The following is a 288,358-nucleotide window of genomic DNA, read 5'->3' as shown; positions in this document are numbered from 1 at the left end:
CAAAAGATCCCGAAGTACTATTATATTGGCTCGAGAACTGATCAAGTATATCACACACGACTAAGAACCCATTGTAGTTCACTAAAGGAGCATTTATTTTCAAAAAATATTATAGACAGTCCTCTCTGCGAATGTGGGGAAATCGAAGACACGTGTCATTACTTCTTTAGGTGTCCACGCTTTAATGCACAGCGTGCTGAACTTCTTGACAATTTACGAAATTTTACAACAGACAACCTATCTATACTCCTATTCGGTGATGCCAATCTCTCATATGAATCAAACACATATATATTCTTACATGTTCAAAAGTACATTCAGAAGACGAAAAGGTTTATTAAAATAATGTCTTTTATCCTTCTATTCTCCTTTCTATTATTATTATTATTATTATTATTATTATTATTATTATTATTATTATCATTATTATTATTATTATTTAACTTAGTACTAAAGATGGGGGTAACTGTTGCCTCTGACACCTGTGCATAGAGGTTATCGTGATGTCGGTGGTACTCCTGGATCCCGACCACCACATGAGGGTCGAGGTTCAGGAGTACACCTTGCACGAACTGGGACGCGTGTCGTCGCAGGAAGACCTTATTGGAGCTTCTAGGTCCCAGTTCGTGCTCTGGTTGAGTTCAGGTCCACGAGAAAGCAGTCAGGGGCAACTGTTTCCAACCGATCTGAATTATAGTTTTGCAAAATTAATTTTCTTTCATTATGGTAACAATGCACTGGAGTATGCATGCAGACGCTTTAAATAACAAGTCATATATATGAACTTGAAATGTTAATTGAATATGGCATCTGGATTATCTTGTTTTATCTATGTGTTTAAGATACTTTGTAATAAACTCACAAGGTATTACGCAAGTAAGGGCGCTCTTCGTTTCGTTTCGTAAGAGTTACCTTATCTTGCTTCTTATAGCCTCTGTCTTATGTGTTTCCTTATTATATGCTATACTAATTATAGCATATTGTCACTAGGAAAACTTATTACTACATTACTTATAAAGAAATCATTTAAAGTGTCAATACTTGGTATAATAATAAAAAAATAAAATAATTCTAGTAATATTCTTAAATAGGACCTACACTTTCCATTATATTACAGTGACCCCCCCCCCCCCCCGCTTTACCCCCACTTTTTGTCTCTATTCTAATCTCTTTTTTTTCCTTCTTTTGTCTATTTATCTCCCCCTTCCCCCATGTCGAGAAACTATTTAAATTTGATACAGGCATCGCATTACACACACTTGACATGTTCAGCTCCTCTTTATAATCCTTTACAAAGTAGTAGGTATCTATTATCTTCTTGTAATGTATGGAAGGAATTAAATGCAGGTACAATGACCTTTTGCTATGTCATGTTGTTACTAAAATGAATTGTAGATATGTTTTTTTTACAGGAGAGAGTTTCATATAAGCTCCAAGCTTTCTACTACATCCTGAATGAAATTTATATATTGTAATATTGTCTGTAAATAATGATGAAGAAATAAATATTGTTTAAACCAACATTTTTGAGTAAGAAATGACAATTTTACCTACCATACAGGTAAAACAAAACTAAAATATTTACAAAATACGGGGGGTGATAAAAAATTATAAATATTTTTTTAATTTACATGGAAAGATGGTCCTAAAATTTGAAGATAAGTCAGTTAAATGGTACAGATTATGAAAATAATATGCAAAAACAAGTTTGAAATGATGTCCATTAGAGATGTGCTACCTTAAGACAATTTAACTATGTATATATTTTGTGATATTTTGTAAAGTGTTTTGATTTGTTAAATTGTGTTATACGTTGTATTAAAGGGATTTACATTTCTTTTTCTTTTATCAAATTTCTACAGACTAGAAGTTGTAATAAATATTCTACCTGTGACAGAATTTTTTGCTTTCAGGTATCGGAAGATATGTGTTCCGTTAGGACGACAGATATCCAGACAAATGGCAAAAGTGTTGTGCCTAATAGTCATCTTTGTTGCTGTACTAATATCATGGCCGGCGCCCGTACTATACGGGATTGCCACTGTTAACACGTCAGATCCAAACATAACAGGTACAAGGTGTTACACAGAAGATAAAGAACTTTATGATACATATCAAGGCTTCTTCAACGGATTACTGATTCTAGTTGTAATGATCTGCTTTTTTGTTCTTGTTGTGTTGTACACATTAACATGGCGGGCTATTGTCAAACAAAGTAGACTGAATCAACCAAAAATTAATGAACGACCACAAAGGTCGTTGTATAAAGAGGAAGGCATTCCTAACGATACAATAAATGAATTTCCAGACCCAGACGCCTTATCGGAAAATACTACAAATGAAGACACAACTATGAAAATTGAGATCTTTATGATTGAAAACAGTAATGAAGTGTCAAATAGCGAAAAGGCAAAGAACAAGCGAAAGCAAGAAAGGTCAAGAAAAACTACCGTCATTTTTCTGGTAATCACAGCCGTGTTTTTTATCAGTTATTTTCCCCATCTTGCATTGAAATTAGTTACCTTTACTAACAAAGATTTTGTTTCTCAACTATCATATACAGGGAAGGTAGTTTACAATACATTCATTTGGTGTTTCTTTATCAATAACACGATCAACAGTTTTGTTTATGGATTCTTTGACTTACGATTTAGAAGTGAAATAATAAGTATTTACACTGAATTATTCAATCTGGCTAGACGCTGTGTAGGAGTATGAATGTCTTCATGGTTTAATAAACACATATAGTTCCATTTTGTCTCGGTAACATAATAAGTAGCAAGTTAAAAAAAGCAAAGTTGTTATCTATAATTTATCCGTTTTTACTAGCCTGTGTATGTGTGAAAAAGGAAATCGTTGCTTGGAACGATGTTTTTAATACTTTAATTTAAATTATATGTCTTATTGTGTTTAAAACATAGTGATAATTGAAACAGCATGCGTTAAAGTGGTCAAAAAGAAGGCCCATAATGGCAAAATTGAAAAGTTGCAAGCTCGGTTTGACTGTGCATGTTCATGGATGGTAATGGTAAATACAATGTATAAGCTACCGTCCACGTACCGCCCCCCCCCCCATCCCCCGCCATATTCCCGGCTTAAGAAAGAAAACATTTAAATGTAACGCATGAAAATGTGTAGCTTTATTTTTCCTAGCGGTGAAAGTTATTTACTTTTCTTAAGTCTAATATTTTTTTTGTATATTTGTATATTTCTGTGAAAACTTTGCTTTAATATCAAGTTAAAAGAAATAGACTCCGTCTTCAGTTTTAATGCAAACGATACTTTTGCTTTAAAATACTATATTTTGAATATTATTAAAAATAGCATGTGTAAAGTTGAATATGCTCATAAGAAGAAAGATGCTGACTATGCTTGTTAAAGTAAAAATATTGCCTTCAGCACTTATTATGTCATAACTTAACTTGATTAAAGTAATTAGTTACGGAAAATTTAGAATATGATAAAAGACAGCCATTGACTTATGCTTTTGTGAATATGATTGTATAGCATGTAACCAATGCGTTTGCAACGTTTTAAATAAAGCTTTCTCTTCTGTTAAAAATTTTGTCTTTGTCTTCATAAAATAACAAGACATGCAGTGTGCTGTCTTAGTAAAGCATATATTTTCCTCCAACATTTCTTTCGTTGTTAAAGTAATAACAGTAAAAAAGTATCATATTTTTGGACATTTACAACATTATTTGTTATTTCATCTGACTACTTCATCCAGGTGTCGTAAATTATACTATACGTTAATTAACCGACAAACATGATTTAAAAAACACAGTAAATAAATTGAATGTCTGCTATTCAGGTAATGTATTGATATACCTGAAATAAAAACAAATATACTTAAGTACTTTATTCCCTATGACATAATGGTAAAGGTCCCTTAAGTCATATTACAATTTACAATATATGTTCTACTAGGATATTTTATTTATTTCCCACATAAATCTATATGAAATGAATGATCACAGGGACGAGGTCAATAGCCATGATGTTAAAATATTTTATAAAAGTCCACTAAACGATAATACACACTAAATATCAAAATTCAATGCCTTGTGGTTTCAGAGATCATCTACTGTTTCCAATGTCAAAATTTCTTCTCAGACCTTAATTGCACGTTATTCGTTCCTATTAGTGTTATGCGACGTAACGTCTAAATGACGTAATTTAGCTCTTTATAACACATCACATACATGTATTGCTTCGGTTACTTACTTAAGTAATGGTACTGAATTACTTATTATTGAAATATATCGTTTTAAAATAAAAGAAAAATAACAATATGCATGTTTATATTTCACCAATAAGTATGCTTAATCAAATGCTGGCGAAATAGTACAATTGTGATTGCTCAAACTATAGCCCTAGGGTAAAAATTGGCCAAGCACCGGGGAACATGTGATTCCTAATCTATATTATAGTAAAATATTTAGAAATCTTTAAGTTTAAACATATTTATTCCCGAAAGTATATAAAATGTACTTATAAATATATAACAAACACAACATTTTTACACAATGGAAAAGGATGAGAATGAAAGACAAGTCTTATAGAATTCTTTTCCTTTGGCCAACTATATGGTTTGTCTTAAATAAGTTTATAGTTAATATATACTAGACAAGGGATTAAGTATTAATTATACACACATATAACATTTATATATAAACTGATATAGAATAGATTAACTACAAGTAGATGGCTAAAATTAAGAATATATATAAAAGAAGAAAACAAAAAACATGCAGTGGGAAAGAGAAGAAAGAAGGTGAGAGAGGATTATAGTATCAATAAGAATGGATCTAAGTAAATCTTTTCATTTTTTCTATATAATTTTGTACATTTGTAAATATAATAACGTTGTCCTGGTATGTAAGAGATGGGTCACCATAGAGAAGTTTATGAAGGTTTATGCTGAAGTCTTGCAAGTTAATGAGGAGTGTTCTGCGGACGGCATCGTATGCACAGCACTCGAAAAAGAAATGTTGGGTAGTTTCAATTTGCACACAATTACACAAAAGGGTAAGAGAAATGTTTTTCAAAAACGGATAACGATTCCCAATTAATTTCTTTCTGCAGAGTTTCTAGTGAGATAAGCTTGGTTGCACCAGTTGAAATGCGTGCACATTCATTCTGAATCTTATCAAGCTTTTCGAGTTCATATTGGGTACAACTACACCAAATTACATCACCGTATTCCAAAATAGGTCTAATGAATCCTATATAGATAATTTCCAAAGATTTACGACCCAGAGAGAATTTCAGTTTACACATTATATCAACCCTTTTCCAAGCTTTATCAGTTATGTATTCAATATGTTTGTGCCATGTGCAGTCAGAAGAAAGAAAGATGCCTAAATGTTTGTGTTCAGAAACTTCTGGAATTTGTTGGTTAAACATATGCAATGAAGGGTGATGCTGACGATTGCGCTTTCTGGTTACAAGTAGGGATTCCGATTTTGAAGGATTGAAGGTGACTAACCACCTTTCTGCCCATAAAGAGATTTTTTGGATGTCAGACTGAAGAAGTGTGACTGCTGTGTTAGGATGATCAACTATAACATTAAGACTGGTATCATCAGCAAAGAGGTTTATGAAAGATTCAATTTCATTAACAAAATCATTTATAAAGATCAAAAATAATAGGGGACCAAGTATAGAGCCTTGAGGGACTCCTGCTTTGACAAAAGCCCATGATAAGTAGGCGCCAGGTAGTATGACCCTTTGCTTTCTATTAGTAAGGTATTTATTAAACCAAGATAACAAAGATCCAGATATACCTGCGTGCTTTAGTTTCGAAAGGAGGCATTTGTGCCAAACCTTGTCAAACGCTTTACTGATATCAAAGAAAACCACACGAACTTCAAGGCCATTGTCAAGTGATCTACAAAGGGTATCATAACTGAAGGCCAGCTGATTAACTGTAGAATCACCAGGGATAAAACCAGACTGAGCAGTAGACAGAAAATTATTTACTTTGAGAAAGTTAAAGATGTGTTTAAATACAAGTCGCTCAAATACTTTTTCTGTAGCGTTCAAAAGTGATATGGGTCTGTAGTTATTTAGGAGAGATGTATCGCCCTTTTTATGAACTGCAGTGACATTTGCCTCTTTCCATGTGATTGGAACTTCACAACTTCGTAGAGAAGCATTGAATAAGTCACACAAGGGGAAAGATAGTTCATGAGAAGCCTCGCGTAAAATTCTATTACTTATACCATCTGGACCTACTGCTTTCTCAACTTGTAACGAAAGAAGAACATCTTTTACTTCATGAGGGCTTAGCACAATATCATTGAGACAGGAATGTTGCGAACTAAGGTAAGGTGGATCTCTGTTCTCATCGTAAATAGACATTTGTTCTACGAAGAAGTTATTCAGAAGATTTGCCTTATCGTTATTTGAGTAAACAATATTTCTGTTTAAGGGATCTGTCAGTGGTGGAATGCTACTATTATTCGTTGATGAAATAAAAGATTTCAGAGTCTTCCACCAGTCTTTGGACGAAAGTGATTCATTTTTCAATTTATTTGATAGTTTACAAAAATAGTTTGACTTGGCTTCCCGTATCAATAATATTGTTTCATTACGAATGGATTTGAATCTTTGCCAGTAATATTGTGAATTTGTCATTCTAGCCTTTTTTTATACAGACGTTTTCGTTTACGGATGTAAACTCTGATTGGATTTGTCATCCATAGAACATCTAATGATCTTACTTTAATCTATTTGTTAGGGATGTTATTTTTAGCAATTGTTTGTATCTGATCGATTACGTTAATCGCATATATGTTAACATCTGCATCAAAGCAGTTTTCCCATGTAAAGGTATTTATATCTTCACGTCAGCATGTTCATATTCCCATACAATGCGGTCAAAACACATTTGTCGCGGTTTACGGAATTTCAGAAAACCAAATATAGGAATGTGGTACCGTAGTTCTTGTTCTAGAAAGTGATCACCAACACCAGAGTGAATAACATTGTTTTTAGTTGTAACTAATATAAGGTCGATCAAGGAATTTGAATGTTCAGTGCAATGTGTTGGTTCATCAATTAGTTGTTCTAGATTGAATTGTTGAGTGATGGTTGTAATTTTGCGGTTTAATGAATAACAGCTTACATTTAGATTGAAATCACTCGTAATGATGATGTCAGGTATATTAGTGTCAATAGCGAGACCAATAGAATATTTAATTAGATTATTGTATATGACATCTGAGTTAGGCCGGCGATAGAAGATACTAAATAGAATATGACGATTGTAACAAAGAATCAACTTGATCCAAATACATTATAACCTGTTTAATTCTAGATCTGTTCTACGTTTGTAGTGTATATTGTCTTTAATGTACAAAACAACACCACCGTGAGCATCCCCAATGCGATCTTTGCGTTCGGGGGAATGATACGAGGAAAGTAATTAGTCGTCTGTTGAGACAGAACTTTTGAGCCAAGTTTCGGAGAAAGCAAGAATATCAAAATCGCAGAGTTCTTAAAAAAGAATATCGAGTTTATGTTCAATACTCTGAACATTTAAATGTATGAAAGAAAGATGGTTTTGAATATGATTAATTTCCGATGGAGTAGAGATCATGTATGAAATTGAAGAAGTATCTGAGATTGGACCAGGATTCGGATGAATGTCTCCAGATACATGCAAGAGTACTGCTAGCCAGGAATAATACACCAATACAAATAGCAAAGTAAAAGTATTATTGGTAAATTGTATGTTATTATAAACTCTAGTGGTGAATGTCATTACCTTTTTTGAAGAGAATCTGACGATAGACAGTTTATTTGAGGATAGCCAATAATGCATTAACAAGAGGGCCATGATGGCCCTGAGGTCGCTCACCTGTATAAGGGCACCCGGAGCGGGGCCAGTTTAAACCCCAGGGCTTTTATTTGAACAAACTTGGAAGACACCCATTAGAAGATGTTTCACGATGTCAAGTTTTTACTACACACATATAATGAAAAACAACGATCTACCCTCTCTTTCACACCCCCCCCCCCCCGGCAGGGCCAATTTTAACCCAAGGGCTTTTATTTGAACAAACTTGGTAGACACCCATAAGAAGATGTTTCATGCTAAACATCTAAGCTCTAGCTCATTGGGTTTTTTTAAAAGAAGATTTTTTAAGTTTTTACTATACACATATAGTTAAAACCAATGACACCCTTGGGGCGGGCCAGTTTTGACCACAGGGCTTTTATTTGAACAAACTTTGTAGACACTTACTAGAAGATGTTTCATGCTTAATGTCTAAACTCTAGCTATTTGGGTTTTTTCAAAGAAGATGGAATGGAATTCTTTGAACAACTTTGTTAAGGCTTCACACAAGGAACATCCCTGTGAAGTTTCATTATGATCTGCCTCATGGTTTCAGAGGAGATGTCGTTTTAAAAGTGTGAACGGACAACGGACGAGGTACGACGGACGACAGACGACGGACGAAGAGTGATCCTAATAGCTCACCCTGAGCATATGCTTCAGAATAAGGTCCGTTGAAGTATGTATGCAAGACAAAAATGATAATAGACTATTATATAATCAAGTTTTATCTTAGTCTAAAATGATAATCTAATTGAGGTTGAGTATATAAGTTTGTCATTATTTGGGTATGTCTGTGTTTATGTTGATCGTATATAATAAGTTATATCAAAATATATTGTAAAGTATTGAACTGGATAGATATTTTGAAACGTATGAAGGTATGTTTTATTTGATCTAAAACGAGGATTGGGTGAGGTAAGTTTGATGAGATGAAGTTTGTTAGTTCATTAGGATGTCTATACGAATTAAGTTAAAAAATTTGGTTGAAGCTGATTCAGAATAAGGTCCGTTGAAGAATGTATGCAAGACAAAAATGATAATAGACTATTATATAATCAAGTTTATCTTAGTCTAAAATGATAATCTAATGAGGTGAGTATATAAGTTTGTCATTATTTGGGTATGTCTGTAGTTATGTTGATCGTATATAATAAGTTATATCAAATATGTTGAGGTAGTTTTTATAAGAAAATTTGATTCATAAACACGATAATAAATAATATTGTTATTCAGGTGAGGTAAATAATATCGTCAAAGGAAAATGAAAAAAAAACGTAAATGATAAATTCCAATAAACATTAGTATAGATAAAAGAAATAGGAAAATAAGATAAATTGATAAACAATAGAGAAGAATTCTATATGCCTTTTTAGATGAACATGTATGAGGTAGATTTTTTTTATAATCTATGCAATAGAAATTTACAAAATGTACAAGACGCATACGCAAATACTTATCATAAAAAAGAACGGAGAGCAAACTTTCATACTGGCAAATATAATATCAAAATCATTATTATTTCGAAGAAAAATCAATACTCAAATCAAATATTGAAGTATGCATGCAAAACAATAGTGGTTATTGATATATTGAAGTATTATATAATCAAGGTTATCTTAATCTAAGATGATAATCAAATGAGGTAAGTATATAAGTTGTCTGATCTAAAAATGTGTCTTTGGGGTTTGTTGTTTGTGTAATATAATAAGTTATTTAAATATATTGAAGTAGTTATGCATGTATAAGTAAGTTTTAATTCATGTATGGTAAAAGTAGATGAAAGCATATTTAACTTGTATACGTTTTAGCTACATAGCACGGATGCAATAAGATTACTAATAAACTTTAGATGATGAGAGATTAAATAAACTAAACAATAGAAGTTAACAAAATTTTCAAGACGCATATCAAGTACTTTTCAAAAAAGGGGAGAACACTCATACTATCCTACTTGCAAATAAAATATCGAAATCAATATAAATTCAAAGAAAAATCAATACGCTTTAGCATCATCGGATGCAAACATGGCTCGTATACAATTAAATAACGAATAAAGAAAAAAAATGTTTTGAAACTAATCACATCAAAGGGAAAATATGGTTAACCAATTAATGTAGAAAATATTTGCGATGCTAGTTCATACAAATGATTACACAAGTATACATACATATGGTTAAAAGAACGAAAAGAAATATGTTACAAAATAGCAGAGTTTAAAATATTTAGTTTTTGTACATCAAGGAACACTTAGTCTAAGCGACTATCGGTTGATTTCATTTAGCACGAAAAAGACAAAATTTTGTGTTCCTCTGACCTGTGTCGTCTGCAATCGATGTAAATTAACATAAAGAAATGCAACCCGCTAGATTACCAGACATGCATGTATGTTTGTTTATTTACTTATCTAAGACGTTTATTTTTAACTAGTGATGTGAATTGGATTTATACATATCATACAACTATAACAAACAAAACTATTTACAAAATATTTATATTTAGCAGCACGATAATAATACAAATCAAGAAACTAGTTCGGCACAAGTTCAAAATGATTATCAATTAATTATGAAGAAAACGAGAAAAGAATACCTTAATATAGGTCAAGTGTGATTTGTTTGAAATTAATGTAGTTATGTACTTTATAAATTTAATGCATCAAAATGTTTTAAGTTAGGTTCGAAACAGCAATTTTGAATACATCAAGCAATTTTTGTAAATTTTACTTTTTATTCAAAACAAGTGAGCTAGTTGACTTAAATCTAAAACAAAAAACATGCATGCTTTTAGACTAGAAATATCTAAAAGCTAAAGTACATTTTATTTTTTGATTACAAGAGTTATGCATATATAGAGACTTAGGAGAAAATTTACAATTATGTAGTCAAAAAAAATACATGTAGATAGGATATATTTTAGGCAATATTACCAGTATATGTAATATAGCTTTAATCAGCATAATTGGTAGCCACTCCACTACATAAAATACCTGTGATTTCACGAGAAATAAGTGCAAGGTAAGGAACAAGAGCTGTCAGAAGGACAGCGCGCTCGACTTTTTTAGTGCTTGCCTATAAAACAAAACTTTGACAGTTAAGGGCACACAAGACTTTAACTAGGAATTTCTAAGTACAAATCAAGAAACATTTTCACAGAGTTATCTTCTCTTGCTTACAGATAGGTCTCATGATGGCACATAAGATCTCCAACTTCCAAAGTAATATCTCAAATGGTTAGGTCAACAAGTGGACAAGAATGAAAATTTTAACTGAGTTTCTAAGTCAAAAAGGGCCATAATTCAAATAAAATCCTTAACAGAATTATCTTCTCCTGCCCATGTTTGGGACCATGATGGTAAACAAGTATTCCAACTTTCAATTTAATATCTCAACCAGTTCAGTCAAAAAGTTGACTGGTACAAAAAACTTAACCAAGATTCTAAGTCGATAAAAGGCCTTAATTTTTAAAACAAATCCCTGACAGAGTTACCTTCTCTTGCGTACAGATGGGTGTAATGATGTGAAATAGCATTAAAAGTTTCAAAGCAATATCTCAAAGGGTTAAGGCAATAAGTGGATTTTACCCATATTCAATGTATTTTCTAAGTCAAAAAGGGGCATAATTCTGTCAAAAACCTTGACAGAGTTATGTCCTCTTGTCTGTTGATGAAGGTCGTGATGGTAAACAAGTATGGTCAGTTTCAAAGCAATACCTCCAATGGTTTTGAAATAAAGTGAGGTGGTACAAAAAACTTAACCAAGCTCAATACACTTTCTAAGTCAAAAAAGGGCCATAATTCTGTCAAAAACCTTGACAGAGTTATGTACTCTTGTCTGTAGATGGAGATTATGATGGTGAACAAGTATGGTAAGTTTCAAAGCCATACTTGTAATACTTCTGAAATAAAGTGGGGTGGTACGAAAAACTTAACCAAGGTGTGACGCCAACGCTAACGCCGACGCCGACGCCGGGGCGAGTAGGATAGCTCCCCTTTTCATAGAAAAGTCGAGCTAAAAATGTAAATGTAGCGTTATAAAGTTATTTGGGTTTATCAAAATTTATCCACGATGAGCTTTGACATACATACACAGAGAAGTATAATTATATACAAGCTAAATATAAGGGTAAGTATGATCATGTACATGTTTGAACAAGACAAATGCTTATAATTGTATAAGATTTATAAATATATAGTTTGCAAGGCAATAATTCAATATTTTGCAAGTAAGTTAATAAATCGGTTATGACAATTAGTGGTAGTTGAAAAACTGAAAATAGGTAATACATGGTTATAAACCATTAACACTGCAGAATGTCTATAACCGAGTCATTGAAGCGTTACATTACAGAGTAGGTCATGAACTGTTCCAAGTCTCGCTTGCAAAATACCCTGTGAATACTGGTTTTATTATCTTTCAGGCTTTGACAAGTACTGTTCCATCAGAAGACCAGGCTCCTGCGATTTTCTTTGAGTTAACCATTTGTCTAGCGTTAAACAGTAACTCAGCTCTATATTTGGTGAGATCCTCATAATATCACGGGGTTTACTATTTGACTTCTTCTTACCTACCCGGTGTGAAATAGAAATTTCATTGGTGGATAATGTAAGGCCAACAGATTTCGCTATTGAAATGACTTCATCATCGGTATGTTCACCTTCCTTTTCGACAAGACCAGAAATCCTCACATTGCCACGCCTGCTGTACTGCTCAGCAGCATCTGAACGGAACTCGAGGATATCAACTCGATACATAAGATCGTTGTTTTCTGAGCGAAGAGCTTCATTTTGAGCTTTGAGTGAGCTTATCTGAGTGTGCAGATCGTCAAGTACCCCTTTTACTACTGACTCAACGGTAGACTTCAACATTGACATAAGTTCATCATGAATAGAGTCTTTCAAAGCAAGAGCAATAGATTTAATGGCGGCATCATCAAGACTTATATGAGTTGGTGGTTCAGACGATGGCGAAGAATCCATTGTGAATTTAGTGCAAGTGTTCAAATCTGGAGAAAATTGAATTGTACGATTCTTTTTTGCATTCAGTTGATCGTCAGGTGAAGAGAGGTCTCGTTTTTTACTTGATAATAATACTGGCGTAGAAATTGAGGTTGAGTCACACATAATAATATTGCATAACGGTAGATAACAGTATTAACAAAAGAAACTATACAGAACAGAATATTTTATTGGCATTAAGTACAAACAATATTTATAGCCATACAAATATAAACATGTATAGTGGTGCATACAAACTTTACAAGAAGAACAAAAGTTTAACAATTTAGATTTAACAAACATTTTTAAGTTATTTATAGATAGTCTAGTTTCTTAATGGTATCATTGTCTTTCTCTGAAAGCCAAATATAAAAATCGACCTAATTTGTAAATTGATCTTATAGAATCTGTTGACATTAAAGTAGTGAACTTTTGAATAGATGGCCATCTGCAAAAATACGGGGTGAAAGTTTTGATTCGTAACTGTCTGTATTTAGGACAAACAAGTAAAAAATGATAAGGATCTTCAATCATATTCATATTACATTGAGTACAGTATCGTTGTTGTCGGTCAGTATTGTTATATCGTCCAGTTTCAATGGCTAAATTATTTGTATATAATCTAAACTTTGTAATTGTAGTTTTATATTTAGTGTCCATGTTTAACTGCAGGTACTTCTCTGTTTCAAATTCGTGTTTGAATAAACAATAGTGAGATAACCTATTAGAATTGTTAATTGTAGTATACCACGATTGCTTAAAGATATCTTATATTCGCTGCTTAATAATTACATAACTGATATCATTGGGATTCTGAGAAAGCCACAAATTTCCTAATCCTATTTTTTCAAGCAAAACTTTAATATGATGTGCCCAATTAAGACCGTTGTATGAGTTACCATTGTTTGCGTCGTTTTTCAACATTTCATATATATTTATAATTAATGGGTTGTTTGATTTCAAAACTTGTATCCAATATTTGATAATTATCAATTGCCGTGCTGTTTTCATGGGATATCGCCCAAGTTCACCATACAAGCCGTATAGATTTGTCGATCGTTTTACACATAACAATTTTCGAAGGAATTTACAATGTATTTGTTCAATGTGGTTGCCATCATGATACCCCCAGACTGATGCATTGTAATTTAATATAGAACCTACTAAACTGTCGAACAGACGAAATTTTTCTTTCACAGGTAATTCAATTTGATTAAAAACTATAAATAGGTTATGGAGCGCAAATGATGAATGTTTTGATATTCTAATTTGTGTTCTATACCACGATCCATTTTTGAAGAGATGCGTTCCTAAATACTTAAATGATGGGACTACTTCTAGCTGTGTATTATTAAGAAATATATTACACTGAGTATGTCGACCACGCTCAAATACCATAACTTTGGTTTTATTCGTATTGATTGTTAGTCCCCACGTATGACAGTACCGGTTAAGGTCATTTAGCATAGACTGCAGTGTTTCGGGTGAGTGCGCAAATAATGCCGCGTCATCAGCGAACATCAAGAGGAAAAACTTAAGTTCATTTATTGTAAATATTCCTTCTAAATTAGTATCAATATTTTGTAATATATCATTAACGAACAGTAGAAACATCAGGCTTGAGCTCGGGTCTCCCTGTTTCAATCCTATAAACGAGTTGAAAAATTCCGACATTTTACCATTATATCTAACACATTGTTTAACGATATTATACATTGACTCTAGAGCTGTAACAAATTTTGAACTAACTTGATAACTTAATAATTTTTTCCATAAGAAATTTCTATCAATATGATCAAAACATTTTTCGAAGTCTATAAAGACACTATAAAGTTTTTGCTTAGAATTTAAGGTTTTTGCCAATTTGATTTTTATGAATAATGTTTATTTTAGATCGCAAATGTTCCTTATAGTACAGAGATAAACCTCCACTATAGCGGCCTTTTGTAGTGTTCATTGACTTATTACCATATAAATGATCACTTAAATAACCTGTTATGTCTAAATTAATGTTAGAGTCTTTGTGTAACCAAGTTTCCTGTAGTAAAATTATATTATAACTATTTAGAATATTAATAAAATCTGGGTCATGTATCTTGCGACTAAGTCGTTCACATTCCAGGAAACAATTTTAAGGTGTTCTTCCTGACTCCCCTAATGTGAAGCTGGCATCATGTAAGGCGGTGGATCTATTACCTTTCCATCGTTAAACACTTTGAATAGATTGTTATTCACAAAAAGTTTCAATCCGTTGTCTCTTGTGGTACGACCAAGCCCTTCTTCGTGTTTGATGACGTCAAAGAATGCTTTCCTTGCGTCATGCATTGCCTGTGGTCGTTGGATACCTATTCCATAATTGTTGTCATTTAAGATCTTTTTCACATTTTTATCATAGGATTTAAGGCGCACTTGTTCCCTTTCAGAATAATAGTGAAACTTGACAACGATGCCTCTGGGTTTCTTTGCACGATTTGAGCCTAAGCCATAACTCTATCAATAATCATACTATCCCCATTTAAATTCAATTTGCTGGTGATTTGTTCTTTCACAAGAGCTTCGCAGTCCTCCGCCTGGTGTCCGTCTGCTCCGGATGTTTGTTCGGGTACCCCATAAAAAATTAGGTGTTCATGCATTGAACGAGACTTTAGGTCAATAATTTTTGTCATTAATTCAGATCTTTTGCATTTTATGACTGCGATTTGTTTTCTAGCTTATTATATGATTGGTCTAGATGATCTATTTGTTTTTTAGCGGCTACTAATTCTGATTTTGTATGTCGAATTCATTACTGATGAATGCGCATGAGGTTTCGACAGCATCAACTTTATGTTCAAGTGTTTTAACAGTGTTAAGGCGCGTTTCCATAGCAGATACTTTTAAGTTTATTAACTTTACTGTTTTTTCTACGTTTTCACATGATATATTCATGGTTTTGATGTCATGATTCATATTTTTAATGTCTTCAATAAGAGAATTAGCCCACGGTGGAGGGACCGACGTTGCTGTCTGTTGTGCGGTAAACATTTGTGGGTGAGGTGACGGGCTGAACCCAAAATAAGGCTGCGAGAAGTTACTTACTGGCGAAGTCATGTTTATCAGCTGTGTATTTGGTGTAAACAAATCTGATCCAAAGTTGAATACACGTTTATTGTCCAACTGTCCACCTGACGTGTTTACCTGTGCTTCACCTGACTGATTTGGACGCGGTACATTACACGTGTATTGAGTTTCTGTAGATAATGGAGATATGGCTTTTCTTTTCTTTTTCTTATTATTTTTGTTCAAATTTTGGCCTGACATGAATAAAAGGATGCTACACTACCTCACTGTCCAAATTTTAAGTCCAAAAAAATCGTTTAAAACATTCTAAATCCAGTTTATTCTTCCCCATTTGAATTCATGTTGTACCACTATATACCACGTGACTATACCAAAACAAAGTACTGGCACTTTGTATCTGTCGATTACTACGAAATTCAACGAATTTTCGTGCGTAGTGGATACATTAACGGACGGACACAAAGGCGGGAATGTACATGTATCTCTTTGTTCAAAAATGTTCAAGAATAGTTTACCATTTGCAATATAATGATCATCTTATGAAATCCAGCATTCTAATAATTCATTGTAATAACTTTAAATCCATGAATTTGAAGTATAATTGTCCCTTTTAATCCGATTAAAACTATAGAAACATATTATTTATCTCAGCACAGAAAACTAAACAAATGTCCGTCATTTTACCGGAAGTAATGGAAAAAAATCTTCTTTTTCGGTGCCAGAGCTTAGACATTAAGCATGAAACATTGTCTAGTAGACATATACAATAATTGTTCAAGCTATAGGCCTTTGGTTAAAATTGCCCCGCCCCAAGGGGAACCTGTTTTCTTTCTATATATATAGTTATTACTTTAAAATTCCTTTTTTAAAATCTGTAAGGGTTAGATCTTAGATATTTAGTGTTGAAAACTGAGTACCGCTCAAGCCGGTTCTAGGGGCCGTGAAGAATTTTGTACCTTTCCTTATTCCTCATGTACAGACTCAATCAAACCGAGTCCGCAATGTTCATGTAATTTTGTTGTGATTATTGCTTCCGAGGGATCACACTTTGTCCAGATTTTTTTCTTATATACATATAATAAAAACCATATTGGCTAGAGCTTAGATATTTAGCATGAAACATTGTTTAATTAACCCATACAAATATTTGTTCTAATTTTAGTCGAATGGATTGAAACTGGCTTCACCTCGGGGTCATTGGTTTTGGTTTTCCCTACACACATATTATTTTCTTTAAACTTTGATATGTAGAATGAATGGTAAGAGGTTAGATATTTGGCGTGAAACATGGTCTAGTGGACAGATACAAAGTTTGATTAAATTATAGCCTTGGGGTCAAAATGTGTCTTGCTCTGGGGAGTGGTCGGGATCCTGCCATGGGTTTTCCTTACATGCACTAAGTAAAAAGCTTGTTATTTGCCATACAGCTATCAAATTTGAACCATTAGCATGGTTTCGAATATAGAATTGAACTCTGATATTAGTTGATATATATCGTGACCTATTCCAACAGAAGATCAAAAACACCGTATTAAAAACTAATAATTCTAATATATGTTTTTTATTTGTTTTTTGTTTGTTTGTTTTTGCACTAGCTTTCATCTGGTAGAATCTAAAAGTATCTGGGCTGCGTTTCATAGACAGTCATAAGTGTATATTAAGTCTTATGACAAACTTTAGCACTAACTTAAGACCGTTTCAAGAAACATTATCATCTGAAGTTAAAGTCTCAAGACTTTAATATAACTCATTCTCCTGAGAAAAGTTACAAAATACAATGACACATGTTTCAATCCGCAATGTAGGAATGTTCATTTGTATTACTACAAAATCATAAAAAATCGTGGGACACTAATATTCGTATTTTTCGTGGATAGGTCTATCCACGAATTAAAGATCCAACGAAATTTCAGTTTGTCCACTGCAAGATTTTTTTGCATTACATTGTTTGATTAGACCTTATTGCAAAAATAGACAATTAACAAATTTAAGAACCCTCGGAAATGTTCTTTGTGACAAATCTACGAAATTTCATGACCAGTAAATTAAGTGAATTTACAGTACTATTTAGAATTTGAAGAGTCTTAACACAAGTCATAAGTTTTCATTTCTTTGAAGCAAAAATAGTTTGGTTTAAAGACATATTTCAGACTTTGGACTTCACTTGCAACGGAACCCTTGTGTCATTTCTCCCCTAACCATTCCATTATTGCCACACAGCTCGTTCTAGATTCTTGAAATATTCGTCTCCTTAATCGCAGATTACCCACGTGCAACCTTCTAAGCATCGTCTGAGTAAATTGACCTAAGAAGCATTATGAAGGTGACGTAGACGAGTTGCTGTTTCATCCTCGACGGAACTTAATTATCAAGTATTGGTCTTGAGATGCTGTCGCCACCCTTTGCCTGCCTCCAGGCGGATGTACCATACTCAAACTCTGGTGATAATGATGTGGTGTACACCAAGCGCCACATCAACTTCACGGTGTGTGCCACCCTGCCCAACCATTGCACAGCCCTCCACATATCTGCTTTACTTAAATGTCGTCTTATTATAGCGTCATGTAATATCGGTGTAAATGGACAATCATGTTGGTCTGCTGCACTAAAAACAGAAAAACGGTAGGTGCATGCTTTCCGTGACCACGTGACGAGACCCACTCGACAAAATATCTTGCATTTAGAAGGAATTAAGTGTCTATACGAAATATGAAACGTCTACATATAACGTTTGGTGTTACCCACTTATTCATAAAAAGGCCAATACAATATATGTGAACAAACAACAAAGAACATCCAAGTATGTCATACATTTAGTTTGGCGATGACCAACTAATAAATTTCATGCAACCAGCCCACTGTTAGATGATGTGACATGGATTATATCACTGTTGTATATTAACAGTTTAACCAGCCTAAACATCAGACAACAACAGTTATAACTTTATTTCTTTTTTTATTTACAAGCCAACAGTTTTCATGGAACGAGTACATGGGTGAAACATGATTTTAAAGTGAGCAATAAAGCGGATAATTGGCTAGACGAAATTGCATTGTTCATTTATATAAAACAGGAGATCATTTATAACAGAAACTTACAATGATGCTATTATATGTTCTTTTACAAAAATATATGGTAACAAGAAATAGTGTCAGTGTTGTTTGTAATATATCAATATGCAATTATAATTAACAAGAAAGCTGTATTACAAAATGTACATTATAAATATCTCAGATAAACTGTTCAATATCAAAAAGAAAAAACAACAACAAGAAAACTTTATTTCACCATAAATACCAAGTGCCTAAGTGTGTTAAATGACTTGTTATACAGACATGATAAATAAACGATCTAGAAAATGAACAATACAAAATACATTTCCAATTACAAACCACTTTTCCTTATATCTGAGAATATGCGACAAAGTTTTGGAAAACCAGATAAATAATTTTGTATTTAATTTTGATACACCAGCTCATTCATGTATAAATGGATTAGCCAGTTCAGTAAGAAACAATGTGTCCTTTATTAATAATGTTTTTACACTGTCATGTGTCACATTTAATACTATAATCATTGTTTATTTTAATCTAATTCTGTTCAGTAAAGATAAGCTGCTTATTATTTTTTTATTTTTTTGCTCAAAGATTTATAAAACAAAACTACTCGACCTGATCATAACCATCAAATAACTGTCAACATGTGATATTTACCGGTATAGCATAACAATACTTAACAGAAAATGAAATACTTTACACTTCTTTTAAAACAAGATATGTTTGTAAAACATGTATGCCCCCTATCGGCAGCCAATTAGTCATGTGATCAGGTTATTATGCATGACTTCTGACCCAGTGAACAAACAATTAATAAGGGTTATCTAGTATCTACTGGTCATGACTAGTCACAAGGTAATAATTATTGTGACCCCATAGGTTGTGTGCAGCAATTTAAGTTATTACAAATCTTACCAAATAATATATGCATAAATTTTATGAATAATGAAGGCCTTATTAATGACAGCCAAGTTGTTATATTACATAAGACCTTCAAATGTGTATACCAAAAGCATTTTTAGTTTAATATAAAAATATCAACCAAGGCAACTTGAGTTGTTGAGTTATTGGTCAGAAACCGTCATTAAGTACAGGTCAATATGACATAAACCCCTTGACCCCAAAATCAATAGGGGTCATCTACTGGTCATGACCAATCACCATACCAAGTTTGAAGTTCCTAGGCCTAAGGGTTCTTAAGTTATTGATTGGAAACCGTTTTACCTACAAGGTCAATGTGACCTTGACCTTTGACCCCTTAACCCCAAAATCAATAGGGGTCATTTGCTGGTCATGACCAATCACCATACCAAGTTTGAAGTTCCTAGGCCTAAGCGTTCTTTAGTTATTGATCAGAAACCGTTTTTACCCAAGAGGTCAATGTGACCTTGACCTTTGACCCCTTGACCCCAAAATCAATAGGGTTCATCTACTGATCATGACCAATCACCATATCAAGTTTGAACTCCCTAGGCCTAAGGGTTCTTTAATTATTGATTGGAAACCGTTTTTACCTACAAGGTCAATGTGACCTTGACCTTTGACCCCTTAACCCCAAAATCAATAGGGGTCATCTGCTGGTCATAAACAATCACCATACCAAGTTTGAAGTTCCTAGGCCTAAGGGTTCTTTAGTTATTGATCGGAACCATTTGGTCTACGGACCGACGGACCAATGGACCGACGGACCGACAAGTGCAAAGCAATATACCCCTTCTTCTTCGAAGTGGGGGCATAATTAAACCACAACAAAACATCATTCTTATATTTCATAAAACAGCATCTGCCAGTTAACCATGTAACAGTCTATAAAGTAATATATATCATACATCAATACTTATACTAGGATGTAAACCATACTAGTAGTAAAATATACTATACATATCTCATAAATGGTACAATCATGCTATTTTCATATTCAGATAAATCATATTTAAATCAAAGAATTCAAACAGAAAGTATTTGATCTATTTTACTTGGAAAAAGAGGGTCTATTTCACAAAGAAAAAGAGTTTAAAAAATCCTTACAAAATATTTAACAACTATAGATTAGTACTGACTCTGTCAGACTGCTTTAATGGAAACGTATAAACATTATTCATTCAATATACTGTAACCCAACGAATATTCGCGACCAATTAATATTCGCTTTATTCGCGGATGGCCATGAAGCGCGAATATTTGTTTGCGCGAATAAGTCCGCACGATTTCGCGAATAAATTGGAGAGAAATTCTTATTTTAGACGTGGCTATGCAAAGCTACTTGACCGAATATATTCGAATTTTACGGGCACCTGTTAGGAAGTAATGAATTGTTATGAATATTGCCATAAAGCAATAAAAACACAAACTAAGTAAACTACTACTATTTTATAAATATCAAAAGAACTCTATGTCAATATAACAATCAAAATAAACATCCTCATTTTAATACAGTTTATGAAATACTAGTAGGCCTATTGTCAATCACGTTCCGTATAGGGTACTATACGGAGCATGTGTCAGTTTTAAGTTTCTTCATATTTACACTTCTATACTAAGTATATGCATACAAAGTACTCGCACTTATTTGAAAATAATTGTTTGACAAAAGTGGGAAACTATCGAGCATCACAAAAGGCTATTGTTTTTTGGATCCTATAAAATAATTGTTTGAGTGAATTGTTAAGATAAAGGTGGTATAAACCTATCGAGTATCACAAAAGGGTATTGGATGTACATAATTACAAACAGTGAAATACAAGATGGTTTCATACTTGTATCGATTTTTACCCGTCAATCTTAACAGCCTGTATAGCTCAATTGGTTAGATTGCGGACTCATATAACATAATTTTCTCGGTTCGATCCCTGATTGGAGAAGGTATTTTTTTTATGAAACGCTTAAATTGAATTTCTTAAAGACTTTTCTAGATAAAATGAAGACGAACGATGCGTAGATGTACATATATAGAGAAAATGTTTTGATGAATTGTGATCACAATTCACTTACCAATAAAATATAAGGCTAGCGTATTGTTAATCCCATTTAAGACACCAATAATGACCTCAATTATTGAAGATTAATAGTCGGCTAATGGATTTACTGCCCCATCGGACTTTCCAATCTGCGAATTTTTTTTTTCGGAAATCAAGAAAACGCGGAAATTAATATTCGCGAATATGTCCGACCTCGGCAAAACGCGAAAATTTGTATTCGCGAATATAAATTGGGTTACAGTATGTCTACAGGTAAGATTTATAACAAATATTTCACTGATTAAAGACAGTTGAAAACAGTTTTATACTGTTTAACATGCTAGACTTTATATTGTTCATCTGCTTGTAAGATTAAAACATAACAAATGTGAAAAATTATATCAAATATTGCATTCCACATAAAAAATTTAACCTTTTTGAGACAGAAATTGAGCTAATGGCTGGTAAAGGATTGTGCATTGTTACATCATAAGCACTTGGCAACACGTAAAATATAATCTTAGCAAAACACTAGCTAATGTACCAAGCTACTACATGAACTCTGTTCCAAAATATACCCTGTGTTTGATACAAACCTTCACAAAACAAGGGTATCAACTAAAGTTGTACCTTTAGGAAAAGTTATACCAACATTGCCTGTGGTATTGAAATTTAAAATCTCATCTAGGACTAAATGCAGATATTATTATACATATAACAAATCACAAACACCAAAGTTTAATACCTTCTACCATCAATAGTAATATAGATGTACAATAACAGGTGTAATTCACAGTCCAAGAAATCTTTTACATTTCTTCCCAGGTAATTTATTGCTTTTAATATTAAACTTCCTGAGTATAATCTATTTCAAACCAAATGTAACACATCAATTCCTTATACGTTTGCATGTTAACAACCTATAAAAGCCATTAATTATTCTTTTCTCAACAGATTTGTCAGATAAATGGGAGAAAATTATATCTATTAATCGTTCATAATGTTCAATATATAACAGGAAAATCTTTAACTCTCGAATCAATCTCATGATATATCTCTCATTATCTATAGATGCCAATTTATGAAAACTATGATGTCAAACAAAACATATTAACACAGCACCTAACAAAAGTAAACACATATATGCAAGCCAATCAAAATTAAATAAATGCACATCAAATGGATAACATTTAAATCAATGGAAATATAAACACAGAAAAAAAGTAATTACAAATCTAAAATAGTGCAGCCATTAACTTTCATTTAGAAATCAATTTCATAACATCTGCTAAATCATAGAAGAAAAACGTAACACCATGCAATATCCTTGCAGCATAATTAACTTGTAACTATTACAACATGAAGGATCCATATGCTAGATCACACATTACCATCACTTGCATAAATACAAAGCTAAAAGATTATCTAAATGTACAAATCTGCTAGATTTAGCCAGTAAAAATACTTGTCAAAGTACTATTCACCCAATTAATCTAATGCAGTAATAATGAAGTAATTAAGAATTTGGCAAATCATAACAAACAAGTACAAAGCATGCAAGTCAAAATAAGAGAATTGAAAAGGTTACAGAGAGAAAAATAAGTATATACAATGTACATGTGTTATAAGGGCATAGAGCTACATGTATTCTAGGTTAACAATTGAAAATCTAAACAATCCTAACAGTCAGTCTCAGAATTAAACATTTCTAACTTTTACTTAACTATAAAAAAGCAAGCTTTCAGAAATTTGAAAATTTTGAATTCACGAATAATCTTGAAAAACATATCATTAGTTTCCAATTGTATTTGTACAACCAATTTAATGCATTTTTTAAGACCATCAAAATGCAGAACACTAAAACAATAATATTGAACACTTCATGTCATATCAATCTATACGATGTAATATACATGTAGATACCACAACAACTGTTGCATTTAGTATAGCATTTAATAAGGAATGATCCCATAAAATCTGCTGTTTAATTGTTTAATGACTTTGTTGTTTCTTTTTATTTATGGCTAAAGAATATTATAAAAGTAAATAATGTCTAGAGTTTGACAAATACAAATGAGGTTTTAGAGTGCTATAATTCAAATCATGTCACTGAAAATTCTGAATGTTATATTTGTTTTAATATCAACTTTTACACATCATTAAGCTTTTTTTTAACTTATAATCTAGTGTTCCAATGTGAAACCCAGATGACATTATCTTAAGATATTTTTATTGTGCCTATCTTCATGGCATATAGATTATAAATTGACTAGAATGTAAATGGTCATAACGAATACCTTCTATTCATTACAAATCATATGGTTGTTCCCCACAATAAATGAAGCTTTCAAATGATAAATTCAATATTATTCACACAAAAAGTTACAAAATTAACCATTCTCTTTAAGAATAAAACCAATCATTTCCACACATCTCCATTCAAGTCAATGAAATAAAACAAACATTCACCAAATATTTCAAATACAAAATCAAAATGAGAACAATATTCAAAACAGATCAAATAAGAATTTAATAATTTTCAGAGATATAGCAAATTATAATTTCTAATTATGATAATGAACAGAAAATACACTAACAAAAAATAGATACAAACATAAAAATATAGCTATATACTAGACCTCTAGATGACCATATATACCACTTACTAAAGTTCTAGCCTTTTAGATTAAGAATTGAAGATTTTTAAAATTTGTGTTTTTAAAACCTTTATTTTGACCTGACTTATGCAACAAACCCAAACAAAGTTTTCATTCCTGTGAAGGTCCAAATCCAGTCATCCATTTTAGAGATGTTGTTTAAAAAAATCAATGAGAACACACTAAGCACATCAATGGACGATCAACAGAGTGGATCTCAAAAGCTCACCATGAACACATTGTGGTCAGGTGACCTATAAATCCAAAACAAAGGAACACAATACAGTAACACCAATTCATACAAACTAAATAACAGGGTCTAGATAAACCTAAATGCAATACAAAAGTTTGTTCTTTTGCTTTAGCAATAGACTATTTGTACACATGATAAAAAATAAACTAACTGAAAACTACCTTATATTTCTACATTATCTCTACAATATTGCTATATACTAGTATTCAGATCCTTAAACATTAACAAACAAGGAATGATTGTATTAAATCTAATTATAGAATATCACAGCAAATATTAGTGTAACTGGAAATAAAGGAAAAATTTGATACATCTACAGTTTTAATAATAATGCCACAAAAAAAATAAAAAAAATAATTTTATATCTTGTGTTACAGTAAATCTGTGAATCAAAACACTGCTTTGTGGTGTTACTTGTGTTTTTTTTAGGTGTTACTTGTTAACATGATGTTTAATGTTGCTCATTATCACTTTAAATGAAGGGAATTTTGTAAAAGTCTGAAAAGCCAACAAGAAAATCAAGTGCAAGATAGAATACTATTGTCACTAGTAACCTTCAGTCAAGTTTTGACAAAAAATTAATATGAAGGACTCTGTTTTTTAACTAACACACAATCTATTCACATATGGACTTCACTATCAGGTATCACCAGCATGACCTATCCACAGTGACAAGTGTAAAACGTTTCCTTCATTAGGTAAAAAAAATAATTCTATTAAAATCGTATTCAAACATAAACAATGAGACAAAAACAATGAACATGGAACATTGTGTGTTACATATGTGATAAAATCAGGAAAGATGAATGCACACATAAAATATCTTATACCATCTAATTCATATTGTTACATATTGTTTATTGTGAGTCTATTATCTTAAGCAATAGTGTTAATATTTTACAATTGATACTATTAGCCTAACTACATGCTATATGAAGACTATCAAGATCTTTCATATCATACATGTAGTAAAAGATGTTTGACCTTCTGCCCAAGGAATCAATCTAAACTAGATCAGACATTCTTACCACATGTATTGAAGTTAAAAAAACTCATTTATATATAAAACTAGACATATAAGCTTATCAAATAAAATACAGGAAAGTTTTTCAAAAATGCTTTGATTACACCAATAAAGGGTTAAATCATATTTTAGATAACACTGTCACTTGCCTGTTAGAAAGATTTCAATTAATTTTATAATAAAACATCACAGATAATCATGTACTATAATACACATCAATACTGTTAAAACAATTATGGATCCTACAATAAAATCTATATAAAATTTCTATCAAAATTCCTGAGCAAATATTTCAATTATCACTTCTTGAATCATTTCTTGCCATCCAAGCACCTCTTCATAAATTTCCTGCAAAGAAATACATAATTATGTGAATAATAAATAAATGATGCTTAACTATAAAAAATTATAGGTAAACACAACTTAAAAATATCCCTTTTTTTGAAGAACTTGCTTGTTTTTCAAAACTCGAAGAATGTCATGCCACATAAAACATTTTTCGTCTCATTTTGGATGCAATTTTAAAATTAAGATAATAAGTTTATGTAACTTTTATATTGATATCTGTTACACTAACAGATGCATCTAGGTGTTAATATTATCTATTCAACACATTCAATAAATTTTGTAATAATGCTATACAAATATGACAATGTTTTTATCACATCCACAAAATACAAACAGTTTACAGTAATAAAGTGTAATTTTTTCATTGACACATCATTTTACTATACTTTTCAATGTTTCAAGTATAAAATACACATATCAAGATCAAGATTTTATTATTCACTCAATACACAATACATGTAAATATGAGGTAAATAACAAATTACAAATGTTAACGAGGTTAATAGTATGTAACTCACACATCTTACAATATTCTTTTAACATAGACAGGAGAAAGTTTTACATTCATACAAAATAAAATGAATTATTTCAAAAATATTTATCAAAGTTTAATATAATAATTCAGTTCAATATTTTTCTAAGATTATTTTTATAAACATGCAAAGTTTTTTATATATCACATAATTTGAGGGGTCAGTGTTCATTAATTTATCAAACTTTATTATATTTGGATTTCTATAATAGATTTCAGAGATATATTTTTTTCTATCCGTGTTAAGATTTGGGCATTCTAATAGAAAATGAAATTCGTCGCCTATGTTATGATTGCAGAGAGTGCATTTTCTCTGTTCTAAAGGGATTCTATGCCAGTTTCCAGTTTCGACCGGTAGTTTATGATTTTCTGGTTCTGAATTTGATCAATATATTTTAAATATTTGGAAGGTGTTTCACTAAGATATTTCTCAATTTCAAATTTTCTTTTAAAAATACAATAATTTTTGCAATTAGATGTGTTTTCTAGACCTGAGTACCACTGATTTATGAATATATCTGAATAATTTTTGTTTAACTGATTTAACCAGCCAATTTACGTTAGGAAATTCATGACTCATCCAAATATTAGCCATTCCACATTCTATAAAAATATCTTTTATGCAAGTTATCCATTTGAAATTGAAATTTGAGTGACTATTTTTAAAATTACTCAATGCAACTGCATATATTTCTGTTGTAAGCTTTTTGTAATTTGTTACAATTAGTTTTGCCCAAAATGAAATCATCCTTGCTTTAATTTCTAACTAAATTGATAACGGTTTGGTACCAGTTTCACCATAAACAATTATATCTGAGGTATTTTTTTTAAGACATAAAATATGTTTTAAAAACTTAAGTTGCACTCTTTCAACAATGTCTAAATTTCCAAATCCCCAGATTTCACAACCATATAAAAGTATAGGTTTAACCATTTTATTAAAAAGATCAATTTGAATATTTATAGGTAAGCAGAGATGTTTGCATTTTTTAATTAAAGAATACATAGCTTTTGTAGCTTGTTTGGCAATTTCTTGCTTTGTTTTGAAAAAAGAAACCAGATCTGTTAAATAAGACACCTAAATATTTGTATTCATTTACAATTTCTAAAGTTTCGTTTTTGAATGTAAAAGTGTATTCGCGTTGTCTACCTCTTGAAAATACAAGTACTTTTGTTTTAGAAGAATTTAATTTAAGTCTCCAAGCATCACAGTAATCAGCATAGATATTTAAAAGGTTTTGCAAGTCTTCTGCAGATTCTGCCATTAAAAACGGTGTCGTCTGCATAAAGAAGTTATGAAAAGTTTTACAAAATTTATAGCTTCTGTTTCGAAACTCATGTTTGTTGCATTTTACACCTGATGCTATATTACTACTGTTAATAAAATCACTTAGATCATTTAAGTATAGAGAAAAAAGCAGGGGAGATAAATTTTCACCCTGTCGGACGCCGACATTACAAGGGAAGTAATCAGTTTTTTACTCCATTTACAAAAAATGCATGACTTAGCTTTTTCATACATGTTTTTTATAACATTTAAGAAAGATCCATTTATATTGTTAAGAATAAGTTTTCCCCAAAGACCCTCTCTCCAAATAGTATCGAATGCTGCCTTTAAGTCGACAAAAGCACAAAATAAAGATTTTTTACTGGTTCTTAGAATTTCTATTAGCGAATTTAAACAAATAAGTTATCTGCTGTTGAATAACCTTTACGGAAACCGGCTTGGCATTTATCAATTAAGTCGTTGTCAGTACAATATTGTTCTAGTCTGTTATTTAAGATTAACGTAAACAATTTACCAAGGCAGCTTAAAAGGGTTATTGGTCGATAATTTGATGGATCAGAAGGGTTACCTTTATTTTTAAATATTGGGTTTACTAAAACCTGAAGTCCATGCGATAGGTATTTTGCCTGTTTTGAATACTATATTGAATAATTTAAGAAATACTTCTTTAGTTTTGGGAAACGAATATTTTTAAATGTTCATTCAATACATTGTCAATACCACTGGCTTTATTATTTTTCAAATGTTTGATAGCTTTTTCAATTTCTTGTATTGTTATGGGTTTGTTTAAGAATTCATTTGTTTCCATATTTATTAAATTATCATTTTCAACATAGTCAGTTTCCTCACAGTAGTTTATATCTTTAAAATAGTCGTAAAGTTGATTTATGTCTGCACCTATTTTATTTTTTTTCTTTCCATTTAATAATTTCCAAAATTTTCGAGGCGATTGTGATTTGAGTTTCTTAAGTTTCTCTACATTAGAGAATACAAATTTTTTATGACTTTCATGCAGCACATTTTTATATTGTTTACTTTGATTTTTTAGATTTATTCTATTTTCGTCGCTTTTCCGTAATTTATAGAGATGTTTGGCAGAATGAAATTTTTTTCTAGCTCTATATAGCAATTATTTATCAAACCATTGTTTTTGTTTATTTTTTTCATTATTATAATGATTATGATTATTATCATTATTTTTAGTGTTTATGTATTTCAACACCGAACGTTTCTTCAGAAGATTGTACAAGCAATTCGGAAATTTCCTCAGTTACTTTTCATTTAACTCATTGCCTATATTATCAAGCGTTTCTATATTCAAAAAGCTTTGAGTAGATATCACAAAGCCTATCTTCCTTGATATTAGAACAATAAACATGTGCTTTATCTTGATCAAATATCGTGAATTTATTTAACTTTGGTGTTGATTCATTTAAAGGCTTGTTGCAAAAATCTAATAAAAGTGAGATCGGGCAATGGACATCAGAATACATAGGGCAAAAATCGTGCACAGTCAAACTATCGACAAACTTAAACATATCAGATGTACAAATAAAATAGTCAACGCTACTAACATTTTTACAGGTACAATTGCCATATCTAAACATAAGACGAACACTCAGCGCATTTTGCACAATATTTCAATAACACATACAATATTACATCAACAATCATCATGTCAAAATATATCCACAGCCAGGCCATAACATTTTCATATAGTTAGAGAATCAGCACAGGTATATGATAAAATAAATTATTTCACATAAGAAGGTTGCTGTTTATATGAACAAACCATAAGACATATTTGGAGATTTGACTTGATTCAGATAAGAATTCTGTGTATACCTGATGATATCTGGTAATTCTGGAGCCATAAAGATCAGTTTATGACCATAACGATGACTGGCATTAAAGGAAACAAACTCTGCTGCTCCATACGTCTGTGGTCTGGTCTTCACAGCTGCCTCGTATAACTGTAATATAATAACATGTTTATGTTACATATCATGAACCTTTCAGGACATCCGTCTCATTCCTAGCCTGAAACAATGCACAAAGGAGCTCCTGAGGTCATTCTCAACAAACAAAGTTGGAGATTAGCCATTTGACCACTTAAATGCCAACAGTCACTAAAAATAAAAATACATATAATGCAACAAAATATATAACAAATAACAGTTTGTACATAAATATAAAACAGATATGAATTAAAAAGCAAATAACTTTGTAGCAATACATAATATAGACATATCATTTTACTACACTTTTAAATCTTTGAAGTATAAATAAAACATATAGAAACCTTCACTCCAAGATGATATGGCACAATCACGTCATCCTCTGCATGGAGAATCAACAATGGAGGTGAAACATCAGCAATACTGAAATATCAAACAGTTTTAATGTCAAATATCTGCCAGAAATATTTTTCTTGGAATTATGATTGATTACTTATTTTTTACACACTACATGTAATGACTGTTAATAGAATAACTAGTTATCAAGGGTAATTTGAATCAAGTATTTATATTTCTATTGAAACTAGAGTAGAAATAAATGTTAGCATGAAACTGTGTTACTTTCAGTGATATGTAAACATATACCATAGATATAGTCTCCAAGTTTTGTTTGATTCACACAGAAATAGTGTATAACTAACTTACCTAACATCACTCTGGAAATGTATGTCATTATGTGTTATAGTCTCCAGAAATAGCCAGTTAAACCAAGGTATAAATCTAAAAGGCTAAAAAATGACAAAAGAATAAAATTTAACATGCAATTTTAGACAAATACAAATCACTTAATCAACTTTTATTTGCTTATAACAAAATCAACAAAATCCATGATTAGTGAAGATGTAAACATCTTCGTTTGCTTTAGATTTTAAAATTTCATTTTGTCAAAATAATTTTTCCCTAAATAATGATGGCAGTGAGTGACCACTAAAAAACAGAGTCCAATTAAAATTGTCAAGCAAAATAACACAACCCCATCAGTAAAGTAACTTTTATAAATTCCCAGCAAATAAATCTTTACAAAAAAATGATATATTTTGCAACATATTTTTATTTTGGTAATTATTATTCCTTACAGCCACTAAAAAACAAGAGTCCAATTAAAATTGTCAAGCAAAATAACACAACCCCATCAGTAAAGTAACTTTTATAAATTCCCAGCAAATAAATCTTTACAAAAAAATGATATATTTTGCAACATATTTTTATTTTGGTAATTATTATTCCTTACAGCCACTAACAATATCTATTCTACAGACTCACCGTAATCAAAAAACATTATGTACATCTATAGTTATTCTTTGAATGATAAAACTGATAATCAAGGGAGGTAATGCAGTACATATTTGCTGTCTGACTAGATTCTATACTGGTATGTAATTCTTAGCAGTTTGATATTGAGTTCCCTTAAAGTAATGACAGACATTTCTCAAAATCAACAAGGTAAATGTTAGATATCTTATATCTTACGCTAGCCATGGGATGGTATGTGGCAGCATCTAGTATATTGTTGAACCCAGATTCCAGAAACACACCATCCGGTGCTTCATCTATAAAAATAATAATATATATCAACTTCATAAAAACTTACAGGCTATTTGGAGCAGTAATGTGTACAGATATTTATCCTGTCACTTGTATCAATTTCGGCCCGATAACAAGGTGCCGTATATTTTTACTGATCTACGGCACTTGATCACGTGGTATGCATGTTTGCCGGACTACTTTTCAAGAAAAAATATAATTATTATTATAATGTTGGACTTTATGTTTGGTGGTTAAATTTGTTTTCGCCTCAGAGTTTCCAATAGAAACGTTCTTTACAGGCTGTTTAAAAGTGAAATAAATGTAAAACTCAACTCGTTTGCGACATTAAACTAGCGTACTTGATTTGATTGTTTTGCACATGCTGTTTGGCGCTACATTGTGACGTCACGTAAACAATACTTTAAACGTCTGTACAGCGTTAACGACTGAATAAAAGATATTGGTGTTCGAATTCATTTTCTTAGTTAGACCATTTTCTTTCATTCTAGATAGTTTTCACAACAAAATTCGACAAAAAATTGTTTATATTTATCACATTTTTCAAACAAAATGGCGCCCTCAATGTGAAAATTCACAGGTGCATTGTTGTAGAATAATGCACGCATTGGGCCTTCTTTGTTTATATAGAAACATTTCCGATAGTGTGATTAAAAGGTAGTTTGCCTAATAAAATTCTTTTAAAAAAAACGGTGACAGGATAAATAGAATAATAGATTGGTGCCGTGGATGGAGAAAGTTTATCTGGCTCTGCTCCGGAATTTATTAGGTTCGCCTTCGGCTCACCCAATAAATTCCTCCGCCTCGCCAGATAAACTTTCTCCATCCACGGCACCAACCTATTATTCTCTATATACTAGCATAGTTGTGATGTTAGTGTATGACAGATAAAACTTGTCTTCAGTTCATAATTAGTCTTCAACTTACAATAATATAAACTAGACCTATCACTGAAGGTGATTAATACCCCCACCAACAACTTTGACTTTTTGAAAAAAAAGTAGTCTGAAGAAAAATTTGAACACAAACTATCAACTGTGTACAAAGAAATATTTCAATTAATTGTAATCGCAACTGGGGTCTCGAAATAAGCTTGCTATACACCAAGTTTGATTACAATATCTCATTCTTAACTCTAGTTATTGTCAGGAAACCATTTTTTCTATTTTTAGTAACACTGTAACAGTGACCTTGACCCTATGGGGTCCAAATGCAATACCAACCCAGGTCTTCATATAAGCTTCCTATACACCAAATAAGATTACAATATCTCATTCCTAACTCTAGTTATTGTCCGAAAACCATTTTTCGTAACTGTGACCTTGACCCCAGGGGGCCCAAATACAATACCAACCAAAGTCTTCATATAGGCTTGCTATACGCCAAGTTTGATAACAATATCTCATTTCTAACTCTTGTTATTGTCCGGAAACCATTTTTCTATTTTTAGTAACACTGTAACCGTGACCTTGACCCTAGGGGGTCCAAATGCAATACCAACCCAGGTCTTCATATAAGCTTCCTTTACACCAAATTAGATTACAATATCTCATTCCTAACTCTAGTTATTGTCCGGAAACCATTTTTCTATTTTTCCTAACGGTGACCTTGACCTTGACCCCAGGGGGTCCAAATGCAATACCAACACAGGTCTTCATATAAGCTTGCTATACACCAAGTTTGATTACAGTATGTCATTCCTAAGTCAAGTTATTGTCTGGAAACCATTTTTCTATTTTTAGTAACTGTGACCTTGACCTTGACCCCAGAGGGCCCAAATGCAATACCAACCCAGGTCTTCATATAAGCTTGCTATACGCCAAGTTTGATAACAATATCTCATTCCTAACTCTAGTTATTGTCCGGAAACCATTTTTCTATTTTTAGTAACGGTGACCTTGACCTTGACCCCAGGGGGTCCAAATGCAATACCAACCGGAGTTTCCATATAAGGTTGCTATATACCAAGTTTGATTACAATACCTCATTCCAAACTCTAGTTATCGTCCGGAAACCATGATGTGGACCGACCGACGGACCGACCGACCGACCTACCGACCGACAAGCTGACTCCTATATACCCCCCCTAAACTTCGTTTGTGGGGGTATAAATACATGTATACAATATAGTGTTTTACATTGAATATTAAGAAAATCACCTTTGATAAAATTAATCTTTGCCAAATCAAAATATTGAGAACTTTTGCTAGCTCAAATTTAATGAAAATAAAAAGATTTACATTGATTACAAAAAATGTTTTAAAGAAATACATTATTACAAAAAAGTCTTCAAAAGTATAATAAAACATATGAATTTAGAAACAAAAGAGATGTACTCACTATTTCTACAGAGTGTTCGAGCTAACTTTGTTGTTACCCTGAAATCATTTAACATAGCATTGAAATAAGAGTAAACATTCAATATGAACACAGAATTATTCTGATCTAGTTGTGTATAATTGGCAGTTGACTACACTTTTTTTAGCATATCTGTCTTGAAATCCCTTATTTAACAAGAGTTTCGCTGAGGCTGAACGTTCAACAATATAGGCTATAATATGTACAATCTTCCTGCATATAATAAACTGACAGTTCTAGTTTTGTAATTAGATATCCATTATATAAATTGTTCTTCATCTATGTGGATATTGTTTACACAACAGAAACTCAAGAGTTTTTGTCTGGGAAATAAATTCATGTCCTTTTCTTGCAATACATCATTGGTAAGGCATAGAACATCATACTTGTTGAGTTGTCGAACATTAACCTTTAAAATGCTCAATTATAATCAGTAAGCATTCTTTGGTCATTAACTTTTTTCTATATACTAGTACATATGAGCCGCGCCATGACAAAACCAACGTAATCAGGGCCTTTTCACTAGTTTTGGGGAAGGCGCCCTAGCCCTTTTTGTGGGGAAAAAATGCGTGATTTTCACACTTTTGGGGAAAATATCATATTTTCACACATTTCAGAGGAATATCATAATTTATTTGCATATCTTCCTCCAATCACATGTAAAGTTTACTATAGTACTAAGCTTTCTGTCCAACAGGAGTAAAAGACAGTTTTTACAGATCAATTTATTGCCCCTTTATATTAACTCATATTTCCTATTTATAGTATTTTACATTGGTCATGTGAGGGTTCTTGGTTTGATTCAGAGGGTACATTATTATCAGTTTACACTGTATTGCGTTATTGAATTATTAGCTTTCATTGGACAAAACAATTATCTATTTTTAAACAAGAAGTAAGTAAGTAAGTAAGTAAGTAAAGTCTTTATTTAATGAGGCTACACATTTGGTTTCCCAAAGAAAGTTTGTTTACAAGTTTTATTCTTCAGTTAAAGGGGAAATATTTGCCAGAAGGGGAATTTTAGACTGTTTTTTGGGGAAAAAAGGTAGTAATTTGGCTTCGGGAAGTAGCTTGATACAGGCTACAGCAAAGAAGGGTAAAAAGGCCCTGGTAATGGGTTTGCGACCTGCATGGATCCAGACCAGCCTGCGCATCCTCGCAGTCTGAACAGAATCCATGCTGTTCGCTATCAGTTTCTTTGGTTTTGTCGTGACGCGGCTCATATTTATTTCAACTGCAACCACCATGTATACATGTACATGCATATATATTACAGTCATAATGTTAAACATAAAATACACCACATGGGTACATGACTTTATCAATTTAAGTATATAACATGACATATACTTATAATGTTTACACCATACATTATCAACATTTTAAGTATTTTTTTCCTGTGTATTGACTTGAATAAGTGACCTTTTCCTGTCATATTTTCAAATACTTAAAGTTTAAACATTTATCTTTAACACATGTATGAATGAAACATCTTCTTCGTACTAAATACATTGAAATTCTTAGATTTGTAAAAACAAAATATACCCAGTTCCAAGAGAATGTCCCCATATAAAGATTGGAGTATCTCCTTTATGTTGATTGATCCACCTGTATACAAAAAGAGCATCGGACACAACACCATCTTCTGATGGACTCCCTGATGAATCTCCATACCCTGTCAAATTAAATGTTATACATTATTTTAAGTTGACAGTGAAACACATTCTACTATGACAACCCATTGCTTGAACTGAATGACTGTATAAAATAGTTCTATTTTTTAATACTTAGTTGTCATGGGAGTAACAAACTTTTTTACACATTTAGTATGACAGGATTTCATCACACAGATCCTGCACCTGAAGCAGTTGTTTTACTCTAATGCTTCCAAGAAAAGACTACAATTGTTTTATTTTATTCAATATTTTTTTTGGCAGAGCTTGCAATCATTTTTAGCAATAAAACGAGCTTGCAAATTGAAGAAATAGATGAATCATGTTTACCTCTGTAATCAACAGCTATCACATGGTAGTCCATATTAGCTAAAACTTTATACAGCTGTACTCTATGCCATCCTGCCCTGTAGTACATATACGAGGAAAGTTATTATATGAATCTATAGTTATTATGTTATTTTAATTATGCTGATTGGACAACAACTTGGTTATAGTCTGAATATAGAAATTTAAAAAGAACCAAAGGGCCATGGTAGCACTCATTACTAGAAAAATCACAATTCTTCTATACATGCATTGGATAAATTGGATGAGTCATTTTTTACCGTAGCATGATGTACAAAACTTTTTAGTTTCTCAGGAGAAGTATTTTAAAGATTTAATTTTCAAAGTCTACTTTTGGCTTGTGTGACCTACCCATTCATCAGACTGGAATCATTTATATAACTTATACCACATGAAAGTAATATTCTTGAACAGTTTAGTCAGAATCCACCATGTGGTTTAGGAGATGTTGTTTACAGAAATTGTGGAAAATAACCAGTGAGAGATGAAATGGCATGACATAAGCTTGATGTGGGCTAAAAATAAATATTTTACCTTGTGCCAGAATTTCCATGAAGATATAAAATAATTGGCTTTGAACTCTTGAGCAAATCTGTGTAATAATCTGTTGGCACTTTGGAATCTCTCAAACTCTCAGGTAAGGCATGCCTGAATATAATCATGGAAACAATATACATTGTAACTCATAAAAAAATAACTGATTACTATGTGTAGAACAAATGATTATTTTTTTTCTCTTCTGAAAAGCCCATTTCAGATCCCATAATTTGAAGAAAGTAAAAAATCTAATACTAATATTGAGCTATTTAAAGAATCGTGTTCATGGTTTTTTTCTCGTGCCAGCAGTCATATAATATCATGTGAAATAAAAGCAAATATCTTATATAAATATGATTCAAATATCAACATGTAATGATGTGAAAGCAACATAAAAAGTTGTTTATGTTGGATATTCATCTGAATCATGCCTTTAGCAAATTAATGTCACTGAAAAGGTTGACCAGTCACACAGTTACTTTATGAAATAATGTTGCAGTCAGTCAAAGTTTGACTCAAACCAGCAATTTTTATTGCAGGATCATGGTTAACTATATATATTTATTTATCATTTTCTTACCAGAGTCCTAGTCTAATGTTCTGGTCAGTTGTTAAGTAGAAATTTCTTGTGGATTCTAGACCAAAACCTTCTGGAGCTGTAAAGTCTATAAATGGAGGCCATCTTACTGTAAAAGTACAAATAACATGAAACAACCAGTTCACCAGTCAATGCCATAGAAAATTGAAATGAAAATGAAATTTCCAGTAATTTTCAAATAAAATAGCGGTTAAAAGATTTGAGAACTTACAGTTATTGAGAAAGATGACCTTGTTCTGTATCCATGGATTTGTCTTTACTACCACTGGTATGACTACATACAACACAACTGCTACCACAGATAAAGTCTTTGCCAATTTGAAAAATATGTATTTGCTGAAAATATCAAAATGATATTGGTATATTCTAAGGGTTTTTTTTTCATTATAATTATTAATTTTATATACTGCTACTATGTATGGTTATTTTAATTTATATGAAAGATGAGATAATCCACTCAGACACAATGGTTTATTGTAGATGTATATGCATAAAGAGGCATGATAATTTTATGATCAATAAAGAACCTTGTTTTTCTATTTGTACATATGTAATAGTTACCATACAAGAAACATATGTAATATAATGTAGGTACATGTATGCATATTTACAGACACCTTTTGATACAAACAGATCAAAAAGAAATATCTCTTCTGCAGGTTTTAATATTAAGGCAACGAACCTTGCAATAATGATAGAAACTTTATCATAATCAGCCTGTGTAAAGCATGAAGGTCTATGTATCTTGGTCAAGTGTCAAGTTTAGGAATTTTCTAGTAATCCACATGCTACAAGTATCAAATTATACTAAGAGTAAAACAAAATTGTTCTGATGATATATGACCTTTTTGATATAAAAGAAAATAGGGGACAATTTGACCTAAGGACGGGTTGACCACCGGATGAGCTGACTAAAATAGGTGACAAGAAGATCAAAGGAAAAAATTGACTATGGCTCGAAATAGTATTTTTTCTTGGACAATGAAGATGTACATGTGAATTGTGATAAGAAACGTAATTTCAACTTAAAAAACCCTAATAAAAATTTAAGTCAGAAGCTGGCATTGAAAACAAGAGCTGTCGGTAGGACAGCAACGCTCGACTATTCTTAGTGCTTGATAGTAAAAAAAATGCTTGATACAGTTACCTCCTCCTGTTTACAGGTTGGGGTCATGATGGTGAACAAGTGTGCAAAGTTTCAAAGCCATATGTCAATGGACTTTGAAAATATTTGAACTATTACAAAAACTTTAACGTAAATTCTAAGTCGTAAAAGGGGCATAATTCTGTCAAAATGCTTGATAGAGTTACCTCCTCCTGTCTACAGGTTGGGGTCATGATGGTGAACAAGTGTGCAAAGTTTCAAAGCCATATGTCAATGGACTTTGAAAATATTTGAACTATTACAAAAACTTTAACGTAAATTCTAAGTCGAAAAAGGGGCATAAATTCTGTCAAAATGCTTGATAGAGTTACCTCCTCCTGTCTACAGGTTGGGTCATGATGGTGAACAAGTGTGCAAAGTTTCAAAGCCATATGTCAATGGACTTTGAAAATATTTGAACTATTACAAAAACTTTAACGTAAATTCTAAGTCGAAAAAGGGGCATAATTCTGTCAAAATGCTTGATAGAGTTACCTCCTCCTGTCTACAGGTTGGGCTCATGATGGTGAACAAGTGTGCAAAGTTTCAAAGCCATATGTCAATGGACTTTGAAAATATTTGAACTATTACAAAAACTTTAACATAAGTGGTTACGCCGACGCCGACGCTCGGGTGACTGCAATAGCTCTACTTATTCTTATCGAATAGTCGAGCTAAAAATCTGTTTCATCATCATAAAACAGTTTTTATAAAAAAGCTAAAGCGATTTCATCTGATCATTATTTAGTCAATTTCCAGCTCTTGTTAAATTATATGAAAGTTATTTAAATAATTATATGAACTAGTTAAAAAACCATAATTTACATAGATCTGTAACCAAAACTCTTAAAATTATTCATTTAAAGATAATTTTATATTCTATAAATCAATATGTCATATCATGCTTTAGAAATGGCCAAATATCATCTGAAAATATAGCTAAAAAATATGTACATTTTTTGTGGAACTGTAATTATAAACTTCCTAGTTAATGATAGGGCTGCAATGATACACCAAAAGTTTGATTCGATTTTAGACACCCAGATTTAATTTTTTTCCATTCAATTCATGTGTGATTACTACTAAGTGACTTACGTCTTTAGTTGACAATTCTGCTTAATTGCTGTAAAAGTCAGGGGCCCATGACAATTTTTTTAAACTTTTTTTAGTTGTCTCAACTTATTTTATCCCTAACTTATTAGTAGTAGCAGTGTTCATGAAACTAAATAGTGGTTTATTTCAAATTAGAAAAACAATTCTAATCCAACAAACTATCACAATAATGTGACTATTAATCTTATAAATCTGACTTTTCTCCAACTAAAACTAGACTTTTAAAACACATCAACATCAGTAGATCTTTCTTTCCATGGCTGGTAACTGAAGTTGCATCAAGTTAGTTGTATACTTACGACTAAGGACATGACACGCCGGCAAAGCATATCTTACATGTTGCTTTATCCTTTACCCTCCCGAAACCCAAAGCATTCCCACACATTTTATGTAAGTTTTGTTGGAGAATTTTTAGATTTATTTTTTCTACATTGATGTTTGAATCCATTATGATTTACTTTAAGGAATGAAAACATTAAGCGCCTCTGAATGGATGACCTAGTTAAATGAACCAATCTTATTTTGCGTAATAAAGCGGTATACTACATGTAGGTAGAGAGGGACTAAAATTCGCATTGTTTCTGTGTTTGATTTTTGGTTGTGAATCGCATCGAAATTCTGGAATCAGAATCGAATCGGTGCCAAATAAACCAGTTTTCGATGCATATAGGAACGTATCATTGACTTCATTATTGCTTTTTTACATGACCAGTTTATATCTTCAATAACCTCGTCAAAACAGAAGCTACGCAGCTGAAACCTAGAACCAAGTCTGTCATAAAATTGCCTTATAGCACCCGTAGGGCAAATTCAAAAAAATTCTGAAAACAATCTAAGTTCTAACTCGATTACATGGAGGAAATACGTGCAGGCGTAATAAGTATTCATGATGCGGTAGCCATTTTGTTAAGTAAACAACCATTTTGCTTGCTTGAACCAAGTGTGCAACCACCCTTTGCCAATTATTCTTTATCATCAATATCAATTTTCTTTGAAATTCACCCATGCTATTATAAACTAATCTTGGGTTCCTTTAACAGATCTTTTAAACGAACACCAAATAACTTAAACCTGATTGATGAAATCGTTGATGTGCGTTGTAACCTTTGTTCATTTTTAACTGCGGTTTTGCCATGGGCATGGTCCAAATCATGTGATTTCTTCGACAAACCATCGTTATGTTTAGAAACACTTTCCCTTTTACTTGATTCTATGCCTTTACCACTTCTTAAATGCATTTTTAATCCTATAAATCTATGAAACATGAAAATAAAAAGTTTAATTTTATTGTTTGTTTTGACTCGTTTTTTGACAGCACTAAACTCGTTATCAAAAATAACCTTTACACTGATTGGTCTACTTTAACATCTATCTACCAATCAAATATGTCGTAACGTTTAGTAAATTTGCGTAGACCACCAAATGTTTTTGATCACGGATTACTAAATATTTTCCAAAAATTAAGTGTACCTTTCATAAATTATTTTTTCGGTAATAAAAAAAAACTCTAGTCCACAAAAATTCGTTCTAGGGCAACAACATTTTATAAAATATGGTTATAAACAAAAATAAGAGCACACTTATCTTTTAAAATAAACATCATTACTTCGTTTAGAACTATTATCTCTTAGAGCTGGAACATACGATACGTACATCCCAGCTTAGAGTTACAGCTTATAATTTAAAGACATATCCATATAAAGTTGAGATACAAGATACAATTAAGGAGCTTTATTCTAAGTCGATTAACAAATTACAATATAGTTAAGTTAATAAGCTATTTACCGACAATAATAGAGACATAAAACATATTTACAAACATGATTGTAACAAATCTGAAAAGTTAAATACATTTAATGCTTGTAGCTTAGACATGAAAAAATAGTAAGATTTGAAATGAAGATACAATAAAATGACAATTAAAAAAAATAAAGTGACATGAACATTACACATTGTAGGGGACTAACTTCTAAAAGTAATGAAATACTAGATTCTATAGTATATAATGAGCTGACAATTTAATTATAATATGATACATGTAGCAAGGTGAGAATAGACAAATTAAATTAGAAATACTTAACTTCTAGAGTACATTTTGTATATACATTTTTAGAAATTACTAAAAGATTCAAATTTATTTAATTAAAAATTAAAGTAGAACATAAAAAACTAGAACCCCGCGAGTTTTGTGAACAGTATAGCTGTAACTTAGGCATTTTCTTCTTAAATATAGGTTATTTATAAACACCGCTCTTACAATGTACATGTACCTTGAACTTTAGTGGCATTTGAACTGATTGTAACAATGTTACATCAGAATTAATAAAACTGTTATATCATCAAAAATAAAAAATACCGTGGAAAAGTTTTACACTGACAGATCAAAGGGAGGACTCTGTGATGGATTCTTAAGCACTGCATTTTGAACAGGTCAATGAAGAAAGCTTACATACCTAATTTGGAGTCAATCAAACTTTTTGTGACCAAGTTATTCTCTGGACAAGTATGAAAATTAACAAAGGGCAATAACTCAAAAATCATGAAGTGCATGTTACAAGTTCCTGTGCACTGCACTTCTTTTCACCTAGGAATTTTCAAATCATTAGCTTTTAAAGTTTAGGAGAATTGGCCCAGACAAAAATAAAGTATTATAATTAACAAAGGGCAATAACTGTAAAATCATGAAGTACAGAGTAACGGTTCTTGTGCACTGCACTTCTTCTCAATGAGATCTATCATCTTATGAAGTTTCAAGTCCATAGCTTTTATAGTTTAGTTGAAATGGCCGGGACAAAAATAAAGTAAGAAAATCAACAAAGGGCAATTACTCAAAAATCATCTAGTACAGAGTACCGGTTTTGAACATTGCTCTTTATCACAATGTGATCTATCATCCCATGAAGTTTCAAGTCCATAGCTTTTAAAGTTTATGAGAAATGGCCCGAACAAAAATAAAGTATGAAAAAAGGACAATAATTGAAAAAAAGAAGAAGTGCAGAGTACCGGTTCCTGTGCACTGCACTTCTTAATGTGATCTATCATCCCATGAAGTTTCAAGTCCATAGCTTTTATAGTTTATGAAAAATGTCCTGGACAAAAATAAAGTAAGAAAATTAACAAAGGGTAATAACTCATAAAAAAAAGAAGTGCAGAGCACCAGTTTTTTGTGCATTAAACGTTTTATAAATGAGATCTATCATTTTATGAAGTTTCAAGTCAATAGCTTAAATAGTTTACGAGAAATGGCTCGGACAAAAAAAAGTATTAAAATTAAGAAAGGGCAATAACTCAAAAATTAAGAAGTGCAGAGTAACGATTCTTGTGCACTGCATTTCGGGCCATTGAAAGAAGCATGCATACCAAGTTTGCAGTCAATCCGACTTATAGTGACTGAGTTATGCTCCGGACAAGCCTGACGGGACGCTATCGACATCGACGCAGACAACGACACCGACGCCGCCGACAAAAGTAACCCCTATATGTCGCCTTTTTCAAGGCAACACAAAAATTGCATGAAAAAATGTTAGATAAAGCACACAGAGAATAACATACTGGAGTGAACAGTTAATATAATTTTAAACACATAGAAATTTTAATATAGAATATGATATATTTTAATTACATAAATAAGTTGTTTTATCCCTATGTTTTGATAATCACTACTGAACAGTTCATCCATTGTCTAAACATGAGTGATAAATGATTTTGTAAAACAATTTTTTATATTACGTGATAGTGCTTTTATTACAAAATTTAGTATTTTACAGTATAATTTCTTATGGCAGTTTTTAAGACAAGGTCAGTAGAGGATATCAAACTTTTAGAATGTAAAAAGTCTATTATAATTTTGTAATTAAATGTCTCAAATAACTTTTTAATAATGACAATGTGCAATTATGTCATCCTGTTGCAATTGATTTATATGATGTAAATGTTGAGAAAATGTGAATATACGTTAATAAGGGAGGTAAATCTACTTGGTGTGGAGTTATCCCTCTTAGTATTAGCTATAACAAGTCCCTTGTAATTCTTTCGAGAATGCCTATATACAAATTAAATGTTTTATATGTATATATGTGTATTGATGAGACTATAATAAAGAATAAATAATTATACAAAGTTAACTAAAAGGAAATTGCATGCACAGTCTTATTGGGCGAAAGAAAAAGGAGTTTTAATTAAAACAAACAAACAAACATGGACATCAAGGATAAAACTAGCATAAAAATACAAAGCTTAAAGGAAAGCTAAAACAAAGCAAGCTAAAGGAGAGGGGAAAACACACAGAAACAAACAGCATCAGCATTTAAAAGCTACATTACAACACATAGCACATTTACAGCTTGAGCCACTCTAGACCTGTACTATTCTCCCAAACTCTTTGTAATTTTCAACCTTGCGGATGTCGTTAGGGAGACTGTTCGATACCTGCCGCTCTCAAACCCAAAAGAATTTTTACCGTATGTTAGTGTATGACCCATGGTATATCTACACTTTCTTAATACCTAAAAGAATAATTGAAATGTTTAAATTGAAATAAATAATTTATATCTGATGATGATTTTACGTAAAAGCATTTAAACACTTCTTTGGCTTTATGTTTTATCTTGAGAAATGCAGAGTAGGCATATTTTCTTTTTAAAATAGTGTGTCATATGTGGAATTTTTTAAAAAATCTTTGAAAACTATTCTTAGAGCTTTATGCTAAAGTTTTTCAAGGTTTTCTATGTTTGTTTTAGAGTTAAGGGACAGTAGTTAAAGTTGGACCTAATAACAGATTTATAAATAAGAAGTAAAATTTCTGAATAAAAAATGTTATTCTTAAAAGCACATTTAATTAATTTGCAGGTTTTTTTACACATTCTTGTGACCTGTTTATTCAAGTTAACTAAAACGTCTATGTCTACCAAGCAGTTTTACACAATCTTCACAGTTCATTCTTGTTACTATTACATTATCAATTTGAAATTGTTCTATTGTTCATTTGTTGTTTTCCCAACAGCTATGGCTGGAAATTTGTCAGGGTTAGCTTGCATTCTGTTTATGTTGAACCATTTAATACGTATTTTGATTTCATTTTCTAAGGTGTTATTCAGTATGTCTAAGTTTGAGTTGGAGGAGGCTTTAGTATTGCCATCTGCGTATTTGTAAAGGGATGACTTACCTATAAAGTAAAAAAATACACTCATGAAGATGTTAAAGATGAAAGGCCTAGGAATAGAGCACTGAGACACACCCTTATTTGTTTCAAGCCGAGTGCAATGATACACTCCAATCTTAACTTTTTGTTGTCTGTTAGATACATAATTTGAAACTAGAGCACATGCATTTCAGACATTCCATATACCCTAGCTATTGGACTGTGAAATGCGGTAGACAGTCAAAAGCCTTGGACAGGTCTATCAGGATTGCTGCCAAATGCTCTATTCTGTCTAACGCCATCTTCCAGTCCTTAGCTAGACGCAAAGAGTTGTCTGGCATCCGTAGCCTGGTCTGAAAGCGGCTAAATGATTATGATAATATTTTCAAAATGGTTATTTAACTGTTCATTTTTAGTTTTTTTAAGATTTTGACATTGACAAATAACAGGCTTGTAATTTTTCAAAATAAAAGGATGAACTTTATTAAAAACAGGAGTAACTTGAGCCAGTTTGAAACTATCTGGAAATAAATTTGTGGTGTTGATAATTTTATTTATTGCAATGGATATCGGTTTACAAATTATGCTTGCTGAGCATTTTTGGTGGTAAATTGTCAGATCCTGTTGCTTTTTTTGGTTTACTAATTTTAGATTCTTTAATTTTAAGTGACTCGGGTGTTACAGATGAAAAATTGAAAGTTTCTATATTGGTATTGTTTTGTTTTATTGATTTAGTGTAATACATGAGTTAAAATGTATGATCAGGAATGACATATTTGCCATTTTGTTACTTAACTTTGGTTCGTTTGTTAAATGATCACAAATTAACTGTTTTCTGTCGTCTGCTACTAGTTAGTTTGTTTACCTCTAAACGCCAAGTATCAAGATGGCGCATCCCATGACTTCTATGTGAAGTTTAATTTCGTCAGGCTTCATTGGGTTTCAACACTCACGAAAAGGAAGAATAAAATTATAAAAATGAAACTCCCGGTTGAATTTTTTCACAGCCCCTTATCTTATCCAGTTTTGTAAACAGAAGCTTATGCAATATGACCATCCAACTGTTATGAGATAGATTTATATACTGATTTATTATAAATTTTACCAAAATATTCTAAAGAAATCCATTTTTTTCTTAATTAATCATATGACGGCATAGACAACATTGATTATTGATTAAATGATATATTGTTAAGGAATGGTTTGACGAATCAGATAGCGGTACTCAACAACTAAATGATGTAATAATAGCAAGATTTACATGGTTTGGCACCTTCTCCAATCCGTTCCGATGCATGCATGTCGCGAATAAGCTAGGTACACAATACATTCAAAGTACAAGGACTATATGGGTTGACGTGACTAACTCGATTGGGTGTGGTCCTAAAGAGGGATACTGCTATGAAAGATGATGGTACCATTGTCGCCTCCGGAACCTTTTCTTCTTACACAAAGGAAAGGCCTCTTTCATGTTCTTTATGATGAACACAACATGGTCATCCTTAGACCATGGGTCCAGGCCAAATCATAAAACTTTATAAGTCCCAACTAGTAAACTTCACACAGGAAATACATGACAATCTCGACAGTGGTCACCAAACCGTTGTTATAGTCACGGATTTCAGTAAGGCATTTTTTAAGGTAAACCAAAAACCTACATGAGCTAGGCATAAACAATAAGATCAAAAACTGCGCCAATCCATTCCTGAAGTCCTGCCCTACGAGTACATAGTCCTTTCAGGTGTCCCACAATGTTCGGTGAATTAGGTTTATTAAAAGAAACATAAGAAAGGTATTTCAAATGCAAGGCAAATATTAGAAAATAACTAATCATAACTGATCATAAGAAGCACTGACAGAATATCAAATTCCTCAACGTTTTGTTATCCTAGTAGGATCTGTGGTAAGTTGTTTCAAACCATATTTCGTTATCAAATCAACCCCATTTTGTATTGTCATATTTTTTCTTTTTATTCATTGGATAAAAGTTTATATTGACATCTCCTAGAATATGATATTCTATATTTGATTTATCTATTATACTTAGTTGTTTCTCATAATCGTCAATCCAATATTGGTGTACATTTGGTAGGCGATGTTTAAAATTTTGCAATTTTGGTAAAAAATTTCCAACCAAACAGATTCTAATTTATAAGGAAACGATCGCTCTTATCATTATAAACCGGACACTTGTAAAAGAAGTGATGGTACCCTCTAGGAGGTCATATTTGCTATAAGATGAGGGGAACAGCTTATTAGTGAATAAGTAATGATGGTATACAGAGCTGCATTTTGTTAGTAGCCGTGTGTGAAGGACTTGTATTTTTTTTTCTGCTTTTATAAATTGTTTAGGATATTTTTGGGTGTTACTTGTAAGTACATATCATTGTTGCATGAAGACGCTCCTACAAAGCTTAGCTGTTGACTTTTTTCATCAAATATGTAAGAGTTCACGTAATTCCAAACCCTCCTTACTCACCAGACCTACATGTATCCTCGTGCGATTTTTTGTTATTGTTTTTGTTGTTGTTCTTAATGTGCTTGTTGTATTTACCCAGTTGCATTATTTTAAAAAAAAGAACAAGATTTATAAATTTAACCGATAGTTGCAACAACTGTAACTTGATTTACTTCCCTTTGCACACATCTCCCTGCAATAAGAATATAAACTGAAGAACAGCATAAAAATTACGATAATAATGTGACGTATATACCACCCAGAGAAAATTAGAGAATATGAATGATATTAGACTCATAATAATATAACATTTATCTTACTTTAATTCATTGCATGTAAAAACAAACAATGGTCAATTTCTATAATAGTCTATACTCGCCATTATATCTATTCTTGAAGCAGCATACGAATATTTGCACCATCATAATTGAGCCGCGTCACGACAAAACCAACATAGTGCGTTTGCGACCAGCGTGGATCCAGACCAGCCTGCGCATCCGCGTAGTCTGATCAGGATCTTTGCTGTTTGGTATCAGTTTTACTACTTGTTATAGGGTTTGTAAGCGAACAGCATGGATCCTGATCAGACTGCGCGGATGCGCAGGCTGGTCTGGATCCATGCTGGTCGCAAACCAATAACGTTGGTTTTGTCGTGACGCAGCTCAATTAACTATTCTTCGATTACCAAAATAGATATAACCCAATTGTCATAATATTGATTTGCATTCATTCAAACTTTAATAACTGTTGGTATTTCAAAAATTATTCTAAATCATTAAAATACATTTTAACATTAATATTCATAGATATATGACATGGATGATATTGACGAAAATATGTTTAAAACTCATTTTCAGCGGGTTTTAGATATATATCAAACAAAAACAAATATACTTGTAACTTTTATTTTAATGCCATTGCAAAAAAAAGTAATAATGTTTTTGTAGAACAATGTATAATTTCTCATTTAATGAGCTGTGTAAGACATGTATACATGTACATTTTACATAAAATCAACAATATTTTCCAATTTAATTGGCATATTTCATATTTTTTTACATTTGTGATATAACTTATATGTTAAGATTTAGATCAAAATCATGACATATGTCATATAATTCTACGTGACAATTAATTTAGAGTGTAAGAAAGCATATTTTCATTTACAACACAGAAAACACAGGTAAAGAGTTAAAACTAGAAATGTGACATTGCTTATACATGTATTAATAAATATGTCTTAATAGTTTATTGACTTCTATGTCGAAACTCCAAGAACTAAGATGCCGATATCGCTGTATGACTTATCTGAAATATTCGTGTTTTATGTGTACTTAACCTCCAGCTATTACTTTAAAAACCTGTTTTACTGGATTTGCAGAAATCGCTTGTCATAACTACCAAACTATGTGCATATGCTTAAAACGATTGAAAATCTCACTATGATTGGTTATATTTTAATCTTTATTTTTTTCCGTTTCCTTCAAGAGTTGCCATTTGTTCGCCACAATAAGAAACAGGACTATGAATTATAAGTTGAACCGTACCAAGCATTGGTCGGTGAACTACGAGGATCAAACAGAAGTCCACCTGATGTCATTTGTCCATGAGAGAAACTACCCAGTTCGGATGAATGATACTGATAATTTGGCACAGACAGAAACTGTGTTTTAGAGACATCATTGCCTGAATCGTTTACCATTGCAAATGACTTATTCGATGTATTGCCAACGTCATGCCTTTGACCAATACGCATGCCCATACAATCTCGTGCATTCGGATTATCCGAATATGCGGAAGCCATTTTATCCTGAGGTGAGACAGAATCGGGGGGTGTCATGTTAAACTCGTCTGTAAGGGGTACGTTCTTATGAGTTTGAAAATTTTGTTTCGTATTTACAGTTATATGTGGTATGTGCAACTGTAGCTGGTCCTTATGAATAGTGACTTCACCACTAGACGGACTGAGCATGTTTATCACATTACTGTCGCCATTCAACACGTGAGATCTCAAACTACTCCGTATTACTGATTCCCTACTCGTATATAAATTGCTCACATAAAACGGCGAAGATAACGATGTCTGTAAGTGTCCAGAATTGCTTGAACCAGACCAATGAATTGCAGATTTTTGTGATTGTGTAGAATGGAGATTATCTTCGTCACAAACGGGAAATGTCTTCTTGTTTGGTGGTAAGTGGCGATTCATTGCTTTCTCAAGCTCATGTACAGAACTTGATACTATAGTATTTGGTTTAGAGACAGATTTACTGTCATTCTTCACAGGACTGTTTGCATCCAATCTTTTTTCACCATCTGATCGTAATGATAGATCTTCTGGTATTTGTTGTGACGGTGGTTTTGTAGACATGTCTTGCTCGGGACTACTTGGGAAGCTGTGATGCACAGATGACAGGTTTAACACAGACCCATCAACGGTGTCAGAAATATTTGATGTTCTCTCTGAGACACAAGATGCTTTACCCTGGTTGTCTAATGTTTCTAAAATAGAACTTACACTAGGACTGTCATCAATACCTCGTTTTCTTTTCCGAGGTCTATCTGCTTTCCTTCTCGACATTTTATTGTCATGTTTCACAGGTTCACTTTCATTTTCTATGTTTTCATCTAACAAAAAATCATTATCTATGCCACTCGGAAACACACTTGATGGCTCTGGACTTGCTATTTTATCGCTGTTTGCAACAATGTCTGGACTATTATGACCTGACAGCTTGCTCACGAGCGATCTATCAGAAGTATGCGATGCTGGGGAAAGATCTTCACTGATCACATGGTCTATGTCTGAAACGAATATAAAAAATATGAATGTGTTGGTTGGAATTTCGATGTCAATTATGGAAAAAAAGGATTAAAAATGTCGTGATCATTGAACTTTGCCTTATATGACACCTATTATCTTATCTTTTGTAAGCTTCGAATAACGAAACAAATCCCTACATATTTTTGTATCACATTATTATAAATTGTTTAAATATAAGTATAAAATACAAACTACCTTCGTTTGTGTTACCATGAGCAGCCACGTGTTGATGGTCTGTATAAGGAAGTTGACTAGAGTCCATAGCAACACCTCTGTGCTCAATACTACTGAAAACATTCAAAAAGCAACAATAGAATTGCAAAAAAAATATTTAGAATGTTTACATATTTAGACAATAGAAAATTGGCTAAACTTTTTTATTTCCTAGTTACACAATGAGAGTTTATATATCTTTTAAAGATATAGTAAATAAATAAAACGCAAAATTAACAACATAGAATAAAAGTTGGTACATTAAAAAAATTATAATGTGATAGGGCTTGTCACTAACCTGATCGTCTGAAAAATTGCCAGCACAGTTTGATCGTCGGAGGTTTTTGAGCTGTAGAGGGAAGTGCAGCAGACACACAACCAGATGTACCCGCCACCCTTGTTCAGCAGTCTAATGGACGGAGACATCACCTGACCTTTCATCAATACTGTTCAATATAACAATCAGATATATTACATGTGTGCCTTTATAAATGATTATGCTATATAAATAAACATATTAAAAAATCTATAGAATCCACAACATACATTCAAATCATTCCAATTATTTGATAGTGGTTTTTTTAGTTTAACTAATGATGAAAATTTGAATGCGTCAAATTGCAAAATGTTTCGAGACTTTACCGTGATCAAGATATCAATGTACACAATGCATTTATAAGATAAGGATTTATACCATTATAAGGCGCATACCATTATAATGCGAACTACATTCGTTTTTCTGTGAATTTGTAATGTAATACAGTAATGACTCATTTATTGACGTAATGAAGAATGGTCAGACATCTACGATTTTATGCCACAAATATCACATTATTTATTTTTAACTACTAGTGTTTAAAGGAACTTTCAAGTATGGCCCAGAATAAAACTGTGCTTTTGGAATCTGCATTTTAATTGAATCAAATTATTGTATTTTAGATAGTGATTTATTTAATAAACGTACAGTCTTTGTGCAGCTTTTTTAAATGATGAGCATCTGCAGGGTGACAAAACTCGTATAGATCTTTACCAATCACGTCATCACACTTCCAGTCAGTTAATGTAGATATCCTGAATAAGGTAAGTCAATATTACATTATAAGGTTGCCCTGCAATAATCACTTTAATGTTGACTAGATCACCAAAAACCACAACGCATGAACAGTACATGTAATTGAGAAAATTGTAGATCTATATTTAAATGCATAAGTTTTATATTATCAGATTTGTACTTTTATGATCATGTCTCTTTTATACACAGGAATGGTAAAAATATGGAAAATAATTGTACAAATAACGTGAACAAGAAGAAAGTTAAAAGATATCTGAAAATGTTTCACGTCGGCCTGACATTGCTTACACATTTTCGCAGTAAATAACTTTAAATTGTGCAGTCAGCCGCATGATGAAGGTATCTGCCTCTATTCTTAGTTCAGTGATTGTCGGTGGAGGGAGAGCAATAGCGACACCTGATAGCCCCAATAACGGACCAGGACACTTTCTACCAATGCTGTAGTTTATTTGTGGTCTAAACTGACCAACAATTAACACGACCTGTAAAGTAAATTACACGCGTTCATTCCTCCGTTGCTTGGTAAAATGTTATGATAAAATAATAATATTTGATTACAATAAATTATAAATTGGATGTATATTCCTCACAATTATTAAAATGTCATCCTTAACTGATTTTATCAAACAATACATTCATAGATTTTTGAAATAATCACTGAAATATTTAATTGTAGTAATTCAACTACGTATAAGACATTGGTTCAAATTAGGATGACGTTGTAATACACAAAGGTTTACGTACCCTGTACCCGGACGAGCGCGAATGCACTCCTCTTTTGGTAAGAGTTGACTTCATTCGAATACAGAAGGACCGGTCTGCCGTCTTTTCAAGGTTTGGTGACATGATTGGCACTGAAATGTAGCAAAATTAGTGATGCCATTTATCTTGTTTTAATCATAAATCGAGGTTAATGATTCAAATTATTACTTGATATTGTCACTACAAGTTATAATTTTATCATTGTCTTATTATCAATCCTCATTTAATTATTTCTTGAAAAATCGATTATAATGCTTAAAGAAGGAGGCAAATACGTATACAACAAAATTTCGTATAAATTACTGTAGGTTAGGATATGGGGTTATTGTGTGACTGTTTTGAAAGTAACATTAAAATGAAATATATGACGTACCTCTATCGCTAACGGGAGGAGTTATTGCTCTTGGTGTTGTGGGACTATCTACTGACGGAGAGGCAGGGGAGGACAATGTACTCGAAACACCTGAAAATATGCAATATCGACAACATATATATATATATAATATCAGTTATAGGTAGTGATTACTCAATATTACTCAACTAATTAGAAATCCATATATAATAAGGATATAAGGTTAGTATAAGTATTTGTTGTTTTAAAACATGGACATACTTTTTTGTTTTTTCCGTTTCTAATTTTATGATGCCATATACATCACGATCCTTTCTAGTCTTAGAAAAGACTAAAATAAGGTAAAGTCGTTAATTAGCATAAATTGCAATGTGCCGGAGCGTTTTTCTTTGAAAATGCACATGATGTCATATCTTTTTTTTCATAATTTTGTTCAATTTGTAAGTATTTAGTTGTAACGGCATTTATGCACAAATTACCTGCAATAAATGACTGTTAAATGTCCAAAGTTATAATAACATTATAGTTTTGAATGTAATAAAAGTGAATGTATGCACTGGTCTGTCGTACATGTCACCCTGGTGTCAGATTTATAACTTGCTTGCTGAGTGTATAATTGCCCGTACAACATGTCTCCTAGGTGATTTAAACCAGCTGACTCATTTGTATAACATATGCAACATTGCTACAGTAGACATAAGTCACTGTAAACATGGTCATAACTCAATCGAAATCATCCCAACTTTGACATATAACAAGAATTAACAAATCATAAAAATCGAAATACATCAAAATCACCATTGATGTAAAATATTTCTGCACTCTGAATGTACAAAAATAAACGATCTAAAGGAAATAAATTAAGTACACATGTTTAGGAAAATTGTTTATTTCCTCAAACTGTTTTATGTAAAAACACCAGTTTATCATTTACTATAGCATAAACAATACGAAAGTAACAGGCCAATGAACTAAGATACACTGCTTGACATGGAATTTGAAGGGAAGGACTTTGTTAAGGATAATTAGCCTTGGCGTCTCTAATTAAGCTGCTTTGAATATTTCTTTGTCAATTACAACATTCCTCTGTTTAAATACTTTGTATCTGCATGTATCAACGTTGTTTGAAATAGTTGTTTTTTCAAAGTAAACTGTTGTCATTTTCTGTAACGTCTTTTTAACAATTTGATTTACAATGAAGAACACCATGATCCGATTTATAAATAAACTTTGAGAAGGATTAAAATTGCATGTCAATCTTTGATTTTTTACATTAATATATATAATTGCATGGCGGTAAACCTAAGGTCGTCCTCCAACGGCAAAGCCGGATTGTCACCGTATGTCATTTACAGTATTGGCGTGACGTAAACCCCAACAAAATAATATATATCAATATATATCATTCGTTTATTCTTGGTAAAAAGCTGATCTATCTCTTTATACAGAGAAGCTCATGAATTTGACAAATCTTTATGCTTTAAAAATGCCAAAATAATTGTCTAGTAAGCCTTTGTTGTCTATTTCACTTTTGTCAAATAATTTTCATAAACTGACAAACTTCTTTAATTTAATGCACTATTTAATTTCATTCCTTTATTATAACTATCATTCTTGTGAGATGATATACTAAAAAACTCGGATATTAATCAACTTTCGCACAAGACATTTCTTAAATACATATTTAATATAAAATCAATTGCTGGTATAAATTAAATATTTGGAATATTTGTTCGGCTTTACTTTTTATATCTTGAAATACATCAAGTTCCAGAGAGACAAAACATACATAAAACAGACTTAATATTTATCGCCAATCCGATTAACATTAAATCTAACAAAAAGTGAAGGAATTTTATATTTTTATAACATTGTTTCAAAAATATTACACTCGTTACTTTTCTTGCGAAAATTTACATTCTTTTCCGCAATAGATTTGAAAAAATAACGACGAATCATAGATAAGAATAAGCATGAAACGGAAAAACAAATGCTACTCAGCGTATTCACTACTCTTATTTGTTCTTGCCTTTTTGCGGCTAATAAATAAGTGTTTTTTTATAACAAGGATACTTACTAGCTAGTGAGATACCTAATTGGTCAGCTAATTCTTGATGATCTTGACTATGTATATAATCAAACAGACTGCTTCCTGCCATCTCAACCTGTAAACCATCAATCAACCTTATACATGTATATCTAATTGTATTTCTTTTAACAAATAGATATATTTCTTTTCTAACACTTTTTCTTTCTTATTTTTATACGCTCGTGAAACACCTCTTGGATATTATTTTAAATGGTTGTCAAATACGGGTTTTCTTTATAAAAAAAAATCACGCATTTTCCTTATTGCATATTGAAACTAAACATTTCATGACGTTATGTAAATGAACTGTCCTATAAAATACAAATTTCATTCCAGGTCATTGAATAAGATTTGAAGGAAATAATTAAAATCAACATCTTAGAACAGATTCATTCAATTAGGCAGTTAATGGTTTATCAATATGACCACTGTCGGCACTTGGTAGGCGTTCTTTAAACTCTCTATCATTAACAATCTTCACTGGATCTAATTATACACTTTGTATTGTAGCACAATTGACCTTAAGCACAAAAATGTGCAAATTTGACAGTCAATTTAACGCTGAGAATGACATGGCAAAATTGCTTTCAATGTAGGGGGCATCGTTTAACGGTATCGCAGAGATCAGCGCGTGTATTGGAAGTCTTTGGTTTCTTTAGTAACATATTGCACCCATTGTTGTAAAATGTAAATAAGTCAATTTATTTATTTATTTATTTATTTATTTATTTATTTTTTAACTTTCTTTTATTGTAATTTGGTTTTCTTTTCATTTATTTTCAGAAATTGTTTTTTATCTTGATACTTACTTGTGAAAGCCCTAGATAGATTGATACAGTTTCCGATATATATAAAAGCCTTCCATCATTACTCAATGCAAAAGCAAAACCATCAAGAGACTGAAACGAAAACAACACAGTGATTAACTAACCATAAATTAAAAAGATTATTGTCAATAACTAAATAAAAGTGTTTAATTGCCGATCAAATATCATCTGAAGGAAGTCGCATTAACATAAACCAAACTCTAGCCATATGCTAAAAGCTTTCTCCTTTGACGTTCCGAGAATCTGACAATTTTCTGTCAAATAATTGTCGCAGAGATTTCTTAAGTTATTTCACACGTCACGTACTGAAATCCTCGTGACATCATGTAGATCACGTGCGCCATGTTACGTGTCGATCAAACTTGGAGAAATTAGGTAATTTAGATTCAGAGAAGATTCAGGACCTACAAGTTTAGAAAAAAACATGGTTGCACCTAAATGTAATTTTATTTGGACGGATTCAATGAGGGAATATTTTCTTACGAAATTTGTTATTTTTATCTTAATATAGTTTGCTACAATATTCGTTTTCAAAAATGTACACATTAATTGCAAATTAGATTACTGCCTTTATTTTGTGATAAATGACACGTAATATTATATGACAAGTCATCGTAAACTAATTTTAGTTCTTAATCCTATTTAACACTAATGAATATAGAAAAGAAATTAGGAAAAGCTCGTCAAAAATCCAATGCATATGGAATAAGGGTAATCGACATGGATTCGGCGTCTGAAACTTGCGAACTCAATAAAAGTCAATTTTCAGCTGATGACAAAAAGACTTTAAAGAAATCTCTCACTATATCACGGCGCTCTGGCGAATCCTTCACAGCCAAAACAATTCATTATTTTGCCACATGTAATAAGTGAACGGTTCAAATTTGATTATGGTCCGCATTTAGAAGGGTCTCTAAAGGCACAATCGATCATCAGTTTAATACCTCTGCCATTCACATTTCTGAGAAATGTTATTAATGCACTAGTGATTCAATATCAACGTCCAGTTCAAATCCCCTGAGAATCTCGCGGGATTTTGTCATTTTAAGCACGTGAAGAATGGAGCGCTCACATACATACAAATAAACAATCATAGGGAGATTAGTACGTTGATAGACCTCTGGGGCGAAATAAACCAGCCTCTGACAAGAAGATAAAATTTAGGGTGAATTAATTCAATCATTATAGAACCGGACAGAAAAGAAAATACTTTAATTTCTTTTCGATATCTAGAAGAGAACGAATCACCCACCAGACACCTTATCCTTAACTTTTCATCACAAAATCTGTCTGTAGTCATATTAACAGCTAAGAATAAGACCATTTTTCATCAGTTCTTCGTAAATTTTTTTTTAGAATTGAACATTAAATACAAAGAATTTAAATACTTTTTAGGTACGAGACATATATTTAATTTTATTTCAAGAAATATATGATGTAACACTGGCGAAAACTTCTATAATAGTAAATGATTTAAAAGTTACTATATACAATATTTTACCTGTAGAATATGAGCTCCCTGATGGATGTCAAACAGATCCCCTGATAAACTTGAGTTACGTCTTTGACTGCCTATAAATAAATAAACAAAATGCTTTTTCACCCAGAAGATTTCAAATATATTTACCCTTTTACTTGTGATAATGTATATTCATATACCGTAACTAGTCATAAAACCACATTGTGGAAGCAAATAGATAGATAACGAAGAACGAACTATATAAACACATTTGTCCATGAAAAGCATCATTCCAAGATACATGTATATGAAATAGCTTTCCTCCGTTTTATCCAACATAATTATTTTATTGTAGAACTGTACCTCTATCATATAGGTTTTTATTCCTTATTTTACCCAACATGGAGATTTTATTTTGCCACAGTGTTTTTGTCATATTGAATATGGAGGTTTTATAACATTGAGGTTTCCCCTATCATAGGCCTACCTGACATACAGCAATATTTTTGTTATATCCAATATGGAATTTTTTAACATTTTTTTTTGTGGTTAACTTGTCTGTTTTGTGTAATCGGATTCACTATTAAGTTAGGCATTCAAATTATTTTTGTAACAACTTCATCTTTATTTTCCGGGTTTACAACAGGTAAACATTGCAATGAGTCAGTAAAAAATTCTGAAATTCAAATATTACTTCGCTGTCGTTATGATTTAATATTACAAATTTACATGTTTCACTTCCGTGATGTTATAGAACAAACAAAAACTCTGCGGACGACAAGGGCAAAAATTTATAAACAGAATCAGCTGTACTGCATAAATGAAATAAGTGATTTATTAGCCAATGCTTTGATAATTCATCCTTACTGTGTTACGTAACTTAATCTTATAATATCCTCAATAACGGAGTCTGGCAGAATTCTTGTTTGAAATTCACACCACAAAAAAGCAAGCCACACATAAAAATCCACCCATAGAAATCTTAAAATCTTATCATGGACGATTGGGAACAATTTGATAATTGTCATAGTATCAGTAACAGACAGTAGACCAAGTGAAGCTATGCCAACATTATGCCAAAATGATTCCGGTTCGCTGGTAATATATGTTATGTTCCAAGAGTATTGGGAACATTACAGGCAGTGCGAATAAACAAGATATGGCGCGATAGCTTCGTTCACGCTTCGTTTAAACAACTGCAGAACGGTATCTAAGATCAGCTTAAAGATAGGTGTAAAACAAGCTGACGCTGATAACGGTTGTTACTACGTCAGAAAATCCCAGACAAGTACAGTCAACAGAACAATATTATTTATATTTCAATCGTAAAAGTTGGAAGCCGAATACACATATGTTTTGGAACAAAAATTAGCTTGAGATCTGAAATTATGAAATAAGAAGACCTTCATAACACTTGGAGTCTGGCATATGGCTATGTGTGAATGTGAATTTGCCTCTTGTCCTTTGCAATGATAATTAATATACTTTTGAGTGCTTTGGCATATAGTTCAAGTCATAGATTTTTGTATCAATACCTTTTACATTTTTGTTAGTACTGTGTCCATCTACAGTCCAAGGTGGATCACCATGTCCACAAAAATCTCTAAGTTTGAGATAACTGATTGACAGTCGGATTATTGATGCTTTGTCCAGTTGACTTGTAATAGCTGCCGGTAGTGGGAGGAGCTTGGCCAGCTCGTAGAATTCGTAATTTTCTTTCCCGCGCCGAGATCTAGCTGCGTCACGAGATTTCTCCTTTCGGATCTCCAGCACACTGTCAAAAAACAATAAGTAAATTTATTTTATCAATCAAACGATTTTGTTCTCATATCATTTTAATACTACAAATAATTGCAACTAAATATCTAACTGACAGCAGTGTCCCCACTATATTAAATCAAATGAAAAAAGCTTTTGTTTATGTTATGTTATTTTACTACATGTACATGGAAAATAAATAAATGTTGTAAACATGCCACATATAATATTACTGTACGTGTTTGGTCTACCACAAATAAACATCCAAGTGAGATTACAATAATGCTATGTAAAAAGTTAAAACAAATTTTCCTTCTTTTTATATTTATTTTACTGAATGTATGATATGGCAATCTGTTCTTTTGAATATATTCCAATATTTTTATGACTAGTATTTTAATTCATATAGTTATCTGGCCGTCAATTTGGATAGTGTTCTGACTCAAATAATCAGAGTGATTGCTCAATTCAAATGTCTATGTTTGAATAAATACATGTATAGTTACAAAATACAAAGTAAAGCAAAATATTTAACTTGAATTTAAAATCACTCAACTATTGACACTTTATTGTCATGTTGATAATTAAAGGCAACTGCTGTACAAATTGATTGTTTTCAAAAAATAATTAAACCCTATGAAAACGAAAAACTTAATTTTACCATATAAATCTTGTCTTAAAACTGTAGGGTTTTAGATTGTTGATGCGATTTGCATAATCAAATAATGTCCTTCATTACATCCCCGCCTTAAACTGATGATGAATAATAGATTGAATTATAAGGCAGTTTTGACGTACAGAAAACACAAGGATTATTCACAATCAACACAGAATGATAGCAGATAGACTGCTGGGGTAGGCCAAGACGGAAAAGGAACAGCAACGCATTTGGAAATGAAATTAGTTATGTTTTACTCACACAAAGTAAATCATATAACCTATCGGGAATGGAACTGCCCAAAGTAAATACAAATAATTCTGACTGTGAATACAAAATTAACTCAATTTCGTTTGATTGCTATGACTTCTTTTTGTGGATTATTATAACGGAAAACCGTACTATTAAAAAACAAAATACAAATTTATTCAACAATACTCAAGGGGGGCAGTAAACAGGCTTTTGTCCGGATGTGTTATTTTTGTAACCTGATTAGGTTAGACGTATTTCAAAGAACATTAGACATTTTCTTTGCCCGAACAATCGGAGACTGAATGAGGAGTGTGTGGGGGTTAATTTCATTTAATTTTCTGTGTTATCGGCGCCTTTGGCGTTCCTTTAGCGCTCGTGCTCCCGTTGTTCGATTAAAGGAACAAACTCTACTATGTCAGTACTGTGTCAATAACACTCAAAATGTTTTCAGCGGCAGGTTGGAACATCATTTACGATGGACCATACTAGATAAAGTTCCACTGTTACCAGTATAATTGAGTTAATTGACATTATTTGGCGGAAAATTTAATACATTTCATCACCATGGAGCGTGTAAACTCGACAGAAAAAAGTATCATCTATTTCAGTTTGTACAAAACAAATCAAATGTTTTATCAACATTTGTACATAATGCATCATCTCCAATACATGTACATATAGTTGTGAACGTTAGATAGGGAAAAAAAGGGACAGTCAATATTTAGGTGATTTTTTTTTGTTGATAATTTTACCAAAGTAAAGACTTTGCAAATTGTAAGAGAAATAAAATGAATTTAAAATAAAATATTAAATGGAAAATGGAAACTGGACAAGTTAATTTAAGAAATTCAGCAAGTTATGGGTTCATAGGAACACAGGGGGAAACATATTAAGCTTTAATGTATCGCTTTTTGTAAAGCCCAAAAGTTTTATAACAAGAAGTCTCTGTTTCTCTTCTTTAAAATAAAAGAGTTTCTTTTGTAAAAAAACACAAGAATATTTTTATATACTCGTATATTTTGTTACTGTAAAATGATGAGCTAAATTATGAATATTTATATTGCTATCAGAATCGAAAAAAATGAATACTAAACAAAAAGAAATGTTTGATATAAATGCATGGTAGATATATAAGCTCCCTAACGTGTTGGATTTGGTGTTATTTGTAACAGAAACAGTACCATTGTTTTATATAATTAATCGATTTAATTACTCTATTATGAGCGGTATAATGCTTATAAAAGAATGTTCCGTCTTATATGTAAATTTATTTTTAGAAATTACATATTAAGAAGTTTATATGATGCAAAGTTTTGTCATGGCAATGATGTATTAATATTAATTGCGTATATATTCAGTTTTGTTACTAATTGTAACTAATTATTCACATTTATCGCCAGAATATCTGAATGTAGATAGAATTATATGCGTGTTCATATTTTCATGATTTTAGGTAATAATTATGTAATATACCTTTCAGATATAGCATTTTGCGAAGGAATCGTGTCACATTTTAGAATATTCGGACAGATTTTATAACCAGGAAGTAAGTGTCTAATTGTAGCACGTGCGATTGCAATTAAGATTTACCTAATCTTCTAGCACAACTGCATTCATCCTTGATTCATACATGATAGGAATATATTAGTTAAAATCATAGCATATCTCCTATCTTATAATTGTTTTGTTGAAACAGAGCAAGGAAAGGGAATAATAATCTAATGCGACAAATTGGTGCAAATACAATTTCAAATTAATTCATTTCTTTTATGCAAATGTTGGTCAAAATATTAACGTTTAAATTATGCTTAATTAGCGTTTCATTAGATAGCACAAACTAAATGTATATTGTGAATTTTTTCGTTTAGAATTTTCTATTTTGTAACCAAATAATTCAATTATTGCACCTATAATGGTCAATCACTAATGCAAAGATATCATCACAGCGTGAATTCAAAGACACCATTACATTTAAAAGATATTGCTAAGGAAAATATATCCTAGACAAATGTAATGGGAGATGTGTAAGTAATAACTAATCTGAGCGGGCACTTCGACACTTCATGTAAACTCTGTTTATTTTCATAGCTACCAAGAAGAGGAAACAAAAAACCCGGATGTTTGATCTAAGTATTTAGTAACGATAACTGACAGCTGGAAAATGTAAAATAAATAGTACATAACTAATTAAATAACAATATTTTAAAACAACTTTCAAAAATGAGATAAGGTTTTCATTAGCATTATACGTCATATGTAAATATAATTGTATAAAATGATAAGAAGTTTGTTTAAATTGAACTGTTTAAAAAGTTGATATACAGTTAATGGTAATTTGTCGTCATTTATTTGGTACTAGACTTCACTCATATTTATAGGGAGTACATTCAATCACCGTTAATTGTTCACCTATACTGGCGTTAATGTTGTACATTTTACATAGTTTTGTTAGACGGATGCATTGTCGGGCAAATTGACTTTGATGTATACAAATTAGTTTTCATTATTTAGAAACACATCTCAGCTTTAGATAATCATGAAATAAATGTTGCATTTTACTTGAACTCATTTATACATTTTCGAACTAGTTGTTTTAGGTGTGCTCCTTGCCATACATGCTCGATTTCTCCAAAATGAAATGTTTGTTACGTTAACTTTAACTTACATCATAGCTGTAGTCGGTCCCCTTTTCCCCATGTTACAAGTATATGTTATTATTTTAGAAATAACCTCATTGAATACAATAACTTAAACCGTAATGCCACGCTGCTTTGCATGTAAATATGATATGACACCACATTATAACCAACTTCTCCAGGAGACTGGGAATTATGATAAAACAGTATTGACAACACATAACGGGTGAGCTGATACGGTCATCACATAGTATTGAAGGACTTACGTGATCTTTCTATCCGAACGTGTCACATTAAATAAATTGAACATGGCAATGGAGAGGACATGGTGATAAGGACGTGTTAGTTTAATACAATAGATAATCAACATAATCAACTCTTAGCGTTCTTTTAAAGATAATGACATTTAGTGATGACTTACTTTCATTACCATAACACAATCATTTAGACTATTCACAAATTTTAGGGTGGTTGGAGATGATGGTGTTGGTATAAAAACCCTCAGAACATATATATATGAACAATATATAAATGATTGTTATGTTTAAAAGAATTTTATCATTTCTCATTAATGGTGATATGAAATAATATATGGTGTGCTGGATGATTATTCATTAATTTAAAAACAAAACAAAATTATTTTGAAAATAACGGATGCTTAGGTCAATAAATACCAATTAAAACAATATTTTTTAGAAAGAACCCCATAAAACTTATCTCACAAAGTAATTAATGAAACAACAATATGAAATAATGTACATTTATATATTAGAATGCATAGGACTGAAATAAATCAAATTGCAATTAGCATGGATACATATATGAGCCGCGTCATGACAAAACCAAGATAATGGGTTTGCGACCAGCATGGATCCAGACCAGCCTGCGCATCCGCGCAGTCTGATCAGGATCCATGCTGTTCGCTATCAGTTTCTCTACTTGTAATAGGGTTTGTAAGCGAACAGCATGGATCCTGATCTGGATCCATGCTGGTCGCAAACCCATTATCTTGGTTTTGTCATGTCGCGGCTCATATATTAGTTTCATAAGTTGTTATGAATTCTTTTGGAATAATGAGTAGGTTGTTATATTTGACTAACACAGATCAGTTCTGATGTATTACTTCCTTTAATGTCTAAATTATACATAATCAATTGACCTACACTTTTATGCTGTACATTAACGTGTTTGACAAACTTCATGATCCATGCAGATTTAGGAGGAAAACTTATATATCTCTTGTTTTTGTTTTTGTTTATTATTATTATTATTGTTGTTGTTGTTGGTGGTGGTGGTGTTGTTGTTGTTGCTGGTGTTGTTGTTGCTGCTGCTTTGTTGCTTTTGCTGCTGATGCTGCAGAGCCTGCAACATTTTCAATTTGCCGTTTTGGACTTTCTTTAAGGACTTCGCTTTTCTCTATTTCCACATAAATTTAGTGTTCGGGAGGAAACACTGTATTGTGGAGAGCAGACAAAGTTGCTATCGGACCTATCTATAGTCAAGTTTCATGCCAAAATATCTTGGCTCTAAACTTTTAGCTTTGGCTACACCAGATATGATTTAAAAAAATTCTTTAATATTTGAAAATAGGCAGATATAATTTAACTGATAGAGAAACTCAAGTTAATATGTCGTTTATATACACTAATTTATTGATTTTTTTATTTAGTGCTTAGATTTATTTATTTATTTATTTATTATCAAAATTAATTAATTGAGTTTCTTATTATGCGGTTTCTATATTTGATTTTTTTACGCCTTCCTCCTATATGTGGTAGTGTTTATTATAAGAACGTTTTTAGTTAATAAAGAAAAAAATCAATCAATGTTTGGGACACAAAAAAAATATCAAGTTATCCGGATTAACTTTGGTCTATTTAAGAAACCGTCTGAGCTTCACATCAGTTTATAATGTGTGAATTCATTTCACACCAATATGCTTCTTTATATCTTATGAATAGATGATAGACCGAGCGTCAAGCCATCTGAACACATATAATTACATATAGGAAGGTTAAAAAACTAAATTTCTTTAATCGTTAAACTGTTGATAGTAGTGAAATGAAGCTTACAAGTTGTATGCTGTTAGATTTAATCTCTTTCAAAGTATGTGCAACACCTTAAAACACCTTAATCAAAACGTTGCATAATAGTTCTAATTCCTAAAGAAATCATACTTGCAATAAAGATTAAATTACAATTTTAATACTATATGAAATGATGTGAAAATAATATATTTTGGTTAAATGAATCAAGAATAATAAAATTAGAACTGCGAGTCTTCAAGCATGATGTCAGGTCACAGGCCATGAAAAACAGATGAAAATGCAAACATATTAATAAGAATTTGAATTGCAAAGGCATGTACTCTATTTTGAGAAAGTTTATCCCGTATTTAAATTTTGATAGATTTTTCAGTACATGTATTTCCTTATGCAGAAATGAATAGATTTTTATTCTGTAGTGTTGGTAGATGTATAAGCGTTATAGATTTTATATCACCTTTTTCATGAATCATAATTATCTTGTTTCTTATCATTTAAAGAAGCAATATTCGTGAAGTTTAAATTTTGCTAATGTGTAATCAGGCCGAATCTTGATTTCTCCGTTTAGCAATCAGTAAAGAGAATCCAAAAATCTATACCCACCCATTCAGCAACTAGAAAAAAGCATGATATCATTCATGGATTCGAGTTATACGTTTAGTTAACAGAAAGCCAATTGTATTGTTGACATGTCAATATTTATTTTTAAGGTAACAAACCTAGAACGTTTGAGTTGCAAAAGAAAATGTGCGAAATTTTGTATATTTATTCCACGATGCAAAACATTGACATATTTGGTATCAAATTTGCAAAAACATATTTTTTACACACTGGTTTACTTTGATTAAAATATGATAATTGTCAGTATAACTTCTCTCACGCCCCCTAGCACCGGCTTAGGCGGTCGACTCGAATGGCGTTCAGTTCATGTATCTTAGTATCCAAAGGCAAACATTCAATTTTAAAACGCAAGTTTTATCATTTTTACTTAAAAAAGGTTATTATAATAATCATATGTCAATGCAAAAATAAATAAAAATCACAATTAGTCAATACGTTTTGTTCCAAATTTTGATACCAAATATGCCGACAGTTATAATGAATTTCCCTGCAACCAACTGACACTATCGTTTGCAACATATCGTAGAATCTCGCTGAAATTTATTGGATTTCCAATGGCCCGTATCAAAGTACAGTGTATTGATTTTTCAAAATTTTAATCCATAAAAGAATGGTAAGTGCGAATGATTCTGCCAAATTAAACATATTTTAAATGAAATAGAAATGTCGAACATATGGATTAATCAAGAACATATAACAATCAATTTTCAACAAATTAAGAACAGAATACTGGACATTTACAAGCAAGAATGGTATAGCAATATAAGAAATTCTAGTAGACTGTCGTCATACAGCATCTACAAACGCTCATTCGAAACTGAAGAATATCTTCATAAAGTTAACATAAACAAATTTCGATTATCACTTACAAAATTTAGATTGTCACCCCTAAACCTAGCAATAGAAACGGGTCGATACCAAAACGTAGCGCGAGAAAACAGACTATGTACGAATTGCAATGTAAATTTGATAGAAAATGAATTTCATTTTTTGCTAGTTAGTTTACGTCGCAAATACTTAAAACCATACTATTGTCGCTGGCGATCAATTTATAAATTTGAAAAACTAATGTCTACAACAAACACGCAAATGCAAAATGTTTGTATTTTTCATTTTAAGAAAGAACTGACAACATTTAGTATATTAAATTTATTCAGTTGTCAAAATGTTTGTATTTTTCATTTAAAGAAAGAACTGACAACAGTAAGTATTTTGTCAAAATTTTTGTATTTTTGACAACAGTAAGTATCTTAAATTTATTCACTTGTCAAAATTTTTGTATTTTTCATTTAAAGAAAGAACTGACAACAGTTAATATCTTTTAAAATTTTTGTATTTTCCATTTAAAGAAATAACTGACAACAGTTTTGTAGCACCAAGAACTTCTTTCTGTAAAACATTTCACTTTTTAAGGCCTTTATATTATGTATCATGTTCTTCCATTACAAGAATAGATAACAGGAACTTAAATTTATTCAAATTTTGTAGCACCAAGAACTTTCTCTGAAAAATATTCAAATTCGTTAAGGTCTTAATATTACATTGTATATATCATGTTCTTCCATTACATGATTGTATTGGCTATAAATGTGTATTGCCATTTTATGCCAAATAAAGAATATGTTATGTTATGTTATGTTATGTTATATAATGTATGCGTATAAAATAATACAATATCCTTTATCGAGTGATAAATGTAATTCTTAATATCAGATACCTTTAAAGTTATAAGCTTTTTGAAGTATAGTAAGGTTACTGTGAATTGTAATTAATATTGACTGATGTATTAAATACTCATCTGTAGTATATAAACATGTATATGTACGCTGAAGTTACATTAATGTATAATTCAAATGATGAAAAATAAGTTAAAATATTTGAAAGTTGATACAGTTTCCAAATTTTTACAGTGTTTGAATAGGTCATCAACATTCGTGATAATGTTGTATTATAACTGATATTTAAATGACAAGTTTTTAAATAAAAAATATATATTCACTTTACAAAAAAGTAAATGACAGATATTTCTGGAGATGTGGTCAACCAAAGATGGATTGATATATCGTTTAATTAATAACTGATATGAAATATTTTGTGTTTATTAATTGATATATATGTCATCATGCTTGGTCCAACATGATAATTCAATGAGGACAATTCATATGATTATTGTTGATATTTTAAAATATAATTTATGAACAAGAATTATAGTCATAGATATGAGACAAGCTTTTTTAAACATTACATAATTTATTTAATCATGTCGAATATTTGCACAATGAACATACAAGTTTGATACCATTCGTAATTTAAATAAAAAAAACTAAATAAAAAATACAAACATTCTTTCATAGAGCTGGTAAGGTGTCCAGATGTCAAATTTTAATTTGAAGACGTATACGTAACAATGATGACTGTGCAAAAGCAAACAAGGCTTTACATGTGTTCTTTAATTAGAATTGTTTATCAACTTGTTATTTAGATGGTATTTACTGTATAGATTGTGGCTAATATTTGTTTTGGTGTTTGTGTATCTAGACTGAAATCAAGAAAATTCCCCTCCTCAGTAAACTCAGCATGCGTCAAATAAATTAATGGAATTTCTAAATTCATGAAACTTTCGTGTCAATTCATGCTTTACATTTTATTTGTGATAACTTTGTTTTCAAATTAAAAATTAAATATTGTATGTAAAAACCTAACTTAAGCTTTGAATGTAGATCTCACTTTTTATTTAATTTCGACATATTTTGGATGACAATGCAGATGAAAACTTTTCTTGTTTTCACAAAAAAAGGTTTTTGGTAAACAGGTCAAGTCGGAATCTTACTATTAAGAAGATAGGATATTATGATATTCCATTACAATGTTTATACTTTAATTTATTAAAAGTATCTCCTTGTCAACGACAATTATTACACGTTACATACTTAATACCTTGCATTGTATATCAGATAGCACAAACTTAATGAAAATCGAGTAGAAAGTTGATAATTGACTACACTGTACACAGTTACAGTTACACTCATATAAAATGCGATAATTAATTAATTACAAAGGAAGTTTACAATTTTCATGTTTCTTCCGCTTTATATAACTTACTTTTTATATTAAACGACACAATTCTGTGTGTAATTTCAGTGCTATATACACACAATTCAGAACATGGTATTTTTTATATTTAAAAAATAGCTAGGGCCTCTGTCATCGTCTTAAGTAGACAACGCGTTAGCTACATGCATAGTGCAGACGATCAAATTACGTAACACAGAAGTACAATATACATAGCTGTGTGCACAATGTATGCAATATCTAAGGCAAACTAATGTGTATCGTATGCAAAGATTATAACAAATATAGGTCACTCACCGCCCACCGACGTTTGGTAGTCCTTCCGTTGGGTCCAGCCCTAAATCCTTTGACCTGTAACAAAATTAAATCAGGAAGTTAGAGTCTATCATAAACATACATCAAAGTACTATTTTCCTACTGCCAGGTTTAATCGTTGTTTTGTTGATTCATCCTTTAGCATAAAACTAGCGAGTTATCGGTGAACAAATCTTAATATTAAATGTTAAAGTACCTACCTTATTTTCTCGCCGTCTACTTGAGTCATTTGAAATATTAAGATATCACACATTCCCTTTTCATCATGTCTAACTCCATGCTTTATTCGTCAACTAACACATTTAATTTGAGTATGATGTATGACTTCTTATTACATTTAAAATGCATGTTTTAACGTTGAATTTGTCGTAGGCCCTAGAACCGTGAAGAGGTATTAACTGGGTGTCTTTTTATTGAGGTTCTTAACAGGGGTACTTTACATAAACTTTTAATTCATTTTAAATTTTTTAAGTGTACTAAAATAGACTTAAACGTGAATAATTTATAATGAACTTCCCCTCTGTAGACAGACGTTATAAAGGTGCGTTCGTCAGATATAAGTTAAAGTACTTAATAAACTTGTATAGTGGAATCGTTGGTATCACATTGAAAATATTTGTCTGTATTTGATAAGTCTGAGAAAGTTACATATTGTTAGGGTTAAAGGTCAATAGTTAAGTTCGTCACTTGTGATAATTGAACAATATTTAACTTGTCTCTGACGATTTGTCAGGTAATAAATGCAGGTTAAAATTGTGTATTTAGAATAATGATAGAAAAGAAAAATGAGAAAGCGAATTAGCACATAATATTACGTGCATATGATTAAGTGAATGAAAATTAATGCTAAGAAAACCATGATTTAGAAAAAAGTGCCTGCTGCTCCTAAACGTGACTGACATAAAAAATAATAAAAATATTTTTGTTTAAATTTTTACTGTTATAAGATATGTCGATTGTTTTTTGTCGTTTTCACAATTAGACAAATGAAATTTTAAGCAACAATTTAATGCACATGCGTGAACCAATATACCATCATTATCATTTACTACATCACTGAATAAACTAAATTCTAACATGATTCTTTTAACTTCTTATTTTCTTTAAGAGATACTTATGTAATAGAAAGAGCATCGAAACACGAGGCTATCTGATTGTACGAGGGGGCGTAGCCCTCGAGTATAAATCAGATTGCCGAGTGTTTTGATGTTCTTTCTCTTTTGTATCATAGTCAAAGATAAAACACGTTACCTGATGCCACAATATGAAACCCCAGAAAAAAGTAACCAATGAACGATCATCTGAATATGATATTTCCATCGACATCCCTTTCTCTGTCGTCACAATATGTAAACCCCAGGTCTGGAGTATGGGTAACTAATACCTGCACTCCAGTTAACGCGCTGTGCATGTATATGTATACGATTTAACTATGTCACATTTTCAACAGAAAGGTCCCCAAACTATGATACCAATACAATATACAGCACCCTGTTTTTATAAAAGACCTTTTACACTTCATACGACGCCAGGGATTTCACGAATCAACGCAGTAGGCGTCAAGAAAATTACTTTCCTAACATATTTCAAATGAGCATGTTAGAAAAGAAAAAAACAATATTTTTTTTGCATTATCATAAAGATTTTCACCTATAGCCGATGTTGGATTGTATTATTAATTATTGTCTTGCTGTTATTATTCAACCACGCCCTGAAGGTTAATATTTATTTCAAACTGATTAATATAGTTCATCGCTCGTAAGGATTTACTTTTTATACAATTTCTACAAAACCATTAGTTGGACATCATTGGCTTATTATAAAAAAGTGTATGCTATTCTACCAGAAGCTTATAAATTATGTGTATAATCTAGTTAAACAACTACTGTTTCTATGAAAATAAAAAACTTGAATCCTAGCACACGGTGGCTTGAATGACGTTCGCGAATAACCAAATCTTTCTAAACAGATGATGATAATGTGAAATACGAGACAAGAATGCCAAAGTTGCAGAATAAAAATCTTGGAACTGGTGGTAATTCAAGAATATAAAGATAATAGTTATATCAGAAGTCTATTTTATCAAGCAGAACTTCTTATATTGCTGTTTTGTTTTTCTTTGTACTTTCAAAAGTAATGTTTTTGATAAAAAAGAATGTCCGTCCATATTGAACAGAACAAAATTAGAATATAAAACATAAGAGTTTCTTGTCTTCGATTTAACATTATTATTTCACGACACGATCATTTGATTTTATGCACTTGATACTGTAGATGTTTCAGCTAAGTTAGGAATTTTATAATGTCATCATATCTCGCGACAGTTAGGCTGTTTAACAATAGGGGAAAACAAGAAATGAACTGACCATACAAAAATTGATTTTGAATAATTTTCATCTTGCTTTATTATACAAAGAAACCCATAAGTTAAACATAGACCGTGTATCGGGCATTTGAAAAATATCACTTGATGTAGCTCTAGTTTAAAGATAGAATTATATACCTTTTTAACATAAACATATTTTCTAAATTTTTGTCTGAAAAAAAAACAAAAAAAAAACAAAAAAACAAAAACAAGACAAACAAAAAACAAACAAACAATTACACGATTGATTCAGGCACACGTAATCTTAACGGACTTTTTGGACTTATATGCAGAAAAGAGTAAAATGGTATTCTACTTAAATTAAATTTTAAGTTGTAAGAAAAATATAAGACAACTTTGACTGGATATACATGTACGATATAACGGTGAGATTATAGATGGCCTGAAATGAATAACGTTCAATATGAATGAATTTGAATATAACCGTCAACATATTGCAGTTAATTATTGTAATAAAAGCTTCGTCAAGTATAATGTTCAAATCTTAATTATTTTATAACTATACAAATATAGTTTCATTGCAAATGAAGTAACAGAAATTTAAATACAATTACTTTGAAGGAAAACATTTTGTGTAATTTTAAAGCCCTACCACTAATTATAATTCACGTGTAAGCGTTGTTGGTATTTTCATTCAGATTTCCGAGCGTAATTTAGGCCAATATTGTTCATTTAGCACCAACATGCATGTTAAGTTATGAATGAAATTATTCTGCCTCCTCTTTATTGTTTCCCTTCTTTTTATGAGGGATTATTATACCTTGACAAGTTAAAATTTCTTCACTTTAATATGTTAATGCTAGCGATTCATTATATTTAAAGTATGTACTGCAGTAATTAATAAAGGAAGTGAAATGCAAATATTTAATGTAATTGCTACTTTTGCAATTAATTATGCAGTAAAACTATAATCGATGCCTTTTATTTTTCAGATACGATCGACGATTGTTTAAAATTAAAATACAATTAGACTAAGTAGATATGAAGAGCAATCCATTCATTAATATACATTAATGTACCTTCATTTATTATTATACAACATAAATTAGGTTCATCTATTCAACTTTTGCTACAAATAATGTCTGCATGGGATTCAAAATGATTTGCAATAATGACTGTTTATGTCCGTGAACACAAATGTTTGTTGGCTACATATGTGCAATATACCTTTTATATACTATTTGATATTTAAACTTTGTCAGTGTGAAAACTTGTGAAATGAATTTGCCATTTTTTAAATTTGAAACGGCCATTTGTGTTTACCACCCCGCCCACTCCCACTAGTTAGCCATGTTCTATACCTTAAAGATTATACTCCAGCCTTGTTCTTAACCTTAAGGATCCCACGCCCGCTCTCACATGTGTTCTTCACCTTTAAGATCACGCACAGTCTCTCACAGCTTAGCCTTGCACTTTAGGATAACTTGCTAGCACTCACAGGTTAGCCTTAAGGATCATACGTCAGCCTTGTTCTATACCTCTAGAATCACACGCTCTCTCTCTCTCTCTCACACAGATTAGCCTTGCACTATACCTTATAGGATCACACGCCCGCTCTCAAAGAACAGCCTTGTCCTATATTTTTAGAATCGCACGCCCTCTTTCACTGCTTAGCCTTGCACTGTACCTTTGTGATCAGTAAGTCATTATTGCCGCTGGCGGCAAGAAAAGGTTATCAAGTGTCTCACATTGAATGAATATTTCCCTTTAATGATCGACAATGTGCTGATCAACCTTGCATATAATTAAAACTGAAAACTAATAAAGGTCTTTCAAAGTTTACTAGAACGTCACTTTAAAATCACACTTTAACCTTATATGATTTTTGTAAACATTGTTACATTATAAAAAAATTATTATTAATTATAAAATAACAGGCAATCACATAAAAATCAAAATATTGACCAAAGATTAAGCACATTTTAATGGATTTTCTAGGATTATTACTTCGTATGAATTTATATAGTAAAATACTGACTAGATATAATTCTTGCACATTTAATTGTCTTTAAATGATAGCCTTTTTGGTTTTTCAAGACATGATATGCTAACAATTCATAGCAAATATTTCAATTACAAGAGTACACCAATTTTTACGACATAACTAAAATATCTATACTCTGAATTTATTTGTGATTGTAATGATAAGAATTTTACACGAACATGTGAATTACAATTGTAATTTCAACAAATCTTATGCTAATTAGTTTTACAAATTCAAATTAATTAATACAATTGCAACAGGCTTCAAATGATTTCACTCATATTTGGTGCATGTTACAGATAAATGCATTAACCATGAAATCAAGACTATATACCGGTACATTTATTTATATTTTGTATACGTTAAATGAAAGAAAACTATATATGAGCCGCGACATGACAAAACAAACATAATGGGTTTGCGACCAGCCTGGATCCAGACCAGTTTGCGCATCCGCGCAGTCTGATCAGGATCCATGCTGTTCGCTTACTAACCCTATTACAAGTAGAGAAACTGATAGCGAACAGCATGGGTTCTGATCAGACTGCGCGGATGCGCAGGCTGGTCTGGATCCATGCTGGTTGCAAACGCATTATGTTGGTTTTGTCATGGCACGGCTCATATATTTTTTAAGCAAAGAATTTAAAATGTAAAGGCGATGATCGGATAGATACACGCATTATCTCTAAATTCTATTACAATAAGAGTACAAATAAATGATTACCACGTTAAATTATCATAGATAGACATGTCCATCTTTTTATCTCGACAAAACCATCCATCATTTTCAGGATTTTTTTCCACATGAATACTGACTGAACTTATAAACAGGACAGACCATGATGAGTTGGCGCTGGTCTCATGGGTAGAGTCATTTGCCGCCGGCGGGGTAAAGGGTTAATGTATATCTATATAGGTACATTTAGTATCAATATTCATGAGAAAAACAGAATGAAAGTGATGATGTATTATATCAATAACAATTCTATATTGTTATCAGGAAATTATTCGAACATGAAATTAAGATCGGTTCTTTGATACAATAGCTAAATTGAGGCAGTTGTGCTTCTTACCATTATAATAGCTTACTGTTTAACTTAAAGACAACGTGATAATAATCTATAAAAGATATTGCTTCAAGGAACATTTATTGGCTATAAGCTTACAAAACATACTTTAATTTAGGATTAAACAAAGTACGATATAAATGACGTGCACTTGTAACAGTAAAATTACTTCACACAAAAAATACTACCATATAATGAGTTATGAACATTCTGCGTTTTTACCATATGCTATTCCAATATAAAACGTTATTTGATCCAGTCTCGCTTTCATTTTCCAAGTAAAATACCATATCTTAACCTTTATATCATTTTCTGACCAAAAGAACGTTATCAAATTTACTTTGTACTCGGATAAACAAAGCTCTGCTCAAGTAATGGAAAAAAAATAATGTGAAACACGGAGCTAAATATACATTGTTAAGAACATTACTGATTCTACTGGAATCGTACAATGTACAGCTGTATCTACAACCAGTATTCTACTCAAACAATGCATAATGAACTCATCACTGACAATAAAGAATTTTTTAGAAATATTTCTGCAAATAATTAACAAAAAGAAAGATAATGATATGTTTATGTATGTGTACTTACCACAAAGCACAGGATTGATCAAAAGAAAATGGCTTTGGTTTTCCGGGGAGTCCACGCATAGCCTCCTCTCTGTAAAAAATGTGCAGAGATAGTGTTTAAAATAATCTTAATGATATGAAATTACCTACGACCGGTCTTAAAAATAATAACATTGTGCAATATTTTCATTTTCGTTCTCATCATTTTTAAACAGTTGAAACGCGAAAAAGAGCTTTTATGAAATATTGTTTTGGAACTTATTATTTTCATTTAAATTTTGTAATGAGTAAGTATTAAAAGTAAACGTTTACTTATACGTACATTTATGAACTATTTTCTTTTTTTAAATCAGCGAATGACACGTGTTAAATCATTGTTTTTGATGATGACTATTGTTTGAAGATTGATGATTAAGATTCTGATTTGATCATTTATTTGGCTATTTTCTTGTCCTTAATTTAAATATTTAATCAACCGGTGTTGGGGTTGGGATAGAGCACCATTTGTGAATATCAATCCGAATCTTTGATAATGTTTCTTATTTTAATGGCATTGTTCTACGAAATATCCGGCCAATTATTACCGTCTGAAAAAAAACATCACACTGTAAACAACAGGGGTGGGGTAGGGCATTCTGTCGTTTGCGACAGACTATGTTATTTCTAAACAAGTTAGGAGATATGGTTAAATACCAGAAGGAAGACAACAAAGATAGTTTGTTATACACTGATATAATAATGAAATTAATGGGCCATTCTATTCAAGTTAAGTGGTATCTCTTTGACTCTCCTTCCAAACTTTCTGTTCTGATTGAATTACACAAGACGTTATCTTTTGAAATATGCATTGAGGTGGGATGTTGGTTATTTAACTGAACGCTGATGGTGATGCATGCCAAAAATTAACTTCATAATTTTATGTACTCTATCAAACTGAGATTGACAATGGTATTTTATTTCCGGAAATTTTTTAACAAAAAATATGTTTGATTCTCTGATAACGAAACTAAAAAATATCAGCATTTCTTAACTATGTAAGATCTCCAAAAATGTGTTAATATATTTAAATGCACCACTAAAAGTTATTAAAAAAATTCAAAACACAATAAAGTTTCAAAATTAATATAATCTACTGTAAGACACAAAAGCAAAGATAAAGTTTTCTGACGTATGACGGTGTTTCAAAAACGATTACACATATTCTTAAAAATATGCAAAGTTTACACCTATAGTTTGTTTAGTAGTGTTAAAGCATTGAGCGATGTTGACATAAACGTGTTTAGTGACATAAAATAAAATACAAATAGTACATTGTCATCATATAAAATACTTTGACCGAAGAGAAGCATTTCTTTATTTTGAAAATAATTTAGAATGTATTTATTCGCTACATTGATTTATCACCAAATTATACGAAACCAAGAAAGGAAACAAAATTGATTTGATGAAATGCAATATTTCAAACTGCAAGTATAACATATAATAATTTATATATCTTTATAAAGAAACAGTTTATCCATCTCATTAATCGTATTGAAATATTCACCACATTAACAAAGAGCATACTTGCATCAGTCAATACAGAAAAAAATAACATATACAAAATAATTCAGAGTCTGTGATTTATTCTCCCATTACAAACGGCCATATCTTTGAAATGAATTCAATTGTAATGGACAACAGTGCATCTATTTCTGCGTCTTGTAGTTGTCTATCAAAACACATTTGTCCTGACAGAAGTTATGTTAGCTAAAGAAGAAAAGTATAATGGTGCATGTCAAATAAATTATTTCTTTCAAGATATGATTATTAAACAACAAGCAATAACTTGTATCCTAAGTCCAAAGTTTATGTAATGGACATAAATTAACAGATAAAAGATATAAAACTAAAAAAGGGTACCAAATAAAATATACAACATTAGTGTCATATTAAATAACATTTACACTGTCATTACAGAAAACCGTGACGTTTAGAGATCTTTTAAAGGAGTTTTGTTGAATTCGCAAAAATATGACAAGATTGTAGACCATACATTTTGATAGATAGGCGGTAGTGGTATTTCAAAGCTAGTATATAACTGTGTTTGGTAATTTTTTTTAAGTGTCTGTCTAAGAATGTATGACCTGAAGGCTTCTGTTCGAAATTTGTGGTGTTAGTACAGGGATACACCTCATGTAATATCACAGATTTCCGCTTCAGTCAGTGTATTATTATTGTATTTGAACGGTGGTGTGACAATGGTACAGCAATGTCCATAACCAATCCTGTATGCAAGAGTCTATAGAACGATTGAAAATACATTAAAATTCTAGAAAGTCCCCAAAAGAGGACATCCGTACAGGGGTAAATAAGATAAAGTGTGTTCTAGGTTTGAGTCTGTTCGTAAAAAAATGGAAAGATAAGATTTTATTTGCACTTTTATCAATAAAACAAAAGTATATCTTTACCTTATCTTTAGAAAAACTCATTTTTCATTGAAACATTTAATAAATACATGTAGTTTTATTAGATGTGAACAGACCAATGGTGAAAAGTGATATAAAGACCAGGATAAACACACGGGTGACAATAAAATACAATATTTTGAAGAAACAGTATTCAACACCAATGTAAATTGTAGATAATTGCTTGACAATACAAACATGTTAATTAAAATGAAGTCCTATCGAAAACCTACTGCGCCGACGTATCCTATTTTTTTCGCCGTTTCAAATTTTAAAAATACAAATGTAAATATAGATCGTATAATGCTATCGATATACAAAATTTATATTAAAAATATAGTTATTATAAATTAGTAATTGATTAATTTTAAAAATATAAGTTTTAAAAAACTTAAAAGTGTACAATTTTTTATATTTATAATTATTTCATCGTGGTATTGTTTCTTCTTTCTGTTATCATTGTTTCCTTGCAGATTTTTGATAGTAATGTAAAATAAAATGATTTTTTTTCTATTCATTTGTAAAATAAAAGTTTGAAATGGGAAGAGAATAAGTTAGAAGAAAAAAGTTAAGTGTTTCTATTGACATGGAGTCCAGTGTATGTCAATTAATTTGTCATTTCTTTTTTATTTTTCGAACGTATATATGTGTATGTGTAACTGTCAGATTTTTTTTGCGGCACACTAAACAGAAAACAATATAATTATCATTTCTGATATCTATATCTTTCCTGGAACATTGGTTCTTCACATGAAACTTTATTTTTCGTTAAGTATATCTGTATCATCTTTATCACTGTAAGGTATAAACAACGTCTGCTTGTGTCTATAATTTGATTTACGCTGATTTGATGTGTTGGCAATGTAAGTTATTCACAAAACATTAGAAATTAGAAAAAAATCAAACTATAACTTTAAAGCTTTGTATTCAAATAATGAAATATTTATAAAAAAAAAACTTGAAAAGGGCGTCACGAAAACGTATATCGTCAAACAAAATTTACATACTCGACATGTATGTGAATATTACAAATTTTTATTACTAATTGAATTTCATGTATTTCATTCGTTTAAATTTCTGGTTCAAAATACATTGTATATATTTAAAAAAATCCACATTACTGCATTGTAGCATGCAAGAACAAAAAAATGTTTTGAAATGCTTAAAGAAAACAGACGGCTATGAGAAAGCTGTGATGTTTCTTTAAAGAATTAAATCAAAACCCCGGAACTTTGAATCTCTAAAATGTTTTTGAACATCTCAAGTGGCCATGAACAGTTATTGGCATCTATGTTGAGGCAAAGGTTCCAAGTTACATTATATGCACTTGTATATACATGTATGTAACAAAATCTGTTTGTGTTACATGAAAATACTGCAGCACCATTTTATAATTACATCATATAAACATAAATGTAAATATTATAATGATATACTCTCACTTTGTATCAGATAAGGACTGTTTTGTTGTTTTGTTGTCTTTCCTTTATGTTTTTGGGATAAAGGGTTGAACCACGCAAAACACGTTAATTCCTGGCGATGAATTTATGAAAACATTATGACAATAGAAGTAATGCTGTACGATGAACTTAATATTTATTAAAAGATAATCATATTTCATAGAAGTTATGATTTTGAAGTAATTAAAATATGGTATGATATTGAAATAGTACTAATTATACTTTTTTACAAAAATTCTAAATTAAATGTTACAACATTGTTGATAAACGACATTATAGACATATTTTAAGCTAGCAATAAATTCTGAATTAAATCACTTGTTACAATGATAAATAGAGAGTATGGTTTTATAGTAATTTCTAACTAGTATTTGTTTATTTTATTACCTATAATCATTAAACAGTGCCGGGTCTTTCATCATTATTTTAACATGTTGAGATTGTAGTCATACTTGGCTATTTTTTCTTAATTTTATTTAGATATATCGACATCGATTGGATAAAAAGATGAAAAGACATTTTGATGGAATAGAAATTGCAAGTTTTGTCAAGATACAATTGCTATGTCGTGCTTGTTATGATAGTATAATAGCTCATAGGATATTACATATATCGCGTGAATTAACTTATATTATACAGAATATCGAACGTTGTAAATATATATTGAACAAATAATTTTCTATTAACTACATAATATTAAAAGCATGTGTTGCACATGTTATCTTGGTATTAGAAAATTGCAAAGTAACATCTGTGACAAATATTTAAAAAATTTATGTTTTTAAGACTGAAACGTGTGATGATCTTAGCACAGAAGATGATATAGAATTTTTACAATATTTACTGCGCCTATATATATGTTATTTATCATAAGTTGTATTTGTAAAATTATCATATGTTTTAGAAATTATTAAAATAAACTGAGAATATCAGTCTATCTTATACTAACCTTATATCCAAGAAAGAAGCACCCATTGCAAAAGAAGGACTGTGAATTGGAGGTCGGAATAAATCCCAGTGAAAATAAGACTGTTCATTCATTTTTAATCGCGTTAAATGTTACAAAAAGACATCGAAATTGGAACTATTGTCTACCTCACATGATAGTATAACGGCATCTCAGCTAATAAATCCTTCATTTCATACTAATTTTATCAGCACTCTAAAATGAAAGGAGGAATAGCGGAGTGTCAAATAAGATGACCTGTTCTGCTTAAATCCTTAATTAGACATGTTTAAAGATTGATCAAATTACAAATGAGCCTTTGCAGCAGCCGACAAAAAACTATAAAACAAGATTTGCACGCTTTGTTCCTCAAAACGGATGGTGATTTAATCATTTTACGCACCGTTAACGCACTAGCCGCTATAGGAAGTATTTTTACACAAAATTCACACGAGTAATTTAAAGTAGAGCCGATGAGCCGTATTGGAAGTTACGTGATCAAGGAATCGGTCGATTTCAGTTCCCTCCCCCCGCGCGCAGCAGCCAATACCAGACAATATCGTAGGAAGCTCGTGAGCGTCTGGTTGCGTTATGACTGGTCTATAGATGAACCGAAACGCTCGAAAATACGTGACCTGTCGGTACACTACAGATATATTTTGATTTAAGGTAGTCATATGCTGTTTTTGCCGAATGGTATTTTCGCAACAACTTCGTAAATTTGACAAGCCGGTATAGAAAACATCTACAAATGTATCGGTTTGAAATAGCAAGAAGTTCTTTCTCGAAATAGATATATTTATCCACGTCGTTTGTTAAAATAATTTCTTTTAGCATATCACACCATCACTTTGTAGCGATACTTTAAAAACACCATTAAACAGTCTATTTTAATTGCCACTATTTATTTCGGTCGATTATCAGTATACGGCGGATGCTCCTATAAAACCATTCACAACACGGTGAAAGGACCCTTTCATATTCAGGTTAGGGTAACTTTCTCCTCCATTTTCAGTTGAGTCTCTTTTGAAATCATAATCTCTAAATTTATAATCCTTTAATTTAATATGATGAATTACTGAATAACTGATATTATAGAATAAATATATAACACACGTGTATAAACCGATGAATTCAATATTTCCATGTACTTGTATATATATATATATAATGATTTGCTAATGCAACAGATGTAAATATTGATAAAACTTTATAACTATCTGCAAACGAATGAACAATATCAAATAACGGTTCTGTTTAATCTTTCAAATATTAAAAAAAAAAATAACTGCGCTTTTTCATGGGTACATGTTGTATAACCGAAAATTTAAAACTGAGAAATATTATTCGAGTGAGTAATGATATTTTCGTTGTCTTTTATGTGTTATTTGATTCTAATAGAAAAAAACAACACATCTTATTTGAATGCTTGTTTCATCTTTTATGTTAATGTTTATTTACAATATTGTCTAATACTTCACTTAGTTCCAATGCTAACTCAACACTTCCTCATATATGGTTCAGTGTATTATAAAAGATAGATAAAATCATTCAAAAATGAGATTCGGTTAGGTACGCAGATTTCTATATTATTGACCGAGAAACTTTATATAAGTAACAAATAGTAATTACATTTGAAATTTACTATTCGTGATTGGTATTTTGACCGAAAAATACATTTAAATGTATAACTTGCAATAGCTAATGCCGAAAAAAACCCAACATTTTACACTTATAAATGGCTCATACTATTTGCGGGATTAGGATGTTGCAGACCGGATAATCATACAAATACGCAAGTATTCTACTTATAAACTAAAAAATGTTCTTTCAAAACAGTTACGAAATAAATTAGTGTAAATTGTAAAGCGTTGTAACTTGACATCAGTAAAATTGAATTTTATCATTATTTATTTTTAGGTTGCTAGCACCTTCGGTGGGCACATTTTCCATCACAGCCACCCTGAAGGCAGTCGAACGAGCTAAAACGTGCTCTTGTGGAAGAATGTCGGAGCATCGCCTACAAGAATTAATCCGTAATAATGTGTCGACCATGGGAAAAAAGAAGTAAAATTACGGATCGGACTGTGTTACTGACCGTGTATTAGACATTATTTTACAAAGTCTATTCACTTCATTGAACTTTTTGCTCATTTTACATAGATGTTATTCTCTGTTAAGATTTCAAATCTTTTTATTAAATGAAACTAGATTTATACGATATTTATATATTATGTACGGAATGCCGTTAGGGCCATCGCCTATGAATGTGTTGATCTAAAGCGCGATAGTCGATAGTACGATGGTGAAAACGCGAAATCACGAAACTACGATGGTGAAAACGCGTAAGCACGATGATGAAAACGCCATAGTACGATGATGAAATCGCGACAGTACGATACTACGATGATGAAAACGCGATAAACTATCGTGTTTTCACCATCGTACTGTCGCGTTTTCACCATCGTAGTTTCGTGATTTCGCGTTTTCATCATCGTACTGTCGAGTATCGCGTTTCAGATCAAACCATTCATAGGCGATGGCCCTAACGGCATTCCGGAATGCCGTTAGGGCCATCGCCTATGGATGTGTTAATCTGAAACGCGATAGTCGATAGTACGATGGTGAAAACACGAAATCACGAAACTACGATGGTGAAAACGCGATAGTGCGATGATAAAAACGCGATAGTACGATGATGAAATCACGTCAGTACGATGGTGAAAACGCGATAGTACGATGATGAAAACACGACAGTACGATGATGAAAACGCGATAGTACGATGGTGAAAACGCGATAGTACGATGGTGAAAACGCGATAGTACGATGATGAAATCACGACAGTACGATGATGAAAACGCGAAATCACGAAACTACGATGGTGAAAACGCGACAGTACGATGGTGAAAACACGATAGTTTATCGCGCTTTCATCATCGTAGTATCGTACTGTCGCGTTTTCATCATCGTACTTTCGCGTTTTCATCATCGTGCTTTCGTATTTTCACCATCGTAGTTTCGTGATTTCGCGTTTTCACCATCGTACTATCGACTATCGCGTTTCAGATCAACACATTCATAGGCAATGGCCCTAACGGCATTCCGTAATTATGTGCTTGACACTGTGTAGTGTCCATAAGTATCCCAGGTATAACAAATTATATCGCAGTGGAGACAAGTGTATTTAGTGTATGCATTTATTGAATTTGATTTATATGTAAATGCTGGATGTCCTGTTCAGTTAAAACAATAATAATATTTAAGGTTAAGTAACATAACAATACACTATGCGTTAATTGTGTCCTCACCTTGGTCAAATATAGCGCGGTATCTACTCTACAGCACTGTGGCTACTGTATATTTTATTATTAAAACAGTATAACATTATCAATTCAATTCGTTTATTTCTCTCATTTCATACAATACATAAAGCATAATACAATTAATCAGACTGGTTATTTTGGCAGAGTAACAATAAAAGCATGTAAGATAAAGATAGAAAGAATGAAAGAATGAATGAAAGAATGAAAGAAAGTCTATTAATGATTAAACTACCGTATAACAGCATCACTCTACCGTATAACAGAATTGAAATACCGTATAACATAATTGAAATACCGTATGACATAATTGAAATGCCGTATAACAGAATTGAAATGCCGTATAATAGAATTGAAATATCGTACACCAGAATCATATTTCCGCATATTACTATCAAAAATGCAAATTTCTCATACAGTCTTTTGACGTGAAGAAATTAAGTTTTTTTCTGTTTTCTCTGAGTTTTTTATTATTATTACAAATTAATAATTATCAGACGTGTAAATAAATTTCAATTTAAATAAGTCAGATTTTTGTCCTTTGTTTAATTTAATTTTAAAACAAATATACCAGTACTACATTTAGATATCAATGTAACATTATTTGTTTTAGTTAATGAAGTACTAGCTACAGAAAAGCAAGAAGAGAACGTGGGTAAATCTGTTAGTTTTGAATATGTGTTTAGGACAAGTTATTTTCATTTGATGTCATGGTAAAAAAAGGAATGAACTTTGACAACTGAACAAAGAAACGTTTATCAATATATGTTTAAATACGGTTTGAGAGTAATAGTAATACATTTATCCAAGCATCGTAATTTTATTAATGGCCTCCGTATGGTTTGATTTCAATAACCAGATGTTAAGAAATTGACCTCTACAAAAATACAAAGCCATATAATATAACTCTTGATCAAGATCATCGTCAACAATTTTCCCTATCTGTTTGATATCTAAGGTAAAATGCAACAAACAAAAAAAAATTTCGTCCAGCCCTAATAAATATATGAAGAGAATGTCAGTTGAAAGCTAACATGCTCTCTGAGAAATATTTACTGATAGCAAAAGTCATAAAAAATATGTTTCAATGACATAAAACAGGTAATTAATGCTTTATGGTGAACATAATTTAATGTAATAAATAGTTTAAATCTATGTGCATGCACTGATTGACATTATAAACAATTGCCATAGATATGAGTTTTGCAGGTTCGTTTCAAACAAAAACATGCACTACAAAATTTATTTCCGACATTGGCTAGTTAGTCATGCCGATTATGATGTAATTAATATTTTGTCAAATCATGTTGTGCGGAACTTCTATGTTATATTATATTTTGCTTCTAGAAACACTGCATTTAGAAATATGATTATTATATAATTAATATTTTTTAAATCAAACTTTAAAGTGTTTATTTGCGTGTAATATTTACATAAGTAAAACCAATACATTTAGTGTACGTAAACAATCCAACTTTCATATTAAGTTCATCTTGCATTAAACATATTTTATTACATCATATCATACAAATGCTGAGTATATAACAAGAAGTAAATGGGTTGGCAACATTAGATGTTATACCTTCCATCTCATCTTGTATTTAAAAAACACGAATATCTAAGTTGTTCTATTAGTTACTTTAAATCTGGGCCCCTTTGAATAAAATAATGTTTACCCTGTTGCTATGTATGTTTAAATAAACACAATATTTGTCTGTCTGTCTGATAAAATTATGGAGAAGAAATAGACTCCTAATATAAATCAAAGATATGCAATGGCTGACTTAAAGAAACATTTACCTAAGATGTTATAATAAGAGTCTTTATAATATTGAAAGTGTGTTACGTCCCTTTCAAAGATAATCGTAACGTTTATAATCTAAATAAACGATTAATAATATCTTTTTTCTTCAAATAAAGAAATTCCACTGTATTATTAATGCGTTATATTCATGTTTGATATTGCTTGAAATGTTATATGACCGTGTATTAACGTGTTGTTTGCAATATAACCTACAACCGTAAATACTAAGCAATATAACCATACAACCGTTTATACTGAGCAATATAACCATACAACCGTTTATACTGAGCAATATAACCTTACAACCGTTTATACTGAGCAATATAACCATACAACCGTTTATACTAAGCAATATAATCTTACAACCGTTTATACTGAGCAATATAACCTTACAACCGTTTATACTGAGCAATATAATCTTACAACCGTTTATACTGAGCAATATAACCTTACAACCGATTATACTGAGCAATATAACCTTACAATTAATTAAACTGAGCAATATAACCATACAACCGTTCATACTGGGCAATATAACTTGTCAGACATCAGTATAACCATACTCTTACCAGTGTTACAATGTGACTCAATACCATAGAAACACAATGTCTATTTCGAATATAAAGGCTGATCATACTGTATGTTATTAGTTATAAAGATTGTTGACAGATAATATGGCCCTATATAAACGGCTATTTGTAAATATAACCCGAGCCGCTAGGCGAGGGTTATATTGCAAACAGCCGTTTATGAACGGCCATATAACCTGTCAGCAATCTTTATAACGAATTTATAATACTGCAAGCATCATTTTTAGATAAAAAAGTAAGATCTTCATTATGAATCGACAACATCCGTGTATATAAAACTTTATAATACTGCACGTTTGTAACGTCGCTTTTCATTGGATAATCGTCAACAACCTGTCATATAACCTGTCAACAATCTTTATAACTAATAATATAAACGTCACAATTATCCAATGAAAAGCGACGTTACAAACGTGCAGTATTATAAATACATATATACATGCTGCTCCTGTCTGTTATATAAAGGATGATATTACCGTATATATACATACTGCTGTTGTCTGTTATAAAAAGCCAATTTTACCGTATATATACATGTGCTGTCTGTTATATAAAGGCTGAACTTACCATCTATATACATGCTGCTACTGTCTGTTATAAAAAGCCAATTTTACCTGATATATACATGTGTTGTCTGTTATATAAAGGCTGATCTAACCATATATATACATGCTGCTGCTGTCTGTTATAAAAAGCCAATTTTACCGTATATACACATGTGCTGTCTGTTATATAAAGGCTGATCTAACCATATATATATATATATATATATATATGCTGCTGTTTGTTATAAAAAGCCAATTTTACCGTATATATACATGCTGCTGCTGTATGTTATAAATGCCAATTTTACCGTATATACATGATGCTGATGTCTCATATATAACGGCTGGTGGTACTGTATAAACATTCTGCAACTGTCTGTTATATAAAGGCTGATATTACCGTATATATACATGCTGCTGCTTTCTGTTATAAAAAGCCAATTTTACCGTATATATACATGCTGCTACTGTCTGTTATAAAAAAAGCCAATTTTACCGTATATATACATGCTGCTGCTTTCTGTTATAAAAAGCCAATTTTACCGTATATATAAATTTGATGTCTGTTATATAAAGGCTGATATTACCGTACATATATATGCTGCTGCTGTCTGTTATAAAAGCCAATTTTACCGTATATATACATGCTGCTGCTGTCTGTTATAGAAAGCCAATTTTGCCGTGTATATACATTGCTGTCTGTTACTTAAAGGCTGATCTTACCGTATATTTACATGCTGCTGCTGTCTGTTATAGAAAGGTTGATATTACCGTATATATTACAAACTGCTGCTGTCTGTTATAGAAAGATAATTTTACCGTATATATACATGTGTTGTATGTTATATAAAGGCTGATATTACCGTATATATACATGCTGCTGCTGTGTGTTATAAAAAGCCAATTTCACCGTATATATACATGTGCTGTTTGTTATATAAAGGCTGGTCTTACCGTATAAATACATGTTGCTCCTGTTTGTTATATAACGGCTGATCTTACCCTATAAAAAAATACATGCTGTTAATGTTTGTTATATATAGTACACATATATGCACTGCTGTCTATTATATTTAAATCGGTGGTACTGTTTATAGTGTGAAGAGGTTATAATAGAATGATGGTTTGTATCCTATCTGATATAATGACAGGAAACGCAATCTATGTTAAACAGATCCTCAATACATCTCAATAGGATAAATTAGATTAAGAATATTAACAGATGAATGAATAAATTTGTAAATGCACAACTTTAGACGTTTCGTATTTTGAATCTATACATTAAATTGATTTATATAGATGCTCACGATGGGTCTAGTCTCGATCTGTCTTCACTATCGTACTGCATCAATCACTTAACGGAATACACTTTACAACAGAATAAATTAAAAACCACATTTTAAATACATTACGACTGACATTAACTTTATTTTAGTTCTATAATGTATCCATCATTAGAACGCTCTAAATGTTCATCAGTACTTTTATAGTTGCGGCGAACCACATATCAAGTAAGTATTTAAACAAATATAAAATAAAATACATTTTTATAAAAAATGCGCGCGAGGGTCGCAATGAATATAAACGAATATTGCCGCATAATTTAATAAGACTAGTTACAGCAAGGATTATATTCTATGACAAACTCTATAACATGTTTTTATGTTATCATTAAACAACAGTCAAATGCTCTATCAAACATGTAATTCTGCATAACTTGAATAAATGACTATTCAACAGACTAGCAAAGTGCATACTATACTGCTCAAAGATAATAATTATGTTAATTATATTATATTTGTACTTGTGTTACAATAAGATTCTACTAAACGAAGTTTATATCCCGTTCATTGATGATATATCTTACGCATGCGTACTAAAATATATTTTCTCTCACAGCCTATACCTTCACCCCCCCCCCCCCCCCGCCAATCCAAAGACACTTTCCGCAATCCCGTAAATCAACAACTTTACAATCTGCCTTCTCATGTTAATATATGGAATTATATGGGGAGCTGTTGAATGTTTTCGTTGAAAGCTATTTATGTTTTGTTTTTCTGTGTCTTGTTACATTTTATAATTACCAGTGTACCAGATGAAAGGAATTTAGTGCGTTTTACGTGTATATTGATAGATTTACAACACCTCGAAATTACTGCTGCATGCATGATTTCAAGGCAAAAATGTCATTAATTAATTAAGTTATCCTGGGCATGATTTCAACATTTAATACTTATTATATTTTTGATAATCACATATTCTATGTAAGTGTAATAAAACTACTAAAACAAAACAAACAAAAAAAACAGTGGTCTTATACGCAAGAATATAGGACTGTTTGCCTTTTCAAAATAATTAATACAGAATTACAGTCTATAATACTTAGAACACATACCAAAGTCTTCAAACAGAAAAGTAGTGATGTAAAGAGAAAATCCACTTATAAACTGGACTGTAGAGAAAATGGAAGGGCACAAAGAAGATGCCTGTGTCCCAATTTAACAAAGCCTGTGTCATTCAGGTCCTGCGTTTATTATTATTTGTTACGTCCCTACACTATATATCTTGGAAGCCTATTTATCTTTTATCTTTATAGCGAAAAAAGGAAGGCGTTTATACACTGTGAATTGCATAACAACATTTTATGTTTTAATGTACGTAGTTTAAATGTTTGGAAAAAGTAAAAAGTCAAGAAGTTGTACTATTCACTGTTTCACTATCTTAAACATAAGAAATAAACTTGAATCACAGAAAGAGATAGCATTGTACAATGATAGTTATATTCAAATAAAATTCCTTTGATTGTTGAACCTTTGCGATGCAAAAAATTGCAACTTCTGGCAAACATTTTCCTCGAGTAAACCGTCATTTCATTGCCAAGGATATTATTTAATCAAATTCTGCAATAAACAGGTTTTAGATATTTTTACATAAAATAATTACATTGACAACGTTTACATCAAAGTGCATGCTTTTCAACTATACCAATAGATTGTATTTGTTGTAAATTTTGCTGCATTTGTTCTTTAACAAAATTCAGCGTGTGTCTCTGAAATTTTCTGTACAGGGAATATGCTTCAAAGGGATGACAAATCAGAAAGACAATTAAATATAGCAAGACAACTATCAAAAATCAATTCACATTTAAATCAAAGTGCACTTTGGGTGGTATATTAAAGCTGTGACTGGTAAGTGCTCTAATCAAAAGTAATAATCCTGAGAATTTTGGAAATACCAATTACATATGCAAATTGTCATTAATTTTCACAATTACAGCTGTATTTTTTCATAGTCTTACTATTCAGATAACATAGTAACTAAGTTGGTGACTTTTTTGTTTATTTGTATACTTATGATTTGTTATTGAGCAGTTATATTATGCACGTGTGTTACAATATGTTTTAATACATCAGTACCATGCAGTAAAACTATAAAGTTCTATATAGACATGCTTTATACACGGCAAATAATAGTTACGATACTAGATAACTCATGCTATCTCACAACATCCCTGTGGAAGGGAAATATCATCCAAATTACAATGTTAAGAAAGGATTTGTTTCATTACATTTTTATGGTGGCATATTTATGCCAACAGATAACCTGATAACAAACTAGTTAATTAAGAGGTTAACTAGTTACGTAACTAGTTAACCTCTTAATTAACTAGTTAGTTATCAGGTTAACTAGTTACGTAACTAGTTAATTTTTTCAATAAATTAAAGATCATAACGGGAAATAAATGCATGTTAGTGCCTGCAACTGCCATCCTTTTATTATATTATCATCTTAAAATTAAGAGGTTAACTAGTTACGTAACTAGTTAACCTCTTAATTAACTAGTTAATTAATAGGTTAACTAGTTACATAAATACTTAACTAGTTAACCTCTTAATTAACTAGTTAATTATCAGGTTAACTAGTTACGCAAATACCTAACTAGTTAACCTGATAATTAACTAGTTAATTAAGAGGTTAACTAGTTACGTAACTAGTTAACCTGATAATTAACTAGTTAATTATTAGGTTAACTAGTTACGTAACTAGTTAACCTGATAATTAACTAGTTAATTATTAGGTTAACTAGTTAGGTATTTGCGTAACTAGTTAACCTGATAATTAACTAGTTAATTAAGAGGTTAACTAGTTAAGTATTTATGTAACTAGTTAACCTATTAATTAACTAGTTAATTATCAGGTTAACTAGTTACGTAACTAGTTAACCTCTTAATATTAAGCTGACAATAAGGGATGGCAGTTGCGGGCACAAACATGCATTTATTTCCCGTTATGATCTTTTCTTTATGGAAAAAATTAACTAGTTACGTAACTAGTTAACCTGATAATTAACTAGTTAATTAAGAGGTTAACTAGTTACGTAACTAGTTAACCTCTTAATTAACTAGTTAATTATCAGGTTATCTGGTGGCAGAAATATGCCACCATACATTTTCCATGAAAGTTTTCTTGAAAAAAAAACACAAGCAGCAAGACTCGGTAAACTATATTTTAATTAATATACAATATTTTAAATTCAAAAAGGACACTGACCCTAAGATCACTTGTTGATTCAAACCAAATACAGTCAATGAATTATTCAAAAGTTAGCTATAGAAAGTGTATTATACCTTTATATACCTGGTTGTGCAACCATATCAGAATTATTAACATAATTTGTTTTTATTAATTCCTTTGCACCTAGAATGGGTATCAGCAAATTTAAGAAAGTTCTCCAAGGTTAACTTTGTTGACGATTGGCTGAATAAGTGTTATAATTTGTTTACCCTATATCAGGGATATAGGTTAATTTTAGACCTGATCTATCAATATATTGCTGACATTATATCTGTTTGACAGAAGTGTCAATCATAAGATCACCATCAAAGCAGCATCTATATACATTATAACATCGTTTGTAAACGTGAATATATAAATGTTTCAAAGGTAAACAAAAAAGTGTTTGTTGTTTCAGTACAATTACAAACTTTGACATTCCAGCATGTGACGTTTTTTAATATGTAAGAAAACGTACTATCATAAATTGATTGTCATTAGATCTGGTGATCAATTCATTTCCTCCTCTCAGGTACACGGCACTATCAGTCTATATTACCGTCATCATTCCACTTTCACTTTAAATACTTGTACCTATCAATGGCTCGAGATTGTGAATGAACTTCGTGTGACGGCGACGTTTTGTTATAGAAGTTAATTCATTAAGGAATTTTCATGAGACATTAATGTGAGTGGGAGTTTCATTTCCGTCATCGTCAACTACAAAATGTATTTGTTTATATAGGTGACGGTTTTAACTTGTACTAGCGCTTCACCTAAAATCATTGAAGCCAGTAAACTACAAAAACACCACCAAAAGTCGACATACTGACTGGATATTCCAAACATATACTTACATCAGACTGACAAGCAAGAGAATAAGTACTAGTACCATTTACCACAATGGTCTTTGATATAAACCAGACAAATATTGATACCAAGGCCTCTCACACACTTAGCGAACAATATAATAAGTGCGCGTCGCATTGTTAGTAAACGGTGAAAGTAAGTTCAAACATTGTAAACATGCCAGGAAAGACGAGACTGGAAAAGTATTCTAGTCATGGTTGAAATGTTAATAGTGTAAGAAAAAGACAAATGATAAAATAGTTAACACTGGGAGCAAGACTAATACTTCAACCCTAGGACTACCATAAGAGGGTGGCGATGTAGCTAGGGAGTTTTTTCCATAGCAAAGAAATAGTAAGTATGGTAGTCGGAGAACGTAGGGATAAAGGGTACATATGTCTGGTCAACCTATGTGGGACTTGGACATATTGTGGGAAGATTAATTGCAACTTAACTATGGTATATTTTATATAACTTGATAAGCCTACAATGCAGTCTGCGATGTTCAAGGGACCGCCAGTCCAGTTGTGAGACTCGAGAGAGGGCAGTAATCCCTTTTTACCGAGTCTAGACAAATTCTACATTGTAAATCTTGGTTTTAAGTGTAGGGAGACCAGAAAGTTTATGCACATTCAACTTGTGGCGGGGCGAGGGACTTGTATGCTAGTCCTCTATTTTTCGTTGTTGTTTTGTGTAATTACATTCCTTTTGATAAAGTCAATGGATCTGTTGCATTGAAGTTATTCTAGATATATGTGTGTATTAAATTTAAGGTCAGCAGACAGATCTAGTCCAATTTATTTAGCATTAGAGACCAATCCGTTTCTAGGACTTGGCCTTGGAGCGTATATTGGTGTTTATTGAATCTACGAATGACTTAGTACTTTCAAGGGTTAAAGTTAAACTCGATGTCTCACTGCTTCTCCCACAAAACCATGTTGTCTAGACCGTGTTGGAAAATTGGCAGGTGATCTGATGAGGAATTGATGAGAAGTCGTGTCATCTGCAAATAATGTGGACAGAAGAAGATACCTTGTTGATATAGGGAAAGAAGCAGAGGTCCTAGTACTGATCCTTGGGGCACTCGAGATGAGCTATCACCATCCAAGACAGTTGTTTTTCTACGGCCAATAAGGAAGGACTGTGTCCAGTTTAGGTTTAGAGGACAAACACCATGTTCTTGCACGGTATTTAAGATTTTTATACTACTTTATTGAAATATTTAGAAGTCATGTACGTTAGCCACTTGAAAAGTTGTTAACAAGGTAATTAGTTCAATGAACTATGTCTCAATCACCTTTCTCTAAATCCATGCTGAAGATCATATAGTATATTGACTCTGGTGAGCTTGTAAGTACCACATGACCCTCTTATTATTCCTTTATTTCACATCAATATAAAGTATTGCTTATTTCATCATCATTTAACATTTTGACAGCAATTTGTTTACATCAGAGATAAGAGAGATAACTGGTATAAATATATTTCACTGTGTGTTTTATGTATGTAGAAATTAATGAAGAATAATTTACACTTGGTAAAAGAGAAGTGGCTAAATTGAATGGATCAAATTATGATTTATATTGAAAGATCACAAAGTGTCAACGCTGTTATCAATATCAAATAACAAAAACAAACATTACAGTAAATATAATTTATTGATATTATGACATAGTTTGAAAAATCAACAAAATAATAATGAAATGTACATGGTGTAAACAAAAGACGGATGATGAATTATATGAACGTGATACGTTACCAACAGAGTACCAGCACTAGTCATGATTAACATAAATACAAAACAAAATCAAAATTTCCCTCCATACTTAACCTAAATAACACTGACAACATATCATACTTACTCAAATAGCAATGAACAGTCAAAACAAATTTACTATCAACCCATATAAAGACTCCTAATAAAAATAAATACAGAATTGATAAAATTTCTTTTGCAAAATAATTTTCAAACAGATCCAGTTCCATGTTAACTCATGTTATAATATAACTTCTACAATTTAAATAAAACATATTATGTACATGTAGGTATGGGTATGTATCAGTGTTAATCATTTTGAAACAGATCTAGTCCTAAAAAGCCATGTTATTGACAATAATATAAGAACTTGAAAGTAAGTGGGTATTTTTCAAAAAAAAAACTTCATCTAAACTAGAAACAGAGCAAATTTTTTTTAATCAAATCTTAAAATATAAAGCCAGTTAGGTTGTGATTTTGTTATTAGGAGAGATTATCAAATTTGATAATTTCAGAATTTGCACTTTTACTCAATTAGATCTACTTACAAAATATAATAAAGAATAAAATGTTCAGGAATTTCTACAAAATGACTTATCTAATTTCTTTTACACTGATTGAAATAATGATTAAATAAAATAATAAAATGAGCCGCGTCACGACAAAACCAACGTTATGCGTTTGCGACCAGCATGGATCCAGACCAGCCTGCGCATCCGTTTGTAAGCGAAAAGCATGGATCCTGATCAGACTGTGCAGGCTGGTCTGGATCCATGCTGGTCGCAAACGCATAAAATTGGTTTTGTCGTGATGCGGCTCAAATGTTAGATGGTAACAGCAATATCAAACTGAATGTCACTCAAACTACATATAATCACTTACATCTCTTCTTAACTATTTCCAAGAGGAAAGAATAAAAAATACTTCAACAATTATTCCAATATCATAATTACCTTAAAATACAAATAAATCTTAGTTGAAAAAAAAATCTTAGTTTTGTTCATTCATTATTTACAATCCTATTTACTAAAATCATAACCCTCCAGATTGTATAGGTGTGCAGAAGCATTATACTAACTGAAAAAAAGTGTTTTTTCCCAGATATAGAACACCATGTTATAAATGTGCTACAAGCGTAAAGTTAAATACACCAATAACATAACCAGTCCAGTCCAGTCCACTGTGTACAACCAGAAAATTTATCTAATATCTACTCCATAAAAGCAAAAATGTATAATTTAAAATTTCTACATTTAAGCACCTAAGTAAATTTCTCCAAATTATTTAAATTACCAGACATACAAGAAAATTATAACATGTCTTTTTTGCTTCAAATTTCTGACAAAATTCACAGTGTATAACCCTGGTAGCATATTGTGTCCCTAGATGAAATATATATACAGAAATCACAGTCACTGTTCTACATTCACACACAGTACTATTGCATCTTTGACATTTCATATTTCACCGTCATAATTTCTTCATCTGATTCAATTAAAGTCTGTGCTCTAAAACAAAAATTGCAATCAAACATCATTTTGCCATATTTCATATAGAAGAAAATAACTGACATTTAGCATACAAAAAAATTACCACAGGAAAATAGCAAATGTTTGTGACTTTGATTTTAAGTTATACAAATGGCCCCTTTCCAGCTTTACTTGTGGAGGATGACCACAAATACCCCTTCTGTGCATCATTTCAGGCACTCCAGTAGAAACATCAACCTTTAGTAAACCAGCTGGATAGCTTACTAATACTTTCATGAAAATATCTCTATATGCATGTTCTGTTGTTGTTGTTGTTATTTTTCTATTTCAGAAGGCCTCATTGGAAATAAGATATGATTGCTGATGTATTTTCTTAATGTATTACCTTCTCTAAATAAAGATATAATTATTATTATTATTATTATTATTATTATTATGTCTGTGTAGATAAAAATAAAAAATTCCTAGTTTGATATTTACATATACTGTTAACACAACTTACTTGTCAGATAATGTTGATGGAATATTTTCTTCAACCCACTTCAAGTCATCCTCCTGTTACAAATAAAATTATTACAATATAAGTAACAATAAAAACATTACTATTGTCAACCATTAATATTTAAACCATTCCAAACACCTTTGCTCAACATATTGTAAATAATTTCTGAGTCTTAATATGTGATCAGTTAAAGTTATAAATCAAAACTTTCAGAATATTTGAAAGTACATGAATAAAAAAAAATAATAAATAGACCTCAGGAAAGAGAATGATTTTTAAGTGAATATGTACACCATACAATGTTTATAGATTTTATTATGATCCACGGTAAAGTTTAAGAACAAAATAGCAAAGTCTAAAGTGTTAAAGTCTTATACAAAATCAAATAACTCAAATATGCAAAATAACTTACAATGGAGTTTTGTTTTTGTTTTGGAGATCCATTTGTCTGCTTGGTTCTGTTTTTCATACCAGCTGTAAATAAATAAATTAAACATTTCACTCTGTCTTTAAAAGCTGTATGCCTCCAGATCAGTCAAAATTTTGCAAGAAAATCCAACTTTAGAAAAATGTACTAAGATTTTAAGAAAACTAAAAAAGTTTCAAGATTTAAATAATAGTTTACATGTTATAAGCAATTACTCATTAGTTTTTCAGTATTTATCACAATATTTCTACTGCGCTACTAATGAAGTAAGGGCTATTTTTGCACATTTTTACCTTTTTGGTAATTTTAAGCACTGCTCGTAAGGTGTAAATTCATAAATTTGTTCACTTTAAAATATTTTACTTTTAAAACCATTTCAAAATTTTCATGAATCTTTGCATGAATTTGAGCCATACTGCTTTAAACATTTATTATAAGTTGATTTTATAATGTATTCTGTATGATTTTACGGATTTAAGTAAATTTTCAAAATTCATTAAAAAAAAAACTTTCAGTAATTTCCTAATACAGTCTAGAACACCACAGGCAATCCACAAAAGTATGTAAACTGACCCTATACAAGCTAAGTAGATAGTATCAAGGTTACAATGTACATGTATGTACAAATGGGAAGCTGTCACATATAGCAACAATATCTAATTTCAATCTAGCATGTTTGTTTTTTGTTCGAACATTTTGAAGTATTTAATCATGTATATGAGATGCTTTATTGATAATGTACAGTATAATAAATATTATCGTACCAACATTGGTAATCTACAGTATAATAAATAGTATCGTACCAAAAGCATCGTTGAGGACTGACTCATCTTCCTCATCCTCATCATCAGCTGCATCAATCAACGGAGAAAATGCGTACCTATATAATATATATATAACAGACATTTACATCAATCAACGGAGAAAATGCATACCTATATAATATATACCGAAATATATAACTGACATTTACATCAATCATCGGAGAAAAGGCATACCTACATAATATATACACACAAATATATAACAGACATTTACATCAATCAGCGGAGAAAAGGCATACCTACATAATATATATATCCAAATATATAACAGACATTTACATCAATCAGCGGAGAAAATGCATACCTTTATAATATATATACAGAAATATATAACAGACATTTACATCAATCAGCAGAGAAAAGGCATACCTACATAATATATATACAGAAATATATAACAGACATTTACATCAATCAGCGGAGAAAATGCATACCTTTATAATATATATACAGAAATATATAACAGACATTTACATCAATCAGCAGAGAAAAGGCATACCTACATAATATATATACAGAAATATATAACTGACATTTACATCAATCAGCCGAGAAAATACATACCTACATAATATATATATACAAATATATAACAGACATTTACATCAATCAGCGGAGAAAAGGCATACCTACATAATATATATATCCAAATATATAACAGACATTTACATCAATCAGCTGAGAAAATGCATACCTACATAATATATATACAGAAATATATAACTGACATTTACATCAATCAGCCGAGAAAAGGCATACCTATATAATATATATATATACAAATATATAATAGACATTTACATCAATCAATGGAAAAAATGCATACCTATAAAATATATATATACAAATATATACAGACATTTACATCAATCAACGGAGACAATGCATACCTATATAATATATATACAAATATATAACAGACATTTACATCAATCAGCCAAGAAAATACATACCTACATAATATACACACAAATATATAACAGACATTTACATCAATCAGCGGAGAAAATGCATACCTATATAATATATATATATACAAATATATAATAGACATTTACATCAATCAGCCGAGAAAATACATACCTACATAATATACACACAAATATATAACAGACATTTACATCAATCAACGGAGAAAATGCATACTTATATAATATATATACCCAAATATATAACAGACATTTACATCAATCAACGGAGACAATGCATACCTATATAATATATATATACAAATATATAACAGACATTTACATCAATCAACGGAGAAAATGCATACCTATATAATATATATACACAAATATATAACAGACATTTACATCAATCAACGGAGAAAATGCATACCTACATAATATATATATACAAATATATAACAGACATTTACATCAATCAACGGAGAAAATGCATACCTATATAATATATATACACAAATATATAACAGACATTTACATTAATCAGCGGAAACAAGAGGGCCATGATGGCCCTGAGGTCGCTCACCTGTATATAGGCCCCCCAACCCCCACCCCACCCCCCAACATTGCAGGGCCAATTTAACCAAGGGCTTTTATTTGCACAAACTTGGTAGACACCCATAAGAAGATGTTTCATGCTAAACATCTAAGCTCTAGCTCATTGGGCTTTTTAAAAGAAGATTTTTTTACTATACACACATAGTTAAAAACAATGACACCCCTGGGGCCAGGCCAGTTTTGACCCAAGGACTTTTATTTGAACAAACTTTGTAGACACTTACTAGAAGATGTTTCATGCTTAATATCTAAACTCTAGCTATTTGGGTTTTTTCAAAGAAGATTTTAAGTTTTTGCTATACACATATAAAGAAAATCAATGACCCCCGGGGCGGGGCCAATTTTGACCCCAGGTCTTTTATTTGAACAAACTTTGTAGACACTCACTAAAAGATGTTTCATGCTTAATATCTTAACTCTAGCTATTTGGGTTTTCTCAAAGAAGATTTTTTAAGTTTTTGCTATACACATATAAGGAAAATCAATGACCCCAGGGCTTTTATTTGAACAAACTTGGTAGACACCTATTAGAACATGTTTGATGCTAAATATCTTAGCCATAGCTCTTTGAGTTCTTTAAAAGAAGATTTTTTAAGTTTTTACTATATGCATATAGGGAAAGTCAATGACCCCTCCGGGCGGGGCCAATTTTGACCCCAGGGCTTTTATTTGAACAAACTTGGTAGACACTTATTAGAACATGTTTCATGCTAAATATCTTAGCTCTAACTCTTTTGGTTCTTTAAAAGAAGATTTTTTAAGTTTTTACAATATGCATATAGGGAAAATCAATGACCCCCCCGGGGCGGGGCCAATTTTGACCCAAGGGCTTTTATTTGAACAAACTTGGTAGACACCCATTAGAACATGTTTGATGCTCAATATCTTAGCCATAGCTCTTTGAGTTCTTTAAAAGAAGATTTTTTAAGTTTTTACTATATGCATATAGGGAAAATCAATGACCCCCCTGGGCGGGGCCAATTTTGACCCCAGGGCTTTTATTTGAACAAACTTGGTAGACACCCATTAGAACATGTTTCATGCTAAATATCTTACCTCTAGCTCTTTGGGTTCTTTAAAAGAAGATTTTTTAAGTTTTTACTATATGCATATAGGGAAAATCAATGACCCCCTGGGGCGGGGCCAATTTTGACCCCAGGGCTTTTATTTGAACAAACTTGGTAGACACTCACTAGAAGATGTTTCATGCCAAATATCTAAGCTCTAGCTCTTATGGTTTTTTAAAAGAAGATATTTAAAGTTTTTTCTTTCGGTTGCCATGGCAACCAGAGTTCTGCATGGAATTAAATTCTTTGAACAATTTTTAAAGGTGACCACCAAAGGAACATTCCTGTGAAGTTTGGATGAAATTGGCTTAGTGGTTTATGAGGAGATGTCATTTAAAGTAAAAGTTTATGGACGGAGAACGGACGGACGCCGGACGAAAAGCGATCACAAAAGCTCACCCTGTCACTTTGTGACAGGTGAGCTAACAAGAGCTGTCCGTAAGACAGCGCGCTCGACTTTTTTATTGCTTGCCAATAAAAAAAGTTTTTGCAGTAAAAGGCAATACAAGAATCTCTGTATTTTTAAAGTGAACAATGGCCATGAGCATTAAGATATTTTTTTAGATTTTTTAAGTTTTTTAGTGCTTGCCTATAATACAAAACATTGACAGTTAAGGGCCATAATTCAAATAAAATCTTTGACAGAATTACCTTCTCCTGGACATGTTTGGGAATCATGATTGTAAACAAGTATTCCAACTTTCAAATTAATATCTCAAACAGTTCAGTCAAAAAGTGGACTGGTACTAAAAACTTAACCAAGATTCTAAGTCGATAAAAGGCCTTAATTTTTAAAACAAATCCTTGACAGAGTTACCTTCTCTTGCGTACAGATGGGGGTAATGATGTGAAATAGCATTAAAAGTTTCAAAGCAATATCTCAAAGGGTTAAGGCAATAAGTGGATTTTACCCATATTCAATGTATTTTCTAAGTCAAAAAGGGGCATAATTCTGTCAAAAACCTTGACAGAGTTATGTCCTCTTGTCTGTTGATGAAGGTCGTGATGGTAAACAAGTATGGTCAGTTTCAAAGCAATACCTCCAATGGTTTTGAAATAAAGTGAGGTGGTACAAAAAACTTAACCAAGCTCAATACACTTTCTAAGTCAAAAAAGGGCCATAATTCTGTCAAAAACCTTGACAGAGTTATGTACTCTTGTCTGTAGATGGAGGTTATGATGGTGAACAAGTATGGTAAGTTTCAAAGCCATACTTGTAATACTTCTGAAATAAAGTGGGGTGGTACGAAAAACTTAACCAAGGTGTGACGCCAACGCCGACGCCGACGCCGACGCCGGGGCGAGTAGGATAGCTCCCCTTTTCATAGAAAAGTCGAGCTAAAAATGCATACCTATAAAATATATATACACAAATATATATACAGACATTTACATCAATCAACGGAGACAATGCATACCTATATAATATATATACACAAATATATAACAGACATAAAGTAACCTCTGAAGAGCTAAATGTACCGGATAAAAAATATTTTCCAGGGATTCTTTGGGTTATTAATATTATGACTCTTTGGAATAAGATGGAAATATATATTAACAAGAAATTAGGGTAAACTTCTTATGTGTGGTGCTTTCCCACATGTGTGATCAGAAATCACTATTGCATGACTTGCACCACAGGATGGTATTCTCTGATTGTGTTAAAATAGCACAATGTACTTCAATCTACAAATGCTAATTTCACACAAATCTATCTCTAGACTGGATGCATGATTTACACTGTATCTACTTACACAATGATAAAAATAGTCATGGACATAGATTGAATATATTTAAATTAAAACAAGGTTTATATAATCTCACCTCTGGTTATTTGATGAAGGTCTCCATAAAATCATGATAATTGCTAGGATAACAGAGAACAACAAATGCCAGTATGCCTCATCTAACCAGATCTCTCTCCATGCCTGTAATTACAATATCATACTTACAAACAACTTCTCTCACTATAAAACAACAACAAATATCCCATTTGGAATATATAAACAGATGAAAAGATCATAAAGAAGGAAATAATCTAAGGTGTATAACCAAACATAAACTTTGTTAGGTATTTGTCATGACCATTTCAATTGAAAACTTTATAAAATAAGAAAACAATTTGAGAAATACAAATGAAAGTGTCGAATAATTATATAGTTTTGAAAACATGAAACCTCTTATAGAGTATATACAGTATTTATCAAATACACATGCAGATTTTACAACTCCGTAAAAACGGTATTGCACGGCCGTGCATATAATTTGACTTTACGACATTTGCATTATATAAACACAGTGTTAAGACGCAGTGTTAAGATGCGCTAATTGTTAGCATTATACTATAGGCACGTCATTGAAATATGATTCTTTTTCAATCTAAACACTATTTATTTTGGATATGTGATAAATAGAATATTTTACTCATGTAACATCAATACTAAATTTAGTGAAATAGTTGAATAAAATAATATTATGCTCGCCAGAGGCTCGCATAATATAACTTGTTAAATAAGTTCAGTATTGAACTTACACTCATTCAATATCCTCTATATAAAATCAATATAAAACCACATCAACAAATTCATCAATTTTTATTCTTTAATCAGTTAATCATTCAGCTGCACATTTTCATCAATTCCATCAGAATCAAATTGTACGAAATCAACATTTCAGAGATAATAAAAGCTTTAAAAATCTTGATAGATTCTGACAAGTAGCATATAACTGAAAGTTTAATCAAAACAGATATTATATAAAGAGAGAATAGATTACCCTTAGACAAGTCTTCATCTTGATCTGTATTATTGACCATATCATGAAAATGATTGATGCTGGAATGATAAAAATTATTTTGGTAACTCATTTATTTCAATATCAAAGTACACTTACACTACCAGCTCACATCATCTACAGTTATCTATCACAATTAAACGTAATGAGCCATAGACCATATGTGTACTATATCTGGCAATAAGTATAATATTTGATGAACAACAGAAGATACAAATATAAGTGCTGAAGAGAAAGGGCATATCAACAATAATTTTCTAAAGTCTAGTTACAACATTCTGCCTGCACTTTAAAATTTCTACTCATCATAAAACTTTAAGGAATAATATTTCTTGTTATAATAGAGTGGCATTTACAAATAATGTAAATTAAACAAGAACAAAAACAACATAACTTTTGGGAAATATCAATTATATCATAGTGAAAGATCTATGATCACATTACTATAACAAAACCAGGCATATTTTCTTCAAATTAGAATGAAAGTCATGTATGTTGATATTTATACACAAACCTAATACTGCGAAGATGAGAGTATTTGTAAAGTGTCTATAGAGAGCTAGTTTAACAACATTCCTCCTCAAACGTAACTGTCTAGTTGTCTGAACAAGACTTGAGAAGATCCACCAACAAATAGAAGCATCAACAACTGCTAGAGGTACAGCAGCCAACATCAGATCTGTAGACTGATCTCCCTTTGGCTGAAATAATCATAGATTAACAGTCTATAATCTCCTGTTGTTCTATACAAATATCTGTCAGCATGGGAAAGTAATTAGAAAGCTGTGAAAGTACAACAATATCATTTTTTCATAAAGTACCTGGGTAGTGTGTTACTATCCTCTAGTTAAAGTCAAAATATTTATTAGCATAAACATATATACATGTTTTTCACCACACTTAATTGGCAGTTAGATTAACAATAGTAATATATAAGATAGTATGAAAATATATAATTCAAGTTTCATTTTCATATTTTACCAAAAGATGGACATATATAAGTATTTATAATCACATACCATACAAATCATGTCATATTTAATACAATAAATCATAAACATGACAAATACTTTAAAGTAATGTATATTTTATCACAAAGCATTGTGTATTATATAGAGGATATTTGTTTGTTTTGCATGTAAGATTGAAATATAATTTCACTGAGTGAACACCAGATGCAATATTTTCACGAGTGGCGTAGCCACGAGTGAAAATATAATAGCTGGTGTTCACGAATGAAATATATTTCAATCTTATATGTAAAACAAATTAATTTTCTTTTTATTTCATGCGTTTTAAGTTATTTTAAGTAATTCTTACTGATTTTACCGCGTAACGTCGCGCATTCTCCTTTGTGACGTCATCACATCATGACGTCACATCATCAATTTTGAAATATAGTTCTGTTAAATTTCTCTAATTTTGTTACATTTTTAACATGATGTATGGTGACATCGGCTTTCGTTTCCTAAAACGGCAAAATTTACGCATGACGGCATTTATTTCTGCATGTTATTCCATTTATTTATGATTTTCTTTTCATCCGCATTCAGATATAGTCCGGCTACAGTGAAAATTATATTTTATAAATTTCACTAGTGGTTTATCAGAATATAATCATCTGATGTATTACAATAAAACACTGGAAAGCATGAAATAAAAACAAATAAAGTCTAAACTCCTTTTAAATTTCACATATTCCTTATTTTACGTATTCACTGCGTTTGTAATTAATTCAGTAAGTTTAGTTTTAATTACCTTGTTGTATCAACACCACATAGCCGACTAATGAATGAATAGTGTCTTTTTTATTAATCTCAGTCTATCAAGATCAAATTTAAAATCTTCACTCAGCAAAGCTATGAAACATAATAAATGAATTATATCAAACCTTTAATGTTCTCATACTGCCTTCAATGGTGGCTAGGATAAAATAAAGACCACCAACAAACAGCACTTTATGGAAGGTAGGGCCTAATCTGGGCCTGAAATACAAAACATCCTTACATAAACATTAAGTGCATTATAATAACAAGATTTATTCCAAAAATCATTTTTAATGCAAAGATTCCCTTCATTCAAAATAATTTTTAGTAAACAGCAACTGAAAATGCATAAAAATTTACCCTAAAAAAGTGCAATGCTGGGAGAATGTCATTTATTAATATTGACTTTTGATGTGACATACTGTAAATATATAACATTAAAATAATTTCATGTCAGCATCCTAAAACAACAGACACTGGTGTTTAAACAGAAAATACAGTATGTACACTGGATATGTTTTAAGTTTCATGTGAATACAATCAGTTGATGCTGCAAGTAATACTTTAAACAACAAGACAGATCAGTGATCACATTTGTTGCATGATGCAATTGCATGTTGCAGCTACTGTGAAACATGTGTTGTTGAGTTATTGATTGGAAACTGTTTTTACCTACAAGGTCAATATGACCTTCATCTTTGACCTCTTGACACCAAAATCTATAATGACTACTTGCCAAGACCAATTCACCTATTATATATGTATTTTAAAGGCCAACAGCTCATGGGTTGCCAAGTTATTGATTGAAAACAATTTTTACCTATAAGGTCAATATGACCTTGATCTTTGACCATGACCAAAAAATCAATAAGGGTCATCTACAGGCCAAGACCAATGCACCTGCGAAGTTTGAAGGTCAAAGTCCCATGAGTTGTTCAGTTATTAATTGGAAACCATTTTGTAATTCAAGGTCAATTTGACCTTTGACCTAAAGACCCCAAAAACAATTGGGAATGAAAAATCCATGAACAATCCCCATACCAAGTTTGAAATTCCTTGGCATTAGCATTCTTGAGTTATTGATCGGACACCATTTGGGACGGACAGACAAACAGACAAATGCAAAGAAATATACCCCCACTTATTTGAAGGGGAGCATAATAAAAGGCCAAAACACTTTTTTTATCCAAGGGCCCTAACTAAGCCAAAAATCATTCAACCAGAAGAGCCGTTATATATGCACAAGTAATCAGGGTACCAATCAATCCTGTAAAGTTTCACTCAAATAAAACTTAAAAAAAAATTTTTTTTTTAATGCAGTAACTCATTGAACTGGAAAATGCCGAAGATATGCCTAAGTAGTCTTGGTACTGTAAAATCTTGGATGATATAGTTTTTGAGGAGTAGTCCAGACAAGTTTTGTGACAGACAGACAGATGACAGAGAAGTGATCCCTATATGTCCCTATATGTAGCTGCTACTGTGTAGCAGGTCCCACAAAAATGTTCTATATTCACTAAGGGCTATAATTCAGCCAAACTTGGGCCTTGGTAAACTGATGCCCTGGTGAGTAGATAGCCCCACTATTTGTCCAACAGTCAAGCTAAAAATATTATTCTAAGCTCAGTTTTAGAATAACATTGTTAATCTGTTAATTTAACAAGTAAAAGAATTGTTCTTACTTGACAATACCAAAGCCCACACTAACAATAATGACCAACATTCTAGCAAGAGCACGCTTCAATGATGAGACAACTTCAGCAAATATCACAGTACCCTCTGTCACCGACTTTCCATTGTTTGCTATATTCTGGTAGTCAGCATAGAACACAGCTTTCTCTAACATTCCTGACAATTGAGTAACAAAGAGTTAATTTATTCTATATTGCAATCAAAATCAAATCATTCCCTCTCTTCTGTAGATATTAACATAATTATATGATGCTATCTAAAGTCATTTCATCACCTTCTTGTACAATATTACTATACAGAAATGATATGTTAATCAATTCTACAATTTTCTTATACTTTTATTTGTGTTTATTGCTCTTTACAGGTATCAACATTAAAGTTAATGATTTTATTTCTATACATGTCATGTGGGAGAAATTTTACTTGCATTATAATATTATCTAATGAATGCCAGTTTTGACAACATAATGAATGTACATCTGAAATATGTATAATGAAGTTACATACCTAGAACAATGACACCACCAATCCAGTACTGTAACCTCATTAAATCTCTCCAATTACAGGCCAACAAAACCAACCATACAAGTCCATATATTATATATACAAGTCCCATAACTCCATAAAACTTAAAATATATCAAAACATCTATGTCATTTATTTACTTATAACATACTAGATAATGCTAAATGAAACTTATAACTCCCCTGTTTTTTTTTAAATCAAATTACACATTCACAATAACTGTTCAGATTATTTCATAATTGCATCTAATAAGTAATATGTATGAAGGCCACTTGTTATAACTTAACAAGAGTGATTTTTTGTAAAGAATTAGGAAATAAAGATATTACAGTAGATTCATGCAAAGAAAAGAGTTACAGAAAACAACTCACAATAAGCAGCGGCCAATCTACAGCTGATATATATCCAACTTTTCCTTTCATAGCAACAGTCACTGAAAAATAAATAAATAAAATTTCTGCATTTGATAGAAACAAAAGTTGCGATTTTGCAGTGTAAAATGTCAGAGAGCCTCTAACAAGCTAAAAGCAATTAACTAATAATAAACCAGATGGCTGCAGTACACAGCTAATAAACTTGTATTAATTGATTTGATAAACACGAGAGTGCAATTAAAAATAGTAAAATTCTTGGTTAATTAGTCTTGTTAAACATTTATCAACACTGTAGTAAAATTATATCATCACAAGCACTCACATTTTATACCAACAAAAATTGTAATATTATAGGATGAATGTTCAAAGTTATATAGTTAATCATTAAATCAGAGCCAATAATTTACCATGAAGAGATATCAATCAGGTTCTACTATCAATACAAATATGTACAATGTTTGCTAATACACAATCCTATAATATTCTATAATAGTTTGTAATGAGGGATAATAAATTGTTAAACAGCTGTCTAAAGGACAGCACCTTGAGCTTATCAAACTGATTGATAGTGAAATAAAGACAGTCATTTTCAAAATTCTCTCAATAAAAAGGAACATGATTATGCCAAAGTTTTGTACATAGTCTAGTCTGTAGGTGAGGTCATAAATAAGTGTTCCAAATTCAAAAGCAATACATCAGTGATTTCAGTGAAAAGTACCGAGAGTTATGAGCCATGCTCTATGTATAATAAATGACAAGGAACAACATTTGAAAAACTTCAAAAACTTTAATTAAAAATCTGGACACAAGATGATGATTGTCTTAAGAACTGTTCTTCTTTTGCTTTATATAGTAAAACTCAAACTTACATTTAGCATCAAACTTGTCATTCTCATTAACTGGTGTTATTTTTACAACAAAGGCATAGTATCCCGATTTCCAGACCTTGGCCAAACTTGGATGATCTACCTGTAATATATGTATTTAGACAAAAAATTAATCATGGGCAAACTGTACAAAAATGTAATTAAATAGAAATGATCTTAATATTTGGCTCTCTGTATTTCTACAAAGTTTAATCCGGGCATAGCAAGACCGAAATTTTAGAGAAGTAACAACTCGCCCAGCTTATATCAGGGAGGATCATTCCTGTGAAGTTTGGTCAGAATCCACCAAGTGGTTGTTAAGGAGGAGATGCTGTTTCAAGAAATTGTGGATAACTAAAAAAATGGACACATGCCATCACAAAAGCTTAAGTTATTTTCCCACAGGCCAATGGGAATTATTCTTCCTGTTAATGCAAGTGGGAACCCATGACTAAGAAATTTGTACTGTTACATAGGTATTTGTACTTTTTAACAGTAACAATCTGGTCAAGTGGTTTATTTTCAAAAAGAATATAATGGTCGCTTTTTTTTCCTCGATTCAGCCTCACTCCACAGGGTAATCAGTTGAGTGACTATGACAGCCAGAGAAATTAGCAGTAAGAGTACTAAAAAAACAAGAGCTGTCACAGGAGACAGCGAAGCTTGACTAATAAAATACTGGACGCAGTAAGGACAAAACTATGAAAGAAAAATCAATTATGTATAATTATGTATTAAGTTATAGTAAAAAAAATAACATTTGTTAACATAAATTCCAAGATCAAGGGGAATGATTCTAGAAATAGTCATGCTAGAGTTATGGACCTTGCCACACAACATTTGTGTAATGATAAGAAATACATATTTGAAGTTTGAAGTAGATACCTTAAAAAGAAAGAAGTTATTATATTTCTTAAAGAAAATCCCAAGTTCAAAAAGAGATAAATCTGTAAATATTGCTTCAAGAGTTATGAACATTGTCACATAAAATGTAATTGGTGATAAGGAATAAGTATTTGCAGTTTGAGGTAGTTACCTTTAAAAATAAAAAAGTTAAAATAAAAAATAACATTTTTCTAGTAAATAAATCTAAGTTTATGGGGAGATAATTCTTGCAATATTGGTGCTAGAGTTATGAACCTTGTCACATAAGATGTGGATGATCATAACGTAAATATATTTGAAGTATGAAGTTGATCCCTTTAGAAATAAATAAGTTACAGTAAAAAATAATATTTTTTATGGAAAATTCTAAGTTCAAAGGGAGATAAATTTGAAAATATTGGTGCTAGAGTTATGAACCTTGTCACATAAGATGGGGATGATGATAACGTAAATATATTTGAAGTATGAGGTTGATCCCTTAAGAAATTAAGAAGAAACAGTAAGAAATAGTATTTTTTGAGGAAAATTCTAAGTTCAAGGGGAGATAAATCTGAAAATATTGGTGCTAGAGTTATGAACCTTGTCACATAAGATGGGGATGATTTTAAGGTACATATATTTGAAGTATGAGGTTGATCCCTTAAGAAATAAAGAAGTATCAGTAAAAAATAGTATTTTTTAAGGAAAATTATAAGTTCAAGGGGAGATAAATCTGAAAATATTGGTTCTAGAGTTATGATACCTTAAGAAATGACAAAGTTATAGTGAAAAATATTTTACTGCACCAAAACTTTCATCTAAAATCTGGATGCGGACGCCGAAGCCGGGGCGAGTAGGACAGCTCCCCATATACTTCGTATAGTCGAGCTAACAACTTCTCCAGTACACTTACAATGGCAAGGTAAAAATAGTTGAGAAACTTGAGATTTTGTTACACTTAGTTCAATTTTGTTACAGTTGTTGCCTGTCCCATCATTTTAAGTACCAGTTATAACCAAGTAACTTTTTATGTTGAATAAGCTATTCATTTGAGAATAAATGAAATTCAAAAAGCAGTGTAAAACGCTTAATGATTTTTACAGAAGCAAATAACAGGGGCACTTACGTCTAATGGAATTGCATATAATGTCACATTTGGGTGTTAGATGCAGTCAGCAGTAACTGTTTCACTTATCAATTTAAGTTATCCCTGGAGACCAGGATCAAATATATAAACAGGCAATGTGAGTTACATAAACATCTGTACATGAAGTAAGTAAAAAACTCTGTAGCATCATATTAATTGGAACCCTGAATTATAAACTTGATAAATTCACTACATCATAAATGACAACTTTTGTTCAGGAAAACAACGTCAATATCAAAGTTAAGTTCTTAGTTTTCCAGATAACCCACCTCCTGATCTTGTTTAACATTCTGTGAAATATTAGCCTTAGGTGTAACTCCTACTGTTGAATCACTAGTTTTGGTTGTAGTGACAGTTTTATCTGTTTGCACTGATTCTAAAGGTTTAGTTTTTGTAACTGGATCTTCTCGTTTTCTCCGAGATGGTTTATCATTCTTATCTTTATCAGCCGCCTCCTCTGTAGTGGATTTCTCTGTTTTTTTCTCTGTTTGTTCCGCAACCTTAATTAAAGTATAGATAATTCCTGATCCTTGTTTAACATAAAAGTTTATATACATGTACACCAAAGAGTAATTATTTTATATAAATAACTAGTACTCACTACTATTAAGCTAAACAATGTTTTAAACAATTCAATTAAATGCTTACCATTATCTGGGATGTTAAGCTTAACCACTTCTGCCACAAACACTGCCATCATTGAACATTTTATAAAAATTCTTATTCTTCATCAATAATCATTATCTAGTCTCTTTCCAAAATCACATTATATCTCTATATCATTAAAACGATAGTACAGGTTTTTAAAGCTAGAAATAACTAACCATAGCTATAACAGGAGTAACAAATACCTCGACCATCTCAATAACATAAGACTTTATGTAGGTCCATTTATTATTATTTTTGAAAGTAAATATTTGAGTTACGTTAGAAGAAAGTCCTTTAAGGAGTACAAAATTTATAGAACATCACAAAACTGTCGAAGATTTGACCTTAGAGAGTAACCTTCACCTAAAGCTGGTATAGCAGCTTCAAAGATTTTACATTTAACTTTGCTGCATTGGCATTAAAATCCTTCTAAGAATATTGGATTTTAGAGTAGACACAAAATTTTCTGACATTTAACCTTCATGGATTCTGCATACTAGTACCTCATTGTTTGGGTTAAAATTTGAGCAAAGTTTAAAGGAAATCTTAAAGTGTATGAAGCTATATCTTATGAAATATTTCATAAAAATTAAAAAAACAATAAAGTTGTTTTTCATAGCCATATGGCCATATCTTAAAAAGATTTGTAACATTGAATATATAATATGTTATTATTTATACATAATGCTGAACATAAACTTAAGGAAATGTTTTGGAACAAAATACAATGCTGCTATTTTTAGCCAATTTGGCGATGATTTCACACCTGCCCAACTCAGTTTCAATAAAAGAATATTTTCTTTCAAGGTATTCTGTAATCTTTTTTATCACAATATGCAAACCAATAATATAATGACAAATGATCCATACCTTATCTATTTTTTCTATTGTTGGTTTTTCCATAGTTTTTGCCTGTAAAACAAAACATGTTTATATACATGTATATGTCAGCTTTAGTATTTGAAATAGTATCTAAAAAGTTATAGAATCTCGCTAAATCATTATCAACATTAGACCATTGTCACTGACTGTTGTAATAGTTACCATTCTCCTCCAAATTAAACGAAGTTATACATGAAGCACACAATACTATTATTTCAAAAGTTTGAGATAGGGATCTAGACTTTCAGTGAAAATTCTTCATAAATGTAAGATCTGCACATGCAACAATAAATTCATTATTAAAAGCCAGATAATTAAAATTATTATTCAAGATGGAGTTATAGTTCTTTTGCAGTGCCGCCGTCTCTCTCACTGGATTATTCAATTTCACCTGAATCTCTCTAATACCTTCAAAGTTATTTTCTGGACAAGGAAAATATAGATCATTTTACGCTTTGATCTCTCAGCTTGACCTTGGCCTTGGTGGTAGGGGTCTGGGTCTTGCGCATGACACATAGTCTCCCCATTTTTTTCTTTGAAAGGACGGGGGTCCATAAAAATTTGTAAATAGATTAAAATGACAGTTGGTGATGCACTGTAAAATTAATGATGATAAATTTAAGTTTTTCAAGTAGCATTAAAAGCTTGAAAAATTGTGCAAATTTTAGCAAAGAAATGAAACAGAGGACATATAGCTTAAGACTATGGATGCTCGCTAATTTTACTCTTACTATAATTCAAAATATATTTCAAAATATGTAAAAAAATGTAAGTTTTTTTTGTTTTTTTAAGCATAATTGACATCGACCACTCTAACAGATGGACTAAGTAAAATATATTTCTACCAAATATGAAAAACATCTGCAACAGTGTAAAAATCTATTTTTTGCACAGGTGACCTTAATCCAAGTGACCCCTTACTCCATCCAAAGTCAGAAAACCATCCAAGGTATAATTCTACCAAATATGAAAGGCATCCGTCAATAAATAAAGGCTGTGTAACCAAAGCTTTAAAAAACTTTTTTTAGTACCAGAATCCTTGACCTTGACCAAAGTGACCCCTACCTCCAGACCGCTGACATTGAACTAAATATGAACTATGTCAGTCAATAAATAAAGACTGAATAGGCAAAAGTTTTAAGTATATTTCTTAGCATTAGTGACCTCGACCCAAGTGCTCCCAAACTCAATCCAAATGTAGAGGACCACATTAGATATATTTTTACCAAATGAGCCGCGTCACGACAAAACCAGCATAGTGGGTTTGCGACCAGCATGGATCCAGACCAGCCTGCGCCACCACGTAGTCTGATCAGGATCCATGCTGTTCGCTTATCAACTCTATAACAAGTAGACAAACTGATAGTGAACAGCATGGATCCTGATTAGACTGCACGGATGCGCAGGCTGGTCTGGATACATGCTGGTCGCAAACCATTTATGTTGGTTTTGTCGTGACACAGCTCAAATATGAAAGAGATCTGTCAATAAATGAAGTTGGTAGGTGAAACTATATGGAAAGTGCCGCAGAACTATGGAAGTATGAAGCTTTGACTATATGCTCTCCAAATTTTTTCTTTGGGAGCAATAAAAACAACTACCTTAATTTCAACAGTGTTCTATCTACATCAGTAATACTGCAAATCAGTGTAATGAAAAATCCATCAATGTATATATAAATGAAAATATTCAACTTTTAAAAGCATGGGCTTACTTCTAAAAAGATTGTAGAGCCATCACATATTTCTTCATAACTTTTAGTGATATACTCTATAGTATCATATTTGAAGTCTGGAAACAAAAGTTTATGTGGCCCTTCACCAAGCATCATCTCAATGGCTGCTCCTTCTGCCTGTTAAACATTTACAACACAATAATATGTCATTTATCAAATTACCACTTCAAGAGATATTAATGAAAAAATTACTATGATAAAAAATCACTTAAACTTTACGCTAAAAATGACAAACTAAATGCTTATTAAGATAATGTAAACATGGGCATTCCAGGCAATGTTTAATTAACAGTTATATGTGAAAATGGGGCACAACTCCAAAAATACTGCTTTAAAAAATAATGCCCTTGCCTTACAACTGCACCATGTCATGATTAACAAGTAGTCCAACTTTCTTATTGATACCTACCTGTTTGAATAAAGATGATAAACAAAATCAACGCTGATGCAGCCATTTCAACAGTTTGACTTTTTCTTCAAAACAGATGAGATTAAAATGATATGCTATATCATACCATTCTAACCATGTTACTCCCCAAAATACAAATACACATGTGTTTGTTACATTCCTAACCAACATTCCTAACCAATGATTTTATACAAATCTTCAGTTTGATAATACAATAAATTTACAAACCTTAGCACCTTCTAAAGATTGAAACTCTGTGGCACAAGGTGTATACCTAAGTAACCACTCAATCTTAATCTGTGCACTTGTCTTTGATGAACAGTCAACTGTAAAATAAAAATTAAATATATTTATATCAAAGAAATCTGTTCACAAATACATATATTTTATTTCTGAATGCATTTAACACATATATAATTATACAGTGCCCTCCAAAAGTCCTTGGACAAACTTTAAATTTGTTATTGACAGGCAAACTTTGTTTAAATTAATAATTTATAGAGAATTTGGTTTTGTTCCAGAACAAGAGCCAGCAGGGGCAACACTCTACCTTTTTTACTTTTTTAAAAGGAAATAATTAAAAGGTTTAAACAAATCTTCAAATTAAAATTAGTTTTTCTTTTTTTCCAAATTTTAATAGCTTGGTCTAGTCACACTTGTTGTTCTGTCCATGTATAAATCATTTCCATAAATAAAAGACAAAGTTAAGAAAATATATGCAAATTTCAATAATTTAACATTGACAGTTAAGGTTATTCAAAGGTCCAGGTCTGGTCACAAGTGTTGTTTCATCCCAAAATGAATTAAATCTGTACATAAATAACACAATTATGACAACTAAACCAAAATTCAATAATTTGACCTTGAACGTCATGGTCATTTAAAGTCAGTTCAACCTTTAAGAAGGACATGTCCAAAAGGTAATTTTGTCAAAGTATGAAAATAATTCATGACCAAAAAGTTATTTTGTCAAAGAATGAAAATAATTCATTAATCAATTACAAAGTTACAGTCAATTATATTCTTAAAGACATAACACAATAAACATGGCAATGCCTCGAAACCAGGTTTTCAGTTATCACCATTGTAGATAAATATATTGTAGTTGAAATACAAATACAAGCAACAAACAATGTAACTATGTGCAATGCAAATCATGATTAATGAATTTTCTATTTTTAGTAACTGTAACCTTGACCCTAGGAGGCCAAAAAGCCATCCCAAGTGAGGTCTTCATAAAAACTTGCTTTACCACAAATTTCATAAAAATATCTTATTCCAAACTAGTTATTGACCGGAAACCTATTTTCTATTTTTAGTAACAGTGACCTGACTGGAAAAAGATTTTCTATATTTAGCAACAGTGACCTTGACCTTGACTCTACAGGACCCAAAAGCAGGCAGATGAGCTGGCAGGCATGCAACAACCTAGATAGTTTCTGTTTTATAACTAAATAAAGTTTGTGATTAATAGGATATATTACACTAATAATTAAATTTTGTGGAAAGACAAAGGGCCATAATAAGGTAAAAGGTAAAAACTTATCCAATCATAAAACCTTGACAATACACATCAGGGCACTTGAAGATAAAGCTAATCTGTGAAAATTTGAACAAAATCCTTTGAGAAATGTAGAAGCAGTTGGGCAACAGAAGAAATTGTTCACTATATACTCTATTTAAGGGCCCACATACCTCAATCTAATAATCGGAAAACCTGGTTAAAAATCATGACAATCTCAGCATAATTCAATAATTTGACCTTCAGGTTTGACCATTAGGTTACCTTAAAGGTCATTTAAAGCTTAAGAGCAAAGCCAGTTCAATCTTTAGATGGTCTTGTCCCAAACACCGTTTTATATGAAGTACTTCGTACACACAAGAACCCATGACAGAAAGAATATCTCAACATTTATTTGAAAGGCTGCATTAAAATCTGATACAAAAATGGGTAACTGTTGAGAAAAGTCAGAAGGGTAGAATTACACTTGGATTTTCTTAAAAAACTTTAAATTTTATATAAATGTTTAAAAAGTCGAAAACTGTGACTGACCTATTTTTCACATATGGTTTTTGTACTGCAAATCTGGATCAGTGGAAATTCACATATTTTTTTTAATTGGTGGTCATTTTTGAGATCCATATTGGGTTCACCCCCAATGATGATGGCCCTTATAACTCACAATAGAATATGGTTTACATACCCAAGATTTAATAACTTGGATATTCTTTGGTCAATAGACCAAAACCATTTGAGCAATTTCAGTAACAGATCATTTCTGTACAGGTTCCATCAAAGTCATAACAAGCCACTGAGGAACAGATGTCATTTAAAGCTTATTTTTAATTTTGTGACCATCTTGTTCTACAGGCCAGAATCATTAAAGCAAAAAGCCTATCCAATGATCATTGCTGTACAGAATTACCAAAATCTCCTAAATGAAGTTTTTTTTAATTTTACGCTGTTAAAAATGTAAACAAAAACAAACTCTTTTACTCATTTATTTGTATTTATTTAAAAAAAAAAAACTTAAGTAAAAATTGAACTTACTTTTTAATGAGACTATTGTATCCTTATACATACTCTTGGTAAAAAGCATGTAGCCCTTGTCCTGTAAGGTAAAATATTTGACAATAATTAAATTATATTAGAAGTAATACTGAAACTGAAGCTCTTGCATTGACACTGTTGTGACAACTCTGCTTCAATAGCATTCATAAATCTATGAAATACGAGGGTTGTCCCAATATTATGTGACAAGATTGTTTAAAAGCTAAATGAAATAGGTACGAATTTGATATTTTAATATGTTATAACCCCATATAATTGAAACATTTTCACAAATTTACATAGAAAAATATCAATAAACAACAAAAATATGCCATCAACACCATGGCAACTAACTGAATCGCGGCGCACGTCAAACATCAAAGACGACGTTAAATCTATATCAGGCGCCTTTCTCAAATACTCTCAATGGCTTTCAAAGCAATAATGGTACCCATAAATCGTCAATTACAGATTTAAATCATGTGGTTATTAATGTCTGTTGCATGTTTGGATGGCATACATTAATTTTTGCTATACATGAACTTCCAGTCTCCTTGCACCTGATTTTAGCTGTGGGAAGTAGGCGACGAAGATCGGTCTTCCTATCCGTGTTTTCCTTATTTTCGCTTTTTGTAGCGTAAAACTCTGGTTCCGTTCATGCCTTTAGTAAACAAATGCTCAGGAAATGTTGCTAAACTGTTTTATTTGGTAAATTTGTTAAAAATCGTAACATGTGTCGTCTCGAAATAGTCATGAAACCTGAGTTACCTGTTCACTGCGCCGCAAATTCTTAGAACGTCGCCATTTTAACTTTCCTATTTTATATGAGATATTTTCATTTATTCAAATCTTTTTCGTTTCTTAATTTATTTAACTAAAATTTTCTGAGATGATGTAAACATAGCAGCAGAGGAAGTCAACATGACATTGTGCAGACACATCATCAGATATTTGAAATATACGTAATTAAATTTTAGCCTATTCATAACAAAATGCAAATTATTTGACGTGCGCCGGCAACTCAACCCGTGGTCGTTAATATTGAAAATTTCTAAGTAACTAGAGTAAATATTTTGTAAATGATTTGTTGTAATGTTAAATAATAAAATTAACGGTTATATGTGTGAATTATTTTCTATTGGCGTTAAAAATGAACCGTCTATAAAATTTGTCACGGACTTTTGGGACAACCCTCGTATGTTCTAAATTTTGATTAAACTAGAAATGTGTCAATAGGACACGGGTGCCCCAACACTCCACTGTTTTGTCAATCTTATGACTCTAGGTCAAAAATTTTTTGGGCTACATGTGCCACAATTTGAAAACTAAAAATCTTTTACTAAGTTCATGTAAAGGGCAAGAACTTTACAAATACTGAATAAATCCAAAAGCAACCCCAAGGTTCATAAGTACACATGCTGACCAACTATCTTGTAAACTTTCAGACCTACAGGTGAAATAATTTTTGAGCTATGCATGAACAAGTTGAAAATTGCAAATATATTTTTAATTTGCATCATTGCACCATTCCCTACTTCTTACCAACTTCAAAGACGCAACACTGACACCAAACTCGTCCCAAAATTTGACGTGTCACGCATTCAGTATCGGGCATTGTCATTGGTTAAACGCCTGCAATACTGACACTGACTGACAGGTTTATCAAAAGAGAATGTTGTCATGCATTGATTAATTTCTTGACAGCTATTGAAAGTAATTGAAGTATGTTTGAGTAACCAACAATGCAATTATCCGTTAGACCCCTGCTGTTTGAGGGGAGATATTACTTCAGGTATGTATAGTTGCAAAAGTTGTTTAAGTCTATCATTAAATTATGTTTATTTTAATTGTTTTGTTGTTTGAATATTTTAATATCGGGGAAATTATCCCAAGGCGGGAGAACGGGAGACAAGTTCGAAAATCAGGGTTTTTTAGCTCAATTGATAGAGCCACGGAATGGTATTCTGAGGGTCCTGGGTTCGAGTCCTGGTTATCCAACACATTTTTCTCACCCTGTGATACTTGAAAAGAAAAGACAAAGTATATGAAAACAGAGTGACAATGCAGGAATGAGACTATTCTCTCCCTTACCAGTTCCTCTCCCTGACGTTTCTCTCCCAATCCGTTTCCTCCCCTGACGGTTCTCTCCCAAATTTGAAATATGCAGACAGTTCTCTCCCAATTTTTATTTGTTAGTTATCATTTAAGTTTTGACTTAATCTTATAATATTTCTTGAAGATTATTAAAAGAATGAATTTGATAAGTAAAGTGCATTTTATGTTTATTTGATTCTAAAAAGTGTTTGTAAATTTAACACCTTTTCCTATTAACACCTTTATTGTGAGAGGATAAGATTATTGGACAGTGATTGATATACATACACCTGTAACTATGTGAAGGTCTAGTGATATTCATTTATTTGTTAAATAGCGAATAAGGTGGTAACAAGTATGTTATAAAAAATAAATAAGCAACAACTGGTATGCAATCACATTTCACATTTACTTTTATACAAAATTGATTTAAGAACATGTAGTCATTAACATGAAACAATATATATTACCAAATAAAAATATAAAAACACCTTTTCACAGTTATTTTAATCATTAGATTACACCTAAGTCCTTCATTCTTGAATAATGAATTATTACAGTGATTTTTTTTTTTTGGTTGATTTTGAACCAGAAAAAAAGACCTCTTCACAATGCCAAAAACACATAAAAAAATTCACAAAAATGTGTAAAAAATTCACAATTGGCAGGATTGCTTTTCAGTACCAAACAAGATAATGAACTGACAAATGACAATCTTGAGAATTTGATTGATATATTTGAGGGAATAAAAAGAAGAAAGCTGAAACTATGAATATAATTATTAAAATGTATGAATAAAGTGACTACAGGTGATGATTTATTCTTGTTTATTTTTTCACAATTTGACAGATTATCGCGCTAAAAATTCATAATTTTAGGGGTAAGGGTTGTTGCGAAAAAAAAGTTTTAAAAACATCACTTAATTAATAAACACCTTAATTATCTCTGACAGCAATTTAATGCACATGTGTATTGAACTCCTTTCTTCATTATACAAAAGTATGAAATTTAGGAATTAAAATTTATAAATCATTTTTTTCTTATAATTTTTTTTCTTGTCTATTAAAAAAACAAACAAACAAAACTCGCCCAATAATAAATATCGAATGATTATCTTAATAAGTAAATTAAACACATTAAAAAGTATACTTTAGATCTAATAAAAAAAATCATAATAATACACTAATAATATGCTAAAAATATTTTTTTTATCTAATCTTTATCAATTAATCATCAGGGTTCTCGGGGACGCTTATTTCGGCGTCCCGGTACGCATGTTTATTACAGCTGGACGCAAATATTTCAGAGCAAGGATTCCATGTACGCTTAATTTTGCCTGGGGACGCGTATTCATTACCGATTGTTTACAGCCACAAATACACAAATGCGTCAGCGCGTGTCAGTCTATACATGTAGGTAGGCGGTCCTATGCACATCGACCCGTGAAGCGATTAGCCAATCAGCGATAAGGCTTCCGATCATTATCACGCAATAGTGATACACGCGCTACACAGTACATGTAATTACCAGATATAACACGAGGTGATAATTTTATATCTTTGATCAACAGTTGATTGGAAATTAGCAAATTTTACCGACAAAAGGATAAAATTATCGACTATTTACGCCGCAAGTTTAAAGACTGTTTTCTCAAATAACAAAAGAGTGTAATTTTGAATGATCGTCGAATATTTTCGGCATTTTCTAGGCACAATTTTGCTTTAGTTTCATTCTTGCAAAAACTTTCTATAACTTATAATAAGAGTATTAAGAAATTAAGATATTGTGCCGAAATGCCAGGTACACATACGCTTTTCTTTGATATTTAGATTCTATCCGAAAATTGATCCCGAACATCGGCGATTTCACGTTCGCCAGAAACCCTAAAATTTCGCTAAAATTCTCGGTTTCAAAGCCAAACATGCGAATAAATTGTTCCTTTATTATTTAATCAACATTAAATCTTTAAATATCGATCTTCAATTTGCCCCCTTTTGAAGATATTTGCTAAAATAATTGTCGATCGGATGTGTCTCTTACACACTGTGTGAAGCTGTACACGATTTTCTTATTCATTCCGCTAAACGCTGCCTATATACATTTACGTTTTATTTTTACAAATACAAACTTTTTTCTTTAGAGTGGACTTTTTTAACCAGAATAAAATTTGTTTTGGTATAAAAGTGAAAAAAAACAAAAAACGATTTCCATGTGTTGATCCATGTGTTGAGTCAAAATATCAGCAATGCTATTGTGAGCATTGAATGACTAATCTATGAACATATTAATTGTGACGCGCTTTTGGACTCCAACTTTTTTAGGGTTGGGAGTCCATGGACTGTTTTAAAGTCCTAGTGAGAACCCTGATCATAAACATGCCCATGTATTAAACATCTAAATACTTCAATAAAATATTTTTTCTCCGATTTATATCAATTATTATTATAATTTAATAATAAACTTATCCATTTAATAAACATCTAAATACTTCAATAATAATGTATTAATAAAAAGAAATAAAGATGGGGATTAACTGTCTGCTTATTTGCAAATATGCAGACGGTTCTCCCCCAAAATAGGGAGAGAACCATCAGGGAGGAAACGTCAAGGGAGGAACTGGTAAGGGAGAGAATAGTCTGACTACCACAATGTAGTACTAAATAAATGATAATGGAAAATAGGGATTGGTTGACTAAAGATCTTGGACCTGGATTGACTAATTTTGTCAGCAGGGATGTCGGACGGCTTGACTAGAACCGTGTATAGCATATTATATAAATTTGGAAAACAACAAAACATCAACAGATTCAGCATATAGATCAGGGCAGCACGAAATACCCAAATATACCCAAATACACCCAAATATTGCCCAAATATACCCAAATATTGCCTAAATATACCCAAATATTGTCCAATTATACTAAAAATAAATGTTTTATACTAAAAAAGTGCTGTTTTAATCATGAAAACAATATACACTTTCACTAACAGGGGTTGACACTAACTTTTCAGCCAGGAATCCCAACGGGACATCTGTTTTTGAATTCAAAAGTCCCTTCCCTAAGTTGGAAGTCCCTGATTTTTTTTAAATATAATTTTAAGAATAAAGCAATAACCTTTGTCTATCAAAATTGATGTGCAACTTATTTTTTATTGTTCTTTCGTTCTACTTTTTGGGATGTTGATCATAGCCGCCCATGGATCTGTGATAACATTAAGTGATGAAGGAACGAAATCCTCTATGTTTCCTTCCAGCATTATTAAATTATACAAATCATACATGCAGTTGGAAGTGTTTATAGGTCTTGTAATATATGTCCTAAATATATCTGACTTCAATACATATAATTTATTTTGTCCCTTTGTCTGTAGTTATGCAGGAAGTAATTTTCATTTGATATTATAATATTGCTGTATTAGGTCTACTTGAATAAGTGTAAACTAGTCATTGAAGAGAAGAACATGAGTTACTGCAAAAAAACTTTTTTGCTCAAAACTCCTTTACATAATGATATCAATGACATGATTAGACAGGAACAAATTATCATTATTGCATTTAAAATACTAGAAATGTGTCATCATGCCACGGATGCCCCCGCATGCAGCCAAAATTTCAGATGGTGCATTAATTTTTTTTTTCATTTTAAGTTAAGTTTGTCTAAAATCATTGAACCACAACCAAATTCAAACTTATACTGCTTATTCCTAAGATGTATCTATATTATTTTCAAAGTGAAAGGGACATAACTCTGCCAAAAAATCATCAAACCATGACCAAATTCCAACTTGACCTGCCCATTCCTTTGACATATCTATATGTCAAATTTAAGTTGAATATGTAACACTGTTGGGTAGATAATGAACAGAAACTGTAAATTTCATATTATTTTCAAAGTGAAAGGGGCATTACTCTGCCAAAAATCATTGAACCATGACCAAATTCGAACTTGGCCTGGGCATTCCAAAAACATATCCATATGTCAAATTTGAGTTGAATGTGTTGTACCATTGGGGAGATAATAAACGGAAACTGAAAATTTCCTATTACTTTCAAAGTGAAAGGGGCATAACTCTGCCAAAAATCATTGAACCATGACCAAATTTGAACTTGACCTGCCCATTCCTTTGACGCATCCGTATGCGAGTTGAATGTGTTGTACCTTTGGGGAGATAATGAACAGAAACTGAAAATTTCATATTATTTTCAAAGTAAAAGGGGCATAACTCTGCCAAAAATCATCAAACCATGACCAAATTCGAACTTGACCTGTATTTTCTCATGACATATCCATATGTCAAGTTTGAGTTGAATGTGTTGTACCGTTAGGGAGATAATGAACGGAAACTGAAAATTTCATATTATTTTCAAAGTAAAAGGGGCATAACTCTGCCAAAAATCATCGAAGCATGACCAAATTCGAACTTGACCTGTATTTTCTCATGACATATCCATATGTCAAGTTTGAGTTGAATGTGTTGTACCGTTGGGGAGATAATGAACGGAAACTGATATTTCATATTATTTTCAAAGTAAAAGGGGCATAACTCTGCCAAAAATCATCGAACCATGACCAAATTCGAACTTGACCTGTATTTTCTCATGACATATCCATGTGTCAAGTTTGAGTTGAATGTGTTGTACCGTTGGGGAGATAATGAACGGAAACTGATATTTCATATTATTTTCAAAGTAAAAGGGGCATAACTCTGCCAAAAATCATCGAACCATGACCAAATTCGAACTTGACCTGTATTTTCTCATGATATATCCATATGTTAAATTTGAGTTGAATGTGTGCAACCGTTCTTAAGATAATGAACGGAAACTGATGATGACGGAATGACAGAATGACGGAAGGGACGGAAGGACGGAATGACGGAACAGGGTAACACTATATGCCCCGGCCATTACATGGCGGGGGCATAATAATAACAAAAACGGTATATTAAAAAAAAATCCCAAAAAAAATCACGCATCCGAATGTGTTTATCCGAAATCTAGTACACTATTGATTATGGAATTGCCGACTTTTTCTAACATCATAGTAAATATCAAATATTAAACAAAACTATATAAAACATATCATTTTTACTATGGTGGTTGAAAATTCAGCAAAATGTCGGCAAATACTGACATTGGAATGTTTGGTATGTGGAGAATTTTCGTGTTTTGTAAACAATGTTTCATTTCCGGTTTACTTTTTGCAAGTTAATCACGTTTAATAAATACTTTTTTTTGCAAGATTACCATCTTAAATGAATACTTTAAAGTTGATTAAAGATCAATTTTAATTGTTTAGTATATTTTTTACTTAAAAACTTAAAAGTCCCAACGGGACATCTGACTTGGAACTTAAGAAATCCCTTTCCAATTTTTGGAGTCCTCGGGACCGCGGGACTGCGTTAGTGTCGAACACTGACTAAGATATAATCAAACATACCCAAATATACATTTTCCTATCATTGTGTTTTGAACAAAGATACAGTATATGTACTCCATTAAAGCTTTTTTTAATGACATTGACTTCTTCCTCTTATTATGATATGAAATTTCAACAAAATTACACCTTAAAAATGTAAGTGTAGACAACAAATATCATATCTTGAATTAAAATTGCATTTATAAAGAAGCGATATTGTAGATAAGCAAATGTCACAACTTTATTTTCTTACAACATCTTAACTGCCCATTTCAACGGAATGAATGAAAGTTATAGCAGGCTAAGTCATGTTATTTTATAAATATTTATCGTATAAGTACCTAATCTCACACCCAACCTATTCTCAAACCTTTCATATATCTGCTGTTATTTTTTTACTAGAAATGACTATGATGTCCTGAACTTGTGTGCATAAAAGCTTTGTTTCTGACAGACATGTCTGCTGATGTCAAATGAAAACAGTGCATAGGAACAAATATTTACATAACATATTTTATTACTTAGCGTAATTTTATACAAATTGCTATTACCTTTGTAAGTCCAATAAATACACCATTAACTATTTATGAAAATGAATATTATAGACAAAATATCTTAAAGCAGGTAACTGCATCGTGTAGGGTACTTCATTGTCATGTGATAGTCATATAACAATCACTTCGTTGGCTAAACTAAACAGTAGAATTTTAGAGATACTTGAAGGGGTTTGAGATTAGGTTCTTTATTTTAAGAGGCCATGTTAGTTTTAAAACAGAGGGTTGTGCTTTTCCAAGATGGAAATAGAGCTTTTTTAATAGTTGAATTTCAGTCAAATTTTACAGAAATGTTACATAAAGATTAAAGTGTACATATGTAAAGAATTTTTATAAAGATATATTTTTATTCACATTATAAGACCTCTTGAATGCTTAGAGGTTTGAGAACTGGTTAGTCCACGATATTTATTTCTCATTATAATCTATATTTTATACAAACAAAAATAAATATTGCTATATTTGGGTATATTTGGACAATATTTGGGCATATTTGGGTATTTCGTGCCGCCGTATAGATCATACATGTGGTGAATTTGCAACAATTTTTAAAACGTGTTATTTGTTGTGGGTGGGGATGCTTCAACAGTTCAAAAATTATATTTTCTTAATGTAAAATATTTATACATATATGCATAGACTAAAATACCTGTGGGAATTGGACATTTTCCCATATGCCCTGCTTTGAAAAAGCAAATGTACTCTTAAAAACAAGCAAAGAAACGAAAAATACTGGTATTAAATTCATTTTTCTTCCTTTGACAGCTAACCGTATAAGCAACGCAGTGAATAATATGTTGTAAAACGTGGAAAAACTTTTAAAAAATCAGGAATAAGGGATATAAATGTATCAAATGTTACATTACTTATGGGAGAGGATATTATATAGTAAAATTTTAAAATGTATTGTAGTTTAATAATTGATACCTATTTAATCAATAAAATAATCCAATCAGAACAGTTGTTACAATATTCGTTTTCTGCTGCACATCAACATGTCTGCGTCCATGGTGTAAACAAATTTGTAGACGTCATCCGAGATTTTTTTCCTTAAACAAAACATAATCATGAATGTGTTATCATTTATATCGTTCATTTCACTCGTTTCTGCTGGTGGAATAAACCCATTTTCAGATGATGACCTTTTTGCAATAAATTGGGCTGGAACTGTTGATATAGATAGACTGAAAACTGTAATTGCTTTCCTCATTTTTAGCTGTTTAGTTACTTGGAGCAGGATCTTTCAAATAGAATGGTCTGGAAACGCGCTATGTAAACCCTTATCCCTACGTAAACCATTCTTGCTACGATTTAACATGTCTCAGTACTACTCTGTATAGTTTGTTATACGCAAATTATGTATCGTATAATATGAAATTAGGCAAAGCCTATGAACGGGGAGGAAGTCATTAAAAAAAATCCTTTAATTCTTTCCGTTTTAAAGGAGTCATTTGATATTACATACACCGCTTCCGTTTTCACCCGGAACACTCAAAGATTATTACTGATCCGAAAAGTTGAGATTTGTTCCGTTATCGGAATACCCCGCCTATTATCATTGACATACATTGTAAATGGCGGCGCCCGACTAGAACTGACACTGAAAATTTCATTGGTAGGTATAGAATTCTATATATTTTTTAATTGTTTTTTATTTGATTTTCTTTTAAATATTCACGTGTAGTCTATAGCCGGGCAAGCCAAAGCCCGGACCCGCTTTGCGGGCCCGGTCTTTGACTTCCCCGTATAAGGATTCCGGGTCAGCTCGGCCCTAAAACATACTCGGCCCCCGAGTCAGCTCGGCCCTGTTCCAACTCGGCAAGGGTCAACTCGGCCCACTTTTAAAAATGGGTGAAGGACATCAAAGGACTCCTATTGTCACGGGCTATTAATATCAATCAATGTGTATGTTAAAGATACCGATTAATTAGGTGATAATTATGATTGACCCATTCATTCAAATTTGATTAGTGACCACCTGCAATTAATTAGAAGCTTATGCTATTTAGTAAACACGTTTTTGTTTCATATTTTTTTGAAAATAACTTTACAAACAAAATGCATCTAAGGAAACACATTTTTTTATATCTATATTCACAGGCACAAGTATCGGACCTGGGAAGAAAAAATATGAATCTTCCCAGGTTCGATAATTGTGCCTGTGTCTATATTAATTTTATCGAATCTGCAAGACAAATAAATAACTTTTTTTTCTAAATATACTTTATTTCAGCAGAGGTACATTGTATAATTATATAATAATTATAAGATATTTCTTATTATTCATTTACCTTAACAACATGCAAAGCAAAGTAAATACGTTATAGGCCTAGATCTATATATTTTTGTAATGTGGGCCGAGTTAACCCGTGCCGAGTTGACCCGTGCCGAGTTGGTATAGGGCCGAGTTGACTCTTTTCCGTATATAAGTACCTAATCTCACACCCAACCTATTCTGAAACCTTTCATTCATGTGCTGTTATTTTATTACTAGAAGTGACCATGATGTCCTGAACTTGTGTGCAAAAAAAGCCTACTTTCTGACAGACATGTCTGCTGATGTCAAATGAAAACAGTGCATAGGAACAAATATTTACATTACATATTTTATTACTTAGTGTAATTTCATACAAATTGCTATTACCTTTGTAAGTCCCATAAATACACCATTAACTATTTGTGAAAATGAATATTAGAGACAAAAATATCTTAAAGCAGGTACCTGCATCATGTAGGGTACTTCATTGTCATGTGATAGTTATATGACAATCACTTCATTGGCTAAACTAAACAGTAGAATTTTAGAGATACTTGAAGGGGTTTGAGATTAGGTTCTTTATTTTAAGAGGCCATGTCAGTTTTAAAAAAGAGGGTTGTGCTTTTCCAAGATGGAAATAGAGCTTTTTTAATAGTTGAATTTCAGTCAAATTTTACAGAAATGTTACATAAAGATTAAAGTGTACATATGACTAAAGAATTTTGTAAAGATATATTTTTATTTTTGCTAAAAGACCTCTTGAATGCTTAGAGGTTTGAGAACTGGTAAGTCCACGATAAGTGTTCAAGAGAAGGGTGAACATTAAAAACAATACAGCAAAAATGTTAACAACATGATGCTCTTTAATCAGGCTGGTGAAAATGCCCGATCGGGCTTATGACATAAAAAATCATGTTCACGAATTCGAAAACCTAGCTAAACGCCGTTTTCCGGTACTTTCTGTACATAGCTCTTAGGAATTCACGTAATGGTGTGTAATAACGAACTCGAGGTGTTTTTGGACTTTTTTAATTTAAAAGTGAAATAAAACAGTTATTTCTTTGTAAGAAAACAATTAAATATCATTTTATGAATAATTGCATACAAAAAATAAAGTAAATACACAAGTTTTCACAGAAAATAACCTTATTTATTATGGATGATTCCACTACGGCTGTCTTAATTTGATTGGTTTTCATTATAAACAATTTTATTTTTTGAAAAACTTGCAATAGATATTAAAGGAATATTGATAAATTTCAAATACATTAATTTTTTTCACCTTAAACCATAAAATAATGATAAAAAATAGGAATATCATGTAACTGTGTTATGTACTTCATTTGGTGTAATTCCCCAGAGCTAAATCCGCAACATACCGGAAAACTGTGTTTAGCTAGGTTTTCGAAAAGGTTAATTTCTTGAAAAATAATAAAGATATTTCTTTTAAACTTTGTTTATTCCGGACCCTGTTATTCAGAATAATATGAAATTAGGCAAAGCCTATGAATGGGGAAGTGGTTAAAAAAAATCCTTTCATTCTTTCCGTTTTAAAGGTGTCTTTCAGTATTTAACATGCACCGCTTCCGTTTTCACTCGGAAAACTCGACGATTATTATTGATCCGAAAAGTTGAGATTTGTTCCGTTATCGGAATACCCCGCCTATCATCATTGAGTTACATTGTAAATGGCGGCGCCCGACTAGAACTGACACTGAAAATTTCATTGATAGGTATAGAATTCTTTATTTTTTTAATTGTTTTTATTTGATTTTCTTTTAAATATACACGTGTAGTCTATAGCCGGGCAAGCCAAAGCCCGGACCCGCTTCGCGGGCCCGTTCTTTGACTTTCCCGTAATATTTGAGGTAAACAGAAAGAAGTTTATTTGGCTACTGTAGCTCTTTTGTGAGAATTATTTTCCCTTTTTCATGTTTTTACAACACATAATTTTTGAAGTCCTAAAAAATGTGTTGTATATGAAAAGTGTAACACAAAATAGGTTAAATAACTTCTTTATGGTCTAATTCATTGTGCAAACACCTGTCAACATACATTTCCTTCAGTTTTCAGAGAAAACTTCAAAGTATAATGTTCAGTTTATAATAATTTTCAAAATATAAATGCCAGAAACAGAATATTTAATCCAAATATATTGAATTAAGGTACTTGCGCAATAATCTAGAGCAAAATGAAGTTGTTGGACACATATCTATTGAGAATTTTATGTTACAACATAATTTTTATGAACTTCAATTTTTTGTTGTCAGAAAAAGGGAAAAAGGGAAATAATTCTAAGAAAATAAAAGATAACCAAAATATTTCTATATTGATTTGTTTCATCAGAGACATAGATAACAGAGATAAGCAGCTCCTATATACTCCATTGAAATATCACTCATGCCTATCAAAAAGTGAAAAATTAGGCATTTTGTAGCAAATAAAACTTAATGGATGTCTTGAATATTATATACCATTAAATTTTGAAAGGTAAATCTTTTTATCTATTGCTGCATGTTAAAATATTGGTAACTTTCTATGCCTTTCACTTAGAAAAACATGGCAGAACATACCCACAGAGCCAGTTTTTTGTCATATGAATAGTTTTGTAACAAAATTTATTAAGTAGTTCTCTTTAAAAAATGATGTAACATTTATTTTAATTAGAACTGTAAATGTTTTTACCAGCCATAGACAAATGCATAGCTTTCAGGAAATGTATTATTTAACTGATTTTGATTTCTGGTTAATAAGTTTTATTTGCTACAAGTTTTAAGTTTGCAGGCACACGTGATGTTTTAACTGGCTAGGAAGTTTCTGTGGGCATTTCTTAAAATATTTATATGTTTAAATAAAGCAAATATTATGAGAGAGCGTAAATCTACAAGAAAAAAATTTGTTATGGTCATGCGATAAAACAGTTACAGAATATATACTTGGGCTTCAGCGACTGGTATCAGGGCATGGGGCGACAAAAGGGTCAATCATGGAAATTAATCTCGACGTTCCGTCTCCATTAATTTCCTATGATTTACCCTTGTTGTCACTCCATGCACTGATACCAGCCGGTAAAGTCCTTGTATATATTCTAAAACTATTACATGGAAGTAGTGTTAAAGGCACAATATTTGGTGTCTTGTTACAAGTTCAACAAAAATACTTATTTGCCATATAAATGAACTATCTTTGCATCTTTTGCTTTGAAGGCAATTGGTATAATTATAATGAATAAGTATGGAAGTCAAAATACTATTTGTTTACATTTTGCTACCTTTACAACACATTACTGCACATTCAGCGCTGTTAAATATCTTACATGTTCTAAATCCATTATCAAAACATTATTAAACATGTGTTTTACATTTCTAAAGAATTTAATAAAAAAGGATTTATGAGGCATAATGTGCCTTTAAGTAAAAATCACTACGTTGTTGTTAGTTTTAAAAAATATGCTTACAAGATATACCTCTGAAATATACACCAGGATACTTATCGACAATATGTCCTAGATTATATTTTGAAAATGAGCTAGAAAGATGATTATTATTTCGCATTTAGAAAAAATGCATCAACTTACCTCGTGAAATGGTTATTTATGTCCAGTTCCTTCAACGGCATCTAATGGGTGTATTTCTGTGGGTATTTCTTAAAATATTTATATGTTTAAATAAAACAAATATTATGAGAGAAGAAAAAAGTCGTGATGGTCATGCGATAAAACAGTTACAGAATAAATACTCGGACTTCACCAGCTGGTATCAGGGCATGGGGCGACAAGAGGGTCAATCATGGAAATTAATCTCGACGTTCCGTCTCGATTAATTTACTATGATTGACCCTTGTTGTCGCCCCATGCGCTGATACCAGCCAGTTAAGTCCTCGTATATATTCTATAACTATTACAAATTCTATTCTCTATTCTATTCTCTATTCTATTCTCTATTCTATTCTATATTTTATTCTATTCTATATTCTATTTTATTCTATTCAATTTTCTATTCTATTTCTTATTCTATTCCAATTCTATTCTAATTCCATTCTTATTATAATTCTATTCTAATTCTATTCTTATTATATGCTTTTTCTATTCTTATTCTAATCTATTCTTATTCTATTATTATTCTTATCCTATTATTATTCTAGTTTATTCTATTCTTATTCTATTTTAATTCATATTCTATTCATATTCTATTGTATTGTATTTTATTCTATTCATATTGTATTGTATTGTATTATATTCTATTGTATTGTATTCTGTTCTATTCTATTCTATTCTATTATATTCTACATACTTGGACAAAACAACATTCTATGTCAAACCAGCATGTTGAATGATTCAAGTTTGACATTAACCTTGATCAAAATAAACCTGCTCATTTATGCCTGGAATGTAGGAAATGGCACCTGACGTCTTCCTTCACCAGTAAAGAGAAATATGACCTTGACCTTTAAATGGCATTGACTGTCAAGATCAAATTGTTGAATTTGGTTAAATTGTGACAACTTTATTACCTACGATCTGGTAGCATAATTATAGTGATTCACTTGTGTGTGTGTGTGTTATATAGATTATATAGTAAACTTTAAAAATGTTGTTAAAAACCACTGGTCCAATATCAACCAAACTTGGCAGGATTGTTCCTTTGGTGAAGGGCTTTCAAAGTTGTTCAAAGAATTTGATTCTATGCTGAAAGCTGATTGTCATGGCAACCAAAAAAAATTACATGTATTAGATTTTTATTTTTAAAAAGCTACTTCTAAAGACCCTCAAGGCCTATAGCTTAGATATTTTGCACAAGGCATTCTGTCAAGATTTTTCAAATTATAGTCCTGAGGTGAATTTAGAAATTTGACCTGGCCCCATTGGGTAATTTGTTTTCATTGTATGATTAAAGTAAAAGAAAAAGTTTCTCTTCAAAACTACAAGGGCTAGAGCTTAGATATTTAGCAAGAAACATTGTCTAGTGAACCTCTTTTAAGGTTATTCAAATAGAAGCTTTGGGATCAAAATTGGCCTTCCCCTTAGGCCATTCATAGTTCTTAACTTCAAGGTCATATGCGAATTTAAAGTAAATGATTATAATGTACAAAAAATGATGTTTTTGTTAAAACCCCTATCACCACAGTGTTCTTCTATCTATACAATTACCTGCCCTTGGAAATTGGAATAAAAAATCTTATATATGTATACAACTAAAAGCAGACTTGAAAGTCATTAATATTAACTTGTTAAACCTTCAGGTTTTCTTTTGCAATGGAGCTGAAACAAAATATTACATAAATATACAGGATAATGTGTTATTATTTTAGCCGTGCCATGACAAAACAAACACAATGGGTTTGCGACCAGCATGGATCCAGACCAGCCTGCGCATCCGCGCAGTCTGATCAGGATCCATGCTGTTCGCTTACAAATTGTATAACAAGTAGAGAAACTGATAGCGAACAGCATGGATCCTGATCAGACTGTGAGAATGCGCAGGCTGATCTGGATCCATGCTGGTCGCAAACGCACTATGTTGGTTTTGTCATGACGCGGCTCATTAATATACAGGATAATGTGTTATTATTTTAGGAAAACAGTGATGTTGAGATAGTATCAGTACAGACAGAGGAGGACGAGAAATACCAGTGTGTTATACCAGAGTCTCAAGCTACAATTGATGCTGTAAGATTGTTTTTATATGAACATCTGTTAACAGAGCATGAAATACTGCAAAATAACAACTTTCTCTTCTGTTCTCTTCTGTCTGTTTATTTAATTTCATCTGGCACTAATATGAAGACAGACTGTACTGTAGATTTTTTATTTTTAAACTGAATTTACCTTTTCAATCATACAGCTACAGTTAATAAATGTAGAATTAATATGTACTCATTTGGAGGCTTCGTAGAAATACTTTCAAAACTTCATTTTTAGTCAACTGAATAAAGACAATGTTGTTTTCCAAAATGACCATTCATGATAAGTCCAGAAACCAATTCTTGATATTTATACTGATGTTGTGGGTAGGTTGTTTTAGCATTGTTTTATGATATATAACAGAATCGTAAGGCAACATACAATGGCGCTACACCTGAGGAATTGATGGAGGCTTTATTCCTGCAATCTTCTTGTTCATATAGAGTAAGTTATTTTCTGTATTTTTCAATAAGTTAATTTATAATGTTTAAATGGTTAGATTTTCATTAAAATGATGAAATTGATGCAACAGTGTGGTATTTCATGTAACATATGTTGCTGTATGTAACATATTGTGAAGAATGATGTTTAACTTCTACACTATTATAATATGTCCTCAAGAAAACTTCTTCAGTTTCAATGATAACAAAAATGCATGTATTGATTTTTTATGCCAATAACCTATCTAATAAATCTGTATACACATATTGATTTTAAACAGTTTCAGAATGATATTGTTATTTTTTCAATGTATTCAACTTATCTGTAATGACTGGACTTTATTTTTGTATATAATTTAATGAATTGAATGTGTTTTAATGATATTGATATATGATGTTATAGATAGAGAGCTACTGGACATATGAACTTTGTCACGGGAAACACATTAAACAGTACCATGATAACAAGGAACTAGGATTAGTAAGTCTAATTAACCAAAACATTTGTAGCAAGTAATAATAATTGAGCCGTGTCACGACAAAACCAACATAGCGGGTTTGACCAGCATGGATCCAGACCAGCCTGCACATCCGCGCAGTCTGATCAGGATCCATGCTGTTTCAGTTTCTCTACTTGTTATACAGTTTGTAAGCGAACAGCATGGATCCTCATCACACTTCGTGGATGTGCAGGCTGGTCTGGATCAATGCTGGTCGCAAACCCACTATGTTGGTTTTGTTGTGACGCGGCTCATATGTTTATAAAGTATATGCCAATCTCCGCATAATTACTGCAGACTTTTATTGAATCCAGTTATATAGTCTATATGCCTTAAAAACACCTGAGTCCTAAAACTGTACTTATTATTGTAACATACTTTAAATGAATGAACAAATAACATAACATTATGTAAATGCTGTCATGTAATAATCTTTATCTCAAAAGAATGGTCTATAAATTGATTAGGTTTTGAATCATAATTAGTAAAGATATCCATGCTAGTTTTTGCTCATATTCTGAGGTACACAATATTAAGAAGTTTCCATCATGTAAGTGTACAATATTACTATGGTATCAGTTCAACCAATTTCCTTATTCTTGTAATGAAAGATTTGGTAGATGTATAACAAGTTTTATGGGGTGTTTACTGCAGAGATAATGGTAGTGAGTGATATTGATGCTTATATATTTTCAGCAAAAGCCAAAATTACAGGAATATTATTTAGGTCAGATATCTAAAACTGTCACAGAAGGTAAATTACACTTGCTATTCATCACCTAACTACTTTATTTATGTGTTTCCTTTTAAAGTTTGCTACAAACTTTTCTATACAGTTTCACTAAACAAGATAAATGATAGTTTGTTACATTGTTACTGTGGTCAGACAGCCTCAAAACATAAAATTTGAATTTCTTACATAGATACACTGAAGAATTAAAACGGAGAAAAAAGGTAAATGATAGTAAATAAATACTGTTATGACTGATATGAAAAATTTTATGCTGTTGTTACAAATGTTTGTTCTTTATTAATCAAGGAAAAACATGTAAAACAAGTATTAATCTTCTGTGAAATATGAAATGAGATAATTCTTTGTAACTCTTTTAAACATTTTTTTTTTAAAACACAAATGATGCTTTCTTTAGATAATAAAAAGACTGGGGTAGATAAAAGTGGAACAGTAAATAAAGGAGATGGGTCACCTCGTATGGGAATGGAGAAAGATGAAGTGGGAGGTGAGACAGGGAAAGGAACAGAAGAAGTTGCTGGGAAAGATGACAACACCAGAACTACAGAGAAGAAACAGCAGGTATAATTTGTGGTTGTAGATCAACATAAGTTATTGTAATCACTTGTATTCAAAGAAATATTATGCATAGCAAGTTAGAGAGTTTGGCTTAATTTAGATTGACTATTAATGGATAAGTCCCTTTCTGTTTATTTCGGTAGATATATATTATCCTTTAGATTACTGATAACATAAAATTTAATTGTTATTGTTGTTTTGGCAGTGCTCAGTAATGAGCTTTTGCGATATTGGGGTGTTTATTAATATCTCCTCCTAAACCATATGGGAGACTCTAAAGTAGCACTGTACAAAAATTATACATTGTATAAAAGATTCTAGTCTGATGCACATGTCTGTCTCGTGGAAGCTGAAAATATACTTTAAATTGACAAATTGAAAATGAATTGACAATGCTAAAAGATCTGATATTTGGTATGAAGCATATAACCTTGTAATCCTTCACATAAGTTATATAAATCATGACCCTGTGGTCAAAATTAGGTTTACCCTGGGTCACTTATATAATGAACAGACAAACAGAAAATCTTATTTCTCAACTACATGGTCTAGTTATTTAACATGTACCATACCCTCATTGACCTTTCTAAAGTAATATAAATCTTTCCATTAGGGTCAAAATGGTTATGCTCCTGTGTTATATTGGCTAGAATAAGAAAAAGATTTCTATTTTGTCATAAGGAACTACTAGATCTAGAGTATAGACATTTGTTATAAAGCACTGCTTATTGGTTTTCTATAAAAAATATAAAAATATCTTCCTAGTCTCAAAATAACCATGTTCTAGAGTAATTATTGTTATGTAGAATTGTTTAATTAGCTAAAACTAAAAAACGCACCTTTATATGCCTGGTGTACTTTTGCATTTCTTAACTTATGGCCTTCAAATTTAGATCCCATAAAAAATTTTGTACTGGTTTGTAAATAATAATGTGCGTTGACCTTTATAATCACAATGATGACTAAAGATTCAATTTGGACCCATTGTACACCACTGAATGTGACCTAATGACTAAACATTGAAGTAATTATGACCTTTTCTAGCAATAGATCTTTGCCAAGTGATCTAGGGCTGTCATGTTTTGATGACTTCAGGAAATTCGTAGTGTGAAGATAGATGGTTTGGATCTTCCTTTTTTCTCTGTCAACATGACAGATGGTACAGTGTGTGATTTGACCGGGAAACCTCGACAGAGTCACATCAAGTATATATGTCAGCCAAATGGACGTGGGGAGATATATCAGCTTAAAGAAACATCAAGTTGTGAATATGACATAATTGTTCTAACAGCAGTTCTATGCCAGCACCCTGCATTCAAGTAGGTCTACCTGTTTTCTTGTAGAACAATATTTAAATGTAAATATCCCAACAACAATGTGTGAATTTTAACTTGAATTCTGTTAACATGTTTTATGTTTTAATTTTTTGGAACAAAAATGAAATCTAAAATATTATTCATAACTAATATTTCAACATTTAAATTACTTATTTACTCACTGAAGTTCATAATTGTGAGTTATTTATCTGTCATTTAGGAATATCTAAAGTTGATATTTTATGCTACATAGGAGTTCTTCATGTATTTTATCAACTTATGTTACGTTATTTCAGACCCAAGGATCCCCCAGTTAGTAAGATAAACTGTCACTCTGTTGGTACATCACCAAGACAACCACTTAGGTTGACCAAACTACAGAGAGAACAGGGGATAAGGCTTGAACCTGTAAGTTATATTTTACAATGACTAATTTTACTTTGTTTTTGGCATGAGTGACATTGGAGTATGAAGGTGACAGGATTTAGGTTACAATTACAAAAACATTGTAAAAATAGACAAGAACTACAAGAATTACCTTATGTTTGAGTGGCTGAGTAGTAAAGTTTGTCTTTAATTGCCCCTAACCACTGTAGGTTCAAATCTCCTCCACCAAGGGACTTAGGGTTCTTTCATGTAAGGAAGCTATCTAGCTTGCTTACAGAGTATATGTGGTTCCCGAAACAAATCTGGAAAGTTGCCTTATGACCTTTGTAGTGTTGGTGCAGTGTAAAACCCAACAAAAAGAAAAGTTGATTGTTCGTGTTTGTTTAATGAGATACTATTCATGGTTAGTAGAATGATCTTTAAGTCATTCTTCAATGTTCTATATATTTTCCAACAAATGAAGCAAATGGAAAAATTTGTATAAAACAGTACCTGTATATAGACTGTAAATCATACAATCTAACTCCAGGCTTTTTACCTTAAGCCATAAGTTATTGGTAATTATATAATAAAATATTGATTTAATAAGCTTGTTAAATAAATCATGATGTCTCTCTTGTTAAATGGAGCATATTGGAAATTGAGGGAGGAGAAAGATTTATACCCTAAATGACGTCAATATGGGCGCCGCTATTTTGAAATGGATGTCACATCAGGTTACAATGTAAGTCAACGAGAAAAAATATAATTTTAACATTTTGACCATATAACCGACTTTTTGAGAAAAAAGGAAAAACATGCCTAGAGATATTGACGTCAGGGTTAACATGACATAAATTTAAATGATTTTACTATTATATTTAACAAAAAATGGAATATTCAAATTTGGCAGGACAGACTATAGTATGTTGAATTCATTATGTATATGACAGGTAGATGAGGAAGATGAAGAGGAAGAGGAAGTTCAACAGCCACCTAAAAAACAGACTGGTTTCAAACAAGAACATATCTATGAATCACAGAAACCAGTCAAAGTTGAAACAAATATTGGAAAAGAAGCAGATAAACAATTACTGAGAGATTTTATAAATGGAGATTATTGTATTCATGGGGTAAGGTCTTAATTTATCATATTGCATTGTTAATTTTATTATATTGCATTGTTAATTCATCATATTGCATTGTTAATTTTATAATATTGCATTGTTAATTCATCATATTGCATTGTTAATTTTATTATATTGCATTGTTAATTCATCAAATTGCATGTTAATTTTATTATATTGCATTGTTAATTCATCATATTGCATTGTTAATTTTATTATATTGCATTGTTAATTTCATCATTCACAGAGTGTGATATACAGTGTACATTTCATTAATTCTCAACTGATATATGTACATATGTACTTTCATTGACTGTATAGCCAATCTAAACTTATCATTATCCACAATACTTAACTTTATTTAATAAATACATCAATCTGTTTGACTGCCAGTTTCCCTTTTCTGGTTGATTTTGTACTACAGAACCTATTATGAATTGCTGTATAATGTGAAATCTTTACTGCTATATAAATCAACAAATTGAGCTGTGTCACGACAAAACCAACATAAATGGTTTGCGACCAGCATGGATCCAGACCAGCCTGCGCATTAAGGCACCCACGGTTACACGTTTAAACGGATTCGTTTCGATTTTCATTCGTAAACGGTTACGATATTTTTTACCGTTTAATCGAAATAACCATATTGTCTTAAATTATCTTAATCATTACCTGTAATCATGGGTTCTATCTATTCTAATTGGTTGATTCCAAAGTAAAAAAAATGGAAAATTGGTGTTTACAACCCCCCACACAGCATCGCCGTGCAATAATCGCTCGTGACATAATACATTTTGGTAAAAATGATTTCCTTTTATCTTTCAAATAGTAAAAGGGGGATATATTGCAGAAAAAAGTTGCCGACTCAATCGTGATGAGCCCTGAATATAATTTACTTGTACATGTATTTAAACTCGAAAGTTAGTCATCATTTAGCTACTCTTATACATTGTGTAGTATACTAGTAATTCAAAGAAGTACCACCGTTTAAACGGTATCGTTTCGGTTCTTAGCAATCGTGTAAACGTTTACAAAAAAATGTAAACGTGGAAGCCTTACTGCGCATCCATGCAGTCTGATCAGGATAATAATAATAATAATAATAATAATATCTTTATTTAAAGAAGGTTACACATTAAGAACATACAATAACAATCATATATATCTTATTTCCAATGTGGCCTTCTGAAAAAGAAAACAACAACAAAAACAACAACAACAACAACAGGATATGCATAGGTAGAAAAATGAATGTATAATATGTAATTTTTACAATAATACAACTCATATACTTTCGACAGACACTCAACAATTTGTTTAAACATATACATATATTGCATCATTCGTTCATATATTTATTCATTCATTCATTCACTCATTCATTCACTCATATGAACATCAAGATATGCTTTGTATTTTTCTTTAAAACATTTAAGGTTATTAACATTACGAATATTTAAAGGTATATTGTTCAAAATGTTCATGCCATAATAAGAAAATGTGTCTTTAATATAATTTGTTTTAGGTCTAGTCCATAATACAATATCTTTTCGTGACCTAGATCTTAAGTTATATATTTTGTTGTCGGATAAAGTCATCAGTTCTGTCATATAAGCCGGTGCCATGTTATTTAAAGTTTTAAAAACAAGCACCGCCGTGTGGTATTTACATCTGTCAAGGAACGGTAACCAATTAAGAGTTTCGAATAGATTTATTGACGGAGATCTTTGAGGTTGCTGTAAAATGATTTTAGCAATTCGTTTTTGTAACTTACAAACATTATTTATGTAGTTTGTGTTTCCTTTACCCCATATAATACAACAATAGTCCATAATGGGCAATATATATGCATTGTAAAACAATAATTTCATATCAAAGTGCAAAAAATACGATATTTTTTTCAATAAGGCAATTTTTCCGTTAAGTTTTTTACAAACATTGTCAATTTGCAAGTGCCATTTTAAGTTGTTATCTATGCAAATACCCAAGACTTTTTGATCAGTTACATTTTCAAGAGCTATTTCATTTATCTTAAGAATTAATTTTCTCATAATATTTACTTTTTGTCTTGTTCCTATTACCATACATTTTGATTTATCTGGATTTAAGGCCATATTATTTATTTTGCACCATTTGTCAATGTTATTTAAATGATCTTGAAGTTTTATTTCTACTTTTGATATATTTTCTCCGGACTCATAAAGAGTAGAATCATCTGCGTATAAATCAATTTTTATATCATTACCTATGAAAGCTATGTCATTTATGTATATTAGAAATAATAAAGGTCCTAATATTGAGCCTTGTGGAACACCGGAAATTATTTTCATTGGCTGAGATTGAAGATTACCTATCTTAACCAGTTGTATTCTGTTAGAAAGATATGACTTAAAAAACTTAACGGCATTTTCAGAAAAATGATAAGTTTAAGTTTTTGCAAAAGTATTTCATGGTCAACCAAATCAAAGGCTTTCTTTAAGTCTAAGAATACAGTCCCGATAATTTTTCCACTGTCAACATCTTTTAACCAAGTATCTATTAAACTAATGAGTGCAGTATTACATGAATGATTTTTACGAAATCCTGATTGTTTATTATGAATTATGTTCGTTTTTTCAAAGAATGAGTGTATTTGTTTGGCAATATGGCGCTCAAATATTTTGGATATAGTTGACAAAATTGATATCGGTCGATAGTTATTTGCTTCATTCTTATCCCCCGATTTAAAAATAGGTATAACTCGAGCTCTTTTTAAATCATCTGGGAAAATATTAGATTTAATACTATTATTGATAATTGATGCAATAATTGGTGTAATATAATCTCCACAATATTTGATGATGTTTGGTCCAATTCCATCTAATCCTGTAGATTTTTTAATATTCAGTTTTCAATGATAAGTTTTACTTCAAACGGTGTAATTAACTCAATATTAAATCCATGATATATTAGCTTTTGGTCTAAAGTTTCTTTTAATTTGGAAAAATTTGTATTTGAAAACTTTGTTTTATGTATGACATTCGAGATATTGACAAAATACTTGTTTAATTCATTTATAATATTTACAGTTCCGTAAATTTCTTTATTACCTGTCACTAGTCTGTCTGGCATTGTAATACAACCTTTTTTATTTAGATTTGAAACATCCTTTAAATTTTTCCATAAAAATGCCGGGTCTTTGTTATTTTTAATAGCATTGTTAAAGAAATCTCTTTTACTTGTTTTAATCATTGATGTTATTTTATTTCTGAGCAATTTGTATTGTTCATGTTTCCCTACTTTATGATAGTAATCACGTTCATGTATAGGATATTTTATCTCATCAGTAAACCATTCCGGGCGGTGTTCACGTTTGATACGTTTTTCTTTTATTGGTGCATGTTTTTTCAAGATAGTATTTAAAATGGAGTAAAATAAGCTAAGGGATTCATTCGGATTAATTATGTGCTCGACTAATTCAAGATCGGATAAAGCAAGGTCTACCTGAAAATCAATTTCATTGAAAGTTTTAAAACATCTATATTTAATCGAATTATGTTCATTAATCAATCGGGTACATGCTTTCGTTGATCTTGAAATACCTATCGGATAATGATCACTTAATGAGGTATCAGAAACAAATGATTCAATAATATATCTGCTACTGTTTGTATAAACATGATCTATAATTTTTTGGGTACGTTTTGTTATCCTAGTAGGATCTGTGATAAGTTGTTTCAAACCATATTTCGTAATCAAATCACCCCATTTTGTATTGTCATATTTTTTCTTTTTATTCGCTTACAAACCTTATTACAAGTAGAGAAACTGATAGTGAACAGCATGGATCCTGATTAGACTGCACGGATGCGCAGGCTGGTCTGGATCCATGCTGGTCGCAAACGCACTATGTTGGTTTTGTCATGACGCGGCTCAATTGTTGATTATGTGTGTTGTACAGTATCTCAGTGTATAATTCAATGGTTATATTTACAGGGAGGTGGTTGGTGGAAACATGAATTTTGCTACAACAAACATGCTAAACAATATCATGAGGTTTGTAATGTGTTTTACTGAAGAATCAGTATTTACTAGATAAATGTATATTTCTATTTTATGTGTAAGGTCAGAATATTAAGGATATATTCCTACTTCGTATTTTTGATGATTTTCATAAAACAAAAATTGGATGGATGTTCATATTTTGTTTGAAAGAAAAAATTAATTTAAAACCTAGGTCATTCACACTTTTGTAGGTGTTGCAGTGTTTTGCTTTCTTAATACAGCAAGATTAAAACTTGCTTCTAGCAGACTAAGGGTTAAAATTACAGGAAAAAATATTGAAAAATAAAATTAGATGGCTTTAAATTGAAGTGTAATATTTATTTAGAAAAAATTCTTTTTTTGTTTCAAAGGAATAACTCATCCTTAGGAAAAAGCTGTTAAATACAGTATTATTAGTCCCCTACCGGTTAAACCGGAGGGGACTTTAGGTTTACCCTCCGTCCGTCTGTCTGTCTGTCCATCTGTCTGTCAGTCCGTCAGTCCGTCCGTCCACAAAACTGGATCCCGCGATAACGCAAAAAGTACTGAAAATATTTTTATGAAACTTTAGATATGGATAGATGGCAGTATGGAGATTATGCACGTCTTTTTTTTTTTCTTCCTATGTTGAAAATTCTGGTTGCTATGGCAACAAATAGTCTGAAAATATGGCAAATTTAACACATAAACTGGATCCAGTGATAACTTAAAAAGTACTGAAAATATTTTTATGAAACTTAAAATATGGGTAGATAGCAGTCTGGAGATTATGCACATCTTTTTCTTTTCTTCCTATGTTGAAAATTCTGGTTGCTATGGCAACAAATAGCCTGAATTTCAAGATTTCTGATTTAAATTGTTCAGCTTTTTCACTATAAGTTCCTTATTTCTTAAGGTGTTTACTTCAAACTTTAAATATAAGTTTCTGGTCATCAACCACATCATATGTAACAAGGTTTACAACTCTAGCACAAAACTTATCAGTATTACCTCCCTTGAACTTAGAATTTTTATGAAAAAAAAATGTTGTCTTTTTTAAATAACTTCTCTATTTCCTAATGTATCTACTTCATACTTCATATACATGTTTCTTATTATCACTCAACATTTTTGAGAAGGTTAAATACTCTAGCAAGACTATTTCCAGAATTATGTCCCCCTTGAACTTAGATTTTTTTGGAGAAATTGGTATTTTTCACTCCACCTTCTTCATTCCTTATAGGATTTACTTTAAAATCCCACATTGTAATAATATGACAAGGTTGTATAAACAATTTCTTTACTAGGCAGGGAAACTTAACACATTACTGTGATATAGACAAACTTAGAACTCCAAAGATATAAGTTCATTCATGTCATTCATTCACTGGTAAAATTGAATGGCCAATAGCCCATCAGAATGTTGCTGGGGTTCAAACCGGTAGGGGACTTATGGATTGCTTGCAATACTATGATAATTGCTTGTTTTCCTTCATCTATAAATATTGTTCATTTAATGGTAAATTAATTACTATTACATGGTTATCTCCATTGAACAGTCATATACATGTATATGCAGCTTGACTTTATGGTTAGACACAGAAAACATTCTATTTGGCTAAATTTATGTCTGTGATTAGTGATATGCTCTTAGTGAATGATTAGTGATATGCTCTTAGTGAAAAATTTATTATATTTTAGAATAAAAAATCTGTATAAATTGTTGTTATCTGATTCAGGAAAGTAGTAGCAGTGTTACAACTATATATCTAGGGCATTGGGATAAACAGAAACATCTAGATTGGCTACAAAGAAATCCTGCCAAAAAGCCAAAACAACCTGAAAATAGAAAGTATGTTAATATACGTAGAGGATATTGATGGAGTGTATTTTGAGAAGTGTAAATAGATTTCAGTAGAAGAGTTTATAATTATGATATTGTATTCCCATTCATCACACCCTATTTGTTTATCTTAGACTGTTTTAATATGCCTGTTTATAAAAACAAGAAAAACAAAACAGGACATTTAATGGGAGTGAATGTGTAAGGTGGCTTTTTCCAGAGCATACATTTCTGTGTATAAGTCAGTGTTAAACACAAAATTCAGGCCTTTGTGGCCAAACTCAAGGTCCCATATAGAGGTCAAAGGTCAGGTATAAATATGAAAATGTGTGTAACTTCAATGGAATGATTATGGAAAAAATGGAATCAAGCTTGGTATATTGGTATATAGCAAACTTATATGAAGGTCCTGGTTAACCCCCTGAGGTCTTAAAATAGAAACGTCTTAAAATAGAAACATGGTCACCGGCCAATAACAAGAGTTAGGAACGAGTTATTGTAATCAAACTTGGTATATAGCAACTTTATGTTGAAACTCCAGTTGGGATTTATTGTTGGACCCCTGGGGTCAAGATAACTGTTACTAAAAATAAAAAAATGGTTTTCAGGGAATAAAAAAAGTTAAGAATGAGAAATTGTAATCCAACTTGGTATATAGTATGCTTATATGAAGACCCTGGTGGTTAAGAAAGACATATTATAATGAAACTTTGTATATAGGAAGCTTATATGAAGACCTCGAGATGGGATTACATTTGGACCTCCTTAGGTCAAGGTCAATGTTAATGTTACAAAAAAATAGAAAAATGTCTTCTAGACAATAACTAGAGTTTGGAATAAGATATTGTAACAAAACTTGGCATTTAGCAAGCGTAATGAGAGACCTAGCTTTAAATTGTTGTTAGACCCCTTAGAATCAAGGTCAAGGTCACCATTACTTAAAATAGAAAAATGGTTTATGGTAGATAGGCAATTAATTGTAATAATTACTGGTACATACTGGTATATGAACATCATAAATTATAGGTAGAGTTCAAATTTTGCTTCAAACCACTTATTTTTCAAAATGTTAAGGTTGCTGATGGGGGTATGGGTGATAGCTCTAGTTTGAAACAGGTTCCCTACCAAGAAAAAGTTATTTATAGGTTAAATAAAATGTGAGATAGTTAAATCAAACAGTTCTTATATGTACAAATGCTATGATATATTTACAGATTAATTTCACTTTACTACAGTGGAGGTGATGTCTGTGATTTAACCAACAAACAAAGATTTGTTGAAGTCAAGTTAAAGTAAGTATATGAAATTTAAGTTACCGAGGGTCAACTCTATTTTGATAATAAACATTAAACTTTAATTAAGTAAATTCTGCTATCTTTTGTTTCAAGATTTCCATTGTTATTTTATTTCACAAGTAAAATGATATTAAGTCTGTTTGTGGTAAGCTTGACATAGCTTATAGTTCATTAAGGTAACGAAGACAGGACTTATTAAAGGTTTAAACAAGTTTTGTGTGTTCAATAATCAGCTTAATGAGACTGTAGATGTACATTGATGTAGATGTGTGTCTAAAGCACAAGCTCCAAGGCTAAAGATAAAATTAAAGGTCAAAGACCAAATACAGCACTATGCAACTATGGGAGTAGTGGCCAGTGGTAGGACCTGCATTTTAGGATAAAGCAGTCCAGGGTTTGAGCCCAGTGCCGCTGCTAATTTCCTCGAGCAAAAAAATCGCTTCATTGCTACTCTTCTCCCAAGTGTAAATAGGTACCTTACAGGGTGGTTATTGCATTGTGCCTTAATGCGGGCTGCCATAAGCATAATGAAAGACTGCCCAGGCCCAGGGGGAGGTTGATAAAATTATTGTAGTAGCCTAATGATGAGCCATGTGCATGAAACTAAAGACTTTAAATTGCGATACCCCATTCTGTATATATTAAAACCAAGTAATTTTAATCAGCATTGTTTTGTTTCAGATGTTTAAATAATGCACAGCAGCCTCATGCTGTAGCCATATATCTAGTAGAGCCAGCCTCGTGCGAATATGTTCTTGGTGTAAGTTTAAACAATTTTTCCTTTTTGTAGAAGTATGAAAAGTTATGAATGACAAACATTGTTATATGCAGGGCTATAAGGAATTGGGAGTCTGACGATATTTTGGTTATTTGTTAATTATATAAAATGTAAAATATGTTGCAATGAATATGTCATTTATCATCTCAAATGATTCTGTTTCTTTATCTGTATTCAATCAGAGAATGATATAATAAATCCATCAGATGAAGATATTTATATTCAATGTACCAGGTTATATAACATGAAGATATTTATTTTCAATGTACCAGGTCATATAACATGAAGATATTTATGTTCAATGTAACAGGTTATATAACATGAAGATATTTATGTTCAATGTACCAGGTCATATAACATGAAGATATTTATGTTCGATGTACCAGGTTATATAACATGAAGATATTTATGCTCAATGTACCAGGTCATATGACATGAAGATATTTATGTTCAATGTAACAGGTTATATAACATGAAGATATTTATGTTCAATGTACCAGGTTATATAACATAAAGATATTTATGTTCAATGTAACAGGTTATATAACATGAAGATATTTATGTTCAATGTAACAGGTTATATAACATGAAGATATTTATGTTCAATGTAACAGGTCATATAACATGAAGATATTTATGTTCAATGTAACAGGTTATATAACATGAAGATATTTATTTTCAATGTACCAGGTCATATAACATGAATATATTTATGTTCAATGTAACAGGTTATATAACATGAAGATATTTATGTTCAATGTACCAGGTTATATAACCATTACATATTTCTTAAATAAGAGATCATTATGTCATCATCTCTGTGTAGTCACTTGGTGGTGTTATTTTAATGTAGCTGTCAAAAAGTTATTTAGGTGGTTTTTTTATGAATTTAAATTTTAGCTTAATTATATCTTGTCAAAAAAATCTTTTACAATCATTGACATTTTAGAATTACACAAAACTTGTCAAAGGCTTGCTATATAATACTATCGTAGATTTAATATTAGTCTGTATAAATTGACAAACTTGTATAACATCTGAATGATATTATGGTATGTTATGCCTTTTTTATTAACTTCAATGCCATTTATAATGATTTTAATGTTGTTTATATTTCAGGTTGAATCTCCATTATTTTGTGGTCTGTTGGAAAAAGCTGATGAAAACGGATTGTTTGATCATATAAATGTTTAGTTTTTGTTTCAAACATAATCAGTGTCATAAATATTTAAATCATTGCCATTCCTGTATATTTTGTGTCTTATATCATCACAACAGGATTAGAGAAACAGATTAAAATAATATGAAATAAAAATACTATCACTGATTGGATACAGTTGTTAAGGTTTAAAAAATGTATATGGTAGTACGAGAATGAGTAGTAAGTAAGATATTCAGACATAACATTTGACTAAATGCTTACATCTGCATTAGAGCCACATTTTTAGTTATACAGACCATTTTGACAGGTAATATGACCCAATTTTTATGCATATATGACCCAAATCATCAGGTTAGGGTTATAAAGCAAACAGATATTTAAATGGCCGAAGTCATCATGTGATGGTTATAAAGCAAACATGTTTATATGACCCAAGTCATCAGGTGAGGGTTATATAACAAACAGATGTTTATGTGACCCAAGTCATCATGTGATGGTTATAAAGCAAACATGTTAATATGACCCAAGTCATCAGGTGAGGGTTATATAACAAGCATATGTTTATGTGACCAGTCATTGTGTGATGGTTATAAAGCAAACATGTTTATATGACCTTAGTCATCAGGTGAAGGTTATATAACAAACATATGTTTATGTGACCAGTCATTGTGTGATGGTTATAAAGCAAACATGTTTATATGACCCAAGTCATCAGGTGAGGGTTATATAACAAACAGATGTTTATACATGGTCATATAACATATCAAATGTCTTATAACCAATACTGCACAATATTGGACTTTGGTTAAATAGGAAAATGATTCTTAAATTTGTAAACAGCTGTTTATATACAATGTTATATTAACATAAATATCCAATGACAATCATAGTTTCAAACATTCAGTATCATACAGGAAAAAAAGTAAGTCAAATTAGCCTGAATTCATTTTATCATTCACTTATCATAGAAAGACTTACATCAACTATATGGCTCCTAGGATAAGCTTACATCTATTATCATGGCTTGTTGTCGTGCCAATATGGTAATTAAAGTCTCATAATTCTTGTGTTCATTTGTTTCCTTTACTGATATATGCGCCTTGTGACTGGTTTTGTGGGTAAAAAAACTCATTACAGTACAATTTGTATAAAGTTATTTATACATGCAGATGTTGTTTTTCTTTTTTTTTCAAATCACAAATGATTGATTCTAGTTAACAAATGTTACTCATATTTTATAATTTACCCAATTATAAAACTTGTGTAAACAGCTATGCAAATTTGATAAATTACCTGTAAGTGAATGTATGTTGTTGAAGTATATTTGGATATTTATTAAACAGACCATAAACAAGTTGCTGAATGGAATATTTACAATGTAAATTTAACACTAAAATAATAAAGAAGGTGTTTGTTTTTATTTTCTCATTTTTAAAAAGTTTATATCAAAATACTATTGTCAAATTAAAGACAATCTATTTAAATATAATTTTTATCATTCACAATTAGGAATGATATTTGGAAGCTTCTTGTAACTAATTTTTACTTTCTAAGGAAGATAATAATTATCTGAAATGTTAGAAAAAAGCTTTCTAATATTTGAGATATTTATTAATTGTACATTTTCACATGACATTTATTTAAGTGATGCATTATGGGTGAGTTATGTTTTATTAAGGTTAATGTATATAGCAGCTAGTGAACATAGTATAGAAAATATAACTGTGATATTATGAGTTTACTGTACATTGTTGATAACAATTAGACAAATTCACAGCTGTCAAACCTATATTGGACTGGTGCTAGCCGAGTCTGATATAGGTTTTGCAGCTGTGTACGAGTCCAATAATCAGTATTGTTCTCAATCATGTTTAATGATCTCCATATTTCACATCACCATTTTTTGACAGAACTTCGTTACTTCAGTTACTGTAAGGATTTTAAATGGATTTTGGACTCTCGAAAATGAGGCTAAATGGGGTGCAATATGAATGATTTATTAACCTTTTTGACTCTGAAAATGAAATTGAGGCTATATGGACTGTGAACCTTTTGGATTCTTTGAAATGAAAAGAGGTTTAATTGATAAGATTGGATTCAGTAATGATTTCTATTGGGACATCCAGTGGTGCAAATGCTGAAACTGCATTTGTTATATTTTATAAGGTATGAAATAAATACTTAATATGGCTTGGCCAAAATATAGGATATTTGATATGTGACATGTATTGAATCTGTTGAACTGGTTGAATTAAATAATTTCTAGCAAGTGTGTAAGGTTTAAACCTTAACTGGCTGGTACTTAAAGTGTTTACCCTTTGTCATCCATATAAAACCAGTTCAGCATGCATATGTGTGCAGTCTCACCAGGCTCTATACTGTTGGTAGCTTAATTTTTGTATTTTGATTTTGAAATCCCTTAAACTTTGAATAGACTGTTCCAGATTGCAAAGATGGACAGATCCATTATAGAATATCAGCAGGTTTTGGGTTTATTATCAGGTTCCAGACATAATACTCAATTGATCAAGTATTCTATATAAATACAGAGAAAATGAGACTTATTTCAGTTAAGTATGTTCAGACATTCTGTAAATAATATGTATATAAAACCTTAAACAAATTCCTTAGAACATATTATTATGTATCTTGTTTGTAATTTTAATGTTTACTATATTTGTTAATGATATAAATTGTATGCATAATAGGATAGAAGTTTTAATGAGGCATTGATTTCTGCTAAATTCTTGACTAGCATATTATTTTTTTCATTTTAAAAAACATTTTGTTTATACATTGTATAAGTTTTTGATTAGTGACTATGATTTTAATTATCAGTACATGTTATGGTGCTGTATGCAATATTCACACAAGTTTTTTGTGCAATTTTTTAATGCAAGTAAAATTTCGGCAATCACTGAAAATATAGGAAGCTTTTTTAAGTTTTTTAAACTTTTCATGAAGCAATGTTTCCAGTGTAGTAGCATTCAGCTTTAGGATTGTGTCATATTTTACACAATTAACAAACTGATGTATCTATAAACATACATTTTGAAAGGTTTCTGTTATTGTTTTATTTATCAATCTTTAGAAGAAATCTTATAGATGTTTAAACACAAATATTTATTTTATCCATTTTTATGGATTTTTCCTGCCGTGTGTATATTGTTTGAATTGGATTTGTAAATATTTATTGCAAGCGTGCCTTTTAGCCTTACTACTGGACCAGGTGTAACACTGTCATTTAACATCTCATTTATATTAATAATAATTTCTATTTTTAGCCAAAAGTATATTTCTTACATTTGGATCTAATACAACTCTTAATTCTGAAAAGGAATTGTTTTTTTAACTCAAAAGTTATTGCAATTACCTTTTTCTTAGCGAAACAGCAACTAACTTCACATATGTTACATTGGGTTACAGTATCATTTATCAAGTATTTTATGAGTACATGTATATTTATGAAATTCACGAAATAAAACAAATATTTTCCAATAGTGAATCTTTTGTCATTATTTCAACACCCACTTTAAATCTTTGCATAGTATAATATTATAATGCATAATGATACTTTTTGTTATGTTTGACATTCATATTATATGCAGCCAGCTAGAGAAAGTCACTTTCCAAGGCCCATAACTCTGCCATAGACTTTGAATGAAATACAGCATTCCATGAACTTTGTCATTATCCTAGACTCCTAACTATGACATGCATTTAGAATGAAAGCTTTGTCTTTTATAAATTCCTACATTTCCCAGGATCTTGTTTAATTATCAAATACTGAAAATAGTCGAGCATGCTATCCTAATGACAGCTCTTGTTGTTGTTTTTTATGAACAGACAAGGATAACTGCAACAGAGAGACTAAAAATGATAATAAATACATCAGAATTTATTACTAGCAAAATAAAACAAATACTGAATAGAGACAGGACAGTTATATACTGTATGAGGTAGTCCATAGTTTATTACATAAACATTGCCTACCTACAATTCTTTATCATCTATGTAAATGCTGTTTCATGATTTCCACTGTCACATGCTTTTACTATCAAGGCATGCACAGCATGTGTTTTCACTGTCAATATATGCACTAGATGTGTTTTCACTGTCAATATATGCACTAGATGTGTTTTCACTATCAAGGTTTGTACTGCATTTTGTATGTACTGCATGTGGTGTATTACTGTCAAAGTATGCACTGCATGTGTTTTCACTGTCAGCTATGCACGGCATGTTTTCATTATCAAGGTCTAAACAGTTTACGTTTTCATGAATCCACATTAACCATTTGTTTACCAACTTTTTCTTGTTTTACACTGGTCATCATGTTAACAAATGCTTCGCCTGCATGTCCTAGGCCTTCATGTATGTATTCTGGAACCTTAAAAACAAAACTATTATGATTAAACTGATAAAACAATAGTGATAATTGAAATTAAACGCAATGCATATATATATTTCTGTTACAAACACTTAACAATATTATCAATGTTGGATTTCCAATTTCATTACCTTTTTGACTTGATGGTGCATTTTTATTTTATTAACTAAAATCACATTTTTACTAAATAACCAATATAATTCAAGAAACATAGAATTCAACTGTTGTTGTTGTTTTTACCAGCTTTTACCTACCTTCAATTTTCCATTTATGTACCACTCTTGTAATATCTTTATTCCATCCCCAAATTGGTCTTGAAAATGCAAAACTAAAAACCTTTCCCTACAAATTAAGACAGCATTTATTAGCAACTTTTCATTTTTTTTTAATTTTTTATATCAAAATTACTTCTTTCATTTCATTTACAGGTAAAATGCTTGTGAAACTCTCCATTGTCTTACATATTAATAATACATGTATCCTGCAACAGATTTGGTAGTTATGACTTAAAACGGATATAATCTCTATTTATATCTGGAATAAATACATGTTTCTACAGTTCGTTGTAATCTTGATTATAAACTAGATTTGGTGTTATACATTTTGTAAGAAATTACATTTTTGTGCCAAATAATTACAAAATTCCATTGTGCATGTCAAAATATTAGGCAGAAACAAAAAATTTTGAGTGCATGCTTAATGGCATTGGGTTATTGCATGTAATGTTATAGAACTGTTCACACATTGGGCATTTATCTGTAAGCAGCCAAGTAGCTAAGTTATAAGCACTGCAGATCAGGATTCTGAGGGTTCCTTGTTTGAGTCCTGGTCAAGTTGCACATATGGCTCACCCTATGAAATTTGGCAGCTAATGTAGGCTTTTTATGATTAAACAGTTTGGAGTCAATATAAACATAATTATCTTTATGTACCCATTAGAAATTTAAGGACAAGTTTCAATATAGTGAGTCAGTATGAAATGGTGTACACTATTCACTTATTGGGGAGATAGTGAATAAGCAGCTATGTATGTTAGCTGGTAGAACTGCTTAATATTAAATAGAGCATCTCTGGTTTAAATCCCGAAACATTTTTTTTAATAACACATATGGCCATTTAGAAGTCTTACTGTATATATTTACCTTGTAATATTTCTATCAGAGATGATGTCCTGCATTTGTTGAGATATTGGTGGAGGATAAGGAACATCTTTGTTGTATACAGCTATCTGACCACACAGTATAACATGAGAACCTTCATTCATCTACATTCATACATGAAACATTTCATCAAAAATACAATCTACACTGCTTCAAACATACTAGGATGAAGGATGAAAATATCAACTTCTTATTAAAAAAATCCAAAATTAATAATCATTTACAATTTGTGGATTCCAAACATTTCATGGAGAAAGGGCAGTAGAGTCAGTCATGGATACATATACATGTATCTGAAAATTGGTTATACTAAACATTGCTAATTCTTATCTACACTTCAGTTAAGTATAATCAAATTTATTTAAGCTCGACTGTGAACCAAGTTCTTGCAGCTTCCATTAATTACTTGTGAGTATGCTACCCAGAACTATCTGGTATTGGTGTCATGTGAGAAATTATGGTTGTGATTAAAGTATGGCTCAAATCCATAATCCCTAGGTTGCTAGGCAGACACCTAAACCACTTTGCCCTTCTCCCATCAGATTAGGCTTCTCATTTTTTCTCATCATGAGATTAGAATACTTAAGTTTGACATACAATGTATATTTTAAATAAAATCATGAAAATTTAAAACTTGATCTTCTTAATCTACTATAATATTGAACATATATAAAACCAAGCTTCTGTTATAGCTCATCAAAGATGTAATGTTTAATATTGTCACTGTTCAATAAAGTGTGTATAAAATAAACCTGTTTTATGACTTCTTCACTAAGAGTTCCTCCAACATTATCAAAATAAGCATCTATCCCTTCAGGACAAGTTTCTTTCAAGCGTTGTGGACTATTTTCAGTTTTATAATTTAAAGCTGTATCAAAGCCAAGCTGTGTTGTGAGGAAGGAACATTTAGAATCAGATCCACATATACCAACGACTCTATGAGCACCCAGGAGCTTCCCTATCTACAAATACAATACTAACAATACTAAAATCATCGTTATTTTACAATATGAATCTGAGAGACAGAGAAAGTTAACAAATTATAGTGCATAATGAGTGATTTCCATGAAAATATCTACATGACAAATGAGTTTTTTCCAGAAATAATAATATATAATATATAAAGTAATAAAACAAAAGGAGAGGGTTTTTCTTAGACCAATAAAAGCTATGATTCTCTATATTCTTCAGTTCTTATTGCCAATAACTAATATGCAGATGAGGTAATATTATTGACTCCCATTTTCAAGCCTTGTCCTAGGATAACAACAGAGTATTATTCAGGAGCCTTTCAATCACTACTAAACCATCCACAATTATGTCTAAAAATTATAAAAATTATTCTCAAGCAAAAGAGTCAGAATATTCAAATGAATATACTGACAGATAAAGCAATCTCAATAACCAATTTTAATAAACAAATTAAGTTCAAAAGTGGCATAACTCCTAAAAACATTGTTTTCGGGATAATGTCCCTTGTCTTACACCTGTGCCTTGTCATGATAAACAAGTATCCCCAAGTTTTATGTTGATGTAACTTAAAACATAGTACATTATAAGCAATTTTGACAGTACTTCTAAGTTAAAAAGCAGCATAACTCCAAACATTTAGTTTTCAGAAAAATGCTCCTTGTCTAACAATTGTGCCTTGACAAGTATTCCCAGTTTCGTTATTTTGAAACCCTTCTATGTGTACTTAATAGGCAATTTCACAACATATCCAAGTTAAACAGGGGTAAAAATTTCGAAAAATATAGCTTATTAAAATTATGCCTCAGTGATCATAACAGCTCTACTTTTTTTCCCAAAGCAGACAAGCTAAAAACAAATTCCCTACATAGGGTGCATCCAGCTGAACCACTGTTGTATCATCAGAGAAAAAAACTCTCAAAATTAACTTAAAGTTTACCTGTCCAGCAAGATTTCCACATGCTCCTGCTGCACCACTGACAACAAATGTTTGATTCTTCCCAGGACTCAAGTTACCTCTCTCTTTGACCCCTAAATATGAGGTTAAACCTGTTACCCCAAACAATGACAATACAACTTGGGGATTTGATTTCAATGCAGCATCAACCTGAAAAATATTTGACAGCATATCAGTAAATTTGAAGCAATCTTGTTTGTAATAAATTCTTTGTTACTGATACACTTCCAAAAAAAAATAATATAGTATTTAAAAATTATTTATATACCACAAAAAAATACCTACTTTTGTTAGAGGTAATAGCTTGTCATCAGTTTTTGTATTGAAGAATTTTATCCAGGGCCAGTTCATTACTCCTTGAACTTGATCTCCCTTAGAAAATGCTGTATCTTTAGATTCTATGACCTCTCCAACCCCTCCTAGTCCCTGAATGGTTTCTCCCAGCTGCCAGGCATTTATATAATCTACACCAGTTTCATCATTCATACGACATCTCTATAATTATAACTTGTGATTTGATAAAAGATTGTTTTCTTCATATAAAATGATAAAATCTTTAGATATCATAGTATATAAATATTATTCAATTCTATTCATACAGTTACATTTATCCATAGAGTATGTTTATGCAATTGAAAAAGCTCTATTTGTTTAAAATATAGTCTTTCAATGAAAGTAAACATAATTATGATGGTTGACGAGGGATAATAAAATGCAAATGCATAAAAAAGTAGTTACTTGTATATTTTTTTCTATTTGAAACCTCTATGTGGAGAGGGATTTAATAAAGTTTTGAGTATTTACATTTTAATTTATGCCACTTATTAAGTTAATGCACCTTTTGCTACCAGTGATTTCTCAAAACTAAGCGCTTTATAATTAGCTAATTTCAGATAGATTTATTGTCATACCATTGCAGGATCTATAGAGATGTATAAAGTTTTAATGGTAACTTCTCCTGATGATAAAGCTGGTGGTAAAGGGCAAGTTTCATGACCGAAGTTTTCCATTGATGGTTCATGGTCTGCTCCTAGAAAAACAGTGAGTAAAATCATCCAAAATATTAAACTATATATTAGAAATACAATTTACTTCATTCTAAATTATTTACTTTTGGCTTCATAATCTAATAGTATTTAACAGTATTACTTCCTTCCTGCATATCACAATATCACAGTGTTGACATAAGCTGACTCTAGTTTTTAATGAAAATATGCTATATATTTCAATATTGGTTGTACACACAAAAAGTTAAAATTAAATTAACATAAAAAACTATTTATAACAAATGCAAAACAGTTCATATGAAAATATGTCAGAGCAAGCAACAAAGGTCAATTGCTCAGCTTAATTTGTCAAAAACACTCATAAACTGTTTTCATAAAAATACTGAAAGTAAACATTATTTGAAGATTCAAGTCTTACTGAACATTCTGCATCGTAAAAATCAGGAATAGCAAATTATGTTTTAATTGTTAAATTGTTGAATAAAATGTTAAAAAAACTGCCTCAGATGTTGAAAGATTCTGCATATTGTAACAAAAGTAAACAGGCAATGAGACAAATGTTGATCATGTGACACTATAAATCCTACAGAATATAAATAAGACATTGATTTGTGATATTTCTACTTTTTGACTTGCCCAACATTTATAAACTATAACAATAAAGGCTATAGTGATATTTGGACTAGTGACTCTATCAAAGTAATTGGTAATATAATTTGTAAGAACATTAGTCACAATTAAGCTATTTACTGAATTACAAAATCATAGAATGAATGCAACAAACTGATAGTAGCAGTAAATGAAAGAATCTTAATCACTTTAAATGATGTAGTTGTAAATAGTTCTATTTATTACTTATAGAGAAAAGGTAACATGATTAAAAATGTTTATAATAAACTATAGAGAAGTACAAAAAAAAGTCATGTATACAACAAATGTATATAGGGGTACTGCTGGTATATCATTCAACAATGTAACACATCAGAATAGTCATAAATGGAAAAGGGAAGAGAAAAAACAACATTATGTTTAAGCTATAAACCCAAATATTTAATTGTAATGCTATCATTTAGGTCGTCCTACATATTGACCTTTACACCAATGTTATCTTGCAGCAGTAAATATAAAATCAAGAACTTGACAACTGCTAGAATTAATGCAAATTAATTCTTAAAATATTATATCATCCATATGTCATACAGGTCAAAAACTTACCTGGTCTAGATTTAAGATAAACTCTACTGTTGCTGAAAGATTCCATTTTGTGTGCTGCAAATCTAATCTTCAATTGAAGTCCAGTTAAGTATACTTCCGGGTTTCAACCAAAAATACACGAAAAATGATTACAGACAATTCTTTACGTGTAACTATTCACTTACAAAACAAAACTGCAAAAGAATTTTCAGAGAGTGTATGTAATGGTTCTGGAGACAGCGTTGACATAAAATTATTGTCGGAGAAACTACTGTCAATGCAGTCCAAGGTGAACACGTTTCTCACAGAGTTGGTAGAACAGGAAAGGGAGACAACTCAGCAAACAAATATTGAAGTTAACTCAAAACTGGACGATGGTAGGTATCATATAGCAGCAACACCAAATATTGACATGTTTATTATTGTTTAGAAATGAAACATTTTTTATTGCACTTTATTTCAATTATTTTTATTTATCATTAGTTTTATAGGAATATTAATGCTGTTTGTTTTTTATTTGATTGAGCCAAACTGGCCTCTCATGTAGGTGATTTATTATGACCCACAAATTGTGACAATAAAGACAACTGTTTTTTTTTATAGATGATGAGGATGATGATGAGGAAGGAGATGATGATGAAGATATAAATGAGCCACCATTGAAGCAGCAGAAAACTTGATACAAAGAATGTGATGACAAAAAATAGACAAACAAATTCTCAGAGAGTGGACAAATTTAATTGTGCCTGAAGTTATGTTTACACTTGTTTTAAAGAGTGCCTTTACATAGAGTATCTTGTACTTTTAGATATTATCATGAAAGAAATTCCAGCTGAATTTATGTATTGAGACAATTTTACAACTGATTATTGTGTAGACAACTTTACAACTGATCGTTGTAACTGATGGTAGGATTTACAGTGGAGTATGTGAGATTGTACAGATGTACAGATTGGCCAGGCTCATTTTGTCATACTCATAGTCATTCTTTTTTTAAAAAGACATTCACTAGTCTCAAGAGGGTAAATGCAAATATGGCCAAAATTAAGACAAAACTAGTGCACCCATCTTATGAGCAAGTAATTACGGCAATGGTTTAATATAAAGATATTCAATAATGAATATGATTGTACATTGTATTCATAAAGTATGTCTTTATTATTTGAAACTTTAGAACTTACATATATTTACCTGAACATTCAGTTACAAACATTTCAGTTATGAAAAAAATATATGTATTAAAACATTTGTCAATGAATTTTATTAAACAAAACATATTGATTTAATTATTGGTAAATATTGAAATTCAGTTAATGAATTTTATTAACAGCTGTTGTGTTGTTGTCAATTACTGAAGGCAAATGTGTGTAATGTGTTATCTTTTTATTATAAATGCCAAATTTTGTTATAGAAACATGCTATGAATGGGTATATGTAAGTGTTCAGTTATGGAAAAAAAATGACCAATATATGACCTGAAACTGAATGAAAGCTATCATTAATAAGTTATACAAGTTGGAGGGTAGCTGGAATAAAATATATATTATCATAGAAATGTACCCATTCTGACATTTAAATCCACAGTTATGACCAATCAGTATGTGAAATATAAAGACTTTGTGATGAGTAGTTTTCAAGATAATCAGCACAAACCATTCTGACATTTAAGGCCCCTGTGACCTTGAACTTTGACCTAGTGACCTAATATCAATAGGGGCCATCTACTAGTTATGACTAATCAGTATGTGAAATATGAAGACTGTGATGAATAGTTTATAGGATAATCAGCAGAAACCATTCTGACATTTAAGGCCATTGTGACCTTGACCTTTGTCATAGTGACCCCAAAATCAATAGGTGTCATCTACTAATTATGACCAATCAATATGTGAAATATAAAGACTTTGTGATGAATAGATTTCAAGATAATTAGCGGAAACCATTCTGACATTTAAGGACACTGTGACCTTGACCTAGTGACCTCAAAATCAATAGGGGTCATCTACTAGTTATGACCAATCAGTGTGCGAAATATGAAGACTTTGTGATATATAGTTTTCAAGATAATCAGTGGAAACCATGTGGTCTACAGAGGGGAGACCCACTGACACGAAAAACAGACTGACCGACATTTGCAAAACAATATACGCTCTCTTCTTTGAAGGGGGGCATAAAAATAAATTTCAGCATCAGTTGTCCTCTTACTCCACCCACAGTTAGTAGATCATCCAGGAAAGTACGTACCAGAAATGAGATACATCAGTCAATTAGTGAAGGCTGTGCAAGCAAAAGTATAAAAATCTATTTTAAATAGTCTCCTAACCTTGACATTAATATAATCACTTCGTCCAACCAAAATTGTTGGACCACTCATGATATTTAACTATCAAATATGAAAGACATTGATCAACGAAAAAAGGCAGTAGAAGCAAAAGTAAAATAAATCTGTTTTTAGTACCTGTGATTTTGATCTTGGTGTCCACCAACCCACCCAAAGGTACGGGACCGTCCAAGGTATGTACCTACCCATCGATTCTTACTACACTAAGTACGACCACCTTAGGTTTATTCCTACATAGTGTTATGATTCTTTTTAATATTATAAGTATCAGAGATGACTAAAAATCAGTAAGAATGAACAAAGGGCAATAACTCCCAAATAAGCCAAGGCAGTTATGTTTCTTGTGCAATGCACATCTACCCAGTAAGATCTATCTACCTACATAGTTTCATGTTGATATCTCCTATAGTTTTAGTTATGTCCCGCACAAGTTTTTTCTAAAAGGGGACATAATTCCCAAATGGGGCAAAACAGTTATGAATCTTTTGCACTGCACTTCTCCCCAATGAGATCTATTAACCTACAAAGTTTCATGCTGATATCTCTTATAATCTTAGGAGTTAGGTTCCGGACAAAGTTCTAAGTGTAAAAACAAGAACCGGTTGAACCGGGTGATGCTCCCCGAGAAGGTTCTGGACACAGGAAAGTATAAAAAAAATGAACAAAGGGCAATAACTCCAAAATTAGACCAGGCTTTGTTTAGGTTCTTGAAGCGTTGCAGTTCTATCCAATTACATCTAGCTACCTACAAAGTTTCATGTTGATATCTCTAATAGTTTTAAAGTAATGTCCAGGACAAAAGTCAAAAAGTAAAAATAAACAAAGGGCAATTACTTCAAAATAAGGCAAGGCAGAGTAATGATTCTTAAGCACTGCACTTCCACCCAATGAGACCTATCTATCTACAAAGTTTCATGTTAATATCTCTTATAATTTTAGAGTAATGTCCCAGACAAAGTTCAAAGTGTCAAAATGAACAAAGGGCAATAACTCCAAAAGTAGGCAAGACATTTTTACAGTTCTTGTGCACTGCAAACTTACTCAATGAGATCTATCTACCTACAAAGTTTCATGTTGATATCTCTTATACATTAAGAAATATGTCCCGGACAAAGTTCAAAGTGTAAAAATAAACAAAGGGGGATAATTCAAAAATTAGGCAAGGCAGAGTTAAGGTTCTTGTTCACTGCACACCTACTCAATGAGATCTATCTACCTACAAAGTTTCATGTTGATACCTCTTATACTTTTAGAGTTATGTCCCGGACAAAGTTCAAAGTGTAAAATAAACAAAGGGGGATAATTCAAAAATTAGACAAGGCAGAGTTACGGTTCTTGTGCACTGCACACCTACTCAATGAGATCTATCTACCTACAAAGTTTCATGTTGATACCTCTTATACTTTTAGAGTTATGTCCCGGACAAATTTCAAAGTGTAAAATAAACAAAGGGGGATAATTCAAAAATTAGGCAAGGCAGAGTTACGGTTCTTGTGCACTGCACACCTACTCAATGAGATCTATCTACCTACAAAGTTTCATGTTGATATCTCTTATACTTTTAGAGTTATGTCCCGGACAAAGTTCAAAGTGTAAAATAAACAAAGGGGGATAATTAAAAAAATAGGCAAGGCAGAGTTACGGTTCTTGTGCACTGCACTTCTACTCAATGAGATCTATCTACCTACAAAGTTTCATGTTAATACCTCTTATACTTTTAGAGTTATGTCCCGGACAAATTTCAAAGTGTAAAATAAACAAAGGGGGTAATTCAAAAATTAGGCAAGGCAGAGTTACGGTTCTTGTGCACTGCACTTCTACTCAATGAGATCTATCTACCTACAAAGTTTCATGTTGATACCTCTTATACTTTTAGAGTTATGTCCCGGACAAAGTTCAAAGTGTAAAATAAACAAAGGGGAATAATTCAAAAATTAGGCAAGGCAGAGTTACGGTTCTTGTGCACTGCACTTCTACTCAATGAGATCTATCTACCTACAAAGTTTCATGTTGATACCTCTTATACTTTTAGAGTTATGTCCCGGACAAAGTTCAAAGTGTAAAAATAAACAAAGGGGAATAATTCAAAAATTAGGCAAGGCAGAGTTACGGTTCTTGTGCACTGCACACCTACTTAATGAGATCTATCTACCTACAAAGTTTCATGTTGATACCTCTTGTTGTTTCAAAGTTATGTCCCGGACAAGAAAAGGGGACGGACGGACGGACGGACGGACGGACGGCCGGACGGACGGACGGACAAGGCGGCGACTATATGCTCCCCCGAAATTTTTTCGGGGAGCATAATAAAAAAAGGGCAATAACTCCAAAATTAGGCAAAGCAGTTACGGTTCTTACACATCTACTCATTTAGGTCTATCTACCTACAAAGTTTCATGTTGATATCTCTTATAGTTATGCTCCAGAAAAGATTTTTCTGAAAGGGGAGATAATTCAAAAAGGGTGCAAAAAAAAAAATAGTTACGGTTCTTTGACACTGCGAACTATAAAACTACTTCTGTGGACTGGCCAGTATGCTGAACGTCAAGAAAGGGAACTGCAAGTGCCTTTTTAGCTCGATTGTATGAATTTATATGTAAATCGAGATCTGTCCCCAGCATTGATGTTCAGATTTTGTGCAGTAAAATATTTTAGGTCACTTTAATAGGCAAAATGTACTCGGAGGGGAGCTATTGTGATAGCAATTTGAAAATCTCTCCCTAAACCCCTTGGTAGATTTTGACCAAACTGCATATTAAGTTGGCTCTTCTGGAGACAAAGCTACTTGCAGACTGGGAACATGTCTGTAATAATATGTATGGCATGCTACTCATCATTTTACTATATTAACATACCCGGTAATGGATTAGAAATAAGTGACAGAAACAAATGGAAAAGATCTACATTTTATTTGACACATCTTATGTCACATGACTAATTACACATATCCCAGGTTTGAACACAGTCTAATACAGACATGGGTAAGTTTTCTGTACAAAAACACTCAGTTATAAGATAACATCAAAAACATTCACATACATATTAGATATTAAAGTATCTCTTTATTCAGGACAACATTTCGGATTTTTCTCAATAAAGAAAAGTAAAATTCTATAGAAAAATTATGTTATTTTAAAACATGTTCATTAGAAAATAGGGTATCAATATTGCTGCCATTGTTTCAATATTCTTCTAAAAACTGAAGTTAAAAACATATAAAATGCCATTAAACAAAATATGAAATTAAGACTTCATATAAAATGTAAAAATAAGCACATAAATTTTATATTAGCCAGAAAAGAAGTAAACATCTTACAATCTTTTAAACAAATTTGTTAGTTTAAACAGATTTATTTAAGCTTGATTGTGAAACAAGTTCTTAGAACTTATATTAATCACTTTCGAGTCTGTTTCCTGGAACCAACCAGTACTAGTGACAGGTGTCATATGAAGATACATGGTCGTGACCCAATTAGGGCTCGAACCCATGATCCAAGGGTTGAGAGGCAGACAGCCTAACCACTAGGCCACCGCTCCCCTAAAAAATGTGTTGATTTTTAATAAACAAATTGGCCAATAGAAAATGTATCAAATGTCATAAAACTGTGATACAGACACTGTCCACTGAAGACAACCACAATAAAACAAGCTACTGAAATAACTGTTTGACATAAGTTGTGTGTTTTCTGATTATCAATCATCAAAACTTCCTTTTTTTTAATGTCCCAGACAGACAAATGAACAAGTATAAAACACTTCTATAAAAATTAATTTTTCTACTTAAAACATGAGACACACCTCCAAAATATATATATACATAAATCACATAACATTCACACTGTGCATACATACAACAACAAGGTATTTACAAAATCTTACATGTGAGATGCCCCCTCACAGAATTATGTGATACAGAAACATTTCAACATGATGATAAATTGGTACTTTATGTGCTTGGTTTATTACAAAATACATGTCATCTGGGTGTAAAACTTGACAACCATATTATAACAAGACACAAGTCTTCAATAGTACAGAAATAATGTTTCAAGCGATGATGCCACATCACTGAGCTGTGCTGTCAGTGAATATAGCCAGGCTAGTGAACACTAGTGATTTTATATATTGAACCTGAATTGCCCGATATCAATCATGGACAGTTTCAATGTTAAAGCAAGTGGGGTTCATTATACAAACATAGTAGGAAGAGTTAATATCATCACAATTCATATTGTACTATTCATGATTTGTTATGTGTAAACAAGGTGAAGCTTTTACACCAAAATGACAATAAAAATCAAAAAATAATTTAAAATACATGAATACACAAAAAAACAACTTACATCACATGTAAAAAAAAAAGAATGCTGTGATGTTATAAAGACACTTCATAAAAAAATCAGTATTTATATGTCAACATATAAAACCTTTATTTACAATTCAGGTCAAAATTTAAGGAAATTATTTCATAAACTTATAAATAAGACATGATTGTTAATAAATAACACTTAAGAAGAATATTATTTGCAGAGCTGATGTAAAAGATAATAGTGAATAAAAAAAATCCTATACTTAATTATTTAAAGACAGCACCAATAAAATAGAAAAAAATAAAAAGCTGTAACATTCAACAGTGGACGCTAATAATTATATTGTTAATATGTATATAAGATCAACAACCTTAACAAAATATAAACAAGAACGTAAGTTTCTTATATATTGTACTTTCAAATAGAAAAAAATGCTATTTATTTGATATCAAATTGATATAAAATAAGGGAGTAGACATAATTGAAGCTTAAAATATCTTCATTTGGGACTAATATAGCCAAGAAAACTGGAAATTTGATCACTTGAAGATGACCAAAGAGCTGAAACTATCCTTTAAATGTTGACAAATATGACATATAGTTTAAAACTAGGTTTTGGTGATGTATGTGTGGTAGCTGGATGTATACAATGTTAGGTGATGATATCTCCCTGATTCTCCACATAATTACAACAATACATGAACTTATAACGACACTAGTGTCACAAACATGTGTTCAATAACTTGATTTGCTGGCAATAACAATGTTTAATAATACATGAACAGAAAAACAACAAACAGGACCAAAACTTAAGTGCATTAACATTGTTTAATCATACACTTTCAAGAACGCTGTATTTATGATTTGTTGTAGATGTAACAGTACAAAATTTGACGGAAAAAAATTCCAAAGTTTACCGAGATCACTATAAAATTACAATTAAACGATGTGAGACATCGCAAAATTTATGACTACAAAATTTAAAGTCACAATCTAGGTTTTGAAATGGTTTGTAAAATGACTATGTAAGTAATGTATAGAAATAAAGAACAAATGCTAAAATCTCTTTCACATATTAAATGGCTAACACCCTTAAGAATACAGATTATTTCCGCTAATATCATTGATCACACATATTGAAAAGATATGTGGTTACTTTACACACTCCTTGACTTTGCCATGTTAAATATGCCATTTTAATCTTGAAAGTTTTAGCTGCGGTTTCATGCTTCCTCTTCTTCATCATCCTCGCCTCCGTCGTCTTCCTCCTCGCCAAAATCTGCCGGTGCTGCCTCGTCATCCTCACCATCTAATCCCTCGTCGTCGTCGTCATCATCATCATCTTCACCATCAAACTCTCCATTTCCTTCCATACGTGCACGCTTAACTTGCTACAATCAAACAAAAACAGATCACTTTTCATTTATATGACGACTGTAAATTGTTCTTTCTACTTGCCCATCTGTGTATTTAATGATGAGTGCACAGGTATGTCAAAGTATCTAAATTGTGATCAATTTTATATTTTACTATGCAAAAGTAATCAATAATCTACAAGGCCCACTGAAATTTCTATAAATATTGTTCGGAATGTATCAGAAGTGTTCAATTTTTAAAAAGAGTAGTGCAATCTTTTTATATGGGTAGATTTTTTTATTTTACCCGAAACATTTTTCATTACCAGTTATGGGTCAATCACCAAAGTCAATCTTTTGAGATATATTACAAATTCAACTCAACAGCAGATAAATGAAATAATATTACTTCAATTAATCATGAACTAATAACCAACAACAGGCAAATTTAAACCGATTAAGCTGTGTCAAATTACAATTTAAACCGATTAAGCTGTGTCAAATTACAATTTAAACCGATTAAGCTGTGTCAAATTACAATTTAAACCGATTAAGCTGTGTCAAATTACAATTTAAACCGATTAAGCTGTGTCAAATTACAATTTAAACCGATTAAGCTGTGTCAAATTACAATTTAAACCGATTAAGCTGTGTCAAATTACAATTTAAACCGATTAAGCTGTGTCAAATTACAATTTAAACCGATTAAGCTGTGTCAAATTACAATTTAAACCGATTAAGCTGTGTCAAATTACATCATTTTAATTACAGATCACATCATGCTTATATACAAACTAAATTTTCGAAGAACACAAACTGCAGCAATTTTAAAATGTATGTGTCATGCTGCTATAACTTGCTCTACAAATTGAATGATTTACAATGTCCAGTGTGCCATCAAAGTGTAAGTTAACCTGCAAGTATATACCTGAGCATATGCTTCCTCATCATCATCGTCCTCACCAAACAAATCATTAAGATTATCTATCACCATAAAGTTCTGTTTATCTTCTGCTGTAAGTTCTATACCATCTTCTTGTTCCATAGATCTGTCCACCAACACTGCCTGCCAACCTGCTACACATGCTGCCTTAGCCTCTATAACAACACAATAATACCAATCTTACTATACACTGCAATGTACCTGTTCTATACATTAGATAAAAGGCAACATTATCTGGATGAATACCAAAAAATACCGGTACTGTTTTTGTTAATAATGTATGTATACATGTCTGTATCACTCACTGTCTATATCATATATAATATGGTGTAAATTTTTATGGGACGGAGGCCTAAAGACTTATCAATAAAATCAAAGATCACATATACAGCAACAAAATGTTCATTAATGTTGATAAGTTATATATAGTTAGCAAAAATAAATTTCATCATTATCTTAGATAAATATAGGACAGTACTGAATACACAATTATATGTTGAGCACTATAAAACTAACCTGCAGGACTATCTGTAAGAAATAAAATTTCTTCTGCTTGCACTTCCTGTTCCTCCGAGATAAGTTTCTGTATTTTCTTATAACTATCACTTTCTGTTTTAGATCCTTGTGTTGTATCAAAGAAACCCATAAACATCTGTAATTACAATAACAAGTTCCATAATAGGTTTCAATAAATTTATGTAATACAATGAATTACTTTTCTTAAGATGGCAGCCACAACAGTGTCAATTCAGAAACAGCTCTAGCTCCACAAGTTTCACAGAAGGCATCAGAGTATGGAGAAAACCAATTAATATTCCCTAATTAGAATCAATAGAATGTCACCATGTTGCAACTGGAATTTAATTACATATATAAGGTTCAATATTCAAAGACATAGTTCTTCTTAGCTATATCCCAAGTTTAATAATGTAGGGCAAGTAAAAAATTATCTCTATAAATATATATTTATAAACATTAACAGTGCCCTAGATAAGATTTTGGGTCAATTTGGTTTCATTTCAATTTCTTTTAACTTATTGTTTTTCCTTTTATCATCTTCTTCATCAACATTTTTTTTCAATAATACAAATAGTTTTTTTCACATAGATAGCTGTACAATTTATTATTTTTAACTGCTTTTATCTTGATAAACCAACTTTCTTTCTGGTTTCAACTTATTGTACAAATGTGTATTTAATGGGACTAAGACTAGTAAGAGGAAATCAGTTTGCATCATGAAAATATGTCAACCTTATATGGTATTTCATTTTGATTGCCTACATATCTGCAGAATCGAACAAATTTTACCTCATACAAAAGACGACAATATTTGTACAATTCCTTTTCAGTTTAAAAATTCATTGTAGTCTGCATTTTATTTTATTTTTTGCTTTTCATAAAACTGCTTATCCAGAGCACTGTTTAGTATGTATATCATTTTTTAATAACATGAAACTATGTAGTGAAGGCTCCAATCAATAAACAACATTTCGTTTAGATAAGTGCTTTTCATCATAACTGTCAACAAATTAATACTTTGTATGGAAATCATAACATAAATTTTTCTTGATAGATACCTGACTAAACTCAATCTACAGGCAAGTAAATCTACAGGCAAGTTACAATAATAAAATATTTTGTAACAAAGACAATGTAAAATCTTACATCTGTGATATCACCATCAGCTGTGTGAGCTAAGAGTAATTTTTGAGCTTCTATACTTCCTGATGAATAAATAAACAACATAAAATCTTCCTCTGCTATCTGCTGTAATACCGGGGCAACATCTTCAAATAATCTGAAACATAAATGTATTATATAACTACTTTATCCTGGAGAACAAAATAACTAATGCTTGTAATAGTTTATCTATATATGTACCGAAGTGCAAAAAAACTTGCTTTGTTAGATTTTCTTAAATGATTAAAATGTTCCTGGTATAGTCATTTCCAGACTATTCAGCATAACTATTTGCTTATCTTAATAACTAGTACAATATAGGACTCTTCGCAAATTTAAGATATTGGTAAGTATTTGAAACAAATGGAAATACAATTATTTTTAAGCAAAGAAATAAATAGAGGAGCGCAATATTTATATACACATGTTCCCTAAAAGACAAGAATAATATAACATATGAAGACACCCTCTGTTTTCTTTCTTTCTGAAAAGACATTCTTATTGTATCACAAAAAGAAAATCTGATAAGATTTAATCTATGGATTTGATTTTATATAACAAATTTTACAAAATTGAATTAAAAAGATGCATGGTGTGTTTTTACTTACTCTCCCTCAATCTTTTTTTGTTTATAGGCATCCCTCCAAACATGACCTTGTAAATCTTTTAATTCTGTTGATTTCCTGTCAGCATCCATTTGTGCCTTGACATTACTAACAACTGCTTTTATAACATCATCTTTATTGCCTTCTTCTTTTGCAGGTATCTCAACAACATCTTTACCTTCCCCTTTATCTTTTGTTGCCTAAAGAAATATCATAATATGTAATGAAATATAAGAGTTTAGGAAATTTAACAGTTTCTTCAGTGTTTATATTTACATTCCTTTAGATGTGTAAGCTAAAGGAACCCCATATTGAATCTTATTTCATGTTTACAAAAATTAAAATAAAACAGTACAAATCCCAAGTGAACCACAGTTATCACAGTTAACTAAAACACTAAAAAGTCTTTTTAATTACAAGGGTGAAAAATATAAGTTTGTAATTACCAGTGCTCTCAATGCTTCAATATCAGCTTGACATTCATCTTCATCATATCTTGTAGACAAGTAAGACTCTAAATTCTCACTCACATATGGAAACAGTTTATCCTTAAAATTAAAAGATGATACACATTAACAACATTAATTTACTTGCTGAAAAAACTGAAACTAGAAGGGCATTTATTAAGGCCCTGAATAGCTCCCCCAAAATTAAGGTATTTCTTGTTTAGGCTATGGACCAACTTTATTCATTTCAACATATTATATAGGAAACAATACATATTCTTCAAAATACAACAAGAAGCAGTCATAGACTTCAAATGCCTTACCTAACATGAAAAAGTTATAACGCTCGACCAATTTTACTTAGAAACAGAATCAGCATAATAATAAGAACAGATATGCAAACTCATATAGTTCTGGGTGACGCTAAATTCATGAAAAAATATTGTTATACAGAAAAGATATGAAACAAACAACTTTTTATAGATAGATCTTCCCCAAAATTCAAACATGCATACATTCATCAATAAAGAAACATGTAAATTAAACTCCTTATGTGTAAAATAATATGAATGAACATGATTGTGAAAATGGTTGATCAATATAATTTATAAATGTGTAAAGTGCCAAGCTGGTTTCGATAAAAATGTGCAGCCTGACTGTGACTCAAACCCGGGACCATTGGAATATCGTACCGCAGCTGTACTGATTGAGCTATCCGGCTGCTTATACATCATCTTCCCTAAATAGTGAACAGTTCAGAACCGTGACATATGTGATCTTTAAATTGTCTTTCATGTTATTATCAAATGTTGAAATAAATTGAAAAGTTTCATTTTGTATGCTCACTGTAAGTGTTTGTAAATTGTATTTCATGATTTTTTAAATGTTTTAATGTGTTTAAGTTGCCTCAGGTTAAATATTTAATCAAAAGTACTAAAAGTAAATTAAATAAACAAATATCATGTATATCTGTTATTGAATATTTACTCAAGAAAATAATAAGGGACAAGGGGCTAAATGTCTTGTGAAGTGAAGTGTCTTGTTCCAGAGCAACAGATAAGGTGCGTATTTAGGCAATTAATTTTATAAAATACACAATTGATTTTTTAAGAATGCTTATCAAAAACCCATTAAAAAAATAAACTACGCAATTGTCTTAAAAACCTGTGTGTATTGTCATTTTCATCACCGCAAAATTAATCTGCCATACGCTCGTAGTTTTGGACAAATTATATTGATATGCATGCTATCCGAATATTCCCGAATTTATTGCTTACTAATCAATAGACTGGTCTATTCTAAAAAGTACTTAACATCTTGGATGGGAACCATAATAGGACAGGGAACCAGATTAACTAATCAACGGTCTCCGGTCTTCGACTGTCCCCGGTCTCAAAAGACTGACTAAGCCATATCAATAAAGCATGAGACCCTCAATTTGTCTACTCAGGTTGACGGTCTTTACAGACCGGCAGAGACCGTTGATTTTGCGGAGACTGACAATAAGTAGGTCTCAGCTGTATCAATAGACGCTTTGAAAGCAATATGGCGTCGTATAAAAGGGAAAATGATTTGAAATAAAACAGTCGTAAATAATAAAAAATCAGTCAGAAAATGGACTTATTAAAAAAATTATGAAATATAACATGAGCCTTTTTTTTAAAATATAAAACAATTGTGAAAAGTTCTAGTAAATTGTTAATACTATTTTCTTTTTAAAACAGTTTAAATTTTATTGATAGAAACCATAAAATTCATATCTTCATAATTGCATACCCAATTGATCTTGAAATCATAGGATATCGAGTTTTGGAATACCCAATTAAATGGAACAAATACCCAATTCCAAAGGAAATGATGGAGTAATACCAATTCACCTTTAAAGCTTATCTGTTGCTCTGTTGCACTAACAAAGTTCTATGCTCCTGCGTTTATGAATAAATTATGCAAATGAGCCACGTTGAGCCGCCATGTTGGAGTTTCGGTAAGCGTGTTGGAAATTGCTACCTGTTCCTTTTGAAAGCTCGTCCTAACTTACAGTTTCATTGAATGTAGGAAAACTCGGTTTTGTTTGATTGCATACTGAATGATGGGTATTACAAAATAAATATAATGAAAATCGATCAATCAATAATTGTATACGAGCGTTATAAAGTCAATTTAATTCGTCAGAATAATAAGATTCTGTTGCAGGGTATCGGTAAAAGACTGCTTTTTTCCCCGCTTTTGAAATTTATTTGAACACGGAGACAATTTTTCTCAAACAGGTTTATGAATATACTTTACGTTGCAACAGAGTTTAGGCCATCCTCAATAATATATATGTTTGCTATTGCCGACCCAGAGTTATAAGGAGTGGGTCGGTAGGTAGGCTTTTTTTTTTTTTTTTGATATATAATTTTTACTGAACGTAAGTTAATACGCTTAGTACGTTGTAACAGATTGTGGAAATTTGGGCTACACTATCATCATCGGCAAAACTGACATGTAAAAGACAATAACAATAACAAACATGTTCACTACTAAGTAATCATAACATGAAATAAAAAAGAAAAGACTAGCTATGTGGACATAAATTCAAGCATGGTCAAATTACCGATGTGATAAACTAATCCTGCGTAAATATTCCCGTACGAACTGGAAAAATTATAGTGGATCACCAAGTCATTTCGTTCTCACGGATGCATGATCATTACTCAATTTATTACACGTCTGTATAAAATAACACACGCAAGATTTGTCTCCTATAATTTCTGAATGGCGGATATATGCACCCCTGTTTTAAAACTGTTAAAATATTTCATTGTTAGTTACCGAAAATTATCGCAGATTGTTGAAATTCCATAGCGCTAAAAGACACAAAAACACTCGCGCAAAAAGTAGCATCCATAAATAAAAGGAATATAATGTTTCCATTGTTAAATATAAATACAAAATTTACACACGAAATGACCTCTGACAAATGACTGGTCGGCTCTTCTGAAGAATCTGTGAATCTTTGATGTTTACACACCTGTAGTTGTTGCCGAATCATCAAAGAAATGCCGACACTCAATTGACTTCCACCTCTTTTTTATATATCAGAAAAAAACTGTCATTTCTTTTTGTCAAGGAATGATTACACATGTTTAATTATTGCTCAAGTAAAAAATGTTGGATATTTATCGTGTCAATTATTGACATATTATTCATCGTAAGTGCATTTTGACATGGAGTTTAATTAGACGTATGTAAATCTGTGATTTTGATTGTGATATTTTATTTACATTTTTATGATCTTGAAGATATTTTGCAATACTTTTGTCTGCTATCAAAACAATAATGCATATGAAATGACCACAGCTTCCAAAAATTTATTTTTTGGTCAATTTTATGACAGAATCCCCGCTGCAACCAGAAATGTTTTATTGCATGGGCTAAGTATTTAATCTGTGTCGGCAGTCATAAACAAACGAACATGTACTCCAAAGCACATTAAAATTACCACATGGTAAACTAGTGACCATATAAATGCTTTACAAATATTCATTAATTGAACAAACATTATTTTTAATCCCGTTTCCACACCTTAATTTGATACGTTCTATTATTAGTTAATTCAACTTAATTGCCGCGCGCATGCAGTACTGCTTGACGTAAGGAAAATATCCTTCCCTGGTTGGTCGCTATTTATGTAAATACTTTAAATAGTAACGCACAGAATGCCCTCATGAATGATCACTCGTTACTTTACATGTGTGATTTTCCTCCGATTTTATTTTTGTTTTCGACGGAATTTTTTAGGTGGAATGCCCTGGCTGATTTGGTGGAAATAAAAAAAAATCTGATTTTTTTAAGCTGAAAAAAACTTTTGAGTCGGGGCATTTTCGCTGGGTCGGCCGGCAATAGCAAACAGATAATTTTTTAAGAGTGGCCTTACCGTGTGTCCATTCCTTATTTAAATTGTCTAAGAAGTTAAATCTGTTTGTTTACATGTAAGTGTGTACCGTCATTTTGACCGACTGGAATAAAAACTATTATGACGGTGATAATACCGGATATTTAAAGAAAATTACGCCATGTAGTGCAAAGTTTTCGACATTGCAATTAAAATTAACGCTTACATTGATTCAAACTGTTCCTTGTCAGCAAAATTGAAACCGAAAGTAGTGGTTGTTCTAGAATTTAATCGAATAAAATGGGTGGGATTCAACCACCGCGCATTCCCTGTGCGAACGTATTGTTTACATCCGGTCGTGGCATAGGGTAAGAGTGCAAACTTTGTTAGTGTGTTGTTCCCGCTAAAACTGACAGGCCAAGGTTCAAATTTTTTTTTTTAAATATCAAAAGCAAAACATGTGCAATGCTTGAAAGTGTAAATAGTTCTGCTATACTTCGATCTTAAACAAATACATGACAATTGATACATGTATGTCATTATTAAAGTAAACAAAGATAGTTTTGAGATGACCCCCTAAAGTTGAGGAAGCTGTCATTCCATTTAAACTAAACAATGATTGGCATATCCAACAATTATTACTTTTAGACCGATATTTCAAATAAGATGGTATCAGTATAAAGTAAATCAGATTCAAAATTATCATTTTTTTTATTTTCACAAAGGGTCCCCCACGCGGAAACTGATCACATGTGTAAATGATGCCAAACGCTTCGCATAAAATTTGTTTACCTTTACAAACGATATTGGTGTGATTGTGCCCTCAATATCTAGAACAAGTGCTTTAACACCCTCTAAGAGTGATTCACCCTCTTCTAATGTCCGTTTAGTCTGTGGTGCCATTTTCTGCGTTGAGAGATACGGCAAAGAAAACTTCAAAGAAACCGGCTCCACTAACAAAAGAATGGCTTCTGACAGGTGCGTAAAATTTGAACAGCAGATGGCGCTATTTTTAGTTGTGTCTGCTGTTCCTTTGTTCAAGATGAACTAGTGGTAAAAAAAATTTACTGGATATTTTTTTTATACAAATCGCGATGTCATGTTTAAAAAGTTTACTTACTAGCAGGACAATATTATAGTATTGTTTTGTAATCGACCAGTTTTTATCTTAGTATTCATTTAATATAAGAATACTGAATTGGTGAAATATATTTGCAGGGAGTAATTTTATAACGTAGAATATGCCTGTCATAATTCGTCCAATGAAAATGCTTGTTACATTTAGTGTCTGTAAATTAAAGGATCCTCCATTGCTGAGTGGACAGCCGGTCAGAGGTGTAAAAGTGAATTTAACTTAAAGAAAAGGTTATTTGTTGAAGTAAGTATATATTTTTGTCGCTTTATGTTGATTTTTTATGTGTTTACTAAGCTGTCATGGTTGCAATTAAAATATGTGTTAAAATCTGTGTTTTTCATCGATGTTTTGCAACTGTCAGTTTCATCCCGTCAGAAACCTGTTGACGTGGACGTTTAATAAATGTAATTTTACCAAGAAAAGCACGATTTTCTCGGGGGCATCCTCACATTGAATTGAGTTATTTTGTTTAGATATTAAGATATAGAATGAATACTTTTTGTTGACTGACGTTAATTTTTTACAGTTTGCAACGGACGCTGGACTAATTTCCAGTTGAAAGAGGTAAGAGGGGCGTTAAACCAACTAGCACGTGCGGCCCGAAGAAAGTTTGGAATTGCATTGAAACAAATAAAAAAGAAACAGTCATGGAGCTGCAAGTTGTGCTGATTGGTGCTGTTGTCTTTGTTATCTCAGCTGTGCTGATTTATTTAATATCGGCTTTTACAATGAAAGAAAAGACATTTGAAGAAGTAATAGCAGAGCAAAAGAGAGAAAATGAAGAAAAATTGTTAAAGGTGAAACAAGAGAAGAAAGCAGAAAAAGATGCAAGGAAAAGGTTCAAGCCTAAAGGGAAAGTTAAAGGTGATCAATCACCGAAAGTAGTCAGAGATGCGTCACCAAAGGTGTCATTTTCTGAAACAGAGAAGGAACACAAGATGGTCAACCTTGAACTTGATCCAGTTATTATTGAGCCGGTGGAGATTGAAAAGCCATTGAAGATGAATAAGAAAAAAGAGAAACCAACCAAACCAATTCTACATAACAAAGATGAGAAAACACCTGTAGTCTCAGAGGAATTTGTGGAGGAAATTATTCACAGAGGACCTGCTCCAAAGGATGATGTTGAGTTAAAGCATATTCAAGACAATAAGAAAGATAAACCAAAGAAAGAGTCAAAAAAGAAACATGAAGAACAAAAGCCTGTAGTTGAAGAAATCATGAGAACCTCAGCATCCAGTGTTCAGGCAGCTGCCCCTACTATGGGGGATGGAAAATTAGGTTTTAAAGGTAATAGTTAATCAATGAAAGTTTAAACAATCTTAATCAATCAAACTTCAAAGTTTGATTTTGATAGGTTTTTTTATAAAATATAATTAGTCATACATTGTGAATTCAAAAACAAACTTAAAACCAGTTTCAAGTTATTTTTCCCAATGATTCTTGACAACTATGCTAAAACGATTATTATTTTTAATGTTTCTTTTCTTTGGAAAAATGAATACTAACTTTATTTTTTTAAAGAAGGTGACTAGCCATTGCAGACAAATGGCAAATATATATATTAAGCTAATAAGTATGCAACTTTTTATAAGTTCATATCTCAACCAACCACTGAAGATATTTGCTTGAAACTTCACACATTCATTGATAATTGGAGCTGACAATCCAAAGCCCATAACTCTAGGATGGATTTTGTGTGAATAATGGACTATGTGAACTTGATAAAATCCTGGTTAAAGTTATGCTGTCAAAACTACTAAATCTATTCACTTGAAGCTGCCTTTGTATCTTGATATTTTAATTTAAAACCACCTTCCCAAGACCTATAATTCTTGTAAATATTTTTACTGATCAAAACTTTGAAAAGTATTCACTTGAAAATTACAAATGAGTTTTGGATTTGTTGGTCATTTTTCAAGAGTTGTTAATATATCATGTGTTTTTAAAGACATAATTCTCTTTTAATTGTTATTAAATCCTACATTATTAACTATCAAGCACTGAGAATAGATCAAATGTTCTGACCTACAACAAGCAGTTTCATGTTTTAAATACAATAATTGATACGACCCAATTTTAGGTAGTTTCAAAATGTGATAATTGTGTTGTATGAAACTCTTTTTTTTTTTTGAAGTATTTAGTTGGCAGGTTTGTATATTGTACTTCCTTCTGTGATAAGAAAGGTAATGTTTTTAGAATAATAATATCTGTCATATGTTGCGGTTCGGACCGGAATATCCGTCCCGAGGGGACCCGCCCATGGGCGGGTTCCCGAGGGACGGATAATCCGATCCGAACCGCAAAAATATGTCGGATATTTTTCTTGCATATTCTGCCATATTATTTCATATTTAAAATGGTTTACCTCAATAAGATATTTGTTCATGGAAATTAATGTCATTTCATCCATAACTATTTTCTTACAATGGCATATATATTTACAACTTTAATAACAACGGCGAAATGACGTCATCCTAGGCAAATCATTCCCTTCTAAAATGACGTCATTTTAACGCAGTTCATTCATAAAATGCGCTAAAATGACGTTGTTGTATGGCACGCGACTCATCTGGCACCCCCATGCCAGATGAAATTTCCGGCATGGGTAAAACTCACGGAAACGCCAGTCTGCTATGCAAGAAATGACCTTTTGGCGCTTCCATTTTAACAATAGTTTATTGATTATATTTAGAAAAGATTTGATGACAGTTTATTTTATGAACTTTTTCAAGTGCAAAATATGTATAATCTTTTCAGAAACAGGAAATAGCAAATTGATTGCATCGGTAAAATCAGCAACATTAAGTGACCAAGATGCTCAATCACTCATTGACATTTTACTTATCAAACAAGGTGGATCCCCAGCTACACTGTCTGCTGATTGGAATAAGGTGAGATATGTGTGATTTTGAATTATGTGATTACATTTTAGTTTAATGTTTGTTTTAAATGTAATTGAAATAATTGATACACTTTATCAAAAAAATTTTTGCAGTACTTAAATTGTCTCTACATTTTTGTGCCCCCACTTTAGTGGCGGGCATTTAGATTTACCCTTGTCCGTCCATCCGTTCTCTTTTGTGTCGCATGTAACTCAAAAAGTATTTGACCTAGAGTCATCAAACTTTACAGGAATGTTGATCAGCATATGTAGTTGTGCACCTCGGTATTTTCGTATGGATATTTTTAATATTTTTAGAGTTATTGCCCTTGACTTAGTAAAATTTTGCAATTTTCAACTTGTGTCGCATGTAACTCAAAAAGTATTTGATCTAGAGTCATCAAACTTTACAGGAATGTTGATCAGCATATGTAGTTGTGCACCTGGGTATTTTCGTATGGATAGTTTTAATATTTTTAGAGTTATTGCCCTTGACTTAGTAATATTTTGCAATTTTCAATTTGTGTCACATGTAACTGAAAAGTATTTGACCTAGAGTCATGAAACTTTACAGGAATGTTGATCAGCATATGTAGATTTGCACCTGGGTATTTTTGTCTGGATTTATTTAGTATTTTTAGAGTTTTTGCCCTTGACTTACAGGGACTACCTTGGACTGAAAATTTAGGGAGAAGTGACTTCTCCCTTCAGAAAAAATAGGGAGAAGTTTTGAAATTTAGGGAGAAGTGATCATCAAATCGAGTTATATCATTGGATTTTTTTTCTAATTTTATTTCACAAAATATACATGTACACCTTTATATGTACATGCATATAAAATATACATGTATATGGCATGGAAAATAAACAAATGTGTATTTGAAAATCGCTATGATGATATTTAATGAAGTATTAGTTGCTCAATAAAGTTTATTTAAGCATTTCATTTACATCTGACAACACAACATTTTTTAATTTTTTTTTAGGTTCAACAGTTTCTGACTCTAACTTTTAAATGCAATTTATTAAGAAGAAAAGTTCTTAAATTCATAATAATTATCCAAATTCTATCAATTAACATCAGTTTTAATGATGAATATTACTATCATAAATGTAATGGTGATAACAAACGTATATGGGATATTGTAAATCAAACAGGACATATACTAGAACTAGTAAATCAAACAGGACATGTAGGGGAACTAGTAAATCAAACAGGACATATAGTGGAAATTGTAAATCAAACAAAACGTTTAGGGAATATCATAAATAAGACACAAATATACGTTTGAGGTAACTTAATTATCAATTAGCTTGCTTTTTCATGTTTTTATCATCTGCTGAATTCATATCAGCTTTAATTTACCGTATAATCAATGCGCTATTTTTAGCGATTTGGGTTTCCAAGACAGTGTGAATTCCAAATGTCGCTATGGCCACGCTTCAGCGCGTGTGCTAATTACGTCAGATTACACAATTAAATCTGCCTCCAGGCAGTGTTATTGAATGGAGAAATATACATGTACATGTCAGACATTTCATAGAGATTTTAGGGCGACTAAAATTTCGCTTTTCTGATCATATAGGGCGAAGTAAGAATATTTACGGCGAAGTTTTCGCCTGACTTCGCCCTGAACGCAGTCCCTGGACTTAGAAATTTTTGCAATTTTCAACTTGTGTCACATGTAACTCAAAAAGGATTTGAGATAGAGTCATTAAACCTTACAGGAAGGTTGCTCAACATATTTAGTTTTGCACCTGGGGTTTCGCTTGTGGATTTATCCAGTATTTGTAGAGTAATTGCCCTTGACTTACAGTAGTATAAATTTGCAATTTTCAACTTGTTCATGCATAGCTCAAAAAGTATTTCACTTGTAGGCCTGAAAGTTTACAAGAATGTTGGTCAGCATGTGTACATATGCACCTTGGGGTTTGCTTGTGGATTTATTCAGTGTTTGTAAAGTTCTTGCCCTTTACTTTGTAAAAGATTTTAGTTTAAAAAAAATATTTGACCTAGAGTCATAAGATTGACAGAACAGTGGCGCGGTGGGGGCACCCGTGTCCTATGGACACATTTCTTGTTTCTGCAGTTTTGACATGGTCTAGAAATTTTTTTTATCCACACAAACTGAATTTGAACAAAAATTAAGTTACACAAATTTTATTGACATTTTATATTTAATTGTAAAAAAGTGTATGATTTTTTTTTTATACCAGAAATCCCAAAAAGGAGATCCAGTCGCCCTGTTGAGGAAACAGTTGGAAGAAAAGGAAAGAGCATTACAAGAAGGTAAAACTGTAGCATATTTTATTCAGGTTAAAAGTTTAAAAAAAAAAAATTGGGGTCATTCTAAAATAATTACAAAACCGCTTTACAGTAGAATTAATTAGGGGGTATTGTTATAAGTAGGACTTACATTGGCTTTTGGAAATAGTAGCCAATACTTTATAAAGTAAGCAAATTTATGGCCAATTTTTATAAAATCAAATTAGCAGTTTTTATTTTCTTTTAGTCATATATGTATTTGTTGTTGTGTTAGATCTAATGACACCTAAAATATGGCTTTCATTCAAAAGTTTAAAAATTTGTTTGGATTAATGCAACTCAGTATTTTCCTGCTTTCAGAACAACAAATGGTGATGGCTGGTAATACAAAGATTAAAGAGATAAGACAAGAATTGAATCAAGAGAAGATGAAATATCAAGCATTGGAAAAAAGTTATAAAGACAAAATGGAATATCAGGTACTTGAAGAATGGGTAACACATTTTCAATGAATGGTCCTCATCCTGCAGTTTCTCAGCATAGAATAGCAGATAGTTCACTGAGATAGAAGTCCATCAGTCTTTGCAGCCAGTTGTTGTTGGACTTAATTCTGTACCATCTTAGTTGTTTACTGTTTTTTGTTTTTTTTGCTTGTATACTTCTTTAATACAAACATATGACACTCATTTTAAAGATAAAGGAAAAAATCATAATTTTTTATGTATCATTATAAATAGAATGAATTTAAATATTTCTTTTTATGACATTGTAGGGGCGTGAGGTACAAGCTTTGCATGCACGTATCCAGCACACACATGATCAACATACGGTGGAGACAAGTCAATTAAGGGCTGTTGTACAGAAACTTGAGGCTCAAGTTGGGGATCAGTCTAGGATGCAAAGGATTGTTGATGAAAACAATAAACTGAAAGACTTACTGAATAAAACACAGTGAGTAGTGCTTAGATCATCTGTTTTAGATTTGATTTTTTATGTAAATTTGTAAACATATTAGTGAAGCCTTGTTGATAATGTAATTGTTAAAATCAGTGTGAACGATATATTTCTAAGAAATACACTACTTTATCACATTGCTTGTTTTTCAAAGTAATATAACCACTGTGTATATCTTTATATTACACACATGTAATATAGACCATATGTGTATCATCAACCCTTTGTATAACCACAGTCTTGCTTTTAAACATTTTTTAGACTAACTATTTTAAGTCTTTGAAGTAATGGCTCATGTTAGATTCCAGATATATAAATATACTCTAACATTAGTATATTAAACATGTTCTATATTAAAATTTCAGGTCTGAGACTCTTTCTCCCGCAGAACTGAACAGTCTCAAACAGAAAGTTTCGATACTTGAGAAAGAAATATCAAGCAATGCTTTGAAACTGAATGCAAGTGAAAACACAAAGAAAACATTGGAACAGAAACTAGCTAAGTTGGAAGCAGAATTAAACAAATACGAGTCACAACAGGTAAGTTTTGTTATAAGGGTTTTGTTATAAGGATGTACTTTTAGATATAGATTATAATGTTGAGTATTTTGAAGAACTGTAATACTACATACAATTATAGAGACTTGTGGTTTTTGTGTGAATATAGGTAAAGTTTGCTATGTATTTTTGTTATTGTATAATAATGTAAAATAGTTTATATAAGATGTTTATTTATATTTGTCTGCATACAGTCAAGCAATGAGAATGTTATGGAGAAGAGAGTTGATGAAATTGGACAGGAATTGAGAAAATCAGAAGCTAAAATTGGAACATTAAACAAAGATCTTCAGGCTAAAGAGCAGGCAGTTGAGACAGCCCAGAAGGAATGTAAATATCTGAAAACCAAACTACAAGAGTTAGAGAGATCTTTGACAGAAAGTGACCAATCAACAAAAGATATGGTGGAAAGATTAAAGGTAACAAATTGTTATCACTTGTTCTTATGTGTCAATGTATAGCTTTAATGTAATTTCAACAATTAAAGTTAATTGTATTGAATGATATTTGAAAACATTTTATCATAGATGTGATATGACATATTTCTTCAAACAGCTGTTTCACTACTCTATTTTCTATCAACCCAACAATAAAATATGTTTTATCTCTCAGAAATTTTACAGTTTTCTTGAGTTCTAGTTAAAACAATTTGAACAAAAACAAAATGAAAATGCATATAAATCAATTAGATGAGTAAGAATTTAGACAATGATTTCTTTCAATTGCCCTTCAAGTACAAATTGAAGTGTCCCTGGTTACCTTCAGATAACTTTTGGCTCAACCTATCCTTGAGCTGTAAGAAATGTTTGTGTATGTTTGATGAATGTATGAAATTTGCAATAAGATATTATTAGACTGGTATGAAGCTAAATGATTTACAGTGCAGCTAGATAATGACATACTGTACCACTTATTTTATAAATTTAAGTGTTGTCAAAAACTAAGTCTTAATTCTACATTAGCTTAAATTATTTTTTTTTACTCATTTATAGTTATCAATTTTTATAAGGATGTGTTGTTTATAACATTTTTTATGCTTTGCAGGTTTCTGATAGACAAAAAATTGACATAGAAGGAAATTTAAAAAATCTTCAAAAGAGGATTGAAAGTTTTGATCAGGAAAAGTCATCATATTTAACTGAAATACAGGTAGTGTATAGCTTAATACAGTATTTCTGACAGGTAGTGTTATGGATTAAATAAGAAATTTAAACATTCTTTATAAAAAAAAAAGGAGAGGAAATTTTCACTGAACCAATATGCATGGTTTTTATTTTCCCTTATGCAAATAAGTTACAAATATTAACATATATGAAATACAGCTCATATGATATTTATATCCTTGTGTGCACATCATCACTTTAAACATTACTGCTTTTCACATGTATAAGTAAGAAAAAGCCTAAAGAATGGGTAAATATTGATTCCAGTTAAAGTGGCTTCAATATTATTGTTAGGTTAAAGACAAGCAATGTACAAAAGATCCATTGCCCATTAATGGAGGATATGCTTTATACATGAATAAAATTGAAATAGTTGGTATATGAGGGAGGGGGGAGTTCTATTGAAAACAATAAAAGAGGGGACAGTTACAAGGAAAATGCAGGATAATGACCGTCACACAAAAGTTTGTAGACTACAGTGTGCTTGAATGCAGGAAAGTACAATATTGTACTTGACCTTTAAATTGCATTGACCTTGAAAATGCATTATTGACTTCAGCAAGTCCAGAAAAGTGCTTGAATTTAGTTCATAGATTTCTGTTTGAACTTGGTATAGTAAAATACAGTTTGTTACTTTGTAGGAAAACCAGATAGTTATTTTTGTTCAGCATGACACTGCTATATTTACTTTGTCCTTTATCATTAAAGTAAACCCTAGTTCTAATTGGTGTCATAGTTTGGGATTTTATTTTATTTCCCATTTCATATGATTTAACTCATGTGATCTTTCTTTTGAATTTTGAAAAATGTTTCCATTTATGATAAAATTGGAGAGTTGTTACATTAATCATGTTTAAAAACGATATTTTAGTTTTCTGAAATGAAGGTAATTTCAAGTTTGTAAAATAAGAAGTTTTAATAAACATGTTTTTGTGTCGCCTTGAAAAGGTGACATATAGGGGTTACTTTTGTCGGCGGCGTCGGCGGCGTCTGTGTCGGCGGCGTCTGTGTCGGCGGCGTCGTTGTCGGCGTCCCCTAAAGCTTGTCAGGAGCATAACTCAGTCACTATAAGTCTGATTGACTTCAAACTTGGTATGCATGCTTCTTTTAATAACCCGAAGTGCAGTGCACAAGGACTGGTACTCTGCAGTTCTTATTTTTTGAGTTATTGCCCTTTGTTAATTTTCATACTTTAATTTTGTCCGAGCCATTTCTCTTCAACTAAAAAAGCTATGGACTTGAAACTTCATAGGATGATAGATCTCATTAAGAAGAAGTGCAGTGCACAAGAACCGGTACTCTGCACTTCCTAATTTTTGAGTTATTGCCCTTTGTTAATTTTCATACTTTATTTTTGTCCGGGCCATTTCTCCTAATGTATAAAAGCCATGGACTTGAAACTTCATAGGATGATAGGTCTCATTAAGAAGAAGTGCAGTGCACAAGAACAGGTACTCTGCATTTCTTATTTTTTGAGTTATTGCCCTTTGTTTATTTTCATACTTTAATTTTGTCCGGGCCATTTCTCCTTAAGTATAAAAGCTATGGACTTGAAACTTCATAGGATGATAGATCTCATTAAGAAGAAGTGCAATGCACAAGAATCGGTACTCTGCATTTCTAAATTTTTGAGTTATGGCCCTTTGTTAATTTTCATACTTAATTTTTGTCCAGGCCATTTCTCCGAAAGTATAAAAGTTGTGGACTTGAAACTTCATAGGATGATAGATCTCATTAAGAGAAAGTGCAGTGCATAAGAACTGATACTCTGCATTTCTTATTTTTTGAGTTATTGCCCTTTGTTGATTTTCTTACTTAATTTTTGTCCTGGTCATTTCTCCTCATGTATGAAAGCTATGGACTTGAAACATCATAGAATGATAGATCTTATTGATAAGAAGTGCAGTGCACAGAAACTGCTGCTCTGCACTTATTATTTTTTAGTTATTGCCCTTTGTTATTTTTCATATTTCATTTTTGTCCTTGCCATTTCTCCTAAACTACATTGTTCACAAGGCGACACATCCGACTCGCGGAGTTCTAGTTTTTATTAGTTCCACTTTTCAAAGAAAAAGCAAAGCTGTTGTCACAACTCACTAAGTGTCGGTGGTGATTAACCTTCTTAAATTTTCATTTTATATATGGTCATTGATATCAATACTAACAACACTACTAGACTACATAGAAAATAAATATGAGGATGCACATTGATCACACTCATTTTTAGATCAAAGGTCAATGGTACTTGTAATTGCAAAACTTATAATTGTTGGCCATTAAATCCAACTGCATTTTCCTATTGGTCTTTAAATCAAATGGCATTTGCCTAGGAACTTAAAACTTTGTATGTAGTATCATCTTGTTAACTCCAACCCACCAATCAAAAGATCTAGTTCCCTGCTGAGAAAAGTGGAGCATTTGCTCTTCATACAGCTCTTGTTTAATGACTGTCACCACATGTATGTGATGCACTTTTTGTTCTTACAGAAACAATGTTTCTTTAACTTTAAACTGTATCATTTGATAGAATTCTCACACTTTTATAACATGCACATTTCAATTGTCAACACTTGAGTTGTAATTAAAATAAAAACTCATTTATTTCATAATTTTCCTTTTAACTTCATACAGTACAAGATAATATATTCAGAATAATACTCTTCTTGCTCATAGATATTTTTTGTGTGAAATGTTATATGTGAAATGGAACAATGTATAAGTACACTGTCTGTTCTTAGTAAAGATTAGGTTATGAACTGGTCTATTGACTAATTGGAATTGTAAATTTGATTTCAAAATTATTTAATAAAAAAATATTGTCAGGTTTTTTCTATTTTTCATATAAAAAATAACAAACAGGATTCTTTTGGCAAATGTTGTTTTTTATGTGCTGGGAGTTTTGAAAGGTGTAACATTTATATGTATTAATTTGGTATAGCACTGTGATCAATTTACATTTTAGCATCTGAAACAAGAAAACAATAACCTATCAACTGAACTAAAAACAACAAAAGATAGTAAACAGACAGCAGCTCAAGAAACAGTAACAAAACAACAGAATGGAGATCTCCATGCTGATATTTCTCAAATGATACCAAAAGATGAACATGAAAAACAGTGAGTGTTACTTAAATTTCAAATACTGATGACTGGTGTAATGGTCCAAAGGAGTGACAGAAAAATAACCAGTAACAAATAAAATTTATTCTTAAATGCTCATTATACCCTAGAAAATATTTAATTTTTATTTCACAATTTGTTTTTACTTTTGGTGTACTTTTATAGTTTCCAAAAAGTTACTCATTGTCCAATTACCAGAACCATCTTTTTTTTCTGTTGCGTTTTGGCATTTGGTAGTTCGTATGGAAGTCAAAATACTTCTTTGTTTACATTTGCCTATTTTATGACAAACAATTTAACATTTAGCACTACATTTCTCTGGTAACTAGCATCTAATATTCTCTAAATCCATTACTTAAACAATAAAAAAAATCATGTTTGTCTTTTATAAAGAAGAAAAAATTTACTCATTTCTTGGGAATAAAATGCTTACTAAATAGTTAATTTTCACATGATGTTTGAATGTAATTCTTATACTGTTCCCTATTAATTACTTGGAAATGATGATGATTTCGCTCGGGCCAGGTATCTTATATTATAGTTTATTTTGCAGTTAAGATATACCATAGAGAATAACCATTTGTATTTGTAAAGGTATTTTAAGTTTTTAAGCAATTTAGATATTAGTTCATGTATACTCACTTGAGTATGTTGTCTGTTTAATACATTACTATCAATGACACAACTTTATTTCAGGCTAGCTGCTAGAGAAACAGAATTGAGAACATTATCAGTTGATATAGACAACAGAAATAAAGAATTGTCTTCATTAAAGGAAGAATTAGAAAAGCAAAAGAAGAAAAATAATGTAAGTAAAAATTTCAGTTGATGTATAAATGAATGAACAGGTGTACAGATCTGATTTTGTCTCTGCAGAAAGTATGAATATAACATTAGTTGTTAGTTGATTTCTTGGTTGGTATTTAATATTGTAGTCATTAAGATGACAAACAGCATTATTTATGCTTATAACACAGTGCAGTGTAGTTGAAGCAACAAAATCAATACAACATGAAGGGTGGTATTAAGAAATTACAGTGAATATATTTACTGTATACAGCTTTAATGTGAATGAAGTTATCAGCATGGTTTAAAGTTTTGCATGAAATCCCCAACTTATTAACCATTACAAAAAATAAGGAAAACAAAAAATACTGACTTGTTAAATCAGAAATGACCGAGACTGTATTTTTGGTTTTAGGAATTACGAGAAAAGAATTGGAAGGCTATGGATGCTTTAGAAAAATCTGAAAAATCTGTCTCAGAAAAAGTTCAAAGTGCAATTAAAGAGCGAGGGGTAATTATCAATCACCATCAATATTGTGTCTCATACTGCATTCTACTGCTTTAGTCTTCCATCTTTTTAAGTTTACATTATTTTTATGTTCAAAATTATGATAAACAGAAATTTATGTTAAAGGACTGAAAGTAAATTTATATTGTCATCGTATAATCATATTACCAACTCCTGTCTAGCTTGTTCACACATTGAAAAATAACATTTCAATCAATTGCTACATTTTCCTCTTAATGTTAAGTTATATGTTTTAACACCCACTAGGATTCATTGATTGGAAAATGTAATTCCTGTAATGTATGAATTATTGATTACTTACAGCATGTAGCAAATCTATAATAGCAGTATTTCTTATATTAAAATTCCTCTGAGTAGTGTTGAGACTTGCTGTTACACAGATTGCAACTGCCACTGTCAGTATAAATATTATTTATGAAAAATAATAAAATGATTGGTCCATTATAGATTATTTGATAATATGATCATTTTCTGGAATATAAGAACAGCGTAAAATCAAACATTCAATAGAGTTTATCTTGCCACATTGAAACTATGCTAATGACGTGTAAATTAATAAATATCTATTTTTTGTCTGTTCGCAGTGAATTTTAGTGCTAATTTTTAGTTCTATGTCCCTCAATATGCCACAGTTTTACCCTCTCCAATGGCTTTGCACTGGTATGTTCAAAAAGAAATAAACATAACTTCAAGTTAATACTTAATCATGTTTAAAATTATTGTGCCCCCACGTTAGTGGCGGGCATTTAGATTTACCCTTGTCCGTCCGTCCGTCTGTCCGTCCATCTGTCCTTCCGTCCGTCCTTCCGTCCGTCCGTTCACTTTTGTGTCGCACGTAACTCAAAAAGTATTTGACCTAGAGTCATGAAACTTTACAGGAATGTTGATCAGCATGTGTAGTTGTGCACCTGGGTATTTTCGTCTGGATATTTTTAGTATTTTCAGAGTTATTGCCCTTGACTTAGTTAAATTTTGCAATTTTCAACTTGTGTCGCATGTAACTCAAAAAGTATTTGACCTAGAGTCATGAAACTTTACAGGAATGTTGATCAGCATGTGTAGTTGTGCACCTGGGTATTTTCGTTTGGATATTTTAAGTATTTTCAGAGTTATTGCCCTTGACTTAGTAAAATTTTGCAATTTTCAACTTGTGTCGCATGTAACTCAAAAAGTATTTGACCTAGAGTCATTAAACTTTACAGGAATGTTGATCAGCATGTGTAGTTGTGCACCAGGGTATTTTTGTTTGGAAATTTTCATTATTTTCAGAGTTATTGCCCTTGACTTAGTAAAATTTTGCAATTTTCAACATGTGTCGCAGGTAACTCAAAAAGTATTTGACCTAGAGTCATAAAACTTTACAGGAATGTTGATCAGCATGTGTAGTTGTGCACCTGGGTATTTTCGTTTGGATATTTTAAGTATTTTCAGAGTTATTGCCCTTGACTTAGTAAAATTTTGCAATTTTCAACTTGTGTCGCATGTAACTCAAAAAGTATTTGACCTAGAGTCATTAAACTTTACAGGAATGTTGATCAGCATGTGAAGTTGTGCACCAGGGTATTTTTGTTTGAAAATTTTCATTATTTTCAGAGTTATTGCCCTTGACTTAGTAAAATTTTGCAATTTTCAACATGTGTCGCAGGTAACTCAAAAAGTATTTGACCTAGAGTCATGTTACTTTACAGGAATATTGATTAGCATGTGCAGTTGTGCACCAGGTATTTTCGTCTGGATTTATTTAGTATTTTTAGAGTTATTGCCCTTCACTTAGAAAATTTTTGCAATTTTCAACTTGTGTCGCAAGTTTCTCAAAAAGGATTTGACATAGTCATTTAACCTATAGGCAGGTTGCTCAGCATATTTTAGATTTGCACCTGGGGTTTTGCTTGTGGATTTATCCAGTATTTGTAGAGTAATTTCCCTTGACTTAGTAAAAAGATTGACAGAACAGTGGCGCGGTGGGGGCACCCGTGTCCTATGGACACATTTCTAGTTGTGCTTGTTTGCGTTGTTTGTTAGGCTTATATCTAGGTTTGGTTACATTTTTTTAAAAAGAGTTCAGGAAGGAAGTAAGCTTCTTGATTTTGGCTGATTAAAAACTTGATAATCATTTTATAAAAAAATTAATTTAATGAAAATGATTGATTTTGTGTTGTATAAAATGTTGTTTGAAAGTAATTCCTTCTTGAAACTTGGAATGTAGCCAATATCAAATTTTCTTTCATCCGAAACCATCCATTACAAACCAATTACCTTGACACAATTTTAACACCTGCATCATGCTGTTTATATGTCAATATTTTCACAGTGTTGACATTGTCAAATGTTACAAAAAAATGCATGTTTACTTGTAAATATACTAAAGCTTTAGTAAACTCTTATAAAATGGTGAACATTCTTCAAAAATGTTTTAATGATGCATAAATGTATGTAGTGGTGACCTTTATAATAGCTTTCTGAAGAAACAGGTATAAAATTATCTTCCTTTAGGTAAACCAGCAAAGATTTAATATTATTAAGTGGTTATTGATAGGTTTAATTATTTTGTTTCTACTCATCCTTTAATAACGTTATTACAAGTGATAACTGTAATTTAATTGTACTCATCACATGTTGCACATCATGTTGTTGGTACAGAAGCTGTATGGTATTGCCTTTGATCGAGACAAAATCGTATGTGTTGATTTACTGATAGAATTCTGATATAAGCAAATAATTTGATGCTAATATTATGTTTAACTTGGATTGTTTAACTTGAATTTTTAAAATGTTATAAAGATTAATTAGTAAATTAGCATATCTCATCTGGTGTTGAAAGTACCCGGTATAGAGGAGACACTTTATTTAAACCATACATTAACATGATTTCATGAGGTTATTATATGTTATAACATATGTGTATTTCAGAGTGATATAACTGCTAGTCTTAATGAAGTGGAAACTTTCGATAAATCTGTGATGCAAAGGTTGTTCCCTGATATCTCTGTCAAACAAAAGGTTTGTTCTAAAACTTGATCTGAAATATAAAATGTTAACAGGATTTTAACAAGATTTAGTTAGTACATTTGAACATAAAATACTCTCACCTCTTCTAACTGTAAAAATAGTGACACAAAATTACAAGGTTGAAATAGCATAGACAACATTGTGCAGAATTACCTATTGATTATAATAAATGAATCTAGGATGTTTTATATACATGTTTTATACCTTCTTTTTCCTATGACCTTTTATTTAATAAGTTCATAGTGTATTTCATTTTGATTTAGGTTTTTATTTGTTAAAATTGTTCTGGGTTTATTTTCTAGAATCACAAAGACTGGATGACAGACTTTGAAAAACAGATTGGAAGTCATCTTAAAACTTTAAAACAGCAATCAGCATCCAGTGATAATGTAAGTTTATTATCATCATAATTTTAATATTAACAAGTTTTCAACATAGGCTGCTTGAAGGCAAAGATATCAATTAATTTGATTTTAGTTAACATTATATGGATAATTAAATAACCCACTAAGTATAATCAGCTTATTGTAAATGATTAATTTATTTGGGCTTCATGTATTTTAACTTGTGATGTAAATTTGATAGCATTTTCCTAAAAACACTATTTTTCTTTTACTTTCAATGTGTTGGAAATGATCAATTTCTATATTGTAATTCAGAGTGCCAAAAATGAAAGCAAGATAAAGGAACTAGAGGATAGGGTAAGAGAGGCCGAGACAAAACGAGACAGTCTGGCATCCAACTTACACGAGTCGGAGAACTCATGTTCTAGATTACAGACACAAGTAGCACAATATAGAAATGTTTTAGGGGAAACAGTAAGATATATTTAATGTTTATTCATAACATTTTCTTGTGTATAATGAATAAGAAGGGATTGTAGAGTCCTCTTATGCATTTCACTTGGAGAGTTGATCTATTTTCCTCCATTACATTACCCTTTAGAGTTGACTGAATAGATATAGCATTCTCCATTGTATTGCCCTAAGGTTAGGTAAATGAAATTAAATGACTTACAAAGTTAAGATTTATATTTCTACAATTAGATTTAATGTATAACTATATACAGATCTGCATTTTAGTTAACACAAATGCATAAAATTTGAGGCCCACATGGAAGATCGGGAAACCAAATGTGCTAGCGTCATTAAATAAAGTTGTTACTTACTTACAAAAAAACACATGCATACACACAACACTTCATTTTGATTATCAAAAACAGTGCCTTTTACTTTATCTTGTCCACTTAGGGAAACCAATACACCACAATGATTGTTTATGCACTGAATTATCTGAACTGTGTTTAAAACTATGACTGATGAAAAAAAGAGTGTGGGTACATGCTCAGCTCTACATTTTTGCAAATTTATGAACAGCAAATATAGTTGACTGTTCAGATATCCAGCACATTGTTTCTTCAATTTTATATTTATTTCTTAATTCCTATTGTAGGAAAACAAATTGACACAGCTAGAAAACAGCGTAGAAGCAGAAGAAAAGAAATGGCAAGAAAGATTGCAAGCAAAAGAATTAGAATTACAGCAAGTAAGTTACCTTATAAATCACAGATGTATGCTACTTTAATTTTTGAAGAAATCTTTTAAAGAAACGTATATTAAATTAAGATTGAGATGAAATTTAGTTTTTCATTTTATTTTTAGAGGCGATGTAGAAATGACATTATTTACATATATATATATTTATAATTGTAGGCAAAGCAGGAAGTATCACACAGTAAAGAGGAAGTAATAAAAGCAGCTGGAAGTCAGGAGGTAATTTATGTATTACATTATATACATTATCTTGCCTGTTTAGATCATTGCCTTATAGGTGTTGGCTACTTTTTGTTCCTTTGATGCATTGTTAACAACTTTACAGCTTCAATTTCATTTTATTCTTTGAATTTACTTAAAAAATATTTCAAGTTAAAATTTTAATGTTGTTATGTGATTTCAGAGCTTTATAGATATTTTGTGTATGTCATTCTCTTGATTAAATGTTAAGATTTTTCCTTCATCATAAAACATAATATAGCTTCTTATGATATAAAATATGTTTAAACTCGGAGTAGTTTCTTTCACATGTAGATAATATTTTCAAAATTAGTTGTTTGCTAATGATTTTTACAAAATAAAAGTAGCCAGGTTTAGCCTGTTGATTTGTGACATTTTCCAGTCTTTAGTAAGACTTACAGAATAACAATATATTATTACAAAATTTAGATATGAGTGGCTATTTGCAGTCTGTTGCATGTTGTTCACTGTTGTTTTAGTTGTTTTTATAAAGTGCTTGAAATTTGAACAGTTTTGATGCGACTATCACGTATATAAAAACATTTCCCGCCTTTTAAAGTCATGTATATTATTCTAGATCCTTTCTGTTTGACAAGGAATGCTGCCCATATATGTTAAACATGAACAAATACCATTGTAAACAGTGTACACAAATTCTGTTCCTATATTTATATCTACACTGATATTTCACATGAAATTATATCAAGCATTTTTGTCTCATTCTGTTTTTTAAAGCTTAATATTCTTATCATTTCTGCACTGGATTTTTCTAGGATATAAGTGATATTGGTTTTGCATATCGCTGTGTAGAGAAAAGTTTGTCCACTATAGTTGACGAGGTATGCATCACTTCAACCTTGACTTTTATAGGGAGCAGTCACTCTTTTCTTTGTCTGTCTGTCCATCTGTCTGTATCTTCACATGTACCAGTCTTGATAAAATTCACATGTCACTATTTTGTAGTAAGTTTTAAATTTTCATCCTAGCCATTTAAGTCTATCACGGTAAGAATATTATTGCAATGAATAAGGCTTTTTTAAGTGAATAAATGATCAGAACATAAGTAGCTTACATCTATTATCTAATTTATAGAAAATTAGTGTCAAAATTAATTTTGTCTTGAAACTTTGACTCTGCTTCATGTTGCATTTCCAAGGATGAACATTTAACACTTACCAGTTTTGCTGTTTATGTGTTACAGACTATTGCTTACACTTCATAATTTGAGTGTAGATTTTAGCTGCAGAAAAATTTGCATCAGTGTTTATATTTCTTAGTTAATGTTTAGATTTAAATCCTTAAGGATGATAATTATGATAGTGTAAGCATGTTTCTGTAAAAGTATTGCAGGTACATGTATTTGTATCAAGTGTACATGTGAAAGCAAGATATTTTCTGTAATTAACAAAACTTGGATCGACAGATGGCTAACATTATAGGACATTTATGTTTGTATTTATTGTGGGCTTATTTTTTTTGAGGCTTTGTAAAATATTGCACAGATTCAGTTTGCCTTGAAATGCAAAATATCAAGTTACTTTCTTTTATTACTGTCCTGTTTTATATTTCATATTTAGGCATGATATTTAAGCATGAGTTTAATAGTTTCTAAGCATGACTGGCTGCTGTATTTTTGTGTCGCCTTGAAAAGGTGACATATAGGGGTTACTTTTGTCGGCGGTGTCGGCGGCGGCGGCGTCTGTGTCGGCGTCGGCGTCCGCTAAAGCTTGTCCGGAGCATAACTCAGTCACTATAAGTCTGATTGACTTCAAACTTGGTATGCATGCTTCTTTCAATAACCCGAAGTGCAGTGCACAAGGACCGGTACTCTGCAGTTCTTATTTTTTGAGTTATTGCCCTTTGTTAATTTTCATACTTTAATTTTGTCCGGGCCATTTCTCTTCAACTAAAAAAGCTATGGACTTGAAACTTCATAGGATGATAGATCTCATTAAGAAGAAATGCAGTGCACAAGAACCAGTACTCTGCACTTCCTAATTTTTGAGTTATTGCCCTTTGTTAATTTTCATACTTTATTTTTGTCCGGGCCATTTCTCCTAATGTATAAAAGCCATGGACTTGAAACTTCATAGGATGATAGGTCTCATTAAGAAGAAGTGCAGTGCACAAGAACTGGTACTCTGCATTTCTTTTTTTTTTTAGTTATTGCCTTTTGTTTATTTTCATACTTAATTTTTGTCCAGGCCATTTCTCTGAAAGTATAAAAATTATGGACTTGAAACTTCATAGGATGATAGATCTCATTAAAAAGAAGTGCAGTGCATAAGAACTGATACTCAGCATTTCTTATTTTTGAGTTATTGCCCTTTGTTGCTTTTCTTACTTTATTTTTGTCCTGGTCATTTTTCCTCAAGTATGAAAGCTATGGACTTGAAACATCATAGAATGATAGATCTTATTGATAAGAAGCGCAGTGTACAGAAACTGCTGCTCTGCACTTATTATTTTTTTAGTTATTGCCCTTTGTTATTTTTCATATTTCATTTTTCTCCTGGCCATTTCCCCTAAACTACATTGTTCACAAGGCGACACATCCAACTCGCGGAGTTCTAGTTTCACCTTGTAGATGCATGATTTCAAATAGAATTAGTTTTGGGAAAGTATAGGCAAGTGATAATTGGATTGAGTTAGCCTTTCCTCTCACAACATGGCATTGCCCTGGCTGATTTGAAACACCTGAGTTTCTGTAATATAAGGATGTAAACTCTGTGTTTCTGTAGTGACTGAATATTTAACAATGGCTAAATTTACGTAAGAAAATTTAATTATCGGCATAGAAAAAATTATGGTTTCCTAGCCTGAACTAAAGTTATACCATACAGCATGATGCCTGTTATGTGGTAGACCATTAATTCACAGTGTGTCTTGTGTATAGGTAAAGGAAGTTGTATTGTTACTGGAATAGTGATAGAGTGTGTAATGAATAATCGTTTGATGTGAAATTACTAACATGGATCTTCACATTAGTATCATGCTATATATGTTATACAGTATATACAATAATGCCATGTGTACATTGTCAGATATCATTATATCCTACTTTTGTCATCTTTCCCTAAACATTTTTATGGTGACATATTGTTTCTAAATATCATCATGGCCAAACATTTTATACTATTTTGCATGTTTAACAGCTTATATATTGTCCTACAACCTTTATGGAAAAACTTGTTTGTTGCAGAAAGCATTTCAATAGAAAAAAATGGTCTTTTAAATAGAATAATGTTAGAAAAATTGTTGATGTCTTAAATAAGTTGTTGTAAATATAGTACATGTGAATATATCTAGGTTAAATAATGTGTCGTCTGTTACTTATTATGAATGAAATCATTTGTTTTTACATGACTTTATATGAAGAAGTATACTTAAAATTTAAACTAGTGAAATTTTATGCATGTGCACTTCCATAAAAAAAAACAGCTTATTTTTTAGCTCCAAACCAAAAATATTTTGCAATCTGTAATAGTTCTTTTATATGAATTTTCATTCTGTAAATTGTTCCTGCATGTAAATAAAAGTAAATGATTTCACATTATGTAGGAGGTGTTTGCTGATGGGTATAATATAATGTGGATGATACAGCAAGATATTACACTGGATGATTCAATTATTAATGTTACTATATTGTAGTTACTGTTATGTATAAAGTTATATATTGTTTACACAGATGAAAGAGAGAGTGGCTGAATTAGAAGGAGAGTTGAGTTCATCACAAGATAGGTGTTCACAATTACAGTCTCAAGTCAAACAGGTACATTGTTATACTTATCTATTTCTATAAATACACAATTTATTGCTTTAATAAGAGAAACTATACTGTATCTAAGATTTGTATGTGTAGGTTAGGCTATACATGTACTCGTATTCAGTGTTACTATAGCATTATATTTGTTATGGATGGCAACTAGTACCAATTTCAGTAATTTCAGTACTTGAATACTCATTAATTCCTCTGACTAAGTATCTAGTTACTTTAATGATTTTTTAGCACTTTAAGTGTATGATCTGTCACCCATTTCTGTGGAACCTGAAGAATTACAATAATGACAACAGAATTTTATAATAATGGTGTAATCTGTTTCTTATTTCAATACACAGAATTAATAAGTATTGTAAATGTAGAGATGAATCTTGAAAATGAATAGAACAATGTTGATTTGGGTCTAATTGATTACTTAAATTTGATTTTATTGAAAGCACTTAGCCCTCAAGCAGTTCATCTATCAAGTACAAATTTTGGCAACATACGTTTGGTAATTAACTTTTATAATATAGTAATAGTCCAGATTCAGAAATGCATGATAGCATTGCTATAAAACACCATGAAAAAAAGACATCACTAATATTTGTGAACTTTAATCCCATGTTGCAGGCACATCAGTATCCTATAGACACATGCCAACTTGATTATGCCCCCATTTCGAAGAAAAGGGGGTATATTGCTTTGCACTTGTCGGTCCGTCGGTCCGTAGACCAAATGGTTTCCGAGTGATAACTAAAGAACCCTTAGGCCTAGGAACTTCAAACTTGGTATGGTGATTGGTCATGACCAGTAGATGAACCCTATTGATTTTGGGGTCAAGGGGTCAAAGGTCAAGGTCACATTGACCTTGTAAGCAAAAACAGTTTCCGATCAATAACTAAAGAACTTTAAGGCCTAGGAACTTCAAACTTGGTATGGCGATTGGTCATGATCAGTAGATGACCCCTATTGATTTTGGGGTCAAAGGTCAAGGTCACATTGACCTTGTAAGCAAAAACGGTTTCCGATCAATAACTAAAGAACTTTAAGGCCTAGGAACTTCAAACTTGGTATGGTGATTGGTCATGATCAGTAGATGACCCCTATTGATTTTGGGGTCAAGGGGTCAAAGGTCAAGGTCACATTGACCTCTTGGGTAAAAACGGTTTCCGATCAATAACGAAAGAACCCTTAGGCCTAGGGACTTCAAACTTGATATGGTGATTGGTCATGATCAGTAGATGACCCCTATTGATTTTGGGGTCAAGGGGTCAAAGGTCAAGGTCACATTGACCTCTTAGGTAAAAACGGTTTCCGATCAATAACGAAAGAACCCTTAGACCTAGGAACTTCAAACTTGGTATGGTGATTGGTCATGACCAGCAGATGACCCCTATTGATATTGGGGTTAAGGGGTCAAAGGGCAAGGTCACATTGACCTTGTAGGTAAAAATGCTTTCCAATCAATAACTTAAGAACCCTTAGGCCTAGGAACTTCAAACTTGGTATGGTGATTGGTCATGACCAGCAGATGACCTATTGATTTTGGGGTCAAGGGGTCAAAGGTTAAGGTCACATTGACCTTGTAGGTAAAAACGGTTTCTGATCAATTAACTAAAAACGCTTAGGCCTAGGAACTTCAAACTTTGTCTGATGATTGGTCATGACCAGCAGATGACCCCTATTGAGTTTTGGGTCAAGGGGTCAAAGGTTAAGGTCATGACCAGTAGATACTTGATAACCCTTATTAATTGTTTGATCACTGGGTCAGAAGTCATGCATAATAACCTTATCACATGACTAATTGGCTGCTGATAGGGGGCATACATGTTTTACAAACATATCTTGTTTGTATAGTGTTGCTATTGATTTATAAATACAAATAAACATAAATATCAGATTTGATGTTACTATCTTATTTATATTTCAGGCAGAGACTAAATTAGAAGAGTATAATATCCAGATAATAGAATTGAAAAAATCTAGTGCCAATATTACTGTTATAACAAATGTAAGTAACATTGTATATTGCTTTTATAAAAAAAACTTTTTAAATGCATGTTTCCTTCCTTTATCTTTTACACCAAGCACTCATGTGCTATAGTCAGTAATCTCACTTCGTTGTAATAACACAATATGGACTCGTGCTATTCCACCAATATGCTGTAAAAACTGTGGATAAGTTTACCATTCACAAAAATATTACAATACTGAAACATATTGATTTACATTATCTTATTCTGTAATTTATTGTGTAAATTACTGTAATTTATTGTGTAAATTACACAAGTAAAATCCTAATTGCTGAGATTAAGGTACAAATCAAGAAGCGTGCAAATTCATACATAAATGCATAGTATACAAGAAGATAATAAAACATGCTTCTGGCCTTCTTTGTTTACAGGAGATTTTTTGTTCATAGAGGAAGATCTCTGGTAGTGTTGGAATATATTATAAATATACTTACAAAAATGAGAATGCCATTAACTTGTTTATTATTTTATTTGATCATTAAAGACATCAGATTCTGTTTATTTAACCCTAAATTTTAACCGTTATTGGTTTGATATTTCAGATTCATTTATTCATGACTGCTAAAATTTAAAGTGCAAGATGAATAATTTGTTTCAAAATATATTTTTGCTATATCCATATGATTGACTTTTTCTCATTGAATGGTTATATTTTTGTTTTATTTAGGATTTAGAAGACTTACGGAAACAGTTAGAGGCAGAAAAGAAGAAGAATAAAGACCTAGCATCTCAGATTGTAAAGTTGAATGGCATTATAAAGACAGGACATGATGCATTAACCCAGGAACAGAACCTCACAAAGAAGCTCCAGGAGCAGCTCTCATCTGGTGATGTACAGCAGGTATAATAATGAGCCGTGTTATGACAAAACCAACATAATGGGATTGCGCCCAGCATGGATCCAGACCAGCCTGCGCATCCGCGCAGTCTGATCAGGATCCATGCTGTTCGCTTACTAACCCTATTACAAGTAGAGAAACTGATAGCGAATGGCATGGATCCTGATCAGACTGCGCGGATGCACAGGCTGGTCTGGATCCATGCTGGTCACAAACGCACTATGTTGGTTTTGTTGATGAAACAGCTCGGACATTAAATGAAACATTTACTTTACCAGAAGCATTTGTGTTTAAATAACATTTAAAAACAACTAAATAACACAATAATAGACATGTTATAGATTAATGTAACCTATTACAAGATATGTGTTGTTGATGCAGAATTTTATGTAAAGCTATTCCAGTAATTATTGTGAATAACTTGGACACATGAAGCACAGAACTGAGAGCAAGAATGGTCAATTTAAGTGATTGCTGACTTATTATATGTTTAGCAAACAAGTGTTAGACTTTAAACAATAGGTCTGTCATTAAAATTTAAGCTTCTGAGATTTAATGTTGTCGCTGTAAACTCAAAGGCATTATACAGATGAGATATTCACTGTCTTTTTTCTGCTTTTTTTAGAATTCAAAAAGTGTGCCAAATGACTCAACTGCAGAAATGAATCAGGTATGATAATTCTATGATTGTTCTTATATTAATGTGTGATTTTAGAACTTCGTATAAAAACAATATTCTTGTGTAGTAAAGAACATAAAAGTATCATTCTTATTATCATAGTATTGAGTGCTAATACATGATTGTTTACTTTTACTTTCCATATCTCCTAAAATATGAGTATGTGTTTAAAAGGGTTGATAATTACCAACAAACTACTATTGGCAGATCGATAAAATCTTGACATCAGAAATTCAATCATAACATAATTGCCAATGAAAAAAGTTGGCCATTTGATTTGTTGGTTTTGATGAAAAAAGAAAGTAAAAAAGAATTGTGATTGGAAGTTCAATATTTTAAATAGTAAAAGTTTGATATTAAGTTTACAAATTGCGTGTTTTAGAAGTAACTGTAAGTGGTGAGTGTGATATTATAGTTACTATTGGACAGTCATATTTTGTTCATGTACACTAGAAATATTAGCAGCCATACTAAGTGCATGCCCTGTGCCTTTCTAGGTATCATCAAAATTATGCATGTTTTATACATACTAAATCTTCAAACTTACAGTCTTTAGTGCCAAGTTTCAGGTGGAAAATCACCTTTATATATATTTTAAAAAGGTATATTTCTCTCTAACAACTGATGACCTGTGCTTTTCTTTGGATAGGATTGTAAAGTTGTTTTTTATAGAGCAAATACTTGTTATAATCTAGTTATAACTGGTATTAATTAACCTTAGTGTACATGAAATCTGTTTATCATGTTTAACAAATTGCTAAGCATCTGTGTATGTTAACTTGTTTCACAGAATGCGAATTAAAACTTGGTTGTTTTATTGCTACACTTTCCACACAGAAGTAAGTATGCACAGTTTGTTGTGAAAAAAAACAAAACATGAATGGATTGTAAACAAAATTCTTGGTTTGTTTGTGTGCTTGGATTTACTCCTCCTGAAATTTTATGCTGTTCATATTTGACATATGTATACATAATAGGTGTAAAATTAGGCATATTGAGTTCTTTAATAAATGACTGCCCGTACATGTACTATGATTTCAGATGAGATAAAATAGAACTGTTTTTTTCAATTTGCACAAAATGCTTAAAATATTTAGAACAAACTTAGTTCCTATGTGTGTCTGTTGCCATAATCATTTCAAAATTAGTTTACCACATATGATTTGTATATACTTAAGTAATTTTGGATGCTGAGTATATGCAATTCATAAATCTGTGTTGTAAATACTGATTAAAATATGATTATTCAAGCTCTTGCCTAATTTTATACCTATGGGATAAGTATTTTCCTCTTTTGCTTTCAACATTGTCCCACTTAAAGAAAACCTGCATACTCTAAGTTGCTAGTTAATGTGCTTTTGTGCTTCAAATAGATTTAGATGGATAATTTTGGACTGAAAAGGCTTAGGAGAAAAATACTGGTTATAGGATCATTAGAAAGAAAAGTTTACTAATTACATGTATATCATTAGATCCTTGCATTGAAAGTTTTAAGTTAACAATGTTTGCTGTGGAATAGTTTAACTGACCCTCTAATTCTCTATGACATTGATTGATTGGTGAAAATTTATTCTCCATTTACCTCTAAAGCAACATAAATATACATCATTGAAATAGAACTACTAGTGTGTAAACTTACTTTCTGTGGGAAGTGTAGTTGATTTGTATTTCTGTTGTAAAACCAATTTTCAGTTTGCTGTTTATTCCTCCCATCATTTCTTACATATTTTCATCATTTATATTGTATCAACTAACAAATGTACCATTTACTGCCGTTTACAGCTGAGAACAAAATTACATGATAAGGAAAAACAGCTAGAAAAAGAAATTAGTGCTAATAAACTTCTTAGTCAGCGATTGGTAGGTTACGTTTTTCAAAATGACCCTAACCTTTTCTCATTGCTTTCAATATTATCTGTTAACTCTTGCATCACATAAAAATAAAAAGTAATTATGGCGAATTTATGATTTACATTTATTATTTAAATATGACTAAAAAAATGTAACTTCATTTTTTTTTTTCATTTCAAAACTACATTTTTTCTTAATTTGGCATTTGAAAAAGTATTTAAAACGGTGTATTTATAAACGACATGTAGGAAACTGTATGGTATATTTATTGATATTGTTACTGTTTATCTTTGGTCAGGCCCAATTAGGTGTTATGGTGAGTATTGTATATAAATTGGTCAGTATATATATTGTGGGGGGAGCTTTTTTTATACCATTTAGCAAATTTAAAGAAGAACAAAAACACAATTATATAATTCATACACATCTTAGTATATTAGAAAAGCATATTTATAATGTTCATAATTATTAAACTTGATATAAGAGCTGTACAACTTTATGTAACTTTGCTATTCATTATTTTATAAATAGAAAAAGCAATAAAGTAGGAATATAGGTAATATGACCATACTTAGCTGATGGGATATAAGATAATTGTGGTCATCATTAGTTTCCATCCAAAGCACTCATTACATATACAGTATTGCACATTGAAACCACACCCATCCATCCTCACAACAGTCAGTATTAAGAGATAACTAATGGAGATTTTCACTTACTCCCATCTATATTTCACACAGTTGTATTGCACACTAGAAAACTGACCTTATAAGGTGATAACTTTGAATATTTCTATAAAATGGAATAATTTATCCCCGAAACAAATAAAAAATTATTGAAATTCACCATAACTAACGAGTTCACAGAAAATAAGATAAATTTATCTTTTTGTTCATCTTAATTCTTACAGGTATTTTTTCATTTAAAGTTAAGATTTTCCCTGATTTGAAAATATAATGTAAAGGAAAATGAAAGCATTGAAGTAGTATGTGATCAGTATAAATTTTGCTTGTATTATTGTAGACTGTAATGAGATAAGGTAATTCTGAGTTTGTCCCTGGTCACTTAATGCTTTCATGCACATGCAGTTTAAAACTTTGATCTTTAATGCTTCCAAACCATGGGCAGCAACTCACAAATATTTTATCAAGAAGCTTTGATTTAATGTTATATCTAGAAAACATGATTAATATAAACAGGAAAGAAGCTAATAACTTGAAATTATAGAGACGATATTTGACATGGTGAAAGTGCATGATATAGAGGGTGCAGCTTGTTGTTTCTGTTGATCATTTGTTTATTATTGGAATGTCCGTCCCATTTGCTGTAGAAATTTGGATAATCAATCTTAAAGAATTTGATTATTATATATTTTTAAAGAATCAAAATGATTCAGACTGTCTGTTCAAAGTGGTTATAAGTATTCTAGAATGATTAAGGTTCTGGGATATTAATTATTGATGTTGTTTTTATGATTTTATATGTGATAATGTTGTCCATTTGATGTTGTTATTGTGTTGTACATCATTTTACACTTTCAAGCTATATCTGACTGTTATACATTTGTATTTCGGTTGATTTGCATGTGGTCTGAAAGTAACAAAAAAGTTGAGTGAACATTTTTCATATAGGACTTTGCTTCAAATGATTAAATACAGCAGAAGAGAGAAAAAAATGTTCTTATTTTCATTTTGACTTAATTTTGTAATTTAAGATCTTGTAACTTTTTAATGCAGATATATAATGTAATTTTTATTTATGATTATGTAGTAAATATTCTGTGATTATATGGATGACATTATTTTTCAGATACATTTTTTGATTAATGTCTCCATTTGAAATATTTCCTATAGAAAGTGATTTTCTTTATTGAGTTTCCCTGTGCAGATACATTTAAATTTAGCTTTGTACATCTCCCTTACAGCTTGAACATCAGAGATATTTCTAAGAAACCTGTGACTAAAATTTATCAAGACTTCAGAAAAAAGCTATACTGCCAAAAGAAGCTGTGCATGTCAAGAGCATGCTCAATTTCATTGATGTATCGCAGATTATTGTTGTCCTTTAATGTTACTCTTGCCTACATTATCTTCCAGCAACTATCAACAAGAATTCATCAAAAAGGCCTAGAATGTACAATTTGAGATGAAGATTATGTTTGTTGTATCTGTCAATAATTTTTTTTTACTCTTGCATTTTTATTGAGAATACTGTTTAACCTTGACCAGGACATATTTATTCTGTAAGCTGATGCCTTTATACTGGTCAAAACATAACTCTGGTTAACATATTTAAAGATGGCCTTGACTCATGAATTATCTTTACCTTCAGGGTAAAATTTTATAGATTTTTTATAAAAGATCTTTGACAGGATAATTTGTGATTGATGGTCATGTAACCTCCCATTACCTGTTCTATCTATGTAGGGTTCAACATGCTACAGAGATTTTCATCAGAAAAAAATATTTCTGTTTACTTTTGTTTCAATATTGTGGAATCAATAAGGGAGCATTTATCATTTTCAACTACACATGTTTATCATTGTTTGATATGTTAACAATTTTGTTTTGTTTATCTGCAGACATTTTATCATTTATCATGGATTCAATGCAAATGGTAGATTTTTAGAATTGTTCCAAGTCAGTTTTAACATCTATTTATAGATTAATAAAGTTTTGATATTTGTTTGACTTGTTTTAAAAGTTTATTTCTTATTTTTCAGGCGTCATCACAGAGCAGTTTGAATGAAGCAGGAACATCTGTGTGACATCACCATGGTGACAGCATTGATATGGTTACACCAGAAGAAGCTAGTCTCAGCTATTAGATATTTTATTCTACAGTGTCAACTGACAAGAAGTTTGCACGCTTGAAGATTTTAATCTGAATATTGTTGACTCCAAATGCTATGCAATAATTTCATGAAAATGTGTTAATTTTATTTAAGTGACGTACAAACCTCGTTAAGAATTTTGGGACCAAGGGAAAGTCTTCATTTTATTATTTTTTTGTTTATTTTATTTTTATTTTATGCCTCAGTTTAGTTTTATTTTTCACAAGAAAGAAATTATGATAATATGTAGTGTGTTTTAAATTCTAACTTGTTTATAGCTCTGTTAAGAAAGGTTTTAGTAAGCTTGAATAAATAATATTTTGATGAAGTTTTTCGGAAAACATATTTTAAGCATGGACATATATTTTGTTGTTGGATTTTGTTTGGCAGTTTCGATATGATGTACTATATTTTTATTGAAGGTTGTAGTAAAGTAGTAATATAGGAATATATATATAGCCTAGATATTGGCACTGCTTTTACTGAAACGTATACAGTGTACATGTATCTGTTCCTGGGTGTCGTATTGATCTACCTTTATATAAACATAGAAAGAATATGTAGATTATATTTGACATTACATTGTTAAGATGAGAATATATATATATATGTGAGAGGTTGATAGCTCAAGCAAGCTTATTTTTCACTTAGATTGACAGCAATATTACTGGTTCGAATTTTCTTGCTCTGATAAATCATTATGAAAGGGGTTGGGTTTTTATTTGTTGGTTTTCTTTTGCAATAAAGCTCATCTGAGTTTATTAAGTTATAATTAAATGATAATATTTGACTGTGACATTATGTATTATATATTGTGGAGACTGAGCAGTGATATCCAGTACCGCTTTATCTGTAAGTATGATGTTGCTATCCTTGCTTCAATAAAACCTGGCATATATTCAGTACTACCACAGAGAATAGATATGGAGGAGTCATTACTTTGATTTTTTTTATAAAACAACCATCATGGTCTCAATTAACAAATGATTGATAGATGCAGACATAGTTATTGAGAGAACAAAGTGAATGTTGCATTATAATACAGACTGGCTAACAAAGAATATTTTGTGTACATTATAACATGTACATTGAATTAATTTATGTTGTCATTGTTTAGGTTGTGTTTTAATCACAAAATTTTATTGTCATTTTCATTGCTTTGATAGTCTTAATATGTATTTTACTATAATACAGTAAGTTTTATCATTATTACGGTTTGTATTTCTGGACAGGGTATGTTGGTGAATGTCGGAATTATTAGTCATAATATAGCCTTAAATCTTTCTTTGCAGAGATTTGGTTAATTGCACTTATCAATTTTAAATAAGTCTGGAACCCTCAATGTGACATGTATTTAAAATGATGATGATAGTTATTTTCTAGGCTTGTTTAATGAAAGCAACAAACTGTGATAAAACAATTCATGTATGTCATATACTAACAAGATCTTGCCTACCCACAGTGTTATATTATAATATGAAATATATCATAGATCATTGTTCATTGATTTTTTGCTCTACCCTCTTTATAATGTTGATATGAAAGCACATTTTATCTTTTATCCTAACTAATAACATGGCGCTGTAAATATGGGCATTGAACTTTATACTGTAACATAACTATAGAAGTCAGCTTAATTCAGATGAACATGTGTAAACTATTATAGGTATGGACTCTGATTCAAATATCACATCAGTTTGCTTACTCTAGAAACGCTCAATCCACTTGATAGCAAATCTTTTGTTTAACTTTCACATGGCTTTGAAATAATTAACAAGCAAAATTGTAAGAATCATGTGTTCTATATGGTCTGTGTGCCATTCTTATTGTTCTATTAGCTTGTTTGTGTATTGAGAGACTGATGTTTAATTGTTATATCCTGTACTTTATGGTGATGGTGCTCATATGTCACTATTTACCAAAGATTGAAATATATCAACATGTCTTAATGTTTTATGTATGTTTTCTTTGTTGCTTTGTATGTTATTCAAGATATGTACCTGTAGATAAGGTTTTTAAAATGACATGTTTGTTTATTGTGAATATTTGTTAAAGAATGTTTTTCTGTTTGTATTGAAGGGTAAACCATAGCTGTTCTTTTCTCTCACTTGGTTTATATGGAATTTTATGTCCCAGTCTTGGGCAATGACAACATACAGAATTGATGATCTAGACTTGATTTATTCCTTTTCGAGAAATTTAAATAAAGATATTAATGAACTATATGTAAATGTATTTGGATTTGATTGACATAGATTTGATGTGTTCTTTGTTAGATATTGGCTAGTTATTTTACTTATATGTGCAATAAGTCAAGTTATTATTGTTTTGTTTGTGTTTTTTTTTTCTTTAGCAAAAAGATAAAGTTCACACAATATGAACAGTAAGATTGTGTTAGTTGTAAGTGTACATGTATGATTGAAGCTTTTATAAGGACACTGATATTCAACCAAACTTTGTTTTAATAAACATATGATTAAAGCTACTATTGAAGACTATTGTCTATTGTTCTCTCACTTTAGTCAAGTGTTGACAGTGTTGCATGGAAGCTTTGTAATGCATGTTTTAAAATTACAAAATATTTATAAAAGATAAAACATTTTTTTCAGGTACATTTATGTCTGTCATTATGATATATTTTCTCTACTTCACAAGGTTAGCTTTTTACACTTTTACTTTAATGATCTTGTTGTACAAGTTTATACCATACAAATCAGATGTTAGTTGAAAATATCTTGCCTTTTGTTGCTATTTCTCATTTTTGTGGTCTAATTTTATCATAAAATGAGCCTCGCCATGACAAAACTAACATCATTGGTTTGCGACCAGCATGGATCCAGACCAGCCTGCGCATCCGCGCAGTCTGATTAGGATCCATGCAGTTAGCTATCAGTTTCTCTACTTGTAATAGAATTGGTAAGCGAACAGCATGGATCCTGATCAGACTGCGCGGATGCGCAGGCTGGTCTGGATCCATGCTGGTCGCAAATGCACTATGTTGGTTTTGTCATGACGCGGCTCAAGTGTTACTGTATTCATAAAAACCATGACAACAATTACATTGTGTACAAGTATTGTGATATACCAATATATTTCTGTTTATTGTATGCTAAATATATTAGTTTACCGCAATATTGTCAACATTTTGTAACTAGCAATTTCATTCTTAAGGCACCTTCCGTTAATATTTCTCTTGTAAGTTATTGCTGTATCTTATAATGTATTTTTTAAACTAAAAATTTCAGAAGTTTAGCATGAAATGTTAATATGTAATTCATTATAATTACACTGTTGAATAAATTAAATTTGAGCCCAAGGTTACAATGATCTAATATTTATTATATAATTCATATTTAATAAAGATTAATTGTAGTATTTATAATTAAACATTTTAACTGGAATGTCCCATATACATAAAACTGTGATTACTTTTGTAGTTGACTTTATTTAGATTTAGATAGAAATAGTTATTATAAAAATATAGGAGAAGTAATTTTATAATTGCTTAAACATGCCAAAGGTTTTGGGTAGTATTGTACAGTATGAATATATAAAATGACAAAGGGGTACGGTAAAAAGGACATATTTGAAGTACAAATGTAGTTGTTTTCATTGATTGAACACAAGTTAGATGTCGGAATAAACAAAATCACATAATAATTATTAATTAAATTAATTTTGAAGTTCACAAAAGGGGGATTTGTTGGAAATTCACAGTTGAATTGATTGCAAGCGTTTTTAAAAGCTTTATCATCTTGATTACTGAAGTGTAAAAGCAGAATGACATGATATACTGTTCGTCACAAAATTATTTTTTCTTAACTTACAGTTAAGAATCTATTAGAGCTTTGTTTTATTTTGTTTTTTTAGAGAAATGTCTGTTTTAACAGCTAGCAATGTGCATATATAGATATATGTATACATTGTATATAAGGGAGATAATTTGTGTCTGAAGAACAGACATATTATTATATACCATTGAGGTCAGCTTTTTCATGTGTATGTACCATTTCTTTGCTTCTTTATTGACAAAATAAATAATAATCTCTCATATCTTGTCACTTGTGTTGTTACTTCCAGTCATATTTGTTATTTTGAAAGACATACAAAAAAATGCCATGTATTTTAACTTCATGTACCAATACCTTTCTCATAGATCAGCTGCAAATAAACACAACAAGCCTGGAGTATTTCTGCTTAACCTTTTAATAAGTTATATTGATGAGTTACAGCCTGTGCATCTTTGCTGAGGAATGAACATGCTGAGGAATGAACATACTGAGGAATTAACATATACATGTAATTATATTCAGAAAATTAAATTGAGAATATAAGGAAATGCACACTCACAAAGTGAAACCTTGGGGCTATTGCAATAGGTGTGCCATACTTATTACTGTAATACATTCGTCTTAGTGGGTGCATAATACTAGAACAAAAGGTAGAAAAATCTGTTTTTTGCCTCTCTCATTTTGACCACTAGTCCATGCAAGATGCATACAGACAGTAACAAGGGCCATAAGTGATGACGTGTCACCTCGCGATATCCATACCTCGGCAAAAAATCATTCAACCTAACAAAACATGTGATATATGCACAATAATTTGAGCTATGGTCTGATCCTGTAAAGTTTCATTGAAATTGCATTAGTGGTATAACAGGAGTAGTCTGGACAAATTTCAAAATTAAAATCGTGAAATGGCCAAAACTATTAACAAAAATCAATGAACTGAAAAATGTTAATTTGTGCAACTTTTTGACCTACCAATCAATCCTGTAAAGTTTCATTGAAACTGCATTAGTGGTATAAGAGTTGTCTGGACAAACTTAAAAATAAAGGGAAATAAATCTGACAAAATTCATTGACCCATAAATAGCCGATAATATGCCCAACTAAAAATAAATATTATTAAAGGGCCATAACTCTGACAAAAATCATTGAACAGGAATGCTGACAAAATGTACAACTAGACTTGGTACTGATCATTCCTGTAAAGTTTGGATGAAATTTGAGGAGTAGTCTGGACACTGTATTGTGACCAACAGACAGGCAATGGAGAAGTGATCCCTATATATCGCTAGAGGCAATAAAAAAATGTCATTTTTAGCTCGACTATTCGAAGAATATGAGAGCTATTGTAGTCGCCCCGGCGTCAGTGTCAGCGTCCGCGTCGGCGTCTGCGTTGGTTAAAGTTTTTTGTAAAGTCAAATATCTCAATTATTGCTTGAGATATTCAATTGAAACTTACAATACTTATTTATAGTAACTAGGTACATCAGATTGACAAGTTGGATAACTCTACCTACAATGTTGACAGAATTATGCCCCTTTTTAACTTAGAAATTTTGGTTAAAGTTTTTTGTAAAGTCAATTATCTCAATTATTGCTTGAGATATTCAATTGAAACTTACAATACTTATTTATAGTAACAAGGTACATCAGATTGACAAGTTGGATAACTCTGCCTACAATATTGACAGAATTATGCCCCTTTTTGTCTTAGAATTTATGTTTAAGTTTTTGTAATATCTCAAATATTTTCAAAGTCCATTGACATATGGCTTTGAAACTTTGCACACATGTTCACCATCATGACCCCAACCTGTAGACAGGAGGAGGTAACTGTATCCAACATTTTGACAGAATAATGCCCCTTTTTCGACTTAGAATTTATGTTTTAAGTTTTTGTAATACCTCAAATATTTTCAAAGTCCATTGACGTATGGCTTTGAAACTTTGCACACTTGTTCACCATTATAACCCCAACCTGTAGACAGGAGGAGGTAACTGTATCAAGCATTTTGACAGAATTATACCCCTTTGTCAACTTAGAATTTACTTTTAGGTTTGCATTCCACCTCAGATATTTTCATATTCTATTGAAACAAGTTGATATTTTATACTTTGAGAACATAATAGGACTCTGTCCAAGGCCTATAACTTTAACATGGATTTAAAGAAAAATTTTGTCCTTTTGTTATTAACTCTGAAAATTTTACATTATCAAGGCTCTTTTACTATCAAGCACAAAGAATAGTCGAGCGTTGCTGTCCTACTGACAGCTCTTGTTATGAGCATACAGTTACTGTCCTTTTGTCTGTACGCATTACCAAATATAAATAAGGGGCCATCTAACTGTAAAATGAACAAAAACAAACAGTTCTTCCTGTAAAGGCCTCCGAAGACAAATGACAAAAGAAATGGGCCATTATTCCATTTTGGCCGCAATTCTGACACACTGAAGAAAATAACATGACAAGATTGAATGAATTTAAAACTTCACACAGTGATGGAGACGATTAAAAGGTAGTGCAGTGTCGAACATAAACAAACCTAACCCTACACTGCTCAGTTTTGCAATTATCTCCCTTTATAACACTAATGATAAGTGAGAGGAAGTGTAGTCATCAAGAATCACTGAATTTTTTAATTGTCTCCTTTTATAACACTTAAAAATATTAAATATGGTACATAACTTCTTGTCTATCAATGATATATTATTGAAGCTTCACACATTTTTGAAGACTAGTAAGAAGTGCAGTGTTCTATGCTTGTCCAGAGAATAACTTTAACAATATGAAAGGAATTTAACCTTTACTTTTGAAATAGATAAGAGAAAATGCACGGTACAAAAACCACAATTCTACATTGTTTAATTTTTAATTCTCTCCCTATGTGATACACATACTTTAAAGTATTTAATAATGCTTGCCTGAAGTGTCTAATCTGTCAATTATGTAGTACAGAGTTACAGTGACTAATGAGAAGAAGTGCAATGTAAAGTACAATAAAGTTATTAATTATCTACCTTTATTGATGCATAATAATGTTTGTCCTGGGAATTACTTGAAAAGTATTGGCAGAAATTCCTTAAAAAATCTCAGTGATGGATTCCTGAGAAAGTGCAGTACCAAACTAGAACTCCGCGAGTTGGATGTGTCACCTTGTGAACAGTATAGCTGTCACTTAGGCATATTCTTCTTAAATATAGGTTATTTATAAACATTACTGTACCTTGAACTTAAGTGGCATTTGAACTGATAATAACAATGTTACATCAGGATTGATGTAGCTTGAATTGCTTTTACTGTGTAGGAGAATTGGCCCGGACAAAAATAAAGTATAATAATTAACAAATGGCAATAACTATAAAATCATGAAGTAAAGAATACCGGTTCTTGTGTACTGCTTTTCTTCTCAATAAGATCTATCATCCTATGAAGTTTCAAGTCCATAGCTTTTATAGTTTAGGTGAAATGGCTGGGACAAAAATAAAGCATTGTAATCAACAAAGGGCAATAACTCTAAAATCATGGAGTACAGAGTGCTGGTTTTTTTTGCAAATAAGATCTATCATCCTTTGAAGTTTCAAGTCAAAATCTTTACAGTTAAGTAGAAATGGCCCAGACAAAAATAAAGTAAGAAAATTAACAAAGGGCAATAACTAAAAAATCATCAAGTACAGAGTACCGGTTTTTAAATCATTGCACTGTATCTCAATGAGATCTATCATCCCATGAAGTTTCAAGTCCATAGCTTTTATAGTTTAGCAGAAATGGCCCAGAAAATAAAGTATGAAAATTAACAAAGGGCAATAACTCAAAAAATAAGAAGTGCAGAGTACTGGTTTTTGGGCACTTCTTCTTCTTAACGAGATCTATTATCATATGAAGTTTCAAGTCCATAGCTTTCATAGTTAAGGAGAAATGGCCCGGACAAAAATAAAGTATGAAAATTAACAAAGGGCAATAACTCAAAAATAAGAAGTGCAGAGTGCTGTTCTTGTGCACTGCACTGCACTTCTTATTAATGATATCTATCATCCTATGAAGTTTCAAGTCAAAATCTTTATAGTTAAGTAGAAATGGCCCAGACAAAAATAAAGTATGAAAATTAACAAAGGGCAATAACTGAAAAATTAAGTTATGCTCTGGCCAAGCCTTAGGGGGACACCCCCGCTGAAGCCGACACAAGTAAACCCTATATGTTGCCTTTTCAAGGCGACACAAAAAACTAAATTGCTATCTTACTTGAATTTTTTTTTACAATACGTAACACTATATTCATAATTAACCTAAGTTGTCTTTCAACTTGAGATATAGAGATCAAAGTCACTGGTGCTTAAAACAGTATGTTACACTTTTGCTCATAAAGCTATTGTTAGTTGTCCCATATTTGGTTAGTCTTCTAACTGGTTTATAGAGGTCAAGGTCTTTGCTGTTTAAAATGGCTTTTTTTACATTTGATCGCTCTTACTGCCATTATTTATTGAAATGTAAAAATATTTTTAGCTTAAGAGAATTGTTGTTGCATTGACATTATAAATATTATATGGGAATTTTTTTCACTGATAAAGGAAAACCTCAAGTGCCCCTTTTGCACATTATTTCAGGCTCAAGTTGACACTACACTCAGAGGCACTTATAACCCGACACTTACATTTTCCGGTATAACTTGGTTATTTGTAAACAGATTTTGTTCAGTCTTTGAACATACAAAACTCAACATATCATACTTATTTGCTATAATTTTACTTTCAATTCATTAACAAGAAAATAGAGAAAATAACAAAATAAATATGTTACTGCAAAATGAAAAATCACAAAATGACTGTAAATATCGTAACACAATGAAAAGTCTCTAAATCCAACTGATTCTGTATAATAACCAGTTCTAATACTTTCTGTGTCATCCCATGGCTTTAACAAAGTGTAAACACCTTTCTCATGGTTATGACATAGTGAAGGCTTTGGGAATATTTCTCCATTCCGGAATAAGGGCTTCCTCGAGTTCGAGCAACTTCTGCATTCCAAGTCATAGATCTAAACATCACACTTGTCGGCTGAATTGAACAGGTGTGTGAGAAAGCTGCCAAAAGCTCCTCGTAATTTGCTGGAACAAGAGCAAGCCCTTATTTAGGAATAGAGAACTGTGATGCAGAGGTGTTTACTTCGTTATAGCCAATTGGAAGGACATACAAAGTGTTAGAACTGGTAAACATACAGATTTAATGGGATTCAGAGACTGTTCATTGTGTTACAATTTTTACAGTCATTTTGCGCTTTTTCCATTTTACAGTTGCCCATTTGTTTTGCTATTTTATCTATTTTCTCATTAATGAATTGTAAATATAATTCCAAGTAGTAAGTATGATATGTTGAATTTTGTAAAGTCCAAATTTGATCAAAATCTGTTCACAAATAATCTATTTATACAGAAAAATGTCAGTGTTGGGTTATAAGTGCCTCTGAGTGTAGTGTAGAGGTAAGCAAAGTGGATAGCTGTCTTACATGATAATATCTAAATCCTTGGGGCATAAAATAACTCTCCATCTCTTTCTGATAAATCATTTAAAAGTTCATTTCTGTTACTCTTATGAGTTACTGTCATTTCAGGTTGTTTTGTTGTTGATGGGTTTTTTGTTCTCAATATTTTACTTACACGCGGGATGATACCAAAGCAGTACAAACTTTGGTATCAAGCAATGGTCATTTCCTCACATGAAAACAAATATGTCAAAAATATAAAAGTTTAACAGAAGGATAACTAGAACTGTGTCCAAAGGACACGGATGCCCCCACTGACAACATATATATGGTATATAGTGAAAAAATCAACAAAGGGCCATAATTCTGTTAAATTTGGTCGCAGCAAAAATTCCTTCCTTTACTTCCATCTACACATTAAGGTTGTTCATCCCTGGAAGTTTAAGCAAAATCTGCCATCCGGTTTAAGAGGAGTTGCGTTCACAAAATTTCTATATGGTATATAGTGAAAAAATCAACAAAGGGCCATAATTCTGTTAAATTTGGTCGCAGCAAAAATTCCTTCCTTTACTACCATCTACACATTAAGGTTGTTCATCCCTGGAAGTTTAAGCAAAATCTGCCATCCGGTTTAAGAGGAGTTGCGTTCACAAAATTTCTACATAGTAAATAGTGAAAAAATCAACAAAGGGCCATAATTCTGTTAAATTTGGTCGCAGCAAAAATTCCTTCCTTTACTGCCATCTACACATTAAGGTTGTTCATCCCTGGAAGTTTAAGCAAAATCTGCCATCCGGTTTAAGAGGAGTTGCGTTCACAAAATTTCTACATAGTATATAGTGAAAAAATCAACAAAGGGCCATAATTCTGTTAAATTTGGTCGCAGCAAAAATTCCTTCCTTTACTACCATCTACACATTAAGGTTGTTCATCCCTGAAAGTTTAAGCAAAATCTGCCTTCCGGTTTAAGAGGAGTTGCGTTCACAAGATTTCGGGACGTACGGACGGACAGACGTACGGACAAGTGCAACGCTATATGCTCACACTTTGTGGGGGCATAAAAATGTAATTTAAACACACAGTTTTCAGTGGGCCTTGAGCTGACAACAAGATGTTTTATGATGAATGATTTATTTACAGACAAATTTACATACTTGAACATAATTATCCATTACACTTGTTTATAATATAGTATCATAAAAAAGATTTGTCATACTGCTACATGTTCAATTAACAGAAACATGTTGACCAATTTATGTTTGATAATTGCTCTCTTAGGAAAAACAACATATCTAAACACGATTCATATCCATTTGTCTAATAGCTGAAATAAAATTAAAAACAATTTTATAGTAAAAAGTTATGCTTTCAATACAATCTGGATTTTTTCTCTAAAATACAGCCCTTGTATTTGAAAATCTCTGATGATAAACACAACTAAAGTTATATTACACTTTAAGAAAAAGAGCATTGTTGCTGATACACATTTACTGTTGTAAAATGTCACAAAGAATCATTTATGAATGTTAATACATTCCAAAATGTTTTCATTAGCTCACACATTTACTCAGTCCATCTATGAACACACTGTGGATTGGTGCATACATAGTAAAGTCTCATTCCCTCCTGAAACAACAAAGAAAAGAAAATTCTGATGAAAACTTGTGTCTATTACTTTAAAAGGATCTTCTTACATTTTTCCTGTATATTCAAACATTTACAAATCTCTTAATTACCAACACAAAGTTGTTGTATCAAAATACCTTTACTATTTATTAATGATTCATTCAACAAACATTCAAGAATAAAGATAACTTAAACATTCAGCCAAAATAGTTTGTAGCTTGATTACGGCTATGTCTGCATTCTACATCATTAATTAATTACACATTTACATTTAACATTAACCTTACAGGTAGACAAAAGTATAAGTAACAGTTGGTAAGACATTCTAAACTTTTCATTTAGCAATTACTATGTTACTATTGTTAGTTCTCCAGTGATATAGTACATGTATATTATTAAAATTTGCCACAATTTACAAATATCATCACTAAAAGTAAAAAGATATATACATGTAACAAATGAAAGCAAAACTGACCAGTGCTCTTGTACTATGTGACTGGAAAAACACAGATTCTTTATGACTGCATCTTGGACAGGGATGTTGCTCTGTGCGTGGCAAAGTTGGATCAGCTATAACATCACCAATTATCTGGGTCAACTCACTAAAATTATAATGTTGAATTTACATCATAATGATTAAGCATGTGCTACATTAATTATCAACATGATTATCAATAACATCATACATGTATGAAATAATGCACTGAAAAATTATCACTTCAGCAGTAAAAATAGAAAGCTTTTCCAAGATAGTACATTAAAATGCAATACAAAGTGGTAACTTTAACCCTTGTCATATCAACTTTGTAAAAAGACTGCCCTGCTTTGAATTGAAATTAAGAAACTATCTATTGATAATTTGTTAGTCAATAATGTGATGTATTTGGAAATCAAAATGCTAGAATTAAATAGTAAACAGTCAAGGGACTGGTCTGATTGATCATAAACAGAGGAAAGTTATATTTATAATAGCGTAAGACTTTCAGGAATTCAAAGATAAAGTCTGCTGGCAGCAACTGAATCTTTGAAGGTGACTAGCGAAGACTGACTAAGATCAGCCAGCACTTACATTCCACCTCCATAGAGTAAGATCATCAGAAATTCAAAGATGAAGTCTGAATCAACGGATGTAACCAGTAAAGACTTAGATCAGCCAGCACTTCCGTGTCATCTGATTAAGGTCCTCACTGTACACTTCAGTCAGTACTACTTTTGAAACACTCCCTAATAATGATTCATGGTTTTGTCCAGATTTGAAAGATGGACAAATTCATTTAAGATAATTAGGCGGACAATGATTAACAGCTTTTAAAGTCAATGACAGGATAACATAAGCTTGGTTCAACTTACTCAACTTCATGAGTGATCTTGTTCACATAAATACAAGGATTGTCTGCAATCTGCTGGTAGTCACAATTTCTGCACTGTAAAAAGTTATTTTTCTTTTTATAAAATATGCAATATTAATCACATTCAATAAAATCCTTTAAGAAAATTTATCATTAATTACATTCAAAACAATCCTTTTAGAAAATATATCAAAATCAACAAATGAGAAATATAAGCTTTTTGAATATTGAACAACATGTTTATGTTTTTGCAACTGAAGATTCAAAATGAAAATTTACCGCATATAAAAGATTCCGGCTCTCTTTGTCTTCTTTTGGATACAACATGTTGTTGCTGAAACACAATGTGAAAATTACAGAACAACTAACATTTTTTTATTTAGCTTATTTTAGTACACTTGTTAAAATCCATTAAGTCTTGTAAGTGATAAATTATTTATTTTAATCAAGTTGACCTATGGTTTTATCAGTTTATCTTGTAGTCGTGATCATGTTTCAAGTCTTTTTTTGCCCATCCACCCTGGCCCATTTGGTTTTGCAATAAGTTCTATTGCATTAAGTAATATTAGTACTGTGTTTTTGTAAATATTTATAATGATTAATACTTTTTTGTGGATTGATTAGTCTACCATTCTATAGTTTATTAATAATGACCAATCTGCAGTTATCTAGTGATAATTCGTGATCATTTATTAACCTAATTAAATATTCTGGCTTGGTTTTCTTTATTACATCTTATATAAACAATACTTAATTTCATTCTGGTACTGTTATGCACTGGTTATTATTTACAACATAAAATGCACAAAAGATTATGCGTAAGACCCCCGTAAGTTCATACTTGAAATACTCAACATGTTTGTTTTTCTCTAAAGAAATGTTTTGTCCAAGTATAAATTACTAAATCAAATATGCCTTTTGATAACAAAATTATGACTTTTGAAAAAAAAAATTGTCCTTCAAACGTCACTTGAGGTCATTTTAAGGTCATGAATCATTCAACATGTCCTCTTTGCATAAGTGAGTAAATCAAATTTGTCATTTTCAAAGTTTAATATTTAGTATTTTCCCCAAAATTGACTTCACTTTGATGTTTTGAAAGAGCGAAAAAAAAGGAACTCAATAACACATTTTGACACATTTGTGATCAGCAATATTATGTTTTGGTTACATGGGAGGAATGTTGTTCATCGCGTAATCACTATGTGGGAGAAATGTTGTTCATCGCGTAATCACAATTTCTTGGGCCTTTTTTTTGATGCTTGAAATTTTAATTGTATGTGTGAACCTGTGATTTACACATATACGCATCTTATCTTGAGCCCTGTCATCAGAGATACCCAACCGATTATCTTTACTCAAAAAACTACTGATAAGAATAGCTCGTCTTTTGCTAGTTTAGAAACTGTTTATAGATCAGTGAATTGAGCAATTTGGAAATATAAGCAAATGGTATTGAAGAAAGTTTAAACGTGAAAATGAACATTATATAAGGATAAGAGTCTTTGGAGGACTTCAAATTATTGTCAACATTTAAAGTGCTCGCGAAAACTAATGACTATTAAACATTATCTCCATTACTATTTTATCTGATCGTTCTGAACTTGTATACGTACCATTCACAATTTCTTGGGCCTTTTTTTTGATGCTTGAAATTTTAATTGTATGTGTGAACCTGTGATTTACACATATACGCATCTTATCTTGAGCCCTGTCATCAGAGATACCCAACCGATTATCTTTACTCAAAAAACTACTGATAAGAATAGCTCGTCTTTTGCTAGTTTAGAAACTGTTTATAGATCAGTGAATTGAGCAATTTGGAAATATAAGCAAAGGGTATTGAAGAAAGTTTAAACGTGAAAATGAACATTATATAAGGATAAGAGTCTTTGGAGGACTTCAAATTATTGTCAACATTTAAAGTGCTCGCGAAAACTAATGATGATTAAACATTATCTCCATTATTATTTTATCTGATCATTCTGAACTTGTATACGTACCATTCTTTACAGAATTTTATTCCTACAAATCCAGGTCCATCATCATGTTGGTCATACAACTCCATATTGTTTATAAATTTTTAATAAACTCACGTCACTGTTTGTCAAAATTTCACAAGAGCTTTATGTCGCTTGTAACAATTATATATTTGGAACAAGTACATATGATTAAATTTATATACGAATTTTTGTATTGCTTAAAATAGATAAATTTTATAAATGATTACAAAACGCTACGTGGAAAGCGTACTGTACTGTATACTAATATTTCCAGACGCTATTTTGTATGATTTCCTTTTAATCCGCCACATAAGCGATATATCTGTCGGGTACCACTAAAATACGCAACGGAGATTTTTTGGCGCAACGGACGCAACGGGCGCAACGGAGATATTTTTTTTTAGAAAAACCAGCACAACGCATTTTTTTTTAAAGTCAATGTGCTATTTAAGCATCTAAAATGATTGTTTATAACTATTTAAAAAGTAAGTTTTAAAATATTTCATAAATTGTATATGTTTAATTGCACTGAAGGGTCATATGCCTGGCGAAATGGAAATTTCATGGCGCAACGGAGATATTTTTTTCAGAAAAACCGACACAACGCCTTTTTTTAAAGTCAATATGCTGTATTTGAGCATCTAAAATGATTGTTTAGCACTATAAAGTAAGTATGATTTCAAATGTTTCATAAATTGTATATGTTTACACTGAAGGATTATAATATGCCTGGCGAAATGGAAATTTCATGGCGCAACGGAGATAATTTGGGAAAATCGGCACAACGTTTGTACTATTGTACTATTATATGAAATTAATTAACACCAATGTTATTTGAATAAATAAATTTAAAAAAAAGATTTAAAAACCTTAATCATATCAAATAATCAAAGAGCTGCAATGTTGATGTTGTAAAGGATTGTATGCAGGCGAAATGAACATTTTGTCTGCGCAACGGAGATTTTTTTATTTTTTTTTTGCCGCAACGAAATTTAAAAAGAAAACAATGTTTGTCAGAGTTAAGTAGTAATATGAAGAAGTAAATCATTAAAGATATTAACTGAATTACTGAAGTGGTGTTATAAATGTCTGTTTTATTCATTTAAAAATAGAATGAAATACGTTTTTATCGTTATGGCTTACACTGGAAGACAAGTATAGATTTTACTATCTGTTTCATTTTTTCCCCGTTCAATTCGTTATTTTTACGAAAAGTACTGTAATAGCTTTTCTATACATAATTTTTAATTGAATTTGCATTAGTTAACTAAATAAAGGAATATGTTGATATTACAGAATCAATGTTCAGTATTTTTTTTATTATAAACATTCATTGTATTTTTGTGTACTGTTTTTTATGTCTAAAACATAAAATAATCATATAAGTTGGTATTGTTGATATTTTATACATATTTTTTACATATACTGTATAAGTTTGATTTTATTAGGTAGAATACTGAATATATCAGATTCTAAATAGACGGCGAAATGGACATAATTTCGGCGCAATGGAAAATGAAGATTTGCATAACGGGTAGTTGTTATGTTTGAACATAACTTAAGAATTTGAGAATAATAAGTAACAGTCTTTTAAAAATGATTTACTTTCCTTTATTTAAGAAAATGTTGAAAATAGGATATTGTAAAAGACATTTAAATTACGGCGAAATGGACACATTTCGGCACAACGGGGATTATCATAACAGTTTTATCATATTATATTATTTGATTAATTTATTATCTTTCATTAATCATTGTGTACCTTTTCAATAATTGTTTGTTTTATTACGTCTCACATTTCATATACACAATTTTTCTCATAGTTTGAGTGAAATATTGGCATAATAAGCTTCAAAAGCAATATTTTCGACAATAATAAGTTATAAAAAATATGTAATACCTTAAAGTCAATACATGTTCTTCTTAATCACATTATCTAAATCAACGTATCGTGCACGAGTATGGCACGGGTGTTTAATAATTTTAACACTTGTAAAAGAAAATTTGACCGTTATCAGTGGCGGATTCAGGCTCCAAACTGTTTTATTACGTCTCACATTTCATATACACAATTTTTCTCATAGTTTGAGTGAAATATTGGCATAATAAGCTTCAAAAGCAATATTTTCGACAATAATAAGTTATAAAAAATATGTAATACCTTAAAGTCAATACATGTTCCTCTTAATCACATTATCTAAATGGTGTGAAAACGCTTGTCCAATAAACATCAACCACGTGTCATTGGTAATTTAATTATCGGTACTTAACACCCGTGATAAACATTCTGCCAATCACCAAATTGCTGTTGTTTCGCTAAATAAACAGTAGCTGCATTTGATTAAACGGGGTTTTCTGATTGGGAAGGAATTGTTATAAGTAACGTTCAAGTTAATTATTTTATGTTTTTAAATGGAAAGTCTAAGCAAATTCTACAGGCATGTCGTTTTTACTATTTTAATAATTACATCAAACAATAAATATGTTGTACATACGTATAGTTACTATTTTAATTTTAAAAATGCATAAAATATTACAATCATTCGAATATCAGCCATGACGGAAAAAATATCGTATTTCTTTGTGCAGCAATAAAGCCATTAATTAACGTTTTGTTGAAATTTGGTAATTTATTGTTAAGATTACATTAGAAAGTCAACAGCGTATGCTTCACGGACTTTTCGTATTCTTCAAGTAAAATTCTCAAAATTATGTATAGAAAAAGCTATTACGGTACTTTTCGTAAAAATAACGAATTGAACGGGAAAAATGAAACAGATTGTAAAATCCATACATGTCTTTCAGTGTCAGCCATAACGATAAAAACCGTATTTAATTCCATTTCTAAATTAATAAAACAGACATTTATTACACCACTTCAGTAATTCAGTTAATATCTTTAATGATTTACTTCTTCATATAACTACTTATTTCGGACTACTAACATGATTCCGTTGAGCCCCCCCCCCCCCCCCCCCCCCCCCCCCCCCCCCAAAAAAAAAAAAATCTCCGTTGCGCAGACAAAATTTCCATTTCGGCGGCACACAATCCTTTACAACATCAACATTGCAGCTCTTTGATTATTTGATATACGATTAAGGTTTTTAAATCTTTTTTTTTTTTTTAATTTATTTATTCAAATAACCATTGGTGTTAATTAATTTCATATAATAGTACAATAGTACAAACGTTGTGCCGATTTTCCCAAATTATCTCCGTTGCGCCATGAAATTTATTATAATCCTTCAGTGTATACTTATACAATTTATGAAACATTTGAAATCATTCTTACTTTATAGTGCTAAACAATCATTTTAGATGCTCAAATACAGCATATTGACTTTAAAAAAAGGCGTTGTGTCGGTTTTTCTGAAAAAAAATATCTCCGTTGCGCCATGAAATTTCCATTTAGCCAGGCATATGACCCTTCAGTGCAATTAAACATATACAATTTATGAAATATTTTAAAACTTACTTACTAAATAGTTATAAACAATCATTTTAGATGCTTAAATATAGCACATTGACTTTTAAAAAATGCGTTGTGCCGGTTTTTCTAAAAATAATATCTCCGTTGCGCCCGTTGCGTCCGTTGCGCCAAAAAATCTCCGTTGCGTATTTTAGTGGTACCGTATCTGTCAAACGTCTCAGCAGTTTACACGTCTGTATTTCTGACTCATTATTTATAGGTAGCCCAGGTTAATTTATGCGCAATTCTCTTCAGCTGTCCTTGTTAAAATTGTAAAGATAAAATGTCTGAGGAACGGTATGACTTTGTTGTGTTCGGTGCCAGTGGATTTACTGGTCAGTTTGTGGTGGATGAAGTTGCCAGAGTTATTGAAGAGGAAGGTGGAAATTTGAAGATGGCAATTGCAGGCAGATCTATGGAAAAATTGCAGAAAGTTCTAAAGGAATCTTCCCAAAGAACAGGTATACACCGGTACTTATTTCACAGTGCAATTTAATGCAAATAACTTGAAAATCACAATTTTACATTCACAAATATTTCAGTCATGGGAGAGAGTAACTGTCAAATTTTAATGAATATTTGGGAATGGTTGTAATTGCATATTTGCTAAATGCCATTTTCATCTGCAAATTGGTAGGGAAAGTTGGTAGCCTTAACTCTGTCTAAACAGCAATTCAGCTGCTGAAATATCATCTCTAGCTCGGCTTAAAGTTAAGTTTTTAGCCACACCTTGACATCACATGAACTGTTGTAAGAAAAATATATCAGATATAAGTAAATGTAACAACTGCCGGAAAAGTTGTTTGAGTTTCTTTAATTCATCAGGAAGTTTATCACTTTATTTTCATATCATTTAATTTGTAATTAATTTCAATGCCATTTGAATTGAAAATATTAATAATCAGTTTTTGAAATAAATGTATATAATGTGGATTTACAAAATTTCAGTGCAACTGAACAGAAGATTATCACTCATTTAGTTTGTCTACTGTAATACTGTTTTTTTTTCTGATTAGTCTGTGCCAGTGTCAATGATAGTGAATAAACAGTTTTAAAATAAATTATATGAGGATTTTTTTCCAACAAAAAGTTTGTTCTAAATTACATAAAATTAGTTAATATACATATGTAAGGAATAAAATCATGTTTGATCTACAGTGTATCCCAAATACTGAAATGTCCCCACCAGTGGTACTTGTACATTTGCATGTAAAATTGAGAGGACATGATGTTTCACTGTTTTCTGTCTATAAAAATAATATTTAAAGACTAGATCACAGGGGTTTTTACAACAGATAGTCAGATATTTTGCCCTAGCTTGCTGACTGAGATCATGCAGTAAGGAGCCAAAAGCATTGGACAGGTCCGAGGATTGCTGTCAAGTGCTCATATCTGTCTAACACCATCTACTAGTCCTCAATTAGGGCAATAAGATTTTTTCAAAGTCTTGCATCCAGAGCATGGACTTACAGCATCCTAAAATTTATAAAATATATTTTAAAGTGTAGTTTTACATAGTGTGTTTAAACTTAAAGACTTTTTAGGTAAGATTTTGTGTATGATCATTAAAAAGTGTGTTGTTTTGATGTTAAATTTGAAATGGCTTATTTACTTGAAGGGCTGACATTGGAAGAAACACCTATAATTATTTGTGATGTATCCAGTCAGGAGTCACTTGGCGAAATGTGTAAACAAGCAAAAGTTGTTCTCAACTGTGTTGGTCCAGTTAGTAAATATACATGTTTTATTTGCCTTTACTTAACAACAGTAACATAAGAAATATACCCCAATATTCACAGCACAAGTTGTTTTTATATAGAAAACTCAACCCTGTCCTTTATTTGAACTGGTATATAACAAATACTCATGCAAAATTGACATGCCCTGGCAGGTATTGATAATTATATTGTATAGCATTTATATGCTCATTTATATATTTATAATCATATTAAACCTTAGACCAGTTGTATATATTTACATTTATTAAAATATACCTGTGAAATATATCAAACAACATTTTAAAATAGTTTTAAAACTTTATATAAGCACAGTTTACTTGTGCCACAGCTACAGGTATATAATTTCATATGCTGTTGATGATTTCTTTCCTTGCCTGCAGGAATTCATGTAAAAATATTCCATTGTGTACAACATTTGTATGAGCAAAATTTTAACTATTTATTTTAATTTATTTTATAGTATAGGTTTTATGGTGAGCAAGTTGTGAAAGCCTGTATTGAGAATAGTGCTCATCACATTGATATAAGTGGAGAACCACAGGTCAGTCAAGCCTGTACATAAATTATTATTCATATTTTGATTACTGTTGAAAGATTCTTCTTAAAGCTTTGTTATAGAAGTGTGCTCAAATAAACTAAGTACAATGAGTCTTTATGATATTGTTTTTATAATTATTAAAATCAGCACTTACATATTTACATATACATGTATGTTGTTCTTTTTAATTTTTGACTACTGACAAAAACAGAATCGATGATGCTACTCTTAAATTTAATCAATAATTGTTCAGTACATGAATATTATAAGATCTTGTTTCTGGTTTTAGTACTTGGAAAAGATGCAGCTTATGTACAGTGGTAAAGCGAGAGAGCAGGATGTATATGTAATTGGTGCATGTGGTTTTGACAGTGTTCCCAGTGACTTGGGTGTGGCCTTTCTCACACAAAAATTTGATGGTATGTTACAGGCTCCTTTTTATGATCAAATGTATAATTATAACAATTTTTGTGAGTCTATAGTGTCTAAGTTTTCTTGTATCTCAGAATTATGGAAACTGTTGCTAGGAGATATTTATGAGTAATATGGTAATTATAGCATATTTGTTAAATAATAAGAATGTCTAGACACTATTGTTATTTCAGTGTTTTATTACAAATGTAAATCCCACAGGTGGTGAAATGTTTGTGTTGATATGTTTACATTTATGAGTTATAACTGTTCCTGTAGATATTGAGGAAGGCAGTCATAAATTATCTATACTGACTTTTAAGTTTAAAAAAATCTTGAAAAAGAAAATGTATACAATATTGAAAGATTGAGATTGAATCTAAACATAAATTATCACACAAAATAGTTCCTTTCAGAACATTGGGTTGAGCAGAACTTTGTCCTCCAGTTAATGCTAAGATCAAGAACAGAACAGGATTTTTTTTTATTTTGCAGAGTTATTCTGAAGTACATTGCTAGTTAACCTGCAATATTGTATGCATGGCAGGTGTTTTATATAAATTCTGTTAATACATTAAAGTGCATACAATTTGCAAACATACAATCTATAAGAATAAATTACATGTACATTTCTTAGTGTTTTCAACATTGAATTTCTTAATAATAACATATGTACAACATATGCATGTATGTACATGTATATGTAAGCCTTGAGCAATTATTATCTATTTGAAAGTTTTTTTGTCAAGATATTGATAATTGGAACTGCCCATTGGCATTATGTTTAATTTCAGACTATTTGTATTTTTATTGATTTCAGGTGATTTGAATTCAGTGGAATTTTTTGTAACATTACATCCAGGAGCTGATGTAAGTCTTTATATTTTCACTTTGCTGCAAATCATTAAATCAGTATATCAACAGCAGACTTAAACAAAGATGAACTGGAACAATGGCTGTCTGTACTCCATTCATTTTTGTTCCACGATAGAAGCTTCGTTTTTGATTATTTTGAATTTTACTTGCACAGAACTTTTATAAACAGTAGATCTTTGATCCAAGACCACCATGCACAGAAATAAGGGGGAAACCTCCAGCCTTCTGCACATTTTGTATAACCAATAGATCTCAGTTTCTGTAAGTGGCAATGTCTCATCATGAATTACAGAGTTATGGCCCCTTAAAAGACTTAAAGAGCATGTTTTGTCACCTTTTTAGCTCGACTTTTCTATGAAAAGGGGAGCTATCCTACTCGCCCCGGCGTCGGCGTCGGCGTCACACCTTGGTTAAGTTTTTCGTACCACCCCACTTTATTTCAGAAGTATTACAAGTATGGCTTTGAAACTTACCATACTTGTTCACCATCATAACCTCCATCTACAGACAAGAGTACATAACTCTGTCAAGGTTTTTGACAGAATTATGGCCCTTTTTTGACTTAGAAAGTGTATTGAGCTTGGTTAAGTTTTTTGTACCACCTCACTTTATTTCAAAACCATTGGAGGTATTGCTTTGAAACTGACCATACTTGTTTACCATCACGACCTTCATCAACAGACAAGAGGACATAACTCTGTCAAGGTTTTTGACAGAATTATGCCCCTTTTTGACTTAGAAAATACATTGAATATGGGTAAAATCCACTTATTGCCTTAACCCTTTGAGATATTGCTTTGAAACTTTTAATGCTATTTCACATCATTACCCCCATCTGTACGCAAGAGAAGGTAACTCTGTCAAGGATTTGTTTTTAAAAATTAAGGCCTTTTATCGACTTAGAATCTTGGTTAAGTTTTTAGTACCAGTCCACTTTTTGACTGAACTGTTTGAGATATTAATTTGAAAGTTGGAATACTTGTTTACAATCATGATTCCCAAACATGTCCAGGAGAAGGTAATTCTGTCAAAGATTTTATTTGAATTATGGCCCTTAACTGTCAATGTTTTGTATTATAGGCAAGCACTAAAAAACTTAAAAAATCTAAAAAAATTCATTCCTATCCACTTGTTCACTTTACCATAAATTATGTCATATAAACATTGCTGTAATATTCAAGGGTATCAAACAACTAGTTTTTTTTTCTTTCTTACCAGCCCTCTTTTGACTTAAACATTTCAAACTTTGCTGCAGTGTTCAAGGGTGTCACACAATTCAGTAAAATAATTCTTCACTAAATATCTTAATGCTCATGGCCATTGTTCACTTTAAAAATACAGAGATTCTTGTATTGCCTTTTACTGCAAAAACTTTTTTTATTGGCAAGCAATAAAAAAGTCGAGCGCGCTGTCTTACGGACAGCTCTTGTTATAGTAGCTGGTTAACTCCAATTGAATTTTAAAGATGTTGATTTTGCATTGTTTGCATGGTAGCAATTTGTTGGTTTTTTTTCATCAGAATTAAACTTCGACACATTACTTCTATTACTAGTAGATCTTAAGTTCACATAGGAAAATTGCCTGATCCCTTCATTTCTTCATACATTGTAGAATTTTGTACTTAAAATGTCAAAAAAGGCATATTTTGCTTTTTTCTGCATGATACTAAGCAATGTTATTAAAGGGGGAGATAATCTAATTGAACAAAAAAGAAAAATAGACTTTTCTCCATAACAATAGAATAAGGGGTCATTGCCCTCTGTTAAAGCAAAAGAAGATAACAAGATAAATGACCCCTTATCCAATTTTGGTCATATGTCCATCAGCAAAAGGTAGATCCTGGAATAATTCTAAAAGTACTTTAAATATTTGCATGAAAAGTGAAACCTGGAAAGATTGCAATATGGAGAATCTTTGAATGACATGTTCCTTTATTGTAGGGGACTTTTATTGCTAAGTAATAGTCTTTTACGGTACATTTGAACTTAACTTAAAAAAGAATATTAACTCTTGGTGTCATACATTACAAAATTGCAGCCCCTTAAAATGGCCAAAATAGATCATAACATGCCAAAATAAATGAAAATTTTTAAGTCTTCCAGTTTTGGTAATTTTTGATTTTCTAACATGATTTAGTGGTTTTCTAATAAGTTTATGACATGGCACTGGGGTCAAGATAATGGCATGTCAACTGATACAAGTTTAATCTTTATATTGAGTATCAAATACGTGTTATATATCACTACATAATGACTATATGTTTTAGGGCCTGTCTGGGAATATAACAACATTAGAAAGTGCTCTACATGGATTTGCTAAAGCTGGAGAATTAAAGCCATTGAGGAAAACATTGTTCCCAACACCACTTCCTAGAAGTCAGTATAAGATTGTACCAAAGTAAGCAGTTGTACATGTTTTAAAAATTTTCACATGTCTGAACTGAAGATATTCACTTGAAACTTTTCACACATGACTGTTGGATGGAATATGTGGGTCACTATCAAGGAATCAGCTCTTCTTCGTTGATTTTCACAAAGTTTTATCATTGTAAACATTAAAAAACCTGGGTAAGGTTATATTTTAATAGTTGAGTGCACCTCTTACTTTATAAATATAAGTGCAACCCCTGTTAATTTTTTCAGGGAATCAATTGTTTTGTTTAATGGTGACCAGGTCAAGCACATTGTTACTTGGTTAGGTTGTGGTGCCTAGTTTGAATTCCAGCCGAGCAGGATTTTTTTCTGATACATTTGAATCTTTCTATTATGAATTAGAAATGTTTGTAAAGAAAAATATCTATATATCTTTTCCCACAACCAATGAAAACATTCACATGATAATTCACATAATGTCTTTGTGTTCTTAATTTAATACATAACAAACCAAGACCCATAACCTAGCATGGATTTATTCGAAATTATGCCCCTTCATAACTAAGCATGGATTTGTTATTATATCTCAATGTGAACTTGGAGAATTCCTTTTGTTATGGTTTTCCATGCAAGTTTTTTTGCAGCAAGTGTTGATTGTACTTATTTAATCTTTTATCTTTGGGATCATTATTGTAGCTCATTAACTTAACATAAGCTGTATTCTTATTTATTTACTTATTCATCTTTCTCGAATTAAGAAAATTACCGACTTGGATTTCTATTGAATAATTTTATTGAAATTTTAAAAATACTGCATGACACTTGTTTATACACAGTATCTACAGGCTTATCAGCAATTTAAGCATTTCTTTTGAATACGACCTTCCTAATTATAAATTACTGTGTTGTTCTCCATTCTTATTTGTCTTAACCCTTTCTAGTGTTTCTCTCTTGTGATTTAATATCCTCGATGAAGTTGTTATATATTATATTATGATGTATATTGTTTAAACCTTTTCATGTGCTTCTTTTTTATCCCTGTAATCATTTATTTGATTGCAACTTTGGTCACAACCTTCTTATAGAGCCAGAAACAGTTAGTCCAATAAAAAGGGAATTGAGAGAGATTTTAACCATTTCATATCATTATCAAAGTTGAATTGAGTTTATGAATAAGTAAAGAAGTTGTCTTTGTTTATATTATATCCCATGATTTGTTGAAATGTCTATACACTGATTTCTCTACTACTAGAATTAAAGGAGTTTTATACATAAACTTCTACATATCAAGTTGAAAATCTAATACTAAGTAAAAAGTTGAACCATCTAATACTAAGTAAATGACTGGTTATTTTACAGGTCAGCTGGTTTCAACAAGGATATTGATCATTGGTGCTTAAACTTTCCAGGCAGTGATAGAGCTATAGTAAATAGAAGTGTCAGATTTGATTATGAAGTCAACCAAAAAAGACCAGTAAGTACAAGGAAAGCCAGCAAATTGGATTATATACATATGTTAAATAAAAGTTTCTTATTTATTAACATGTATATAATATATTTAATGGCCTTAATTTTCTTGAACTACACTTATATTTTATATATACAAATTAATGTTTAATGTTTTAAAGAAACTAATTACCTATATATTTTAGTTGTATATTATTAATTGTAAATTTATTTTTCCAGTTTCAAGTTGGTGCGTATATTCAGCTACCAAGTTTTATCTACATGATGCTGACTGTCATTATAGGCTTCCTTGTTGGAATTCTTGCTAAATTCAGCATAGGGAGATCACTTATCTTGAAGGTATTTTTTGTGTTTTTACATAAGGGGAGTTATCATACTCTCCTTTCTGTAGTGTTTCCTGTTGACACAATTCTTGGATAAGTTTTTGTGCTTTTTAGCTCACCTGTCACAAAGTGACAGGGTGAGCTTTTGTGATCGCTTTTCGTCCGGCATCCGTCCATCGTCCGTAAACTTTTACTTTAAATGACATCTCCTCATAAACCACTAGGCCAATTTCATCCAAACTTCACAGGAATGTTCCTTTGGTGGTCACCTTAAATTGTTCAAAGAATTTAATTCCATGCAGAACTCTGGTTGCCATGGCAACCGAAAGAAAAAACTTTAAATATCTTCTTTTACAAAACCCTAAGAGCTAGAGCTTAGATATTTGGCATGAAACATCTTTGAGTGAGTGTCTACCAAGTTTGTTCAAATAAAAGCCCTGGGGTCAAAATTGGCCCCGCCCCAGGGGGTCATTGATTTTCCCTATATGCATATAGTAAAAACTTAAAAAATCTTCTTTTAAAGAACCCAAAGAGCTAGAGCTAAGATATTTAGCATGAAACATGTTCTAATGAGTGTCTACCAAGTTTGTTCAAATAAAAGCCCTTGGGTCAAAATTGGACCCGCCCAGGGGGTCATTGATTTTCCCTATATGCATATAGTAAAAACTTAAAAAAATCTTCTTTTAAAGAACTCAAAGAGCTAGAGCTAAGATATTTAGCATCAAACATGTTCTAATAGGTGTCTACCAAGTTTGTTCAAATAAAAGCCCTGGGGTCAAAATTGGCCCCGCCCCGGGGGTCATTGATTTTCCTTATATGTGTATAGCAAAAACTTAAAAAATCTTCTTTGAAAAAACCCAAATAGCTAGAGTTTAGATATTAAGCATGAAACATCTTCTAGTGAGTGTCTACAAAGTTTGTTCAAATAAAAGACCTGGGGTCAAAATTGGCCCCGCCCCGGGGGTCATTGATTTTCCTTATATGTGTATAGCAAAAACTTAAAATCTTCTTTGAAAAAACCCAAATAGCTAGAGTTTAGATATTAAGCATGAAACATCTTCTAGTAAGTGTCTACAAAATTTGTTCAAATAAAAGCCCTGGGGTCAAAACTGGCCCCGCCCCAGGGGTGTCATTGTTTTTAACTATATGTGTATAGTAAAAACTTAAAAAAATCTTCTTTTAAAAAGCCCAATGAGCTAGAGCTTAGATAATTAGCATGAAACATCTTCTTATGGGTGTCTACCAAGTTTGTTCAAATAACAGCCCTGGGGTCAAAATTGGCCCAGCCCCAGGGGGTCATTGATTTTCCCTATATGCATATAGTTAAAACTTAAAAAATCTTCTTTTAAAGAACTCAAAGAGCTAGGCGAAGAAATTTAGCATCAAACATGTTCTAATAGGTGTCTACCAAGTTTGTTCAAATAAAAGCCCTGGGGTCAAAATTTGCCCCGCCCCGGGGGTCATTGATTTTCCTTTTATGTGTATAGCAAAAACTTAAAAACTTCTTTGAAAAAACCCAAATAGCTAGAGTTTAGATATTAAGCATGAAACATCTTCTAGTGAGTGTCTACAAAGTTTGTTCAAATAAAAGCGCTGGGGTCAAAATTGGACCCGCCCAGGGGGTCATTGATTTTCCTTATATGTGTATAGCAAAAACTTAAATCTTCTTTGAAAAAACCCAAATAGCTAGAGTTTAGATATTAAGCATGAAACATCTTCTAGTAAGTGTCTACAAAATTTGTTCAAATAAAAGCCCTGGGGTCAAAACTGGCCCCGCCCCAGGGGTGTCATTGTTTTTAACTATATGTGTATAGTATGGGGGGGGGTGCTATATACAGGTGAGCGACCTCAGGGCTTCACACATCTATCTTGGTGGAATTTTGTGAGCTTTAAATTCCTGCATGAAACTTGGGTTACTATCATGAAGGCTATAATTTTAATCTTTGTCAAAATTATCATCTCATTTCTAATACCAATACATGTTGATAGATTGATCTTCTCACAACTTTTAATCTTTATGTAATTGCAGTTGTTATCTACATTTTGTCTTTTATTATTGTTTTCATAATTATTGCGAACATCATTTTTCAGTATCCACAGATATTTACCTTTGGGGTATTCAAACATGGAGGACCATCAAAAAAACAGGTAATATAGCGATTGATCCTTGTTCATCTCTCTGGAACTTTTGAGACATTTATTTGACTATATCTATTACATTATTATATGCCCGAAGGGGCATATTATGTTATACCCCCTGGCGTCTATCTTTCTGTCCGTCCAAGCAAACATTTTGGGTTTAGGGGCTATATAACAGTAAAGAGAACAAAAGAGAACAATAGGTTCATTCCGTGATCAAAGGGTTTATGGGCTAGTAGCCCTTAAGAAAACAAAGAAAATAACAAAGAAAATAGCCCCTAAATCCAAAATGTTGGAACGTCCGTCCGTTAGCAATTTGGTTTCCGGAGCATAACTTAAGTTCAATTTGGCCCACAATGTTCAAACTTCATAGGATGATTGTCCATATTGGGTAGAAGACCCCCATTGATTTTGGGGTCAAAAGGTCAAAGGTCACTATTTCCTTAAAACTGAAAACAGTTTCCAGAGCATAACTTAAATTCCATTTGACCCACAATGTTCAAACTTCATAGGATGATTGTCCATATTGGGTAGAAGACCCCTATTGATTTTGGGGTCAAAAGGTCAAGGTCACTTTAACCTTGATACTGAAAACAGTTTCTGGAGCATAACTTAAGTTCCATTTGGCCCACAATATTCAAACTTCATAGGATTATTGTCCATATTTGGTAGAAGACCTCTTTTGATTTGAGGTCACAAGGTCAAAGGTCACAATTACCTTAAAATTGGAAACAGTTTCCGAAGCATAACTAAAGTTTTATTTGACCCACACTATTCTAACTTCATAGGATGATTGTCCATATTGGGAAGGAGACCCATATTGATTTATGGGTCACAAGGTCAAAGGTCAAGGTCACTATTACCTTAATACTGAAAACAGTTTCCGAAGCATAACTTAAGTTCCATTTTGCCCACAATATTCAAACTTCGTCGGATGATTGTCCATATTGGGCAAAAGACCCCTGATGAATTTGGGGTCACTAGGTCAAAGGTCAAGGTCACCATTACCTTAAGACCAAAAACAATTTCTGGAGCATAACGTAAGTTCCATTTGGCCCACTATATTCAAACTTCATAGGATGATTGTCCGTATTGGGTTGAAGACCCCTATTGATTTTGGGGTCACAAGGTCAAAGGTCAAAGTCACTTTTACCTTAATACTGAAAACAGTTTCTAGAGCATAACTTAAGTTCCATTTGGCCCACAATGTTCAAACTTCATAGTATGATTGTGCATATTGAATAGAAGACCCCTATTGATTTTGGGGTCACAAGGTCAAAGGTCAAGGTCACTATAACCTTAATATTGAAAATAGTTTCCAGAGCATAACTTAAGTTCCATTTGGTCCACAATATTCAAACTTCATAGGATTCTTGTCCATATTGGGTAGAAGACCCCTATTGATTTTGGGGTCACAAGGTCAAAGGTCAAGGTCACTATGACCTTAAAATTGGAAACAGTTTCCGGAGCATAACTAATGTTTTATTTGACCCACAATATTCAAACTTCATAGGATGATTGTCAATATTGGGTGGGAGACCCATATTGATTTATGGGTCACAAGGTCAAAGGTCAAGGTCACTATTACCTTAATACTGAAAACAGTTTCCGAAGCATAACTTAAGTTCCATTTAGCCCACAATATTCAAACTTCATAGGATGATTGTCCATATTGGGCAAAAGACCCCTGTTGATTTTGGGGTCACTAGGTCAAAGGTCAAGGTCACCATTACCTTAAGACCAAAAACAATTTCCGGAGCATAACGTAAGTTCCATTTGGCCCACTATATTCAAACTTCATAGGATGATTGTCCATATTGGGTTGAAGACCCCTATTGATTTTGGGGTCACAAGGTCAAAGTCACTTTTACCTTAATACTGAAAACAGTTTCTAGAGCATAACTTAAGTTCCATTTGGCCCACAATGTTCAAACTTCATAGTATGATTGTGCATATTGGATAGAAGACCCCTATTGATTTTGGGGTCACAAGGTCAAAGGTCAAGGTCACTATTACCTTAAAATTGAAAATAGTTTCCAGAGCATAACGTAAGTTCCATTTGGCCCACTATATTCAAACTTCATAGGATGATTGTCCATATTGGGTAGAAGACCCCTATTGGTTTTGGGGTCACAAGGTCAAAGGTTAAGGTCATTATTAATAACTTTAGTATTAATCAACCTGTAAAATTTTATAGGATGAACAGCTAATTCCCATGTCTTACAAATGCTTCATCCTTAAAAAAAAACACTTTCGGGCATATAATGCTACGCCTAGCGGTGCTCTTGTTTTATGGTTTGTCAGATATAGGCAGTGATGTTTGCTCTCTTTGTGTACAGATTTTAGTAATTAGCTGGACGAATTGTAGAATAAGGAGAGCTGTTGTATTTACCCCTTCGTCAGCATCACACTTAGGTTAAGTTTTTAGTGCAAGTTGGTATCTCAAAAACAACCAAAGGAATAGGTGGAAACTTCATACATCTGTTTTTTTGGGTTATCTTACATCCTTAACTTGAGTTACCTTTTTACTGTGTTATGCCCCTTTTCTTACTGTCAAGTATTGAAAATTGACGAGAACACTGTGATATGAGACATTTTGTTCAAAATTAACGAAATGGTCATAAACTGTTTATATGAAATATGTTACATTGTATCTACAGATAGAGACATCAAGTTTCAGTATAACATTGATTGGTAAAGGCTGGAAGGACAAGCTTACAGATGTTGATGCCCAGCATGACACCCCACCAGACAGTAAGATAGTTGTTCGAGTTTCGGGACCAGAGGCTGGCTATGTTACTACACCAATCTGTATGGTTCAATGTGCCCTAACCTTGCTGAAAGAAGTCTCTAAAGATAAGATGTGGTAATATAGTTTTCCTATTCAAAACAATGTCTGTCATCAGAAATGATGGTTTTAAATCATTAAGCAAGATATTGTACAATTATTGTATGATGATGAGGTAAATATCCAAGTCAATGGACCTGGTTAATGTGATATTTACCAAGACCAAAGGCTGAGGTGAATATTGCATTAGCCAGGTCAATAGACTTAGATATTCACTGACATCTTCATACAAAAACTGTTTTATTATATGACCAAATTAGAATTCTGCATTTGGTAATTTTTGAAAGTTTGAAGTCCCTTTATATTCTATATACTGTAAAGCCATTAACGACTGGTTTTCTATTAAAAGACAGTTAATTTTAGTGTGCCAGTTTTAATGGCATTATGATGTAGTTTGTTTTGAACAATATCACTACATGAACATCTCTTTCTATTTACCGTCAATTGCAACATGGGGAAATCGGTAGTCATATTTTAACATAAGTTAAGCTATGAAGATATTTCTAGAAAAACACTAGCAGTATTAGGCTTTTTGATTGGTGTTAGTTTTCAATAGTTTCCAAGTCATAATTAATACATTGTATTTGCCTATAAACTGAAATTACCATATGAAAGCTTTTTAATACACATTAGGTTCACCTATATGGATATGCAAAAATATGCTGAAATGAAATCAAGCTATCAACAAATAAAGACTGATCAGGTTTGCAATCAAATTTAACTGATCTACCACCAAAATTTATAAGCTGAACATTGCAATATATTTCAGTGGTGGAGTATATACAACAGCCGCCATATTTCGGGATACAAGTTTGATTGACAGATTGAACAAACACAATGTGAAGTATGAGGTGATCACTGAACAAGGACCAATCTAAGAACTGACAAAATTATGTGAGAAATCAGCAGATATTACAAGTTTTATAACAAGATTGAACTCATATAGATTGTTGGAAAGCCACTATTGAGAGATTGGCGCATATTTTATATCAACTTTGTTAATTAATTTATTTTATTTAGTGCTTACAGTAGCTGTAATATCTTGCAAAAATGACACAAACTTAAGATCAACTATTTATTAGAAAAATCACTTAAAAACAAGATTTTGGACCAGCAGGGAAATCGGGTTATGTTGAAAAATTATTACATCACAAATTTCAAATGTATTTTAAAGCATAAACATCCAGTTCTGAGACAGTACAGTAAACAGTGTTCAATTACACTCTGATAGAATGGAGGATTTAAAAATAAAAAATGAAATTTAAAACATGAGCCTGGTTTTCCTGTGTTTTTGACTTTCAGCATTTTATTATTATTGTTTGTTACATCATTGTGCTTTTTTGTCTAACTGAGCATTCAATGTTTTTTATTATATATTTAAATTGTATTTTTGTATTCATATCATCCACAGTATTGACCAAAAAATTATTTTGTTGTTTTTTATAAATGTTGAAGATCAAACTATTATACACAGTGCATTATCTGTGAGTTTTATACTTTGTTTTAATTTTTAGTTTTGAAAATATAAGGTACAAAAAAGTTACATCATAGAAATTGTTAGAACTTTATTTAAATGAGACCATAATCCAGTTGTTTTTCTGAAATCTTTAAACTCTACTACAAAGTTATTATTTTAATGTATTTTTTATATCAAGTATTTATTTATTTGTTTGTTTTGCTTTAAGTATTATCTGTAACATATGTAAAACCTGATATCAAAACATATTTTAAATAAAACTTCAGGAGATTACATGGGGTGTCAGTGATCCTACCTTCCAAGATAAAATCTAAATAATGAGATATGGTATGTCTTCCTCCACTATTGGCCATACTTATTTTAAAAAATTTGTGCAAACCTTAAACCAAAGTAGTTGAATTGTCAATTAAATAAGTTCATTTTATTACTAGTATTTTCACTGCCATTTCTCTTCAATTGGGAAAATATGTTTATTTTTGGTTCCTTGAATGTTAGCTTTATGTTGCAATTATATCAGTAGAACTTTGGGGGTAATTTATACATTCACTAAATAAAAAGGTTGACATTCATAACCAAACTTCATTTACAATTGAAAATATTTTGAAACAAAACTGATTTTATCTTGAAGTTTACCTTCTTTTAATAATATGATGGTTTACTCTTTCTACCAGAAATACGCAGAAATTCATTTATAATTATGTCTTTCCAAAAGAAACATAAAATTTTATTTTAAAAAATCCTGACCAATTTTGTTGTACAGTATTGCCAACTTATACTCTGCCGACATTTATTTAATTCTTGCTTTTTAGTTTTTTATTGCGGTTTTTGAAAAGCTTTTGTTGTATACATTATTAAAAAAAATAAACTTATGAAATAGTAAATGTATTTTTGTAAGTTGTTGTTTCATGTACAAGTATCATTGTTACAATTAAGAAATAGAGGATATTTGTTTGTTTTGCATGTAAGATTGAAATATATTTTACTGAGCAAACACCAGATGCAATATTTTCACAAGTAGCAAAAGATTTTTGACTGAGGTAAATCTGCTTTTACTTGCAAAAATCATTACAGATTTTTGCATCAATGGAGCACTCAGAAGTGTAAGCAGTGCTTGTGTAATGATTTTATAATGACAGTTATTACTTGTGCAAACTCAAAGTTGTGATTGCAAACAGTTTTGCAGGACTTTCAGTAGAATGGGTCGAACAAAATACATGTTGATGTATTATACTATTTTATGTATGGGCAATTTTCCCTACAACGTAGAAGCACTGATTTATATTACATCCGTAATATAAATCCGTGGTAGAAGAGGTATTCGGACCCAAAACAAAATGCAGTTGAACTTACTTAAAAAACTATACTAGAAAATTGAGAGATCTTGAGAATCTGAGACACTAAAGATTCAAGTTCATTTCGGTACTCCTTTAGAAGCATAAACCAATTTAGATCTTTTATGTCATTCAATTTATTTCAGCCAATTTAATGAGACACAGATTCCAGTTTGTAATTGAAAGTTCAATATATTTTTAGTTCTTCCCTGTTAATTTTAAAGCAAGTTAAACCACGGATGTATGGATTTATATTACAATATAAGTCCGTGGTTAAACTTTAGACGGACTTCGGCCGAAAAAAAAAACAACAAAATGTTTTCTTGTTCCGGTTGTCGAGAAAGGAAGCAAATGTAAAAATAAAGAGTACAGAATATTTTCATGAGTTGATATGTATATTAAGATGATATACTAAGATATATTAAGATGAAATTATATGTTAATGGCAGCAGTGGCTTTCCATAGTTTTATTTAAGCGGAAACATCGTGCACGCGCGTTTTTATTCGGTTGCGTTTAGTTTTTTTACCGTATATTTGTAACTTCCGGTATTGAATCAGTGAAAGTCGGAAATTTCCGTCACTGGTGTACATTGTCGATCTCACCCGTGCAATATCGCGAACACTGGTCACTGTTCTGTGTTGTACTTGTCCAATTGTTTTGTTTGTTATCCCCCGCCGATGGAATCGGGAGGGGGATATAGTTTTGGCGTTGTCCGTCCGTCCGTCCGAATTTCGTTTCCGGACTAGTTCTCTGCAACTACTGGCTGGAATTCAACGAAACTTTATGGGAATCATCAATATCAAGAGGAGATATGCATATCGTCAGCTTGTTCCGGGCCGACAATTTAACTCAGAGTTATGGCCCTTCGTTAGTTATGCAGTAGGCATATAGAGCAAAAATCATTTCCGCGCTACTTCTCTGCAACTACTGGCTGGAATTCAACTAAACTGTATGGGAACCTTCAATACCAAGAGGAGATGCGCATATCGTCACCTTGTTCGGGTCAGACACTTTAACTCAGAGTTATGGCTCTTGATTAGTTATGCAGTATGCATATAGAGTAAAAATCGTTTCCGCGCTACTTCTCTGCAACTACTGGCTTGAATTCAATGAAACTTTATTGGAACCTTCAATACCAAGAGGAGATGCGCATATCGTCACCTTGTTCGGGTCAGACATTTTAACTTTAAGTTATGGCCCTTGATAACTTATGCAGTATACAACCAGAGCAATAATCGTTTCCGTGCTACTTCTCAGTAACTGTACTGGCTGGAATTCAATGAAACTTTATGGGATACGAAGAGCAGATGTGCATATAGTCGCCTTGTCAGACACTTATAACTCAGATTTATGGCCCTTGATTAGTTATGCAGTATGCATACATCTCTCTTTTACATAATTATTGTTTTCATGCCCCCGGGTATATAGTAATTGAACCGTCCGTCCGTCCGAGCAAACATTTTGGGTTTAGGGGCTATATAACAGTAAAGAGAACAAAAGAGAACAATAGGTTCATTCCGTGATCAAAGGGTTCAGGGGCTAGTAGCCCTTATGAAAACAAAGAAAATAACAAAGAAAATAGCCCCTAAACCCAAAATGTTGGGACGTCCGTACGAGGTTAACCTAGAACGGCAAGTTGGATTTTCTTAAGTTCTACCTGTACCAATGACTTCATAATTTACACACTTACTAATCCATACAAAGTATATGATCTGGGCAAGTTACATAACTATGGCTTCCATTTGCACCAAGTTATGGCCCTTTTCAGCACTTAGAAAATGAATAATGGTTATTTACTTAACCTAAACCGGCAAGTTGGAAATATCTTATGTTCTATCTGAACCAATGGCTTAATAATTTTCACACTTACTTAACAATACAATGTACATGATATTGCCAAGTTATATAAATGTGCCATCCATTTTCCCAGTAATTTCCCTTTTTATCACTTTGAAAATATGGCCTAGTATGGTTAACCTATTCCGCCAAAATGGATTTATTAAAAAATTTCACCTAATTACTTAATTTATTTAATGATATCTTTCATATTTGGTAGGTTGATACCTTTAACGGTCCTCTAATTTTTTGTGGCGTTAGGCGTCTCTAGGTCAAGGTCAAGGTCACTTGTGTAAAAAAATAAATCTAAACATTTCTGCTCATACAGCCTTTATTTTTAAGTTAATGTCTTTCATGTTTATAATAGTCATACCAAGGGAGGTCCTCTTCCTTTTCCTTTAGTAAGGGGTCATTTGGGTCAAGGTCACCAATGTCAAAAATATATGTTTTACACTTTTACAGGTGTATTAACCTTATTCTATCGACAGATGTCTTGTATATTTTGTAGGAACATAAAAATGAGGTATTCTTCCTTTGGATGGAGTGAGGGGTCAGTTGGGTCAATGTCAACAGTGCTAAAAATAGATTTTTACACTTTTGCCCATACAGCCTTTATATTTTCATATTTGGTAGGAAAATAAGTTGCATGATATTCTTCCTTTGGATTGAGTTAGGGGTCAGTTGGGTCAAGGTCACCAGTGCTAAAAATAGATTTTTTTACACTTTTGCCCATGCAGCCTTTATTTTAAATATTGTTACTGACAAGAATCTGAGCGGAGGGCATTTGTGTTTAACAAACACGTTCTTGTTTTATTATTATATACAATGTACTATTATATTAGTGTCTACTTGGAAAGGGCTGTTGATTGGTAATCAGTTATTATTCCATGAGTATGCACCACTCGACCCCACACCCTGAGATTAGCGGGGGGGGGGGCAAGGGGCATTGACTTTTAACCAAGCCGACCTCTGGTACAATATTCGCCCTGCGGGGGATACTCAGATAATAACATTCCTGCCTTATGCTCCGGAACAGCACAAACATCAAAACACGAATCTTTTTTAACCGCACTCCCCCGGGGGCAAGGGAGGTGGTTACAAATGACTGGTGTATAGCAATAATGCACAATAAAAGATCTAAATAGGTCCTTATAATCCCACTGGTTTAGAAAAAAATGCTTAAAGCTTTGAAGGCTTTTTATGAAACTTGGATCAATTGTTTAGCACATCCAGATAATGTGCAGAACTTATATGCCAGGTGTGCCGGCTCAAGGTCGGGGTCACACATACAGGTCAAAGAATTGTGACTTGGGTTTCATGTCCGCTCCTTATCTCCTAAACCCTATGAAGGATTTTAAGGCACCTTGTGTCAAATGTTAACCACATCGAGACCATATGCAGACACTTTCTTGGGGTTTTTCGGACTATATATATATTGTTGTTATTTTTTTGATGCCTCCAAAAATGAAAATGTTGGTATTTGAAAAATGGCATTTGCAAATGGGGAACTGTAATTTACAGATGGCGAAGTGTTTGAAAATGGTGTTTTACAAATGGCGTAATTATCCAAACCTGTACTTTGCAAATGGCGCCATGTAAAAATATGTACGAAAAAAAAAATATGTACAAAAAACTAAAATAAAATATGTATGCAAAACTATAATAAAATATGTATGCAAACTAAAATAGAATACGTATGCAAAACTAAAAAAAGTATGTATTCAAAACTAAAAAAAAATAATTGTACGACAAACAAAAAAATAATTAAAAAAATGCAAATGTCACTTTCAAGCCACCGTTCAAAATACTCTAGTACAGATATTGTGTATTCCTAAAATTAAAAGATGCTGCGGAAAGTATCCTGTTCTGTCAGTCATTTACTTGATAACTTTTGGTGCCATATTGAGCCCCATTTTAAATATGTTGGGAATGAAATAAAATGCTGTTAATATTTTTTTCCGAAGAACTATAAATATACTGTATTGCAATGTTCTGGTAAAACATCAAGTTTTTCGATCAGTCTATAAATTGTGATTTTTACAAATACATTATTAAGCTTATGAACAGACTTAAGGGTTTTTGTAAGCTCCGTAACAAACCGTTCGCCAGAGGCTTTTTATGGGAAATCTTACATACTTCTTTAGAAAGAGCAAACATGAATTTATAATGTTAAAATAATGGTATCAGAGAAATGTAAGATGCTTGTTACTTGAATAAAGTAGCGAAAAATGTGAAATTATTTGTCATAAAAGTAGTCAAAACAATGTAGTATTTGACTTCAATATAAAATTCTAATTCACTATAACTGTACTCATCATTGCCAAAAAGCAACAGTTGAAAAAGATGGTTCAGGTAATTGGCTAATGTGTATTTTTTGGATAATATAGAAGGACATCAAAATAAAAAAGCGTTTAAGAAAAACAAATAAAAGCATAATTGGCCTTTAAAACGTTATTTTTAACTCTCGGGGGGATTGATACCCCACAATTCCCCTCTATACCCGTAGTGAGAATTTTACATTATTGTGAAGCTCCACACTTAATGTGCGACTACTTTAATAGTTGATATTTTTAGTACTGCCTGTACGGACTACTACTTTTAGCCGCATCTGCACCTAGTCAAGTTTCTTATATGTCACCTTTAGCTATATAAATGGCTCTTTCAACATATTATCACTGAAATGTCTTACTAAGATTACCGAGAATTTATACCTTTGTCTATGCTAAGACTATCATATTTCCATAAAATGTGTAAATAAAAAACGGAAAAATAATGCATTTAGCTAAAAAAATGGAGTTAATGAAAGGTATACATTCTTTTAAAATAAATGGAAAATTTGAGAAAAAAAAGTATTTTAAGCTTAAGAATTTATACAAATTCTTTATTTAGTGATTTATTTGGTGAAAGTTCTTCACTTACTAATCAAGAACATTTTAATCCATATTGATTCTACTATAATTCAGAGCACATGTTTTGCGTCTATTTAATACCTTGATTTTTTGTTTACCATTGGCTTTGACTACAATATATTATTTAAAACATAATGAACATTAATTTTCTATGACCCCAAAGTGCGGTCGTTTGCCTGATGTTAAAAAATGCATATGTACCTGTTTAACGCACTTTGGGGTCGAAATTGGACCCCAAAGTGCGTAACGCACTCTGGGTTCGGACCCCAAAGTACGTAACGCACTTTGGGGTCGGACACCAAAGTGCGTTTGACCCCAAAGTGCGGTGTTACAAAGATATTTGTAATGAGCGCATATTTTGCGTTAAGCTTCTCAATTGCTACATTGCAGCAACATTTGAACTTGTTGTTAATAGTTTTGATTTCTAAATGTTTTTGGTCAGCTTTTATGTTAGGTCGGATTGTTTTCATCAAATACACTTGACACTTGTTTATTTGCCACTTATTGAATAGCTCTTGAATTACGTATCTTGTATGTCTCAGTTTATAAGGTCTATATAACTTTAAAATCTACGAAAACAACATTTATGGCCTACTTTAAGGAAAACAGTACAGTCTGTTATCTTATAATATTTATAAAAATGTTACTCTGTTCATACGTGTATTGAACACTATAATTTCAAAAGCCTGTTTTGTACGTATATATTCTTAATAGAAAAGCTCGTCTTAGATTTCAAAATTCTATTTTGTACAAGTTTATTCTAAATATAAAAGCTTGTTTCAGATTTTATGCATGTTTATTCTAAATAAAGAGGCTCATCTCAAATTTCAAAAACCTTTTATACTCAATGACTAGAAATCGTCTCATATTTCTTTTGAGTGTTGATATATTTGTCTAGTTTTTCAGGGTTAGTAAAAGGAAAATTTAATATTAACAAACCACCCTTATATCTGAATTATTTAAAACGTAGTGCAATTATTTTCATTATCAATAAAACCTCAAAGTGGGTTTAAATTATGGATCTATGCGAATGGAAACGGTATCTTGATGTGCTATTAGTGAAAAGATAATTGTTCGGAAAAGATATAGTTAATGGTAAACATTTTGACAGTGCAATGCAAAAGATTATATACATTTTGCGCTAAATCGATTGACTTTTTATGATATTCTTGGTTGTAGTGTTTCTTAACGGATTTTGAATTCAAATAAAATATAAGGGCAAAAGTCAACAGGCAAGGGAACGTTCACTGGAAACAACAGTTCACAAATCCAGAACACAAAAAACAACATTTTAAGGTACACTCTTTAGATATACTAGACATATAACAATTGAAAAAGATTTTACATAAATGAATTTATATAAAAATTGCTATATATATGCCTATTTTTCGTGTGGCTTTTCTATGTATAATTTTCCGCTCATGACTTTTATTATATATTCGTATTAAAGTCGTCCACTTTTTGTCCAGAGCATATCTCCCACTTGAATGGAGGAATTAAAATGAAACTTCATAGAAATGTTCACCACTGTGAGAAGCAGTGTCATGCGCATGAACTTGTTATGTTAAAGGTCAAGGTCACAGTTAGAGGTCATTGAAAAACACTTGTCCGGATGCATTGATGGATTTCAATATAACTTGGCACACATGTTTACCACTGTTAGGTGGGGTGTTGCGTGCCAAATTTTAAGCCCCTGCGACCAAGGTCAAGTTCACAAATAGGGGTCAAAACTCAGGTGAAAATATGAAAATGTGTATTCAGACCATTTAGTCATCATTTATTGAGGAATTGAAACACAAATGGTCATTATCATAACAACTGTTGTGAAACATGGACTTAAGGTTAATATATGCAAGGCCAAGGTCACTATAGATGATAAGATATAGAAATTTTGTCCAGAGCATATCTTCTCCACGCATGGTGGGATTCTAATGAAAATTCATAGAAAGTTTCACCACTATGACAAGCAGTGGCATGTGCATGAACCAGGTATGTAGGTTAAAGGTTATGGTCACACTTAGAGGTCATTGAAAAATGCTTTTCGGAGCCGAACTTCTACATTCATCGGAGGATTTTAATGTGACTTGGCACGAAATTTTAATGTTCACCAGTGTGAGGCATATTGCACATAATCCAGGTCCCTGCTACCAAATTCAAGGTCACATAGAGGTCAAAGTTTGTGTATAGGGACCATTTAGTTATCATTTATTGATGGATTGTAACACAAATGGTAACTACCATGACTACAAATGTGACACATATGTAATTTAAGTTAATATTTGCAAGGTCAATGTCAATAGAGATGATAAAATATTCTTTTTTTCCGGATATTGCTTACAGCATATCTCCTATATCTATAATTCCCACATCTCTGTCAAAAGTTTTTGTGATGGGCGTATTTTGTGACAATGTTGTCGTTGTTCAGTTTGACTTCCTGTAAAATGTACTGGGAAGAACTGAATATAAGAAGAGTTTCATTCGTCATTTTAAAATTACAAAATGAAATCTGGGAATATCTTTGGCCATTTTATAATAAAATGTAAAGGATAGTTCTTGTCATTCTAAGATAGTTCTAAACTAAAATGTAAAGGATAGTTCATGCCATTATAAAAAATGTAAAGGATAGTTCTAAAATAAAATTTACAGGATACTTCTTTAACTTTCTAGTTAAATTACTCAGATTTTAAGTGTATGTTTAAGAATACTTCTTGCATTCAGTATCATTACATTTTCTAGTGAACAGTTCATTTACGTAAAAACTTTGATACTGAGTTTATTTTACACAAGAACTGTGTTTTTAATTTTGTCCAAAATAACGAAAATAATATCAGAACAAATCAGTTACCCTTAGTTTATGATGTTAAATAAGTGGCTAATATACTATATGATTGTCGATGTGTTCAATTGACATAAATGTTATGTTTATATTTTATTTTATATATTTTTGCATGTTAATCAAGTTTTTATAAAAATAATTGCCTTACTGACTGCTAGCTGTTGGTGATAGAAATTGAGTTCACTTACCGAAACACGACAGGTTTGTTTACATCTTAAAGTGTTCCATTTTTCAATATCAAATTATTATGTCATTTTTATGCAAGCTATGCTAACATTTCTGTATGACTTTGCATGGAAAACTAAGAACTAATACCAGTTTTACTACCGCCGAGTATCTTTTTTAAAGATACTTCTTGTTCAAAATGGCTTCAGAAGACTAATTAGTAATTACCTCCGTTTTCTTATTTTTTACCACATGATAATTGTTAGTAGATAAATCTGTTAGCAAGGCAATTAATTTTTATCATTATTGGTATACGTATGAAGCATCTTTGAATATATTTGACTTCAGTCAAATAGTTAAGGTGGTGGACAGAGCTGCATCAGTACTAAGGGTGTAGTACTTAAGTACCAGTACCAGTACTTGGCAAATTATGCAGTACCATTACCAGTACCAGTACTAGATTTTAGCTTGATACTGCAGTACCAGTACTTTTTTTGGTGAAGTAATTAAGTATCAGTACCATTACTTTTATATATTCATCAAAGTTTGAATAAATACAGTGTCAAACAAATAATTGCAAATATTATTCAGCAAAGAAATAAAATCATAATTTACTTTAAAGTTAACATAACATATTTACAACTTTATAGTTTTAACATACTTTTTACAAACAATATTTACAACATATATTCATGTCATATCTAATTGTTTAGTAACCAGTCAACTGTATAAATACAATGCAAACATCTTTCATTTAAAACACAACAGTCTTTTGTTGCCTTTCACACCTTCACACCTCTGTTCAATTTATACCAAAGTAAATAACAACTTTTTATGGTGCTAACAATATCACTTTTTTCACTTGAAATGGGCTTATTTAGAATAGAAGAAATTAATTAGTGTTTATTTTGCTCTTTTACTAGTAAATACAAAGTAATAAAAGATTTTAATAAGGATATTTTAGGGTAAAGAGTTATTGAGTCTGTTTATCTTAGTTTAATTTTTACTTAAAGTCTTTGGTGCTTTTTATGTTGAATATGTTAACATTTGAAGGAATATTGCAGCAAATTATATTTAGATTTGATAACTTACTTTTTCACAAAAAATAAAATATAGTTAATGTAATTTACAGCTTTATTTTATGAGAAAAATTGATGCTATTTTTAATTTTTATCAAAACCAAAAGTACTGGGTAATGCAGTAGCAGTACCACTTTTTAAGACAGTAATGCAGTACCAGTACCAGTAGTAGCAAAATTTTGTAAGAGTAATTCAGTATCAGTACCAGTACTTGCAAAATTGCTGCAGTACGTACTGCAGTACCAGTACCAGTAATGCAGCTCTGGTCGTGGGTGGGGTATGAATTAACTTCAGTGATTGTTTTTGTTCAATATACATTTTACAATACATTTCCTTTTGATAAGATATTTTGTTTTTGCATTCGTGTAGCATATTTTTTTAAATCTGTAATCAGTTAAAAACATCATATAATCAACCTTATATGCATTCAATGTTTCAGAATGTCACTTGCTAATTTGTCTCTTCGTCTATCGGAAGTTCTGAGGGACATCAGTTATAACGAGGATATGCTGATAAGAAGAAGGCGGGCTACGCTCTTGGCAGAATCACTGATAACTATAAGTTTCAGATCTATCGGGGAACTAAAGACAGAATATATATTTGGTAGTTTTACAGAGGGGTCTAGAACGCTTTGTTCGAAATCGGATGTAGATTTTTTGCGGTTTTATGACATGTCCGAAGTTGTTGCTAATCGAAATGACTGCCAAGGAGATAAAGAGTACTTTCTAATTACCAAAGACGATTCGACATCCCCGGGTTATTATCTTCTCCGTAAATATGGCCATTCAAATTATGAATTGAATAGCAATTTCATACCTCATCATGTCTGGGAAGCAAATGACGGTGAGATATATGATTATCATGGACCTGCCATTAATGCTAAAGGAAAGAATTCATATAACGATCAGGACTATACAATTGCTTTGTTGTGTTTAAGTTGGCCAAAAGCTGCCAGAAAATGGCTTACGGATGATGGTGCTGGAAAATGGCCAACAAAGGAAATTAAATCGTTTGCTAAACAAAATGGATGTTTTCTTGTCCCGGTTGGTAGTAAAGGAAGTGAAATGGAAAAATACGAATTCAGAATATCTACATCATTGGCGGAAAGAGCTCTGATGTTTAGTTTAAATATCACACAACTTAGATGTTATATCTTTTTGAAAATGATCACGAAAAAATTGGGAGAAAATGTGATCTCAAGCTATATATGTAAGAATGTCCTTTTTCATTGTATAAAACACACGCCTTCATGTTTATGGAAAGAAATTAGATTGTTGGACTGTTTAACGCTTAGTTTGTCGTCCTTACAATATTGTGTTCTAACTGAAAACTGTCCACATTTTATTATACATGATAACAATTTATTGTTCAGGCGATTAACAACTCAAATAAAAACAAATGTTATTGAAAAAATAAGTAAAATAGTGCTTTCACGCGGGCAAGAAGTACTGAGACGTGTTCAAAACGTAAAGATGGAAGGAAGACCACCACCATCAAACAGTTATTATATTGGATGTCTCCTTCTTAATACTGGAAAGCATGTTCAAGATTATTCTCAAATTATCATATTTAAGGCAAGACATTTCAATGTACAAAAAGCATTACGTCATTTATATTCTTCCTTGTCTGAATTAATACGGTTTCACAAGTTAGGTAGCCGATTGGAACGTTTAGCATGTAAATTACTTGCAGGAGAACTAAGTTCTACTATAGGATCACTTTTGGCATCTTATAACATAATGACATGCATGCCTGTTTCGAAAGCTTCATTAGAGTGGTTTGATGCAAGTCTTGATTCCAACGTTTCATCTAGCAGATTAAAACTAGCGTCGGTCTATTACTGTTCTGGTGAAATTGAAGCTGCGTTTACAATTATAAAAGATGTTGACAGGCGTTATAATATTCATCAAGTGGAACCAGTTTGCCGTTGTACAACACAACCAAGCCATTTACCAAGAGAAGAGTTCATCAAAGCAGCCGAATGTAACAACGAAAATGGTCTAAAATATGTCGCTGCATATTGCGTACATTTTCTTCGCAGTGAAAATAAATGTATGCCAAAAGAGTTGCTGTTGGAAATGTACAGGACGACAAAAGCTGAAGACATCTTGCGACATTCAAATAACCGATGGTTAGATCTGGCATTTATTGATTCCCTAACATTCCTATTATTTTTAAAATATAAGATTTCTGGTCGTTTAGGAATACACAAGGAGCAGATTCAAGCTTTACAAGCTCTCATCAGGGCAATACGATTCGAGCCAAATTTAGGTCACAGAGAAACTGGATTGAATTTAGTTGGACAAATTATGGTCGAGAAAGGAAAACTATTTAAAGCCTTGCTCTTCTTTCTAGCGTCTCATAAAATAAAACTTGAATTAAACGCAGCAAAGATCCATATATGCACTGTCATACATAAACTGTTAAAACAATAAAAACATGACTGGACCAAGTAAATCCTAAATAATTGTTATGTTGTTTTTTTATTTGACCAAATAAATCCTATATAATTGTTATGTTTTTTTTTATTCTCGAAGTTGTTTTTTATACATTTTATAAGTAGTAAAATTAATGTATATATCTTACTGATATGCATGAACGAAGAGTTTTGTGAATGTTTCTAAATGCTTAAACCGATGCTGCGAGCGTGGAAGATAGCTTGTAGGTAACCATGAACAAACTCAATCAAACTAAACCTTTATCTATGGAAGCCTTGGAGGGTCACTTTTGAGTTTCGATTTATAGATTTATTTTACTATTTTCTTATGACTTTTGATTTGTGACTTTTGATTTGTGACTTTTGATTTATGACTTTTGATTTTTGACTTATTGATTTTGTTATTGTCCCACGTGCTTGCCTCATAATTTTCAAGGAAAAGATGGCAGAATATGACAACGATTCAGACGAGGTAAGTTCATTTACCTAAGTCTCCTGGAGACTTATTTAAAAAAACAAAATATGTGGGCTCATATGCAAGAACAAACTGTTATTCTTATATAAGCCTTTTTAATTGATTAGGAAAAGAAAATACTTTGCTTGCATTGCATTGCATTGGGTATCCATTTTTTTCTATTTTGATTTCCGGAACAGGCATATATAATCTCAAATTGACATACAGCGTATGAATCAAACGCTTTATTTTTTATATGGGTTCCAGTTTTAAATCCAAATAAGCCTCGCATTGTTGTTTGCTGCTGTTTCAATCGGTTTTCACCCGTAGTTCATTCTTCGTCCATCTTATATTGAATATAGACCAAATTATAGGCCATATTTTTACAAAGAAATTTATAGTTAAGACGTTTCATGAAAAATGGTATTTCAAAAACAATCAATCATACAGCTTTGAAACTTCAAACACTTGTTTAGAACACGCTCTTAGTTAGAAATCTTTGAATTTCATTGTTATCAAATTATGCCTCATTTTCGACTTTGAATTTATTGTTTAGAATTTTCATGAAAAATGGTTTCTCTAAAACTATTTTAGCGATTCCTTTGAAACTTAAAACACATATTAAGTATTGACATCTAAGGTCAATGACCAAGTTTCGTATGAGTGGCTCACAATTTGACATACTTATGCCCATTTTTAAAGTTAAAATGTTTTGTCAGAAGGTTTATGAGATATGGCCCCATAAACCAGTTATGATATAATATTGAAACTTTATACACTTGTTCAGTATCAATAACTTAGGACACCTACCAAGTACAAAGTACATGTTATTTGTATATAAACTTTTTTATACAGTTATGTATTAAGGGATTTTTTGTATTTCATTTTGTATATATATGTATTTCATTTTAATTGAGATAACACATACTTTCAATGTTTTCAATTTTAATTCTAGTAAAGCTACCTGTAGGAAATAAGGACGTGCTGTCGAATGGTTTCATCTACAAAGCAGTTGCAAGAGCATCACAAAAAAATATTTGTCAAGTTTTCGGAGCCAGTTTAGAAGACTAAGAGGTTTCATTGCAAAACAGCGTTCCTTCCGAGTGGAAAGTAGTGCAGTTTAGCAAATGCAAAATGTCCAAACACTGGTGATTTGGTTTTATTCGTTATTGTCTATGGAATTATTCAGTCATTTTCAGAATACGAGTGTTACTTTTTCACACTTGTTTCAGACGCTCGATAATTTTCAAGTTTTAACCCCACCACTTATTGTGGACGCTTTTTTGGAAACACGCAATGTCACGTCCCGCCACGTTTATTTTATCCTGTCCATATCTCCAATATGGTATAAAACTTGTATCGATAGACAGGTCATGGTGAGACAGAGAAAAGTGTGAAAAATCATGAATTCATAATTCTGGCTTTCATAATTTTCAGTATTTGGCCATTGTAAATTTTAAAACTTATATGAAAGGTACCGAAATCAAACTTTGTATGTTCATATAGCTTGGCGAGGCAGAAAGAAACATACTTCTTGCTATCATAGCTATCATACATTTTAGAAACTCCCCTTTGTTGTGTGTGTGTGTGTTTTTTTTTTTGTTTTTTGTTGTTGTTTTTTCATACTTAGATTTTGTTAAACTCAAAATTATCCCAAAAACTGTTGAAGGCATCAACTTGAATTTACTGGCAGATATGTCTCGGCGAGAGAGCATTGTGTTGTTAAAAAACTTTTGATTATAACATTTAATCGTTCTCCTAAGCTACACATTCCCTTTTTCGACATGCTGTGGGTTGGGGGTATGCTCATTACGAAAGACTATGAGATTTCCATTACATATAAAGTCGGTCATTCTTCGAAAAAAAAAACTTGTGGAAGTTATTTAATATATACATTATACAATGAAGGAAATGTTTAGCTAGAGACTGTGTTTGTGTTTTCTTTTTCTCTCTTTTGAACATTTAGAAATGAAGAAATAACGCTCTGACAATGATTTTAAAAATCATGACTTCAATAATTATACAGACACTCTAACGTTGCTAGTTTACCTAATTTATCTTATCTTTTCAAAAGCTTCGTTAGAACACTCATGATTTCTTAGTTTTTCATCAGTAACGTATCAACAATGTGTTGTTTTGTAGAAATATTGCATGTATATATGTCTTCTGTGACGTAAATACTTGAAGTTTTTGTTGATGGTAGTGTTTATTTTTAGCTTTTAAGTAAGGCATATGTGCTATTTTAGAAACAAAATGCATACCTCTGTATTTCTTATCTGTTTTTTTAAGCTTATCTTATAAGACAACAATTTTGTTAAAAAAATAAAGCACTTGTGTAGAATAAACAATGTTTGTTGTTATCTGTTTAAACGCTATTTATTTGATAGCTCTGCCAACCTGTCACGGTCTAGACTGTGGGGTAAAAACCTTTGGTAGTGTGGTCTCTCGGTAGAGGTATATTTAGGTAGTATGTTGAGGGAGTTGGCTGGTTCCACACAGTTTACTTCTATAGTGATTGCTATTCTATTTCTACTTTGCTCATTTCAACCTCTTACTTATAATTTTAATGGAACACTATCTCTACATAGATAAAAAAAATTCTCTGTAACATTTATATACTGTTTATTCAGGTGGTAAATTACAGATTTATTTTGGTTATAATAAAGTTACAATAACACAATAAGAGATTGTCAACAAATGAGGATTCTAATGCAAAAATTAGACTGGTGGCTAAATGTACTTGAAACATTATATGATTTCAACACCACTCTCGGCTGATGTGCTCCCTTGCGTTTGGTGATTGTATCACACATTTGCTTATTTTGCATTAATCTAAAATCAAGTAAAACTAATGTTTATACCAAGGCAAAGAGTAACAGAAAATAGCAAAAGTTATAAGTCAAAAGTCATAAGTGATAAATTATAAGTGAAAAGTCACAAGGCAAAACCTAAAAAAACGAGAAAATATGTCAGCATTTATAACAAAGATCAATTATTATTTTGAAATAATAATCATATATATTCCTTTTAAATACCATAATACACTTATAAAGTATGGTTGCTATTTGTTGCCAATGAATCTAATTACACATACTTGAAATTACACGTATAACTTATATGTCACGGTACGAATATATTCAGTAGATGATGTGCGATCTCGGTCGGGACAGAACTAGCCCTGTAAGGCGTCCGGGTTCGAATCCCGATGTGGCTGCATATCTTTCTCCCCCTGTGACATTTGGCATAGTGGAAAGTGTCCCTGCCAGTCACGCGGGAGGTCGAGGTTCTATTCCTAGTCGGGCAGCCTTTTTGTAACCAGGGCTTGATAGAAGAGATACAACCAGAAGTCGATTCATACAGTGCAGTTAATCTCGTAATACGTATGCCAAAAACAAAAAGAAATACAGCATGTATTTTACGTAAAAAGTCACAAATTTGCACATACCTATATTGTGATGTAAAAACTTTACAAATTAAGATTTACAGGCTGCTGAGTTGGAAAGGACCATTAACTTGTACAATAAATGTGTTTAGATTTGATTTTTTAAATAACTTTAGAAAGATTCCCACTACACGTATGCTTTTCGTGAAAAATTACATACAAAGACAGTTTAAGAAATGATCCGTTAAGGTATGACCATTGTAATGCACTACCTCCATTTCAAGAGTATTTACATTAGTTGCATGAAATCAGATGGTTGTGGGTTCGAATCCCATAGGAGCCAACTTTTTTTTCTTCATTTTTTTTCTTCAGTATTTTTGTATTTTTCTAGCTATATTTAGATGGAAAAATATGCTCGTTTTCTATTATTATCATTTTTTACAGATATTCATTGCCTAATTAATGCTAAGTCTAAGAGCAAATTCGACATATAACATTTTCAATGCTTTATATATTACAAAATAGCCGGTAAAAGCCTTACATATTTCACAGAATGAATCAGTATACTTCTAGAAAGATTTTAGCAAACTTTGATACAAGCCCTTTGACTAAATGTAATTTTAGTGATTTTTTTAATTTAGAATGATATGATAGAAAATGTTCAAATGTGTGGGGTAAAGAAACATTTCCATGCATATTTCTATCGTGTTGAGAATAGTCATGCATTTCATTACTAGAATGTTATTATTTGCATCTAAACAAGCATCACTTGCAAAACATGATATTACTTTATATATTAGATATATAGATATAATATATAATATAGATATATTATCAAAACATGATAATGATTAGATGACAACGGATATTTTTTTTCAATACATGTATTTCTTTTAAAAAGCCTTTTTAATGTATATGTTCTGACTCATAATAATGCCTACAACTCCAAATCTGTACGGTAAATTTTGCTAAAATTTTGCATACAGGTGTCCTTTAGGTGTACCACTCAACAATGTTGTCAATTTTACAATGCCTTATAATGCAAATTAGAGTGGTTGTAACTTAAACGATAACTCACAAATAAATTGTAACATTTTGCTAAATATTTACAAACTAATATCTTAAAACAACCATATAATGAAGTGAAATCGTTAACTATCGTCTTTATGATTTTAAAAAAACATTTTTTTGAAACTTAACCTATAGTAACCTAGTATATATCAATAACACGAAAAAATCAGTATTAGTCGTTTTAAAGCGTATTTATATTAAATCTATTCTCAAAATTAAATCGTTCAACTCGGTACACAGTTGTAGTGCTAAATCACGGTTCAATGGCATCAATAGCTCTGGCTTCAGAAGGGGTGCTAATTCTACGAATTCCCCACATTGTCTTTTTGGGCGTGAATACATGTTCTTTGCAAATATATACGTCTCAAGTTAACTGCATTGCCGAAGTCGTGAGTTTCATACAGACCTGGTATAAAACATTGTTTCAGGTTTACCACATGTATTGCCCACTTTTTTGTATTTCTCTGTTTATAACATCAGACACAGTCTCAAAAGGAGTCTATTCACTGTACTAAATGACGTCGTAATGCCATGCCAGAAAGTACTCTATTATCAGAGTTTTGTTTGTTATAGATGTTGAGGGTAGGTATCTTGGCATGGTAGCTTTGGTAATGCCGAACAGTATAATGATGAAGACACAGATCAACATCAAGGTTTTCATCCTCGTTACCTTTTGTCCAGTAGTTGTGTCTGAAATAAGAGTTTATCTTTTATCTAATTATTTATACATTCATAGTATATAAAATGGGTAAATCTCTTAGCTCCGTCTTTTAAAGATTGATAGGTGCGAGAAAATATAACATTTGAAATGCTAGTAGGATATTTTGTTCTAACTGGTCCTATATCTATGTTTGCTCTTTAGTGTTCTTTTCTCAATTGTTAAAATATACAACAAAATTAGACATTGATGCTAAATGCAAATGGTGCTCAGTTAACTTTGTACTTGTGTGTATGAACATAGCACTTGCCTTTCTTCATGAAATTGGTCAACACTATCTAAGTACTTTAGAGAAATACTGAGTCTGTGTTAGCTCAATAAAATGCTGAACTGCGATACATGTTTAATACTGTGCACCATGCCATTTTAAGACGTAAAACTTGTATTCCCTGCCTACTTGTAAAGATTTGTTTGTTAGGCCGTGTCTACACCTATTCAAGTTTCTTACATGTCACATTTAGATAAGCTAAATAAACGGCCCTTTCAACATTTTTTCAGGCACAAGTTTTACTGAAATGTCTCATTAAGATAGCCCAGGATATACCTTTGTCTTTGCAAGACTATCATGTTTCTGTAAAATATGTGAAAAAAAGCGGGAAAATGATGCAATTAGCTAAAACAGAATGGAGTAAATGCGTTCATTCTTTTTTAAAATTGAAAAAATGTGACAAAAATTTATTTTGTTTGATGAAACTTATTCACTAAATGAACAAGATCATTTCAAATCCATTTTGACTCTACTTGAAAAAGAGCTCTTGTTTATTTTTTTACAATGTATTTATTTTTATTTATTTATTTTTTTTTTGCTCTTCTGTGTATCAGCGTATTGATTTGTTCCTTTGACCAAGACATTGTAATCATTGACTGAAATTCAAAGGACATGTACACTGAATCACAACAAAAAGTCAGAAAATAATAAAAATAACAGCACTATCAAACCTTCGGGCACATGTTTTGTGTCAAACCGGTGTTATCAGTGTCTTGACAGCCAAAAACTTGTAGAAAAATAGAACATGTTCTAACTTTCTTGCAAGGAATTATCTTCTTGGATGTCACATAATTTCTCTTTAAAACTCATTCAAGTAGGGTGTCTACACTATCCAATACAAGAGAATATGATACTTGCATTCAAGACTTGGATAGGTGTAGACGGGCACTTACTCATGGACAGATTTTGTGATGAGGACAAAAAATGTATAAGCACTACTATAATGAACATATTTAGAACACAGCAGATTGCACAGAACACAGTCACACTTGTGGAATTAAAGTCTGTGATATATTGCCACTATGGGATTATATCAAATAACCTTAACACATCCTCTCTTCCATGACAAATCTCAATGAAATTATTTAAAACGTTTAAAAAACATACCTGAAACCAAAGTTGCTGCTTTCAGCTTCTAAAGCACGTGTAAAATGGGTTAGCCAAAAGTCATAAGACGTAAGTCACAAATCAAAAGTCAAAAGTAAAACATCCGTAAGTCGAAACTCAAAAGTGACCCTCCAAGGCTTCCATATTTATCATTTGCAATGTTGTCGTTTTGTGGTGTTTTGTGCTTTTAATTATAATCGATGTTTTGATATTTTACTTTCAATTTGATATTACGTGAAAGCATAACGTGCAAAGAAGGGAAATGTATGCGTGTAAATCTATAACTCAAAAACAAAATATCGAGAATAAAAATGAACACTTCATGAACTAGAGCAATACGGGACAGAGTGCTTGTTTCTTTGAAGAAAATTTCCCAGTTGGATGGGCATGTGTATATTGAATCTTTAAAAAAAATCTGTACCTCCTGGCCTAATGATCTTTTTTCTTCAAGCATAAAGGGACATAAATAGTAAAACATTATTAAACATTAGCTTGAGATAAATAAAGATTAAAAAAACCTAGATTCAGGAACATTGAATTTTGTTAGCCAAAACATTGCACTGCATGTCTTGAGGAAATTTACTGTACGAATTATGTCATGATATATATTATGGGTCATGTAGACTCTTTTATTTAATTCATTGTTTTTGGTCAGTGTAGAAACATTTAAACGTCTGTATTGTAGTAATACCAGCTGATTAGCTAGTTTATAATATATGCACATTGCGCATGCTCAATAACATGTCTAGCCAGTACCTCGATGTTAGAGATTTTAGGAGAATAAATTTATATCCGTGTTAGTGTTATAAGCGAGGCTCAGGACAGGATGAGTTTTTCACTCCCCAATAATACATGTATTGATTTTCTAATTTTAATGGTTGCAGAAAAAAGTTTCACTAGTATGTAAGTTTCATTGCCTCACACAATGTAAAGTATGTACATGAATCTGAAGTTCATTCAGTTTAAGTCAAAACTTGCTAGTTCATAACTTTATGTCGGGTTTTAAAGTGTCATCTTTTCCCATTCACCCTTACAACTGTTGCTCCCTGGTTACTGACAACAACTGCTCCACCACCGATAGTTCGTATCCCATTCCTGGTCTGCTGGTTGCCCGATGTTCTATTGCTAGCCGGATTATTTGTACGTCGTTGATTATTTCCTGTGTGTGCCGGTGATTGGTTTCTATTGTTGCCTCTCCGACCAAACAGTCTTTGAATGAAACTCAACCTTGACCTTGGTCTTTGGTTACCTCTCTCTGGTCCTCTATTTCTCCTTCTAGTGTTTTGTTGCCGATTCCTCCTCCGCGTTTCAGATGTTGGTCTCTGTTGTCGTCTACGTGTTGCTATCCTAGGTGTAACTGTAGTCTGTGACGTTACATGGGTCGGCACTGTTATTTCTCTTTGACGAGGTGTAACGGTAGGGTAAACGCCTCCTGTTAAAGAGATACCAGATACCGGTCTCGCTGATTTACACTCGTCTGGATTACCTCTCCTAAAAGTAACAATGTCATTGCTATATATCTCTTAATAATCCTCGATAACAAAACAAAAAAAAAGAAATCTTAGAACCAGACAGAAATTATCAAGTGCAGAAATCAAAATCTATTAAAAATTTGAATAAAACTGGTCAAATTCAATGTCGTACAGTCCTTACAGAAATTTGACCCATCATCTTACCATTATATACTTTTTTGTATTACGATTATGTTAGGTCATTAGAAATATAAGCTAAAGCAACGACAACTTCAATAAAACAATGCTTATCTTGGCTGTGTAAAATATATCTAGTCATATAGTTGGACAAATCAACGCTAAATTACCTGAGAGGATCCACAATTTTATAGGCGTGGCCGTAGGATGAGGTTAAACTAAGTGACGATGTTGTTAACACATAAATCTCGCCTAAAAAAAATAATTGTACATGTCAAAGCACAGTTTTTATTCTCAAGAAACTGGGTAATGCTAGCAAAGTTTTCTTACAGTTTCGAATATTATATAAAATATGTCTAACGATCTATACTGTACAGGTGAGCAATATGAATTGGGGTTTTCACTCCCCACTGGAATTATGAGGCGAGTCTGCGACTGAGTGGTTACGACAACATACTTAAATGAAGTAGCCTTTTGTTTTTAATTTAATGTAAGATATCCAGCGCCTTTCTCTACCTTTAAAGTTGGGCCGTCAAATGACCTGCGAATTAAATCCCCAAAAAGTAATTGGAATATAATGTTTTGATTTAATCAATGTTCTTTCAAACTTACCTTCCTCACTCTCTCCGAATGACAGGATGTATGGTTCGATTTTATTCGTTAATGTTCCCACGCATTGAGACGCTGTACACATCTGTAGACGCTCACCTTTCCAAGTCTGTTTCAAATTGTCCTCTTTAAGACGTAACAATCTGCAATGTTGACAATAAAATTACCATAAATATATAATACATTATGTTTCTATGCGAGTTGCGGTAAAACTAGGAAATTTAAACATTAAACGTTATCATTATTTTACATCTTATCATGGCACCTTCAGTAAAATCGGAACTCATCTATATATAGAGATCTCTGTTTCACTAAGGTTGAGTGTCTTTGGTGAAATCTTCCATGGTATTGAACATAATTATGTAAACATTTTGTGAGAAATAGTACGAATGGCGATGTAGCCCGAACAGGACGAAAAATGAAAGCACAGATTTTGACTGCTCTTGACATTTCAAGGACACATCATTCTTACCCATTCTTTAAATCTCCGAATATATATTGACCATATAGGTTTGGACTAGCGCACCCCCGGTATATATGTCCTCCTACTACAGATACCCCTATAGTGTGACGATACTCAAATATTGGGTATGTTATTTTGACTTCTGGTAATCCTGTAAGTACGATCATTAACATTATTTAAACGTTAGTATTGTGAAATCTGAATGTTAACTTTGTATGCTTTTAGGCAAAAATAAAAACGATAACATTGCAAATGTAAAGTAGTTTCAAATCGTGCTTTCCACTAAAGCTGTTTTGTTTTGGCGGAGAGACAATACTGCCAAATAACTGCAATGTAACAATTGCATGGTGTTTAAAGAACTATTATAAACTATTTGATATAGAAACTTAGATTAATTAAGAAGAGAATTGGATACCTCGCAAACATTCCGGACAGAAATCCATTGTCCCTTCTTTGATGTTCCATCCATAATTGGCTTTCTTTCTGATTATATTAACTTCCTCAAACGTGTCTGCACCTACGTCCCCACAAAATATACGATTGTCGGACAAAGCTAAAATGGTAAGTGATAAAACCGCTCTGTAAGATCATTAAGCTGAACTCAAGAATGGAAAATGGTTTAATTTATTCAATATGTTTCATGATAAACATTTTGCACAGACTCTGACGTCTAGAATGTGCATTTTAAAGGAAGCTGCTTTTCAGTAACGTTAGATTTTGTTTCTGGGAATTAAACTGAATCAAGCGATTTTCCTATTCCACATGGCCACTCTAAGCTCATTTTATATAGAACCTGTGCAAAAAACATGCTAACCTCTGTCTATACTACACTTTGACGGGTAACGAAGTCCCCATGCATATATCTCAGGTAGTCCCAAACTTTCATCAGCAGCGAATGGGTTATCACTAGGTATACTGTATTCTTTGCCAGCTATAAAATCTGTCACGTCAACATTTATACGTAGAACTTTTCCTGACAGCATAAACCTGTATGTACAGATGATAATAATGTTTCTAGTGAATGGAAACAAATATAAATATTAAATATACGGGGTCATTTTAATATAACAATTCTGAATCAATCGATGATCTTTATCATACAATGCAATGCACAAGTGAGTATATAAGAAGTCATCAAACTTTCATAAATGTTTGTTCGTTGGTTTCTTTACAAGAGTTGGCTTAATATTTAATTCTAAATACATATTAAGCTGATTGAAGGTTTGCTTGGTTTTTTCTTTTCTTTTCTTTTTTCCAGAAACAAATTTGGTTAATTGACACGTTGTAAGTGATCTGGTGTCAAGAACTACCAAACCATTACATGTACATGTAATGAAATTATGAAATGTATATTTCAATTTTATCGAGCATTAATGATTGCATATAATTACACGTTTATATATTATAAAGTATTGTACAAATCTTGTGCGATCTCCATGTCGTCACCATCTCCCCCGTCGTCGCCGGTAAAAATATACAAATATCCATCTTTACCAAATAAGAGCTGCAAGGCAAAGATACGCTGTGGTTATTAATATACAGAAAAATGTACTAACATTAATTCAATTTTATAACCGCAACAAGTAATTGTTCAGACGTGTAACTGACTATTCATGTCATAACATTCCAAATACAACCAGTACCAGTACCTTGGTCCGGTTTTCAAAACATCGGATGGACAGAAGTTACAAAGTCGTTAACATGTTTACAAGGTTGTAAATTTTGTAACTTGATTTTGCAAAACAAACGAGACAAGTAACTAAACTGAGTTGTCAGATTAGAAAATATCAGATTATTACATGTATTTAATAATGAAAATAAAATCAGAAAAGTATCGAAGAAAGTGATTGTTACCTGTCCACCTGCATGATTGCTGCTATATTTTGATATTTCGAGTATCACTCTACTCGTGCTGGTGTCTACACTGTTTATATCTGTATCATTCACGCGAAATTCTTCTACACGTGATACTAAATCGCTATCATTGTCTTTCTTTAACGTATAGAATATATACAATTTATGATTTTCTTTAAAGTTTGGATGGAAGGTGAGACCAAGGAGGCCTGATTGGGACAATTTGTTTCCTACGTAAACAGTTGACTTAATATTTAGAAAATCGTTATTAGGACTACTTCCGTCTGGTAGAATGACTTTAACGGTGCCGATTTGTTCAACGATGAAAAGTCGGCCGCTATCGTCATTTGCATTTGTAATAACTATAGGACTCCTAAGAGATTTTCTTAAAGGCTGAAGACAGACACAATCGGTAATGTTCGTCCTGTCTTCCGTAAATTTAGAACTTTCACCGTGAGTAGAATCTACCGTGGGATAACAATATTGGCGTTTGTGAGATGGTATTTTTACAATGTTACAAAAGTTGTCAGTGGCAGTCGAGTTTGTCAATGGTTGAGAGAATAATGCTTCTTCCATCCTATTTCCATTTGTGCCAACAATGGCGAAATAATCTAACAAAATATTAGAGCACATCCTGACGAACTGCTTACATAATCCGCCACATAGACTCGGAAACAAACCGAGCATGTGTCCAGACCCAGGCTGGATTATTGTTCTTTGAAAAATTTCAGCAGAAAATGGGGAGCACCGTGCACATAAGAATGATTTCACGTTCTGTAAACATGTTGAACTGGTTCGTCTCGCGTTATTCTGTCGATTCTGTAACCTGATGTCGTTAAACAACCGCCTTAATTGTTGGTCGTCAGTTGATGAACAACATCCATATTTGGAGTACTCTTCACAAAACAACAATGGTGTTGAAGGCACGAATGGGGGCATTAAATCCATACACTGCTGTCCATTTATCCTAGCAGTGTTTATAATCAACAAAGTCAAACACAAAATTAGCAAAATATTCATATTTGTTTTACAAATTGGTTAAAGAAAAAACAACCTCTGACACATACGTTTGAATTATTAAGAATGAGGAAGCACCCCAACAATCCGACAAACCACAAACATTACATATCACTGTGGTCCTTCATTAAAGTCACTTACATTTCCCACACTACTTGATAATTCATGTCAAGGACGTAAGCTGAAATAGTATGCCGTATGGTCGGCCTAAATTGCTACTCGGGATTGGCCTTTTGTTAAAATGGAGACATGTTTAGGCGTTTCATTGAGCAGAACATGAACTTATGAAAAGGATTTTCTTAAACACTTTATATACAGGGAATATTTTAATATAATATATATTTTACCTTATTTACAACAAAAAAGAGAGAAGAATCATGTCAGTATAAAAAAATTGTATGCATTTATAAATGAGAAAATTGCCTGAGATCGTACTATTACTGTCTTTTTACACTTATGAAGAAGGAACAAGTCTTCTTAAAGAACACCAAAAGTTTGGACTGTTGGTGCATCTGTGAACATTAATCCCGTGAAAAACCAGTCCAGGCTGCTGTTGTTGTTGCTGTTGTTGTTGTTGTGGCGGTGTGCCTCGGTGTGTTGACAAATTACGTCTTTTATCCTCTCGCTCTTTCTTGAATTGTCTCTGCATTTTTCGGCGCCGGTTCCGAAGCGATTGTCTTTTGAAGTATTCTAAGTAATTCAGTACCCTTCTTGAATCTGTAGTGAAAATTGATGAGGTATTTGTGAAAAATAATTTTCATCGCCTACATTGATTAACGTCATTTAGAGTTTAAAGAAGTTTGAAGAAGTTTAGTTTATTGAAGGATCTACACAAAAAGTTAATCTTTTTTATCCTCTTACATTTGTCTGTCTTCTTAGAGAATTTACCACGCAATGCTGTTACATAAAGTGACATATCAACTTGAAAAAGTAACTAGCTGGTGAAACATTGTTCAACACAAATATATATATTATAAATATATCGTCGGTGGGGGGTCAAAATATCGTAACTCGGTTTTTTAGCAAAATGGGTTTTTGATGCCGCGAAAATTTAAACATACCAGCGCACCGTCTCCCAAAATAGTGTAGCTCTACACCAATGGAAAAGGCGAAAATTGTCACGTGACAAAATCTCGTGTGTCGATTGGATGATTTTGTTGTTTTTGTCAAAACCTCGTATCTTTTAAATTTCACAATATGTTGACGGAGAACGTTGGATAAATTGTTTTTTACATTCAAATCGGTAAGTTAAGTAGATTCTATTTTTTGTACTTTCTAAATTACCTACTTTTTAAGGTTTTAATAAATATGCTTAGTCATATCTGTTCAAAGAAGTGTCCTATTGCGGCTGATAGAGAAAATACATTAATTTTCATTGCTTATCTGTATATAATTCTTTCAATCGTTACTAATGTTTGAAATAATTAAACGTAAATAAAGATATTAATTTTCGCTAAAGATAATTTTTGTTCGATTTCTGACGTTTGATGTAATTTTTCGAGATACGAGAATTTGTCATTTCATTTTTCAGATACTAGCAATCAAGATACGAGATTTTACGAGATACGATTATTTGGTATTTCATTTTCTTCCCGTTTTATATCGAAATACGATGTTTTGAAATAGCTTAAAAATAGGTGTTTTAATTCATCTAGAATCATAATGGCGATTTAATTTTATTTTTCAGATACGGTTAAGCGGAATGTCACAGTATTCTGGAGAAAGTGATACCGAGTCAACGGGAGAAACTGAATATTTACAATATAAGTGTCACATTTGTCAGTTTGTACCAGATATTAATGAGTTAATTCATATTCTTGAAAAAGTAGTTGACATTGGGCCTTATCTAATTTCTCTTAGAAATGGGCAGTTTTATGTTCGATGTCAGTTCGCTGACTGTGAACGGTATTTTCATCTATTATGTATTCATCCAACATTTTCCAGATGAAGCATTAAATTATTCACATTTAGATACATTGAAAGAAAGTGGGATACACTGTCCAGTCTGTGAGCCAGGGATAAAAATTGTAAATTATTAACTATTTTTCAAATATGTTACCACTGGGCAAAAACAATGGTAACTTTTGCTCAAAGCAATCAAAAGGAAAGCCGTGTGTTAGCTAAGAAAATGGTGGTTCAGAATTCTCTTTTAAAACTCATAAAGGTTATGGAACAAGAACAAGTGACTGATACGAGTATTAACCATGACATAAATAATAACAACAAAAACTACAATGAGTTGACACCTTCAAATATTTGTAATAAACCAAATTTTTCAGAAACAGAATATAATAATGAATCAATGGAAGTCGGGTCTACGTGTGTGGAAGACAGTGAATCTGTGTGTTATAAGGCACAAGATATTAATACAGAAAGGACTGAACAAGTTATAAATGGTGGAAATAGTGAGCAAATATCTACTTTAGAAAACAGTGAATCTGTAATCTATAACAAAATTGATTCGATTATCTGTGCTGAAAACAGTGAATCAACAATGAAAACAGAAAACAATGAGTCATGCGCCAATTTAGATAACAGTGAACCGGTGTCAAACACTGAAATATATAAAGATTTTATAGAACTTGAAATATTTGTTCAAAGTGGAGATGCTGAGACTGACATTGAGATTTGAAAAGATCGTTGGAATTGTAAACGCTGATAACAGTGTAAATGTGTTTGATGATCGTTCCAATGCAGCAACTGATCAAAATAGTGAATTAGATATTTCTCTGAATTGCAAAGAGTCAAATGTTACTATATTGGATGAATTTAATGGCAGTGTTTGTAGCAGGTGTTAATGATGAAATCGATTGGTGGTAAAGAAACTGAGATTGACGAATACTTTCAACAAGCATATTCTGTCATAGGTGAAAGTTCTTTCATTGGAAACAATAGAGACAAAAATAGTGTAAAAGATATTACAACAAATGTTGAAAATGAAACATGTTTGGATCTAGGAGAAAATGAAGAATATGAAGATATAAATAATGACAAAGATGCAAATGACCCAGATTATAATCCTAGTGAAGAGGGTGAATACGCGTCACCATCGGAAGACGATATTGATCATGAAGAAAACCGTAGAAAATGAATCTGTAAAGGCAAATGATAAACAAAAAATGGAAAAGGAGAAAGGCAGAGACATCGTAATAAACAGTTGCGTATGTCAGGGAATGCATACAAAGGAATGAAAAAAGTGGATGGGAAGTGGGGATTCCATGTTGAAAAGTCCGCAAGGACGTTGTCTGAAAAAAGGTGTTCATCACGCTGCCAAACCTCTAATATAAAAAATTGCAAAACCGTAACAGAAAGCAGATAGGAGAGAGATATTTACTAATTTTTGGACAAACATGACAACATGGGATGAAAGGCGTGTATATGTAAACTCGCTTATAAATGCTAAAGCAGTGGAGGAACCTACACTTGAAAATGGAAAACCAAGTAGAAGAAACTCGAACCCTCACATACCATCTAAGAATTAATGAAAGAGCGTATTGTCGTATGTAAACAACTATTTTTGTCAACTCTTGGACTAGGGGAGCAGACAGTATATCAATGGATAGAACAGTCAATATCGGGTGTACCAGATAGATCAGCTGAGAAAAAGCAGAAGCAGTCAGGTAGTAACATGCCATTTAAATGTTTAATACAATTTCTAAATCCCAATTTCTTCTCTATATAAAAAAGTGAGTTTTAAATTAGTGAATGAATAAATTTGTGGGAGTGTGAATGAATAAATTAGTGCGTGCGTGCGTAAGAGTGCGTGAGTTGGTGTGTGTGTTAGTGAGTGAATTACAATATGAATGAGTATCAGTTTAAGTGAATGAGTGATTGACTGAAATATTAAATGTGTTGTTAGCACTTTATAAAAGATATTTGATGCCTTTCTTTTTCAGATACAAGAAAGAAAGCTCAAGAAGAAAGACACGGCCAGCTACGTATGAGTGTCAAAGCAATTTCTTGAAAGCATCCCTAGAATGGAATCTCATTATTGCCGTTCATCGACTTCGAAGACCTACCTTGAACCTGTATTTAACTTCTCTGACCTGCTTGTATAAAGAATACGTGAAACATTGTAATGAAAGGGTATGTGCGAGTCGTAGAGTATTTACCGAAGTTTTCGAGAGCCTAAATATTGGTCTATTTGTGCCAAAAAAGGACCAGTGTGATATCTGTGTAGGTTTTGATGCAGGTAATATATCCGCTGATATTTACAACGAACATCAGAATAGAAAAATAAATTCACGAGAGGAGAAAAACCGTGACAAGTTATTTTGTCAAAACAAACCACTCAGTGAAAGTTCTTACAATGGACGTACAAGCAGTTCTACTTTCGCCAAAAATGAATGCAAGCGCATTGTATTATAAAACCAAATTAGCATGCCATAAATTTCACTTTGTATGACCTTATAACGAAGCAGGCGACCTGCTACTTTTGGCATGAAGGAATGGGGATCTTTCGGCTAATTCCTTTGCTTCTTGCTTGGCTGACTACATTGAAAAAATGATTTCCAAAGATGAAGAAAATCAAACACATCATTATATATAGTGATGGATGTACCTATCAAAATAGGAACTTGGTAATGTCAAACACTTTATGTCACTTGGCTATGACTCTTGACCTTGAAATCACACAAAAGATCCTTCGAAAAAGGCCATACTCAAATGGAGGTGGATTCAGTACACAGCGTAGTGGAGAGGAAAATAAAGAACAAGAATGTTTATGTGCCACAACAGTATGTTGACTTCATCAAGGAAGCCTGTCCCTCTAACCCATATATCGTTGAATACGTTGGCTACGATTTTTTCAAAAGCATACTCGGAGTTGGGCTACTATGTTTCAATTAGACCTGGGACTAGGGTTGGAGACCCAGTGGTTAGTGACATTAGAGTTCTTCACTACGAAGCAGATGGTTCTGTACGCTATAAATTGAATTATAGAGACTCATTTAAGGAACTTCCAAGAAAATCTAGAAAATCTTATGTTAAACATACAGAGATAATACCAAAGTTGCACGGTGGTCCTTTGAAGATAAAGAAAACGAAGTTCGACCATTTACAGGCACTTAAAAGTGTTCTTCCAATGGATTATCATGGGTTTTATGACCACCTGAAACATGATTCTTAAAAACATGAAAACGAAATGTATACAGGTGTTTCGTTATGGGACCTTAGTTAAACTATAATTTTCTCTTGACAGTAATATGAAAGTGCCATTTTATTCATTTGAAGTAAAAAGTACTAAATTCATAAATAGTGAATTTAAAGACTGAGAAAGATTGATGTTTCAGTCAATAATGAAGTTAATTAATTTTGTTTGTTTTATTTGTTCAAGTTGAATTTCAAAGTTTTAAAGATTTGAGTGAGTGAGTGCGTGTGCGTCTGTGCGTGTGCGCGTCGCGAGTGTGCGTGCGTACGTGTGCGTGCGTGCGTGCGTATGTGCGTGTGTGTGTGTGTGTGTGTGTGTGTGTGAATGCATAAAAAGACTGAGGAAAGTTGATGTTTAATTCAATTGTTATGTCAAAAGTTAACAGTTTATTAACCAACTCTGTTTTAATTTGTTCAAGTTAAATATCAATACTTCAAGGTTTCAAGTTGTTAAAAATAAAACAATGTTCATGAAAAATGATATTATATTGTTATTCTACTTCTAAATAAATGCACTTCTTTGATTATCCCTTATGGTCAAAAATGTCGTATATGCTATTTTTTAAGGTCAAAATTGTCGTACACTCTATATGTCAAAATGATCAAAACCAACTCATAAAAATCAATTATATATTAAAACGTACTATTCATGTTACCACTATACAGGAATTGTTTCCACAGAAGGTTCTTTTAGAAAGAAAGAAATCAAAAAAATGTTCCTCCTGAAAAGTAGCAAAAACTGTTATACGAGATTTTGACCCCCCAACGACGATATATCATGTATTTCACAGCTGAATATTCTTTTACATATGTATCTTTACAAAAAAAAAAAATGTCACAGCGTTTGTATCGTTAAATATTGGATGGCTTCATCATATGCAATTGTGGACATGGGAGTTTAAAGTTGCGTGTCGCATTTCAGGAGTAATGACTATCCATGCACTATCCGTCTTGACATGAGTAAATAATGAGTAAAATAATAGTTCTTTGAAGCAGGATTATGCTTAAATATTGTTCATTATTCGTATTGTATTTCGGTAACAAATACATGTGTATATGTGGAAATAATTTTCCCTGTATGTTAAATTTTTATTAGAATGGAAAATGTTACTTTCAGTCATTTTTAGATAACGGCATTTTACTGCCAACAAAATTTGCTTAGAATGTTAGTTACGTAATCACTTAAATCTGTTTTCATACACGTAATTTACTAAAGAATTTTTTGTGGGCATGGTGTTGGCCCCCGGAAGTTTCCATAGCAGAAAAATGTCCTAATTTGCTGTAAAACTTTATTTAGAATGGGATCAAAACAATTTTTAGAATGGAAAAAGTTTTCAAACTTCAAGTGTTTAGTTTATATTTTGCACATAACAATGATAAAAAGACAGATTAGCGGACGCCTTCAATATTTCAGGGAATTCATTAGGATCAAGTAATACAAAAGCAATAAAATCTCTTTTGGGAATCATATCATATTACAAATAAACAAAAAAGGGTAATAAAAAAGGATAATCATTATCAAATTGGTGTCTTTGTCTATCTCCTTAAATTCACTTTTAATTTCAAACAAGCAGAGAGATTCAGTTTGAAAATTGGCTAAATGAAAGAATATAAATTAAGGTATCGAGAATGATTATGCATGTCGTTGTAGTTCTAATACAAAAATATTTGTACTATAAAGGACAACCAGTATATTAAAATGTGAAGCTGTATAGATATTTTATCACAAGCACACCATCAAACGTGATTTTCCATGACACAAGACAACTTATCAGCGAATTAACAAAGTGGTGCATGACAAAGAATCAGATGTGGCTTTCTACGAAACAAATCAACGAACCAGCGCACAGTTAGACTTGGCTTTATGTAGTAAACGATAAAGAGCTTGCGCACTGTCAAATGTGGCTTTTCGTGACAGGAGGTTAGGAAAAAGCGCACTGTTACTTAACTAATGATCTGCGAAGACTGCCCAATGTTGAACGAAGATGTCCGAGGCACAACCAAATTAACCAGCGCCATCGCACTGAAAAACTTAACTTTCACATAAAAACAGCCAGAAAAAATGACAAACGTACAATACAAAGAACCAGCGCAGTGCTAAACGCGGCTGTAATACAAGACAATGAACCAGCGCAATGGTAACGCGGCTGTCATACAAGACAAAGAACCAGCGCATTCTTGAACGAGACTGTCGTACAGGACAAAGAACCAGGGCATTGGTGAACGCGACTGTCGTACAAGACAAAGAACCAGCGCATTGGTAAACTCGACTGTCATACAAGACAAAGAACCAGGGCATTGGTGAACGCAACTGTCGTACAAAGAACCAGCGCATTCACAAATGTGGATGTCGTACAAGACAAAGAACCAGCGCATTATTCAACGCGAAACTGTTATACAAGACGAAGAACCAGGGCATTGGTGAACGCAACTGTCGTAAAAGACGAAGAACCAGCGCATTCACAAATGTGGATGTCGTACAAGACAAAGAACCAGCGCATTAGTCAACGCGAAACTGTTATACAAGATGAAGAACCAAGGTATTGGTGAACGCGACTGTTGTACAAGGCAAAGAACCCGCGCATTGATAAACATTGCTGCCGTACACGACAAAGAGAGACCAGCGCATTGATAACCGTGGCGATAACCGTAGCTGTCATACATGACTTAATGTGAGGATGTTTTATGGTTTTCACACAAGACGGCCCATTGTTAAACGAGGATGTCCGGAGCATAACAGTTATTCAGAGCATTCTGAAAAGTGATTTTTGCACAAAACAGGACTCTGCATACATCAATTAAATAGTAGTTAAAAACTTTATTGAGTTAAAAAGTTTCATGGAAATAATTTAAGAAAAAGATTTATCCCAATTGTATTCTATAATTTAAAAAGTTTCATACATAACCTGTAAAATATACACATCATAGTCTGCACTGCTGATTTTTAGGCAGTAAATATTTTGTAATTTTCACATAAAAATGGATGGTTTTGTCCAGATTGATGGCTAAGTCCATTTAAGATTTTTTGCAAGATAAGGATAACTGGTTTATTCCATAAATAACATGTCTGCCGTGCATTAAGTAGTTACAGGCATAAAACAGACTAGAAAGTGTTGTAAAATAATATTGCTTTATTTTGATCTTTAACAAACCTTGTCCATTTTATAATAAAAAACAATCTTTGTAATGAAAAACACCTGTATAAAAACAACACATGTGAAAACATTTAATTTGATCCAGATCATGCCACCATGCTTGTTTTGTACAGAACAAAATCTTTAACATATATACATTGTATTAGAAAAACATCACACATGCCTACATGCATGTATTATCAAGAATTCAAGATATCAACAAAATAATCAAGTCTTGTAATAACACAACCATTTTTTTTATTTGAATGTAAATGATTATACATATTAAGTAGCTAGAATAACTGAGCTAAAGTAACAGAATGTCAGACAACTTAATTCTTGGAAAATTACAAAATATGTAAATAAATTAATAGTCTATGATACTAACAACTTGTGATTTTTAGGGTAGCCATTAACAATCAATCTAAAAGTAAAACAAAACATTTAAAATATTAGCTTATCTATCATATATATTTGCATTGAAATCACATTCAGGATGTTGTAATTCAGCCTAAAGAAGTACATAAAAACTAGCTGAAGTTAGGTGGTAAAATAGCCACTAGCTGTTGAATGATTCATTATACCTTCTCTTTATAGCCTGGATAAATGTATATTGATGTATTAATTACAAAAAAAAACTTTCAAAATTTGGCTACGTTACTCCAAAGATTTTGTCTACAAGTTTATGTTTTTAATTATATTAGCCTCCAAAATATTCAAAGTGACTGACTTAGATAAAAAAAATGAAGAAAACTTGATTACATGCAAAAATATGACCACACAACATCAACACATGCCCTTGCCAAACAAACAATGTCAAATTACTTAATTTCTTTTTTAGGAAAATTAAGTTGAATGTATCACAAAGACAATTTAAAGCCTATGAAATATGCACAAATAGATGGTATCATAACATGTTCTTGTTGTAATTGGTATAAAAACTTCAAATTTCATATTAGTTTTATTAGCTATACTAACCTAAGATTGATGAACGTTGTGATATTGTTAACACTATACCTAGATGCTGTAAAACTTCAACAATTTTATTTAATACATGTATCAGACAAGCTCTATGATATACACACAATGGTTCATTAGACAGTGTATCGAATTTACATAAATAAAGCAGGTACGTATATTAACATTAATATACGTACCTGAAATAGAGTAAGTAAAGGTCTATGAAAATCAATTAAGGAATTTACTGCTAATTTCATAATCTAATCCCAAATGTTGTATGTGTAGTGAGATATGGAAACACTACACAATGAATATCTGCCGTGTATTTTACATAGCTGTAGCTCGTAGCCACTGTTGGATAAGCTTTAAAATATTGTTATCAAAAGAAGACGATGTCCCTTTAGCACCTTGCTGGTCAGTGACTGTAAGGAAGTAAAAGAAATAGAGTAAATAGAAATAGAATAAATTAGTCACTAAGCAACTAAGTCTAATGCTGATGAAAATATAGAGAGACGATAGCAGCATATATTACTTTTACAATAGGAAGAAAAAATAAGTTGCTTATTTCAGAAATAACGAATTCAGAATCTTACCTTAAAGGGACTCCACTGAGGGTTTTTATATGACAGGACTGTGAATAATTTTACGAGATTTGTGTACCATTTGATGCAAGTCTGAAAGAATAACTAGTGTGCATATTTTCAGATCATTCCCTCACCCTGTTTTTCCAAATAATGATTTTGATTGTGCAAAATGCCCCCAAAATGAAAAGTGTTGCTCTCAAAATTAATTAGTATTGCACTAGCTATATATTTTCAATTTAATTCTGAGTAAACATATTTATTATCCTTTGCAGATTTTTCCATATTAAAAGCTTCACTTGATCTATGTAAAAATTTCAAATTTTATGTTTTTAGGCTTTTTGACCTCAGTGTAGCTCCTTTAAAACATCAGTTGTAATACAAATAAACTATACATGTTCTTATCTTATACTGAAGAAGCTTAAGTAAAGCAGTAATAAACATTAATGCTTTTAGAAAACAATTGAATTGAACTACATGTATGTAAAATGAAACATTTAAAACATAGAGGGATTACATTTAAAACTTAAAAGGGATAATAAATGGATTTCTAGTAATACATATGTTACTGTTGTCTAAACCTGCAGGCAAACCTATGCCCCGACAACCACAAACTATATATACAAAAATAAATTGTCACTACTCCATATTCTTGTTAATTGCCAGAAGCATTTTGAATAGTATTTTCAATAGTTTGTTTATGCATCGTAAGTGTACAAGTAAAACTAAAGCTATCACTAAAGGTGATTAATACCCCCACCAGCAACTTTGACTTTTTGAAAAATATGTCACAAATAAAATAAGTTTCTTGACTTCTGGTTTAGATACAAATAAAGTAAATAACGTCAATTCATAGTCAACATGTGGACATTTATTAGGTTAAACTGCAAAAAGTTAATCCAACTACTTAAATTATCAATGTAAAATATGACCATATAAATAAAATAATTCTACCAGGAAAGCTCTCTTCTTTTTAATAAAATATATCCATGCCCAGTGCTGTATAATATATTTAGTGTTAATGGCAAATAATGATCACTGCCTACATTATAATACAGCAAGATAATTTGGTATGAAAATTTAGTAACCCAGAACCAAGCCAGTGTAAATGACCACTCTAAGTAAGAAAATGTCTATCTGTCATATTTCTTAACTTTAACATAAATTAAGGAACAGAACAAGAGGGCCATAATGGCCCTAGATCACTCACCTGAAAATTATTGCAAGATAAAGTCATAATTTCTATGAAGAAATAAGTGACCCTGAAGCAAAGAAAATGGTTAAAGATTTTCACTGTGCAAGTTTATATTGAAGCAGTCACCACCTGGGCTTGTTGATTAATTCACCCAAAGGCCTTGATCTTTAAACATTAAACAATCTAAACTTCCATTTAATGTATATGTTATATATTAAATAGGTCATGCAATTTTGAATACATGACATTTTCTAAAGATTTTATTACATACATTTTAGGAAAAAAGCTGACTTATGTGGGTGGTGTTAAACTTAAAATCACTTTGCAGTGGATATCAGCAAATTATGCTTTACATCAATTGTGTTGGCCTTATGTTGCCAGACAAAAAGGTTCTTATACTAGTGTACATTCATTTATAGTCATTAAAAAATTGTGCATAAATATTCTAATTACAGTGGTAACTATTTGTACTACCCTTCATTTACTTAAAACATGTCATATAACAATATATACACACATCATACTGATAAAAGTGAGGTAAAACATCAATTGAAAAACAACAACAATAACAACAACAACAAATTCTTTAAATACAAAAGAAATTACAAAACATTTGGACCGTTGTGATAAAAAAAATCTGCAAAACTTGTATAGAAATATCAACTTTATGTATAAAGTAAAATAAAGACATACATGTAATGGCACTTAAATACTGCAGATTCTTTTTTAAAATTTAACAAATTGCACAAAATCCAAGCAAATTTTCACATATATCATGCAAATAGCACTGACAGTTGGTAGACAAACATATTGTTATTAATTGCACATTATGCATGATAAGACAACAACAAGCAACAACAAGCCAATTCTTTGAACATGATAGATGCTACTCAGTATAATGTATCTCAGATATGATGCCTCCCTTATAAAGTATGGTATGTTATATATCAAACAAAACTTGAAAGTCTCCAGATTATTACTATGTGAAAATTGTATGCCTAAGTTTGATGATTTTAACACTATTAAATTTAAATATCAGCGCATTATTTTGAGATGTGATGACATTAAAATATCATTTTGACATTATATAATGTCATATGATCATTCATATATAAGAAATTACAATCTCAGGATTCACTGGATTTGTTACATAAAGTTTTGTAGGAAAAACCTTGAAACATTTCTTTTTTGTCACTTTATCACATTAGGAGTTATTAACCTGTGTTTTCGCAGATTTATATATGGATGACATACCGATATGTCCTGTGAGTTTATTTCATTGTACTTGTGTAATTGAAATATACAGTTATGAATTTTCACTTTAAATTGCTATTAAAAAGGATTTCAAACTTGAGACACTTAACTTAAACAACCATCATTATATAGTATAATAAAGCTGCATGGATGATCAGACTGGTCTGACAAACACTGATAGGATTAACTTTCACTATTCCAACAACTGGCAACCTGAGATTAACCTCCCAGATAATAAGCCCCTCCCCCCTTTATATGATCAATGATTATAAGGATCATCAGATGATACTATTTACAAGTTATTTAATGAAAGTCAAGATTCAGTACTTATATTAACTGCCGACTTGTTTAACCACTAAGCTTTCATCTAAAATTGCTATTATTTATAATCACTTAAAGAAAAAATTTTAAGAAAATTACCCATCAATTATAAGATAGTTGCTTTCTTTCTTACATGGTTCATTTGTGTTTGTACTATCCTACTAAACACATTGCTTACTAAACACATTGCTATACATGTATAATATTTCCTTATACAAACATTTTTTGTTTCAAAAACAAACAATATTTCTAATATAGATGTGTTCCATGCTGCTTGTATCAAGATTCACCTGTCAGTATATGATTAGTTCAAGCATGTATTTTACACTGTCACCATAGCAACAAGACAATTACTGGATTTCAGTACTTTTCATTCATTCTTGTTCTTCAAGCTAGTTCTGCATGCTCCCATACTTTGCCACCAGTAACAGTAAAGTTAGTAACATACCGCTGGAACCAGTCAACACAGCCTCACTAACAGTGGAACCAGCATAGACTGGTGTAGTAGTTGGTGCTATTTTATATGGACTGGTTTTCTTTGTTTTTTGACTGGTACCTGTTGTTGGCCTGTTGGTACCAGGACTTGTTGGTTTTCTTAAAGATTCACAAAACTCTGGATGTCCTCTCCTGTAAAAATAATATGATTTGATAATTCATTGCAACGGTATTTCTTACAAGTTTTCATAAACAAAAATATTACAATAAGTGATGGGTGCTTTGCAAACCTGCACATCAGCTGTCAATGTATTTCAATGCACATCAGTCTATAATATAAATAAAAGGCTGTATGACAAAGAGTAGAATATTTTTCTGGCAACAGCGACCTTGACTATACCCAAAGTTTAAGAGTACCATCCAAGGTATCTACATACCAAATATGAGACACAAGTCAATAAATAAAAGCTGTATAACCTAGTGTAAAAATCTATTCTTAGCACCAGTTACTTTTACCCAAGTGATTATTTTCAAACCTAAAATTAGATGACAACCAAAGATATGTTCTAACATAAACTTCCACAAAAAATTAACGAAAAACAACAAAAAATGTTGGAATGTCCGCATGTACTATCATTTCAGGCTCATAGGGTTTTTCTTTGATCATTATGTGGCATTTTCTCATAAAAATCTATGATAGTTTCCTCTTTAACAGAAGGTTGATGAGGTTCTCTCTTTTTTAACAAAGATTATGAAAGGAATTACGCTTAAAAACCATTTGATGCTGGCCCAAACAGAGGAAAACTTCTAAAAGTTTGGTTCATGTTTCCCTAAGCCACCTTAGAGAAATAATAGCCACATAAAAATGAATGCAATGAATAGCATAAAAGTAAATTACTGTTAAAACACCCTTGGACCCCATAGCCACAGTATCTGTATAAACAGACAAAATGACTGACTATTAAAATATATTGTTTTAATAATTATGCTCTGCATAACAAATTTAAGCAAAACCAAGGCAAAAATTGACAATCTCAACAGTTTGGAACAATGCAGGAGCATAAAATGGCAGGAGGATACCTATAAGTACAAACAAGTTTGTATTCTAGAATTATTTAATTTACTTACCTCATAGGATCAACAATCTTGTAGACAGTTCCCTGATATGATGATGTGCTAGCTAATTTAGTTGATAACATATATACTTCTCCTAAAATATATAATGTACACAGATAACATATATGCTGTAAATAAACAGTATGCTCATTTAAGTAACATCATTTTTTATTGGTCCGCTAGTACCCTTTATCTGATATTTCTTATTGGTACCCCCTGACCCACTCCCCACAAATATCTTCATGTTTTAAGCAATAGTGAATGATAATAATATATTAACTGATTATTTTACTTAAAAATACTTTAAAGTATCTATACTGTGTGTAAAGCTTAACAAGCCTTATCTGAAGAAACATTAACAAGAGCAATCAGTGATCACATGTGTCGCCTCATGATCGCCAATTTCATGTTGGGACAAATTTTGTGACAGACGGACAGACAGACGGACAGTGCACAACTAGACTTGGTACTGATCATTCCAGTAAAATTTGGATAAAAATCATTCAACCGGAAAACCAGTGCAATATGCGCAAGGACTTGAGCTACAGATCAATCCTGTAAAGTTTCATTGAAATTGCATTAGTGGTATAAGAGAAATAGTCCGGACAAACTTTAAAAATAAAAATTATTAAAGGGCCATTACTCTGACAAAAATCATTGAACCGGAAAATGCTGACAATATGCACAACTAGACTTGGTACTGATCATTCCTGTAAAGTTTAGATGAAATTGCACCAGTAGTTTATGAGGAGTAGTCCGGACAAGCTTTTGTGTATCTGGCAACTAACAGAACAAGAGGGCCATGATGGCCCTGAGGTCGCTCACCTGTATATAGGCCCCCCAACCCCCCCCCCCCCCAACGTTGCAGGGCCAATTTAACCCAGGGGCTTTTATTAGAACAAACTTGGTAGACACCCATAAGAAAATGTTTCATGCTAAACATCTAAGCTCTAGCTCATTGGGCTTTTCAAAAGAAGATTTTTTTTTAAAGTTTTTACTATACACATATAGTTAAAAACAATGACACCCCTGGGGCTGGGCCAGTTTTGACCCCAGGGCTTTTATTTGAACAAACTTTGTAGACACTTAATAGAAGATGTTTCATGCTTAATATCTAAACTCTAGCTATTTGATTTTTTTCAAAGAAGATTTGAAGTTTTTGCTATACAAATATAAAGAAAATCAATGACCCCCGGGGCAGGGCCAATTTTGACCCCAGGTCTTTTATTTGAACAAACTTTGTAGACACTCACTAAAAGATGTTTCATGCTTAATATCTTAACTCTAGCTATTTGGGTTTTTTCAAAGAAGATTTTTTAAGTATTTGCTATACACATATAAGGAAAATCAATGACCCCCGGGGCAGTGCCAATTTTGACCCCAGGGCTTTTATTTGAACAAACTTGGTAGACACCTATTAGAACATGTTTGATGCTAAATATCTTAGCCATAGCTCTATGAGTTCTTTAAAAGAAGATTTTTAAGTTTTTACTATATGCATATAGGGAAAATCAATGACCCCCCGGGGCGGGGCCAATTTTGACCCCAGGGCTTTTATTTGAACAAACTTGGTAGACACTTATTAGAACATGTTTCATGCTAAATATCTTAGCTCTAACTCTTTTGGTTCTTTAACAGAAGATTTTTTAAGTTTTTACTATATGCATATAGGGAAAATCAATGACCCCCTGGGGCGGGGCCAATTTTGACCCCAGGGCTTTTATTTGAACAAACTTGGTAGACACCTATTAGAACATGTTTGATGCTCAATATCTTAGCCATAGCTCTTTGAGTTCTTTAAAAGAAGATTTTTTAAGTTTTTACTATATGCATATAGGGAAAATCAATGACCTCCTGGGGCGGGGCCAATTTTGACCCCAGGGCTTTTATTTGAACAAACTTGGTAAAAACCTATTAGAACATGTTTGATGCTCAATATCTTAGCCATAGCTCTTTGAGTTCTTTAAAAGAAATTTTTTTAGGTTTTTACTATATGCATATAGGGAAAATCAATGACCCCCCCGGGCATTGCCAATTTTGACCCCAGGGCTTTTATTTGAACAAACTTGGTAGACACCCATTAGAACATGTTTCATGCTAAATATCTTAGCTCTAGCTCTTTGGGTTCTTTAAAAGAAGATTTTTTAAGTTTTTACTATATGCATATAGGGAAAATCAATGATCCCCCGGGGCGGGGCCAATTTTGACCCCAGTGCTTTTATTTGAATAAACTTGGTAGACACCCATTAGAACATGTTTCATGCTAAATATCTTAGCTCTAGCTCTTTGGGTTCTTTAAAAGATTTTTTTTTAAGTTTTTACTATATGCATATAGGGAAAATCAATGACCCCCTGGGGCGGGGCCAATTTTGACCCTAGGGCTTTTATTTGAACAAACTTGGTAGAAACTCACTAGAAGATGTTTCATGCCAAATATCTAAGCTCTAGCTCTTATGGTTTTTTAAAAGAAGATATTTAAAGTTTTTTCTTTCGGTTCTTAGTTCTGCATGGAATTAAATTCTTTGAACAATTTTTAAAGGTGACCACCAAAGGAACATTCCTGTGAAGTTTGGATGAAATTGGCTCAGTGGTTTATGAGGAGATGTCATTTAAAGTAAAAGTTTACGGACGGACGACGGACGGACGGACGACGGACGGACGCTGGACGAAAAGCGATCACAAAAGCTCACCCTGTCACTTTGTGACAGGTGAGCTAAAAAAACACCTTTTTATCAAAGGGCCATAACTCGGCCAAAAAATCATTCAACCGGAAAACCCCTGTAATATGCGCAAGGACTTGAGCTACAGATCAATCCTGTAAAGTTTCATTGAATTTGCATTAGTGGTATAAGAGAAGTAGTTCGGACAAACTTTAAAATTAAAAATTATTAAAGGGCCATAACTCTGACAAAAATCATTGAACCGGAAAATGCTGACAATATGCACAACTAGACTTGGTACTGATCATTCCTGTAAAGTTTGGATAAAATTGCACCAGTAGTCTGGACAAGTTTTGTGACGGACGGACGGACAGACAGACAATGGAGAAAAGATCCCTATATGTCGCCACTACTCCGATTTATTTTATCTGCTTATTTAAATTTTTTAAAGGTTGTATTTTTTCAAAGACAATAAATATTCACCATATTCATCTTCACCAAATGAGATGATACTGGTCTCATATTCATTGGTTAGTGGCGGCACACACCAGTCTGATCCACACATGTTCAACTCCTTGTGATCCCATTTCTTCTCATTAGGATTCTTAGGTTCTGTAAGGCGGAAGATTTTCCTGCAATAACAAATACATGTACCAAGTTACTTATAGTTATTAGATAAATTGTTACATATACAAGGAGAAAAGTTTTTTTCAGTGAATATTGATAATATCTCATTAAGATCTAGGAAGTTTTATATATTCTCACCAGCGTGAATAATATGATTTTTTTTATTCTTTGAATGAAATAAAATAAATTCCAAGTTATTGTATTCAATTCTACTTCAAGAAAACCATAAGTCATCAATATAAGTGACAAACAATAAGTGAACAATGATATATACAATGGGAGATATACATGAATGATATACAAGTATAACAGTGATGTTATTTGTAGCATATACAGTGATTGATATAATAGGAGTGATGCACAGTCAATAATATACAGGGAGTTTGTTTGGCTTCTATGCAGATTATAACACATTCCCCCCCCCCCCCCCCCCGTCTTATCTCTCTGACTGATCCACTAAACCAGCTTTCATAGATAAATCACCAGTAAAACCAATTTCTCCACAAGTGACTGGCTATTAATCCCAAATGATTTGTGAATCAGCAGTGAGACACAAATGACCATTAGATTTAATGTCTAAGATCAATTGTCACATTGAAAATATAGGAGGTAATATATAGTGAAAGATTTGGAGTGATTGAGTGATGTAAAGTGATTGAGTGATATATAGTGAGTAAGTGATATAGTGAGTAAGTGAGTGATATATAGTGAGTGAGTGATATATAGTGATATAGTGAGTGAGTGATATATATTGAGTGAGTGATATAAAGTGATATATTGAGTGAGTGATATAGTGAGTGAGTGATATATAGTGAGTAAGTGATATATAGTGAGTGAGTGATATATAGTAAGTGATATGGAGTGAGTGGTATAAAATACTGATATTCAGTGAGAGTTAAAAAGAGATTATCAATTACATAAATACAGAATATCATGTAATATATTGTAGAAGGCCCTCTTTGTTACCTACTTAATTTACAATGAACAATTCAAATATGTACAATGTATATCACAAATCTAGCTAAATTACAATGCATGTTTACCCTGACATAAAGTCTCCATAAATATAGTAGCCATTAAGGTTTGGACTTTCACATCCTCTGTAAAAATGTCCCCCTGTAACAGACTTGCCAACATGATGTCCGTACTCAGCTACAGGATCCGTTAAATTTACTTCAGGTTTTGCTGTAAGTTTAGTACAATAACAGAATATTACAAATATAGGAGGGGTTAATTTATTCAATAAAACATAAGATTTCCATTTAGAAGAATAAATGAAGACAAGAGCATAATAGCTACACGTATCATGTACACAAAATACTAATTAATTAAACAAGAATGACTGATGTCATATTATCATTTCGACATGAAGCATACATAATTGACTTGCATTATAAATGACTACATGGTCTAACGATTATATGACTTATATCTGTCATTAAATGTCAAACTTGAACACTGACTAAATAATGAGATAGGTTAATGCGTAAACTTTCATGTTTCTCACGTCAAACATTTACGTGACTAAATCTACGTCTGACCATTTCGAAATGTTTATCATAATTTACTTAAAAACAATAATAAGTACAAAAAAAACAGTTTGTCTGTATTAACCAGAAATTAGGTAATCAATTATAAAACATTTCTTTTGTTCATGTTTTTTTTTCTGTCATAAACCTAGTGAATTATGTATTCATGATGAATATATTATAAAGATGTGTTTCATTGGTTGTAAAGTTTGATGCCGACACATTAGTACACATGTCTACAGAAGTGAAATGAATAACAAATCCTAAACAAGGAATAAAACACTTTCATTCCTGGCTTAAATAAAATACTCACTGTTCTTGTTTAAAGACATTCTGTCGTCATTAAGTCTGGAAGTCATATGTGACTATTTTACAAATATATGTTTGTTTTAAGATTTAAGCTAGTTCAATGCACTGCTACAAATAAAATACTTATTAATGTGACCATAAAGATATACTATGCTCAAATTTGGTATTAGAAAATATTGATAATTGCTACACAAGTTTCTTTGTAAATATAAAATAAACATGGTTTGACTTCACATAAAGTATATGTTATGTTTAAAACTCTACACACTATAGGTGGTCACAAAATAAATAGTGCATAATTATAATGTCATTAAAAAAACTGGCAGTTTTTTTTTAAAGAAAGCCCCAACTTTGCTTGACCTGACTAATAGGGAACACAGCTTCCGATACATAGTTTATTCATTCTTTATTTCAAATTAGACATATTCAGTAAGAATTTTATAGATTTTAATAAATTTCTGTGAAAATTTTTTTTTACTAAAGGATGAGCATTGTACAATGTACATGTATATCTTTAATTATATTTTTGTTCAATAAATAAACAAGGCTACATAAACTTTGGACTGGGCCAATTTTTACCCCAGAGGCATGATTTATACAGCTTCTGTATATGTATGATTTATATACTCAGTCTTACATTAACATTGATTAAACTGCATATATTACTAACATACTGACTGTGACATAAAAATTATACAAAAAGACCGTCTATGTTTAATAAATCTGAGATTCAAAATTCATGCTGTTAGGTTAGCCCTCTACTATAATGGTTGAATGTAAAATAGCAATGTATCATAAAATTTCTTTTCAACAAATCACCCTTTACTATAATGGTTGAATGAAGAATAGAAATGTATCATACAATTTCTTTTCAACAAACTTATATGTGCTTTAATCCTGACAAAATATTCAAATTTTACATTAATGAATAATAAAGAGTTAATCTAGATAATATGCATACAGATGTTCTGCCTTTAAGCTAACTATATTCAATATGTAAATTATATTCAAACACTTAAGACAAAAGGAATTGAGTAGCATGTTAATTGAACAAAAGGTTTTATTTAAAGGACTTAATGATTCAATATACATTTTATCTCTTTATTGAATCTGGATTTAAAGGGAGACACAGGCAAAATTTTCATTTCTTCGTTTTGAATTTTTCCTTCATTATTCTGTAAATGTCCTCAAAATGAATACACTTAACAGTGAAAGGAACAAATCTTTTTTCATTATAAAGTATGTTTTAATGATGGTTTTCCAACCTGACACTCTTGGGTCAGGTTAGAGGGTTAAGATTTCACAATAGTTGTCACAGTAAACTTTGGAAACGTTAAAGAACATGTCAAATGAATAACTTAGACTTGTTTCAATCATACAATATCCACAATATCTGTTATTGTAACTTCCAGGGTTGTAGTATTAAATCCAACATGATAGTATTGCAATCAACATGATAGTATTGCAATTAAGTCACAAAACTTGTTTAAGAACTACTCGGTGATTCTGTCGGCTTCTAAATTTCATTCAACATATATAGATATATTAATGCTTCAAATCTAAAATATATATCATTTTATACAGAAATTCATACAAGGATTTTAAAAAATGTCATTTTAGCGTGATTTCAGTTCATAAGATCATTTTAATATTTTTGTCATTAATTTGCCCGAGTATCCCTTCAAGTCCCTCAAAGACTGATATAATGTTATGTTGATGTGACTTATTAACTTTATAAAGGCAGTAACATTTACAGTATATCCCTCTGGAATAATTTAGCAGACGAGAAGTGGGTTGAGGCAAGAAACTTAATAAAGAGCATCATTTATATTTGATAGTTACTTATTCAAATCTCATTCACATATACACATTATACACATACAAATGTATAATAATCAGTCACATCCCAAAGTTTCAGAAAACCCCAGTATTTATTAACCTTAAAGTTGGATATATATTGATCTGAAAGTTATAAAATATGGAAACGAAGTTATTGTATTACAATCAACATGACAGTAATACTGTCAACATGATAGTTATATGGTCAATAGTGTTAAATCAACATAATAGTATTAAATCAACATGATAAATTAAAATCAACATGATAGTATTACAATCAACATGATAGTGTTACAATCAACATGATAATATTAGAATTAACGTGATAATATCAAAATCAACATTACAGTATTAAATCAACATGATAGTATTGCAATAACATTGCAATCAACATGATAGAATTAAATCGACATGATATTATTACAATCAACATGATATTATTGCAATCAACATGATATTATTGCAATCGACATGATAGTATTGTAATCAACATGATAGTATTGCAATCAACATGATAGTATTGCAATCAACATATTAGTATTAAATCCAACATGATAGTTTTGCAATCAACATGATAGTATTGCAATTAACATGATAGTATTGTAATTAACATTATAGTATTAAATCAACATGCTAGTACAGTATAGATCATACCTCTGTTACAGCCAGGACAATAATCAGCGGTACCTTCCTTCAGATTCCAACCATAGTTAGCACCTTTCTCTATCAAATCTATTTCCTCTACAGCACTCTGTCCTACATCACCACACAGTATACGACCTTTACCTTTCTCTGAAATTACATTTTTTATATTCATTAATTGTTGATAATTATTCTATAAAAATGAATAGATAAACATGTTCACTAATGTCGTACAAAACAATTATATCAATTTACAAAATTTAATATAGTTAGGCTGTTGGACTATATACATGTATAAAGAAGATATTACTTTTTATATATAGATACTTGCAATTTTTAATACAATCAGACAAGAAAAGAAATTCTGATTTTTGGTTTAAGAAAAGTAAAGTGCAGAATTTCCAAATTTATGACTCAGTAAATTGTAACAGTAATATGGGGATATAAAATTCTAATAATACAGTATTACTTATATAACACTATATTCACAAAAGGCCAATTATCTATAGCAACTTCTAACATCAGAGGAATTTTCTCATGGATATGAAAATTATAACCTTGTACCATAATTTTGTTTGCGCTTATTACATTTTGACACTAGCTAATGTTCCTTGCCAAGTTTTTCTCCAGTAAATATCTTTTTACTAAATATAACAAGTTATGAAACAAATCAAATCAAAGACCACATGTTTTATGTATGATAATGAATATGTCCTGTCATGATCTTTGAACTTTTAATGGTTTATTTAAGAAATAAGGAGATATTTAGTGATAATTTGAGAAATAAGGAGATATTCAACAGGTCAGTGGGCAGAGTCTAGTCTGGTCAAATTACATTGAAGGATGGTGGACTGGGTTGGCTGACTGCAGCTTTAAAATGGTGACATGTCCCGGTCTGATTCATTCTCTGACACAATATTCTTGTTCATTGAAACATTTTATATTTCAATATCAAGATGTATATCATTGAGTACTTCATTTCCTACTGACCTATTTTTTCATATCACTTAAATATCAAAGAAATGTATAAAGTGTATCAATTAAACAGCATGTTAGCCAATTAAAGTTAAATTGGTCAGATTTTATCTGGTAAGAACACAAATAAACACTTCAACAATCATCTGATATAATATAACCTTGTTTCTAGTAAAACAGTCAGCTGGTGGAAACAGCAGTAGTATGGTCTACAGTAAGCTATCTACTCAATCAAATATGTGAACTTACTTAACCTTTAAATGATTTAACCCTTAACCTTCTGAACTTGTGTAACAGTAGAATAGGGCTATTCATGTTTGGTTCCAACATAGAATTACTAGCCTCATTGAAATACACCATAAAGTAACATTATTATAACCTTTCAAGTCCTTTGTAGATAATCAGACATCATTTTACACATTATAAATCAGACAAGAGAATAATGTAGCCAGAATTTCACATAGTACAGCCGTTACTGATTGAGGCAGGGTAAGTTGTTTATCATGGACAGGTCCTGTTTGAATATCATTGATTAAATGAGATATTTTAAAACAGGAAATGATGAATCTATAGCAAATATTACCTTTAAAGTGAACATGAAAGTTAAATAATCTGCCAATATGCAGCCAGGTCTTAAATGAATTCAATTTTATATTTTAAAAAATTACAGAAGCAGATTTTTTACAAATTTGAAAAAAAAATTTTTATTGACATTGCTGTTAAAATGAAATAAAAACAAATTATTTAACAGTGTTCAAAATGTGTATTAAACCAAGAAATGTTTCTATATAAATATATTTTACCCAATATATCAAGCACATATTTTATGAATTGGATCTACCAGAATAAATTATCACCAATTTATGCCCACCAAATTTATAGACTAGGAAGGTAGCCTATATTTTTAGTCTGTCTGTTTTGTCTTCAAACTTCACAGGCATAATCAGCTTGACGTTGGGCTATAGAAAGTTCTCCTTTCTTCATAATTTTACAAAAGAATTTCTAATCTAAATCTGCAAAGCGCCTGTGTTAAATTAAGTGATTTCATTATTATTCAATAAACTCTGATTTAACACTGAGTCAATTGTATAAAGTCTGGTCAGACAGTATGGTGGTGTAAAATAGCATTGTAATATTCTTACAGCATGGACCTCTTGCTATAATCATAATACACTTAAAAGTTTGATAACTCATTCACTCTGTGTATAAGACAATATATTATCCAACATTACTCTAATACCTAATTCTGTAGTATGAAGTGTGCTAACGTACTAATAATTCTGCCAAACATCAAATAAAGCTTGACCTGTGAAACATATTAGTTAATTCAAGCATGACTAGAATAAAGATATACTTCCTAGAAAATGTGGAATTAACCTAAATATGAAAAACTCATTATCATTTACAGACATCAGAGGTCAAGTGGTGTAACAGAAAATCATGACTATCTGACAAATTATATACATGTATATTATCCTGTATATACAGCATAAGATTTTATTGTAATGAGCAGTGCTTTTTCCACTAATTGGGTAATGGTGGCAGCTAGGTTTCAAGAAGTGGAAAATTATGTCATAAAGGGAAAAAGGAGGAAACTTAGCTTTTGATAAAATATATTTAATTAAATTGTGTTACAATACCATTCATATCTTTACGTCGTAATCTTTCAATTTTTTTAAAAGAGTGGTGCACTGTCTTTTTATAATTTAGATAGTTTTTTACAGTTTTTTTATCCTAAACATTTTTATTATCAATTATTGTTAAATCACCATTATAATAGTCAATCTCTTGAAAATATATTACTAATTTAACTGGACAGCGAAAGATTTAGCATAATAACACTTTAAAGCTAATAAAATATTTTTAAAGGACAAAATTCATAAATATATCATCAAAGTGTTTAAGTAATGATATAAACATGCACATTATAACTTAATATTAATTCTTTCTGTAGAAAATATCAAGAATTAATGCTAAGCTGCTGTTGCTTGAACCAAGATAAATGACTTAATGTTTTTTTAAGAGTTTTTATACAATATAGTTTAAACTTAACAACATGGACATTAAAATTGCAAGTCCTTTAATACGTAATATTTCACTTAAAAAATTAAAACACAAGCAGAAATAAGAGCTTTCTATACATATTTGTAAGTAGGTTTTCAAATTACACCGAACAGTGTTAATGTCATATGGTGGTATAATGTCATAAGGTGACTTTCTGACTTGGATATAGAGATAGATCAAATGCCCAAATATGCACATCATTTTTGGCACAAGTATGCGCATAAAGAAATACTATAATGATGACATACTTGTGATAGGGTCACCACGGTCTTTGCCACACCTCCAGATGTTTCTAACACCATATGCGTATATTTCTGGTAACGCCTCTTTACCGTCAGCAAATGGATTATCTGGAGGTATACTGTACTCGGTCTGTCTCTTCAGGTCTACATTATCTACATCTATACGATGTACCTTACCCAACATTGATCTCCTGAAATATTATGCATAAAGTATGAGACATTGCATAAAAGCTGTTTTATTGACATTAATTTTTTAGTTATATGTTGATATATTTTAACTAAGCCTGTTCTTCTAAAAATCACATGACCATGGTGCTTTTGTGAACAAGGCATTTTAATTGTAGAGGTATTCAGCTTAATATGTGTGACAAAGTAAAATGTTATAGGTCTTAGACAAGTCATTTCCAATGTTAAGCATAAGACAAAAAGTCCAACCCAAGTGGTTGCATCACAATTTTTCTCAACCCAAGAGACTGTCCAATTTTTTTCCTCATTCCAAGAGGTTGTGGGTTTTTTTTTTGCTTTTTTTTTACATTCCATTAGGCTGTCTGAATTCCCCCTCAAAATAACAGGCTGTGCCATTTTTTCCGTCAACACAAGAGGCTGTACCCCTTTATTTCCCATATTTATTCATCAATAAAAGTAAATTTGTATATCCTTAATTTTTCTATACTGTTAACTATTTTTTAGAAGATTACAAAAATGAGACTTACAGATTTTGTCCAGATCGTAGAGGGTCTCCAGCTCTCCCACCATCACCAACAAATACATACAAATACCCATCATCTCCAAACAATAACTGAAAATTTATACATTAATATTATAATTATATAATAGTAACTTTAAAGTAAAATGAGAAGTTTTTTTTATATATTTTCTGTAGAATCAGACATTTTGTTTTGTTAGGTTTTATTTAGTGACACTACTTGGCATTATTGGTAGAGTCCTGAACACCTCAGATGTCCCATCCAACAGAAGTGGGCGCCTGAATAGGAACAACCACCATCCATAATCTAGTTGGATAGCTTCCTTGCATTCAAATTCACTGCAGTGAAAGGCAAATAATTTGAAGTGGGCAATCTTATCCACATGGCCGGTGAGACTCTTACAAGTTCTCTTTAACTTGTAATATAACACAACTAAATCAATTATTGATCAGAAAGGTAATTTCATATTATTAAGATGTCTAAAAATAATACAATTCAACAAACGTGACTTTGGGGCAAGTTGCATTAAAAACCAGCTCAAGCAAATAAAAAATGATGACATCAATTAAAGAAATTTTTCATTTTTTAAACCTGGTATGCTTTAATGAATAACAGCTAAAAGTTTAACACTTGGGAGTAATTTATAACAAAAATCTTATGTTTAAAAACAAATCCAACTGTAAATTTTTTTATTATATTTACGGTATGCAAAATTAAGTGTCACAAATAAGAAATATGGAGAAATAATACTTAATGCTTAATTTAATATACTAATATGATGTACACAAAAAGAAATCCCTGTGATGAAAAAATGCAAGAAACAGCTTATTCACTAATCCACATTAGTTTATATACTTCAAGTAATAAAATACTAGTAATTCTACAATCAATAAGGACAGGTGTTTATAATTAACATCATCTATAAATAATAAAAAGAAGACAGAAATTATTATTGTAAATGTGATTATCTCTAATCTTGACAATGATAACAAAATCAAGATAAGGTATGAACTGGTCTGGTCTATTTAACTGCTACATTAGCTTACAACAGTTTAACCTCACAAATTCTTTAACACTGTAGCTGATATTAAGTATTTAATATTTACCTATGAATCAACTCAAGTTTATCAGTCTAACTAAACTTCATTATAAAAAATAATTATTTAATAAAAATCATAAATGTGAACTTTTTTTGATGATCAAATGGGAGATTTTCTTCAAAAAGAGGGAGATTTTAGAATTTGCAATAAACAAAGAATAGAATCCAGGAGATTTCTTTAATTTGTGAAAATACCCCTTATTTTAAGATTTTTTTTTGAAAATATGGCTGCAGAAAGTGGGAGTCTATCGCTAAAAGTGGGAGAGTTCACATGTATGAATAATTACAATAATAATAATAATTGTTGACTTAAGAATTTAATAAGATATATATGTGTCATTTGTGATTAACAAATTCAATTTATTTAAATTAACATAATTTCTTTACCAACAGTTTAAAATATTTTGTACAAAAGAAATCTCTACTGAACTTTGGTCATTACATTCAATGTTTTGTAACAATTGTTACCGGTAGTTTTGTGTAGATTCAATATATTAATTTTAGTTTGATTATGATTTACGCTTAAAGCTTATAGGTCCACATCCTGAGACTAACCTTGATCACTTGGTTTAGAGGCAGACAATTTAATAACTTTAATGATTAGAGATGTTTGAGATTATAAACCATTTTAAATCTGTCCCTACATAAGTTGGACATATATCATGAGATAATACAAAAATGTTTTCAAATTTTCAGCTTAATGAATTTAAAACAGAATCTTAAAGGAGTTATATGTAGCTACATGTACTGGTAAAACAATAAAACACTTTATTATACACCTATAAGTTTTCTGGTGAAAATACATTCATTTTTGGCTGAAGAAATAACAAAATTCCTATCATTTAATATTCACTTAACTGTCTGAAGGTATTTTTAATATACCACCTTTTTCCAGAAATAAAATCTACTTTATTCTAAAAGCAATGAAAATTAACCTAACAATAAATAACAAACATAGACCTCCAATTATAAAACCTGATCTTAAAACAACTGCAACTGTGCCAAGATAAATGGACACATGGTTTGCTATTATAATCTGTGTAAATCTTCAGCCAAATATTTAGTTTGATGAATGCACGGATATATAGATCAAATGTTTTGAAGTAAAGTCTCTGGTTTATAAAACATGCAGAACTATCATAAAACAGTATCTACTATAATCTGGTCTTTTATCTTTGTCTTCAATGAACCAAGATCTGTTTGTCTAAAACTATTATTTCAAAGAAAACTTAAGACAGGAGTAATTTATTCATGTTTTCCTTTTAACAAAAAAAACAAAACATCAAAAAAAGGAAGGGGCCTTTCTAGTAAGCTGATGAGTAATTTTAGAGGAAAAAAGATTTGTGAAATATAGCTATATAGCATGAATTTGCTCTTTTTTAAATTTCACTTTAAGAATACTTCCAAAATTCTGAAAACAAAGTGATCCCTCGGAAGCATTAATCACAACAAAATTACATAAGAATTGCAGACTCGGTTTGATTGAGTCTGTACATGAGGAATAATGAATAAGTGCAACATCCCTCACGCCCCCTAGCACCGGCTTGAGCGGTACTCAATTCTAAACACTTAATAGTACCGGCATCAATGATCCCGAAGGACCAGAAAATATAACAACACTGAAGTGAAGTACGGGGCAACTTTTTACGGCTTCCACACGGCACTCGACACCTGCTGTTGTGAAGTGCAAAATTCTGGAAACAAAGTGATCCCTCGGAAGCATTAATCACAACAAAATTACATAAGAGTTGCAGGCTTGGTTTGATTGAGACTGTACATGAGGAATAATGAATTTTTGTGGCAAAAAAGAGCATTCATAGATCTCTACTGAAGGAAGTCAGGTAGTAAAGCACCATACCAGATCAATAGAAAATTTCAACATATACAAAACCAGTGATAATCTTTTTATTTATGGTGCAACAAAACAACAGTATACTGTCAGGATTATTGCAATGCACCATCATCCAAATGTTTATTGATACAAAACTCATACTGTCATATATTCTTTCTTCTTTGAAAAATCACATAATCACAAATGTCCAATTTTTTATGCACTGCAACCTTGTTAATTTTTTATTACCGGTAAGATGAGTCAGAGTGTGATAAAAGTTTCATTTATAATAATTTATAATTTAATGTAAAGCTATTAAAATTCCAAAATATTAAAACAGAGGGCTTAGTTTTATTTTCTTTTTTGTTTTAGAACAATTAATACTGGTTGACTATTTAGCAATATATTTCAATCCTGATTGAAATGAAAGACTGATGGTGACAGTATGGTCACCTTCTTTCAACCTACCTTTACTACATATCTATAGCATTATAAAATGTTCATTTTCTTTAGTTGGAGAAAAGGACCTACCTCCCCACCATTATGATTCCACCAAGGTTCGTAAACTTCAAGAATAACTCTACTATAGGAATAATCGATCTGATTTGGGTCAAATGGATCTCTCTTCAACTCTTCTATTCTTATCTTATGATTCCCATAGTTCTTTTCATAATCATGAAGTGGTGTGGAATAATATATGTATAATTTTCCATTATACAAATAATTTGGATGAAAAGCCATCCCTAGCAGCCCCCTCTCATCTCCGGGGTTGTTAGTGGTCTTCACATCTGCTTGGATATTCATAAATGGTATGGGTAGAATGGTACCATTTGAATACATAATATGTACAAGGCCGATTTGTTCACCTACAAATAACCTATTACTGCCATCTTTCACATGTTTCAAAAATATTGGATTTCGGAATTGATTCTTTGCAAAAGGCTGCATACAAATACACCCTTCCTTAGAGACTTTTGCAATTGAGATATTTCCATTCAGTATAGGATTAGATAGAAGTTCTGGGTAACAATAATCCTTATCCATTACTGCAACTTTTGAGCAAAATTCAGTCTCATTTTGATTAACAGCTGCATCTAGTCTCATAGCCTCCTCAAAGTATGCACCTCCAACTTCTTCCATATAATATTTCACTAAATCTTTGCATGAATAATAAAAGTCTTTACAGTAAGGACCACACAGTGCAGGGAATGCCCGTGGCATTAAAGTAAAGTCTGTATCTAAATGACTTTTCTCTGCATCAAATATGTGAGCAGCATAGGGTGAACATGTTTGACATAAAAATGTTTTGGCAAAAGCTGAACATTGTGCCCACATATTTTTCTGTGAAGCAGGAATTAAACTGGAAATACGGTGGTATCTTTCGAGTAACTGTAGGTCGTCTCTTGGGGTACAGCATCCAAAATCTTCATAATTTGTACAAAATGTTAGTTTGGAGTGAGAATAAAATGGGGGTCTGGAATCTAAGCATTGTGGGTGACCCTCACAAACACACACAAAATAAATTGACAGTAAAATCCAAATAATCACAGAATTTGCGTATACTCCTTTCACACTGTCCGCCATCCTACCACTTCGCCCGTTATACAACGAGTGAGTTGAGAATAAATCAGTACATACAGCGTGCTACAAACATTTATTTTCCGCTTCATGGTTCAGAAAAACCACTCGAGGGAAAAATGTAGACAGTTCAATCATATGTCAGTTTCCACTTCAGTTGACATATGGCGGGAGAGTGTCCGGTTACATTATGAGAACAATCATTATCATTTAAATTACCAATGTCACATACCACTATTTAAGTAAACTTCTTAAAAGTCAAATCAGAACTTTTAACAATTAAGATGGATTTGTTATGCAATAAGTCACTTATTCAGCGTTCGAAATATTTTTTTAAACTAGTGTAGGCGTACATTGCTTTAATCATATTTGTTGTCCTTTTCTGTACAGTAAATAGGTTATGATTGTTTGTTTCCAGTGACTACAATCACGGATTTATATTACAATAATATAAATCCGTGCTACAATCTAGTTCTTACGCTACTGAAATGTTACGTAGAAGGAAAATGTGGATATTTTCGGTGTAAGATAGATTCATATAATATATGTATTTTAACGTCTCTGCTAATAGCGGCAATTTCTGTTTTACCTGGGAAAATGCTAATTAAATACATTTTTCCCACACAATACCAAAATATTTCTGGGTTCAGTTGAAGTACCCGTGAACTTCACATTCATTTATACAGACAATTAATATTCCGAAATTAATGGTTAAAAAACATTTCTATTTATTTATTTTTCATTTATTATGAAATCAATTCAGCCATACTCTTAAATAAATGCAGTGTTTTCCTACATCACACCTCTTATTTGTGTGGTAAAATACACTTATAGATAAGTGTTCCAGTAGGTTTGAAGGTTTTATTTGTTATTTGTTATAACTGACAAATGTATAGCATTATAAATTCGTGAGCACTCTCTGGCATACCAGTAATCACATACCACATGTATGATAATCTTGAACATTTCAAGGATGGCATAACCAGTGCGAGCGTTATGCACATTGTTATAGGGGTTATCTCCCATTTACCGACACGCGTTTATTACATTATCATAATTACCATGTTGACTTGTCCCTCATTCAATACGTACAAAAACATTAATAATTTTAGGGAAATGTTAACTGAATAGCGAAAAGTGCGGACCATAATCAGACGACACTTGTCCT

At 31.6% G+C, this 288,358-nt stretch overlaps 14 protein-coding genes across 32 annotated transcripts in view; 6 read left to right on the top strand and 8 right to left on the bottom strand.

Moving 5' to 3' along the window:
* LOC132714232 (uncharacterized) overlaps nt 1-2,904 on the top strand; it is a 6,131-nt gene extending 3,227 nt beyond the window's left edge. The window contains exon 3 of the mRNA XM_060697036.1: nt 1,825-2,904. Coding sequence (XP_060553019.1) covers nt 1,825-2,718 — 894 coding nt within the window. The 3' untranslated portion in view covers nt 2,719-2,904. The remainder of the gene's footprint in view (nt 1-1,824) is intronic.
* A 15,934-nt stretch (nt 2,905-18,838) lies between these two features.
* On the bottom strand, nt 18,839-40,701 carry LOC132714252 (lysophosphatidylserine lipase ABHD12-like). The gene is made up of 12 exons (XM_060697082.1): nt 40,424-40,701; nt 37,307-37,431; nt 37,078-37,183; nt 36,495-36,608; nt 35,943-36,019; nt 35,485-35,614; nt 33,922-33,959; nt 31,507-31,586; nt 30,682-30,764; nt 30,321-30,399; nt 29,864-29,991; nt 18,839-26,198 (listed from the first exon to the last, which is right to left on the bottom strand). Exons 1-12 carry the CDS (start codon nt 40,615-40,617, stop codon nt 26,162-26,164), a joined length of 1,191 nt encoding a protein of 396 aa, XP_060553065.1. The 5' UTR covers nt 40,618-40,701; the 3' UTR covers nt 18,839-26,161.
* Nucleotides 40,702-47,841: 7,140 nt separating this feature from the next.
* On the bottom strand, nt 47,842-79,295 carry LOC132714251 (protein trachealess-like). 4 transcript variants are annotated; one of them, XM_060697078.1, is made up of 14 exons: nt 78,771-79,295; nt 73,937-74,005; nt 67,888-67,941; nt 58,084-58,322; nt 56,591-56,661; nt 55,072-55,161; nt 54,251-54,338; nt 52,195-52,284; nt 51,804-51,913; nt 51,348-51,541; nt 50,952-51,058; nt 50,286-50,433; nt 49,970-50,058; nt 47,842-49,755 (listed from the first exon to the last, which is right to left on the bottom strand). In XM_060697078.1, the coding sequence occupies exons 1-14, from the start codon at nt 78,860-78,862 to the stop codon at nt 48,473-48,475; spliced, it is 2,724 nt and encodes a 907-aa protein (XP_060553061.1). In that variant the 5' UTR covers nt 78,863-79,295; the 3' UTR covers nt 47,842-48,472. The 4 variants fall into 4 exon arrangements, with proteins under 4 accessions (XP_060553061.1, XP_060553060.1, XP_060553062.1 ...); XM_060697077.1 differs by having other exon boundaries at nt 49,970-50,061; nt 78,771-79,293; XM_060697079.1 differs by lacking the exons at nt 73,937-74,005; nt 78,771-79,295 and adding an exon at nt 68,106-68,322 and having other exon boundaries at nt 49,970-50,061.
* Nucleotides 79,296-92,069: 12,774 nt separating this feature from the next.
* LOC132714249 (transmembrane protein 87A-like) lies at nt 92,070-123,150 on the bottom strand. Of its 2 annotated transcripts, XM_060697073.1 has the most exons (18): nt 122,995-123,150; nt 114,278-114,338; nt 111,955-112,052; nt 111,297-111,434; nt 109,571-109,612; nt 108,322-108,552; nt 106,045-106,144; nt 105,173-105,234; nt 104,784-104,904; nt 104,267-104,432; nt 102,710-102,803; nt 101,333-101,519; nt 100,801-100,859; nt 99,850-99,953; nt 95,409-95,485; nt 94,591-94,652; nt 94,179-94,231; nt 92,070-93,694 (listed from the first exon to the last, which is right to left on the bottom strand). In XM_060697073.1, exons 1-18 carry the CDS (start codon nt 123,091-123,093, stop codon nt 93,625-93,627), a joined length of 1,824 nt encoding a protein of 607 aa, XP_060553056.1. In that variant the 5' UTR covers nt 123,094-123,150; the 3' UTR covers nt 92,070-93,624. The 2 variants fall into 2 exon arrangements, with proteins under 2 accessions (XP_060553056.1, XP_060553057.1); XM_060697074.1 differs by lacking the exons at nt 92,070-93,694; nt 94,179-94,231; nt 94,591-94,652; nt 95,409-95,485 and adding an exon at nt 96,736-96,835.
* Nucleotides 123,151-123,309: 159 nt separating this feature from the next.
* On the top strand, nt 123,310-147,923 carry LOC132714250 (endoplasmic reticulum lectin 1-like). Of its 2 annotated transcripts, none has more exons than XM_060697076.1 (14): nt 123,310-123,538; nt 130,178-130,270; nt 130,649-130,729; nt 131,129-131,206; nt 131,922-131,979; nt 132,374-132,537; nt 133,630-133,853; nt 134,147-134,262; nt 135,174-135,349; nt 139,319-139,378; nt 141,085-141,197; nt 142,403-142,480; nt 143,165-143,243; nt 144,381-147,923. In XM_060697076.1, exons 1-14 carry the CDS (start codon nt 123,413-123,415, stop codon nt 144,453-144,455), a joined length of 1,521 nt encoding a protein of 506 aa, XP_060553059.1. In that variant the 5' UTR covers nt 123,310-123,412; the 3' UTR covers nt 144,456-147,923. The 2 variants fall into 2 exon arrangements, with proteins under 2 accessions (XP_060553059.1, XP_060553058.1); XM_060697075.1 differs by having other exon boundaries at nt 123,311-123,538; nt 134,147-134,258; nt 135,170-135,349.
* A 382-nt stretch (nt 147,924-148,305) lies between these two features.
* Nucleotides 148,306-154,264, bottom strand: LOC132714247 (prostaglandin reductase 2-like). The gene is made up of 8 exons (XM_060697070.1): nt 154,123-154,264; nt 152,812-152,930; nt 152,186-152,395; nt 151,883-152,050; nt 150,726-150,935; nt 149,956-150,077; nt 149,068-149,155; nt 148,306-148,813 (listed from the first exon to the last, which is right to left on the bottom strand). Exons 1-8 carry the CDS (start codon nt 154,166-154,168, stop codon nt 148,700-148,702), a joined length of 1,077 nt encoding a protein of 358 aa, XP_060553053.1. The 5' UTR covers nt 154,169-154,264; the 3' UTR covers nt 148,306-148,699.
* Nucleotides 154,247-155,430, top strand: LOC132714248 (uncharacterized). The gene is made up of 2 exons (XM_060697072.1): nt 154,247-154,478; nt 154,705-155,430. The coding sequence occupies exons 1-2, from the start codon at nt 154,247-154,249 to the stop codon at nt 154,779-154,781; spliced, it is 309 nt and encodes a 102-aa protein (XP_060553055.1). The 3' UTR covers nt 154,782-155,430.
* A 3,904-nt stretch (nt 155,431-159,334) lies between these two features.
* Nucleotides 159,335-170,652, bottom strand: LOC132714246 (enolase-phosphatase E1-like). The gene is made up of 7 exons (XM_060697069.1): nt 170,451-170,652; nt 165,782-165,883; nt 165,339-165,535; nt 164,716-164,848; nt 163,567-163,702; nt 163,036-163,205; nt 159,335-162,143 (listed from the first exon to the last, which is right to left on the bottom strand). Exons 1-7 carry the CDS (start codon nt 170,559-170,561, stop codon nt 161,976-161,978), a joined length of 1,017 nt encoding a protein of 338 aa, XP_060553052.1. The 5' UTR covers nt 170,562-170,652; the 3' UTR covers nt 159,335-161,975.
* A 234-nt stretch (nt 170,653-170,886) lies between these two features.
* Nucleotides 170,887-203,904, top strand: LOC132714245 (ribosome-binding protein 1-like). Of its 11 annotated transcripts, none has more exons than XM_060697059.1 (26): nt 170,887-171,036; nt 171,320-172,083; nt 173,554-173,687; nt 175,895-175,967; nt 176,304-176,422; nt 176,716-176,894; nt 177,263-177,437; nt 177,650-177,874; nt 178,500-178,604; nt 181,581-181,735; nt 182,435-182,546; nt 182,940-183,035; nt 185,964-186,053; nt 186,365-186,451; nt 186,722-186,880; nt 187,515-187,607; nt 187,775-187,834; nt 188,629-188,694; nt 191,544-191,627; nt 193,549-193,629; nt 194,319-194,492; nt 195,116-195,160; nt 196,952-197,029; nt 197,319-197,336; nt 198,044-198,059; nt 199,743-203,904. In XM_060697059.1, exons 2-25 carry the CDS (start codon nt 171,441-171,443, stop codon nt 198,056-198,058), a joined length of 3,066 nt encoding a protein of 1,021 aa, XP_060553042.1. In that variant the 5' UTR covers nt 170,887-171,036; nt 171,320-171,440; the 3' UTR covers nt 198,059; nt 199,743-203,904. The 11 variants fall into 11 exon arrangements, with proteins under 11 accessions (XP_060553042.1, XP_060553043.1, XP_060553045.1 ...); XM_060697060.1 differs by lacking the exon at nt 198,044-198,059 and adding an exon at nt 197,552-197,576; XM_060697062.1 differs by lacking the exon at nt 197,319-197,336.
* A 6,331-nt stretch (nt 203,905-210,235) lies between these two features.
* LOC132714243 (DNA-directed RNA polymerase II subunit RPB9-like) lies at nt 210,236-214,261 on the bottom strand. Its single transcript, XM_060697055.1, has 5 exons — nt 214,100-214,261; nt 212,376-212,430; nt 212,098-212,171; nt 211,223-211,349; nt 210,236-210,747 (listed from the first exon to the last, which is right to left on the bottom strand). The coding sequence occupies exons 1-5, from the start codon at nt 214,162-214,164 to the stop codon at nt 210,685-210,687; spliced, it is 384 nt and encodes a 127-aa protein (XP_060553038.1). The 5' UTR covers nt 214,165-214,261; the 3' UTR covers nt 210,236-210,684.
* Nucleotides 214,262-217,737: 3,476 nt separating this feature from the next.
* On the top strand, nt 217,738-232,447 carry LOC132714244 (saccharopine dehydrogenase-like oxidoreductase). Its single transcript, XM_060697056.1, has 11 exons — nt 217,738-218,029; nt 219,187-219,293; nt 219,768-219,848; nt 220,135-220,264; nt 221,077-221,126; nt 223,399-223,529; nt 224,864-224,978; nt 225,191-225,310; nt 227,386-227,442; nt 230,094-230,299; nt 231,051-232,447. Exons 1-11 carry the CDS (start codon nt 217,852-217,854, stop codon nt 231,157-231,159), a joined length of 1,284 nt encoding a protein of 427 aa, XP_060553039.1. The 5' UTR covers nt 217,738-217,851; the 3' UTR covers nt 231,160-232,447.
* Nucleotides 232,448-238,758: 6,311 nt separating this feature from the next.
* LOC132714261 (uncharacterized) lies at nt 238,759-244,547 on the top strand. The gene is made up of 2 exons (XM_060697089.1): nt 238,759-239,131; nt 242,355-244,547. Exon 2 carries the CDS (start codon nt 242,356-242,358, stop codon nt 244,348-244,350), a length of 1,995 nt encoding a protein of 664 aa, XP_060553072.1. The 5' UTR covers nt 238,759-239,131; nt 242,355; the 3' UTR covers nt 244,351-244,547.
* A 7,652-nt stretch (nt 244,548-252,199) lies between these two features.
* On the bottom strand, nt 252,200-257,149 carry LOC132714257 (HHIP-like protein 2). The gene is made up of 8 exons (XM_060697086.1): nt 255,928-257,149; nt 255,492-255,577; nt 254,888-255,060; nt 254,489-254,650; nt 254,082-254,224; nt 253,614-253,734; nt 253,172-253,253; nt 252,200-252,843 (listed from the first exon to the last, which is right to left on the bottom strand). The coding sequence occupies exons 1-8, from the start codon at nt 256,945-256,947 to the stop codon at nt 252,363-252,365; spliced, it is 2,268 nt and encodes a 755-aa protein (XP_060553069.1). The 5' UTR covers nt 256,948-257,149; the 3' UTR covers nt 252,200-252,362.
* Nucleotides 257,150-257,250: 101 nt separating this feature from the next.
* On the bottom strand, nt 257,251-287,378 carry LOC132714242 (HHIP-like protein 1). Of its 4 annotated transcripts, XM_060697054.1 has the most exons (10): nt 286,144-287,378; nt 282,689-282,774; nt 281,982-282,166; nt 278,707-278,844; nt 275,419-275,560; nt 274,232-274,380; nt 271,101-271,182; nt 269,986-270,164; nt 267,978-268,029; nt 265,295-266,608 (listed from the first exon to the last, which is right to left on the bottom strand). In XM_060697054.1, the coding sequence occupies exons 1-9, from the start codon at nt 287,194-287,196 to the stop codon at nt 268,010-268,012; spliced, it is 2,034 nt and encodes a 677-aa protein (XP_060553037.1). In that variant the 5' UTR covers nt 287,197-287,378; the 3' UTR covers nt 265,295-266,608; nt 267,978-268,009. The 4 variants fall into 4 exon arrangements, 3 of the variants coding, with proteins under 3 accessions (XP_060553034.1, XP_060553037.1, XP_060553036.1); XM_060697051.1 differs by lacking the exons at nt 265,295-266,608; nt 267,978-268,029 and adding an exon at nt 257,251-257,661; XR_009623537.1 differs by having other exon boundaries at nt 266,780-270,164.
* Between the last annotated feature and the right edge of the window lie 980 nt (nt 287,379-288,358).

The sequence above is a fragment of the Ruditapes philippinarum genome, unplaced genomic scaffold (genome assembly GCF_026571515.1).
Source record: "Ruditapes philippinarum isolate M1 unplaced genomic scaffold, ASM2657151v2 ctg35_1_1_1_1, whole genome shotgun sequence".
NCBI classification, from domain to species: domain Eukaryota; kingdom Metazoa; phylum Mollusca; class Bivalvia; order Venerida; family Veneridae; genus Ruditapes; species Ruditapes philippinarum.
The sequence above is the reverse complement of the archived record's forward strand: the minus strand, read 5'-3'. Positions and strand labels throughout refer to the sequence as shown.

Excerpts from the sequence above, each read along its gene's own strand:
- LOC132714251 (XM_060697077.1), bottom strand. The coding sequence starts at position 78,862 with ATGAATGAACAGTCTTATTTTCACTGGGATTTATTCCGACCTCCAATT. Across the intron at positions 67,942-73,936 it reads GATCAATCCTGTGCTTTGTG|GTCAAAGGATTTAGGGCTGG; the intron begins GTAAGTACACAT and ends ATTTTGTTACAG. Across the intron at positions 50,062-50,285 it reads GCAATTTTTCAGACGATCAG|TAGTATTGAGCACAGAGGTG; the intron begins GTTAGTGACAAG and ends GAATGTTTTCAG.
- LOC132714261 (XM_060697089.1), top strand. The coding sequence starts at position 242,356 with ATGTCACTTGCTAATTTGTCTCTTCGTCTATCGGAAGTTCTGAGGGAC.
- LOC132714246 (XM_060697069.1), bottom strand. The coding sequence starts at position 170,561 with ATGGCACCACAGACTAAACGGACATTAGAAGAGGGTGAATCACTCTTA. Across the intron at positions 165,884-170,450 it reads CACCAATATCGTTTGTAAAG|GATAAACTGTTTCCATATGT; the intron begins GTAAACAAATTT and ends TTTAATTTTAAG. Across the intron at positions 165,536-165,781 it reads TTGAAGCATTGAGAGCACTG|GCAACAAAAGATAAAGGGGA; the intron begins GTAATTACAAAC and ends ATATTTCTTTAG.
- LOC132714249 (XM_060697073.1), bottom strand. The coding sequence starts at position 123,093 with ATGAATTTAATACCAGTATTTTTCGTTTCTTTGCTTGTTTTTAAGAGT. Across the intron at positions 114,339-122,994 it reads AAAATGTCCAATTCCCACAG|GACAAGGGCTACATGCTTTT; the intron begins GTATTTTAGTCT and ends TTTACCTTACAG. Across the intron at positions 102,804-104,266 it reads GTGGGCTTTGGTATTGTCAA|GCCCAGATTAGGCCCTACCT; the intron begins GTAAGAACAATT and ends TTTGTATTTCAG.
- LOC132714244 (XM_060697056.1), top strand. The coding sequence starts at position 217,852 with ATGTCTGAGGAACGGTATGACTTTGTTGTGTTCGGTGCCAGTGGATTT. Across the intron at positions 218,030-219,186 it reads GGAATCTTCCCAAAGAACAG|GGCTGACATTGGAAGAAACA; the intron begins GTATACACCGGT and ends ATTTACTTGAAG. Across the intron at positions 227,443-230,093 it reads GAGGACCATCAAAAAAACAG|ATAGAGACATCAAGTTTCAG; the intron begins GTAATATAGCGA and ends TTGTATCTACAG.
- LOC132714243 (XM_060697055.1), bottom strand. The coding sequence starts at position 214,164 with ATGGAGTTGTATGACCAACATGATGATGGACCTGGATTTGTAGGAATA. Across the intron at positions 212,431-214,099 it reads ATAAAATTCTGTAAAGAATG|CAACAACATGTTGTATCCAA; the intron begins GTACGTATACAA and ends ATTGTGTTTCAG. Across the intron at positions 212,172-212,375 it reads GCCGGAATCTTTTATATGCG|TGCAGAAATTGTGACTACCA; the intron begins GTAAATTTTCAT and ends AACTTTTTACAG.
- LOC132714252 (XM_060697082.1), bottom strand. The coding sequence starts at position 40,617 with ATGTTTCATAGATTTATAGGATTAAAAATGCATTTAAGAAGTGGTAAA. Across the intron at positions 35,615-35,942 it reads GATAGCTGTTGATTACAGAG|GGTATGGAGATTCATCAGGG; the intron begins GTAAACATGATT and ends TTAATTTGACAG. Across the intron at positions 29,992-30,320 it reads CATATCATCTTGGAGTGAAG|TTATACGAGGCAGCTGTGAA; the intron begins GTTTCTATATGT and ends ATTATATTACAG.
- LOC132714248 (XM_060697072.1), top strand. The coding sequence starts at position 154,247 with ATGATTACAGACAATTCTTTACGTGTAACTATTCACTTACAAAACAAA. Across the intron at positions 154,479-154,704 it reads TAACTCAAAACTGGACGATG|ATGATGAGGATGATGATGAG; the intron begins GTAGGTATCATA and ends TTTTTTTTATAG.
- LOC132714242 (XM_060697051.1), bottom strand. The coding sequence starts at position 287,196 with ATGGCGGACAGTGTGAAAGGAGTATACGCAAATTCTGTGATTATTTGG. Across the intron at positions 282,167-282,688 it reads CTACGATCTGGACAAAATCT|GAGATCAATGTTGGGTAAGG; the intron begins GTAAGTCTCATT and ends ATAATATTTCAG. Across the intron at positions 274,381-275,418 it reads TATGGAGACTTTATGTCAGG|GAAAATCTTCCGCCTTACAG; the intron begins GTAAACATGCAT and ends TTGTTATTGCAG.
- LOC132714245 (XM_060697057.1), top strand. The coding sequence starts at position 171,441 with ATGGAGCTGCAAGTTGTGCTGATTGGTGCTGTTGTCTTTGTTATCTCA. Across the intron at positions 194,493-195,115 it reads CATCTGGTGATGTACAGCAG|AATTCAAAAAGTGTGCCAAA; the intron begins GTATAATAATGA and ends TGCTTTTTTTAG. Across the intron at positions 195,161-196,951 it reads CAACTGCAGAAATGAATCAG|CTGAGAACAAAATTACATGA; the intron begins GTATGATAATTC and ends TGCCGTTTACAG.
- LOC132714250 (XM_060697076.1), top strand. The coding sequence starts at position 123,413 with ATGAATGTGTTATCATTTATATCGTTCATTTCACTCGTTTCTGCTGGT. Across the intron at positions 132,538-133,629 it reads CTACAGAGAAGAAACAGCAG|GAAATTCGTAGTGTGAAGAT; the intron begins GTATAATTTGTG and ends TGATGACTTCAG. Across the intron at positions 139,379-141,084 it reads ATGCTAAACAATATCATGAG|GAAAGTAGTAGCAGTGTTAC; the intron begins GTTTGTAATGTG and ends TATCTGATTCAG.
- LOC132714257 (XM_060697086.1), bottom strand. The coding sequence starts at position 256,947 with ATGAATATTTTGCTAATTTTGTGTTTGACTTTGTTGATTATAAACACT. Across the intron at positions 253,254-253,613 it reads ATTCGGAGAGAGTGAGGAAG|GCGAGATTTATGTGTTAACA; the intron begins GTAAGTTTGAAA and ends TATTTTTTTTAG. Across the intron at positions 252,844-253,171 it reads AAAATTGTGGATCCTCTCAG|GAGAGGTAATCCAGACGAGT; the intron begins GTAATTTAGCGT and ends TGTTACTTTTAG.
- LOC132714247 (XM_060697070.1), bottom strand. The coding sequence starts at position 154,168 with ATGGAATCTTTCAGCAACAGTAGAGTTTATCTTAAATCTAGACCAG. Across the intron at positions 152,051-152,185 it reads AGCTATTACCTCTAACAAAA|GTTGATGCTGCATTGAAATC; the intron begins GTAGGTATTTTT and ends AATATTTTTCAG. Across the intron at positions 148,814-149,067 it reads ACATAAATGGAAAATTGAAG|GTTCCAGAATACATACATGA; the intron begins GTAGGTAAAAGC and ends TTTGTTTTTAAG.